The sequence below is a fragment of the Mesocricetus auratus genome, unplaced genomic scaffold, assembly GCF_017639785.1.
Source record: "Mesocricetus auratus isolate SY011 unplaced genomic scaffold, BCM_Maur_2.0 Super-Scaffold_100007, whole genome shotgun sequence".
In the NCBI taxonomy this organism is placed as follows: domain Eukaryota; kingdom Metazoa; phylum Chordata; class Mammalia; order Rodentia; family Cricetidae; genus Mesocricetus; species Mesocricetus auratus.
The window spans coordinates 38,136,681-38,380,417 of record NW_024429191.1 but is presented as its reverse complement, the minus strand read 5'-3'; the positions used below and the strand labels follow the sequence as shown (position 1 = coordinate 38,380,417).

Here is a 243,737-nt window from a genome sequence, read left to right as displayed (position 1 = left end):
AGTCAGGCGGAAGGTCAGCCTGCAGCTCAGGGACAGAGGCCGTCCATCTTGGGCTGAAGGTGTATAGTGTTGGTCAGGACAGCGGTGTTGACTTGGTAGATGTGTGGGAGGTCAGGGGATAGAAAAATACAAGCCACTCCTAACGAGGAGCCATTTCAGAGCAGACTCCAGGTGACCAGCTGGCTGTGAGGACCAGGATAGCACTGCTTCCCAGCTCCACATCCTGGAGTCCCTGAGCCAGGCCCAGCTCAGCCTCAGGCTACCCTTAGCATGCCTGGGCTAGATATAGAAGGCTGAGTACCTTTCCTTCTGGAGCCCACATACCCGTTCCCAGGTCTCAAGAGTACTTACTTCACCTGAGTGAGCCCTGCTCCCAGTGAACTCTGCCTTTAGGTGAACTCCACCTCTTGTGAACCTAGCCCTCAGCTGAATCTTAGCCCCAGGTGCATCTGGCACCCAGGAGTACCCTGTTTTAGGAATCCCTGACTAGTCTAGGTTGAGCTTCAGTGGAACCTCACCTCCAGGTAAGCTTCCGCTTCAGGCCGAGGGAGCTTCTTCCCTAGGAAACGGCAGAAGGCCATGCTGGGAGTGGAGCCATAGGAGGGAAGGTAAACCCAATGCAAAGAAATGTCTCTCTGAGTGGGGTCCGGTTGATGGTGCCTCTGCTCAGAAGCATCCCTGTTACAAGCCATTTGTGAGTGTGGAGTTGTGCTCTTACCTTCCTACCTGTTTGTTTTAGTTAGGCCTTCGCCTGATTGGACAAGGCCTACCTGGCTTTGCTGGGTCTCCTGATCCAAATGCCATTTATCTCACAGAGAAACACTCTCCCAGACACACCCAAGACATCGTTTTTAATCAGTCATTCTTAGCTGACACTGGTAACCATATAGAGTCTGATAACGGGGTAGGTGTCTACGGCTTATAACAGTCAGAGCAGTCTGTTGATGTGTCTGTCTCTAAAGATTCGTTTTGTAGTTTTTTTTTTAGTGTTAGAGCCTTCAGGCTGTTCTTCACTACTTTTTTTTCTTTCTTTTTTTTTTCTTTTCTTTTTGAGACAGGGCTTCTAGAACTAGCTCTGTAGACCAGGCTGGCCCTGAACTCACAGAGATCCACCTGCCTCTGCCTTCTAAGTGCTGGGATTAAAGGTCTGCTACTTCTTAAATGAAGTATGTGAACAATTGTAAGTTACAACATAACAGTTGGCCAGGTATCTAGGCCCTGTGGTCCAGACTAGTGAGAGAGAGAGACGTAGTTTTAGGCAGAGGAGGGCAACTGGCAGAGCCGAGCCAGTTTCTCAGTGGGTTCTGTGCAGAGGCCTCAAGGTTTACAAGGAGACATTTGCAGAGTAGCAGGTTTACCAAGGATGTGTGAACAGTGAATGCAGAAGCTGGATCCAGAGAACAAACAACCCCACTGAATCATTTGAAAGCTGAAAATCTAGTTCAGAAGCACTCCTTCACACGAATGGTGGACGGGACCTTGTGAGCACAGTGCCTCTGTAACCCAGCTCCTTCCCTGTTAAGTGTAGCTTGGGAACTGTGTTTTCTAAGATGGCTGATCACACACTCTTGCTCTTCTCACTTTCTGTTCTTCCTTCCTTGAGTCTTCCTGGTGGGCTTTTCCTGAGCCCTCACTCCTCTGTCTTATCTCCCACCCGAACAAAGTTCTCACACTCATTCAATTCAGCTAAGCAGAAGTCTCTCAATTCAATCCCTGGTTTACATACAGGCCAGAGCCAACCACACTCAAGTACTGGGCATGAAAATAGCTCAGCCAAGTCCAGGTCAACTGGAAACTCAATTAGGAGTTCACTTCCTTGTAGGGAGCTGCTTCTCTACCCCAATAAAGCTTTGTGTGTCCTTCTGCTCTCCTTGAGGTTATTTATTTATTTACTTATTTATCTACTTATTTATTTATTTACTGTGATCAGATTTGAGACAATGAACCTGAAAGCCACTAGCTCAGAATGACTTAGGTGGCCATTGCATTTCTGGAGCCCCAGTTCCCTGGGTTAAGCCCACTCAAGCCAAGAAATAGTCACATTCAAAGACTCCCATAACACTGGCAGACACATAGAGTTCCCATTGTGGAGAGTCTGGGGAAAGAATAGCTTCTGTTTGGGGGGAACCTCAGTTTAATCAGCTGCATAGAGAATAGAGTATGCAGCATGTAACTGTAGCTCCTGTGACTTCGGTTTCTCTGGATATTGCCTGACTAGAAGCTGCTGCCTGGAAGCACACAAAGCTCCATTTTGCAGGTGAGTCAGTGTGTTCTAACTCCCACTATGATTGCTCCACGATGGGTACCTCGTATATAGAGTTGTGGCCTCCCACGGGCATGGGTGCTGCAAGCTGAGGACCAGAGTTGCTGTAGGACTGGCTGCTCTAAGACCCCTCTTCTTGGCTTATAGACATCATCTTCCCACTTTGTCCTCAGTGCCTGGATTAGGGCCACCCTGGCGATCTCATTTACCCTAAGCACATCATTGGTGGATGAAACTTTTTGAGGCTCAAACTCCTGAACCTCCCGTCTCAATCTCCTAGTGTGTACCACCATACCAAGTTCCTTAATAATTTTTTTCGAGACAGGGTTTCTTTGTGTAGCTGTGACTGTCCTGGAACTCCCTCTGTAGACCAGGCTGGTCTCAAACTCATAGAGATCTACCTGCCTCTGCTTCTTGAGTGATGGGATTAAAGGCCACTACTGCCCGGCCCTTAATAATTTTTGAGGCCCTGTCTCCAAATGCAATCAGAGTTCATGGAGTTTAGGATGTCAACATACAATTTTTCTCATATCAAGAGGTACTTGCCCAGCTGAATGGTCTGTACCCATGGAAAGAGAGACCCCTGACAATGATAACTTAGGTACTGTTGTTCCACTTTCATAGTCAGAGTGTCCTGGCTGTCCCTGGACTGTGCTGGTTAAGTCCCAACCTCTGTGCCATCCAGAGTCCTACCTCTAAGAGCAGCTCTTTGACCATGTGTGACCCCAGATAGAGAGGGTAGCAACAAACTAAAGGATGGAGTCTGTGCAAGTTCAGGTTGGTGAGACAATGAGTTTATTGGGGTTATTTTAGGAACATGGGTAACTCCATAGGCAGCTATGTTGCCAGGAAGTACCCTGGGAAATTTATGGACATCTACGACACTGGAGAGAATCCTATATGCACTATGGATGGCTCACGGAAAAAGCTGCACCATTGGAGAGTCCCCTGGATGACTTGCAAATAGCTTTACTAATGAAGTCTCCTCCTCAAACTCCCCAGGATCCTTCCACCATCTGTATAACCTTGGGGAGGGGTGGACCTAGTGAGGAGTTCTTGAAAACCTTGTGAGCCTCAAGAGCCTCCTTGCTCCACCCATGAGGGAATGTTAATGGCTTATCTCAGAGTAAGTGGGTGATCACAGTTGCTCTGGCTTAAGACAGCATTGTCATGCTCTACTTGGAAGAAACAGCTAAACAACACATGCATGAGCTCTGAGCCCCAAGCTGGGCTGTGGCCTCTCTCTGTTGTATGAGATCTAAGATGCTCAACTCTCTTTAATTTCCTGAGGTTAAAGTCACCCAGCTACTAACCTAGGGCTTATTAGCCACTTAGCTTCATGCCTCAATTTCCCTATTTCTCTGGGATAAGCACAGGTCCCACTGGATACTCCTGACCAATACCCATCGCTACCCTTCTCCCTTCCCACCTTCTGACCTTGAACACGCCTGTGGCCTGGCTGGAGGACCACCCTAGTCCACACTGTATGGCAGCCATGCCTTTCTGGCATGGGATCAATTGGGAACTGCCTCTGTCTCATCGCCATCCGTTTCCACAGCCTTAGCCAACTGGCTGTTGCTCATGAGAGTTCGTGGAGGGCCAGGGTGGAGAGGGGCATGTTCAGAGACACCCCCAGAATAGGGCAGCTCCCTTCTTCCTCTGGAAATAGAGGAAGCCTAAGGAGAGAAAAACAGGAAACTACCTCCATCCTGGGAAGTGGGACCTGGGACCCCACCTGGCCAGCTTGCCAGCTTTCCCACCCCTCTTGATGGCGGCAGGACCTGGGCCCAAGAGGGATGTTGGTGATGGCACCAGTTGCAGCTGGTCTCTGGGAATCGAATAGGCCCCTCATTTCCCTGGGGCTTTCAGGGGCCAGTCTGTAGGCCCCTCCCCATGTAAGCTGGCAGCAGTCTCGGCACTAGCCTTGTGGAGGTTGCTGAGCATGGAGCTGGCATTTTGAGGAAGAGTCCAGAAAGTTTCTTGGGCAGAGGTTGCAGCCATCACCAAGACACCTCATCAGACAAGTTCCATTTAGTTTCCCTGAAGTCATTTACATGGCACTGACCATGGCTGCTAGCCTGGGCAGCCATGGAGGGAGCTTTCTGATGTATTCTGAGTGATTCTAGCTAGGGTAGATTTCTTGCTTGCCCTTCCTGCCCTCCCTGTATGGGTGGGAAGCCCATTCCTCCTGTGCTGGACAGGGACAAATTGATGTGAGGCCTGAGGAATGTGACCCCCAGCCCTATGGGTGTTGCCCCCAGTCAGTGTTGTCCTGTTCTGGCTTCTCTGATGTCCTCCCCCAGGCTGGCAGGGGTTGCTAGGTCACCTTCAGGCCTAGGGAAGAGGAAGTTGTGATCTTCCAGGGGCACACATTCCAGCTTCAGGGAGGGTTAATCAGGAAGCCTGCAGCCTGAGGGGAACTGAAGGCTGGAAGACATTAATGGGGGTCTGCCTGGACCTCAATCAGAAAATATTACTCATGGTAGTTACGGCAATGGTTGATATTAAATAGGTGTCCCTACACAGGCTGGGCCCACAGTGATCCAGGGCCTTACAGGATTTGAGGTAGACAGGAAGGCTTTGAAGTTCAAATGCAGTGTCTGAGTCCTGATCTTAGCCAGGGGATACATGTTCAGCCCCTGCCATTCTTTCTTTTTGAGACAGGGGTTTCATATAGTACAGGTTGGCTTGATCTTGCTATATACATGAGGATGCCTTTGAACTCTGGATCCCTCTGCTTGTGCCTCCTAAATGCTGGGATTAGAGGCATGCATGCCATACCCTCCTTGTTCAGGTCCTTTGATAGAGCTCTAACTGGGACCATATTTTTTGTTTGTTTGTTTTTGTTTGTTTTACCCAGTATTGGCTGAGCTGCTGCCTTAGATTTAGGGATCTGGTAGTGAGTTGCAAGGAGGTTCTCTGTTTGGCCAGATTGTAATCTCTGACTGTGCTTGCCCTCAAAAAATCAAGCTTTAGCAAGAACCCTGCTGCATCGTTTAGTTGGTGTAGAGTGTAGTCTTCCTTGCCAGTCTCCTGGGACCTGCCTCACTGTCTGAACCCCCAAATAACACACAGGACACTATATTAATTATAAAACTGTTGGCTGTTTGCTTGGTTTCTTACTGACTAGCTCTGGCTTAAGCCATAATTGTTAATCTAAGTATTTCTCTTACCAGAGAAAAGGGTCCGGATCTCTCACTCCTCTGGTGGTCTACTTTGTGTCTGACTCTGCCTCTCTTTCCCAGAATCTTCCTTGACTCTTAGTTCCACCTATCTTGCTTCCCTATTAGCCAACAGTGCTTTATTCAACAACCAATAAGAGAGACAGATTTACAGAATGACATCTCCCATTAAATGGGAACCCCCATCCTGAACACACTCAACAGCACAGTTCTGTGACCAGCTCCTTATCCCCCAGCTTGAGATGTTGTGTGCACACCTGGCTCACCTCCAGCAGGAACCTGTTAATGTGGCCTTCACCAGAAGTCTCCTCTTGGTTTCTCTCCAGTCACCAACTGCCCTGCTCCTGTAAGATCCCACTGCCAGGTTGTTTTGGGAGTGGAGCCTGACCCTTCTAGGACTGCAAGGCCCTGCTGTTGTGGTTCTGGAACTTATAAGCACAACCCTCACATCACCTATCAGCACAGTCGCTGTAATGCGTATGCATGCATATATGTGTATGCATTCAGAGCCCAGAAGAGGGTGTCAGATCCCTCCAAGCTGGAGTTACCAGTGTTTGCAAGATGCTTGGCTTGTTACATGGGTTCTGGGATCCAAATTCTGGTCCTCATGATTGTACAGCAAGTGCTCTAAATTATAGCGTCATCTCTCCAGGCCCCAAAACAGCCTCTTTAACACCACCTTTGCAACTACCATAAGGAGTATTTTCTTTAGGCTGGACAAGATGGCAACTCACCTTTAATCTCAGCACTTGGGATGCAGACATGTAGTTCTCTGTGGTATTGAGGCAAGCCTGTTATACATATGGAGTTTCAGGCCACCCAGTGTTACACAGTGAAACCCTGTCAGGACATTGTGCTTTTCCTATAACGTCTACACGAAAGCCTCACCTGCCTGGAACTCAGAGATTCAAAGAAGGATGTTTTCAACTCTTTGATGTGTTGTGTGAGGAGTAGTGCACTGAAGAGAAACAAGTTAGGACCTGGAGGCTAACAGTGTGGGACTGTCTTGAGAAGGTTTTTCTTTCTTTCTTCCTTTCTTTCTTTCTTTCTTTCTTTCTTTCTTTCTTTCTTTTTTTTTTTTTTTTTGGTTTTTATGAGACAGGGTTTCTCTGTATTGTTTTGGAGGCTATCGGTCCAGCCTGGCCTCGAACTCACAGAGATCCGCCTACCTCTGCCTCCCGAGTGCTGGGATTAAAGGCGTGCGCCACTACCACCTGGCCTGGAGCAGGTTTCTTGCAGGAGATTGGTGGAGTCACCCTGAAGTTTGGTGACCCACAGCAGGGGAAGTGGCCCCTTCCAGGAGAGAGACCACATGCTCAGGGTGCAGCTTCTGACCGGGGCCCGGGGCTATCACTCTGTGGAGAAGTATAAGGTGCAGTGGCTACAGCTCATGCGCTGCAGTTGGGACCACATCCATCCATTTGAGTTCAGCAGCTCCAAGGAGTCAAAAATCATGCCTAGGCTTGTTACAACGATAGAAGAATGAAACCTGTCCTTGTCCCCAGGTGACACTCGAGTCGCTGATGTTCCCATGGTTCAGCAGAAAAGATCATCAGCAGCAGTAAAATAGGCAGAGCTGGATGGAGAAGGCAATGCATCGGTGTGGAACTTTTCTATGTAGAACACCAGTCTGGCAGCTGGGGTGGTGGTGGTAAATGCCTTTAACCCCAGCACTTGGGAAGCAGAGACAGGTGAGTTCAAGGTCTACTAAACAAGTCCCAGGACAGGCTCCAAACCTACGAAGAAACCCTGTTTTGAACCCCCTCCCCCAAAAGACCAGGCTGGCTTCAAAATCACAGTGGTCTGTTTGCCTCTGCCTCCTCAGTGCTGATTAAAGATATGTACCACCACTCTCTTACCTGCTTTTTCTTTCTTAATAAACTGTCTCTAGAAGAGGGATGGAGTGTTGACTCAGAGGTTAAGAGCACCTGCTGCTCTTGTTGCTCTTGCAAAGGATTTGAGTTCAGTTCCCTTCACCTATGTAGTGGCTTATAGCCATCTGTTAATGCCAATCCTAGGGAATTCAGCACCCTTTTCTGACCTCAGTGGGTCAGTGGACCTCAGTGGACATGAGCATAGTGCACAAACATTCATATAAAATAACAAATAAATCTAAAAAGTTGTATAAATTGTCTCTATTTCTCATCATGTGTCTTGGGTGCAATTCTTTGTCTTGGTATGGTAGGGGCCTCTGAGAGCCATGGAAAAGAAAAAGAGAAAATAGCCACTTGGGTTGAGCAATGCCCTTGAGTATATGTAACCCTGACTACATCTCTCCTTCATCCCTATCTTTGCTTAGTGGTCCCAGACACCATGAAGGAAAGGCAGGAAGACCACCATGTGGTTTAGTTTTTGCCAAGCTTATGTGAGACCTTGTTATATTTTTTGTGTGACCCTCCTTTCCTCCCTATTTAGGCCTGCTTTGGAATCCCACCTTAAGGTTTTAAAATATCCAATAAAATTGTAAGCTGCCATATATGGAAGACAAGGAATCAAAGGCCATATAAAAAAGTCCCAATTGAGCTGGGCAGTGGTGGTGCACCCATTTAATCCCAGCACTTGGGAGGTAGAGGCAGATGGATCTCAGCCTGGCCTACAAAGTGAATTCTGGGACATCCAGGACTGTTACACAAAGAAACCCTGTCTTGAAAAACCGAAAAGAAAAAGAAAAAAAAAAAGTCCCATCTCTTCCCCGCCCCCCTTTTAAGCAAGAGTTTCACTGAGACTGCTTGGATAATAAAAACTGTTCTCCTGAAAAGTCTTGGTGTCCTGTCTCTGTTCATAATCCCACAACACTGGGACCCAAGAACCTTGAATCAAGTGCCCTTTGAACTCAGACCTGAGATGTTAACATTCTGAATTAGATTGGGGCCTAGCACTAAGCACAGTTCCTCCCTTTTCTTTATCTCTGGATTCTGGCCAAAATCCTAGTAAATATGCTTTCCCTTTCCCTACTACTCTGGGCTTTCTGTTTCTGTGACCTTGATTTAAACAAAAAGGCTGTTTTCTATGGGCAGTAGTGGCATATAAGCATTTCAACAGCTTGGATGGGATAGACAGGCATGGATTCTGACACTCTGGAGCCAAAGAATACTGAGTGTTACAGCTCAGATGTAAATATATTCTAGCATTCGGGAGTCACAGAATACTGAGTGTTACAGCTTGGATGGAAAGGTATCCTGGCAATCAGGAGCCAAGGAATACCACAGGTCATAGCAGTTTACAACCCTGCTTCAGGGACAGGCTTCCCCAATGTATCAGTTCTGCTCTGGCAAGGGAGGGCTTCCCAGGTGAGGTTGTTACAGTTCAGCTCTGGTCCCCTGAAGAGTGTAACAACTCTGCTTATCCAGGGCCCAGCAAAAAGTGTTCCAGCCCTGCTCTGCTCAGGGTCAGTAGTCTCTGCTCTGCCACAAAAGAAGGTTTCACCCAAACCTCATTCAAGAGATTTATTGGGAGGGAAGAATCCAGGAGAGTGGCTGCCCTCTGGCAGCTGGGCAGCCATACAGCCACAAGCTAAACAGACACAGGGTTTATATAGGGATTCATAGGGGGCAGAGTTTTTCCAGGGAGATTTCCAGGATGGGGGTTGGTCAGATTTCAATCCCTGAGCTCAGAATGGCCCGATCTTCTGCTCAGGGGTTGGTTAGTTTTCTGCACAGGTTTACTGTCAGATTTGGGTCTGGTTTCAGGGCCAAAGTGTGTTTCTTGAACTGGTCCTTTTTAGCCTTTTGGCTCTCACTTTATTGCCTCGGTGCATTTCTTTCACTGACTCTGATTCCAGGGACAAAGTGTGTTCTTTTGGCACTGGTTTCAGGGTCAGGGTGCATTTCTTTGGTTCTTGTTGAGGGACAAAGTGTGTTTCTTTCACTCTGCTCAGGGTGTGTTTCTTTGGCTGGCCCCCTTTCCTTACATTAAATGCCTTTAATCCCAGCATTCAGGAGAAAAGGCAGGTGGATCTCTGAGTTCCAAGACAGCCTGGTCTACAGAGCAAGTTCCAGGACAGCCAGAACTATTATACAGAGAAACCCTATGAAAAACAACAACAACAACAACAAAACAAAACAACAACAAAAAAACACCACCACCACCACCAAAAAACCTCTGCTCTATAAGCAGCTATAGAATTTCCAGCTTACTTACCAACTTCTATTTCTATCAGGGTTTCTACTACTGTAATGAAACAGCATGACTAAAAAGCAAGTTGGGGAGGAAAGGTTTTATTTGGCGTATACTTCCATATTGTGGCCCATCACCGAAGAAAGTCAGAACAGGAACTCAAACAGGGCAGGAACCTGGAGGCAGGAGCTGATGCAGAGGCCATGGAGGAGTGCTGCTTACTGGCTTGCTCTCCACGGCTTGCTCAGCCTGCTGTATCTTATAGAGACCAGAACCATCAGCCCAGGATGACACTACCCACAATGGTTTGGGTCCACCCCCATCAATCAACCAATTGAGAAAATGCCTTACAGTGGGATCTTAGGGAGGCATTTTCTTAAATGAGGCTGCCTCCTCTCAGATGACTTTAGCTTGTGTCAAGTTGATGTAACTCCCCATCACACCCACTCTACCGTTTTTCTCACAATTGGTAATAAAATTGTTCTCAAGCTTCCTTCCAAGTCCATTTCTAAACTTTTTTTTTGCTAGCAAGACTATAAACCCACAACAGGGGATCCCAGAACCAAGAACAGGTTCTCAAAGAGACATCGGTACAGTCGTTTTTATAGTAGCATCACTCCCAGCATTCAAAAAGTGGAACCTCCCAAGTGCCTATCGACAGCTGAATGCATAAGGGAAACATGAGCATTCATGCAATGAAATACAATTTTTATAAGGGGAAGGGAATTCTAACACGTGGTATGTGGGTGAATGCTACATAGAAGAGCCAGGACCAAGAGGACAAACACTGAAGCTTCAAACCCACAAGAACAGAAAATAAACTGTGGGTGCCAGGGCCTGGGTGTGTGTTTCTATGGAGATGAGAAAGTTCTGGAGTTGGATGGTGGCAAGGGCTGTGCAGCAGTATGAAGAATGCTGACCCGAATGCATTAAAAAGTGGTCTTGCTGGCTAGTTTTCATCAACTTGACACAAACCTAGACTTATCTGGGAAGCGGGAATCTTGAGAAAATGCCTTCATAAGATTGGCCTGTAGGCAGATCCCTGGATGTATTGTCTTGATCAGTGGCTGATGTGAGGGTCCAGCTCACTGTGGATAGGGTGCTCCCGGGTTCTATCAGAAAGCAGGCTGAAGAAGCCCCATAAGCCAGTAAGCAGTTTCCTCCATGGCTTCTGCTTCAGCTCCTGCCCTGAGTTCTTTCAGCAAAGGGTGTGACCTGAGAGTTTTCATCTGAAACGAACCCTTTTCTCCCTAAGTTGCTTTTGGTTATGTTTATTATAGCAATAAAAGGACGGTGGAAAAGAGGGTAAATTGTATACTGTCTATATTTAACCACAATGAACAAAGAAATGCCTGAGTAAATTTTTCTCTCTTTTCTTCTAAGCTGTACTGGGGAAGGAAACTAAGGCTTTTTGCTGTACCAATGAGCTATCTCCAGCCTTCGTCTTGCTTTTTATTGGAGACAGGATTTTAAGTTGCCTAAGCAGGTCTTGAACTGCATCCTCTTGTCTCTGCCTCCTGAAAGACTGGGTGGGATTGCACACCGGGCCCGACATAAGATGGAAAATTTCACGTTTATGCATTTAACCGGCTTGAACGTAACCAAATAGGGGAAAGGGCGTCGGACGTCTCCAGCCTAATCTGAGTTTGCGCACCCATCGACAGGTCGAGGCCCCGCCCACTTCTTGCCCCACGCACGCGCGCTGCCCGCCGCCGCCAGGGGCCGCTGTGGCGCTCGCCCTTACTTGCGCCCAAGATGGCAGCCGCGGCGCTGCTCCGGGGCGCGGCTGCCGGGCGCGGAAGCCTGGCCTGGGGCTGGCAGCCGAGCTGGATCCCGAGGCGCTGCTTGGCCCGCAGCTCCGGCCTTCTCGGTGGCAACCCCAAGGACGGCGTGGCCTGGACCTGCTTCCGGCTAGAGGAGCGCACCTTAGTGCGCGTGCGCGGTCCGGACGCTGCACCCTTCCTGTTGGGACTCTTGACCAATGAGTTGCCGCTTTCGGGTCCTCCAACCGGCGCGGCTCAGCCCTCTGCTCGTGCGGCGTACGCCCACTTCCTGAATGTGCAGGGACGCACGCTCTATGACGTCATCCTGTATGGGTGAGCGTGGGCAGCAGGGCGGGGCAATAGGAAAGAAAGCGTGTTGGGGGAGTTGGCCTGGAGGAGGACTTTCAGGAATGGTTGGACGATCCTAGGAAGGATGTCCTGGATAAGATTCCCAGGGGATGCTGGCTAGACACCGTTGAGAAGAGGCCGAATTAGATACCTCTGGAAAAGGCTTCAAAGAGAAGGGGTCCCCTAGAGGCTAATATCCCTGGAAGGCATCCGGGTTGTGCTAGGTACTTGCACGGAACCTTGTGCCTCTGCTCCCAACCAGTCAAGTCAGAAGCAGTTGTACAGCGGCTTCTGGAGATACGCATCTTCAAGATGGGGCTTCAGCCCTGGTCGTCGCTCCCTTCTCACTGCATGGAAAGAGAGCTCAGTGGTTCTTGGGGCGTTATACAGAGCGTCACTCTGCACAGCCACTCTCCATAGTGACAGGCTGTACTAGTGTTCTGAGTCTCCAGTTTGTTTCTTGCTTCTGGTTCCCCTTTGCAGTGCTAGCTGTTTGCCTGTGTGGTCTCATCACCCATGCAGACCCGACTGTGGCTGTAAATAGCGTTTGCCGGCCAGTCTGTGTCTATAGCGTTTGCCGGCCAGTCTGTGTCTATAGCGTTTGCCGGCCAGTCTGTGTCTATAGCGTTTGCCGGCCAGTCTGTGTCTATAGCGTTTGCCGGCCAGTCTGTGTCTATAGCATTGAGCTCTCAGTTGCTCACTGTTTCAGGACCTAAGCCCTGAAATCTCAGTACCATCTAGCAGGCATTTGTGTCACAGCCAGAGCTGAAGACCCACGGTCCCTGGCCTGTCCTTGGGCTGTCCCTACCAGAGTCAAGGCCTGGCTGCCTGTCTGAGCTGCCTGGTGTTTCTAAGTTGTGTTTTGGTAAGCATCTTCAGTAGCCACCTAGATTCTCAGAGTCAGAATATGTGGAGATGACTCATGTCTGGACCGTCTTTATTGAACCCTTGAGGACGGCCATTCCAGGATGAAAGTGGTCACTGAGAGTTGGCATCCATGTCATCATTATCCAGTAGTTGTCTGCATTCTGTGGGGAAACCTAGAATGTCTGTCTCCAGGTGCCAAAAGGCCACAATGATGTGCCTTCTAGAGATTTTTTTTTCTGTATTACATTACTTAGTGAACTTTCTGAATCTAGAACTGAGTCAGAAAATGACAGCCTCTGGGCCAGGCCCAGTATAATGCTTTGGTGTATAGAGTTCTGTGAGAATCCTTGCCTATCCATTTCCCCCCCCTCAGCCTGGGACAGTGTCTTCAGGGCACTGTGAGGGCTGTGGTGGCTAAGGCCCTTAAGTCTAAACCAGTCACTTCCCTTTGCAGAAAACATCCATGGACCCCACTCTGGAGACTTGGATCTGACTATATTTCCAGGATATCATCTCTCTGTGTGTGTTACCAATAGGCTGCTAGGTGTCCTGAGCCAGCAAGGAGAAGCTATTGAAGTGCTAGTCTTTAGTGACTTTCATTCCTCATAGTGATTGGCCATGTAGTGGCAGTTGCCCATGGGAGCAGGAGCATGGATGCCCTCTGGTGTTGAAGACCCTGAGCATCTGCAGCCTTGGCCCTACAAGTGTTTACAACTCTTGGGGATCTAGTATAGGGGCTCTTCTACTCTTGGCAGCAGCCAGTGTTATAACTCTTGATGGACCCAGAAGTTGGGATTCCTTAGCTGTTAACACCAGCCATGTCACAGCTCCTCTGACCAGGGCCTTAGACCCTTGGTTCTAAAGGTTTGATTAAGAGCTCTCTGGAACTCTTTAGTGATCTGGGCCTGCAGTTTCTCTTCTCTGGCTCTTTGCAACCTTTTATCCTTTTCCAGGCTCAGCTTGCTATCTCTCTGCTTCTGCTGTCCTTCTTTCTGCCCTGGCTGTGGTTGAAGCTATTGCTTCAGCTGTCAGCCAGCTGACAGTCTTGCTTTCTCTGCAACTTGGCTTGTCAACTGCTCGACTGTGGCCACCACTGTTGTTCCGCTGCCTCTGCTGACCCCTGCTGTTGCTGCTGCTACTTTCTCTGTTACCAGCCTAGCCTCCACTACTAAGAGGATCAAGGGAAACCTTTCATTGGGGCTGGTGCTCTCACACTAGGGGTAAAGTTCAGGGAGTATCTCCACAGACTCACTAAGTGAGCTTCCACAGCCTGTGTATAGCCCCAGAGGGGGCGTTTGGACCACTCACAGACTTGCTTATTGGCACCTTCATTGTGAATTACTGAGGATTATTTTTTGGACAGTCATAACTCTGTGTCTTCAGCAATAGTTAACTGTAGTCCCTCTTGTAGGTACCGGGGTGATGTGATCCATCTGGCCTTGGTTAGAAATGGTTACAGTATCATCTAGAGTTCATTGAGACTTGTGATGGCAAAGTCTGATAAAAACTGTTTTAAACAATCCTCTGGAAGTTGTGCTGTTAGCTGAGGCTGCTGGCATAGGGTAGTCTGGCTCCTTATTTGACAGTGCTTTTGCTGAGTGAGGCAGGGGAGAGTCCCACAGCTACCAATTAGTAAATCACCCATACCCAACATCCTTGCTTACTCATAAGAAAATAAGCACCAGGGCAGCATGCAAAGAGAAGTTTAAGTAACTTGGTAGGGCTTAGAAATGCCTAGGAAACAAATCTTTAGTCATGTCTGTGAAAGAGTTTCTAGATTTGGGTTACTGTAGTGAGAAGGCCTACCCTGAATGAGGGCGGCACCATCCTATTGGGATACTGGAGTGAATAAAAGGAGAAAGCAGATAGCACCAGTATTCCTGTCTCTGCTTCCTGATTGCAGATGCAGGGGGATCTGTAGCCTCAAGTTCCTGCTGCCATGCCTTCTCTCAAATTGACTACCCTCACAGAGCACAAATAATGGCTCTTTTTTTTTTTTTTTTTTTTTTTTTTTTTTGGTTTTTCGAGGCAGGGTTTCTCTGTGGTTTTGGAGGCTGTCCTGGAACTCGCACTTGTAAACCAGGCTGGCCTCGAACTCACAGAGATCTGCCTGCCTCTGCCTCCCAAGTGCTGGGATTAAAGGCATGCACCATCAACGCTCCGCATAAATGGCTCTTTAAGTGGCTTCTTTTCAGACACTTGGTTTCAGGAGTGAGAAAATTAATAAAACACTAGCAGACTTTGGGTTGTTTTTTTTTTTTTTTTGTAAAGGATCTCATGTAGTTCCCTATATAGAAACCCTGAACTTATAATCCTCTCGTCTCCACCTCCCAAATACTGGGATTACAGATGTGCACCACCATGCTCAGCTAATAGTGATGTGATTTTTTTTTTCTGAGACAGGGTTTGTCTGGAACTCACTCTGCACATCAGACTGGCCTTGAACTCACAGAGACCCTCCTGCCCCTGCTTCCTGGATGTTCAGATTAAAGGCATGTGCCACCACTGCCCAGCAGCTAATAGTGATTTAAAAAGAACAAGAAAACAAACAAATAAGAAAAAAAAACCTAAAACAGAAGACAAAACAAAACAAAACAAAACAAAAAAACCCCAGAATTTTACAGTGCTCAATACTGTTCCAACTCAGGGATAGGTTAGTCTCTCGTCTGCCTCAAGCATTTATTTCTTTCCCTCCTAAGGCTTTCATATCTGCTATTTTCTTAATTATCTAGGGCTTTCTGTTTCAGTGATTTTTCATACCGGTGATCCTGGACCTTCCATGGTTGGCCTTGCATCCCCTCCTCCTCTCTGGTTCTGTGGATCTAACCCAAGGCTTCATGCAAGCGCTGTATCAGAGCTATCTCCCCACCACGGATTTAGAATTTATTGACTGTGGTGGTGCAAAAACTATGTATATTCAGTAGAAACTACAATTGGAATTTTTAATTTGGATCTTTCCCTAGGATCTTTAGCTCAACATTCATAGTGCCTGAAGTAGCTATGGACCACATGGCTGTCAGAGATTGGGGGTGGGGGTGTGTATGTGACAACGTGTGCTGTGTTGCTGAGCTACGATATTCAGCAGGGTGGGTGTATTTAAGGTCTGGTGGACTTTTTGAGGTGAAACTCCAGCAGAAGCTGAAGACTCATTCTATTCTGATCATGGCTGTGAAGATACTGCCTGTAATGTTGTCTTGGGTCCTATTGCCTTCCTTAAGGTTGCTGTCCCTTTTGTCTTTCCCTGAATTCTCTACCCTCAGGAAATCAACTGTCCTGTGAAGGACTTTGGTTTGATATCTTGGGGCCTTTTTCTTCTATTCTTCCTACCTGACAGAGCTGCCCCACCAGTTCCTACTAGTGAACTGTCCTTTCTATCTTTGTGCTATAGGGTACTTGCCCCCACTAGGGCACCTGGCTTTTGCAGCCTCAGTACTTGGTGTGTGACTTGCTGTCCTGTACACTGAGGACACAGTGCTCTTTTTTTTTTAATTAAAAAAAGATTCATTTGATTTTATGTGCTTGCTTGTTTTGTCTGCACATATGTCTATGCATCTTGTGCATGCCCGTAGATGGTTGTGAGTCATCACGTGGTGCTGGAAACAGAACCAGGTCCCCTGCAAGATCAAGTACTTTTAACCACTGAGGTATCACTCCAGCCCTTGGTCTCGCCTATGAGTCTTAACTCTGTTCATGTGCTAGGGAATACCTGGAAGGGGCTACAGGAGGGGGTGAATTAGGTGAGAATCCAGGTTGTCCAATATTTTGTGAAGTCCTCCCTCTTTAATTCTCATCCGGTTCAAAGTCCTATCTATTCCCAGCAGTTAAAAGAGTGGCCACAAATGGGTTCCAGGCTGTTTGCCTGGCTGTGGTCATTCTCCTTTTCTGTGTTTATCCTCTGTGTCTCTTTGTCTCCCCCTCTGTGTCTCTATTGATCTCTCTCTCTGTGTCTCTATTGATCTCTCTCTCTCTCTCTCTCTCTCTCTCTCTCTCTCTCTCTCTCTGTCACTCTCTCCATTTCTGAGATGAAATATCATTTGAAGTTCATTTATTTGTTGATTTTTTTATATGTATATATGTATACCTGCTTGTTTGTGTATACTATGTATACACAGTACTTGTGGAAACTAGAAGAAGGTATCAGATACTCTGCAATTAAGGTCACAGACAGTTGTAAGTTGCTGGATTTGGGTGCTGGTAACCAAACCTAGGACCTCTGTAAGAGCAGTAAATGCTCTTAACTGCTGAGCTGTAATTCCAGCTTCTAGTTTATTATTACTGTGTGTATGGGCATGTGTGCATGCCATGACTTGTATGGAGGCCAGAGGACAACTTTGTAGAGTTCTCTTCATTCACTTTTATGTGGGTTCTGGGGATCAAATTCAGATTGTGCATCAAGCTTGCCCAGCAAACACCCTTATCTGTTGAGCCCATCTCACCACCTGATATCTGAAATTAAAAAATCTTTTTTGCGTGTCTGTGTGTGGGTATATGTGAAAACCAGAGAGACACTGTGGTGTCTCTATCAACACTACATTGTTAGTTTTTTCACACTTGGTTTTTAATTTATTTTGTGCTGTGTGCACATACCATGGTGTAAACTTGGAGGTCAGGGGACATCTTTAGGGAATTTGGAAGTTCTTTCCACTATCTTGTGGAAACTCAGGTTGTCAGTCTTGGCATTAATGAAGCATCTCATCGGCCTTGCTGGTGCACTTTCTACCAGTAAGTTTAGATGTCTTCACCATGGAGCCAAAGCAGCTGTGTGGTCCTGTCCTGGGAAGACTGTGGACAGGAGCCTAGCTGTGAGCTCCTTTTGTGCAGCCTCGGTCTCTGTCTGGACAGTGTGCCCTCCTAGTGTGTCTGCTTTACCCTGGTGCATGCCTGGGGGGAGCCCCAAATATTCAGGGACCTCAACTCTCCAACTCTTGCAGAGTACGGGACCTCTGTTGCATCTGCCTGTTCACAGGTCAGCTTGGGTCTCTGTGATCTCAGGCTACAACTGGGTTCCAGACACCCTATGATTGGCACTGAGGAACAGGGAGGCCGGAGGAGGAGGCTGAGGCAGGTGCCTGTGCACCCAGGTGCCTTCACAGGAGTTGTTTCCCCAGTGGTGACTGTACACCCTTGGTCTGATAGTCCATTTGTGCCTCCGGATAGACTTGGCACCTCCTGGTGTATTCATTCAGTCCTTTGCAGGATGTTTGGTGTCCAGGCCTTGACCTCCTACTTGCCCTTTACCACCATAGCCTCTGAGAACCCAGAGCTCTGCCGCTTGCCCTGCCCCAATCCAGTGTGAGTTTCCACCACGTTGTGCAGGTACAGCCCTCTCTGGGTCTGCATGTTCTCTCTGTGTATAGGTCCTGTCAGTACACTTGGTAAGCTCAGCTATGTGTGGGCAGACACTGCTGTCTTGTGTTGGTTCCCAGTGCACTTAGTTGCTTGTATGGTCATTCCTCTGAAGGTGTTTTGTGTGGCTGAGGGCAGGGCTCTCTGTGTGTGTGTGAGTGTGTGTCTTTTTTTCTTGTTTATTTTATTTTATTTTATTTTTTTAAGGCAGGGTTTCCCTGTATAGCTTTGGAGCCACTCTGTAGGCCAGGCTGGCCTCGGACTCACAGATATCCACTTGCCTCTGTCGCCTGAGTGCTGGGATTAAAGGTGTGCACCACTTCTACCATCCTCCTGTCTGTGTTTCTTGACAAGATTGAGGTTTGCCTGCCCCTAATGTGTCACAGCAGACCTATATATCCTAGGTCGTGGCCCTATACATTGGCCATCTCCATTCGCCTCTCTGTCTGTGTGGAGGCAATCTAGAGGCATGCCATTGTGGATATGGCCTTAGTCAGCAATGGGTATAGCTCAAGGGACACGGACTACAGACTGGAGAGGCAGCCCCATGCAGTCCAGGATTCTCTTCTCTGAGTTTCTTCTTTATGAGCTTGGTGAACTGGCAGTGGGCAGGATCTCTGGCCAGTCCCAAGCCGGTGTCTATCTCCTACAGACTCCCTGAGACCACCACGGAGGCACCTGGCTTTCTCCTGGAGTGTGACAGCTCTGCGCTGGGCACCCTACAGAAGCACCTGGCCATGTATAAGATCCGACGGAAGGTCACTGTGGAGCCACATCCAGAGCTCCATGTGTGGGCTGTGCTGCCTTGTGTCCCACAGGCCCCTGAGGCTGCACCACTAGAAGAGAGGGCGGAAGCCACCACCATCCTCACCTGTGACCCCCGGACTGTACGTATGGGGTGGCGGCTTCTCACTCAGGATAATGGCCCAGCCCTGGTGCCCAGGGGACAGCTTGGGGACCTCCAAGATTATCACATGCACCGGTACCAGCAAGGTATGAGTAGGGTGATATGCCAGGCTGGTGTTGGGGAGGAGTGGGAAAATGCAGGGGGCCCAGGTGAACCCCAGAAGGGGCAGAGGGGTTGGGTGGAGTTGGCCTGCAGGGCTGGACTTCACAAACTGCAGGCCTGCACTTGTTGCTGGACATGCTATACTCATTTTCTTTGGTTTTGAACCCTATAGGCATCCCTGAAGGGGTCTGTGACCTGCCCCCAGGGATGACCCTACCCCTGGAGTCCAACCTGGTCTTCATGAATGGTGTGAGCTTCACCAAGGGCTGCTACATCGGACAGGAGCTGACGGCCCGCACCCACCATACAGGTGTCATTCGCAAACGCCTCTTCCCTGTACGGCTTGAAGGCCCCCTGCCCGCCAGTGGCATTAGTCCTGGTACCTTAGTGATTGTGACTGCCACAGGACAGACAGCGGGCAAGTTCAGGGCTGGTCAGGGATGTGTGGGACTGGCTTTGCTGCGGTCAGAGACAATCAAGGGTCCTCTCCACATAAAGACCTCTGAGAGCCAACAGGTGACTGTCACTGCCTTGGTGCCGGACTGGTGGCCCACAGCTGCCAAGTAGCTGGATGCTCTGAAGTTTCACTCGACTTAAAGTTACCAGGTGCCTCTGAGCCTCTGCCCAAGGTCTTCGACTCTGTGTGTTGCACCCCGTTGGGCATGAGTTCCTTCTCCTGGAGCATCCAGGGACACACCCATGTGTTCCAGACTATAGATTGGCTGCTGCTTCTTGCAGAGGGTCTTCCTCTTGTGGGCTGTCTTCTCCCAAGAAGTCTGTGACTGAGAACAGAGTAGTCATCCTGATGCTGGGAGAGGGAAGGGTCTGAGCTCCCCTTTGGACCAGACTCTGAAGGAGATTTGATGTAGTCCATGGGCCAAGGTGAGGATGAGGCATGTGTCCAACCCAGACCCCTAACCTTGTTTGTCCTTGGAAGAAGGTACTCTGTGTGCTTGCAAAGTTGCTGGGCCAGGAATGCTGGCTTTGTGTTCTCCTGGAACACATCTCAGGGTGGGAATTGTTTGGGTTGTGTGCAGGGTGGGGAGGTTGGATCCCTTGAACTGGGATATGTGTTCTGTGAGCCACAGGGACAGCATGCCCACTGTCCCAAGGGCTCTTCTCATTCCTCAAAGTGAGCTGCTGTGTCTTCACACTCCCCAGGAAGCTCAGGAGAAGTGGCACCCAGGGCTCAGGCCCATCTGGGAGGAGCTTCTGCATTGCTAACCTTTTTGCTAGTTTGGGATGTCACTGTATGGTTTTAGTAGGGAGTGACTTGCTGGTGGGGTGCATACCTCCCTCTGAACCACTTTTTCTAACCTTTGTAATGTGAATTGGGGGGTCTTGCCACAAGTCTAAGGACTAGTAAAGTGTGGTCTGCAAACAGTACCTTTGGACCTCTTGCTTCATTTTGGGCAGGTCTGGTAGAACAGACCCATGGGACAGCTGTCCCTGGAGATCAGTGAACACACCAGATAAAAGCATCCCACTTTTGGTCTAGCCCTGGTTGGTCTTAAACTTGAGATTCTCTCGCCTCAGCTTCACAAGTGCTACATTGACAGGCATGTGCCACTGTGTTCACAACACACACCCATGTTTCTCTCGTTCAAAAGATGTATTTTGTTTTTGTGTCTATGTGTGTATATCTGTGTATGCATATGAATGTATGTCTGGGTGCCTATGGAAGACAAAAAAGGGTATCAGATACCCTGGAGCTAGAGTAACAGGTAGTTCTGAGCTGCTGGACATGCATAATGGGAAATGAACTTGGATCTCCTGAAGAGTAGCAAGTGTTCGTAACTGTTGAGCCATCTCTTCAGATCCAGTACATTTATTTTAGCAGAGCTCTGTGGGCCATACTGGGCTGGCAGAAAGTGGGGAGGCCCCTGAGTCTAGGCACAGGGAGTGGGTGCTCAGGCTTCAGGATTACGGTGGATAGCTCTGAAGTGTTTTCTGCAGTGCCTTCAAGGTGAGACCACAGAGGGCTGGAGTGAGGGTAGCCTGGGTAGTTCTAGAGCCAGGGACAGTGGAGACTCTAAGAACTGTGACTTTGGAGGCTTCCTAAGCTAGGGTTCTGCACACTCTATTCTGAAGTGCAGTTTGCAGCAGCTTAGAAGGAGGCATGGGGGCTGGTGTCACCTGCGTAGACTGGTGAGCTGGGGTGGCCTCTCTCTTAGGCAGGATGTGATAGGGGCATCCTGAATGATATCACTCCCCATGGCATTGAATGTCAGTGTTGGGGACCCGGACCTGGCAGACAACTTGAAGGATGGATTACTTTGGCTCCCGATTTCAGGGGGTTGCAGTTCACAGTGGAGTTTATGGTACTGGGAGTGTGGCAGAGTCCCTCACATGGTAGGGTATCAGGAAGCAGAGAAGGGGCATCCACAGGCAGGTATACCCTCCAGGACAGGACAGACCTCACACTCCACAGGTTCCACAGCCTCCCAAGTGGTGCCACAGCTGAGGACTACCATGAGGTCAGATAAAAGCCTGCGGAGGACATTTCCCATCTGAATCATAACACAGGCTACATACCTAGGCTGTGCAGCTCCTGGCATGGCTGAAAGGCACCATTTGTCTTGCTCAGATGGGTTGGCTGGCCTGGTCTGTGACTGCCTTGTGCCCAGTGGCAGCCTCTTCACTCAGGAGCAATACTGCAGTTGTATTAGATGTTGAGGTAAAGGATAGAATCAGCTGGGCTCTGAAAGCCTGTGACTGCTAGGCTCCTGCTGACCCCACCTGGCAACTTTTAAAATTGACATGGGACCTCTGTGGATTCCAGGCAGATTCTTTTTGGGTTGCAGTCATGTGACTGGCTTTTGCCCCTTGGAATCTGATGGGGAGGTGCCCACACAGGCTGGTGCCTCTAGGCCTTGTCCCCCACATATTCCAGCTTTCAGGAGGCCAGAAAGGCTCTAAGACAGTCAAAGGACAAGTCCCAAAAGAGGCAGATGCTGCCTTGGGTCGAGGCACTGCCTCATGAGTGTTTGTCCGCTGCCTGCCGCTGGGCTCTTACGCTCTGTCTCAGCAGTTTAGAAAAGCAGCCCTACATAGTAGAAGAGCTAATGGGCAGAGTCAGCTGTGCACTGGGCTGGTCTACAGGGACCTCAGGACTACTCTTAGTGATCAGGAATGCATTTGGTCTTCACATTCTCACAGGGATATGCACAGACCCAGGTATAGACACTTGAAAACCATTAACTGTTTTCCACTGTATTTTGCAGAAAGTACAAAGCTGTGAAAAATAAAATAAACTGATTAAGGAAAAAAAAGGTGTGTTACTCTGTAGGGTTTTTTTGTTTGTTTGTTTTTACAAGACAGGCTCTCACTGTGTGGCTTTGATTGTCCTGGAACTCACTCTATAGACAGGCCGGCTTAGAACTCATGGATATCTGGGATTAAAGGTGTGTGCCACAAAGCCTGGCTTGTTTTGTTTTTTTGAAAACCTCCTCCAAACCAGGCTTTGAGGAATGCATTTCTAGGATAAAGAGTTCCAAAACTTTTGACACCACATTCCAAGGTAACTAGCTGTCTGTTCTGCTGTCTGCTAAGGTAGTAGGTCAGGAGTGGTTTTGGGAAAGTCCCCTGGAACCTAGGAAGGAGCAGGGGCAAATTTACCAACACCAGGGTTGCCCAGTGTGAGAGCACAAGTGATTTTAATGACTTCAGTGGGCTCAAGCTGTATGGGTGGTTCTCAATCACTGGGCACATGACTCTCCAGAAAAAAGTTGAGGCCTGCTTGTTAAGGGGGTGGGGGCAGGCTCTGAGCTGAAGCCAGCCCAGACTAAGAGTTGACTAGCTTGGTAAGAGCAGGCTCTTCCCAGCCAGGGAAGTTTCAAATGTCAGAACCTCACAATATACTGCAAAAATACCACACATGCTTGATAGACTCCTATGAGAAAGTGCCAGCAGAAAGACAGGTCCATGAGTCATCAGGCACATTGTAGAAGATAAATGTGGAATATATTAAAGGCAAATGGTTTGCATTTGAGTAAGAACAGGAGAGGGACTAGCGATTAGCAGAGAGTAAGGCAGGAGGGAGAGAGCCCTTAACAGGTACAAGGTCGCAGCAGCTGAGGCAAACACATTCTCTTCTATTACACAGAAGGGTGACCAGACAATGACACTGGTCATATCGTTCAAAATAGCTGGAAGAGCATTGTGAATGTTCTCATCACAAAGAAATAGTAACTGTGTGATGTTGTAACCCAGCCATCCTGGAGCTTGAGAGGAATGCAACAGCCATCACACAGGGCCCCCAAAGACACTTGATAATTAGCTGCCAGGTTAAAAATAAAATGTGAGAAAGTGAGGACTGCTGAACGGATCAAGCACATTTGTAAAAAGAGAAGTTCTAAGGTAAAATGGAATATGCCAAACACGTGCTCTGGCATGTCAGACGCTGCAGCAGTAGGATCAGAATTCAAGGCCAGCCAGGGCTACAAAGACCCTGACGGAAAAATGCCCCCTCCCCACCTAAGGAAGCCTTTGGGCATGTTTTCTGCAGAATTTGGAGCGGGGGACCCCTGTGCCCCAAGAGTGGCCGTCCTAGAGCAGAGAGAAGACAGGAGAATGCGAGCTAGGGTAACATACAAGAAAGTCAATGTAATACAGCATCCAGCAATTTGAAGGGAATCCCAGAAGGACAGGAAGAACACCGGCAGGGATGTAATTAAATTGTATTGGTAAATTGTTTTATGCTGTATGCTGTTGAAGCTTGTTAAAAGTGGGTTCTTGGAGTCAGGAGGGTCCCCTTATCCTAGACTCGGGTATTTTTGTCTCAAGTTCGCCACACCCAGCTCCTTGTCCTGAGTTGGGTTGTGCCCATGGCTCTGTAAATGAGGAGAAAGGAAAACAGGAAACTGCTAATGTTATTAGATACATTGTAGTTGAAGAAAACCTGGAAGATCAGCCCTTTCCAACAGTCTCTATTGTTGATGCTCTGAGAGGTGGGAGGTCCTTGCACCCCTCCCCAGGGTGCCCTGCTGTTACCTCAGCTCCTACTCACCATGAGCTGTGGGATGAGCAGCCTCCCGCATGGGTTCTTTGCCAAATCCCTCCATGGGGAAGATGAGCCTGTGAGTGGGGCAGTGGGGCAGAACCAAACAGGCAGTGTCAGATGGGCACGGCTCCAGAGCTCTCTTGGGTCCCTCTAGCCCTGTCTGGCCAGTCTCCAGGCTCAGTCTCTAGTGCTTCTGTGGCCTGGTTTGCTTCAGGGCTAGGGCATTCTGTGTGGGGACCAAGGTGGTCCTGTCTGCTGCATTCTATGTGACAGGGACAGGCCACATTCCTTACTGACAAAGAGGAACCAAGTGGACCAAGCAGGTCATTGAGAAGTAGGAAGCCACTGGAACTATCACCCATAGGTGGTGTCCCATTCAGAGGGGGCTCTGTTCCTTTCGGTCTCTTCTTTCTAGCCTTTTTAAAAAACAGACTCATATTTCCAGTATTGGCCTTGAAGTCACTATACGGCTGAGGATGACCTTGAACTTCTGAAGCTCCAGAATCCACTCCTAAATGCTGGGCTGACAGGTGTGCACCACCACACCTGGTTTATGTGGTGCTTCGTGCAGCTAGAAAAGCACTCGCAGGTTCCTGATTTGACCCCAGCTGCCGGCCTGAGAGCAGATGGGCAGCCTAGCACCTAGCACAAGACAGGCAGACATGGCTGCAGTGTGGGTGTGGCTCACAATGAACCCTGAGCTCCGAATCCTCCGCTTCCAAGCAGTATGTGATGAGCTGTTTGTGTGGTTCTTTGTGGCTATGGCTCCAAGTCTTCACTATAGCCCTCCAGTCAGTCCTGAGCCTGGGGGATTGCAGCCTCTATCTGCTCAGACCATCAAGACATGTCAGGTGGGGTCAATCTAGCATTTTTGAGCATGAAGCTAGTGTTACATCAAGGCCATGTTGGGGAAAAGTCAAGGGTCTCAAGTTGTGAATTTTCTAAATTGCAGGGAATATATACGCAACACACACACTCGCCATGACACACATGTGGAGGACAACTTTTAGGAGTTGATTCTTTCCTTCTAATGTGGGTCCCAGGGATCAGAGTCAGGTTGTCAGGCTTGGCAGCAATTGCCTTTGCCCACTGAGCCACCTCCCCAGCCCTTCCCATTGTCAACAAGGTTGCCATGAATGTGCATGGACTCATTTTTGTATGGACATTATTAGTTTATGGTGATGAGCTTATTATATCAGGCAGTTGGATTGATGAGTCTTGCCTCAGAACTATGGCTTAATTTAAAAAAGAGTTATTTTTGTTTCATATGTATAAGTGTTTTGCCTCCATGTTTGTCTGTGTACACAATACCACATAATGGCCAGAGGAAGGTGTCATATTCCTTGGAACATGAGTTACAGATTGTGAGCTGCTATGTGGGTGCTGGGACTTGAACCAGGGCCCTTTTCATGAGCAGCCAGTGCTCTTAACTGCTGAGCCATCTCTCCAGCTCCTCTGCTCTGTGTTTAATTAGCTTGAGTTTTGTTTATGATATTAAATTAGTGTCCTATGACTTTTAAAATAAAGGATCACAAACTGGGTGAAAATTCTTAAGAGACCCAAAAGCAAGTGTGGGGAGCGCTTGTGCTCCCCAGAGGTCCCAGGGAGGAGCCTTCCCACCCCTCTCAGTCCTGGTGGCCCTGGTGTGTTCCTGCTTCTGCTGCCATAGCTGCATCACTCCAGCCTCTGTGTTCCTCCCGACACAGGCTTCTTCTTCTGAGTGACTTCCTATCACATGGCCTCTGTGTGTGTCTGTGACTGTCTCTGTCTCCATTTCCCCTTATATGAACACCGTTTACTGGACTGGACTCACCCTACTGACCTTATCCTGATTGGATTGCTGCTGCCAAGACACTCTTTCTCAATAAGCTTCTATCCCAGGTCTGGAGTGAGACTTCAGCCTTTTATTTATGTATATGGTTTTGTCTGCATATACATCTGCACATTAGAAGAGGGCATCAGATTCCATGGGGCTGCAGTTAGAGATGGTTGTGAGCCACCATGTGGCTGCTGGAAATTGAACTCACGACCTCCGGTAGAACAGCCAGTGCTCTTAACTGCTGAGCCATCTCTCCAGCACTCAGCGTAGCCCTTTGAGCAGATTCCCTCTATCCCATAATATGTTGGAAGTAGGGGCCCAGCAGTTTCTTTTCCGAGAGAGAGAGATGGCTGCCTAGAGCATCCTCCCCACTCCTCCACAGGGATACTTAGATCTAAACGTGTGAGGGACAGTGCTTATGCTCTACACAGTCATCAGTCTGTTTATTTGCCCATGAACAGTGCCAGAGCTGTCAGAATTGAAGCAGAGTGGCTTCCATTTATCCTAACAGAGGAACTCAAGTGCATAAAGGCTCTGCCAGAGCCACAGTCCTGCTTACATGCCACTGACACCTTACACAGCGGACACTACAGGATGCCTCCCACATCTATGGCTCAACCTCAGTGGACCCCACCTTTGTTCTGATCCTCATGGTCAAGGGTCCTTGTTTCAGCACATCTGGTGTGATCCTCCTCAGTCCACTTTCCAGAACATCCTTTCTTCTCTGCCTCCTGAAGGTGCCCATTTACCATGGCATTCCTGTCCCTGTTCTGTGCTCTCCACTTCCTGATAAGCTTAGTTCCCAGGAACCCGCCAAGTCTCTGTGGTTGTTAGGCTGGCATTGGTTAGCTGAGGCTAGGGGCTATGGTGATGGCTTAGCCAGGAAGGTGCTTGTCATGCAAACATGAGGACCTGGGTTCAGCTCCCAAGCATCTATGTAAAAGGATGGGCATTGCTACCCACACCTGTAATCCCAGCACTGGGGGAGGAAAGATAGGATAATTCTTGGGGTTTGCTGGCCAGCTGACCTAGCTGTTTTGGCCATCTCCAGGTTTAATGAGAGGGACTTTGTCTTAAAAAATAAGTTATACATCTGGGCAGTGGTGGTGCACACCTTTAATCCCAGGACTCAGGAGGCAGAGGCAGGTGGATGGTTGATTTTGAGGCCAGCCTGGTCTACAAAGTGAGTTCCAGGATGACCAGGGCTACAGAGAAACCCTGTCTTCAAAAAGGAAAATAATCTCAGCCTGGACTCTTAGGGGAGTGCCTGGACCCTACCCTGAGTGAAATGACAGACTCTAGATATCCCCTATGTGGAAGGGATTGGCAATAGGGTGGGAGGCTGGGGGGGGATGGGGGCTGTGGGAGGAGGGGAGGGAGAGGGAACTGGGATTGACATGTAAAACAAGCTATTTAAAATTAAAATAATAAAAAAAGAAAAAAAGGAAAATAAAACAAAAGGAAGAGAGTAATAGAGGAAGACACTCTCCATTGACCTTTGGCCTCCTCATACTCCCATACACAGGTGCAGGTGCATGTGCACTTGTGTATATCAGTGTGCAAACACAGACACAGATACACACACACACACAGACACACACGCGCGCACGCGCACACACACAGACACACACAGACACACACACAGACACACGCGCGCGCACACACACACACACACACACACACACACACACACACACACACACACACTAGCATGTATGGGAGCTCTATGCTCTCTACTCTCCAGCCTTGGCCCTGCCGGCTGGAGAGTGAGCTAGTGATTGCACATGGGACCTGGGCACCTTTGTGGTATGTCTACAGTTGATTTTGTCTGAGGCACCCCTCTGCCCAGCCATGGGGCAAGAAGACAAACACAGGATGCAGAATGATCTGATGATGGCTAGAACCTAATGTCGGGAATATTAAGCGTGGCACTTGAAGCTCTTTTGAGAGATCAGAGACCCAGGTTGTTCTGAGTCACTTTGCAGGGCATGGGAGTAGGACGTGTCACTCTCTAACCATGTCGGAATTGAAAGGTTGCCAAATTAAGTCACCCAGTTTATTACAGCTGTCAATCTCTCTCCTAGGAATCTTAGCAGCTGTTGGGGTGGGAGGTGGCATCCTCTTCATGACAGCTCCTAGTTCCATTGACTCTAAATGTAAATTATGACTGGGAGAGCAATGGCTGGTGCTGATGCAGCTGACGCAGCTGACGCAGCTGACGCAGCTGACGCTGATACAAGACCTCCTATGCTTTGTCTCTCTTGGACACATCAGAAAGGTTTTCCACAAACCCTTTCAAAGCCTTGCCACATACATCCCTTTGCCCAAAGGATTCTTCTCGACATTTCTTTTAGCCAGCATAAGATGGATTCTTAATGTCCTTGTGTTTCCTTAAAGTTGTTTAAATTCTTAGACAAGCCTTTCCTCATGGAACACTTTACTAAATTGTGTGGCCATTGTTAGATTTGCACTTTGTCTTCACAATAGAATTCCCCTTGGACTTCACAAGAAAACAGACCCAGGAGGAAGTTTGTAGAACTCACCCCAGATACCCAGAATTCCCACCAGTGGGGTGTTTAAAGTATCTCTTGGGACACTTTATTTGAATGTGGTGATTTAGAATTTTTTTTAAAGATTTTTGCTTTTTGTTCTGTTGTGTGGTTATTTCCATTTAACTGGAAGATTTCCTCCTGGAAGGAGGGGGACAGAATTCCTAAATCAGGAAGCTAAGACATCCTATAAGGCTCACATGTCCCCTCCCCAAGGTTAGGTGAACAGTATAAAATGTCTATGTTACAGTTGCTGGAGCAGGGAGCCCCAGAGATGCAGCTTTGAGACTAGTTGCCCATAGTGCAATTGGCTTTTTAGTGATGCAGCCTTCTGTGAGTCATTCATGCTCTGTAAATAACCCCAATGAACTCATTGTTTCACCAAGATACAGTTGGGTGAATGGCTCTTAGGTCTGTCATGGGTGCCCTATATGGGATGAATAGACATTTGTTCACATCTCCCGGGAAAAGTCACACAGCTGTTTGTTGTAAAGAGGGCAAGGACGACTGTCCTTTCCCCATGAAATCCGTAGCTCACTGCCCCTGCCCAGGTTAGGCTACGACAGGTTAGGCAGTTACACACACAGAAACAAAGGGACTCCGATGATCTATCATATTTGATTTTGTTTTGATAAAAAAGTTTAAGAACCAGGTCAGGTGGTGGTGGCGCACACCTTTAATCCCAGCACCCGGGAGGCAGAGACAGGCGGATCTCTATGAGTTTGAGGCCAGCCTGGTCTATAAGAACTAGTTCCAGGACAGCCTCCAAAGCCACAGAGAAACCTTGTCTCAACCAAAATAAAAGAAAAAAGTTTAAGAACTCCTCCAAAAATAAAGTGTGTGTGTGTGTGTAACATGTGGAGATCAGAGGACAATGTCCAGTCATATGTGCTCTCTTTTCCACCATGTGGGTCCTGGGAGTCAAACTGCTTTTCAGCATTGGCAGCAGGCGCTTTTACCTGCTGAGCTATTTGCAACCCCCCACAAAATTATTACTATTCTGTTTTAAATTTAATTGTTATTTTAATCATACAAATGTATGTGGTCTAGTGTGATGATTTGACTTGTGAAGACAATGTGTAGTGATCAAATTGGGTGGTTAACATTTCCATGCCTCTTCATCTGTCTTCTGGCTGCTAGCCTCCTTCAGCTTTCCTTGTGTGTGACAACTTGTTTTGTTACATGTGTGTTGATGTATTTAATGGTGTCTTACACTGCACTAAGTCTTGGTTTACTTTGTTCAGTATATTCTTTATTTCTCTAGGTTGCATACTTTCAGTCTATCTACAACTTTACTGACATCTGGAGGCTGCCAGGGAGCTGGATGTTTCCTCTGTCCTTCTATGCATGCCTTGGAAAGGCATGAGGCATGCCTACCTCCACATAATCTTGTGTCTCCATACCCACGCACACACATGTGAACTAACATGTGTAGACATTTGCACTCACACACCACACACCCACTCTCATAAGAGCCCCTGAGTGCATCAGCCATGGTTTTTCAACATCTTGCTCCTGGGCCTGGTGTCTTCCATTTCTTCCTTTCCTCATGGAGATCAGGTGAAATTCCTTTGAAATTCACATGCTAAAGCCCCTCCCCTGTGTTACTCATGTTAGAGGTGGGACTTTGGGGAGGGTGGTAATGAGTCCGTGAGAAGGGGAACTTGTGAGTAGAATGAGTGTACCTATTCAGGGGCCCCAAGAATGCTCTTGCCCTCTCTGTCCTAAGGATTGGGGATACTAGTCGGAAGAGCACCCTTACCACAGACTCAGAGTGAAGGCAGCAACATGGAACCCTGACCTTGGCTCCAGAATAAGGGTCAGTCTGGAGGTTTGAAGTAGCTCCCAGCCTACTTCCAGCTGACTCTTCTCCTGGGTCCCACAGCACTGGCAAGTGGGGAACAGCTAGAGAGTGTGGGGGCCACAAGAGACAAGCCTTGGTCCTTCCCCTTGACTCCCCATGTGCTTAAACGGGGCTGGTAGGGAGAGCTGTATGCCTTCCTCATACTGGCTCCTTAAGGGTTAGGAGAGACCAGGATCCCTCAATACATCCCCCAACCCCAGGCCTCCCTGCTGCCAGCTCATCTTCTGCCTAGAAAGGATCTACTCTAGGTTTGGGGGAATGGGCAGTCCTACTTGGAACACGAAGCAGCAGGCACTGCCAAAGTCCACACTGGAAGAATGAACAGCCCTGCCTGGGGCATGAAGCAGCAGGTACTGTCAGTGCCCAGCTCACCCTCAGCTTCAGACCCCTTGGCCCTGGCTAGGTTGGTTCTTATTAGGGTTCCACTCTCATTTAAGGCCACCACAGATGCAAGCCAGTCTGGGTATGGCACAGGGACCAAGGGTGCCTGGGTCATAGGTGTGGACAGGGCAAAGTAGGTATGAGTCAGGCATCAATATATGGCTAATAGTTGTTCCTTTATACTGCTGGGTCCCAGGAAGACCAGATGGGGAGCAGAGTAGGTTGTCCTAATACCCTTGGAGTAAACTTGATCCTTCTTAGAGCAGATGTGAGTTTTCTTGGGTGCCTATGGGTTTCTTTTTGATGCTCCTGGGGGAGGAGTGGAGAAATGGCTCAGCAGTTAAGATCACTGACTGCTTTTCCAGAAGACCTGGGTCCAATGCCCAGCACTCATGTGGCAGCTCACAACTGTCTGTGACCCTAAGACCTGACACTCTCACATAGACATACATGCTGTCAAAACACCAATGCACATAAAATAAAAATAAATAAATTAAAGTGCTCCTGTGTCTTTGGGTTGGTTTGTGTCCCCATGGGCTGATTCTAGACCCCTGTGTGGTCTTGTGATCCCTTAGATGTAGACCTGGATCTGTGTGGCGGTCCTGGTTTCCCTTCATGGTCAGTATCAAGTTTTGTTCTCAAGACTGCTTACTGGACCCTCTTGGCATCATCCTGGGACCCTGCACTGTCCCCACCACACTCCAGGATGCTGGTCTGAGGAAGGCTGGACCCTTCTCCCTGCTGCCCACATCACAGTGGGAGGACACAGGCGTCTTCAGGCCCCTGACCACCTGCCCTTTGCCTCCTTGGGCCCGAGGGTGAAACTAAATCCTGGACAGTGACACCAGGGCTATTTTGGAGTTAGGCTGGGCTGGGCTGACCAGAAATGGGGGTGGGGCAGGGGCGGGCCCAGCCTTCTTCAGCTGACAGCATTTGCCTGTCCTTTCGTCCCTGTCCAGTCTGAAGACCGGCAGGAGTGTGGGCTGCTGGGTGGGAACCACATCGACCTGGGCCCCAGGAAGGAGGCAAAACCCAGCAGCCCCCAACGCACCACCTGTGCCCCTTGCCTGGGAGCTGCCCCCAACCCCTGGTAGACACAGGTGAGGAGGCAGGGCTGCCTGGAGGATTGACTTTTGCTTCTGGAGGTCAGATGGGCTGAAGGTCATGGTGTTCTGTGGAACTTGGGGACCTTAGGGGTCTGGTCAGCCTGGTCCCCTCCCTGAGAAGAGAGTGGGCTGGATGCCAGACCTGGGACCTTCTGTGACTCTGAGTCCAGACCTGAGAATGGGAAGGGGCAGTTTGCCCTTAGGGATCTGGGAGGGCTGGAGCTGGCACTGTGTGAGCACTGGCCTGGTTACCCCCTAGTCTTCCTGCTGCCTGGGGGTCTGGTGGCCCTGCCCCCAGCTCTTCCGACATGGATGCCCGCTGACAGCTGGGGCTATTTTGGGCCTGTTGGCTCAGTGGAGGGGACAGCCAGAGGGGCACTGACACTTGACTCCAGGAAAGAATTTCCCCGGGAGTGGGGGAAGCCACAGCCCCGGGGTCTAAGGTGAGGCTGAGCTTAGGGGCTGCCCTTGGAAATCCGCTCTAGAAGGGCATGGGGACCACAGGCTTGCTGGTTCCGCTCTGGGAGTGGTGGAGGGGACAGAGAGGGCCAGCAAGGTGGAATTCCAGGGAGGGGGCAGCCTCCGCTTCTGGCTAGTGTGTCACCTCCCACTCGGTTCATCCAGAAAACTGGTCCACCCTGCAAGAAGCAGAGTAGCCACATTCTGTTAAAGTTGTGGAGGGTGGAGGGTGTGGGTGGTGTGGCCAATTGTATGAGCAGGTGGCAGGGGCTCCTGCAAACCACCCTAGGCAGTGGAGGGGCCCAAGGCACCTGCTGGGTTGGAGAAGTCCTGTAAGGGTGAGGAAGAGGCTTCTCTGAGAGAATGATCACCTGGACCCCATGCTTAGGACATATGCCCAGGGCCTCCAGCCTAAACCAGGAGAGATGAGGGCCCTGTCTGGGATAGATTTCCTGAAGCTTCTGTTATGCCCTCGGTTTCCTCATCGGTGGGGAATAAAACAGATTCATAGTCCTGGGATTTCCCTCTCTGGTCTTAGACCTGCTTGTCAGGGTGGCTGAGGGGCTCTGAGGTGTCATTCTGACTCCATGATAGTGGCCAGTGCCTTGGTGTGTGACCGACTGGTCACATAGTTGTGGAGGGAATGCAGGCCTTGAGCAGACAGTGAGAACCAGGGGTGCCATCCCTGGGGGCCTAGGAGAATGCTAGTCTCTAGTCACTCTTGCGTCTCCAGGGCCTGTGGACCAGCTGAGGCTGGGGCCAGCTCCTCTTAAATATGTGTATGCCAGGCTGTTTGCACATTCTTGTTTTTGTGTCTTAGGCTGGGCCACCACAGGCTATGCATACGACGGTGGGTAGAGTCATAAGGCACCCTGCCATGCTCCTGGGGAACCCGCAGACTGAGTATGCAGGTTAGAAAGACCTTTGACACAAGGCCTGATACTGATGTCAAGGCAGACCTTCTATGGAACAGATGCTGAAGGACAGCTCCAGGGACTGGACTTGGGTTCCAGTTGGTGCTACCTGGTGGCCCTATCTTAGCCTTAAGAGATGAGGCCTGTTTGTGGGTGGGGGACAGAGGTGCTGACTGGACAGTGAGTCAGCAAACTGGCCAGTGCAGCCCAGCCCCGGTCCAGAATCAGTCTCCTGGAAGAGGATTAGGGGGATTAGCTACCTGAATCACAGGACTGGAGGGTCGGGAATATAAGCCCATTAACTGGCTGGTCCCATATCAGGCAGCCCAGGCTGAGAGACTGGAAGCTCTGGTATAGCAGAGCAGATACAGAGGCTGTGGTGAAGGTCTCTGCACTGGAGTGCTCATGTCTGCCAGCGGTGGAGGAGGTTGGTCTGTTGAGCCAGCCATGGTGCCCACTATTCTTATATAAGACCTGGTACAGGCAGGTAGTCTCGTCACTCACTGGATCCGTGGCTGGCTGGCTGGGGCTAAGCCTTGATTGGGCAGAGGCCAGTGTTATTTGGGTGCCGATGATTCCTAGGAGGACTGAGACATGCAATTTCATTCTTGCAGGGGTCCAAGTTGGCAGGATCATGCAAAGGACTGAATAGTGACAAGGCCATCAGCTCCCAAGCTAGCTAGACTCAGCCTAGCTCTTGTAGAGAGAAGCTGTCTGTACTGGCTTCAGACTATAAGGACCTTCCTGGTGCCCTTTGCAGCCACTGACTGCACTGTTCCCACACCCTAATCTTACCTGGGGCCAGGCTTTCCCTGAAGACTAGCAGTATGAGGGTAGACAGGTGTTAATGAGTGGGGTTCGCTGTAGCCCAGTGGGGTGAGGGCACTTCCGTTAGGATGAACTCCACTTCAGGTGAGGGTTCCTATCCTGCTGGTTGAGAACATTTCCCCTCGGGGGTCGAGAGGACTTGCTGGAGATGGGGGTAGAGCGGAAGAACATCTGGTAATTGAAGATGCTAGACTTCCAAGTCACAGAAAGAGGCTAATCTGAACTGCTAGACTTTGGAGCCACTAGGGTGGCTTGGGAGTCTCCAAGGAGAAAAATGAGACTTGCTGAGGAGGCAGCCCACGTGGAGGGGCCCGTTTGTTAAACTGGGTTTTCCTGTTAGTATTGTATAAGGAAGAAGCCAAATGTGGCACAGGCGACTGGCTCATCTTAATAGCATCATGACCTTCATCTTTGCCTTTTGTAGACCCCCAACCCTGCTGCCACCATGGATCACTCCTTCAGCGGAGCGCCCCGCTTCCTGACGCGGCCAAAGGCTTTTGTGGTATCTGTGGGCAAGGATGCCACGCTGAGCTGCCAGATCGTGGGTAACCCCACGCCACATGTGAGCTGGGAGAAGGACCGGCAGCCAGTGGAGGCAGGAGCGCGCTTCCGCCTGGCTCAAGACGGGGACGTGTACCGCCTCACCATCCTGGATCTGGCGCTCGGTGACAGCGGGCAGTACGTATGCCGCGCAAGGAACGCCATAGGGGAGGCCTTCGCTGCTGTAGGCCTCCGAGTAGACTCCGAGGGCACGTGCGCCGAGCAGGCACCCCACTTTCTGCTGAAACCTACCTCCATTCGCGTGCGCGAGGGCGCAGACGCTACCTTCCGATGTCGCGTGGGCGGCTCACCACAACCTGCTGTGAGCTGGTCCAAAGATGGGCGGCGCCTGGGGGCACCTGACGCCCCCCATGTGCGCGTGGAAGACCACGGCGAGGCGAGCGCGCTTCGCATCCGGTCGGCACGGCCTCGCGATGGTGGCACCTACGAAGTCCTTGCAGAGAACCCTCTGGGTTCCGCCAGCGCTGCCGCCGCGCTCGTGGTGGACTCGGATGCCGAGGCTGCCGGACCACCTGGATCCTCCACCGCCTCGCTACTGGCGCATCTGCAGCAGCGGCGCGAGGCCATGCGCGCAGAGGGCGTCCCCCCATCCCCACCTGGTGCCGGCACACGCACCTGCACGGTGACCGAAGGCAAACATGCGCGCCTCAGCTGCTTTGTGACCGGCGAGCCCAAGCCCGAGACAGTGTGGAAGAAGGATGGGCAGCTGGTGACCGAGGGCCGGCGACACGTGGTGTATGAGGATGAGCAGGAGAACTTTGTCCTTAAGATCCTTTTCTGCAAGCAGTCGGACCGTGGCCTCTACACCTGCACAGCCTCCAACCTCGTGGGCCAGACCTACAGCTCCGTGCTGGTGGTGGTTAGAGGTGAGCATACTAGCCTCCCACACATGTCGTTCCCTGACTCCCCACACCCTGTCTTTTCACCTGGGTGCAAGCTGCGGTCCCAGGTGATTAACCTGGTCCAGAGGTCAGCTAGGGTCAGGTGGCTGCATCCTCAGTTCCAGGTCTGGGAGGCTCTGGTTCCTCCAAATGAACAGGCAATGATGGCCCCTGATGCGAACCACCGTTGGGAACCGTAGTCCCAGTCACCATCCCTACATCCCTTCCTCAACAGCCCTACCTCGCACCTCACATATCCCATGCTGTTGTCTCTTCTGTGCTCCTCTTTCTCTTCTCCGTCATATTTCTTTAACTCACCTATCCGTCCCTGCATCCTTCCCATTTTTTGTTCCTTGGTCCCCTGTCATCCTTTCTCCCGTCGGTCCCTCTCCCGCAGAACCTGCGGTGCCTTTCAAGAAGCGACTGCAGGACCTGGAGGTGAGAGAGAAAGAGTCTGCCACATTCCAGTGTGAGGTCGCGCAGCCGGCCACCGAGGCGGCGTGGTTTAAGGAGGAGACTCGCCTGTGGGCCAGCGCCAAGTACAGCATCGAGGAGGAGGGCACCGCGCGCCGGCTGACTGTCCGCGACGTCTCAGCAGACGATGACGCGGTGTACATCTGCGAGACCACAGAGGGCAGCCGCACCGTGGCAGAGCTCTCCGTCCAAGGCAGGCGGGAGGGGCTGGGGGGAGCTGGGCGGGACCAGGCGGGCAAATGGGCTTTGGAGCAGAGGTGGCAGACCTAGAGTCCCAGGGGTACAGGTGGAGTCAGTTGCGTGTGATCAGGAAGGCCGGTGACTAGGACTGAGGTGAGAGGGACAAGGCAGAGGAGGCCAGGATGAGGAAAAGGCAGGGGGAGGTACAGAGGGAGTCTGGGAAGTGGGATGGGGGTGGGGTCGAGTAGGGTGTGATGGGTCAGGCTGACAAGAGGGTGCTTGCTCCTCAATCAGGGAGCTAGGCTGAAGTACAGTAGGCTGGACAGACAGGGAAGAGGGCTCAAGTGCAGAAGAGGTGAGTCGGTAGGTGGGGAGATGCTAGGGCATAGAGGTGTGTAGTGGCCTGGGGTTGGGGAGACTGGAGGCTGGCAGTCGTTAGAGGGAAGCTAGGGTTAGGGATAAGCCTGGTTCTGGACAGGCAGGGGACCAGAAGGTAGGGTTGGACAGAAGGTGTGTGTGTGTGTGTGTGTGTGTGTGTGTGTGTGTGTGTGAAGCTGATGGGAGGATGGGACTGACTGGATGGACAGGAAGATGAGATGGAAGGCCACACGAGTAGGGGGTGTGCAAAAGGAGTAAGGGGCACACAGGGGCCTTGTCTTACCATTCTGGCAATCTTCCCACTCTAGGGAACTTGACCAGAAAGCTTCCTCGGAAGACTGTAGTGCGCTCTGGAGACACAGCAATCTTCTGGGTAGAGCTAGCTGTCCCAGAGGGCCCTGTCCAGTGGCTGCGGAACCAGGAGGAGATGGTGGCAGGGGGCCGGGTAGCCATCAGTTCAGAAGGCACGTGCCACACACTGACCATCTTCCAGTGCACCTTGGAGGACATGGGTGAGGTGGCCTTTGTGGCTGGTGGCTGCCGGACGACCACCCGGTTCTGTGTATCAGGTAAGGGTCGGAAGAATGGCCTTTGCGCGGCTCTCCCGGTAGGGACCCAGCCATGTTCCCTTTCTCCCTCAGTGCTTCAGGCTCCCCTTGCCAGTGGAGGTATGAGGGTGGCAGAGGAGGGGCCTTCCCACTGCAACTGGGTGGCAGCAGGTCTGGAGAGGGGCTTCTGAGCCTGCTGATGGTGCATGGTACCATCCCTTCCGCCAGAGCAGTGTCCATGGAGAGGCTCAAGTTCTGACGTTTCCTTTCTGGGTGACCCAAGGCTGGGGTAGGGAGTTACCAGTTGGTGAGCTCAACCTGTCTTCCACACAGCACCCAGGAGGCCACCTCTGTACCCCCCTGCTGACCCTGCAGTAAAGGCCAAGACAGAGAGTTCTGTTACCCTCAGCTGGTCCCCCCCACCCCTTGGGGACCGCCCTGTCACCATTGATGGTTATGTGGTGGAGAAAAGGAAGCTCGGTGCTTATGCCTGGAGCCGCTGTCATGAAGCTGAATGGCTGGTCACAACTGAGTTTACCTTCGCTGGTGTGGCTGAGGAGGGGGACTTCCAGTTCCGAGTGTCAGCCATCAACCACTTTGGCCAGAGTCCTTACCTTGAGTTCCCAGGGACCATCCACTTGGGTGAGTAAGACCCTTTAGTAACATCACAGGGGGTTGTCACCTGCGCCCAAAGCACAATTCTGCCTCCAGGGGAGCCAGGATGGTCATAAGGGGACTGTCTATGTGGTTGGGGGATGTTTCAGCCTCCTCATGAAGGAGGAGGTATCCTAAGACAGGACCCGGGTCCCAGTGAACCTGCCTCTCTTCAGCAGCCTCGGGCAGCCAGGTTTCAGTTACTCTATCTGGTTGGGGGCAGAGCAAAGGAGGGGGACGCAGGACCTGTGCTGTTATTTCCAACTCTGACCTTAATTCTGCCCACCCTGCAGTCCCCAGGCTGGCTGTGAAGACACCTCTGAAGGCGGTGGAGGCAGTGGAGGGGGGTGAGGTCACCTTCTCTGTGGACCTCACGGTGGCTTCTGAAGGCGAGTGGTTCCTGGATGGGGAGGCCTTGAAAGCCAGCAGTGTATACGTAATCCGCTGTGACCGTACCCGGCATATGCTCACCATCAGAGAGGTGCCTGCCAGACTGCACGGGGCACAGCTCAAGTTTGTGGCTAATGGCATTGAAACCAGCATCCGGATGGTGGTCCGAGGTAGGCCCGAGTCCTTGAGTCCCGTTTTCTCAGCAGTGTGGTAGTAGGCGGGAGGCATAGTCCCTGGAGAAGGGTAGTCTTAAGGCAATGTGATGAAGCGGGCAGGGCAGCTGGGTGCTGGAGGCTGCTCACCGTAGGCTGGCAGTTGAGGCCGGGCTCTGTGTGTTTGTTTGTGTGCGCGCACATGTGTATGAGATGCCTCAGGACTCTGCCTCTCTGACTGCCTCTTTTCTCACTCTCTCTTCCGTCTATCCCCATGTCTCCTCTCTGCCCGCCTGTTTCTTTCTCCCCTGTCTCACTCCCCCTACTTCTGGCTTTCCCATGGTCTCCCTCTTTTCACGGGTGCCCTGTGTTCACTCTCTCTGTTCCCCTCTCACTCCTCTTCACGCTCTCCCTTCTCTGGCCTTTCACTGACTTGCTTTCCATGTCTGCTTTCCTTCCAATCCACCCTTTTCCCTGGGTTTCTATTTTCCCTTTTTATCCCTCTGTCCCCATCCTCAATCCTCCCTCCGTCTTCACTGTGACTCCTTTTGCCCTCCTTCTTGTGGGCTCTTTGTTCCTGCTAACTTCTGTCTAACCCTCCCTGCCCTGTGGCAGCTCTGGGGCTAGCCAGCAACAAGCTTCCTGCTGTGGCTGCCCAGGAGGTGCTGGCCCGGTTGCACGAAGAGGCACAGCTGCTGGCTGAACTGTCGGACCAGGCTGCGGCTGTGACTTGGCTGAAGGACGGCCATGAGCTGCCCCTAGGACCCAAGTACGAGATGCAGGTGTCAGCTGGGAGGCCAGCACTGCTGGTGCGGGATGTGGCGCAGGATGACGCTGGCCTCTATGAGTGTGTCAGTCGCGGGAGCCGCATTGCCTACCAGTTGTTGGTGCAAGGTGAGTGCAGGTGGGCAGTGGGGCTGCCATCATGTCCTTGTGCCACACTGTCTTTCTGGATATGTATCATTTGTCTCCAGGCATGCTCTGAGGGGTCTGGGCAGTGGGGTAGCTGTTTTCTGACGTGTGTGTGTGTGTGTGTGTGTGTGTGTGTGTGTGTGTTAATGGTTGTGGGTAGCTCAGCTCTGTAGGAAGGAGGACTTCTTAGCTGTGGTTGGAACCTCTCTGGTCTGGGCAAGAGTCAGGGTCACATGTGGTCTAAGTCTGGGTATCTACATCCATACCCTGTAGGCCTCAAACTTTTCATCACAGACATAGCAGGTGGCTATGTGAATGCTGTGGTTGGGGGCCAAGCTGGACCTCAGAGGCACATACACAAGAGTACTGGGGCAAAGATAGCAAGATGCTTGGGTACCTCTTGCCAGTGCTTCTCGCAGTAGGGCATGGGGGTGTGGCACTGGCTGGGGGCAACTTTGGACACCAGGCAGGGCAAGATTGTCTCCTCCTGTTCCCTGCATGAAGATGCTGTAGACTTAGCTCTGGCATAGGTGCATACCACCCTTGAGTGGCCTGGGGTTCTCCACACTGGACCATTGGGTAGGGGCCACATATGTCTCCACAGCTGAAACTCTTTGCTGTCTTGCAGACGCATGTGCCCCTCACACAGGCTCTAAAAACCTACACATGCATACATTTTGTATAACAGGATTGTTGGGACCCATATATGGAAGTCCATTTCATCTTGTCATGAGTTTGGAGAGCTCAAAATCATTTTTATTGTCCTTAAGACATTAGTTTAACAGCTGTAGGTTGTCCTGGCCTCAGTGGCAAATGGCTCTTATCTAAATAACAATAGACTTGGGCCCAGGCAAATTTACATTCATCCTGAAGGCTAGGTGACAGCACAGCTATGAAGTGCCTGATGGCCAAGTAGTATCTGCAGTAATAGAGTATCTTTAGGATTAAGGGGAGTAATTGCTATTTGCCCTTTATACATAATGGAAGTCTTCTGCCATTTGCCCCCACCTTTGGTTGATTACTTAAAATGAATAAACAGTGGCATTCAGTATGGACTGAAACTGCCCTCCTGACAGTATCCTATGTCTCCATCTTTCCTTTAATGTCCATAGCTAGCCTTCCCTCATCCACATACCCCCACTCAAGAGTGGACCCGGGGCTGATTGGCTGGTCCCGACTGCAGCCCTGTGAACACCAGTCATTGACACAGGCTTCTCAGTAATATGCATGGCTTTAACTTTGGCTATATCCAAAAGCAAAAATCATGGCGTGGTCACGTTCCAGTTGGTGGAGAAAACTGGGGCTGTGCTCATGAACAGGGCCTTTCTCTGCTCTGTAGAAACTGTTTGAAGGTGGGAAGATTAGGGGATAAGAGAATACTGTCTTGGTCTGTAAGGGCTGGCCTGGTGATTTCCTGTTGCCCTGCCCAGTCAATCTGATCTGGCATCGTACACTGGCTAGACATCACACACTCAGGATTAAGAAGATTCACTATCAAGCAAGGGGCCTTGGGAGATTTTTGTGGCAGGAAATGGAGTTTCCTGGAGTTCAGAGGTTATTAACCAGAATCCAGGACTTAGGAGTTTGAAAGGCACCTCTGAATAAGTGTCTTTGTCTACTGTCTCCAGAGGCCAAGGTGGTGTTTGCTAAGGAGCAGCAGACACACAGTGAGGTGAAATCAGAGGCAGGAGCCAGTGCCACACTGAGCTGCAAAGTGGCCCAGGCCCAGACAGAGGTGACCTGGTTCAAGGACGGGAAGAAGCTGAGCTCCAGCTCGAAGGTTCGAGTGGAGGCGTCTGGCTGTGAGAGGAGGCTGGTGGTGCAGCAGGCGGGCAAGGCGGATGCTGGGGAGTACAGCTGCGAGGCCGGGGGACAGAAGGTCTCCTTCCGTCTGGACGTCACAGGTGGGTGCCAGGGTTGTGCTCAATGGGATTATCCCAGGACATAGCTTGGTATCTTGGGCTGATAGTCTCCCTGTCCTTACACCTCAGTGTTTGGTGTCTTCAGCTCTGTCTAGTGACCTTTAGGCCTATCACTATCAGGAGGTCAAAGAAGGCTGATGGCTGAGCCAATCTTGGGGAGTATCTCTGGTGACATCAACCTGGGGTGATGAGTTTGCATAGTGAACATAGGTGTGGTTGGGTCTAGTCTGTTGGCTGGGGGGGAGGCCCATGGCTGCAGAGCAAGTCCTGCAGATGGCAGGAGATGCTTTTCTCTGTCCATTCCTACTTGCTGGGCCCTAGGGTTCTGGGAGTCCTTGTTGGCTCTGTCATAATTCCCATGTGACCACGAATGTATGTCCAACCCTGTCTGCCCTGTCCCTGAGTTTGAGGAAAAGGCCACAGACCATGTAGCCTCTCTCTCCTGCCTGACTCTACTGCATTCCACTGTCTTGCAGTTCCTCTCAGCTGTGGTCCAGAAAGATGTGGGTTTCTGACGTGGGGATTGAGGCGGGCATCCCTCCCAACTGTGCCTCCTCCTGCTGTCTGTGGTCTCTGCATGTAGGAGGACTGGGAAGCCGTGGGTGGCCTGAAGTTTCCGGTGGACTGGAGGCAGGGAAGATTTAGAGTTTTGTCCTTAAAGGTCAAGATGGTGGTATTACTAAAGGACACTCGCTGTGATGGCCTTAAGGGTACAGCAGCTCACCTGCCAGCAAACATCAGAGCGGGCCTACAGGTTCTTAGGGCAGTGACAAGACCCTGCATACCAGGCCTTCCACGTATGAAGCTTCAGGGCATGCAGCTTGGGCACAGAACCTTGTTTATGATCCCATGATGATCTGTCAATTATGGGCAGTGTTGCCTTGGCCATGACTGGGTTCTGATGAGCTCCAGGCCCTGAAGAAGGATTGAGTATGTCTAGTCTGGGGTCTCTGATCCTGTGCATCCCTATCTATCCCAGAGCCCAAGCTGGTGTTTGCCAAGGAGCAGCAGACACACAGTGAGGTGAAATCAGAGGCGGGGGCCAGTGCCACACTGAGCTGCAAAGTGGCCCAGGCCCAGACGGAGGTGACCTGGTTCAAAGACGGGAAGAAGCTGAGCTCCAGCTCGAAGGTTCGAGTGGAGGCGTCTGGCTGTGAGAGGAGGCTGGTGGTGCAGCAGGCAGGCAAGGCGGATGCTGGGGAGTACAGCTGTGAGGCCGGGGGACAGAAGGTCTCCTTCCGTCTGGACGTCACAGGTGGGTGTTTTCACATGAAGGTAGCCTTGTGTGGAGGTGGTAGAGGCTGGCTGTGGCTTGGACAGATTCTGGTACTATTCCCTTTAGAGGTTGACTTTATTTTTAATTATCTGTATGGGTACGTGCACATGAGTGCAGGTACTAACGAGTCCATTAGAGTGCTTTGGATCCCCTGGAGCTGGAGCTGCAGGCAGCTGTGAGTAGCCCAATTTAGGAGCTGGGAACCAAACGCAGGTCCTCTTAACTGCCGAGCATCTTCCCAACCCTTGTCATGCCCTTTTTCTACTTCATCTTCCAGATCCTCCTCTGCTTCCTATTTTCCTGCTTCTAGCTGAGCCCAGGGAAGCCAGGAGAGAAGAGAGAGGGCCTACCGCCCTCCATGGCTGCATTAGAAAGTGCTCTTCATGTGGGCAGTGCAGCCTGAACATGCCTCCTTAGGTCCCCCGGGGCCTTTGCTGAGATGTAGCCAGGTCCTTGACACCCACTGGAGAACAGAATCCAGGACCAGCCAGAGTGAAGCAGAATTAGCCAGGTTATTGATTGAGCAATAAGAGCAGTAAGACAGGACGCAGTGGAGAGTTACGTGCAGGCATGGTACAGGAACACATTCCCTGTTGCTGCATATATGATCTGGGGCCATTGGATCCGCTTAATTTGCAACTAAGTTTAAGTATTAGCCAAAGTATGTGCTGGTATATTCCTTTTTTAAACAATATTTATTTATCCTGTATATAGTATTCTGCCTACATGTCTGCTTGCACAACAGAAGAGGGCACCAGATCTCATTACAGATGGTTTTCAGCCACCATGTGGTTTCTGGGAATTGAACTCAGGACCTCTGGAAGAGCAGTCAGTGCTCTTAACCTCTGAGTCATCTCTCCAGTCCTGTATTACTTTTTTTAACCCACAGAATTTTGTTCTGGACATAGGAGACTGTCCTGAGTGGACCGTGCAGGTTTACAGCTGGGAAGGAGTATTGGTTAAACACAAAAGTGTTCAGCTAAAGGACTCTTTAGGGACACAGGTCACATGGAGGTGGAGTGAGGCACAGTTAGTTGGCCATTTTCAGAATCTTGTTCTCCATGTTTCTCAGAAGGGTAGTGTAGGTTTTTTGTTGTCTGTTTGATCTGGCCAGTTTTGTCAGAATTCCTAGTTGTCAAGTCAGTGAGACACGGCCCTCAGAACCAGAAGACTGAAGAGCCTTAACTGCCTCTGTTACCTCACTTCCATATAGCTGTGCTTAACTGTTCATTTCAGAACTCCTGCCTAGGGCCCCCATGCTGTGTGGTGGACTCTGGATGCATCTGGCCTGTGTCCTGTGGTGGTTCAGATGTCTCTCTAGGGTTACTAGGAGCACCTTCACTTTATGACCTGGTTGAGCTCTATATGGAAAGTTACACATTTAACGTATTTTAATCACTGTTATTGACTGTGTGTGCATGCATAGCACACTATGTGTTGGCATGCTTGCCACACTATATATCAGAGATCAACTCTGTGGCACCTGTCCTCTCCTTCCACCTTTCTGCAGGTTCCAGGGATCAAATTCGGCTGTCTGATTTGTGGGGCAAGTGCATCCCATACTCTTAAAGAAAGTGATAGCATTTTTCCTCTAGTCTTACTATGAAGCATAGCAAACAGATCCAGGGTCCTCACTGTAGAGTTAAGAAAGAGCAGAGTATTGGGCTCTGAAACACACCTGTGTGTAAACCCATTCCTCATGCCCCCCCCCGGTTTTTAGAACCAGCAAGGAAGGGAGAAGGGTTTTTTTGTGAGAGGTTTTGGGACATCAAGTCACAGGAAAAGAGTTGTCTGCTAGTTCACACCACAGAGGTCAATTCCAGGTCAGTTAAAGACACCAGGGTCCCAGGTAAACTGTAGTCCTGATGTGTGTTGCTTCAAGTGGTCAGGTGAGGGAAGTTTGGTCAGGAAACAAGTGCACTAGCCACAGCGGAGCAACAGTGATCCATTTGGCCGCATTACATCGAAACCCAGAGTGATGAGATGAGGCTGCTGTGTGCAGCTATTGCAAACTCACCGAGGCCATATAACTTGCAAACCAGTGACTGTGATTCTGGTGGCTGGAATGTTCGGATGGTGTGGTACTGGTGCAGGTGGACAGATAGAAAAGATCCAGGTTAGGAACAGGGCATTTGACACTCTGATCTTGTGTGTGTGGGAGTCATGTGTTCCTGTAGGACTCGGCCTGTTTCCCCAGATCAGTGTTAACTCAGAGGGTGTAGTTCTCATGGTTGAGAATCTCTAGTAGTTTCTACCATGTAAAAAGTTCTCCACCTCAGTACCACCACGTGAGGATCCAGCTTGCCACATGTAAACCTTTGGGGTACCAGTCACATCTAGCCATCTGTAACTGGGATCAGACGCACAGGTCAGACAATGAGAGAGGATAAGTACTGTAATATGTAAACAGACTCCTAAAATAAATATGAAGAAGAAGCAGTGCTATTGAGAGTAGGATATACTTGAACATCAACTCTACAGAGGAGCACACACACTGATGGCAAACAGCGTCAGTAAAACAGACAGCAGAGGACCACAGATGGCCCAGGCTCTCTCTTCCGCAGGTGCCACAGCTGACATTACTCAGAGTAGGAAAGGGTTTGGAGCCTCGGGGAGTCTCAGCTCTGTGAGGCATGTCCTATCAAGTCCTGGGGAGACTCTCCATGTCACTGCCGTGCAGGTGCATGTGTTATGACCCTTAGCCTCTTCATGAAGGACTGTAACAATGTCTCCACTTGTGGATATGTAGATAAACTGGGGTTTTGTGATGAGAGGCCCTGAGTTTTCCTGGACACACTGTTCAGAGGCTGAGTGATGTTCTGCTTTCTAGCTGCCCTATGAGGATCTTTCCCTATGTGGCCTTCCTGATATAGACAGTGTTTCTGACTTTGAAAGTGTGTCCTTGTCCATCCCCAGAGCCCAAGCTGGTGTTTGCCAAGGAGCAGCAGACACACAGTGAGGTGAAATCAGAGGCAGGAGCCAGTGCCACACTGAGCTGCAAAGTGTCCCAGGCCCAGACTGAAGTGACCTGGCTCAAGGACGGGAAGAAGCTGAGCTCCAGCTCGAAGGTTCGAGTGGAGGCGTCTGGATGTGAGAGGAGGCTGGTGGTGCAGCAGGCGGGCAAGGCAGATGCTGGGGAGTACAGCTGCGAGGCCGGGGGACAGAAGGTCTCCTTCCGTCTGGACGTCACAGGTCAGTTGGTTAGACTGTGGTCTATGTCGTAGGACAGCCCTGGGGGAAGTGTTTCAGTGTGGGCTCAGTGCTGGGTCTGTTGCAGAAGCTGTGCAAGGGCATGCATTGGCTACTGCTCCACAAGTAGCAAGTTACTCCAGGCTTACAGGAGTGAACACGAAGCATGCTTTTTTCTTCTCCAGTTGCTAGGGTAGGAGGTACTATGATGTCTGTACTGATAGCTTACTTCTGTTCCATGTGGTGTCCCTGGGGCTGGGAATCCAAGCTCGATGTATGCTTACATTTGACATCCTCACTGATATGGCCTTGAAGGAAGGAGCTGTATGGGATGAGAGGCCTCTTTTACAGCAATGGAACTGATCTCAGAACTCTTTTTGGAGCCTTTTGTCTCCCTTTGTGGTTTCTATTCCTTTGCAACAGCTTGTCCCCAGGGTAGTGGTTTCCATGAGGACCACCTGGGCCTCTTCTTGAAGTGGCCAGATCTCCCTCAGGGTGCAGGAGCTCTTGACGCTCTGCTCTGGGAGACCAGAGGTTACCTCTGCTTGTTGGGTCAGAGTTAAGCAAAACGTCTGCCTTGTCCCAAGAGCACAAAGATGCAGACCCTGCTGTGGGTATCAGGCTAGTGGGTCCCATTGTAGAGAAGTCTGGACTCTTTTTTGCCCGTTTATCACAAAGTCCCAGGCTTTCCTTGTGCGTCATCATCTTTCAAATTCTTTCTATGTCGTGTTACACATGGCTCCAACCATGATCACATTCAATTTTCAAAAGAGGAAGGATATGGAAGGATTAGAGTTCTCTCTCTCTCTCTCTCTCTCTCTCTCTCTCTCTCTCTCTCTCTCTCTCTCTCTGTCTCTCTGTCTCTCTGTCTCTGTCTCTGTCTGTCTCTCTGTCTCTTTCTGTGTGTATGCACATGCAAAAATTAGTTTTTGGTTCTTTGGTTTTGAGGTCCTAGCCAAAAATTCATTATTTGTATTTATTTCCTTCTAGTTACCTCCTGTCTTCTGATTTTATGTTTAGGTCTTTACTATATTTGAGTTCATGTTTGAACAGTGAGACAGTTAGGACCTTCTTTAATTGATCACTATAGGCTTTTTTCTTTTCTTTCTTTTTTTGGGGGGGGGCAGGATCTCACCATGTAGTCTTGGCTGGCCTGGAACTTGCTATATAGGACAGACTGCCATGAAACTTACCAAGATGTGTCTACCTCTGCTTCCAAAGTGATGGGATTGAAGGCATGCGCCACCATGCCTGGAAAATCACCGCAATTAAAAAAAATGTCTGCATATATGTCTGCTGATCATGTGTGTGCAGTAACCAAGGAGACAGAAAGAGGACGGTAGTCCCCTGGAGCTGGAGTTACAGGTAGCTGTGAGCTGTTTGTGTGTGCTGGGAACTGAACACCAGTCTTCTGCAAGAGCAGCCAGTGCTCTTAGCTGCTGAGCTGTGTCTCTAGCCCTGGATGACAATAATTTTATAGGGAGTTTTAAAACTGGGCAGTGGAACTCCTCCAATTTTGTTCTTCTTCTTTTAAAATTGATTTGCTTATTTTCTTAATAATTATTATATTATTTTACAAGTAGGGGTGTTTTGCCTGAATACGTGTCTGTGCACCACATGTGTGCCTGGTGCCCAGGAAGACTAGGGGAGGACATCAGATCCCCTGGGTCTGGAATCACAGACAGTTGTGAGCTGTAATGTGATGCTGAGAACAGGACTCAGGTCCTCTGGGAGAGCAGCCAGTGCACCTAACCACTGAGCCATCTCTCCAGCTCCTCTTTCTCTTTTAAAAGTTTATATTGGTCATCCAAGCTACTCTGAACTTCTGTTAACTTTAATGTCAGTTCTCAAATTTTACAAAGTAAGGATGTATAGTTGATATGACCACACAGACCAATGTTAGGAATATTGCCATTTTAGGATGAAGACTTCAAACCTGTGACTATGGTATGACTTTTCATTTGTTTATTTGAGTATTTTCAGTGGGATTTTCAGCAAACAGGGCTTGACTTGTTTGAGAACTTATTACTAAGTATTTTTTTAATGTCACCATGGTGATGGAATTCTTTCCTTAATTCCACTTTAAAATGTATTTTTTGAAAAGTTAAGACATTTATGTACCCTGATGTACCCACCACTCCCTCCAGCTCCTTCCGACCCCCACTGACAGATCTCCCATGCCCTACTTTCTTTCCTTTCTTTCTCCTACGAACTTCAATTATTGCTGCCCGTATGGGCGTGGACATGATCATCCCCTGACTCTTAAGCTCTCAGTAGCCACCAGATGCCATTATCCCCTCAGCTGATGCTCGGGAGGAGGACTGGTTTTTGTGTGTTCATCTTGTACCTGAAACTGTGCCGACCCTGCTTGTTAAAGCTAAATTCTCTTGTGATGCCTGAGGATTTTCAGGTACAAGGCCATCCTATCTGCAGGTAGAGAAGGTTGTGCATCTTACTCGGGTCTTGTGTCTGGATCACGGATTCTGTCCTGAACTGGCTGCAGGACTCCCTGAATTTTCTCTCTTCTCTTTCTCCTCTTGAGTAGTTCCAGTAGCATTTCCCAGAGAGTTGTTTGTTTCATCTAGGTTATCTTTTTTGGTTCTTGTGTTTTCTTTCTTTCTTTTTTTTTTTTTGAGACAGGGTTTCTCTGTGTAACATCTCTGGCTGTCCTGGGATTAGTTCTGTAGCTCTGGCCTCAAACTCACAGAGATCCCCCTGCCTCTGCCTCCAGAGTGCTGGGATTAAAGGCGTGTGCCACCGCTTCTGGGCTGCTATCTTATTTGTTAACACACAATTATTCTCAGTGTTTTTTGAGAACCTTTGTACTTGTGGGGAGTCTGTCTTATTGTTTTCACTTTTATTTTGGGTTTTAACAAGTTGAGTTATTTCTTTTTTCTTAGTTGAGAGACAATGGTTAGTTTGTTCTCTTGATATTTTCCCAAGAACCAACTTTTTATTTATGTGAACATACTCTTAGGAAAAAGTTTTTTTTTTAAATATTGTCACCAACATTTGTTACAGGTAGTGTTTGTGTGTTAGTGGCCTCTCTGAGCTGGGTATAAAGGGCATATTCCTCATTGTGTGACTGGAGTGCTGGTCTGTTGCAACGAGAATTCTTTCTGCCAGCTTGGTCCCATTGCCACGTCAACTCCAAATAACAGACAGAGACTCTATTAGTTATAATTCTGTCAGCCAATGTCCGGGGCTTCTCATAGGTTAGTTCTGTCTTAAGTATCACCCATAACTACTAATATATATATATATATATATATTTCCATAAGGTCTTATCTTACTGAGGACACCAGCCTCATGTGTCCTCTCTTCCTGGGATCACATGGCGACTCTCTATTCTTGACTACATTTTCCCAGACTCTTCCTTGACTCCTAGTCCCACCTGTCTTGCTTCTCTATTGGCCAACAGTGCTTTATTTATCAACTGATAAGACAAATATACACACAGAAAGACTTCTCCCATCAGTCTGTGACTATTAGCCATGGATGTATCACTTAAATCCTGAGCAGATGTGCACTGAACTCAACATCACCTCAGACTATCACTGAGGCTGCCCAGGTGTTCAGGCCTGTCTGAGCATGGCTGCTATTCTAGGAGATGCCAACACATTCTGAAGCCCGCTGTGGAACTTCATTCCCTACCTTTTGGTTAGACTTGTTTGTTGCAACCTGTTCTCCACTGTCCAGGGAAGCCTGGAATTCAGCAAAGACTTCTCGTTGCCCTTTGGTCCTTCCTGGGGACTGTGCTCTGCAGTGGGAACTCAGAGCCAATGGAGACAACCTGTGTGTGGAGCTCAGGGATCCCCATACGTCAGATGACGCTGGTTGTCTGGGGATCTCGTCTGCCCTGCTCTATCTGGGCCTGTAGAGACGCCACTGGATTTAAAGGCACATTGGCATAGAGGGGGCAAGGAACAGTGACATAAAAGTCTTCACCTCTGGAAGTCTGTGACCCAGATTCAGAGGCTTTTCTGCACTGTGTCCTCAGATTTCTGTAAGCCATTGGTCAGTTTCTAGAGTTTTGAAGGTTGGCTCTAACTTTTTTCTTTTTTGTAGCAGGAGTGGGGCTAATGCTTCAATTTCTCTTATAGAAAAGGAAAATGAACTACAATTTTGTGTTAGAAATGTAGTCAAAAGCACATGCTCATTCTGTTGGGCCATCCCACTCACCTGGGAGCATTTGGAAACACCCAGCAGTGCCCACTAAAGGGAGTGGTCCTTTGTCCTTTAGGTTCCTGGAGATAGGAACATGGAGATGATACATTTAGCTTCTAGGAGGCTAAATGGAGAATTGATTTGGACAAGGGGAGACCCAAGGCAAGGAAACCATGTGTGAGGCTCTTCCTTACTCCAGGTAGGAGGTGATGAGGTTAGGAGAGAGTGACTGTGAGCATGGAGAGGAGGCGGAGGCTTGAGAGCTGTTGTAGGTGAGTGGAAGAACGCTGAGACATGAAGACTAAGGAGAGGGAGTTGTGAGGTAGACGTGGGCAACCAGCAGCAGAAAACCAATGATGGAATGGTGTCCAAAGTATTGAAGGAAGCAACCGTCAACCTCAAATTCCACGCCCACGTAAGCGGTCACTCAGGAGCGAAGGTGAAATAGCACATATTCAGGAAGTATCTTTAGAGAGTTTACCATTCACAAAAACTTACTGAAAGAATTCAATGGATATATTTCTCAGAGTGAAGTCTTAATCAAAAGTTAACAGAATGGGGTCCTTGAGTCACCAGAGTTTCCGAACCAAGGTAGACGGTAGACACTAATTTAGTTATAGCAACTGTTTGTCCCTGTCTATCTTCAGAGCCCAAGCTGGTGTTTGCCAAGGAGCAGCAGACACACAGTGAGGTGAAATCAGAGGCAGGGGCCAGTGCCACACTGAGCTGCAAAGTGGCCCAGGCCCAGACGGAGGTGACCTGGTTCAAGGACGGGAAGAAGCTGAGCTCCAGCTCAAAGGTTCGAGTGGAGGCCTCTGGCTGTGAGAGGAGGCTGGTGGTGCAGCAGGCGGGCAAGGCAGATGCTGGGGAGTACAGCTGCGAGGCCGGGGGACAGAAGGTCTCCTTCCGTCTGGATGTCACAGGTCAGTGTTCATGTATCTAGGTGGATTATTTGCAGATGATGGGAGATTGTTTGGTGACCTGGATGATCCCAGTGTGCTTCCCATTAGAGAAACTATCTGTGCTTGTGTCCCATCCTTCTTGGTTGATCTACTCTTTCACACTGGAATCTGTGCATGAGAGAGGAAGGGGCTTGCATTCCATAGTGCTTTTGGAGAGTACAACCCTAGTGACCTAAGATCTCCCACTAGATCCCTAAATACCACCTCCCAATGGCAGGGTCTGGAGACCAAGCTTCTCAAATTTGGGCCTTTGGGGAACATTTCCCATCCAAACAGCACACCCAAAGAAAAGCAGGGAGCCTTTGCTGCACCATGTGTTAGACTATGCTATACTCATGCAATAAAGACGTGGGTGTCTCAGTGCAGGGACAGGCAAGCACACCAAAAAAGCAGAGGACAGAGCTCAGGTTTGGACTCTCACAGCAATGGATTCCCCATCTCCAACCCCACCTACATCTCCCCTTTCCCTTCTTGGACTCATGGAAGGGCTGCAGACAGTATGATTGTTTCATGAACTATTGACATTTACCATACTGAAGAAACATTGGACCAGTAATCACCACATACAAAGCCATCTCTAGTGTTCCAGACTTCCTTAGAGTAGAAAGAGAATCACAGAACACTCATGGTGACATGCAGGTATTTCTGTGACTCCACTTAAGGATTGAATTCACTATTTGAAACCAACATATGATGATACAGAGTGATAATGAGGTGCCCTGTGGAATCTGATAACATGTCTATGATGTGCATTGATCAAACTGGGCAGTCAGCCTTTCCAGTTCCTTCCATGTTGCTTATGTTGGAAACATGCAAAATCTTTTTATATAGTTATCACAAAGTACTTTAGTTCTCTACTGTACAGTAGAACACCAGAATTTATGGATTGAATATATGTGGTTGGTGACCAGTAAAAGGAGAACAAACACACATGAATACTTTGAAATTGAAAACTATGAGTTAGGTCTGGTGAGATGGTTTAGCAGGATCAGATGAGCTCAAGCCTCACGACCTGAGTTCAATCCCTGGAATGCACGTAAATGTGGAAGGAGAGAACGTACCCAATAACCTTATCCTCTGACCTCCATCTGTGGTGTGTGCTGCCTTCCTGCCCGTATCACATACAACCATAACACTAACAAAAAATTAGAAGCCCAGCGACTCAGCAGAGCCTATCATAAACGGTGAGAAGACAAGCAACACAACAAGAAAAGTGTCTGGAGTACATGTTATTGTCAGTTCTCTAGTGTGAGCATATGTACAGCCATCCTGCAGTGACTGCGTTGGAGAGAGACATGAAAACTGGGCAGATACTTGGCAGAAAAGTCTGCCTAGTGACACCAGAAATCAGTGATGGGGTGTGTGTCAAATTGTGAAAGTCACTCTTTATCCTGAGTGGTACTCCATGGTTTAGTTACCCACTGCCATCCATGGTTCTAAAATATATAGAAAATTCCAGAAATGATCACTTCATCAGATGGGTTGTGAAGGTATCATATCACTTCTTTTTTTTTTTTTTGGTCCTTATTTTACTTAATAATGGTCTAGAGCATGGGCTTTTGTTATACTATGTTTCTTTAATTTTAACACTAATAATTATGATTTTTGGGGGGGGCAAGGGATCGAGACAGACTTTCTACATAGCCCCAGCAGTCCTGGACCTTGCTATGTAGACCAGGCTAGCTTCAAACTCACAGAGGTCTGCCTTTCTCTGCCTCCTGAATGCTGAGATTGTAGCCGTGAACCACCACACCTGGCTTATGAGTTTCTTACTATGCCTAATTTGTTAACTAAACTTTCTCAGGGTCCTCCAGGAGAAATATACCCAGTATTTGATGTTATCTGCATCTGAGGCACCTACTGCAGGTCTTGGGCTGTATTCTAGATGGATAATGGAGCATGACTTTCTCTGTGGTTAGAGGTCCTGGGGTTTCTCCTGAGCACAGAAAGTGCAGGCTTGGATGACATTCTGCTTTTCAGCTGACCCATCTAGGGTCTTTCCCATTGTGACCTTGCTGATCTAGAGAGTGTCTCTGACTTTATGTCCGCATTTGTCCCCAGAGCCCAAGGTGGTGTTTGCCAAGGAGCAGCAGGCACTCAACGAGGTGAAATCAGAGGCAGGAGCCAGTGCCACACTGAGCTGCAAAGTGGCCCAGGCCCAGACTGAGGTGACCTGGTTCAAGGACGGGAAGAAGCTGAGCTCCAGCTCGAAGGTTCGAGTGGAGGCGTCTGGCTGTGAGAGGAGGCTGGTGGTGCAGCAGGCGGGCAAGGCGGATGCTGGGGAGTACAGCTGCGAGGCCGGGGGACAGAAGGTCTCCTTCCGTCTGGACATCACAGGTGGGTGCTGAGATACTAAATCAGTTTGCAAATGTTATGATCCTGGTTATGGCCAGGCAGGCCCTGTGTGTTTCCCATTGAGTATCATCTTTGCTGATCTCACATCCTCTGCCAATCTCATTGCTGTGTCTGGTCCAGGTGCATTTGGCGCATATGTGTTCGGCTTGGCCAGGACCTCTTGTGTGCATCACGAGATGTTTTAATGCTGTAATGTTCTGTTTCATGGTCTCAGAGCCTGCTCAGGTTCTGTCAGCGTTCCCTGGTGCCATGGACTCTGGTTCTACTTGTATGTCTGTCTGAGGTGACAAATGTCTCTGTTTGAGGTCTCATCCAGTCCCACATGAGTTGTCTTTTAAAGAGAATTTTTAATTCATGTTCAGCCAGGGTAAGGAGGAATTTCAGTCATATGATCATATTTGAAACCATATCAGCACTGATCCTGGGGCTGCTAGGGTTCAGTTAGGTGCTTTGGAATATTTCCAGCCCTTTCCCTGGATAAGAATGCAGGATTGAGAACAAGGTCTTTTTCAGTCCAGTTGTGCATGACCCAGAGACATAAGGCACCAGAAACTTAATGGCCACCAAAAGTCAACCTGAGACAACGGCTCTTGGTTTGTTGAATCATGCGGTGAAAGTAAGGGATTCGGATCCTCATGGGGGCAAGCGAAGTGGAAACAGGCATTGCTAAGAGAATTCCAGAAAAGTGAAAGCCTCCTTCCCCCTGCCCCCAAGAATGAGATGGGTTCCAAGAGTGGAAAAGGCATTGAATTTCTTGGTCTGGAAGTTTTTATAGGACTTATGGCCGAAACTGGGCAAAGACAGAGCAATTACATTTTAGTCAACCAATTAGAGAGCCCCATATCCTGTCCCTGATCTGGTCCAATCAGAGAGATCTGCTGCAGTGCCTGTCCAGTTAGGAGACTGAAGTCCCTCCTCTGCCACCTCTGAAGGCCTGCCACCTATACGTATGTAGTCGTCAATGCTGTCCCCGAAGGCCTGCCACCTATAAATATATAGTCATCAATGCTGTCCCCGAAGGCCTGCCACCTATACGTATGTAGTCGTCAATGCTGTCCTCCATCCTTGCAGGCGTCTCAAGTGCAGTTAATCACTGTAAGAATTCTCTGTTCTCACAGCTACCAAGAAGTAACTGAAGTTTTTCTTGTTTTTGGTTTTTTGAGACAGGATTTCTCTGTGTAGCCCTGGCTGTCCTGGAACTTGCTTTTTAGACCAGGCTGGCCTTGAACTCACAAAGATCCACCTGCCTCTGCCTCCTGAGTGCTGGGATTAAAGTTGTGCACCACCACCACCTGGCACTGTGGCTGTTCTTAGTTAACTTCCAGTCTCTGGATGGTCAGGAGCGACTTTAGTGTTCACCATGGGCCTTTTCCCCTTATAGCCCATATAAACATGCTGCCCTATTCTACGGCATAATCTACACCCATGTTCCTGGATTCTTTGTGGAACATAGGAGGATCTGTAGAGTGGTAGACAAATGCTGTGCTGTGTGAATGTGTGTGTGCACATGTGTGTGAGTGTATGTGTGAATGTGTGAATGAGTGTGTGCGCATACGTGTGTGCATGTGTGTGTGAGTGTGCATGTGAGTGTGTGACTGTGTGTGTGTGAGTCTGCACATCCTACTGGTACAAGTGCTTTACTGCTATGCTTCACCCTTGTCCAAGCTGAAACCTTCTGTGTGACAGTCCCCCTTGAATCTGATTTATGGTCGTATATGTAAAGGACTGAGGGTAAAGGGGTGGTGGCTCACTTTCCATCAGTGAGTTACTATTGTGAAGATTTGCATATTCCATAGTCTTTCACCAGTGATTCTGTCCTTCCTTAACTGCCCCCAGTGGTGGGATGTGTGGATGAATTGTGGTTTTTATGCTGAGAGGGTTTTACACCCCTACCCAACAGCCTTATCCTGGCCCCTTTTCCATGTGACTTTTATGACTTAAATGGTTTCTGATTTTGTCTTACTTTCTGTTCTCAGAGCCCAAGGTGGTGTTTGCCAAGGAGCAGCAGGCTCGCAGCGAGGTGAAGGCAGAGGCAGGGGCCAGTGCCACACTGAGCTGCAAAGTGGCCCAGGCCCAGACTGAGGTGACCTGGTTCAAGGACGGGAAGAAGCTGAGCTCCAGCTCGAAGGTTCGAGTGGAGGCATCTGGCTGTGAGAGGAGGCTGGTGGTGCAGCAGGCGGGCAAGGCGGATGCTGGGGAGTACAGCTGCGAGGCTGGGGGACAGAAGGTCTCCTTCCGTCTGGACGTCACAGGTGGATTTTCTTTTCTTTTTTCCTTTTAAATGTTCTATCATGTGCACACTAGGTATTAGGGTTAGAAACTTCCTTGTGACCTATGTTCTCAGCTTCGTCTGTAGTCATTGCCAGCTGATCCCATTCAGGTGCCTTGATTTTGTGAAGTGCATCTTATTTTTAAGAGATTTTGAACGAGGAAGGATCCATTTTAGGATGGGCACAGAGGAGCTTGACTTGCTTAGCCAGTCAGTTACAGAGCCAGGGTTTAGGTCAGAGTTAGTTTCCTTCTGAAGATCTCTGCCCTCTGGTGTCTGCTGTAGTGTGTGTCTGGTGTGTGAATTCTTGAAATTTCCTTTTGTTTGAAAATACTGATTTTTTTGGCCATTGTGCTGATTGGTTTTATGTCAATTTGACATAAGCTAGAGTCATTTGGGAAGAAGGACTCTCAGTTGAGAAAATGTCTTCATAATATTGGCCTGTAGGGAGGTCTGTGGCGCATGGCGCTGTTTTCTCAGTTCGTGGTAGCTGTGGGAGGGCCCAGCTCATGTGTGCAGTGCCTCTCCTGGGCAGGTCCTGCAGTGTGTAAGAAAGCAGGCTGGCATGGAAATCAGGTACACAAATAAATCCTCTTTTGCAACTCGAGCTGATTGTTCAGTATGAGTCTTGATCCACAAGGCAGCTCACGGGGATGGTCTTGAACCTGAGGTTAGAGTTGAAGATGCCTGTGGATGGTGCTTGTTGCAGTGCAGTACTGGCGTATCCCACATGTCGATTAGCATTCTGAATGTGTGAGGAAAGAATGTGTCATGAACTCATTCATAAGAGAAGTGGGTGTCAGCAAGTCAGAGGCAGATCTGCTTTGAAATGGTTCCTAAGTAAATTGTCTGAAGGAATTGCCAGAGATACTCTGGTGGAGAGCCTTGAAGTCGTTCTGAGTGTGTGTCTTCAGTTCAAAGCGAGAGAAAAGAGGAAAAGGATCATAGGCTGATGGCACAATGTGATTAACGATCTTTCTGTGAGAATGGGATGCTTTCAGAAGTCCTGAACTTGAGTGACACAATGGACAGTGAAGGAATCACGTGTGACATCCCAATAAATAATTTTGTCTACTTTTACACATTAGAAGAAAACCCTTAACAAGTCTGGCAGCTCTCATGGATGGTGTTGCTGTTCCCGAAGGTGGACTCCATGGCCTAATCATGACCTAGCCATGTCCCGCTGGACCCCATCATTTTTGCAGTTGGGGGCTTTTCTCATGTCCTGGTGTGGCAGAGAATTTTTTTAATCAGCTTCCACACATTTTGTGTTCAGACTGTTGATTATGAGGATGCCTCCCTTTTATTTGCTGGGTGTACCAGGCTTTCTCTTGTGGGCCACCAACCAGCTTCTAAATCATGACCCAGAGGCTTCTTTTTTTCTCAATATATGTTTTTATTTAAATTAGAAACATGAATGTTTCACATTTCAGCCCCAGCTCTCTCTCCCACCCCTCCTCCCTTGTCCCTCCACCAGCCCCCCAGCCCTCCACCCAATCCCCACATCATTCCCCAGGGAGGGTGAGGCCCTCCTTGGGGGGGATCTCCAGATTCTGTCATTTCATCCTGGGCAGGACCTAGGCCCTTCCCCATGTGTCCAGGCTGAGAGAGCATCCCTCTGTTTGGAATGGGCTCCCAAAGATCATTCATGGTAAACACTGATCTACTACCCAAGGCCCTAGTGATTTCTGTGGTCTCCTTCCTGGCACTACATTCATGGAGTCTGGATCAGTCCCCTGTTGGCCTCTCAGCCATCATTCTGGGGTTCAAGAGCTCCCCCTTATCCGGTCAGCTGTCTTTGTGGGTTTTATCATCATGGTCTTGACCCCTTTGCTCATCACTCCTCCACCTCTGTCACAAGGTTCCAGGAGCTCAGTTCAGTGTTTAGCTATGGGAATCTGTCTCTGCTTCCATCAGTCCCTGGATGAAGGTTCTAGGATGGCATATAGGGTAGTCATCAACCCTATCATCAAGGAGGGGCTATTAATGTAGTCTCTCCACTATTGCTTAGTTTGCCAGTTGGTGTTATCCTTGTGGATCTCTGGAGATCTCACTAGTGTCAGCTCTCTCCTCAAGCCTATAATGACTCTATCTATTATGTCATCTCTCATCCTGCTCTCCTCTATTCTTACCTCGACTCAACCTTCCTGCTCTCCATGTCTCTTCTCCCCCCTTCTTCTCCCCCTCTCTTTTTCTTGGTTTCCTCTCCCCTCCCCTGATGTTCCCAATCTGCTCAGGAGATCTTGTCTCATTCTGCTTCTCGACCCAGAGGCTTCTTACTAGTTATGAATGCTCAATATTCTGGCTAGCTCTTTTAACTCAAATTAGCCTGTTTTTCTTTATCTAGTTTTTGCCTCATGGATTTTTACATTTTTCTTCTGTATGTCTTACTTTTCCTGCTTCTTCCATGTCTGTCTGCCCGGTGGCTGCCTGTCTGGCTGACCCCAAAAGTCCCCCTTTCTTTCTCCCTTGTTCCCTCCTCTTCTCTCTTCTCCAGATTCCTCCTCCTATTTATTCTCTCTGCCTTCCAGCCACACCTATCCTTTCTCCTGCCCAGTTCTTTTTCGAGACAAGGTTTCTCTGTGTAGCTCTAGCTGTCCTGGTACTCACTCTGTAGACCAGGCTGTCCTGAAACTCACAGAGATCCACCTGTCTCTGCCTCCCAAATGCTGGCATTAAAGGCATGAGCCACCCCAGCCAGGCCCACGTAACACATTTTTACATTGTTAACAAAGGCAACATAAACAAATGTAACATATCTTTAAATGGTTAAATGTTTCACAACAGCTGGGCAGGTGGGGGAACACTCAGTATTGGAGCCATTCCAGGCCTGCTGCAGCTTGGTCAGAATTGTCTGGGCCTCATTTATCTGAGTCCTGGGCAAAGTCCTCCAAGGAGCCCTGCAGCCGCCCTTCAACTCAGAGTGCCTCTGTTGGTCTCTGTTCGGGTTTGGATGGCTCTTATAGGCTTGTGGGCTGGCTTTGGTTCCCCATGTGTTGAGATGGTGAGACATCTACAGGGTGGGCCCCAGTGGGAGGTAGGGGCCATGGAGCCTCTGGCTTCATGAATAGCTGAGTGCAGTGGGCCAGGTCTTGTGGGACTGGAGAGGTTCCTGTGAGAATGGGTTTCTCCTGAGTGTCTGACACCTCTCAAGGCCATTTCCTTACTCTCCTGCCACTGGGTTGCTATCCTCCATGGGGCCTCATTAGAGCCAGGCTGGTTCCAGGGCTGTTTCCTTGAACCTTTTATGAACTGAACATGCAGGTTTTAGTTATTTATTTCAGTGAAGTACCAGTCTCAGGCATTTTGTTCTAGAAATGCAGACTGACTCCAGTAGCTTTGTAACCTCTTAGGCAGCTTCACAACTCATCAGCCACGGAAGGGAAAGTGCTGGAGTGTGGGTGCTAGTCCTACACTATCTTGGTTCACTGGGGTTTTGGCCTAATAAACGTGATTTCTGTCTGTAGGAGATGTTACCCACCTCACTGACGTTTTTTCTTTTTGTTTGTTTGTTTACTTTTGAACCCTCCCACCTATTTCCGGTAGAAAGCCTGTGCCTAGTCTGGGTTTCACCGACACACTCCATCTCACATGGCAAGGCAGGGGTGGGAATAGCCAGGTGTGACAGACACCTTTCCCCAGCATTCTGTGCGCCACGGCTCAGGCCCCATTCTCTTGCTCACAGTTCCTACCAAGGGTGTAGATCTCTGGGACCTCAGTGTTCTACTGTCTGGCTGTGTGTCTCTTAAACACCACTGCAGAGCGAGGTCTTCCCTCGCCGCCTAGTCTCGGTCACATAGTTTCTCTCCCGTGCCAGCACTGACAACAACCTCATTTCATGGACCATTGCACCCTCATCTTCATGGCAAGTTTGGGCCCGCCATGAGAAGGTCAAGTGTGAGCCTCTGCTGTTCGCTGCAGACCTCCCAGCTCCAGTTGCCCCTCAGGAGGCCCTCGGCTCACCTTGGCTGTGGAGGGGATTGAATAAATCAGAGAGTTCTCCCACAGCCTGGGATTGCATTTTCCCACCTAAAATGTGCCTTTGAAGATTTTGTGCTAATGGGAAAAATTACAAAAAAATATTGTCTTAACAAAATGTCCATTTAAATTTTACTGTCATTAAATTACCTGTCCAGTTTAAGGAGAAGTCATTTTAATTTTAAATGGCAGCATCTTACAGATGCAGAAGTGAGCCGAGACATGGAGGCCGGTGCTACAGGACATAGGTTTTCATTAGAGATGATGCAACATACACAGTTTAAAAACATGGATGACGTCAGGTGTGGGGCGGAAATGGAGAACTTGTTAATAGTGCAATATCCCTTAAGGCTGGAGAGCCCTTTGTGCTGGTTTCCAGCACCAAGATATATCCAAGGATGTTCTTAAAACATTTACATCTTTATTTATGTGTATGCATATGACTATATATGGGTGTCTGAATATGAGTGCTGATGGGCTAGGAGGCCAGGAGAGGGTGTTGGATCCCATGCAGCTGGAGTTACAGGCAGTTGTTAGCCACCCAACGTGGGGGTGTTAGTTAGGTTTCTACATCTTGACAACGCACCATGACCAAGACAAACCTATAAAAGAAAGCGTTTAATTGGTGCCGCTTGGGGGGACAGTGTGGCAGCAAGCAGCAGGCATGTTGGCTGGAGCAGCTGAGAGCTTACACCTTGATCTTCAAGCAGGAGGCAAAGTGAGAGGGATGCACTGTGGATGGTGGGAGTCTTTTGTGACCTCAGTGCCTGCCGGCACAACAAGACCCAAAGTCCTAATCTTCCCAAAAGTCCTTCCACCAAACAGGGACCCAGTATTCAATCCGATGGGGGCCATTCTCAACCAAACGCCACAGTGGGCTCTAGGAACTGAACTCTAGTCCTCTGTCAGAGTTCCTAACCACTGAGCTGATTCCCCAGCCACCCAAGTATGTTTACAGCAGCTTTATTGATTGTATCTCATTGTATTGATCGAGAACAACCCAAAGGACCTGAGAAGGGACAGAAAAGGCATTCAGTTGTGGTGTTTATGCAGCACAACCCTATGTAGCAGATTGAAGGAACAAGCTTCTTGTTTTTAAAGGCAGGGTCTCACTATGTGGCCCTGACTGGTCCGGAACTCACTGTGTAGTTCAGGCTGACCTGGAGCCCATAGAGGTCCACCTGCCTCTGCCTCCCAAGTGAAAGCTGTGTACCACAATGTCTGCCTTAAGTGGACAAATGATGTGTAGCATGGATGGGTCTTTCAGACAAGCCAAATGAAAGCACACAAAACCACCAGAATAAATAATAAATGTGATGAAAAATTTGTTGTTGGGTGATTTTCCCATTGTATGGGTTCCTCAGAATACAGTCACACAAATGGAGACAGCTGTAATGTTTCTGGGCAATACTATCTTAAGAGACCATCATTATAATCTTGGGGTCTGTCACTGAGTGGAGCATCACTTATAGAGCATGTCACTGGCCTAACGGGTATGAAGTCAGAGCCCAGGCAAAAGTAACTCATAGTGACAGAAATCAGAGTAGTTGCTATGTGTGCGTGTGTGTTGTGTGTGAGCCTGTGTGTGTGTGTTCCCATACCTGTGTGTATATGTTTGTGCGTGTGTATGTTTGTGTGCATATGTCTGTGTGTGTGTATGTCTGTGTCATGTGTGAGCCTGTGTGTATATACTATGTATATATATAAATATATATATATATGTATGTATGTGTGTATTTATGTGAGCATGGATGTATGTGTGTCTGTGTGTGTATGTATTGTGTGTGAACCTGTGTATGTGTGTGCTTAAGTGTGGTGTATGTGCATGTGTGTTTGTATGCATGTGTGTGTATACCTGTGTGTGTGAACCTGTGTATGTATGTGCATGTGTGTGTATGTATGTATGTGTGTGTATTCCTGTGTGTGTGTGTGTGTGTGTGTGCGCGTGTGCCTGCCTGCCTGCCTGCCTGCCTGTTTATGTGTGTTGGCAATCTGTGTGGATGAGGAGCTGAGATGCTCTGTTTGGGTTCTATGGGGAAAGGTACATTTGACATTCACTGAGCTGAAAGATGCTCGTGCATACTTTATGTGTGCATTAAATCAGCAGAGAATGGAGGCTATAGTCTGCAGAGGGCACAGTGCTAGCTCTGGCATGTGTTACTAAGCAATAGGATCTGCCACAAGTGTGGCAGAGACAGCAAACACATAGGTAGAGAGATGGAATAGCCCAGTCTCTTTACTCTGGCCTTGAAATTGCTCTTGAGTCAGGATAACTTCCAAATGCACTTCTGAGCCACTGGGATAATACACTGTGTCTGTGAAGACATGTCTAACATCGCACTGGACACCTGATGTCCAAGATCCCAAGGACACAATTTATGGAACCTTGGAGAATCAATGTCTGAGAAATAGGTAACATATTGTATTTATCACAGTGTTCTCATTGTCTCCAGAGCCCAAGGTGGTGTTTGCAAAGGAGCAGCAGACACACAGCGAGGTGAAATCAGAGGCAGGGGCCAGTGCCACACTGAGCTGCAAAGTGGCCCAGGCCCAGACAGAGGTGACCTGGTTCAAGGACGGGAAGAAGCTGAGCTCCAGCTCGAAGGTTCGAGTGGAGGCGTCTGGCTGTGAGAGGAGGCTGGTGGTGCAGCAGGCGGGCAAGGCGGATGCTGGGGAGTACAGCTGCGAGGCCGGGGGACAGAAGGTCTCCTTCCGTCTGGACGTCACAGGTCAGTGTTCATGTATCTAGGTGGGTTATTTGCAGATGATGGGAGATTGTTTGGTGACCTGGATGATCCCAGTGTGCTTCCAATTAGAGAAACTATCTGTGCTTGTGTCCCATCCTTCTTGGTTGATCTACTCCTTCACAATGGAATGTGTGCATGAGAGAGGAAGGGGCTTGCATTCCATAGTGCTTTTGGAGAGTACAACCCTAGTGACCTAAGATCTCCCACTAGAACCCTAAATACCACCTCCCAATGGCAGGGTCTGGAGACCAAGCTTCTCAAATGTGGGCCTTTGGGGAACATTTCCCATCCAAACAGCACACCCAAAGAAAAGCAGGGAGCCTTTGCTGCACCATGTGTTAGACTATGCTATACTCATGCAATAAAGACGTGGGTGTCTCAGTGCAGGGACAGGCAAGCACACCAAAAAAGCAGAGGACAGAGCTCAGGTTGGACTCTCACAGCAATGGATTCCCCATCTCCAACCCCACCTACATCTCCCCTTTCCCTTCTTGGACTCATGGAAGGGCTGCAGACAGTATGATTGTTTCATGAACTATTGACATTTACCATACTGAAGAAACATTGGACCAGTAATCATCACATACAAAGCCAGCTCTAGTTGTGTTCCAGACTTCCTTAGAGTAGAAAGAGAAACACAGAACACTCGTGGTGACATGCAGGTGTTTCTGTGACTCCACTTAAGGGCTGAATTCACTATTTTAAACCAACATATGATGATACAGAGTGATAATGAGGTGCCCTGTGGAATCTGATAACATGTCTATGATGTGCATTGATCAAACTGGGCAGTCAGCCTTTCCAGTTCCTTCCATGTTGCTTATGTTGGAAACATGCGAAATCCTTTCATATAGTTATCACGAAATACTATAGTTCTCTACTGTACAGTAGAACACCAGAATTTATGGATTGAATATATGTGGTTGGTGACCAGTAACAGGAGAACAAACACACATGAATACTTTGAAATTGAAAACTATGAGTTAGGTCTGGTGAGATGGTTTAGCAGGATCAGATGAGCTCAGGCCTCAAGACCTGAGTTCAATCCCTGGAATGCACGTAAATGTGGAAGGAGAGAACGTACCCAATAACCTTATCCTCTGACCTCCATCTGTGGTGTGTGCTGCCTTCCTGCCCGTATCACATACAACCATAACACTAACAAAAAATTAGAAACCCAGCGACTCAGCAGAGCCTATCATAAACGGTGAGAAGACAAGCAACACAACAAGAAAAGTGTCTGGAGTACATGTTATTGTCAGTTCTCTAGTGTGAGCATATGTACAGCCATCCTGCAGTGACTGCGTTGGAGAGAGACATGAAAACTGGGCAAATAACTGGCAGAAAAGTCTGCCTAGTGACACCAGAAATCAGTGATGGGGTGTATGTCAAATTGTGAAAGTCACTCTTTATCCTGAGTGGTACTCCATGGTTTAGTTACCCACTGCCATCCATGGTTCTAAAATATATAGAAAATTCCAGAAATGATCACTTCATCAGATGGGCTGTGAAGGTGTCATATCACTTCTTTTCTTTGGTCCTTATTTTACTTAATAATGATCTAGAGCATGGGCTTTTGTTACACTATGTTTCTTTAATTTTAACACTAATAATTATGATTTTTGGGGGGCAAGGGATCGATACAGACTTTTACATAGCCCTGGCAATCCTGGACCTTGCTATGTAGACCAGGCTAGCTTCAAACTCACAGAGGTCTGCCTTTCTCTGCCTCCTGAATGCTGAGATTGTAGCCGTGAACCACCACACCTGGCTTATGAGTTTCTTACTATGCCTAATTTGTTAACTAAACTTTCTCAGGGTCCTCCAGGAGAAATATACCCAGTATTTGATGTTATCTACATCTGAGGCACCTACTGCAGGTCTTGGGCTGTGTTCTGGATGGATAAGGGAGCATGACTTTCTCTGTGGCTAGAGGTCCTGGGGTTTCTCCTGAGCACAGAGAGTGCAGGGCCTGGATGACATTCTGCTCTTCAGCTGACCCAACTAGGGTCTTTCCCATTGTGACTTTGCTGATCTAGAGAGTGCCTCTGACTTTATGTCCCCATTTGTCCCCAGAGCCCAAGGTGGTGTTTGCCAAGGAGCAGCAGACACACAGTGAGGTGAAATCAGAGGCAGGAGCCAGTGCCACACTGAGCTGCAAAGTGGCCCAGGCCCAGACTGAGGTGACCTGGTTCAAGGACGGGAAGAAGCTGAGCTCCAGCTCGAAGGTTCGAGTGGAGGCGTCTGGCTGTGAGAGGAGGCTGGTGGTGCAGCAGGCGGGCAAGGCGGATGCTGGGGAGTACAGCTGCGAGGCCGGGGGACAGAAGGTCTCCTTCCGTCTGGACATCACAGGTGGGTGTTGAGATACCAGTTTATTTTGTGTAGAGGTGTTGACTGTATCAGATGCATGCCTGATCACTGGGTTCTTCCTGTTACACTTTGTCTATTACCATCTTCTGCCTTCCCACCTTCCCTCTTGCATTTATGCGCTCAGCAAGGCAAAACAGTCAGGTGTAGGCCCTTCTTACACACCTTGAGTGGTGTGCACATGGTGGAACTTAGCTGTATGTTCCAAGAGCCTCCCCACCATCTTTTGTTTGGTATTGTTGGAATCAGGTAGATCTTGGTTGTAAGGTGACCATGTGTCCTTCACTTGGGAGAGTGATCCTCCTTGGATTGGGGGCACTGGAAACTTCCAGCTTTTATCCTAGAGCCACACGAGGTTCTCCATGACCAGAGCTGCCACCAACTCAAGGTAAGGACAAGGCACAGGCCAAATAGTTGGTCGCAACTGTAACTGTCTCAGGACTTTCTTGGTATTCTCAGCTTTAGGCTTCTTGTGATCCCCTTCACTCCTTTTCTAGGGATTTGGAAGCTGGCCTCCTACACATCTGTCTGTAGGAACATGCCTGCTGGTGGATGGTTGCACAGCTCTTGTGATGTGCACAGAGCAGAGACTGATGTGGTACTTTGATAGATACTTGTCAGAGCAGGATGGTCTTTTCAATCAGAGAATGTTTCACCAGAACATTGTCACCATCAGTCCTTGGAAGCTGATGTACAAAGCTTCTGTGGAGAAGTGGTATACTGCTATGTTGCTGTGAGTTGAGTGCTATGAAAAAACTCAGTATGCCCCTGGTGACTGGGTGCTAGTGGGTCTCTGGCTGGTTGCATAGAGATGGCTGAAAAATACATGTATTGTCCTTTTGTTAAGACACTTAATGCTAAGTCATTATAGGCTGTACTTCTGCTCTTGGTCTATAGGTTTAAGTTGTGTCCTTGGTAAGAGTTAGTTCCAGAACCTCACTGCAGATGCAAAATTCTCAGATGTGCCAGCTCTTTATATAAAATGTTTACATATAACCAACAAACATGCTCTGTATGTTTTTTTCTTTTAAGATGTTTTTAAAATTTTTAAAATTATGTGTCTATGTGGGTATGTGCATTTGAGTGCAGGCACCTGCAGAAACCAGAAGAGGGCACAAGATCCCCTAGAGCTGGTAGTTGTGAGTTACCATGTGGCCCTGGAACCAAACCTGAGTCTTCTGCAAGAGCAGCCAGTGCTCTTAACTGTGGAGCCATTGGAACCCTTTCCCTCTGCACGTCTCAACTCATGTCCTGGTTGATTATACTCAGTGCCGTGTCAGTCCTGCCCGCTGCCCGTCTGTATTATCTGGGGACTAATGACAAGAAGAAAGTCTAAGTTTCTCATAGATGTATTTCTGCCCACCTTTGTATTGTCTGTTCATTGTTGTTGGATTCATGATACAGAAGGCCAACTATGCAATCAGTTATGAACATGGACAACCGTCAACAAAGCCTGCTGTTTGTTTGTGAAACATTATTGGAAGAGAATATGACAGCCAATTTTATGTTTAAAATTTTGGCAAGGTGTGACAATTTGACTAATTCCTAGAAAGTTGTGTCAAAACTAACAAAAGGAGAAACTGAAAATTCAAACAACTCTGTAAGCTTTAATTAAATGGAAGCAGTAGTCTAATAAATGTTTTTAGGGGATGGGGCATGCAGCCCAGCAGGAACATCACCTCAGAAGTTCTAGAAACAAACTGTTCCTTACTTACAGAAGCTCTCATGGGAAACAGGAGAATGAAGGATGGGCCAGTTTATGGAAATGATGTAACATGGAAACCAAACCTTACAGGGAAAATACACAAAACTAAAAGGCCACATACACAGCAAGGCCAGGATACTGAATTCCTAGCAGAAAACTGCTCTGCAGCATTTGAAGACTATGAGGAAAAGGAAGCCTGGAAGGAGGATTTGGCTCAACACAAGGCACACAAGGTCAGGCCACTGGGAGGGAAAAGCACAGAGATCCCAGTGCGTGCAGAAGAAAAGTGTTTCCCACATTTACTGTCTTTGGGGCTGGTGAGATGGACGAGTGAATAAAGGAGCTTGCTGCCAAGTCAGAGGATCTGATTTCTGGAACCCACATAGTTGGAACAGAGAACCAGCTCCTGGAAGTTGCTCTCTGATCACACTCATGGCATGGCACACACATGCCTATGCACACACAATAAAAAAAATCAATACCATCTCATATCCTGAAAAGTCTTCAATCAAATTCATCATGAATTCTTCACAGAAATCAACAGGTTCTCCTTAGCTGTGAAAAACAGAACTACAGGAAATAGCAGCTAACATCCCACTTCAGGAGAGAGGTTTACCTTTGAAATGGCAACAAAATAAGACAGGGTAGGACAGCAGGAATAGAATTGACAGTCACCAACCAGTTAAGCAAAGTCCCTACAGTAAACAGTGTAGTGAGAGCCTTGGGAAGGATGGCCTTGCACAGGAACCCAGCATGCAGGAGACACAACTCCATCCACACACTGCAGTGAAGGCCTGGAAAATGAGATCCTACAGGACAGAATTCCAGAGCGTCCGTTTTCTAATCTGATGCCCAACAAACAAGACATTTGAAGCACAGTGAGGAAATGGTCAAATGTTTTTGAAGGACTGTGATGACTATCTGAAGAAATTACTAGGAACCACAGAAGACTTATTTTCATTCCTAAGCCAGAATCCAAACATACTTATCTATTTTGAGTGATGACGATTGACAGACGGATTGCAAAGGCTTTGTGTTCTCCTGAAGACGAACAGCTGAGAGCATTTGCTTCATGAGATCAACTCTCGTCATAAGGTGATGCTATCAGGACAGTGGACTCAAATGTTACAACAGAAAGGCAGAGCAAGATGAAAATGTCTCTGCACCAACTCTTGGCCGTCACAGGCCCTGCCCCTCCTTTCCCGTGGTACTAGGTACTAGTGTGAAGGGTAGAGATAAGACTACCTCCCCAAATGGTACGAAGGCATTTGGAAAAATGTGTTAGCCTTGGAAGTCTCCCCCAAAGCATATGCTTCAGTCAACAGTGCATTGGGTGACAACCTCAGAAAGTGGCATGACTGACAGCTGAGTGCGCCAGGGCACTACCATATGAAGGATGTCAAAGCCAGCAAGTGACTACATGGCCTACAAAGAACCGTAGATGTGTCGCTTCATGAAAACATTTGATTTAACCAGAAAATACGCACAAAAGTGAGAATTGAAGCACACAGATGGGGAAAATATTGACATACATGAGGCTGGTACTCCAGTACTCAAATACACTCAGAAATCCTACAATCTGTGGATGGACTATGCAGGTATAAATGGGGCCAGCCTGGAGCGATGAACCACTGGATAACAAATGCAGGGGCAGAAAGCATCAGGTCTTTTCCGCAGGGCCACTGGAGCAGCCTTTGGAAGGACAGTCTCCAGAATAACTCCAGCAGCAGAGGCAGGCCGTGTCTGGTTCTGTGCTGAGAGGCACCCGGCTTCTGGGCACAGTGGGTGTGGAGTCTGGATGATGCTCTGCCCTCCAGTGGTACCACTACCATCAGGCTTTTGCCCCACGTGGCCTTCCTGACCTAGACAGTGTCTCTGACCCTGTGTATCTTTGTCTGTCTCCAGAGCCCAAGGTGGTGTTTGCAAAGGAGCAGCAGACACACAGTGAGGTGAAGGCAGAGGCGGGGGCCAGTGCCACACTGAGCTGCAAAGTGGCCCAGGCCCAGACGGAGGTGACCTGGTTCAAGGACGGGAAGAAGCTGAGCTCCAGCTCGAAGGTTCGAGTGGAGGCCTCTGGCTGTGAGAGGAGGCTGGTGGTGCAGCAGGCAGGCAAGGCGGATGCTGGGGAGTACAGCTGCGAGGCCGGGGGACAGAAGGTCTCCTTCCGTCTGGACGTCACAGGTACCTATTTGGCCCTAGAGACAATGCAGAGGGGCCTGGTTTATTACTTTGACAGATTGTTTGCAGTTTACATTAGCTTTCATCTCTCACATTTCCCATTCTTCCTCCTCCCCTGCAACTAGGCTGGAGATGAATACATAAGGTGGAAGAGGGATCCATTTTGCAATCTTGAATGATGTTACAATGGGGTAATCCAGAGCCACATGTTCCCAGAACCATCTAGTTCTTGTATGGAATCTGGGACTCTGGCTGGACCTTGTGTATGGTCTCAATTTTCCTTTCTCTCTCTCTCACAAAGAGTACAGTTTAAAGCAAATGCCACTTATCCTTTGCTTCAGTTTGGATAGGTGTTATGAGGGGTCCACACAGAGTTCCTGCTCTGAACTCTGCAATGGTAAGGAGTGAATGTCTCCTGACTAGCCCACATTTCTGGCAAAGTTAGTGCTTGGCTCCAGGTCCTCAGAGGGAGAAGTCTGAGACAGACAGCCATTTGCCTGTGTGCCGATAGAGCCTTGAGGACTTAGAGGGTGAGATGCAATCCCAGACCTTGAGCACTGTCACACAGCAGTGATCTATCAGACTTCCACATAACTGATGTCTGTGTTTAGATATTGAGAAACAAGCTATCAAGTCTTTATGGAAATGTTACCTTCATCATCTTCATCACCTTCATCTTCATCATCTTCTTCATCATCATCTTCATCATCATCATGAGTTTATCTAGACAAAGTTTCTCTGTGTAACAGCAGCCTTAGCTGTCCTGGAACTTGCTCTGTAGACCAGGCTGGCCTCAAACTCACAGAGATCCACCTCCCTCTGCCTCCCAAATACTGAGATTAAAGGCATGTGCCACCACCACTACCAGAAAAATGCTATTTTAAAGAGTACATGTTAAAGCGTTTTATGCTAATCTGAAAACTTATGACAATTTGACTGATTAGTAGTTAACTGTGTGAAAACTGACATAAAAATTCAGTAAATCTTAAGTATTCTAAATAAGTGGAATAGCAACAAAATCTTCAAATAATTTTGTTGAGAAAACATCAGATAATACTGGAAACAGTTATTCCATGACCATGGAGACTCTTTTAGAGACTAGAGAAAGGAAATGAACCTGTAGGTCATTTCATGCAGGCAGCATCGCACTGACATCAAGATCTGAAGGAGGGAGAAAGAGCAGGGACCAAAGAGCCATCTTCCCTGAGTGGCACAGAGGAAATCTACAGCATTGTTGGTAGTGAACCCAGCAGAGGCTGGAGGCCTTACACAGTGACGAGGGCCATAGTCTTCACATCAAAGCCGAGAAAGTTCTGTCCTTCATTGCCCAATCTAGCTCTCTTCCTGTGACCTTCCTGACCTAGACAGTGTCTCTAACCCTGTGTATCCCTGTCTGCCCCCAGAGCCCAAGGTGGTGTTTGCCAAGGAGCAGCAGACACACAGCGAGGTGAAATCAGAGGCAGGGGCCAGTGCCATGCTGAGCTGTGAGGTGGCCCAGGCCCAGACAGAGGTGACCTGGTTCAAGGACGGGAAGAAGCTGAGCTCCAGCTCGAAGGTTCGAGTGGAGGCCTCTGGCTGTGAGAGGAGGCTGGTGGTGCAGCAGGCGGGCAAGGCGGATGCTGGGGAGTACAGCTGCGAGGCCGGGGGACAGAAGGTCTCCTTCCGTCTGGATGTCACAGGTGAGTGTTGTGACACTAAATTGGCCTTGTGGGGGTTCAGTGACTGGATCATGCTCTGGGCGGACCCTGTGCTCCTTCTGTTTGGTTTTGTCTGTTATACATTGTCTCTTTTTTTTTCTTGTGAGTTTATACATGTACCTGCCTAGCTGTGTTTTGAAAACAGTGATTCCTTGTAGTTGTCCATTCTTTCTGGCCATTATAATCTTTTTGCTGTGGTTTCCACAGTGATTCCTGATCTTGGGACAGGTTGGCACCATATACACCTATTTACATTTAAAGATGGGTATTTTATAGTCTCTTATTCCATAGAACCTAGTCAGTTCTGATGCTTATCATCTACTGCACAGAAAATGTCTCTATTAAGTATTTATGTATGGATATAAAGTTAAGTCACTAGGAGTTAGTATAATACTATGTCCATTTAGCAAACTAATTATACATTGTCTCCTAATCTCTCTCTCTCTCTCTCTCTCTCTTTCTCTCTGTCTCTGTCTCTGTCTCTCTCTCTCTCTCTCATCTCTTGTGCTGAGCCTGTCCTGAATGGGATGGATGTGCATGCATGTTCTGTGACATTGTCTGTGTAGAGGAACCAAGAACACAAGGCTAATGGATAAGGGCCAGTGACACATGTCTCTGAGCTGTAGAGGTCTCTCTTTGAAGCAACCTTCTTTTCCCTCAGTCAGAACATTTCATTTAATGTCTTTTAATGATTTGAATGAATGCATTTAGATTGGATAGTGACTGTGAGGCTCATGGCATATATACAGACTGTGAGAGATGTGGTGCCATAGGAACATCTCCATTGGGAAAGCCAACTCCTTCCACAGTATCTTGTTTTCAGTCCAGTAATGTGGCATTCCCTGCCCAGCACTGTGTGGTCTGTGAGCTGACACTGCCCTTCTATTCAAAGAGACTTTAAGTGTTGCAGGCTGGGGTGTGATTCCCTATCCTCTGAGGTTAGTTTGCTAATGTAGTGTACAAAAGGCCAAATGGAAGACCCATTGGGAATCTTTTTGACAAATGATTTTAAAGGACTAGGACATCAATTTATGTAGGTAAGTTTCAAGAGTGTCAGTAAACTCTTGGCCAATTCCTGAAAAATTACTATAAAGCTTAAGAAAAATGTCCTAGGGATTCAAATAGTTCTGTAATCTTTTATTTTATATTTATGGTTTTAATATGATACATATTTTCTCTTACACACACATTGGCTTTGTGAGGCAGGGATTTTCTGCATAGCTCTGGCTGTCCTGGAACTCACTCTGTAGACCAGGCTGGCCTAGAACTAAGAGATCTGCCTGCCTCTGCTTCCTGAGTGCTGGAATTAGAGATGTGTGTTACCACTGCCTGGCAAATATATTTTGTGTTGTGTGATATGTGTATATATGACATGTGTGTGTGTGTACATGTTCATGTGTGTGAATGTGGGCATGCATGTGCATAGTGCATGTGTGGAGGTTATAAGAGGTTAAGTCACCTCTGAGGCAGAATCTTTTGTAGTTCATCACTGTGTTCCCAGCTTCCTAGGATTCTCCTGTCTCTACTTCCTACCTCACTGTTGGAACACTGGGGTTGCAGATGTGCACTACTGCATTCAGCTTGTATATGTGGGTTCTGGGGATTCAAGCTTTGGTCCTCATGTATGTGTGGCAAGAATTCCATCTGCAGAATCATCTAACTAGTATACTCATAACTTTTTAATGAAATGAAACCCTGCTTCAAAATAAGTCATAGGAAAATAGTCAAGTTCTGTGAATTGTGAGTTATTCTGTGGTCACATGATTATTCTAGAGGATACAAAGGGAATATATACTGCTAATGTACTTTATGTTGACAATACAGTGTTAATACTAGAATGGCAGTGTTAAAAGTTGAAACCAACAGACATTCTCTTATGCACACTGAAGACATCTATACAAACTTTTGGCAGAGTGAATGGAGCGATAGCTAAGATCTTAGGATGCAGATTATCCTTCAGGAATTCGAGGATGTTTAACATGAGAATGTGAAAGTTAATATGACAGTAAGATTTTTAAAAAGAAAAAATCTCCTGTATTTAACAACTGCAAAACGAAGTGTTTGTAAATATTTTAGACCATATGTAAAAGATAGTTTAACATGTACTCATGTAAAAATGTCCTCTTGGTGGAGGTGTGGCTCTGTAATGGAGCCTTGACCCTGCAATCCCGAGGCCTTGGAATAAAGAATGGCTTCCTAATCTTCAGAAGGGTGGACATCATGAAGAGCTGCAGCCATGCAAGCTTTGTCTTCACTGATGACTTCAAAGGGTCTCAATGTAACAACGCGTATCTGTGGAGATATCTTGCTTGTACAAATAAAGCCTGTCTGAAGGTCAGAGAGTGGAGCTTGCCACTAGATAACCATAAAGATCTGGAGGTCTGTACAGGCAGAGTTTGAAAATAGAGTTTCTGTCTCACCTGCTCCCACAGTCATTTAGTTTCAAATAAACACACTGAGGCTTATGTTAATTATAAACTGTTTGACCGATGGCTTAGGCTTCTTGCTGGCTAGCTCTCTCTTAATTATTAACCAATAACTATTAATCTATGTATTTCTACATGGCCTTATCTTACCGCAGAATGCCCGGACATCCTACCTTCCCAGTAGCTACATGTCATCTCTCTGGTGCCTCCTCTCTCCATTCCTCTCCCCAGCATTCTCCTAGTCTGGTCATCCCACTTATCTTCATGCTCGCCTATATCCTGCCTGTCTATTGGCTGAAATAGCTTTACTCATCATCCAATAAGAGAAACATATATTCACAGCATACAGAAGGACATCCCCATCACATAGCCAATATGAAACCCCAAGGAAGAGCACAAATTGAAGAAAACACACTTATCGTAAAGGTAGATGTTCCAGATGATAGGGCTACACGGTGGAAAAAGACAGCTCAGAAGAACTTGGGGAACACCATGATTCTTGTTCCATGTCTAGTGAGGCATGTTTAGGCCTTTGAGGGGAACTTCTTTTAGGGGGAATAGAGAGGAACAGATTAGTGGTGTGATAAATCTATTTATTTATTTTAATTTTATGTGTATATAGGTATTTTGCCTACATGAATGGCTGTGTTCAACATGTGTGCATGGCCTACTGAAGCGAGAGGAGAGACATCACCTTCTCTAGAACTGGGGTTACAGATAATTGTTAGCTGTCCTTTGGGTGCTAGGAATTGAACCCAGATCTCTGACTGCTCTTAACTGCTGAGCCATTTCTCTAGCCCAAGAGAGATATTTATTCTTGATGACTATCAAAGTGAGCATCTTTTGGTGTGAAAATTGATAAGATGATTCCAAGGACCAAGTAGAGTCAAAGGAACCATGAGAACAGACTATTTCATCTGCTAGACGTCCAAGGATATTTTGATGCTTTTGTACTGGAGGTCTAACCATAGACAGCTCAGTTCCTTTCTGACATAGCAGCTGACATCGCTCATAGAAGGGAAGGGCATGGGGCCTGAGGGACCCTCAGCCGTGGTGATGATGGTCCCTGAGCAATGCTATTGGTGGTGTTCTGTTGTCATGGAGGGGCAGAGGGACATAAGCTGTGACCCTGTGGTCCTTCCCTCAAGGAGATTTGCAACAGACACTCTGTCACATGTCATATGCCCTCCTCCAGTGTTAGTGTTCTATGTGTCTGTTTTTGCACTGAGAGGCGTTGGAGTTTCTCTCCTGGGCATACCCAGTGTGGAGCCTGGAGGAAGTTCTATCCTCCAGCTGACACAGTCAAGTGAATTTTCCCGTGTGGTCTTCTTGACCAAGACAATGTCTCTGACTATGCATCTGTTTGTTCCCAGAGCCCAAGGTGGTGTTTGCCAAGGAGCAGCAGACACACAGTGAGGTGAAATCAGAGGCGGGAGCCAGTGCCACACTGAGCTGCAAAGTAGCCCAGGCCCAGACAGAGGTGACCTGGCTCAAGGACGGGAAGAAGCTGAGCTCCAGCTCGAAGGTTCGAGTGGAGGCGTCTGGATGTGAGAGGAGGCTGGTGGTGCAGCAGACGGGCAAGGCAGATGCTGGGGAGTACAGCTGCGAGGCCGGGGGACAGAAGGTCTCCTTCCGTCTGGACGTCACAGGTCAGTGTTCATGTATCTAGGTGGATTATTTGCAGATGATGGGAGATAGGTTGGGACCTGGATGATCCCAGTGTGCTTCCAATTAGAGAAACTATCTGTGCTTGTGTCCCATCCTTCTTGGTTGATCTACTCCTTCACAATGGAATGTGTGCATGAGAGAGGAAGGGGCTTGCATTCCATAGTGCTTTTGGAGAATACAACCCTAGTGACCTAAGATCTCCCACTAGAATCCTAAATACCACCTCCCAATGGCACGGTCTGGAGACCAAGCTTCTCAAATGTGGGCCTTTGGGGAACATTTCCCATCCAAACAGCACACCCAAAGAAAAGCAGGGAGCCTTTGCTGCACCATGTGTTAGACTATGCTATACTCATGCAATAAAGACGTGGGTGTCTCAGTGCAGGGACAGGCAAGCACACCAAGAAAGCAGAGGACAGAGCTCAGGTTGGACTCTCACAGCAATGGATTCCCCATCTCCAACCCCACCTACATCTCCCCTTTCCCTTCTTGGACTCATGGAAGGGCTGCAGACAGTATGATTGTTTCATGAACTATTGACATTTACCATACTGAAGAAACATTGGACCAGTAATCACCACATACAAAGCCAGCTCTAGTTGTGTTCCAGACTTCCTTAGAGTGGAAAGAGAATCACAGAACACTCGTGGTGACATGCAGGTGTTTCTGTGACTCCACTTAAGGGCTGAATTCACTATTTTAAACCAACATATGATGATACAGAGTGATAATGAGGTGCCCTGTGGAATCTGATAACATGTCTATGATGTGCATTGATCAAACTGGGCAGTCAGCCTTTCCAGTTCCTTCCATGTTGCTTATGTTGGAAACATGCGAAATCCTTTCATATAGTTATCACGAAATACTATAGTTCTCTACTGTACAGTAGAACACCAGAATTTATGGATTGAATATATGTGGTTGGTGACCAGTAAAAGGAGAACAAACACACATGAATACGTTGAAATTGAAAACTATGAGTTAGGTCTGGTGAGATGGTTTAGCAGGATCAGATGAGTTCAATCCCTGGAATGCACGTAAATGTGGAAGGAGAGAACATACCCAATAACGTTATCCTCTGGCCTCCATCTGTGGTGTGTGCTGCCTTCCTGCCTGTATCACATACAACCATAATACTAACAAAAAATTAGAAACCCAGAGACACAGAAGAGCCTATCATAAACGGTGAGAAGACAAGCAACACAACAAGAAAAGTGTCTGGAGTACATGTTATTGTCAGTTCTCTAGTGTGAGCATATGTACAGCCATCCTGCAGTGAGTGCATAGGAGAGAGACATGAAAACTGGGCAGATAACTGGCAGGAAAGTCTGCCTAGTGACACCAGAAATCAGTGATGGGGTGTGTGTCAAATTGTGAAAGTCACTCTTTATCCTGAGTGGTACTCCATGGTTTAGTTACCCACTGCCATCCATGGTTCTAAAATATATAGAAAATTCCAGAAATGATCACTTCATCAGATGGGTTGTGAAGGTATCATATCACTTCTTCTCTTTGATCCTTATTTTACTTAATAATGGTCTACAGCATGGGCTTTTGTTATACTATGTTTCTTTAATTTTAACACTAATAATTAGGCTTTTTGGGGGGCAAGGGATCAAGACAGATTTTTTTACATAGCCCTGGCAGTCCTGGACATTGCTATGTAGACCAGGCTAGCTTCAAACTCACAGAGGTCTGCCTTTCTCTGCCTCCTGAATCCTGAGATTGTATCCATGAACCACCACACCTGGCTTAGGAGTTTTTTACTATGCCTAATTTGTTAGCTTAACTTTCTCAAGGTCCTCCAGGAGAAACATAAACAGTATTTGGTGTTATGTGCATCTGAGGCTCCTACTGCAGGTCTTGGGCTGTATTCTGGATGGATAATGGAGCATGACTTTCTCTGTGGCTAGAGGTCCTGGGGTTTCTCCTGAGCACAGAGAGTGCAGGGCCTGGATGACATTCTGCTCTTCAGCTGACCCAACTAGGGTCTTTCCCATTGTGACCTTGCTGATCTAGAGAGTGCCTCTGACTTTATGTCCCCATTTGTCCCCAGAGCCCAAGGTGGTGTTTGCCAAGGAGCAGCAGACACACAGTGAGGTGAAATCAGAGGCAGGAGCCAGTGCCACACTGAGCTGCAAAGTGGCCCAGGCCCAGACAGAGGTGACCTGGTTCAAGGACGGGAAGAAGCTGAGCTCCAGCTCGAAGGTTCGAGTGGAGGCCTCTGGCTGTGAGAGGAGGCTGGTGGTGCAGCAGGCGGGCAAGGCGGATGCTGGGGAGTACAGCTGCGAGGCCGGGGGACAGAAGGTCTCCTTCCGTCTGGACGTCACAGGTAGGTCCTGAGACAGTAGGTTGGCCCTGCGGGGGTTCAGTGCCTGGATCCTTCTGTTACACCCTCTCTTCATGTCTCCTCCTTTCCCGTCCTCATGTTTAGAGCAGTGTTGAGCAGGACACTGAATGGCAAGGGTGTCCCAGGAAGGTCCTCTCTTTCCTGTATACCTGGAGAGATGTTTCTAGGCTGGGGAGTTTCACCTTTGTCATGTTTTTGTTCCTGCCTGGAGCCTTCCTGATGTTGCGTGGGTGCATCTTTTCGACCCGAATGAGAGCAGGCATCCTCACTTGGGATCTGTGTGGGATGCTCTGGGCTATGCTCCCATATACACTGAGAGCACTCTCCCATTCAGTGTTCTCAGTGACTCCCAATGGGACCAGGGGAGTTTTACCTCCTGATCATCCTCAGAGTCATCTCCAGCTTGGGCTTCAGGTCACCCACGGGTTGGTGCCTTTCCCATGGATCCCTTCATGCCCCCTCATGTGGCAGTGTCAGCCTCCATGTTTTACAGGAGCATCTGTGCAGGGAACCAACAGCACACTGTCCTGTGTTATGTCCCTCTGAGCAAATCTCATTTTTTTTTGCCTCAACCAGAACATTATACATGGATTGCGCCTCTTAAGAATTTGTTTTATACGTTCAAAAATGTCAAGGATTATTAAGCTCACACTACAAGTGACAGCTCCTGTTAGGAAATTATTGCTTAGCAATCCAGGCATCTGTCTCTCCCTCCAGGGGCCACAGAGAGTTCTGTGAGCTGACATTACTTTCCTTTGTGAGAAACATCCAACCTCAGGAGCTAGTGAGATGGCTCAGCAGGTTATGGAACTTGCTACCAAACCTCATGACTCTAGGTCAATTCCCCCAGCCAACCTAGTGGAAGGCAAGAAGGGATTCCCACAAACTGTCATTTGACCTCCACACATACATGGTTTCATGTGCCACACAAAATCAAAAACCAAATGCTAAAAAAGACGAGTTTAGCCTGAAGAGGGTGGCTTGATGCTTCTTCTGAGGCACTACTGCATGGCAGTTTGGGATTGTTTTCATGAAATGCCTTGTTGTTGTGAGGATCAAATGAAGGACCCCCAACGACAACTGATGTGAAGGGACTATGGTATGACTTCATGCATGTAAATTTTAAGATTTGCATTAAGTTGGTCACTTCCTTAGAATGATTATCAAAACTTACAGATGAAAAAACAGGGAATCAATATAGCCCTATGGTTCTTTATGTTGATCCTCCCTGGCTTCAAAAAATGTTATAAGAGAGGGCCTGGAGAGATTGTTCAGCTGTTAAGAGCACACACTAATCTTGTGAATCTGAGTTCAATTCCCAATGCCCATATCAGGTCACCACTGCCTGCAACTTCAGTTCTGGATGTTCTGACTTCTCTGACTCTGTGAGTGACATACACACACACACACACACACACACACACACACACACACACACACGCACAAGCACATGTACACATGCATACACACTCACATACATACTCTAACACATATGCACACACATACTCACACATACTCTCAAACACACATTCACACAATACTCCCACACTTATACACTTGCACACATGCACATACTCACACTCATGGACACATGTATACAACACTAAATTTTAAAAAATAAATATTGTAAGAATAGTTAAGATAAATTAGAAAGATTATGGATGCAAATAACTTGTATAAGGATCACTTCTCAAGAATTCAAAGGGTATGTATATACTTTCTAAATCACTCTATATAGATAGTACAATAATGACAAAAATGACAGACATTATTGAAAACCAAAAGTACAAACCAATCTCTCACAGAAATAGTATACAGAATGTTAACAAGCAGCTTGGGGGCAATAAGCTAAGAGCTGAATATACTGGGGTAGCATTAGACCAGGAATGCAAGGTTGGCTTATGGGCTATTAATGTAGAAGATACTGAAATCTATGATGCTGGGAGAATTAGAGCTGGAGAGATAGCTTTGTAGTTCAGAGTGCTACTTGCTCCTGCAGAGGACCTGGGTTCAATTCCTAGAACCCACATCAGTCATTTCACAATCTCCTGTAATTCCAGCTCTAAGGGATAAGTAGCCTCAATTAGCACTGGCACACACACACATACACACACACACACACACAATTAAAAATAAGACAAATATACATTTAAAAAGTTTTAAAAAGGAGCCAGGGCACACTTCTTTAGTAGCAGCACTTGGGGGGCAGAGTTGGGTGGATCTCTGTGAGTCTGAGGCCAGCCTGATGGAAAAATCAAAATAAAGTTCTAGAGTAGGCAGGGTTACATAGTGAAATCCTGTCTCCAAAAATTTTTTACATCATATCTAGAAGATATGAAATCTAAATTTACTTATGTATATAATTAAAAATTCTTTTGTTGGGTATGTGGCTCCATGATACCGCTCTTACACAGCCTCCCTGAAGCCCTGGTAATAGAAAAAAAAAGAATCTCTTGAACTAGTAATAAAAAGAGGCTTCCTAAATTTCACAGTGAGTGCTATTGAGAATCCAGGTGTCATCCCAAGCATGCAGCTATGAGTGATTTCTTTTTCATTGAAGATTGAAGAGGGCCTTAATGAACCACACATGGCCAACACAAAGTCCCAAGGAGGAACACAAATTAAATAACTAGAATATACAGAAAAGTGGATGTCTTAAATAGTGTAATTACCATTTCTGTATTGAAGCTAGCTGGAAGGAGTGGGAAATGATATATAAAAGAATTGTGATAGCTGGGCATGGTGGTGCATGCCTTTAATCCCATCACTTGGAAGACAGAGGCAGGTGAATCTCTGTGAGTTCAAGGTCAGTCTAGTGTACGTAGTGAGTTCCAGAATAGCCAGCTGTCTCAAAAACAAAGAACCAACCAACTAAACAAACAAAAACAACACAAAAGAATTGTCATAATTTCCCAAGTGTGAAGTTTCGCATTTGATGTCTAATGACACACATTAAGGCTTCTGAAGGGGAACTTACTTCAGGAAGACAATGGAGAGGGTATTAGTTGGTGGTGAGATAAACATGGAAAATTCAGAGAGGCCTAGTCCTGGTGACTGTCCAAGAAGCGGTCTTCTGAGTGTGTGAGCCAACAGATTTATGAAGAAAGAATTTAAGGATATTTCACCTGCCCGATATTAAAAGTTATTTTTATTCCATCTTTCTTGATGATACTCAGCGCTAGTGCATGTGTGTCCTGACCTACTGTCCCCTTTTGTTGGAGCCTCGTATAGACTCTGTCATGGTGTCCCTTTGCCTCAGCAGTAGGCAGTGAGTGAAACTGTGGCTTCATTCTGAGAGGTGCTCAGGCTTCTGTGCACAGTGAGTGCCATGTCTGGGTGTGTTCTGCTCTCCAGCTGCCCCAGTCAGATCTTCTCTCTCAATGTGGCCTTCCTGACTAGGACAGTGTCTCTGACACTGTGTATCCTTGTCTGCCCCCAGAGCCCAAGGTGGTGTTTGCCAAGGAGCAGCAGACACACAGTGAGGTGAAATCAGAGGCAGGAGCCAGTGCCACACTGAGCTGCAAAGTGGCCCAGGCCCAGACTGAGGTGACCTGGTTCAAGGACGGGAAGAAGCTGAGCTCCAGCTCGAAGGTTCGAGTGGAGGCGTCTGGCTGTGAGAGGAGGCTGGTAGTGCAGCAGGCGGGCAAGGCGGATGCTGGGGAGTACAGCTGCGAGGCCGGGGGACAGAAGGTCTCCTTCCGTCTGGACGTCACAGGTCAGTGTTCATGTATCTAGGTGGATTATTCGCAGATGATGGGAGATTGGTTGGTGACCTGGATGATCCCAGTGTGTTTCCCATTAGAGAAACTATTTGTGCATGTGTCCCATCCTTTTTGGTTGATCTACTCCTTCCCCCTGGAATCTGTGCATGAGAGAGGAAGGGGCTTGCATTCCATAGTGTTTTTGGAGAGTACAACCCTAGTGACCTAAGATCTCCCACTAGATCCCTAAATACCACCTCCCAATGGCACGGTCTGGAGACCAAGCTTCTCAAATTTGGGCCTTTGGGGAACATTTCCCATCCAAACAGCACACCCAAAGAAAAGCAGGGAGCCTTTGCTGCACCATGTGTTAGACTATGCTATACTCATGCAATAAAGACGTGGGTGTCTCAGTGCAGGGACAGGCAAGCACACCAAAAAAGCAGAGGACAGAGCTCAGGTTGGACTCTCACAGCAATGGATTCCCCATCTCCAACCCCACCTACATCTCCCCTTTCCCTTCTTGGACTCATGGAAGGGCTGCAGACAGTATGATTGTTTCATGAACTATTGACATTTACCATACTGAAGAAACATTGGACCAGTAATCACCACATACAAAGCCAGCTCTAGTTGTGTTCCAGACTTCCTTAGAGTAGAAAGAGAAACACAGAACACTCGTGGTGACATGCAGGTGTTTCTGTGACTCCACTTAAGGGCTGAATTCACTATTTTAAACCAACATATGATGATACAGAGTGATAATGAGGTGCCCTGTGGAATCTGATAACATGTCTATGATGTGCATTGATCAAACTGGGCAGTCAGCCTTTCCAGTTCCTTCCATGTTGCTTATGTTGGAAACATGCGAAATCCTTTCATATAGTTATCACGAAATACTATAGTTCTCTACTGTACAGTAGAACACCAGAATTTATGGATTGAATATATGTGGTTGGTGACCAGTAACAGGAGAACAAACACACATGAATACGTTGAAATTGAAAACTATGAGTTAGGTCTGGTGAGATGGTTTAGCAGGATCAGATGAGCTCAGGCCTCAAGACCTGAGTTCAATCCCTGGAATGCACGTAAATGTGGAAGGAGAGAACGTACCCAATAACCTTATCCTCTGACCTCCATCTGTGGTGTGTGCTGCCTTCCTGCCCGTATCACATACAACCATAACACTAACAAAAAATTAGAAACCCAGCGACTCAGCAGAGCCTATCATAAACGGTGAGAAGACAAGCAACACAACAAGAAAAGTGTCTGGAGTACATGTTATTGTCAGTTCTCTAGTGTGAGCATATGTACAGCCATCCTGCAGTGACTGCGTTGGAGAGAGACATGAAAACTGGGCAGATAATTGGCAGAAAAGTCTGCCTAGTGACACCAGAAATCAGTGATGGGGTGTGTGTCAAATTGTGAAAGTCACTCTTTATCCTGAGTGGTACTCCATGATTTAGTTACCCACTGCCATCCATGGTTCTAAAATATATAGAAAATTCCAGAAATGATCACTTCATCAGATGGGTTGTGAAGGTATCATATCACTTCTTCTCTTTGATCCTTATTTTACTTAATAATGGTCTACAGCATGGGCTTTTGTTATACTACGTTTCTTTAATTTTACCACTAATAATTATGATTTTGTGGGGCCAAGGTATCGATACAGACTTTTTACATAGCCCTGGCCGTCCTGGACCTTGCTATGTAGATCAGGCTAGCTTCAAACTCACAGAGGTCTGCCTTTCTCTGCCTCCTGAATGCTGAGATTGTAGCCATGAACCACCACACCTGGCTTAGGAGTTTCTTACTATGCCTAATTTGTTAGCTTAACTTTCTCAAGGTCCTCCTGGAGAAACATAAACAGTATTTGGTGTTATGTGCATCTGAGGCTCCTACTGCAGGTCTTGGGCTGTATTCTGGATGGATAATGGAGCATGACTTTCTCTGTGGCTAGAGGTCCTGGGGTTTCTCCTGAGCACAGAGAGTGCAGGGCCTGGATGACATTCTGCTCTTCAGCTGACCCAACTAGGGTCTTTCCCATTGTGACCTTGCTGATCTAGAGAGTGCCTCTGACTTTATGTCCCCATTTGTCCCCAGAGCCCAAGGTGGTGTTTGCCAAGGAGCAGCAGACACACAGTGAGGTGAAATCAGAGGCAGGAGCCAGTGCCACACTGAGCTGCAAAGTGGCCCAGGCCCAGACAGAGGTGACCTGGTTCAAGGACGGGAAGAAGCTGAGCTCCAGCTCGAAGGTTCGAGTGGAGGCGTCTGGCTGTGAGAGGAGGCTGGTGGTGCAGCAGGCGGGCAAGGTGGATGCTGGGGAGTACAGCTGCGAGGCCGGGGGACAGAAGGTCTCCTTCCGTCTGGACGTCACAGGTGAGTCCTTTCGGACAATCCACATGCATATTTTCATAATTATTACATATTCTTGGTTAATGTATTGCATTCTTCACTATTGTGTAAACGTCTTTGTCCCTTCTGACTAACTTTGACTTGAAATCGGTTTAATGAGATGTAAATCTAGCTACCCCTTCTTGCTTCCATTTGGTTTGATCCATTCACTTCCATGTCTGTATTTACCAGTGAACTGTGTTCTTTTTTGAACACTACAAGTAGTTCAATATTAAAACTATTATTAGCATATATTATATTTTGGTTTTAAGCCTACCCTTTAACAGCTAAGCCATTTCTCCAGCCCTATTAACATATTTTAAAATAGTTTTATATTTAATTATTTTAGTTTACATGTGTGAGCACTTTGCTTGAATGTATATCTGTGCACCATGTGGGTGCCTGGTGTGACTTCTAACTGGAGTTACAGATGGTTGTGAGCCACCGCGTGGATGCTGGAAATTGAACCTCGGTCCTCTGCAGCAGCAGCGAATGCTCTTAACCACTGAGTCACCCCTTTAGCCCCTGCATCTCATTTTTTAACCCAGTAGGCCTCTGTGTTGGAGAGTTAAGATTGTTTAAATTTAGAATTATTATTGAGAGGTGTTTTCTGATTCCTCTGGTTTTATTGATCATTTTCCCGGTTGTTTTGGTTTAGATTGGATTACTGTTAATTCTTTTTTGGAAGATCTTTGGAGACAACTTTTCTCTGTGTAATTTTTGCTGTCTTGGAACTCCCTTTGTAGACCAGGATGGCCTCAAACTCACAGAGATCTGCCTGCCTCTGTCTCCAGAGTGCTTGGATTAAAGGCGTGCACCACTGCTGCCTGGCTTCATTATTTTAAAAGATTATTTATTTTGAATTTATATTTATGAGTGTTTGAATGAACATATATGCATTGCATGTGTGCAGTGCTCACAGAGGCCAGAAGAGGGCATCAGATCCTCTGGAACTGCTATGTGGGTGCTGAGAACCAAACCTAGGTCTTCAACAAGAGCAGCCAGTGCCCTTAACGTCTGAGCCACCTCACCAGCCTCTCATTCTTTCTTCCCCCTTCCCTCTTTATATTAATGCCAACTTACACATTTAATGAATTGGTCACAACTGAATCTTTTAAAAATCTCCTTTGTTCATCTACTCTTCTAATGAAATGTATTAATTCATGCGCTACTGTGATTAGGACCCCCCCCCAGTGCACGATTCCTGTTAGAATGTTATGAGGGGTTGGCTTGATGGTTATGAGTTACTTTAGTTTGTTTCTCTTGAACTGTCTCTATATCTGCCGATTTTTAAAAGATAACTTTGTTGGAATAGTCCTCTTAGCTGGTAGCTTTTTTTTTCTCCCTTTCAGGGCATGGGATATATCATTCCCTGTTTTCCTGGGTTTGGTGGTTTCTACTGAGATGTCTCAGTTATTCTAAGGGGTTTGCCTTTTTAAAGTTGTGTGTGTGCGTGTGCACGGTGGCACACACATAGGCAAGTGCAGGAGTCAGTTCTCTCCTACCACACGTGTTCTGGCGACTGAACTCAGCCTGCCAAGCTTGGCAGCAAGCGCCTTTATTTGCTGAGCCAATTCACTGGTTCTCTTTACAGCTCTTAATAGTGATTATTTGGGGGTTCTAAATACCCCATGTGTTCTGATGTCCATTTCTTTCTCTAAATTTGGGAAATTCTCAACTATAACTTCATTGAACTGATTTTTTCTGCCTTTAGTTTGTATCTCATCTTCTTCTGTCCCATAGATTTTTAGGCTTGAGCTCTTGACCATGTCCTAGAGTTTCTGGATATTGTGATCATGCTCACTTTGCTTTGCTTTGCTGCTGTCTGGCCGAAGTCTTTCCTTGTGTCTAGTGGTTCTTTCATAAGCTTGATTAACCAATTTATTAATTGGTTTGGGGTGTGTATTAATTTTATTACTTGGGTTTTTATTTTTTATTATATATATTTTTCATGATCTCCATGTCCTTGCTCAGTTTCTCATGCATGTTTCTGGCCATCTCTTCTGTGTTACTGACTTCCTATTACATCCGGAACGGATTCCCTTGCCTTATCCATATGATTGTCTGGTTACCACTTGAAGTCATTTACACGTAGACTTTAAGTTATGTGTCTAGTATTTCAGCCATTTTGGCGTCTTTGAATTCAGTAATTGAGGAGTTATGGCCTTTTGGAGATGTTGTTTTGTATTGCCCTCTTATGCCAAAATCATTAGACTTTGTAAGAGAGTTGAGAATGACTTCTAGACCACAGAGTCGGGTAGAGGAAGCACTTCCATGCTTGCATGAGCGGTGACAGTTGTAGATTTACACTCATGTCAAAATCATCAGTTTGTCAATTCCAAGTCCTACAAGGTATGCTGACACATTTTGTGGAACTTAGTAACATTGTGAAGAGACATTAGGGAAGAGCTGCAGGCAATCTGTTCAAACGCAGCAAGAGATGCCTCTGTTCAAGTGGGAGAACATTGAGGTAAACCCCTGTCAAAGATCAACTTGGGGGCACTCGCTATACCAGATGCCAAGGTTCTTCAAAAGCTAAAATAACCCAGAAACTGAGTCCAAAGGTGGGAACCAAAATGAGGCCTAAGCAATTAAGGGTGTGCTCAGAACAGCCTGTGTATAGGCGGATCTGCCCTCTACCTCTTCCCCAACCCTGAGACCCTGTGAGGTGCCCAGGACTGAGGGCAATAAAATCATATTAGATGTGCTCCTCACTGCCAAGGAGTCAACTGCCTGTGCTTAGAGTCGTCAAAGTGAAGGTAAAGAGGACCATGGCGGGTCTTACAGGTTATCTGATGTTTTCCAGATGACATTCTTGAGCAGGTCGTAAGACAAATGGGTATCTTTGCCTGAAGTGAAACTAGCTTGCTACTCTATCAGAATATACCACAAGAGTCAAAGATAATAAGGGCTGTCATGACAAATATGAATGCCAACATGTTAGCAGGGAATCACACAAAGAGACTCTGAAAGGAATATAAACCACAGTGACCTTGAAATTAGGCAGCATGCTGGAGTGGCAGTGTGGAGTAGCAAACACTAATTAATGACCAAATGCTTGAGGTCCCTGCTCTCAGAACCAGGCAATAAGGGCCACAGATAGTCTAGGGTGTCCTCTGAATACAGCAGCTGAGGATGTTTGGAGCATGCAAGGGAGTGGAGTGTGGGAAACCCTGTGAGGACATGTCCAGCCCAGGCCTGGGGGAGACTTCGCACTGTCACTGTTGAGCAGGTGCACACGTGCTCTGTTCTGAGCCACAGCTCCTCCTCAGAGGCTTGCTCAGACTCTGTTACAGAGGTCCCAGAGGAGCAACCCCTGAATCTGTGTCAGGACGAACTGGTTTTATTCCATGATACTCTGGGGGCTTCTCTGGGCATAGCTAGTGCAGAACATAGTGTGTGTGTGTGGGGGGGTGGTGTTTGTCTTCCAGCCATCCATTCAGATCCTTTCCCTATGGCCTTCCTGACCTTGACAGTGTCTCTAACCCTGTGTGCCCTTGTTTGTTCCCAGAGCCCAAGCTGGTGTTTGCCAAGGAGCAGCAGACACACAGCGAGGTGAAATCAGAGGCAGGGGCCAGAGCCACACTGAGCTGTGAGGTGGCCCAGGCCCAGACGGAGGTGACCTGGTTCAAGGACGGGAAGAAGCTGAGCTCCAGCTCTAAGGTTCGAGTGGAGGCCTCTGGCTGTGAGAGGAGGCTGGTGGTGCAGCAGGCGGGCAAGGCGGATGCTGGGGAGTACAGCTGCGAGGCCGGGGGACAGAAGGTCTCCTTCCGTCTGGACATCACAGGTGGGTGTCATTGTGTTCAGAATAGAGATGCAGCCCATCACCGCATCTTATCTGGTCCTCACAGCCCTGCCTTTGATCCTTTTATTCCTCTACTGTCCCCTGCCCTCCACTCTGAGGACAGAGCCCCTTTCTTATGTGTTCTGATGTCCCCTGTCCCAGTCCATGTCCCTGTTCCCCTCTATCTCCTTCCTCATCACCAGTTCTGTTGGGCGGGCTCCTTTAGGTGGAAGAGCTGTTAAACCTCCAGTTCTCAGGAAAGGGCCCTTGTTTGGCTGGGGCTTGAGTGGACCTTCCTGCAGTTCCGAGTCCCCGTGGGCTGTCAGTGTTCTGCCCTGAGGTTCAGGAACCTACTCTTCCTGTTACTAGCCTTGGAGTCCTGGTAGTTCAGCTGTAGCCTGTTGCCATGGTGTTTGTCTGGATTTGGTTACCTCTGTACCCGCCTAGCTGTACTTGTCTTTAGCTGTGGCCCTTGACACACCCACACATCCCAAGCACACGGCCTTTCATGTGTAACTTTTGGTTGAGGCTCTGCTAAACCATCTTGGTCTCCTCCCACAGCCACCCTGACTTTTGCCTGGAGTGTTTTGGCCCCCAGGCTATCTTCCCAGGCAGCCTCTATGGACTTCCAGTCCCATCCCTGCTCAGGCCAGTCATATTCTGGGGTGCTAGCTGCCTACTCTTCCATAGCATTCTGGCCTGTGGACTGAAGTCATCCTGGAGGGCAGGACTCCTGGGTTCTTGGTTGGGACAGTACTGGCGATGATGACCCTTAGGAGACCTAATGTCCTTGCTGGCTAAACAGAGGGGCAGCAGCTAGCACTCACTATTGTTGGAGAGTCATGTGTGTGGGGTCCTTACTTTCATGCCTACCTACTTCTCCTCAGAACCAGAGCCCGAGTCCCAAGTTCCAGAGAAACCCAGCTGCAGGGAGCCTCTGGTGGTCAAGGAACACGAGAACATTGTCCTGACTGCCACGCTGGCTGCACACTCCGTGGCTGCTGTGACTTGGCTCAAAGATGGTGTGGAGATTCGCCGTAGTAAGCGGCACGAGGCCACCAGCCTGGGTGATACCCACACCCTTACCGTGAGAGGTGCACAGGTGCTGGACAGTGCCATCTACAGCTGCCGTGTTGGCAGGGAAGGTCAGGACTTCGTGGTGCAGGTGGAAGGTAAGCAGAGGTTGGGGCCGGGAGTCTGGATCTCCTCCAGAGTCCCTCTCTCTGCCCCAAAGTCTAGTAGGCAGTGTCCCACAGCGGCCCCAGGATGGGGCTCAGGACACATGGCCAGCTGCACAGGGCCGACACCTTCTTCTGCCCTCAGAGGTGGCCACCAAGTTCACTAAACCCCTGGAGCCCGTGGAAGGGGAACTGGGTGGCACCGTGAAGCTGGTCTGTGAGCTGAGCCCGGAGCAGGCTGAGGTGGTGTGGCTCTGTGGGAGCACGCAGCTGCGGGAGGGCAAGCGCTTCCGGATGACGTCTGAAGGGTCTAGGCGCACACTGACCATGTCCGGCCTCCGAGAGGATGATGCAGAGGAGTATGTGTGTGAGAGTCGTGATGACCGAACCAGTGCACGGCTCACTGTCAAAGGTACCCGTGGGCGAGCTAAGGTAGCTTCCTGGGGGAGCGGTCCTTCCGTGTGCCTGTCTTGGGTGTGTCTCTGCAGGGCCACTCCCACGGCCCCCTAAGAAGACTTTCCCTCTACAGTTCCCCGAGTGGTCAAGTTTACATCTGGGTTGAGCGCTGTGGTTGCAGAGGAGGGCCAGGAGGCCACCTTTCAGTGTGTCGTGTCCCCCAGCGGGGCAGCAGTCACGTGGTACAAGGATGGCGCCCAGCTGCTACCCAGTGAGAAGTTTATCATGGCACAGAGTGGGGCCACCTGTAGCTTGACCATCTTGGGATTGACCCTGGAGGATGCAGGCCAAGTTACAGCAGAGGCTGAGGGCGCCTCATCTTCTGCCACCCTCCGGGTCCGAGGTAAGCCGGGAGCTGGCAGGACTCTCAAGCTGTCCGGTGGTTCCTTGCAATTGGTGCCTTTCCTTCCATGGGAACTGATGAGGCAGCCCCATGTTGCTCACTCATGTTGGGCTGATCTGGTTGGCCTTGGGGGACATGAACTCTTGTCAGCTATGGACAGAGGTGATTTGGTGGGGGCGGGTAGGCACTGTCTCTTCAAGTGTACTTGGCAGGGGCAGGGAATAAGACTTTCTGGAGGAAGTGGTCTTTGGTTGAGTCTGCAATGGCAAAGCAGGAGGGAGGCTGTGCTCAAAAATCTCAAAAGCAGGAGGAATGGCTTCGAGGGACAGGGTTTTATTTGAAGAAGCAGCAGGTGTGGCAGGCTCTTGAGTGTAGGAGTAATGAAGATGGGTGGACCTCCCGGAAGAGGGGGAATTATCGGACAGCAAGGCCCACACTGGAGCCTTTGTCCTTCCCATATATCTTAACGTGAGCAAGTGTCCTGGGGCCTTATTAAAGGGCGGACAATGGGACAGTGGCTGAGGGGTTGTGGAGCGGCCCTGCTCAGATGCTGAGGATGACTCTTGATGGTATCTGGCCATTGTTAGGAGTTCGGCACAGTTGATTGGAGCAGGGCAGCTTGTGAGGGGGGATGGGATTGAAGACGAAACAGCCTTAGCTCCCTCCGTACAATGCACCTATGTAAGGTGTGCAGTTTGGGCCTGTCCTGCTTGAAGGTGCTCATGTGGTGGGGGCTCTCTGGCCTAGACTCAGCTTGGCTCAAGGGCCCGAGTAGGCCCCGAGTAGGCTCTCCACTCTTCTGTCTCAGAGGCACCAGTCCTCTTCAAAAAGAAGCTTGAGCCCCAGACGGTGGAGGAGAAGAGCTCTGTGACGCTGGAGGTGGAGCTGACGCGGCCCTGGCCTGAGGTGAAGTGGACACGGAACGCTGCAGTCCTGGCACCCAGCGAGAATGTGGAGATCCACGCGGAGGGAGCTCGGCACCGCCTGGTGCTGCGCAGCGTGGGCTTTGCTGACCGTGGCTTCTTTGGCTGTGAGACACCGGATGACAAGACCCAGGCCAAGCTCAATGTAGAAAGTAAGCCTGGTGTTGGGACCTCAGAGGAAGAGGGGGACTCCCCCAGAAGTGGGAGGTGTGGCTTTGAGGAGGGGTGGGGTTTCCTTTTGGGGAGGTAGGCAGTCACCCCGGTTCTGGCAAGTGGATCCAAGGAAAGAAGACATGGAGGAGGATGCAGCGGGTCAGGCCTGGGGGTCAGCTGCAGTTGAGGTAGAGCTGGGTGGAGGTGGTGACTGGGGTGAACACCTGGGCGCTTACTCTGCTCTGTAGCCTCTGGGGCTACAGAGTCTGAGTCCTGGCTGGTTGGAGGGTCTCAGTTTCCTAGCTCACCGGAGTCTGTCCGACAGTGCGGCAGGTCCGGCTGGTTCGAGGTTTGCAGGCTGTGGAGGCTAAGGAACAGGGCACGGCCTCCATGGATGTGGAGTTGTCCCATGCTGATGTGGAGGGCAGCTGGACCCGCGATGGCCTGAGACTTCAGCCTGGGCCCACATGCCATCTGGCTGTACAAGGCCCTGTCCACATCCTCACACTCTCAGCACTGAGGCCACAGGACAGCGGGCTAGTGGCCTTCAGGGCTGAGGGCGTGCACACGTCTGCGCAGCTCATAGTCACTGGTGAGTAGGCGAAGGCTTGCAGCCCCTCTCCAGAGCACACCTATTTCATTTCCCTAAGTGGTCCAGGGAGGCAAATGGGACCGGGGGAAAGTGGAAACCCCACTGTGTGACTACACTTAGCTCACCTAATCAGAAAGTGTCTTCTAGCTCCATGTCTTCCTTCCCCATCTCCTGTGTTAGAGTTGCCGGTGAGCTTCACCCGACTACTACAGGATGTCATGGCTACCCAGAAAGAGAAGGTGACCCTGGAGTGTGAGTTGTCACGGCCAGTGGATGTGCGCTGGCTGAAGGTATTTCTCTCTCCTCTCTGCTTTTCCCTGTGGACATCCAGGAAACGAACCCCCCTTCTCCTGAGCCCCTCTAGTGCCTGACTGGTCGTCCTCTCTGCCCCACAGGATGGTGTGGAGCTGCGGGCAGGCAAGACCATGGGCATAGTGGCCCAAGGAACCTGCAGGAGTCTCGTTATTTACCGATGTGAGATTGGGGATCAGGGTGTCTATGTGTGTGATGCTTCTGATGCCCAGACCTCGGCTTCTCTGAAGGTGCAGGGTGAGTACTGCTCAGGGAGGGCCGGGAAAGTTGGCAGATGTGAGCAGTGCCTCTGCTTCCCCAAGCCTGGCTGCAAGCTGGTGGATGTGCTGGGAGTACCCTTCGCTTCCGGGCATGCCAGCTGTCTGAGTGTTCTGTTGCTGTGAAGAGACACCATGACCACGGCAACTCTTATAAAGGAAAGCTTTTAATTAGGGCTGGCTTATAGGTCAGAGGTTTAGCTCACTGTCATCACGGCGGGAAGTATGGTAGGGCACAGCAGGCATGGTGTTGGAGAAGTAGCTTGAGAGTTCTACATCCGGGTCCACAGGCAGCAGGAAAAAGGAGACACTGGACCTGGAATGAGCATTTGAAACCCCAAAGTTCACCCCCAGTGACACACTTCCTCCAACAAGGCCACACCTCCTAATGCCTCTCTCTGAGCATTCAAATATATGGGCCTATGGGGGCCATTGTTGTTCAAACCTCCACAACAGCCCTCTGTCCCTTCCTCCAGGCCGCAATGTTCAGATTATGAAGCCACTGGAGGATGTGGAGGTGATGGAGAAAGAGGGTGCCACCTTCTCCTGTGAGGTGTCCCATGATGAGGTTCCCGGCCTGTGGTTCCGAGAAGCCAGCAAGCTACGGCCCAGTGACAACGTGCGCATCCGGCAGGAAGGTAAGTGGGCAGGAGGGCTGGAGAGCAGCATGGGCGGGTTTCCCAGGCTGCTCTCCCCTCTCTCAGCAGGACTGAGTGTCCTTTGTCTCCAGGGAGGACATACACTCTTATCTTCCGGAGAGTGCTGGCAGAAGATGCAGGGGAGATCAAATTTGTAGCTGAAAATGCAGAATCAAGAGCCCACCTCCGAGTGAAAGGTGAGGAGGAAAGAGGCGAGGACAGGCACTGGACCTGGTGAGCTGGGCCTTACACACAGCTGGCCTACCACAGGCCTGGGATGCGTTAGGACCCACCACCACCACCACCACCACTACCACCACCACTACCACCACCACCACAGGGCAGCAATGACTCATCAAGAGGCTAGAGTATGGTCTCCTCAGCGGCAAGAGGAGGTGCAAGGACTCCAAGCTCCACTTTGCTGGTGGTCAGTTGTACCCAGAAGATTGTAGATTAGCTCTGGGTGGGACACTTGACTTGGTGGCCTGCTAGCCTGGTGGAAGGCATGGCAGCTGGCTTGGAGCAGAGGTCAGTCTCTTGGCTCCTTGGAGGTTGCTAAGGCAAAGCTTCCATCCAGGCCTCCATCCTGACCCCACCCAACTATGTCCACAGAACTGCCCGTGACCCTCCTGCGCCCATTGCGGGACAAGATTGCCATGGAAAAACACCGTGGTGTGCTTGAGTGCCAGGTGTCGCGGGCCAGTGCCCAGGTGCGGTGGTTCAAGGGCCGAGTTGAGCTGCAGCCTGGGCCCAAGTATGAGGTGGTCAGCGATGGCCTTTACCGCAAGCTGGTCATCAATGACGTGCAGCCTGAGGACGAGGATACCTACACCTGTGATGCCGGTGATGTCAAGACCAGTGCCCAGTTCTTTGTGGAAGGTTAGGGATAAAGGGGTGGACAGTCCTCCTGGGTTTCTGGGGGGGAGGATTTGTAGTTTCTGTGGCTTGTTCTGGAGATTCTGGAGGCTGTCACCTCTGAAAGGGGTCTGAGTGGGGACACCCGGGCAGCTGGGGAGGGATGCTTAGCTACATGGTAGAGAGAGATAAGAAGGAACAGACAGCTTGTAGGATGAGGAGACTGGTTCCTCTTGGAGGGTTTCACTGGTGACCGGCTCCTCGTCCACAGAGCAATCCATCACTATTGTGCGAGGCCTGCAGGACATGACAGTCATGGAGCCCGCCCCAGCCTGGTTTGAATGTGAGACCTCCATCCCCTCCGTGAGGCCACCCAAGTGGCTCCTTGGTAAGACTGTGCTCCAGGCAGGAGCAAATGTGGGCCTGGAACAAGACGGTACTGTGCACCGGCTGACGCTACACAAGACCTACTCCACCATGACCGGCACCGTGCACTTCACCATCGGCAAGTCCCGCTCCTCTGCCCAGCTCGTTGTCTCAGGTTAGCGAACGGTATGGGGCAAAGCTGAAGATGGACACAGCTCAGAGATGCGGGTGACCATAGTTCAGGGCCGTGGGTGGACATGGCTTGGGGCAGGACACAGGTGGCCCACGTCAAAGCAATCATGCTTGGGCTCAAGGCTGTGGGTGGACGGAGTGTGGAGCAGAACATGGACACCATGGACCTAGGAGGAGCTGGCATTGGGGATATGGATATGGTCAGAGGCCTGACAAGTAGGATGTAGGCACTCAGGCAGGGCAGGGTTTGGGGCCAGGGCAGCATGGCGCAGTGTGTGTTGGCTGAGACAGAGGTGTGTGCGGGCAGGGAGGGGCATGTGCAGCACACCCTCAAAGGAGGTGGCCAGGCACATTGTTAGGGATGTCGATGCAAATGGCTTGGCGCCTAGGTTGGGCAGGGTGGTCTGGTTTCTTGTGGCTCCCAGCCCTGCCTTTTCATTGTTTTCTCTAGACATTCCTGTGGTATTGACGCGGCCCCTGGAACCCAAAGCAGGGCGTGAGCTGCAGTCGGTAGTCCTGTCTTGTGACTTCAGGCCGGCCCCCAAGGCTGTTCAGTGGTACAAGGAGGACACACCTCTGGCCCCGTCAGAAAAGTTCAAGATGGTGCTGGAGGGCCAGATGGCAGAGCTGCGCATACTCCGTCTCACTCCAACCGATGCTGGGGTCTATCGGTGCCAGGCGGGCAGTGCCCAGAGCAGTGCCGAGGTTACTGTGGAAGGTAGAGAGCTGGGAAGGAGGGGAGGGCAGGGGACCCCACTCCAGGGCGGGGGGTGGCTGATAGTACAGTGCTGAGGTGCTGGTGTGTACCTTGCAGCTCGGGAGGTGACAGTGACTCAGCCACCGCAGGATGCTGAAGCCATGGAGGAAGGCCGGGTCTGCTTCTCCTGTGAGCTGTCCCATAAGGACGAGGACATCGAATGGTCACTCAATGGGGTGCCCCTGTACAATGACAGCTTCCACGAGATCAGCCATGAGGGCCGTCTCCACACACTGGTGCTGAAGAGTGTCCGGCAGGCTGACACAGGCACCGTTCGTGCCACCTCCCCCAAGGTGTCAGTTTCTGCCCGGCTAGTGGTCAGAGGTGAGAAGTCCTGTGGAGTCTGTGGGGTGCCCTCCCTCTGGTGGGCACAGGTTCCCCTCACCAGCCCATGCCATTCCTCCAGCAAAGCCGGTGGTGTTCCTGAAAGCACTGGATGACACATCTGCAGAAGAGCGTGGCACGCTGACCCTGCAATGCGAAGTCTCAGACCCTGAGGCACGTGTGGTTTGGCGCAAAGATGGCGTGGAGCTGGGCCCCAGTGACAAGTATGACTTTGTACATAAGGCAGGCACGCGGGGCCTCACGGTACATGAGCTGAGCCATGAGGATGCTGGATTGTACACCTGCCACGTGGGCAGTGAGGAGACCCGGTCCAGGGTCAGTGTGCATGGTGAGTGGCCAGGGCTCTTGGCAGGATGGCGGTCTCAGGGTTTCTGTTGCCGTGAAGAGACACCATGACCACGGCAACTCTTTTTTTTTTTTTTTTTTTTTTTTACGAGACAGGGTTTCTCTGTATTGTTTTGGAGGCTGTCGGTCCAGCCTGGACTTGAACTCACAGAGATCCGCCTGCCTCTGCCTCCCGAGTGCTGGGATTAAAGGCGTGCGCCACCACCGCCCGGCGACCACGGCAACTCTTATAAAGGAAAACATTTAATTGGGGCTGGCTTGCAGTTTCAGAGGTTTAGTCCATTATCTTCATGGTGGGGCATGATGGCATGCAGTAGGCACACATGGTGACGGAGAAGTGGCTGAGAGTTCTGTCTTTTGATCCGCAGGCAGTAGAAGCAACTGTGTACTGGGCATAGCTTGAGCATATGAGGCCTCAAAGCCCGCCCGCCCCCACAGTGACACACTTCCTCCGACAAGGCCACACCTCCTAATAGTGCCATTCCATATGGGGGGCATTTTCTTTCAAACCACCACAATGGTGCTAGGCCTTCTTCTATCCAGAGGCTCCAGGCTGCTCTTCAAGACTGAAAGGCTGTTCTGTGTATCCAGGAGGCCCCAGAGAAGCTGTCTGTAGCACATGGGGATTAACGTAGCCCTTTGAGGTCCAGGGGCAGGCAGATGGTCTAAGGAACCTTTGTCTACAGAGCCTCACAGTATGGGGCTGGTATTGATCCGTTCAGATCCCAGACATTTGATCTGTACCATGTGTTGGGATGGAGAGGAAATCGGCCAGGCATGTGTGGGACACTAGAGGTGTGACCAGGACCTGTAAAGGGCTCCCAGGCCAACGGCGGGTGTCCTGTCCTGCAGGTGCAAAGGCCTACATGCCATCTATGCTCGCATTCTTCACAGAGCCCCACAAAGTCCCTAGGCTCATAGCTGCTGCCCCACACAGCACTGTATTAAAGAGGTAGGTCCCTCTGAGAACACCTCTCTCAGCTTGGCCAGCCTGTCCTGACTCAGGTCTGGCATACTGACCAGGAGGAGATGGGTGGGCAGCCTGTTCATTCATGATCCCTCCAGGGCTCTGTGACAGCCTTATGGGAAGGGAGCACAGTGAGATTTTCATAGGTCTAAACTTGCTCTCTCTAGAAGGGGATCGCTTATGGGCTTCCTGTCCCCTCTCCTGGTGTCACAAGATGGTTAGAGATGTAAAGGAACCTCCTCCTCCCAACCACTTTGATCGTAGCTCATAGCTGTCAATCATGCAAACACTAGGCCATGCCAGCTCGAAGCTAGGATTTTGGTGCCAATTTGGTAATGCACTCTTTGCCACCATGTGTGGAGCTGGGGACAGTGGGAAACTGGGCCCTTCAGTGTAACCCAACCTTTCCCATTGCCTGGCATGGGATATCACTGTTCCCTGAGGTTGACACCTGTGGACTGACTGGTGACCTGTTTCTTATGTCCCACAGATCTGCACGTGGGCATCACCAAGAGGTTAAAGACAGTGGAGGTGCTGGAGGGAGAGAGCTGCAGCTTTGAGTGTGTCTTGTCCCACGAGAGTGACAGTGACCTAGCAGTGTGGACAGTCGGCGGGAAGACAGTGGGTAGTTCTGGCCATTTTCGGGCCACTCGCCAGGGCCGCAAATACATTCTGACAGTCAAAGATGCTGCGCTCAGCGATGCAGGGGAGGTGGTCTTCTCAGTAATGGGGCTCACATCCAAGGCCTCGCTCATCATCAGAGGTGGGTGTTGTGTCTGGGGCCAGGGGCCTGACACTGTGAACTGGGAGCACTGTTGAGCTGCTTCTAGGGACTGTCTACCCATGCATCTGCTGGGGTCCTGGGGGAAATTTCCATTATTGAAGGGAGTCATATTTCTGTCTGAGCACCTGAATTTCTAGAGCGAGTCTAGAATTCTGGTCTCTCACCCATGGGCTGGCTGCTCTCAGTGCAGGCAGCTTACTCAGTCAGTCTGACACTTAAGTTGAGGCCAGGGAGGCTGGGAAGTAGCCTCTGATGTCTTGAATCTTGTGTTTTTGCCTCACAAACTTGGTGCTCATGGGTGGATCTCCACAGGGTCCAGCCAAGCTGTGACCATACCCTTGCATGAGCCTTGAATGAGGTGCCCTTATAGCCCCTACTTCCTAGGTCTCACCGTCACCGTGAGGGCTTCCAGCACTTCAAAGTCTTGAGCCACTAGGGGTCTAAGGTCCCAGGAGTCAAGGGTTATAGGTTCTGTGGTTTTGATCTCTAGAGAATGCATGTTCCCAAATGCCTGTCTTGTCTTCATCCTGGCCCATGACTGAGGCTATTTCTGAGGGGTTGTTGCAGTGGCTATGTGGCCAAGGCCATAGCTAGCTCTGTGGCCAATGGTGTGCCTCACTGGAGCCATCTCTACTTATTTCAGAGAGGCCAGTGGAGATCACAAAGCCCTTGGAGGATCAGCGGACAACGCTTGGGGAACACGTGACACTAAGCTGTGAGCTGTCGAGGGCCGGCACCTCCGTGCGCTGGCTGAAAGATGGGAAGGCCATCCGCAAGAGTCAGAAGTACGACCTGCTCAGCGAAGGCACCCGGGCTGTGCTGGTTGTCCGAAAGGCCTCACTCAAGGATTCTGGAGAGTACACTTGTGAAACAGAAGCTTCCAAAAGCACTGCCAAGATCCTCGTGGAAGGTAAGCACATGACTCTATCAGTCTCCCCTGCAGCATGGCCTGGAACCACCCCCAGGACCTCAGTGGAGGTACCGGCTCAGGTCAGCCTGTGTGCTCAGGTTGTGGAGACAGAGCCTGCGTGGTGAGAGGAGCTTTATGCCCCATCCCTGCCTGTTTTGTCTCTTACCCAGAAAAGGCAAACCGCTTCACGGAGGAGCTGGCTGACCTGCAGGTGGAAGAGAAGGGCACGGCTGTGTTCACGTGCAAGACAGAGCACCCAGCATCTGTCGTGACATGGCGCAAGGGCCTCCTGGAGCTGCGTGCCTCAGGGAAGCATGCCCCCAGCCAGGATGGCTTGACCCTGAAGCTCACCATCAATGCCCTGGAGAGGACAGACAGTGACACCTACAGCTGTGACATTGGCCAAGCCCGGACCCAGGCCCGGCTGCTCGTCCACGGTGAGGCAGCCCTCACTTGCATGCTGCTTTTGGCTCCTTCGTGGGTGCTCTGGTCTGCTTTATCTGAAGTAGACTCTGGAGGCTCAGAAGTGGTTAGTCATCAGGACTCTGCTTGTTCTATACCAGCCCAGCCTGAGTTTCTCTATGTCTAAGGGAAGAGCAGATCGCCTGGGCACCTCAGGCTTCCCTAGTGTGACTGTCTGTGAAGGAGCTAACTGGCTGCTTTCATTTATATAGTGGGCGCTTTCTGTGTGTTCTCACGGCATCCAGGCCTGTGCCGAGTCCCAGGGTACGTGCTCTGTGTGCGTGCATACATGGTGTATCAGTTATTGCAGAGGGACAGCTTACCCTGTTTGTTAGTAACTAAGGAGCCTCATGTGTTCTCAGTGGAGAACCGACCATCAGTGGGACCGATATTTATAGTGTCGGTTTAGAAATGCTGGAGACAATTGTTAAAGAACATTTGGCCTATTGGGAATGAAAGGCATTGAAATGGAAACCCAGGGTGCATTTCAGAGCAAGGAGGTATAGAGAGAGACAGGCTGGCACGAGCTGCTTGGGTACAGAGCTCAGTGTTCCTCAGACACAGGACAGGAGCTGGTGTCTGTGGTTTGTGGGGGTGTCCCTGCTGGGCAGACATCTGTCCAGGATGTCTGTTCTGAGTTGCTGCAGAGTTCAAGAAGGTCAAAGGCAAATTTTGATACTATCTGTGCATATGGACAAGACATGGGAAGCATGAAGTGTACATGGGACAAGAGGGGATCTCTTTAGGCCCCCAAGAAAGTGTTTGTGTGTACCAGGTGGGGTTTTGTCAGGTTTGACAGGAATGATCTCTGCAGAACTCACAGCACAGCTTGTTGTTGTTTTGTTTGTTTGCTATTTGCTTTCTCTATTTGTTCTCACTTGTGAAGCGCAATTCCCCTCCAATACACAGCATGATATTGTCCTCTCAGGTTTGTAGAGAAGGAAAATGGTGACCAGCCTGGTCAATAGGGATGTGTCACAGTATCAGAACAGAGATGACCCTGGCCTCCAGACCACAGCCTTCACTTGGTTTTGCAATCCTGGGGTGGAGTCCAGCATGCCATTTACTGGAAACCCCTCCTGAAGTCTGTCTTCAGGGAATAACATTGACAAACCTCCGCATTGATGATTAGAAGTAACGAAGGCTACCTCCCCTATATTTTCGAGTTCTGCATCTTCAGATTTAGACTGTCAGGATGATAAAAACATGCAGAAAAAGAAACTGTGTGGCTAGAGAGATGTCCCAGTTGTCAAAGCATTTGCTGTGCCACCAGCAAGCACATGGACTCAAGTTTGGATCCCCTAGAGCCCGAGGAAATGCAGGTGCTTGGGAAAGAGGAGACAGAGATCACAGAGCAATCTGGCTACCAAGACTGGTCATATAAGTGAGCTCTGGGCTTGATTGAGAGACCCTGCCTCATTGAATAGATGGAAGAGCTATTAGGAAGATTCCTGACATCAACCTGGAGCCTCTACATATGTGTGAACATGCACAATATGTGCTTCCACACATGCAAACATGCATGCACACACATGCATACTGTACACACAAATGGGAAGGAAAAGAAAATATGGCTGTGATGAACAAAGGCTTTCTTCCTTGTCACTGTTCCCTAAAAATTGCAGTGTAATATTCCACCAAGTACTTCCATTGTATTGGCTATTAAAGACCAGTTATTAAAAGTGTACCAACAGACGTATGCAGAGTATGAATACTTCACCATTTCTTATATGGGACTTGAGTGCCCTCAGAATTGGGTATCTGTGGGATTCCAGATGAACTCTCCATCAAGACTATGGGAGGTAGAGGTAGGAGGAGCAGAGGTTCAAGATCATAGCAAGTTCAGGGCTAGCCTAGGGTTTCATGAGACTGTCTGAAAAAAGAAACTCAGTAAAATGTAGACTTTAAGTGTAAACTGTACATATGCCTGTTGGTAGAATAGAGTCATTCTTTGTGTGACAGTCTACTGATCAGAGTCCTTTCTCTCTCTGCCATCCAGTATTATGGTCTTTCGAGTGGAATCCTACCTCCAAGGTGTTTGTGGGTGCAATTGTGTATGTGCAGGATCCGTGTCTGTCTACCATTCTCCTCCTTCTTCTTCTGAGACAGGATTTCTCTGTGTAGCCCTGTCTGTCCTGGAACTCGCTCTGTAGACCAGGCTGGCCTCAAACTCACAGAGATCAGCTGGCTTCTGCCTCCTGAGTGCTGGGATTAAAGGCGTGTGCCACCAACGCCCAGCAACTTTACCATATTTAATTTAACAACAACAAAATATTTCTAGGAATTTACATGTTCTATCACATGCATCTGTGTCCAGATGCAAGTCTATTCATGTGAGTGTAGGTACCTGAGGAGGTTAGAAGCCTTGTATCCTCTGGAGCTAGAGTTATAGGTGGCTGTGAGCCATCTGATGCAGGTGCTAGAAATTGAACTTGGGTCTTGTGGAAGAGTAGTACATAACATGAAGCTACCCCTCCAGCCTTCAATTTAAATTTTAGTGTAGGCATGAGTCTCTGGTTTTTTGTTTGTTTGTTTTTGGTTTTGGGTTTTGTTTTTGGTTTTTGGTTTTTGGTTTTTCTAGACAGGGTGTCTCTGTATTGCTTTGGAGGCTGTCTTGGAACTTGCTTTGTAGACCAGGCAGAAATCCACCTGCCTCTGCCTCCCGAGTGCACCACCAATGCCCGGCTTCTCTGTGTTATTTTAATCTATTCAATTAATACATATTTATATCTGTCTGTGAGACACAGTGTGATAACTGGGTATGTGTTTGGCAGCATGTAGTGATCTGATCAGGCTACCGGGCATTTCCATAGTTGAGTCGTCATCATTTCTGTATGTTGTGAGACTTCAAGCTCTCCCTCGAGGTCTTTGAAATATAAGTGAGCTAAGTCGGGCACAGGAGGACACATACCACAAATTCGTCATGTTTGTGGATGCTGAAACTCCATCTCACAGAAGCAGAGAGGAGAATGGAAGGGACCAGATGGGGAGGGAACAGGAAGGCTGGAGTTGGTTGAGTCTGCACCAGGGGGGCTAACTGTCGCCACTTTTGCATCCATTATTCATCTGTCAATGTGAGGTTGACTGCAGTATGAATTGTGCTGTACTATGGTGAGCACTGCTGGTGTAAGCAGTTTTGGGCGCAGGCAGATTATCTGTTGGCAAGCCCAGCTCGGTATGAAGGGCAGGAGAGGGTACATGAGCTTCAGCAGGCTATGGATCCTCCACCATCTTAACAAAAGGATGTCAGAGGGAGCTGTAGGTTTGGGGTTCAGAGGTTTATCTACAGAGGACTATATTGCTCAGCTCTGCTTATGGCCCCATCTAGGGCTTTGAGTGAGTTGGTTCTCTTGGCAGCTAGACAAGCCTGGCCGTAGGCTGCAGGAGTTCTGATGTGACTTTTGCTTAGCAGGCCAGAAAGTGCGCATTACTGAGGACCTAGAGGATACAGCCGTGCAGGAGGGCTCTTCTGCCAAGTTCTGCTGCCGTATCTCCCCTGCTGACTACAGCCCTGTGCACTGGTTCCTGGATAAGACCCCCTTGCACAGCAATGAGTTGAATGAGATCACTGTCCAGCCTGGAGGCTACCATGTGCTCACTCTGCGACAGCTGGCACTCAAGGACTCAGGCACTGTCTACTTTGAGGCGGGTGATCAGCGGACCTCGGCTGCCCTGCGGGTGACTGGTGGGTTTTGTGTCTAAGGGCCATCCATGATGGGGACACTACATGGCCTAGAGGAGCCTTGAAGAGGGGCAGATGACAGCTCTTTCTGAGCTCTACTTGGTGCACAGTGTGGTCCTGGGGCTCATGGAGAAGATTAGATGTCAATGGCAAGGGGGTCTCTCATCCCAGGAAGGTAGCTAACGGCATGGGGGTCTCTCGTCTCTAGGAGTTGGTTCAGAAGACTGAGTTGGGTTCTTCCCGAATTAATTTCTGAATTCAGAACTTGTGGGTATTGTGATATGTGTGGTCTTCCTCCAGAATGGGAACTACACAGAGTCTGTCTTTCTGTCTGACTCAGCATATCTGTATGGCTCCTGCCTGAGGGCAACAGACAGACACTGATTCGGGCATTGCATGGTTCATTGTGTTAGTGCTCTCACAGAGGTACCACAGTCCCAAGTACCTTTGCCTTTCTCTATCCTCCAGAGAAGCCAAGCATCTTCTCTCAGCCACTCACCGATGTTACAGTCACAGAAGGCGAGGACTTAACTCTTGTCTGTGAAACCACCACTTCGGATAGCGCTGTACGCTGGACCAAAGATGGGAAGACGCTGAGGCCATCTGCACGATGCCAGCTGAGCTATGAAGGCTGTCGGGCCCAGCTGGTCATCATTGGTACTACCCTACAAGATGGTGGCCGATACAAGTGCGAGGCTGCCGGAACTTCCAGCAGCTCCATCGTCAGGGTCCATGGTGAGTGAGGGTGCCAGGTGGCCATGTTTGGGGTAATAGAAATATGGACACAGGAGGCAGGGGGCCCCTGGAGCAGCTTCTGGTCGCTTTCTTTTGCCTCTGCTTGCTGTACAGGGCACTTGGCTTCCTTGTGTCTCAGGGTCTCTACTGCCCCAGTAGTCTCCCACCCTCTCTTGGTCCCCTGACCCCTGCTTGTGGTGCATTGCTGACTTGGCTTTGGTGGGCCCCTCTGGAGTCCTTCTTCCTGCCCACAGCTGGCCTGGACTGCCCTAGGCTAGCAGTACAGGTATGCAGCTCGTACAATAGGAGTCTGCTGTCGACCTGCCGTGAGGAGATCGAGGTGGACTGGCCTCCCAGGGTCTGTCTGCTTGACTTTCAGATGCCCCCTTCTTTGTGACTTCAGGTGCTTATTCCTCTCTGCTGGTGTCCTAGTGAAGGATACCAGTCCGATGAAAAAAGGGCTCACTATGAAGTCCACACTGCCAAACAATCACATTCCGACACCCCGAGTTAGACCTTCAATTTCTGAATTTTTGGGGGACACAGATCTGACTGAAATACTTTGCCTTTAATCTGGTCCGTGCCACCTTTCCATTTATATACCTTCAGGCCCATCTTTCCCAGAGGTCTTTGGGTCCTTGCCCCTGGCATTCAGTATTTGAGTTGTCCCACACTGCAGCTGCTTCCCTTTCTGGAGCTCAGGTGGGGTCCTCCTCCAGGAGGCTGAACTGAATCTGCCTGTTTTTAGCTCGGCCAGTGCGGTTCAGGGAGTCCCTGAAGGATGTGGAGGTGCCAGAGGGCAGGGCTGCCACTCTCCGCTGTGCGCTGTCATCCGTGGCCGCACCTGTGGAGTGGCGTCATGGAGAAGACATCCTGAAGTCCAGCAGCAAGTATAGCCTACGCCAAGAGGGTGCTGTGTTGGAGCTGGTCATCCGAGACCTACAGCCCCAGGACAGTGGACAATATTCATGCTCCTTCGGGGACCAGACAACCTCAGCCACACTCACAGTGAAAGGTGAATGTGCCGGTCCATGCCATGCCCAGGGTCTAGTGGGAAACTCACCCCAGTGCAGGGGGATAACGAGGCATTTTGTATTTGTACCTGCTGCAGCCATGTCTGCCCAGTTCGTAGGAAAACTGAGAAACAAGGAGGCCACAGAAGGGACCATGGCCACACTGCGGTGTGAGCTGACCAAAGAGGCCCCCGTGGAATGGAGGAAGGGAACAGAGACCCTGAGAAATGGGGACAAATACAGCCTGAAGCAGGATGGAGCTGTCTGTGAACTGCAGATTTGTAGCCTGGTTGTGGCAGATGCAGGGGAATACTTGTGTGTTTGTGGACAGGAGAGGACTTCAGCCACGCTGACTGTCAAGGGTAAGGACCACACATGGTCATGTGGATCAGGGTTTTACCCATGAGTTGACCTGGTGCTATCAGTCCAGCTCCTCCAATGCTTTGTCTTCGTGTACGTGCACCTCCTGTTCATCATACTGTGGCTCCCACCCTAGTCCTTGAGCCCTTATGAACCAGGCTTCCCATTCTTGAGCCCTGGTGGGTTCTTTCCTGTTGCTCTGCTGTAGTCTGTCTTGTTCCTCAATCTGCCCTATGTCATGTTCTATCCCACAACACTCTATAGCAGATCTGATGTTCCAATCTGCCTTACTCCCCTAGCTCTGCCTGCCCACTTCATCGGAAGGCTCAGAAGCAAGGAGGCCACAGAAGGAGACATGACCATACTGAGGTGTGAGCTGAGCAAGGCTGCCCCCGTGGAGTGGAGGAAAGGAACAGAGACCCTGAGAGATGGGGACAGATACACCCTGAAACAGGACGGGGCTGTGTGCGAGCTGCAGATCCACAGCCTGGCTACATCAGACGCTGGGGAGTACTTGTGCATATGTGGGCAGGAAAAGACCTCAGCCACACTGGCCATCAGGGGTAAAGACCATGTGTGTTCCTGTGTGTGGGTGCCCCTCCCTGTGCATGGGTGGCTCTATGCCTGAGCGTCTTCTCCTACCCACATCTCCTGCTTGTCTGTCTCATCTTTATTCTGATAGCTGATGTTTCTCCAACTTGTTGTATGGGGCCCACTTTAGATGCCAGAAGACAATGGAGAATCAGGTCTTTCCCAACCCCAGGAGTGGCCTGGTTGGGATGAGTGAGATTGTGTGTGTGTGTGTGTGTGTGTGTGTGTGAAAACAACTATAAAGATACAATTCTAGGTCTTGAAGCACAACAGGAAAAGGGGGAGGCAGGAAGTGGAGCAATGACCCACACAGTAGGAATACAAGAAGGAAGGGCAGCCTTGACGTGTGCCTGGATGTGAAGGTGAGGGTTCACCATGTAAATGTCAGGCAAGGTCGAGGGCCCACCCCTTAGGAGGCCCCACCTCGTGGCAGTCAGGGTGGAGGGAAGGGTTCAACAAGTGGAAGTCAGATGGAGGTGAAGATGTACTCATGAGTATCAGCCAGAGGTGGGTATCTGATCCATGGGAAATAAGGTGGAGGTGAGGGCTTGTCCCATGGTGGTGAGGAGAAGTGAAGACAAGTCTGTGGGGGTGAGCTTGATGATGTCTTCCCTGGGCTTTTCCTGGTTGATTCTAGGTCTTCCTACTGGGGAAGGCCTTGATGATCCTGCCTCTGGCCACTGTATGTGTTCTGTGTTGTACATGTAGTGTCTGTGGCCCACTTTCGTCCGTGGCTACAGAGTGTAATGGTCTTTGTGCCTGTGTCCCCCCCCCCACAGTTGTGAACAGAGCTTCACAGATAGTTAGAGGCCTGGGGAGGGCATTACAGTGTATAAGGTCACACTGTAGAGTGAACAGAGCAAGGTGCCTCCCTGGACATTAGGACATCAGAGACAGAGGCACTCACAGATTGAAGCAGACATGATATATGGAGCTCTGTAGCCTGGCTATAATAGGTCCTGGGAGTCCTCATGTATGCATGGGCAGCAACAGACCTTCCTAGAGTGGCTGCTCTGCTGGACTTTGCTCCTTGGTCACACTTTTGTTCAGGGAACTAGAATTCCTGTCTAGGTGTGATCTAGTGATGAATCAGCTCTCTGTCAGGGGTCCTTGGAGGGCCCCGAGCACCTCCCTGCAGGGACGCAGATGGGATGCACAGACATTATTGGAGGACTCTGGGCATCTTAGAGAATGAAGATGGAATGAAATTACTATAGATGTGAAGCCCTGGGCCTGGTGGGCTCTCCTCTCATATGAAGAATTGGCTACTGAGGGCACTGAAGAGGAAGGTATGGTAAGGCCTGGCCATCATTGTCCAGGTTGTGGCAGTGACTCCTGTCATCTTCACAAGCACTGGAGACACTTGGATCAAAACCAGCTGCCATGTGGATGTATTGGTGTCAAAACACAGAGGCCTAGTACCGTCATGCATTCAGACATTCCAGGAAATGACAAGAATGCACCTGAGACCTGTCCCAAGGGTCCAGAGTTAGAAAGAGGTCATGGGAAAACATTCTCCCTACTCCCATCCCCAGGGCACACTGTTGATGACTGAGCTGAAGAGGATCCTGGCAACCAGCTGATTTCAGGACTGGGTTTGTCCCAATAAGGACTAGGCATGATGGATAACTTACCTGGGCCTTTCTAGAGTGCTGAGCTTTCAAAAGCTACCACTGGATCATAAAATCCCGAGGATGCTCTGAGCCACCTCCGTTTAAGACCTCCAAGCGCACAGAGCTGGGTGTTCAAGAGTTCTCAGTCATGGCTGGGTAGCCAAAGGAAGACACCAGCTTTGGCAAATGAGCCTGTTTGTCCCTCCTCTTCTCTGTGACCACTTCCCACATGGTAGCCAAGGATGGGTGGCTCGTGCCTCCATTTGTTCAGTTGTGAAGCTGTACCTCTGCTCTCTCATGTTAGTTTGCCTGCGCCGTGAAGATGGGGCCAGAGCCCGGTGACCACCTGCTCTAGGCTGACAGTTCCAGGAAGAGACTTGTGACTTCTTCCCATCCAACCAAACTGTTCCTTTTCCCCCAGTCTGTTCTGAGAAGTGGGATTTGCTATGACTTTGGGGGAGGGGCAACTTCAGGCACCCCGTGTGCTCTCCCAGAATCCACTGGAGATGTTCACAATCATGGCACTCTGTGACTTAGCAGCCAAGCCAAGCCATTGAGCATGGAGTTTGTGTGTGGGACAGGGTGGGCACAGAAGACTTGGGGTCAGGGATACCTCCACTGTAAATGCTTCTGCTGTCCAGGTCTTAGCCTCTCTTTCTAGACCTCCTTATCTTGAGGTCCTCTGTGTCTTTGCTGCATCACCAGGGTCAGGCTGACCAGTCTATATGCTGCCCTATTTGTGCTATTTCCCATTCGTGTCTGCATGTTTATTCCTTACAATCTCCAAGACGTGTTTCACTGTTGAGTGTCCCATCCCATCTCCAGTGTTCTGCAAGATCCTTATTATCTTTGTGTTTTCCCCAGCCCCACATGCCAAACTCATACACACACAGTCTGAGGCCTGTGGAAGCCATAGAGTGGACTGTGGCCACGAGGCACAGAGGAACTCCCACCCTCAGCTGTGCTTGGCATGCCCAGCGTGTAGCCTGTTCGCAGCTGGGCTTCCTGTTCTCCCTGTAATCCACGTCTAGGGTCTTCCATGCTCTCAGAGAGTGTCTGTGTCTTTCTGACCTCCCCAGCCCTTCCAGCTAAGTTCATAGAAGGCCTGAAGAATGAAGAAGCCATAGAAGGAACCATGGCCACACTGAGGTGTGAACTGAGCAAGGAAGTTTCTGTGACATGGAAGAAAGGAACAAAGACCTTGCAGGATGGAGACAGATACACCCCGAGGCAGGATGGAGCTGTGTGTAGGCTGCAGATCCATGGCCTGACCATGGCGGATGCCGGAGAGTACTCATGCGTGTGTGGTCAGGAGAAGACTTCAGCTACACTGACTGTCAGGGGTAAAGATGGGTGGCTTGTCTTTATGTTGTCCCCATCACTTCCTTCTGTCTTCATGTGTGGTGCAGCTCATGTGGTGGCCATCTGTCCTCTCACTGGTGTCCTTTCACTATTCAAGCAGATCTTCCTCCCGCTGCTGTCCCACCCCAGCTACCTGCTTTCTTCCCGTCTGTATATGAGTTCAGTCATTCCCGCTGTGGCTCTTGAGCAATGTGTGTGGTTCTTTGTGGGTTCCATGTCCACGCAGAGAACTTCAGAGAGCTTCATGTTCTCAGTGATTATCTGACCCTTTCCAGGCCTTCCTGTCAAATTTATAGAAGACTTGAGAAGCCAAGAAGCCACAGAAGGGGCAACAGCAATATTAAGATGTGAACTGAGCAAGGCCTCCCCTGTGGAGTGGAGGAAGGGGTCCGAGACCCTGAGAGCTGGGGACAGATACAGTTTGAGGCAGGATGGAGCTGTGTGTGAACTGCAGATCCGTGGCCTGGCCGTGGTGGATACCGGGGAGTACTCATGTGTATGCGGGCAGGAGAAGACCTCAGCCACACTGACTATTAGTGGTAAACATGTGTGGCCAATTCAGTCTGTGTCTTGGTGTCTGTGGACATGCTGCTTATCTGGCTCATCCCATATTCTGTCCCTTTGTCCGTGTGTCACCTCCTTGCATAACTGGACAGAGTCCCAACTTTTGGGGGAAGCTGTATGAAACAGGAGAAAACACATCCGTAGCTGGCTTCCCTCCACCTTGTGCCACTATGAGTTAAGTACTACTTTTCTGGTAGATTTCATGTCCTGTTGTCATCCAGGCTGTCATATGTGCTAGAGTGCTACAGAGAATGTGGTACCTTTGTGTGTTTCTGGCCCCTCTGACCATCATGCCAGACCTAGGAAAAGGACCTGATATTAAGAGGACACACCATGGAATATAAACTTCATGACTTGCCCTCAGCATAGCAGTACATGGCTCATCCTCCGCGGGGTTTATGTCTTCTCCCTTTCATGTGCTCGGAGTGTAAAAATCCCTGTGCCTTTCTGACATTCCTAGCCATGCCCACCAAGTTCACAGAATATCTGAGGAATGAAGAGGCCACAGAAGGCACCATGGTCACTCTGAGGTGCCAGATGAGCAAGGCTGCCCCAGTGGAGTGGAGGAAGGGAGAAAAGCCCCTCAAAGATGGAGACAGATACATCCTGAGGCAGCACGGAGCCACGTGTGAGCTGCAGATCCGTGGCCTGGCTGTGGAAGATGCTGGAGAGTACTCATGCATGTGTGGGCAGGAACAGACCTCAGCCACACTGAGTGTCAAGGGTAAAGATCATGTGTGGCCACCCGAACCACGGCTTGGTGTCTCCATGTTATCTCTATGCTATCTCTGTTCTTTATATGTGACACAGCTCCTGTAGTGACCCTGTGACCATCTGTCCTATAATGGGTCATCTGGGTATCTCTACCTTCCCCTTCCCAGGTCCAGCAAACATTCTCATGTTCATGTTTTACCCTCTCTACACCTCCCCAGTTCTCATTTCCTCCTATTTTGTTCCCCGAGCCAAATCCTTTGCCAGAATGTGTGTCTCCTTGTGTATCCTGTGTTCTGTGTAGTGTGTCCTTCAAAGAATCCCATGTTCTCAGTTACTGCTTGGTCATTTCAGCCCTGCCTACCAGATTCGTAGAAGATTTGAGAAGCCAGGATGCCATGGAAGGCACCATGGTCACTCTGAGGTGCCAGATGAGCAAGGCCGCCCCAGTGGAGTGGAGGAAGGGAGAAAAGCCCCTCAAAGATGGAGACAGATACATCCTGAGGCAGCACGGAGCCACGTGTGAGCTGCAGATCCGTGGCCTGGCTGTGGAAGATGCCGGGGAGTACTCGTGCGTGTGTGGGCAGGAGCAGACCTCAGCCACACTGAGTGTCAAGGGTAAACTGGCCCGAGGCTTGCTGCCTCCGTGTTGTCTCACCAATGCTTCTGTCTCCACATGTGGTTTCCTGTAGGGACCCTGTGATCATCGATTCTGCACCTTCACTCATCTTGGCATCTCCACCTAGGCTTCCACGTGTTCAGATGTTCTTGTGTTCACATCCGTGCCACTGCCCTCTCTGCTCCCCACGAGTTTGCCTCCCTTACCGCCTGCACCTTCCTTCATATGTTTATCCTGCGTTCCTTTGATAGTGTGTCGTTCTTTGTGAGTTGTGTGTCTTGTGTGCCGTGTTCTCCAATTGCATATTCTCAGTGAGTGCTTGGTCCTTCCCAGCCCTGCCAGCCAGATTCATAGAAGACTTGAAAAGCCAAGAGGCCATGGAAGGCTCCATGGTCACTCTGAGGTGCCAGATGAGCAAGGCCGCCCCTGTGGAATGGAGGAAGGGATCTGAGATCCTGAGAGATGGGGACAGATACAACCTGAGGCAAGATGGGGCCTTGTGTGAGCTTCAGATCCGTGACCTGGCTGTGGAAGATGCCGGGGAGTACTCATGCGTGTGTGGGCAGGAGAAGACCTCAGCCGTGCTGACTGTAGATGGTAATGTCTTTGTGTGGCCACCTGATTGATCTGCTCTTTCCTATATCTCCTATGTAAGCTGTGCTCTTCCTATGCCTCTCAATTCATCCTGTGATGCACAGTCACATGTCTGTGTGACCCATTCCCCCAAACCACACTGGGTTAATCTAGTTTAGAGCCTGTTCTAAGATAGGGACCCAGGGAAGAATAGTGTACAGCTTTAAGGAAAGCACTGGCATATTTCATCAGTGTCCAGTGGGGGATCTGCTGGCACCACTCACGTCTTGCTAAGGCCTGCAGAGATTTTGGGTCCTTTGGTTTCAGGCACAGAGTTGACAGATGTCTATTCCTTGATGGACATGCGCAGCAATGTCCTGGCTGGAGGTAGCCAGAAAAACACTGCTGATCTCAGGGAGAGTGTTTAACTGTTGCTTTGAGATAATGCCAGGCTCTGAAGGGCTCCTTCCTTAGTCTGCTCATAATTCTGCTGGCTGGAATTCCTCCATTGAGGTATTGGCAGTTTTTTTTTCCTCCTGAAGATGTCTGACTTCTCAGAGTCGTCACATGGTCCTTGCTTGTGTCTCTATCCTAATCTCTTCTTAGATGCACACTAGCCACTATGGACTTGAGCCTAGCTTGACCTCATTTTAACTTAATTATTTACTCAAGTACCCATCTTGGAAGTAGAGTGACTCCCTGAGGTATTAGGCAAGTTGGAACTTCAGTGTATGAGTTCGGAGATGGCAAGTTTAGTTTTAGTTACTTTTAGTTTAGTATTAGTTACTTTTCCATTGTTATGATAAAATGCCATGACCAAAACAACTTAAGGAGCTTATCTGGACTTTGGGTTCCAGAGGGATAAGAGTCCATTGTGGGAGAGGGACTTGGCAGCAAGCAGTAGGCATGGCAGCAGGAGCAGGAATCTGGGGCTCGAATCTTGAACTGCAAGTATGAAGTAAAAAGAGTGAACTAGAAATTTTATGATTTCAAAAACTCTCAAAGTGGCAAACTCCAGCAAGGCCACAGCTCTTAAACCTACCCAAACATTGTCATCAACTAGGAAACAAGCATTCAAATGTCTGAGACTATGGGGGACATGCCATTTAAACCACCATAGCCTCCTCAAATCTATGTTATTTTCTCATGTACAATTCATTCTCCCAGCCCATGCAGCCTGATGCCTAAATGTCCCTCTTAAGTCTGAAGTTTTAGATTTCATTCACATCGAGGCACATTTACCTCCTACCTATGAAGCTACAGAACCAAGTAGAACCATGTTTCTAGAACAGCAGTTCTCAACCTGGGGGTCAAGTGACCCTTTCATAGGGGTCACATATCAGATATTTACATTATGATTCACAACAATAGCAAAAATACAGTTATGAAGTAGCAATGAAAATTTTATGTTTGGGGGCATGAGCAACTGTATTAAAGGGTCTCAGCATTAGGAAGGTTGAGAATCACTGGTCTAGAACAATGGTGGGACAGGCATGTGACAGATGTTCTTACCAACAGAGGAGGGAATTGGAATGAAGGGATGGGATATGAGTGCCACCAATCTGAAACAGCAGGGCAACTCTACTGGATTTCAAGGCAGGAGAATTCTCTCTGACTCAACCTCCTGTCCTCCAGACTGGCCCTCATAGTCCTGAGTGGAGATAGCCTAGGGCCAGGGAGGAGAGTGCCTTCTCCCCAGGCCTATGGTCTTGGGCTCATGGTCACAGTGACACCCTTGTTGATCTTGATCCATTCTCACAGTCACTCTCTTTTTAAAACTTGTTTTTTGAGACAGGGTCTTGCCATTCAGCCCTGGCTAGCCTGGATCAATTAGTGTAGAGCAGTCGCCTGGAACTTAAGAGACATCACCTGCCTCAGCTTCTGAAGTGCTGATATTACAGGCATGAACCACCCCACCCAGTCATGATCATCTTCTTGAAAGGTCACACATGTGGCAGCTGGGTAGTTGGCTCATTAGGTTTGGCCATCTTCTTCCTTCCCTTGGGTCTCTGTCCCTTCTGGTCTAAGTGGTATTTCAACTGGTGTGACATTCTCACTGTCCTTACTTTCCTGTGAAGTCACAAAGGGTCCTCCACAACCCTTCCTCTCTTGCCGTGGCTTCTGTGGAGATGACATGATTGACTACACCCTGAAGTTCTCAGAACATACATACTCATTATCTTTTGGCAGCGTGGGTAGGCTGTAAATTCTCTGAATCTTAAATTCCTTTTCCATTTTACTTGGTAGTTTGATTTATATCTCTAGTCTCTCACTCCTACTATAAACAAAAAGAAGAATCCAGACTATGCCCTGAACTCTTTGCCTATAAACCTCCTTAGCTCAATCTTCAGTTCCACTGTTTACAAATTGTGCATTCCACAAGACGCTGGAACAGAATCTGGCCAAGGGCACTGATGCAGTCAAAAGGGTCACCTTCCTTCTTTCTAGCTTTATTCCCCATTTCTGTCTGAGACCTGCGTGAGGAACCTTGTCAGATTCCATGACAGGGTGACCAAGGCAGGGGACAAACACGACAGGCAGACAGAGCTTAAGTGAGAAGTTTTATTAGAAAGGGAGGAGGGGGGAAGAGAAAAGAGATAAAGAGACACAGAGGCAGAGAGAGGACAGAAGAGAAGAGGGAGACAGGAAAAGTTCTTTCTGCCCCAGGAGAACGTTAGGAAAGAGAGAGGGAAGGAGAAAGTGCAAAGAGAGCGTAAGTGGGCAGAGGTCTTTCTTTTAAAGGGGTCCTTTGCACCTGGGCTGACCAGGGTACTGCCTGAGTGCATTCTGCCAGGTGACAGGGGCAGGTCACCATAATGCCTGAATCCTTACAGCCTGACCAGATGTGGCATTAATGTCCATATTTCGACAGACCATTCCCAGCTATCTTGATTTTCTCTGATATATGCCTCAAAAGTCACCCCACCTCTAGTTATTACCTTTTACCAGTCAGCTCCAGATTCCTAGGTGTTTGTTACAATAGCATCCTCAGGTCTGTGCTGTTTGGTTGGCTATCACAAACAACAGTAGATCAGGACTCTTAAAACAGAAATTAGTTGCCTTCCTATTCAGAAGGCTGGAGGCGTGTTAGCAGGGTTGGCCATGTCCAAGGCCTCTTGCTGGCTCCCAGGCAGTTGTCTTCCCCAAGTCTTCACAAAGACATCTTGTTTGTATCCAGATGTCTTATAAGAACACTATTCCTACTGGATTAAGCACTTACCTTCATGACCTCATTTAGCGTTTTCCACCTCTTCAAAGGCCAATCTCCAAATACACTTATTTTTTGAAGTTGTACCAATTAGAAATTTAATATACATCTGGAGGGGTACAACCAATTACAAGTATAACCAGGGTGAGCGTTGATCAGTCACTGGGGAGGACAGCAGGACAGATCCAAGGTTCAAAGGCATGCCTAGGAGTTCCCAGCTGCAGTCTGTCAGGGCCTAGGGGGACACGAGCCAGGGAGGTGACACCAATGGGCAGAGTGTGGCTTTAGTAGTGTCAGAACGGGAGCATGATGTGAAGGAGGCAGGACTTTATATAAGCTGTACAGGTGAGCTCAAACACAGACAGTGCTGAATGGAGGCCCTGTGTGCACAGGCCTCCCTTCTAGAAGGCTGGAAGGCATCACAAAGGGGAGTTGCCTGCCACGGAATTCAGTCAAGAAATGTGTTTGCATGCACAATTGATTTCAAAAGTCTGGCATGTCTCCTAGTGATGAGAAATCACAGGAAGAGCAAGGTGCCATTGGGAAGATGAGTCTGGAATGGTACCCACCTTCCAATCAACCTGCATCTCAGTAGGCACAGCACAGGAATCTCAGCCCACCCACTTTGATCTGCCTCTTCCCATCATCTCCATGGATCTCCATGATCTGCTTCTCTTTCCTTCCTGGATACTCAGATCAAGAGTTTGATGGCTTTTGTCCATCCAATCCTTCTTAGCTCTGCCCACACGGTTTATTGAAGAGCTGAGGCCTAAGGAGATCATGGAAGGGTACACGGCCACTCTGCAATGTCAGCTCAGCAAAAAGGCCCCTGTGGAATGGAAGAAGGGAACAGAGACCCTTGAAGATGGAGACAGATACAAACTGTGGCAAAAAGGAGCCACGTGTGAGCTGCAAATCCTTGGCCTGACCATGTCAGATGCTGGAGAGTACTCATGCGTGTGTGGGGAGGAAAAGACCACAGCCATGTTGACCATCAAGGGTAAAGACCACAACTGGCTAAGTAGATCTGTGTGGTGCTGCCCAAGTCTGAACATCATCTCTCCACCACTGCATGGGATCCACTCCTGCTTCCTGGTTGTGTTACCCAGAAGACAAGAGCATCTGCAGCAGCTTCTCCTCTGCCTGTCCTGTGTGGGGTTTATGTTGTTGGATCCTGTGTCTCTTGTCTTCACTGTCATGTCCTGAGCCCTAAAGTTCTCTAGGAAATCTGAGGTTCTCCTTGTTATTCTGCCTATCCTTGACTCTGCATGCCATATGAAGTCTAAGGCCTGAGGAAGCTGCAGATGGAGCAAGGTGGAGATGTGCATAGTCTAGCCTGAGGAGTACCACACCTAGTTCTCAGCCTAACCTGAGGAGTACCACACCTAGTTCTCAGCCTAGCCTGAGGAGTACCACACCTAATTCTCAGCACACTCCCACATGCCCTGTGGTTGAGTTCTGTGTCTTCTCTGTGTGAACATGTCCTGTCTTCCACTAGCTCTGATAGATGGTACCTGTGTCTTTCTGACCTTCCTAGCTCTACCCACCAAGTTCACAGAGGGTCTGAAGAATGAAGAGGCCATAGAAGGGACCATGGTGACTCTGAGGTGCCAGCTGAGCAAAGAAGCCCAAGTGGAGTGGAGGAAGGGAACAAAGATCCTCAGAGATGGAGACAGATATAGTCTGAGACAGAGCCAGGCTGTGTGTGAGCTGCAGATCCGTGGCCTGGCTGTGGAAGATGCCGGGGAGTACTCGTGCATATGTGGGCAGGAGCAGACCTCAGCCACACTGAGTGTCAAGGGTAAAGATCATGTGTGGCCACCTGAGCCTGAGGCTTGGTGTCTCTGTGCTTGATGCTGTGTTTGCCCTCCATATGTAGCACAGTGTATGTGGTGATCCCGTGGCTATCCGTCCTGTAGCTAGGGTCATCCGGACATCTCCATGACTAGTTCTTTTGTTGAGGAAGTACCTCATGTTCATGTCCACATCACAACCCTCTCTATGCCTCCCTAGGTTCTTGATTCTCTCCAACTATTCCCAGGTTCATTGTTCCTGTCAAATCCTTTGCCAGAATGTGTGTCTCCTTGTGTATCCTATGTTCTGTGCAGTGTGTCCTTCAGAGTCCCATGTTCTTAGTCAATGCTTGGCCCTTTCAGCCCTGCCCGCCAGATTCATAGAAGATTTGAGAAGCCAGGAGGCCATGGAAGGCTCCATGGTCACTCTGAGGTGCCAGATGAGCAAGGCCACCCCTGTGGAGTGGAGGAAGGGATCTGAGATCCTGAGAGATGGGGACAGATACAACCTGAGGCAGCACGGAGCCATGTGTGAGCTTCAGATCCGTTGCCTGGCTGTGGAAGATGCCGGGGAGTACTCGTGCGTGTGTGGGCAGGAGCAGACCTCAGCCACACTGAGTGTCAAGGGTAAAGATCATGTGTGGCCACCCGAACCACGGCTTGGTGTCTCCCTGTTGTTCTATTTCTATGTCTGACTGCACATGTGTCACAACTACTGTGGTGACCCAGTGGCCATCTGTTCTGTAACTGCTGTCATTCTGCTTGCTGAAGAGATGCTTTCATGTTCGTATTCATCTCACTGCCCTTCCCGGTCCTCATGGAGTTTCCCCCTCTCACCATCTACACCTTCCACCTGTTTCTAGGGGGTTTTAATTCTTTGTGAGTTGTGTGTCCTGTGTGCAGTGTTCTCCAGTTTCATGTTCTCAGCGACTTCTTGGTCCTTCCCAGCCCTGCCAGCCAGGTTCATAGAAGGCTTGAGAAGCCAAGAGGCCACGAAAGGTACAACAGCCACAATGCGTTGTGAGCTAAGCAAGAAGGCCTCTGTGGTGTGGAGGAAGGGGTCTGAGATCCTGAGAGATGGGGACAGATACAGCCTGAGGCAGGATGGGGCCACGTGTGAGCTGCAGATCCGTGACCTGACTGTGGGAGATGCTGGAGAGTACTCATGCATGTGTGGGCAGGAGAGGACTTCAGCCACACTGAGCATCACGGGTAAATGCCTCCTGTGGCCACATGATTTTGGACTTCTCGCTTGCTGTATATCTACCCTGTCCCCGCTTTATCTCTCCCCAGGATTGCCTCTTTCATCTTGTCTGTGGTGTTATATTTGTCCTGTCTGATCTCAGCCATAGCCCTCTCTAGGGTCTTGGTGTCTGTAACTTACCCCTTACACCCTCACACTGCTAGTCCTCACGTTGGGACAGAACTTGTTTTGTATTCCCAGATATCCTACCCTTTTCCATCTACATTCCAGTTTCTGTGTGTGCTTAGCTAAAGGTTCACTTTGGCTGGGGTTAATTGAATATTCAGAGAGGACATGTTGGTCCCCCAGTGGGTCCCATACCCTGCAGAATGGGAACATGTTCCTAGTGTGGCTCTGAGACACCCAATGGCTGCTGTATCTCGAAGTCTCTGGAACATGGAGGACAGAACCCAGCCTGATCTTGAGAGGTCTGGCTGTTTTCTGGGATCTATGGGACACCCTGTGCCCTAGTATCAGAGGGACTGTTCCAGGACCTGGGGAAGAGCTAGGCTATGTTCAAAGGTCTGGTCTTAGGCTGTGATCTTGAAGGACAAATCCCTTTCCTGGATTCTGTTCTGGGTGGTCTGATGTGAGTGCCTTCCCCGGGTCCTTTGGATGTAACCCTGCAGACTGGACTGTCTAAGTGGGAGGCAAGCACCCAGAGTCAGATGTTGAGTTCTTTGCAACCTCCCCACCAGCTCCCTTGCCTTGAAGCCTGCCTAGACTCACGTCCTCATCCTGCATCAACCCCAGGACTGCCCTAGGACTGTAGAGCTTGTTCTCACCCCGTCTGGCTGCCTTAGGGTACTCAGGGATGCATCTTGAGTTGAGTCTGTAGCCTCTCATCCTCTCACAGCCCCACAGGTAGTGTTCCAGAAACCACTGCAGAACCTGCAAGTAGAAGAAGGTTCCATGGCCAGCCTGCAGTGCGAGCTGTCAACTCCCAATGCTGCTGTGGTCTGGAGCAAGGGTGGCCTGGAGCTGCAGGCCGATGCGCGCCGAGAGTCACGGCAGCAGGGGTGTGTGGCGGAGCTGCTGCTTAGAGATGTGCGCCGTGAGGATGCGGGCGAGTACAGCTGTGCCTGTGGCTCTCAGAGCACAAGCGCCACACTCATGGTTACAGGTAGGTGTCCGAGGCTGGCCAGCTCCAGTGTTGGGGGCTGGCTGTGTGGGTACAGTTTCCATGCTGACCCTCGCAGTGGCAGCCCTGTTTCATGGGTCCCAAACAGGAGAGCTCACTCAGATTGGTGGCCCCGAGGTCTGCCTCCATCCTCAGTAGCTGGTCTCCTGAGGTTTTCCTGAGTATATCCCTATCCTGTCACTGTTCCGAGAAACACCATCATAATACTCTTCCTTATGGTAGCTTCTCCACTGTCCCACCAGTGGAGAAGTCTTTTGTGTCCTCTGTCACTCTCCATACCTGCCCCATAGTTCCTCCTGTCACATATTACAGTTTCACTGCAGGGTGACTTTTGCTGTTCCTGCTCTCTGGGGCCCCTCAGGCTTATTTTTTTAGGTGTTCGCTCCTCTCTGGCAGCTCTGTGGGCAGCCCCAGTAACCCCGTTCACTGCTGTGTGCAGGCTTCCTGCTCCTCTCTGCAGCACTGTCCTGTGGATCCTGACTATGGATTCACTGTGGGTGGTTCCCTGACTGTAACACCCTTAACAACTCAGGGACCCGCTCTCATGCTGTCCCCCAACCTTGCAGCTGCTCCCGTGCGCTTCCTCAGGGAGCTGCAGGCCCAGGAAGTGGATGAGGGGACCACTGCACAGCTGCGTTGTGAACTGAGCGGGGTGCCTGCGAGTGTGGAGTGGCGCAAGGGCTCCCTGCAGCTTTTCCCCTGTGCCAAGTATCAGATGGTGCAGGAGGGCACATCTGCTGCACTGCTGGTCCACGAGGCGGAGCAGGAGGATGCGGGGGAATACACCTGCGATGCAGGCCACACACAGAGCGTGGCCAGGCTCTCAGTCCGAGGTATGTGCCCAGCCCCCTCCTGCTCCCTGAAGAGCAGGGGACCTTGTTCAGTCACAGTCAGGGCGATGGGACTGTGACTCTCAAGTATTTTTTGATGGCCCTCAGCCCCCAAGCCCAAGTTCAAGACTGGCCTCCAGAGCACAGAGCAGGAAGCAGGTGGCAAGGCCCGGCTGTGTTGTCAACTGAACGAGGCTGAGCCAGGGGCTCCAGTGCAGTGGCTCAAGGAGGGTGTGGAGCTGCGTGCCGGCCCCAAGTACGAGATGCGGTGCCAAGGGGCCACGTGTGAGCTGCTGATCCACGGGCTGGAGGCCAAGGACACCGGTGAATATGCCTGTGTGGTGGGTGGCCAGAAAACCTTGGCCTCTCTCAGAGTCACAGGTGAGTAGCTAGACTCCAGGAGGAGAGTTTGAGCCCTTCCTGCCACACCCACCTCCTAGGACTCTCCTGAGTGCAACTCAGTCAGGGCCAGGACCTTTACATCACAATCCCCCCTCCCCTCATTCCCACACAACTTCCAGTTCTGATTCTCCAACTGAAGGGCCGTAGCATCCAGGTCAGAACTCAGCTTCTAAAGGCAGTCTGGCCTCCTCTTCCCCACCAGCAGGTAGTACAGCATTGCTGGCCTTTGAGGCATTCTCTGTGCCTGACTTATTCCTACAGAAGGTTTTGTTTCACACGGACCTAGCCAGCATAGGGCTGGCAACAGCATAGGGCTGGTTGGTAAGACCCACAGAAACATCTGACCTCTGAGCAAGGGGGAGCACATCGACCCCAAACTGATGGCTGAGAGGTCAGCATGGGACTGATCCAGACCCCCTACATGTTGGTGTAATTGAGGGTGCCTTGGTAATCTATGGGACCTCGGGTAGTAGATCAGTATTTATCCTTGGCATTCTACATGGAGGAATGATCTCTCAGCCTGGACACATTAGGGGGAGAGCGGGATAGACCCTGCCACAGATGATATGACAGACTTTGTATATACCACATGGAGAGCATCCCCCCTCCCTGGGAAGTCAAGTGGGGATTGGGTAGGGAGTTTGGGTGGTGGGAGGGGACCAGGGAAAGAGGGGGGGAGGGAGCTGGAATTGATACATGAAGCAAGCTTGTTTCTAATTTAAATACATCATTCACCATTGTACGATCAGTTTCTCACTTGGCCTGTGGGGAAGCAAGTGCCCCAGCTCAGCTTCCATGCCTGTGAGCCCAGCAGGTAACAGAAGAGCACTGGAGGGTCAAGAAAGGCTCAGACTGACAAAGCGCCTCTCTCCTCTGTCCCCCTCCTCCAGAGCCTGAGGTGACCATTGTGCGGGGACTGGTTGACATGGAGGTGCAGGCTGACGAGGATGTGGAATTTACTTGTGAGGTGTCGCAGGCAGGAGCCACAAACGTGCAGTGGCGTCTCCAAGGTCTGCCACTGCAGAGCAACGAAGTGACAGAAGTGACTGTTCTTGGAGATGGCCGTACCCACATGCTGCAACTGAAGGGTGTGACACTGGAGGATGCTGGCACTGTCTCCTTCCATGTGGGCAGCCATTCATCTTCTGCTCAGCTCACAGTCCGAGGTATCTGGCTCTGGAGGGCCTGGCCTGCCCTCACTCGGGATGAGGATGCTCAGGCTCATGCCATTTGGGGGAACATAGATGCTATCTGGGGGTGAGGTTATGGTAGTGAGGAGAACCTGCGTGCCACTGCATCTGGCTGGTAGGCAGGCACAGTGGGCTTCCCAGAAGCTCGTATTGTCTTGGTGCTTAGAGCCTACCCACTATCCCTCAGAACATTCTGCAGACTGTACCAGTGCAAGCCCTAGGTCACCTCTAGATTCTCTGTGGGCCAGAACCCAGGGTGTGTTATCTGTACAGATTTAGAGAAGGGGGTTGGTAGTATGCTCCCATTGAGTTTATTCTCAGGGATTGGGGTGAGGTATCGTGGGACTGTGGGATATGAGAGCTTGACCATTCGAGGGAGCATTCCAGATGCAAAGGCTGATGCCCATGCTTCTTGTGTCTAGTCCCTGAGGTGACCATTCTGGAGCCCCTGAAGGATGTGCAGCTCAGCGAGGGTCAGGATGCTCACTTCCAGTGCCGACTGTCCAGGGCCTTGGGCCAGGAGGCCCGCTGGGCTTTGGGAGGGGTTCCCTTGCAGTCCAATGAGATGAACGACATCACCGTGGAGCAGGGCACGCTCTACCTGCTCACTCTGCATAAGGTGGGGTTCTGGGATCTGCCTCTGCCTACACACAAAAGGTTCTGCATTCATCAGGGAAGATCCTCCTCCAGGGCATTGGGCGGGGGGGGGGGGGTGACAAGACTCTATCAAAGGGGGCTGGGAAGATGGATCAACCCCTATTGGTCAGGATGAGGTGAAAGGGCACGCATCTTCATCCTGCCTTCTCAGGTGACCCTGGAAGATACTGGAACTATCACTCTTCAAGTGGGCTCATGCTCTTCAGAAGCCCAGCTGAAGGTCACAGGTGGGCATTCCTATTCTGCACCCAGCCTATGCCAGTGAATGTCTTTTGTTTCCTAACACTGCATGAGGGGAATCAGGAGCCCCAGACTTCTAGCTGTGATTTTTGCACTGGGGATGTCAGTTTTCCAGTACGTGATATCTCAGGCCAGAATTGATTCTACCTCCTGACTACCATGGGTTTGGGCCCTGAGTGGAGAAAGAACCAACTCTGTGGTTTAGGTCGGTGAACATGCGTATATGTCCATGTTGATGTTCATTTATTTACTCAAGAGACTCAAGAGATGTGGGAACAACCACATGCCTATGAATCATGTATGGATTTGTACATGTGACTCCAGCATGCAGGTAGGACTTTAGGAAATTTCAATTTAAAGTATACCTTGTCCCCAGAATAAGTCACTCTATAGAGCTTGACTTTGAGCAACTTTCCCATGCTGCTTACTCCTGGTTCTCAATGTGATGCCATTGGCCCCTCTATCATCTGCCCTGTTACTGATTTATCCTCTATCCATCTGCCATGCACACATCCATCCATTTATAGCCACCATTTGTCACCCCCAAGCCTATTCTTCATCAATCTTCCATTCATTCTCCACATCATGCTACCCATTTATCTAGCTTCTTATGATTTGTCCATCCATCCACCTATCACCCATCCATCTATCCATTCACCCATTTACCATCTGTACAGTCATTATCTATTTATCATCCAACCATTCATCGGTCCACATACCCACTATCCATTTATTCATCTATCCCTCTGTTCGACCATCCAACCATCTATTCACCCATTGGATGCAACCTCTGATCTCCTACCCTTCATGTCTATGATTTCAGGATGGGTTACAAGTAGCTTTGCCATAATGGAGCCCTCAATCTGTTTAGGGGAGTTAGATGTGGAGAATAGAGCATGTTCTGTATCCCATGTTCTGCAACTTTAGAGATGGACAAGCATGGTCAATTTTATGGCCTGCGTGACTGAGAAAGGCTGCCAAGTGCCAGTGCACAACTTAAAAGCTGATTGATGAAGAATTTCATGGTTGCTTTGAGTTGGGGCAGGGCAGAAAGGGTCTGTGTTTACTAGGGAACAACATGGAGCTGTAGGCTGTGTTTCAGTCCTGCTCTAGGCTAGATGTTCCCATTCTGAGAGAGCTGGCTCATGGTGTGGCCTTCGGGCGTGGGGGACGGTTGTCCAGGTGGCTCTGTTATGGACAGGCTTGGGAACTGATGATAGAGGAGGAGTGTCCATGGGGAATGGCATGGAAAGGCTTCTAAAGGAGCACTCCGGGGGGATCCCCGGGGACTGCCATGTCCTGCTGGGTACCAATGTCTCTACTGACTCTTCTCAGCCTCATCCTGTGGTATAGAAGCAAATGCAACAGAAGCATCTGGGCTTTGTCAGTTGCCCCCAAGAAAGCATTTGGTAAATGTTCAGAGAGGAACATGGGGTGATGGTGGCATCCTCCTTAACTGGCCCCAGTTAGCAAGTGTGGAAGAGACCACTGGTCTTTTCCTGTCTGTCCTGGGGCATTGGAAAGTCAGCTGTGAAAACATTAATGTCCTGGAGTGCTTGGGCTATCTGTCTGCTGTGGTTCCTCCAAGAACGTATGCAAAAGGTAGATGGTATGTAGGGAGCAGTAGAGCACATCTGTATCTATGAGGCTGCTGAGTTTGGAGCTGGTTGTGTCGTGGAGGAGCAGTGTACCCAACAACTAAGGCCGTGGCATCTAAGGGTGACAGAATCTCAGAGAACATTTAGACACACTGCCCCTGTCTGCTTCTATACCCCGAGGAATGGAAAGCCACTTCCTGGGACTGAGCCCCACATTCATGGAGCAACAGGTCCTAGAGTGCCTCCTTCCTGCCCATACTACATCAAGAAGAGCCCCAAATGTGGAATTCATCCATTGTCCCTTTTGAAAAAGATGCTAGATAGGTGTCATTGGCCTCCTGTGGATGAAGCTAGGAGTGCTCTGAAGGTGTGCGGCACGCTCAGTGGCTCATATGCTTCTCATGGTCCAGTGTGGATGGCCTCTGTACTTTTCTCTTTGATTATGGTGTGCTAACTGTCTGGGGGTGGATTTCTGGGCCTCTGGTCTGAGTAGTGCCTGATACCAGAAGATTCCAGGTGGCCCATGCCGGTCAATCTCAAGATTGTTCTAGTAAATTCACCTGGGACCCCATTTGCAGGAGGCAGCTTTCTTGCTGCTGTTCCCTCCACACTCTGTACAACACAAGACACCTGACTAGAACAGTGGGTTCTCCACACACGAAACAATCCTCCAACAGACACCAACTGGATGCAGTATAACTGGAATCAATTCTGATGTTACCCAAAGTTATCACAGACTCATTGGTTGTAGACTCAGTCCCATGAGACCCCCACCAACAAAGTCAGTTGCAAAGCTAACCTTGATAACTAAGTGGGTGTGAGTGGGCTCACACTGTCCACCTGTGTTTGACTAGTTTGCTAGGTCAGCTGAGAGTCATGAAACAGTTGCTGTCACTGGTTTGTCACACAGGACACCACCCAGCAGCAGTCAAAGACTAGCATAGTGTGGGGGGAAGTCGACAGGTACCCCTCTCTCCTCCACACATCACTCTCCATCCCTTTGGTATCCAAGACCGTGAAGTCCATCAGATTTGTTTACATTTATTTCTAGCCTTACTGTTCCCCCTGAGGCTGGTGGGTTGGGCTGGCATTTGAGCCTTCTTGTCACTTGGTCTTCCTGGTGACCAGCCCCTTCCTGAAGCTGGCACCTCATTAGCATAGACTCTGATGTGATCAAAACCTATTTACTATGTGTAAGAGCACTTGTGACACTCAGGAAGTTCTGTGACAGGAACTAGGACAAAGACCAAGTTGGCTATTGGGTTACATTCCCACACCAGTACCCCTGATGTGGCCCCCTCCCCTTAGACCCCAGGGAGCCCCAGCCCAGACTTCCTTCTCGCCCTCTTGCACAGAGGCGGCTCTATGCCTGGTACGTGGCTTGCAGAATGTGGATGTCTTCGCGGGGGAGGTGGCTACGTTCTCCTGTGAGGTATCTCGTGCAGGTGGGCCGGAGGCCCACTGGTGGCTGGATGGCACCTTGCTTCACAACAGCCCTGAGAGTGCCATCACTGTGCGAGAGGGGACTGTTCACTCCCTCATGCTCTCGAGCCTGGGGGTGGCCGACTCAGGCACCATCACCTTCCGCACAGGGCCCCTGGTCTCCACAGCCAAGTTATTGGTCAAAGGTATTGGCCAGTGGGGACCTCCCCATGCTGGTGCTTCTGCCCTTGCTGTCCCCGCATGCTTCCTGCAGGGTCCTGGGGAACTGAGGAGTGTCAGGTACTGACCCTACGGGCCATAGACAAGGCTTTGCTCCATGCCTATTGTGTACCCAGGGCGGAGGAAAGGCTTCCACTCACTTCCCGAGTGGGAGGTGTAGTCTCCGTGAACTGTTTAGTTGGAGGCTGGCCTCGGGCACACTTGCTGTATGGGACCTGCACACACTGACTCTTGTTTACTGCCCTACTGGGTAGATATCCCAGCCAAAGGCTAGCTTTTTAAGGAGGGGGGCTCCCTGGACTCCTGATGAAGAAGCTACTGCATCCAGTTCTGACGGGCATCGCCCACCTGTTTTTCTTCCTGTGGGCACCTTCTGGGGAAGAGTTGGCCGAACAGAGAGGGCAGCAGATTGCCAGGACTCCAGACAGCTCCTTCCTAATCTTTCATCCAGTGTCTTTGCCTAAGGCCTCCTGTAAGGCCTCATAGAGCCAGATCCAGGATGAACAGTTATTGATTGTGTAGGATTTCAACAGATGGGGATGGGCTGGGACCCCCAAGGGTGTCAGCAAGCATGCCTACACCCTTGGAGAGGGGCAAGATGGGTTGCAGCTGCAGACTTGCAGGATCTGCGGTCCAGGTGTGTTTAATATGGGACCTGTGTGTACACTTTGGGCTAGGGGGGGCAAACATTTTGGATAGACATCTTGACATTGTCATCTGACATGTGTGGAATGAGGCGTGTCTTGTGTGAAGGGCTCTTGGGCAGCTATGATGGGTCCCCTTCCTGGCCACATGCCAGGCGCCTGTTGCTAAGCCATTGCCCACCAAAGCTCCATGCTTGCAGCCGCTGAAGCAACTAACATGGACAGCAGAAGGCGGGTGGGCTGTGGTGGCACTGTCCCAGGGGCTGATGCATGTCTGGCATGTTGGCCGACAGATCCCACAGTGGAGGTGGTGAGTGCCATGCAGGACCTGGTGGTGGAGGAGGGTGGCTCGGCTGAGCTCCTCTGCCAGTACTCAAGGCCCGTGCAGGCCATGTGGAAGATGAACGAGCGGGAGGTGTGCGCAGATGGGAACCGTGTCATCATAGAGCAGGACTGGACCGTAGCCAGGCTGACCCTCAGGCCAGCCCTGCCCTGTGACAGCGGCGTCTATTCTTGTGAGGCCGCAGGCACTCGAGTTGTGGCACTTCTCCAAGTGCAAGGTGAGGCCACCTGGCAGGCAGGCCTAGCATAATCATGATAGAATGTCCGCTAGCCTGGCAACACAGGTGACCTATGCAGTGAGAACACCTGCATGGGTGGCAACACAAAGCTTTAGCTAGGTTAGGACCCAGTCTTTTGATCTTGTGGTTTCTGTGAGAAACAGTGGCTAGTATAACTGGAAAGAGGGGAGAAGGGAGGAGTACGGACTTGGGAGGTCTCCAGTTGATACAGATTTGAAGATAGCATCCCAGGCATCAGAACGGGTTTAGCAGTGCTGGTTGGGGGACTTGAGGAAAGGGTGTGGCCCACATCTTGAGGCTATAGGCACCACTGTGGCAAAGGACATACTTCTGCATCTCCAGTGGGCTTGAGTCTGAGCTTGAGAGGTTCCGGTCTGTGAATATCCATGAAGTTTCTCATCTGGGAGACACAGGGTTCCCCTGCTAATGTGAAGCCTCTGGAGAGGGTGATGGGATGGGTGGGGCTGTACAACCATACCTCCTCCAGTAGACCCCGAGTGCCACCCTCCACAGTGGCTGCTGGGGTCCCGTTCTGTTATAGTGTTGGGCGGTTCTTGCAAGAGATAGTAGTGAAGACTTGCTGGAGGTACAAAACCCTGAGCCCTGCTTTCTCTGCAGCCAAGAACACAGTGGTGCGTGGCTTGGAGAACGTGGATGCACTGGAGGGCGGCGAAGCTCTGTTCGAGTGCCAGCTGTCCCAGCCCGAGGTGGCTGCCCACACCTGGCTGTTGGACGATGAGCCTGTGCACACCTCAGAAAATGTGGAGGTGGTCTACTTCGAGAATGGGCTGCGGCACTTGCTGTTGCTCAAAAACCTGAAGCTACAGGACAGCTGCAGAGTGACCTTCCTGGCAGGGGATGTGGTCACATCTGCATTCCTCACCGTGAGAGGTGCCGCGCCGAGGGAGGGCGTGCTTGGGGTAGATGGGATGGGGCTTTTCCACAGGAGGCTGAGATCTGAGCAGAGGTGGTAGTGATGGGATCCTATTGGGTGCTACCCTCTGAGATCTCTTTCTCAAAGCCGAGCCGGACAGGAAGGATGTTGGATTTGAGTTCCTTCCACCTTCCAACCTGCCGGTAGCTCAGTGGAACTCAGCAGGATGGAAGGACTGGGGTCTGGGATGGCAGCCACATGTAGGAGGGTCATTTTCAGGGTGAGATTCTATTGACAAATGGGAGCTGCCACCCTTCAGGGGTAGGGATACCATTGAGACCCTTTCCAACAAAGGCTCTACCTGGGTGGGAGAGTTGGTGTCAGGTCTTCATACTCTCCCCATGGGTAGCTGTACCTCCTTGGTTTATATGGGGGTGGGAGGGAAATGGGGAGGCAAAAAGGAAGGCATCTCCAAGACACCCTCCTACCTGCCCTTCCTGAAATCTCTGAGGACTCATTCATATGAGGCCCAGGTGGTTCTCAGAGTAATGGGAGTGGGACCACAGGTGAGGGTTCTGCACGTGAGTCTTCTAGACTCCCCAACATGAGGCCTTCCTGAGTCAGGAGAATTAGGTGAATCAGTCTGCGATACCTCCAACCTGAAGCTAGTTTGAGGGAGGCTTCATAAGGACCAGGGGCATTGCATACGTCTTCTGGATCCTCTGCCCGCTGCCGGAGCTCATCTATCATGCTCCCCACAGGCTGGCGCTTGGAGGTCCTAGAGCCCCCACAAGATGCATCTGTGAGAGCTGGTATGCAGGCCTCCTTCACGTGTACGCTAAGTGAGGCGGTGCCTGTGGGCGAGGCTACCTGGTACATCAACGGGGCTGCCATCCAGCCTGATGATGCTGACTGGACAGTCACTGCAGATGGAAGTCACCATGCCCTGATGCTGAACAGTGCCCAGCCCCAACACACGGGAGAGGTCACATTTGCAGCACGTGATGCCGTGGCCTCTGCACGCCTCTCTGTGTTGGGTGAGTGGGTGGCAGAGGTCCCTCCTCTAGAGTCTGGGTTTGGGGTACACCTGGCCCCCCACCTCCACTTTGACTCAGATGGGTGACCATTCCGTGCTGGCTCCTGTGCAGCTCCATTAAACCCAAAGAGCCTGAGGATAGGGGCTCTAGTAGCTCCTGCAGCAGGTCCAGGAGAACTCCCTGAGACTAGAGTTCCTTGAGATCATACTCTGTCCTCTTCTCTTTGCCTAGTGCATGTCTAAGCCCAGCTCTTAAGGGGAGGGTCAAGAGAAATGAGGACCTCCAGTCCCAACGCCTGCCCTTAGTTGTGGGTGCCAAGATACACAAATACACGGAGGCTTCAGCAGTATCCCTTGCTCCCTAAAACAATCTGGGCCACTGGGTTCAGGCTCCTGCAGGACCCAAAATGTATGCCATGCCTAGTACCTGAACCTCAGTGACTTCTGGAAGGACTTCAGGATGCAGTGTGTGTGCTAATGTGCCCTCTTCCATGCAGCCCTCCCCGATCCCCCTGAAGATGCTGAGGTGGTGGGTCGTAGTGGCCATTCGGTGACCCTATCCTGGGTGGCTCCCATGAGCGATGGTGGCGGTGGTCTATGTGGTTATCGTGTGGAGATGAAGGAGGCATCCACAGGCCAGTGGCAGTTGTGCCATGAGCTAGTACCTGGGCCAGAGTGTGTGGTAGACGGCCTGGTCCCCGGGGAAACCTACCGCTTCCGAGTGGCTGCTGTGGGTCCAGCAGGTGCTGGGGAGCCTGTACATCTTCCCCAGATGGTCAAGCTAGGTGAGTTACTGCTTTCAGTCCATGAGAGTGCCCAGCTGCATATGCTGGAGAGAGGGAGCTCTTTGGTGCTGGGTAGTGACCCTGGATCTATCATGACTGATGTGACTTATCCTCTGTGGGTACTGTTTTTCAGCAGAGCCAACAGAACCTGTACCAGCCCCAACCCCAGCCCCAGTCCCAGCCAAAGCCCCAACACCAGCCCCAGCCAAAGCTGCAACCCCAGCCCCAGCCCCAGCTCCAGCCCCAGTCCCGGCCCCAGTCCTGGCCCTGGAGACACGGCAGGCGGTAGTTGGTGAGGATGTGTGTCTGGAGCTGGAAGTGGCAGCTGAGGCTGGTGAGGTTGTCTGGCACAAGGGAACAGAGCGCATCCAGTCCAGTGGACACTTTGAGATCCTCTCTCAGGGACAGCGTCAGATGCTGGTGATCAAGGGCTTTAGGACGGAAGACCAAGGGGAGTACCACTGTTGTCCCACCCGGGGCCCGCCCTCCTCAGGGGCTGCCACCTTTAATGGTGAGTCTGGGCTCTGGAGTCGATGCTGTAGGGAAAGGGTTGATGTTCTCTGGACACAAGGCTGAGTCCTTCCCAAGACTCCATGTGATATGCAGAGAAACCAAGGCTTGACCATGTGAGACAGGTCTTATGTGACTGAACTGTGTCATAGGCCAGCCTCCTGTCCCCTGAGTAGAATTGGTGGTGGATTTCTTAAGTCCTGGGACCCCTGCCCACAGGAGTTCTGAGACCTCTTCTGAAACTCCTTTAGTCTGCGCATGTCTTCTTCCCAGTCCATTCTGCCTCCAGGATAACCCCACCCTGAATACTGTCTGCACTGTGGCCCACCCGACTCTGAGCGCCATCCCTGAGAGGCTCCCTCTGCACTCTTAGACTCTTTGGCCCTCTCCTCCTTCCCTGTGCCTGATATCCTACCCACATTGAGTCTCATGACCCTTGTCCTATCCTCCAGACCTCCCAACTGTGCTGAGTCCATCCCCTAACTCAGCCCTCCTGCCCAGAGCCTTCTGTGTTCTGGGTTCCTCCTCCACTCACCGTATTCTGAGCCACACGCTGCTCTGGGAGCTCCTCCTCTTGCATTCTGAGCCCGCCCCAATGTAAGCATATCCTCTCTGTACAGTGCTAATGCCCCTGTGAGCCTAGGCTCCTGTATCAGCAGCAGGGCTGAACAGGTGGAAATACACCTGATTTTATTATGCTGCACTGTTTTCTGTTCTGGTTGAGTTACTGTGTGCTCCTTGCAGGAAGTAGACTGAGGTGGGGGAGGCATGAAAATGAGGGTGAGAAGCTGAGGCTTGGAGCATCTCAGAACAGATAAAGGTTCCTGGTGCAAGATGGAGAACAGAGGTCCAGAAGACCACAGTCAGGCCATACCCCATGCAGCGGCAAAGGCAGGTGTGGTGTCACAGCTTTGTCTGACCTCATCCACTGATCCACTATTGCCCTCCTCAGTGATCATGACCTCAGGCTCTGGGGATGAGGTCCCCACACAGCCCAGCCTGCCCCCTGAGGCAGCCCAGGAGGGTGACCTGCATCTGCTTTGGGAGGCCCTTGCCCGGAAGCGCCGCATGAGTCGGGAGCCCACACTGGACTCCATCAGTGAGCTGCCTGAGGAAGACAGCCGTGTGCAGCATCTGCGGCAGGAGGCCGAAGAGACAGCCCCTGACCTCTCTGAGGGCTACTCTACAGCTGACGAGCTAGCACGCACAGGAGAGGCTGACCTCTCACACACCAGCTCTGATGATGAGTCCCGGGCTGGCACCCCTTCCCTAGTTACCTACCTCAAGAAAGCTGGGGGTCCTGGGATCTCACCCCTGGCCAGCAAGGTGAGCCTCCTATTGGCCTGCAAGGGAGGGCTGGGGGAGGTTCTCAGATTGTCATTTCTGTGCCTTAATCCCATTACTCACCCATCCATCCATCCATCTCTATACCGTTTACCCATATGTGCACAATCCTACCATGCTTACATCCATTGACTCATCTACCATTCATTCTCCACCTATCCTTGCATCTGTCCATCTGTCCATGTACTCATTATCTGCTCACCATCATTCCATTTGCACATCCATCTGTCCACCCATCCAGCCATCCTTCTATACATCTGTCCATCCCTCTGCCTGTTTGTCCACTATTTGTAATTCATCCACTCATCTGCCCACCCTCTGTCACTCCTGCACCTGTTGAACTGTGGCCTCTTGTCCGTCAACCTATCTCCACCCGCCTGACCAATAACCGACTATCCATACCTCCTGTGCTTACTTTCCAGTGTGTCCATTTATTTTTACCCAGTCACCCAGCTCCACTTGCTCCTCCCTCACATTACTCGCTATCCCCCATTCACCATTCATTTGCTCATTATCCTGCATTTGCTCACCTGTCCATTTATTTTTCTGCTGACTTATGTACCCACCCATCTACCCAACTATCCCTCCATCCAACCATGCTTCCACTACTCATTCAGCATCACAGCCACCTGTCTGCCTATTTTTTCTTGCATCTTCCCTACACCTCCCTACTTACCTACTAAACAGTCACAACCTTGTCCCGAAGAGATAGGTCTGGCCTTTCTGGTGTTCCCCAAAATGCTGCTGGTCCCCATCTGGGTCATTGCATGTTGTGATTTCTAGGACAAGCATTTATTTTAGGGAGCAAAAGTAGCAGGGCTCCAGCAAGCACCTGGGCAGCCACTAAGCTGGAGGCAGATGGAGTGCTGGAGTGGTACTGCGCCTGGAGTGTTATTGTCTTAATTTCCCAGCCTTGCTCTGACCTCACATCCTGTGTCCACAGCTTGGGGCCCAGGTGGCCACCTCTGTGAAGCCACAGGAGCAGCAGGAACGAGCATTGCCGGGAGACTTGAGTGCAGCCGACTTGAAGGATCCCTCCCTGGACAAGGCAGCTGTGAAGATCCAGGCTGCCTTTAAGGGCTACAAAGTACGGAAGGAGATAAAGCAGCAAGAAGGACCTGTGTTCTCCCGGACATTTGGGGACACAGAGGCACAGACTGGGGATGTGCTGCGGCTGGAGTGTGTGGTAGCCAGCAAGGCTGATATTCGGGCCTGTTGGCTGAAGGATGGCATAGAGTTGACAGATGGGCGACACTACCACATAGACCAGCTCAAGGATGGTACCTGCTCTCTGCTGGTCACTGGCCTGGGCCCCACCGACACTGGCCGTTACACCTGTCAGGTGAGCACCAAGTTCGGCCGTGCGAGCCACAGTGCCTGTGTGGTGGTCAGTGGAACAGAGAGTGAGGCTGAGAGCTCCTCGGGAGGTGAGCTGGATGACGCCTTCCGGCGGGCTGCACGACGCCTGCACCGGCTCTTCCGTACCAAGAGCCCAGCTGAGCTTTCAGAGGAGGAACTCTTCCTCAGTGCTGATGAAGGCCCTGCACAGCCAGAGGAGCCTGCAGACTGGCAGACATACAGAGAGGATGAAAACTTTGTGTGCATCCGTTTTGAGGCACTTGAAGAGGCCCGTCGGGCAGTCACCTGCTTCCGTGACATGTTTGCCACCATGGGCATTGGGGTGGAGATCAGCCTGGGGGAGCAAGGACCCCGGGGAGTGGAGATGCGCATTGGCAAGGTGGCTCCCACTGCCACCCCTGCGGTGCCACTAGCAAAGACACCTCGCCTGCAGACTTCAGATGCTGGTGAGTCCAGGGGCTACTGCAGCCTAGGGTGGGGGTGGGGGAGCTTGGCCTGAGGTAAGGTAGAGGGAGAAGAGGATGGAGGCTGGCTGAGGCAGAACAGAAGTCTCAGTGCTGAGTCTTGAGACTTCTCCCCAGTTTGGGGTATCTGGGGTTTAGACTTCCAGCCTACACATCCTTTTCTGCCTTCCCTTTCCCAGTTCTGCCCTCCTCTGCCTCATTGGGGACCAAGAGAGAATTCTTAGAGAACGAGGGAAGGAGAGAAGTCCAGGGTGTCTAGTTGTGGAGTTTGGAAACCCCTTATAGGAAAGGCTTCTGTGTCACACCACCCTCTGGTGGCAACCGGCCTGGATGTGGTAACTGGGTATGACAAGCATTAACTTTCTGTGCCTTCTACTTGCCTTTGCTAGCCCCAGTGTTCCTGACTCAGCTGCAGAACCAAGAAGTGCAGGACGGATACCCCATGAGCTTCAACTGTGTGGTAACAGGCCAGCCTGTGCCCAGCGTGCGCTGGTTCAAGGACGGGAAGTTGCTGGAGGAAGATGACCACTACATGATCAACGAGGACCAACAGGGCGGTCACCAGCTCATCATCACGGCTGTGGTGCCAGCAGACATGGGTGTCTACCGCTGCCTGGCAGAGAATAGCATGGGAGTTTCCTCCACCAAGGCTGAGCTTCGTGTGGAGCGTGAGTGCTGGACTGAACTGTGTGTCTCCAGGGTGGCCTCCGTGTGACCTGGCCACCTCCCAAAGACTCTACCTCCTAATAGCAATACCACACTGATGATTTTTTATAGTGTGTGTGTGAGTGTGTGTGTGTGTGTGAGTGTGAGTGTGTGTGTGTGTGTGTGTGTGTGTGCGCGCGCACCAGTCTGTGTATGTGCCATGACACTTGTATGGCGTTCAGAGGACAATTTGTGTGAGTCAGTTCTCTCCTTCCACTATGTGGGTTCCAAGGATTGAACTCAGATCACTAGGTTTGGTGGCAAGCACCTTTACCTGCTGAGTCATCTGGCCATCCCAAGATTAATGTTTTAACATGTGTATTTTGGGGACACAAACATTGAATGCATAATAGCATAAAGGAGAGAAATCTAGTATCTCTTACTATATTCTGGCCAGAAAGTCCTCAGCTGTTGACTTTGAGGCCGGTATCGCTTTAACCCCTCATGGTATTGTAAGATGGAACTGCAGGTCCTGCCTGTGCTGTTCTAATTCATGAAGACTGCAAATTGTGTGACACCTAGAGTTCGCTGAATCAAAGAGGCCTATGGTTAGTTCTAGCTTGGAAGTGTGGGCCCAGTCATGGGCTGGGGCAGGGAGGACACATGAAGCTGTTGCCTTTCTCCATGCTGAGTGCAGGTAGCTCCCTCAAGGCTGCATGGCTAGAGTCTCATAGGGCCATGGTGGTCCTGGTGCATGTGTGTTTTAGCCTTTGTCCCTGAGTCACTCTTTCTTCTCTAGTGACCAGCACAGACTATGACACCGCAGCAGATGCTACTGAGACCTCATCATACTTCAGCGCCCAGGGATACCTGTCCAGGTGGGGTTCCTCAGAGATGGAAAGTCCAGTGACTGACTCTCCCAGGGTCTCTGAGGAGGCAACCATGCCCTGCTGCCTGGGGCAGGGGCGTTAGGGTACTTGGGTTGGCAAGCCAAATCTTGGGTACTTCCACCAGGCCCTGGTGGCTCTGCTTCCTCTGTCCCTCAGTTCAGGAAACTTCAGGATCCCTCCATGTCTGATGTCACTCCGGCGGCCCTCCTACCTTGAACCTTCTTACCTGATGCTCTATGGCTGCTCCCTTGTTTGTCCTTCCTGACAGCCGGGAGCAAGAGGGAACCGAATCAGATGAGGGGCAGCTTCCCCAGGTGCTGGAGGAGCTGAAAGACCTCCAAGTGGTCCCTGGCACACGCCTGGCCAAATTCCAGCTCAAGGTGAAAGGTGAGGAAGGGGCATCGCCTCACCGAACAGAGACCAAGTCCTACCAGTCACTGTTGGGAGGGGCCCCCAGCCGCAGTGTCTGGGTGGTCATGTGTGCCCTTTCTGGATAAGGAGGCAGCACCCTTCGGTCTCTGAGTGACCTCTGCTCCGAGACTTCTGTCATCACTGGGAGATGGCCTTGGGCTGACCACCTGCCTTTGTGTTCCCAGGCTATCCGGCCCCCAAACTGTACTGGTTCAAAGACGGCCAGCCCCTGACCACATCTGCCCACATCCGCATGACTGACAAAAAGACCCTGCATACCCTGGAGATTGTCTCAGTCACCTTGGAGGACAGCGGCCAGTATGCGGCCTACATCAGCAATGCCGTAGGTGCTGCCTACTCATCAGCCCGGCTACTGGTCCGAGGTGGGTACCCTGCCGGACTAGACAGAGCTGACCCGCAGCCCCACCAGACTTGGGGCCAAGGCTCTGCTGTCATTGCTCCAGTGAGCAGAGACTCAGGTGGCCAGAAGTCAGCCCTTGCAGGAAACAGGTGGCCATAGTGGCCTTGAGGATCCTTCTTCCTGAACCTGAAGAGTGAATTCCAAACTTGAACCAAACTTATCTTGCTACGAGGGACCCAGTGCTTCCTGTGGCCTCTTTTGCCAGAATTTGGGAGACGTGGCTCCCTAAACGCTGGGTTGTGCACATGCCCATGCCTTTGGCTGCAGATCAAGACCACAGGTCTGGGGAGACTGGGGGTTACAAGAATGGGTAGCAGTAAGTCATCTATCTGGTCTATGTGGCCTATGGCCATCCTCATGCTGAGTGGTGAGTTCCACGGCTCTCTGGCTGAGGTTTCCAGAGGTCTGTGTATCTTTGCCCTGGGGGTGTGGCTACCAGGACGGCACAGCACCATGTATGGGGCTAGATATCAGAGCACCTATGAATACTGAGTGTCTGACTCTCTGTGTTTTTAGGTCCCAGCGAACCAGAAGAGAAGCCAGGATCAGGTGAGATAGCCCCAGAAGGGCATGAGAGAGAGGGTGGTAGACCATGGGCAGGAAGCCAGAATGGGATGCACCTGGCGCTGGCTGCCAGGGAAGTGTGGATGGCTTGTGGGCATAGGTCTCAGGGGATCCTCTAGGATTAGGACACTGGGGGATTTTCTTTATGTCAGGATTGGCTATATCATTCCAGATGTGCATGAGCGGCTGGTGCCACCCCGGATCCTGGAGAAGTTCACCCCCAAGAAAGTGAAGAAGGGCTCCAGCATCACCTTTTCAGTGAAGGTGGAGGGTGAGGCAACTCTCGCAGAGAGGTTGACAACCGAACACAGTGTTCTGTCCCTAGCGGAGGGCCCAGTTCCTGGTGGGGTTCTGTCTCTGTCAGGGATGGACTCACTGCCCTCTGACCCTCAGGACACCCGGCCCCCACTGTGCATTGGCTCAAGGAGGAGGCAGAGAAAGGAGTGCTGTGGATTGGCCCTGATACCCCTGGCTACACCATGGCCAGCTCTGGCAAGCAGCATAGCCTGGTCCTGCTGGACGTGGGCCGACAGCATCAGGGCACCTACACATGCATCACCACCAATGCTGCTGGGCAGGCGCTCTGCTCTGCCAGTCTGCATGTCTCAGGCTGTGAGTGAAGGGTCGGGGGTGTGCAGGTGCATGTGAATGGGAGGGGCACCAGAGCTGGACAGTGCACAGACTCAGGGGCTTCTTGGGGGCGGGGTGGGGTATACTGACCTCCAACATCTGTGTCCCTCATACTCCCACAGTATCAGGACACCCCCCCCAAGAGCATGTCAGGCTTCATGGGTACAGGGGAGTTTTGTAGGAGCTTCACAGTCTCTCAGGTCCAGACTCACCCTGGGGTGTGTGTGTGTGTGTGTGTGTGTGTGTGAAGGGGGGTGTCTCTAGGGTGAGCTGAGCTCTCTGCTCCAGATCCTCACTCAACCTCCTGTGGGCTGGCACTCTGACATTCATGTTCTTGGTTACCATTGAGGTGACCATGGTCAGGAGTAGGGTATACCATTTCAGAACAGTCCCTGCTCAGGGCTCAGAGAGCAGAGTCCAGGTTCCCGGAGTGGCTCGGATGTCCTGAGCATATCTGAACCCAAAGGTTCAGGGCCCAGGAGTCCATGCTGATGATCCTCTACTCTCCTGACAGTGGCCAAAGAGGACGAGCAGGAGAGAGTGAAGGAGGCCCTCATTTCTTCCTTCTTGCAAGGGTGAGTGGATGCTCTCCAAAGGCCCCAGGGCCAAGATCACACAGTAGGTCTGGGAACAGGAAACAGGACAACCATGCTGCTGGTGGAGGCCACCCTAGCCTGCAGATAGACCAGTTCTGGCTTGCACAGACTGTGTACTTGGGCCTGCCCCTTTCCCCCCATGCCTCGTTTCCCCAGTATAGAATGAGTTTCCCAGGATGCCTCTGATGTGGAAATGATAACTGTTGTCCTAGATCATTGCCTCCAGACCCTCTGCCCATCAGGAGCCCTTGCCCAAGGGTAGAAGGTGGAAGGTAGCTCCTACCTCAGGTCTCTCAGGACGCCCCTGTCTCCCACAGGACAAGCCAAACTGTCTCAGCCCAGATGATAGAATCTGCAGGTTTTGCTGGTCTTGCTGGACAAGTGAAAGGTACAGTTGGAGTGGGCTTGCTAAGCACCCTTCACTCCGAGCCAGGCCTGGTGAAAAGGAAGCCGCCTGGCAACGGTGCTGGGTCAGGGGTCTCCACATTCCTGTGGGCTGAGCTTTGGTTAGAGTCGGAGCCATTTATGACCTCTGTAGATCTGGGAGCCTATGGGATCCCAAGGGAAGCCTAGCCTAGATGCAGAGCTCACATCCAGTGGGCTGTGGAGGCCAGCAAGCCAGGCAACAAGAGCAGAGGTGGCATGAGCCACACTCCAGGTCCTCCACAGCCTGATAATGGAGGTCCGAGCCCTCTGCAGCTTTGCCCTCCCTCTTACTGGCCACCTGCTGCCAGTGTGTCCACTGTCCATAAGCTGCCTGCTGTCTAACTGTGCCTGCTGCCTCCCAGTAGCTGTCTGGACCTGACTGTGCTGCCCATTCCTTGATTGGCTGCTGTCTCTTGACTGCCCAGTGGGTACCCTACTGATCCTTAGCTAGTGTTCCTTGGCTGCATCTACTACGTCCTCTCTGTCTGGATTTGTTTCCTCTTGCCCTCAACCACATTGGCTACATCTTGGCTCAGACCACAGCAAGCCTTCTGCAACTTCATACGGCCAATTTCAGCACCCCTGTCCTAGAGGCTGGTCTCCTTGTCAGACTCTGGCACCATTAGGAAGCCTAGGAAGTCTTGTGTGCCTGACATCCCTGGAGGCTAAAAATGAGCCTGGAGTGTAGGGGGTACTCAGGAGACACCAGGGGAAGAATGGCTGGTTGAGGGTCACGTTTGCTACCCCAGGGGAGTCCCTGGTGGGTGAAGAGGCCCACGGTCACCTGTCCCTCGCTGAGGTGGGCACAGAAGAGTTCCTGCAGAAACTCACCTCACAGATCACCGAGATGGTATCAGCCAAGATCTCACAGGGTGAGGTGCTAGCACGTGTCCCAAGGGGGTGGTGGGACCAAGGGGAGAAGCTCTCCTGCCTCCATGATCTAGAAACTGTCTGGCTGTTGGGGGGCATCACAACCCTTGTGCCCATCCAGCCAAGCTCCAGGTGCCTGGAGGTGACAGCGATGAGGAGTCCAAGACGCCATCTGCTTCTCCTCGACATGGCCGGTCTCGCCCTTCCTCCAGCGTTCAAGAATCCTCTTCAGAGTCAGAGGACGGGGACTCCCGTGGTGAGGTAGGTGGGTCTGGACCCTTGGGGAACATTCTGAGGAGGGGGCTCCCAGAGAGGAGATATAGGAATGAGAGGTGCAGGGGTAGAATCCCAGGAAGATCTTGGAAAGAGTGCACCACGGCCATCAGGGCAGAAGTATCTACCTTCTGCTCCCAAGACATACTGGAGGCCGGAACTGGTGAGGAACTAGGTCTATTCTCCAGGGATCCCTGGAAATCGCTTCTTCTGAGTCCTCCATGCTCCTCTTACCCTTCCCTTCTTCCTTCCCTTCTCCCATCCCTCTCTCCCTCCTGTGGAGCAGACACCCTGTTAGGTCCCAGGCTGCAGGTAGACTAGTGACGGGTTGTGAACAATTAGAGGCCCTGAGGGTGTACTGTTTTCTTTTGGGATAAGCCAAGGGAGAATATAGACACTCTTGCCATTTGTGTGGGATTGGGAGTCAGTATCTACATCAAATGTCCCCATGACTTCTGTCCTGCATTCTGAGACTTGACAGGCTTGGCTGATGTCTTATTGGATCTCCTAATTCAGCCTCTTCCCCTGGGTTTTGGGGGGCTTTTCATCTTCTGTTCTCTGGTGGCTGCCAGAGTCCCTGACAGGGCAGCTCTGCCCCCTCCCAACTCATTTCCTCTCCCTGCCCATTCAGATCTTTGACATCTATGTGGTCACAGCTGACTATCTCCCCCTGGGGGCTGAGCAGGATGCTATCATTCTGAGAGAAGGCCAGTATGTGGAGGTCCTTGATTCAGCCCATCCCCTGCGCTGGCTTGTACGTACCAAGCCCACCAAATCCAGCCCTTCCAGGCAGGGCTGGGTGTCACCTGCCTACCTGGACAAGAGGCTCAAGGTACTTGGCTGGGGCACTTGGGAGAGGGTCTTCAGGTCACCGGCCCAGAGGACTCTGGCACAGTTGTTTCCATTTGGAGTCTAGGAGCCCCGAGCCTCCACAGGGGCAGAGCCAAGACCCACCCCACTTCTGACAGACACCTGTTTCTTACCAGCTGTCTCCTGAGTGGGGGCCCACTGAGGCCCCTGAGTTTCCTGGGGAGGCTGTGTCTGAGGATGAGTATAGAATGAGGCTGAGGTGAGTTTCTAGTAGAGCTTTTCCCTGGCTGGCCCACTGCTCATGGAGACCAGTTGCCTGCCCTCTTTTAGGGTCCAAATGGAGCCTGACCTGCTGCTTTTATGGGGGACTGTGAATGGCTACTGTATATGAGGGGTGGGTGGAGGTAGAGAACAGTGTGGACACCGGTTTGACATTGATTTCTGTAGCTGTCCTCTCATGGGCTATGCCTGGTTACTTCCATTGGCAGGGCGGGGTAAGGCGTGGCATGGTGGGGTGGTCATGTGGAGGAGTGGTTCCTCCCAGGTACCCCTCGTCCCTTCTCTGAAAAGTGTCCTAATTTATCAGATGAGGGGGGCGGGGATACAAGAGAGTAAACATTTCCTGTGACAATGCCGTTCATAGGGCCGTGAAAGGGGCAGGAGCCTGTGGCCACTAGAGCCCCCGAGTGCGCTCTAATGACTTCTCCTTCCACCAGCTCTGTCATCCAGGAGTTGCTGAGTTCAGAGCAGGCCTTTGTGGGTGAGCTGAAGTTCTTGGAGAGCCACCACATGAAGCACCTGGACCGATCTCCCCATGTGCCTACAGCTGTGGCCAGCCAGAAGACAGTCATCTTTCGTAATGTGCAGGACATCAGCCATTTCCACAGCAGGTGGGAGAGTCAGACTGCATGCATGCACACGTGTATATGAGCACACAGCCCCGACTTGCAGGCCAGGCCTGATAGGGGGTGAGCAGGAACTGAGGAAGGGGAGAGCCTGTGCTAGTGTGTCACAAGGCAGACCTTCCCTTACTGTGTATCTGCCTTATGCAGGGTAAAGCCTGCAGTATGCCTGCCTCTGAGTAGTATGTGCACAGCCATGTGAATGTAGACTCTCATGTGTAGGTACACACACACACACACACACGTGTATACATGTGCATATGCATAGCTGCCACACTGTGCATGCCTATGTGCTTGATGTGTCTGGGCATATTTGCACACACATGCACACTCATATTTACATCCATGCTCATGGATATACATAACATTTCACATTCTGTACATGTATATATACCTCACAACACACATGCTAACATGCGGGTTTCTATACATGTACACTGTCGCACAAGGCATACAAGTACACATGAGCATATATATGTACACACCTGTACCAAGAGTAGTGCACACCACAAATGTGCACACTACATTGCACATGTACCTGCACATGTATATGTTCACATCCGTGCATGTTTATGTGCATATGCATGTATGTTTTTAGAAAATGTACATATATATGCACCCAAATATAAATGTTATTGTACATGTGCACACACAATACATGTCATTCCTGTGCATTGGCAGATGGGCACGCAGCCATGCACTTCTTGTACATGAAATTCAACATGTGTTCTATCACAGGGCTCAGGCCCTGATTAGATCCTGGCCTTCTTCTAGAGAAGGTCTGGAGCTGGTTGGTGGAGGGAGGTGCTGACACTGTCCCCTTTGTGGTAGCTTCTTGAAGGAGCTGCAGTCCTGTGACACTGATGATGATGTGGCCATGTGCTTCATCAAGAACCAGGAGGCCTTTGAGAAGTACCTTGAGTTCCTGGTGGGCCGTGTGCAAGCTGAGTCAGTGGTTGTCAGCACCCCAGTCCAGGAGTTCTACAAGGTGCTTCCTGTCTGTCACAAGCCCACCCACCCTGCTTGCTCCTAGACCCTAGTTCTTATCCAAATGCCCTCTGAGGTGTAGCTCCACTGGTCCACATGGCCAGCCCAAGTTCATCTTCCTCAACCCACATCACACAGCATACCCACCACCTGCCTGGGCCCTGGCTTAGTGGGAAACGCATGAGGGTGCCCATAGCTCTATACGCCTCAGCTGTTACTGAAGCTGCCCAAGCCCTGTGCCACCACCAGTGAGATGGTAACCCAGTGTCCATTGTGCAGGGCTGTATGTGTCAGCACCCTTGGTATCTAGCTCTCAGGGGACATAGCCACGCCCAGGTGGTTCAGGGCTGTGCCTGTGACACCCCTGGAGCCTAGCATCCAGCCCATGGTGACCATGCATTCATGCACAAAACCACCTTTGTGGCTCCTACAGAAATATACAGAAGAGACACTGTCAGCCAAGGACCCCACGCAGCCACCCCCACCTCCGCTTCAGCACTACCTGGAGCAGCCAGTGGAGCGGGTGCAGAAATACCAGGCCTTGCTGAAGGTGACATGCTCTAGCCTCAGCTGTGCAGCCTGCACCTCTTGGGGGAGGGGCATTCCTGGATTCAGAGCCTCCTGGATTCATGACTCTTGGCCCTCACTCCAGGAGCTAATCCGCAACAAAGCCCGCAACCGGCAGAACTGCGCGCTGCTGGAGCAGGCCTACGCCGTGGTGTCTGCCCTGCCTCAGAGGGCTGAGAATAAGCTGCATGTTTCACTCATGGAGAACTACCCAGGAACCCTGGAGGCTCTGGGAGAACCGATCCGTCAGGTGGGGCTGTGGGGTGCTGGGGGTGGGGCTCTGTAGGAGGCTTTTGGAGGTGGGAGCATGTGGAGACTACATGGCTTTTATGGGGAGCTGGATGCATGGCGATCAGTGGGGGCTGCATCCATAGGGGAAGCTTGGTTAACCAGAGCCCACTCACACCTCCAGGGCCACTTCATAGTGTGGGAGGGAGCACCAGGGGCCCGGATGCCTTGGAAGGGCCACAACCGGCATGTCTTCCTCTTCCGAAACCATCTGGTGATCTGCAAGCCCCGGAGAGACTCTCGAACTGACACCTTCAGCTATGTGTTCCGGAACATGATGAAGGTCTGTGTGTGCAGGGGCTGCCAAGGGCTCTGTGGGGCAGGCGAATGTGCCGTGGGTGGAGGACTGTTTGCCTCTCAGACTTCAGAGTGGATGCTGGTGGCCAGTTCCTTGGCCACTGTTCCAGGTGGATCCCACATCATCTGAGGGTGGTGACATCCTCCCTACTGACATCCTCTCCCCACAGCTGAGTAGCATCGACCTGAATGACCAGGTAGAGGGGGATGACCGTGCCTTTGAGGTGTGGCATGAGCGGGAGGACTCGGTGCGCAAGTACCTGCTCCAGGCGCGGACAGTCATCATCAAAAACTCATGGGTGAAGGAGATCTGTGGCATCCAGCAGCGTCTGGCCCAGCCTGTATGGCGTGAGTGTCCTCTTGTGGTCATAGTGGTCAAGATAGGATGGGGACCTGATCCTTCACCCTAGTTGTCCAGCTGGGCTGCACCCAGGCTGTTGGGACCCTGATTCTCAGGTAGGTGGGTGCCACTCCCTTGGCCCTTGCTTACTGGGTGTAAGGACGTGCTTTGGGGAGCAGAGGGCTCCACTCTCTCCTCTGTCAGCTCTGGGGGCGTAACTGTACCCTCACAGGGAAATCCAGGTGGAGTATCAGATTACCCCTGACCAGGGTGAGGACACTTGGGGGATGATAGGAAGTTCCCACACAGAGACCCCAAGCTCAGGACATCCATCTGGAATTCTGCAAGATGTGGGGGAATCTTGCATCCTGGACCGCTTCCTCAGCCAGAACAGAATTATTCAAATCATATGTTTTTCAAATTAATGAATTAGCTGTGTGGGTGGTGGCACACACTTTTAATCCCAGCACTCCGGAGGCAGGGACAGGTGGATCTCTGTGAGTTCAGGACCAGCCTAGTCTACAGAGTGAGTTCTAGGACAGCCAGAACTGTTACACAGAGAAATCCTATCTCAAAAATTTAACTTTTGGTGGTATATACATGTGTGTACACATGTAGGTATGCATATGTTTTGGTATGTGGGCCTATGTCCATGTGCTGGATCCAGAGGAGGACATCATGAGTTCTGCTCAAGCACTGTCTGCCTTATTTCTTTGAGTCAGGGTTTCTCACTGAACCTGGAGATTACTTTTTGGGGGGAGGCTGCGTGGTCAATGAGATCCAGAGATCTGCCTGTCTCTTCATCCACAATGCTAGGCTATGACCTCACGTGGATGATGAGGACTTAAACTCAGGTCCTCATGCTTGCATAGCAAATGCTTTTACCCACTGAGAAACCTCCCCAAACGCTTCATTTTTACCATGGTTCCCACCCCTTCCCACTGTGCATCCCATTGGCTTCACTCACCTTTGATTCTAGGTTGGGACCCCAGATGGTAGCAGTCACACTGCTGGACATGGAGTGTTAGTATTGGGTGGGGCAGCCTGCCAGGGCATATGCAATTAAGACTGTAGGAGGCATGACCTGTTTTCCACATAACATGATGACCCTCCTGTGTGTCCTCAGGTCCCCCTGATTTTGAAGAGGAGCTGGCTGACTGCACCGCTGAGCTGGGTGAAACAGTCAAGCTGGCATGCCGAGTGACTGGCACACCTAAGCCTGTTGTCAGCTGGTATAAAGGTACCAGGGATGAGGGTACTGTGGGATGCTGGCTTTGCAACAGCGAAGGACCTCTCGAGAATGTGGAGTCTGTTCAGTGGTGCATGAAGCCTGAGAGGCGGGAGACAGGTGCCCCTGGTCAAGAGGATAATGATAGAGGGTGATGGACAAATAAATAATCCTAAAGCCAAAGTGTTGTGGCTGCCCAGACACATTGACGTGGGACAATGACAAAAAGCAAGACAGCCCTCTGAGATGACAGGTCTAAAAGCTTCTGCATGAATGAGAGGCAGACGTGAGGGCTTGGGTAAGCAATAGCCATGATACTGAGGAACAGTTCTGGTCAACAAGTCACATGTCACAACAAGCACACAGTCACATGAGCAAGAGGGGGCTTCAACAGTGCTGGGCTTGAGGGCTGTGCTGCTCACTCCTCACTCAGCTGTGATGGGAGGAGCCATAACCAACATCACCACTGACAACACTTGCCCTTACAGGTTCCCTAGAACCTTTATTCCTGACATTAACTGTGACTTGAAAGGTCCTCAAGAGCACCGGGTTTTCTGATGCCAAGTTCAGAGGTCTCCAAGAGCACCCGCAGTTCTAATGCCAAGTTTGGGAATCCCCAAAGCCCTGTCACTTGACACCAGCCGCAGGTTCAAAGTCCCAGGCGCCTCCTCCAGTTTAATCATTCACTCCATGGGCTCACTGAAATTCACAGAGCTGTTCTGTTCAGGGCTGTGTTTTACTGTAGTGGAGCCAGATGAAGTCAGCTGGGCAGGGTCTGTGACTTGCCATGTGTAAGTTTCTATTCATCCCTTCCAGTTCCCTTGCCCCCCATCATCAGTGCGTGATAGAGAAAGAACCAGAGTACTTTTGTCAGGAAGCTCACCTGAGCCTCTCAGTTCACGGTATTAACTAGGTCTGTGTCTGCAGTCATGCCTGACTTCTCACATGACCAACCTCAGTCTGAAGTCACATTGACACCGCCAGAGTCCAGAGTGCCCACGGCACACACTGTTAATATGAGGGGTCTGTGAGGCCTAGAGCTTGTACCATGGACTCATCATTGGCATTAGCGGTCCCGTGGATCCTCTGACTTCCAGAGTCCAGAGTCCAGAGAGCTGAGGAGCAGTGATGGGGGGACCCTAAGCAAGGATGAGAGCAGATGACCAGCTTGACAGTTCCCAGTCCCAAGACTGAAATGTGCTTCTGTTCCCACCCACCTGCCTGTGGACTGCTCCATCATTGATCATACATAAACTGCACACACTTGTATGTACATGGCATACATATGTAACTTAATATTACACCAGTATATACTGAAACATGCCACATGCATGAATATAATGCAAAAGTACACCCTAGACACCCAATAATGCATGGATATACACTAGCATGCATACACATACACACAGATAGAAACATATATTTATATATATACTACACAGCTATATACACAGACAGTACATGTGCATACAAATACACTACAGTCACAGGCATAGATACTCACTAATACATATGCACAGATGCTCCACGCATTAACACATGTACACATACGTAAACACTACAAATGTATATGTACACAGACATGCCACACATACACAGATGCATGCACGTATAGATGTAAGTCCCAAGGTCTAAGACAAAGACATTTTTGCTCCTGTGATACAGCAGACAGTAGCATCCTGAATCATGCCTAGTTCTCACTGGGTGGTGAGAATAGAAGGACTCATTCTGGCTCCTGGTGGTCACTTGAGAGAGCTGCCCTGGGTGTTATCTCTTGACTCTAGAGGAGATCACTTGTACCACTGCTCCTGGGGCTGGAGGGTTCCTTCACAGCCCCCTCCCTCCAGTTGCACAGAACCTGCTCCTTTACTCAGCCATCCACCCTCTCCTTATATACAGAGGTCAAGTGTAGGAAGATAAGCACCTTTTCATAAAAACAAGCCAGAGGTCAGTTTGAACCCCTTGTGCCCCATCTCTCTTGGCTGGGTTGTTACCAGGAAAGCAAGGCCTTGTAGCCAGCCCTATCCTTTCTTCTGACTATTATCCCAGTAAGGACCCTGTAGGAGAAGAGACAGTCTTTTTGGGGGGCAGGGGAAAACCACTTTCAGTGACCTCAAAAACCTTCCTGAATTACCTGAACCAGAGGTCATGAGGGATAATCAGGTCCTGGAGTGGCTATTGTGAATGGTCATCAGGTGGCAGAAGGCCCACATAGCACCATGTGGCTCATGTCAGCCACAAGGCTACACTCATTGACCAGAAACAGTATGGCTGGGATCATCTGCCAGGGTGATGATGTGGGTACCCTATGTGATATGGCCATGTTCTTTGTAGACTTGAGAGCATCTCTCCATAGCCTTCTGTCTAGCGTGTAGCATATCTTTGTGTCTGTCAAGCCGGTGATGGGTCAATGTAATGCTGTATTGCAGTGGTTCCATACAAGAGTCCTGGTGGTCTGGGTGAGGTGTCCTCAATCTGTCAGGTGTTCATCTTTGATCTATGACTTGTGGCCCCATATAGGGGCTCCTTTAACCCACAACTCTAGTTGTTTACATGGCTTAGTAAGGATGTAAGGGTTTCACTAAGGAGAGTAGCATGGGGCAACACTACAAGAATGACCTTGAACTCTGCCCACTGAACAGAGGACGACACCTCTGCCAAACTGCAGAGCTCTTGGTGCTGGTGGATTTCTGCCTATCTGAACCATCAGGGAACCAAAGCAGTTTGGCACTGGGAGAAGAACAAGGAGAGTAGAGAACCCCATTCTGGGAGGGTAGCCACTTGTTCATGTGAATTTGGGAAATTGGCTCTTTCCATTTGGTGAGCAAAGCTGGCTAGGCACTACTTGCTATGCTTGTCACATCGTTCAAACTGGTTCATCATAGAATGGACACATAGGACATCACTGAATTGAATGTCTGGTTTCCATCAGAGCCCCACAACATGCAAAGAGTTGATTTGTGAAAGTGATGTGTTTGGTGGCCATGTTGGAAAGAGGTCATATCTAAACCCCAAGCTTGGCATCCTATGCCAGAGACTTCAGTTGGCAAAATGATGAGTCTCAGAAACTTAAAGTTTGCCCAAGACCATGCAAAAGCCTGCTAACATTCGAGCTTCTGTTTGCTGTTGCTGTAACAAAGCACCAGAGTCTGTATTCTTTATAAACTAAAGAGATCTCTTTTGACATCAGTGTCTGGAGACTGAAAGTCCTAAAAGTATAGTGTCACCTAGTGAGGCTCCTGTTGGCTGGTGGCAACACAGTATGGCAGCCGGCATCATGGTGGGGACATGTGTTAGATGGAGGGAGCAATCATGGAAGACAGGAAGGACTTTAATTTCGAGAGGAAAGGCACAAGGGTGTGGGACCCTCTGGACAGGGCTGATACTGAGGGCTGAGCTGTCTTCTGGGAGTGATCTCCACTTGCTCAGCGGGGGTAGGGGTAGGGCAGGAGGACTGGGTGCTTGTCTTGCTGGCTGTAGGACAGGGTCAGATGTGGGAGGATGAGGAAGGGCCATTAGGAAATGGCTTGTTCAGGCTCTAGGTTTTCAGGGTGGAGGCAATTGAGGGAAGAGGAGTTCACATCAAGTATGCTTTGTCGCCAAGTAAGATACCAGCGAGAAGTGCAGGCGTTGAGGAGATGGAGTGACCAAGAACCAGTTGTGCTCACTGAGTGCTTCCTACAGCTCAGACCCTTCCACCTCTGTTTCTAGAATGTTGATGTTGAGTCAGGACCCTGTGGAGAGACACTCAGAGAGGGGGGGAGAGGGAGAGGGAAAGCAAAAGGGAGAGAGAAAGAGACAGAGAGACAGAGGGAGGAAGACAGAGACAGACAGAGACAGAGAGAAAGACAGAGAGAGAGATGTGGAGAGAGACCGATCGCACCCAGCCTCTTATTCTTCCTTTGGGACCTTAGTCCATGAAAGCCTATCCCTGCCTTCCAGATGGGAAGCCAGTGGAGGTGGACCCACACCACATCCTCATTGAAGACCCTGATGGCTCCTGTACCCTCATCTTGGACAACCTGACTGGTATAGACTCTGGCCAGTACATGTGTTTTGCAGCCAGTGCTGCTGGCAATGCCAGTACCTTGGGGAAGATTCTAGTACAAGGTGAGCAGAGTGGGTTTCCTGGTGTGATGGACACCCCACCAGTCCACTGTCAATGGTGTGGACTCTGCCCAGAATACAGGCTGTGGGAGGGCTGGTGTGTGGGATGAGCCAGAGGGTGGAAGAGGCCTGCCAGAAGCTCCCAGAGGAAAGTCACTGCCGGAGGTGAGGACAGCACAGTCCCCACCCCAGCACTCACTCGACTCCATCACAGATACCCTTCTCTTCCCTGCCCTTGCCTGCCTCGGCCCACAGTGCCCCCACGATTTGTCAGCAAGGTCCGGGCCACCCCCTTTGTGGAGGGGGAAGATGCACAAATCAGCTGCACTGTGGAAGGCGCCCCGTACCCTCAGATCAGGTGAGGCCTGGGCTGCAGGGCTTGGAGAATGCAGCTCCTGCAGTGTGGGAGGGCTGACCCGCATGATCTCCTAGGCCAGGGAGCTTGTACATGACCACTGATCACTGGAAAGTGTTGTCATGGGGTTGTGACTCCTGCTGGACATAAGACCCCCTGTGGCTGGGAAGACATGGCTGGACTGTGGCTGCTAAGAAGGGACCTTACTAGGGACATTGGGTCTGGGGCAGCCTAGAAGGAGTTTTAAGTACCAGTAGCTCTGTCTGGAGGTCCCCTGAGCATCTTGAGGGTACCCTGAAGATGGCCCTGGCAGGGCACTGGGTCACAAGACCTCATGGATGGTTCCAGGTGGTACAAGGATGGTGCCCTGCTAACCCTGGGCAACAAGTACCGGATGCTGAATGAGCCCCGCAGTGGTGTGCTGGTGTTGGTGATCCGGGCAGCCAGCAAGGAGGACCTGGGACACTATGAGTGTGAGGTGAGGCATGTGTGTGAGGGACAACGCCATCCTCTGTGGTCTGATTGGACCCAGGTGCCACTGTATAGGTGTAGATGCTCTAGGCCAGCCAGAGGCCATCAGGCTGCTGTCACCTACCACCCTCTGCCTTGTAGCCTGTCCTTTCACATTAGGCCGGGCCCTGTTATCTTGTCCCCTTGCCATTGTCCCCACCATTTTAACATGATGCTTAGCCTGTTTGAAGGGTACCTGGTGCTGACCTCAGCTGTCACTCACTAATGTAAAAATGTAGTGCCATTTACCCGGTGAGTCTGGCGTTGCCCATGCAGGCTTCAGCCTTGCCCATGCAGAGCTAGCCTCCATCTCTGTGTTCTTTGTCCTTAGATCTGAAGTGGAGACCAGTCTGGGTTCAATGGCTTGTGTTCAGCTCTTACTAGAGCTCTTGTCTGGAAGCCAGCCTTCTCTATGTGGCTTCACCTGTGGCTTTAGGGCACTTGCCTCCCATAAGACTTCCTGGAAGTAAGGGTACTCAAGTTAACTCTGGATTAGTACAGATGCCAGGAACCATATAATGACTGAAATAAAGTTAATTCAAGTTTCAGGTTCCTACTATTCTCGTTCAAGTGCTCATTCCCCACTCCCCACCTCCAGTCGAGCAATCACATCCTGGCCAGGGGAGAAAGAGAGCAGCCTCCACATTATGGGTCTCTAGAGTGCCCATGATTGGGCTAGGAACCCTTTCCCCTATGCAGAGCATGCCGAGGATAGTGGTCCACGCTCTCTAAACCATCAGAGTGGCTCTAGCGAGAGGGTCCAGATCCCTTGGGGAGCCTGGGTTCTTAGTGGGCCTCTGATGTCCTTTTGGCAGTTGGTGAACCGGTTAGGCTCAACACGTGGTGGTGGAGAATTGTACATGCAGAGCCCTGCACTGCGTGCCCGGGACCAGCACCACCGGGAACAGCTTGTGGCTGCTGTGGAAGGTAGGTTCTGTGTCTGTCTGTGCTGTCTTGTGATTCACAAGTTTTAAGCCCCAGGAGGGACTCTCCACTGGCCTGGAAAGATCCCGGTGGAACTAAAACCATCATCCCTGCCAACCAGAGGTGCCTTTAAGAGGAGGGGACCAGCATCTCAGGGTGGGGAATGATGGGGGCTGAAAGCCGGGGAGGCTGTACAGAAGGTCAGAGGAGGCAGCTGCAGGGTCGTGTGTGCACCTGTGAGTGCTGGAAGGCCATGAACCCAGAGTGAGAGCTGGAAGATGCCCTGGATAATGGGAATCCCACAGTCCTACTCAACCATTGTCTTTGAAGAAAAGACATGGCAGGGCCTACATCAACTTGACTGGCAGTGGTCACGGAGGCTCTGTGCCCGTGGCAGCAGGAGTGGGTGAGGGGGTCCACACCAAGTGCAGAAGGCTTGGAGCAGGGGCAGGTGTCAGGACATCCATGCGATGGACTGCCTTCGAGAAGCACAGCGCTGGGGTTCAGTGAGCCTGTCTTGGCTCAGGGTTACTCCTGGTGTGCTGGGGGTAGGGGGTGGGAGTAAGCTATAAAGTAAACCTCGCTAAGGATTGGAGAGACAACGAAGTGGTTAAGAGCATTTGCTGCTCTTGCAGGGGTCCTGAGTTCAGTTCCCAGTAAATCTAGCTCCAGGCCGGTATCTGACACCAGCTTGTCTTTGTTGAGTGTCAACACTCACATGTACAGAGATAAAATCAAAAGAAATACTTAATACAAGATAGATAGGCCTGACTAGGGACAGAAGGTGAGTTTTGTTACTTATTCTGGAAGATATAAACAAACATCTGTTCACTTCAGACTGGGAAAGGCCAAAGAAGCAATTCTACACAAGTCTTAGCAAACTGAGGAGTTTGTTGGAATTACTTACAGGCATATGGGTGAGGGATTACTGACAGCTGTGTCACTGAAAAATCCATCCCAGCATGGGTGGCTAGCCATGAAAGCTGCATCCCTGGAGCTTGTCACCTAGGCTACACACTCTGCAAGCAGCTCTGTGGGTTAAATTAGTAACCACCACTGCTTATACGACCTTGAGGAGGGACCTTCCTTCCTTCCTGTGCCTTTATGGGTCTCCCTCCTTGAAGGCCTGTTTCAGTTTGGAAGATGTAGCCACATAGTATTCCTTCCTCAGGTTCTTACAGTCTTCCTGATGCCCCCCTCCCTTTTGGTTGGATATTCCTGAGCCTTGGAGGGATGGTATAGAAGTCTATCCGTGGCTGAGTGTGGCGGAGGAACACTCGTTTACTTTCAGCAGTTAGTGGATTATGGCTCTCTGTTGCATACTCCTCACTGGAAAAAATTAGTTTTCCCCTAGGACTGACCAAATTGACCAGAGCTGACAGCAGCAGTAATTGATGGGTGGAAATACAAATGTTTAGAAGGCAATTCGACAGGCACATGACATCCAGTGAGCACAGCAACAGCAGTTGCCTTCACGCTGGGACCACAGACAGGCTTTTGCCCTTCCTTGCTGTGCCCTATGTGAGTTCCCTCTTGTGGCGCAGGCTTTAAATCTAACAGGACATCAGATGGTTGCCCCCATAACCGTCATGCCACGGTTGTGTTAGCAAGTGCGTCTTGCTTGGCCTGTTAGTATTCTAGTACACATGGACAATCACAACTGATGATGACTGTTTGTGACCCTTCACCAGTGGTCCAAGCAACACCTTCTGGCACTAACTAGCAAAAAGGGAATTTCCATTTCAGTTCCAACCTTGTTTTCCATGTCTTATGTCAAAATGTGTGACAGCTCCAGCAACAGAATCTTGCTATTTAGCCCTGGTATGCAGCAGTGACAGCCACCTTTATGGTTTGTAAGGATTTGGGGGCCTCCATAGCCCACAACTTGTAGAGAAGCCGTTCATCCCTGGCTCTGTAACTTTTGGTCAACAACCCTATGCTTCTACAAGTGTCTTCAATACATGTAGGTGCTTTCATTTGACCTCCATCACTGTTCTTCCAGATGCTTTAACAAATCTGGTAAAACTCTCCTCAGGGGTCAGCACTGTATGATGACACTTTGTTTTTAAACAGAGGGTGGGTGGGTTCCCTGAGGACCGACCATTATCCATTCTAAGCAAGTATCAATTGGTCTTGGTCATCTAGGGGTATACTAAAAGAGAAAAGTAAAAGGGCCAGCAGTAAAAGACCACATCACTTCTCTCTGTTGTTTCGTCAAAGAGCAGCATCAGGCCCACATGGGGGTGGGAGCTGCCTCATCTAGCCTTCCATAATCCACAGACATTTCTCATGGACCATCTCACCTCCTTATCCTGAGGTTCTGTTGCGGCTTCAGGACTCCTGCCCGCATCACCTCACTTTCGTTGGCCTCAGCAGGACGGAGCCTGAGTTGTGCATGTCAGCACCCACTGCTGGATCCATGTGACCACTTCTTCCCAAATGTCTTTAGTTCTCCTGGCCCCTATGCAGTCACCACTAATGTTGTGTGACTGTTACTAGAGAGATGACATCTATTTATCTCAGATATGGCACTGTTTTACCTAAGTCTAGATTAGTGAACCAGTGAGATTGTTCAGAAACATGGGTGACACAAATAGTCATATCACTGGGAGCCTGTTTCAGCAAGAGTGAGGACTTGAAAAGCTGTATTCTCGGACCTTGCCTCGCACACAATCTGGAGGTAGCTCTGCGGCTCAGAGTCTCCACTCCCCAACAGTTGTTACTGCTTAGGTAACTTGGGAAACAGGCAGCAACTTGTAAATTTTGTTGACTTCTTGAGTCTTAATGAACCTCCCTCCAAAAGGGAGTGCTTCCAATTGGAGGAAGTGGCTACATAGCAAGGGTTATGACAAGACAATTGCATGGGCACTCAGGATGGGGAGGAACCAGCTAGTACCGTCCCATCTGGAAGCGGCTCCTTTGAGTCTCACATCCTCACATCCCTGGGGGCATGCAAAAAGAGTCTGGACCAAGTTCCCTTAGCACAAGTTGTGGCATATGTCTTCTAAACACTGACAGCTGGTTCACGTGTCCCCTTGGCCACTGGAACCAGTTCCTGCCTTCTAGTGGTCCTGTTTCCTAGACCTTCTCAGAACTGAGCTGCTCAGAGCCCAGCAGTTCGGCCTCTGATGCCCTTCCTGTCCTCTCAGAATCACCCCCTTCTTTGATGAGCAAATGCCTTTGATTCTTGTCCCTCACAGGGTCAAAGGCCCTGGCCAAGCCTTTTTCTGTGACTTCCCACACACTTTCTGTGCCTGACCGCAACCAGGTTACCGAAGCACCAGGCTTACTTGCGACTGCTGCCACCGGCACACTCACTTCCCGTGCGCATCCTTCTGTGTGCACACCTCACTGTGTGCAAGAGCGTTCTATATGGCCATTGACCTCACTGTGTGCAAGAGCGTTCTATATGGCCATTGACCTCACTATGTGCAAGAGCGTTCTATATGGCCATTGACTTTACTGTGTGCAAGAGCGTTCTATGTGGCCATTGACTTGGCAGTCACGATGAGTCTTTTTCTGGGATGGAAGAGGGGTGGCGGCATGAAGGAGCAGGCCTTCAGGACTCGCTGGGATTGGATGTGTATCAACGCCTTGGGGAGGCAAGAAGGCTGGTCCTGGAAGACCATGGAGCCAGAGTCCTGCCAACCTGCTTCCTAACTCCCATCCTGCTTCCTGTTAACCCTGTGGCTCTGCAGCCAGAGTGGCCTGGCAGAACTATGTGGGTGTGGCTGCCCTCTTGCTTTGTCCTGCATCAGGCTGGGAGCCCTGCTTCGCACAATTGAAGCCTGCCTGTGGCTGCCAGTTACGCTCAGGCCTGAAACTGCTCGTGTTACAGATGAGCGCTGTGAGCAAAGGGACGAAGAATGTGGCATCTCAGAGGTGTTGTGCCCACTGCCCTTGAGGGCAGTAAAGTGGGATCCATTAGGGAGGGTGAAGGTGCTAGAGCAGGTGGGAACACGCTGGTCATCTATGTACACCAAGCTCTGTGACTGGAACCTAGATTCTCAATGTGGGGGTCCCTTCCCATTAGGGGAAACCTACACGCATGCACACACACATTTATAAACACATACATGCCTACTCACATGTGCATGCACATATGTTCGACACATGTGTATTCATGCATACAATGCACACACATGTATGCATCTGTGTACAAACATGTATATGCGCATATAAACACATATGTGCCTGTGTGCAAGACATATGCATGTATGTGTCTATGAACAAGCACATGCATCTTCCATTCACACAGACACTGATGGTACGCTAACTCCCGTGCGCCTCAGCTGAGAGGCTAACATGCTCTGTTGCATTCCTCTGTGTGGCCTTGCAGTAATCAGGACTCATGAGAGAGTGTCTCAGGCTACACCCTGGGGAGTTCCCCCCCCAAGGCTATAAAGATGTCTACTGAGAGGTGAGGGTGCAGGTAATCTACAAGCTGCCTACTGTCCAGCTGCCAAGCCTTTGGGGGGCATCTGAGAGCCCATCTGAGGGTACTATAGGGGAAGATCCCTCTTGCTGGATACAGCCAGAGACAATCTGGTCCCAGATGGATCCCAGCTTGTTTCTCAATCTAGAGCTCCATTTACTAGGTGGCAGCTACTGGAGATAGGACAGAGACATTCTGGGATTGTCTCTCCTGAGAGAGACAGGTCCCTCTCCCATCCCGAGGCACTGTCTAGGGCTGTTCCTAGAAGGACATCTGTGGCTTCCCACCATTGAGCTCAGGTATGCCATTTTTGGAACTCTAGGGTCCAGTTCCATTTTTAGTCTTTGTGATTTTTTGTAAAAGAGGCATCAATCATCCTATCCAAGGCTTAGTGTGACTGCTGGCTCACGGTGAAGCTCCAGCCCCACCACCACCCCCGGGCCCTGCCCGGGCTCAGATTCTGAGAAGTGGAACCGTATGTGTGACACCTTCACAAGACTCCTGTAGCCTATGGACTGAGTAAAGAGTGAGGTTTTATGCAGAGGCAGGATTCACCCCCATGCCCACCCCCAGCCCCCATGGTACTTAAGGACACTAGGTATTTCATGTGAGATGCAAGGCTGACTCTACTCATAGGGCAGGTACTGTTCCCTGTTTCATGGATGAGGGAACTGGATCCCCTAACTGCAAAGGCCTTTCCAGGAACATGCAGACAGGCAGGGCCAGATCATGCTTCTACACCAAACAGGCTGCTATGCTACCAACACCACTCAGATAGCTCAGCCCCCAGGCTCTGCTGTTCTGTAATGGTTGCTGTTCCGACTGTTTTCTTTGTAGTCACTGAGCAGGAGACAAAAGTCCCCAAGAAAACCGTCATCATGTAAGTGCAGGCGTGACTCTGATCTTCCTCTGACTGTCGTGCCCATGCATGCTACTAATCTCCTCACCTTGCCAGCCTGATGTCCTTGCTGCCTGCCTGCCTGCCTGCCTGCCTGCGCACACAGCCTTCATATACCCCATGGGTCATCAGTACCCTGTGGATTCTTGCAGGAACCTAGCTCAGCCACTTCCCCAGGTCTGCGGAACCCCTACATACTCTCTCCTGAGGCCTCAGAGGACACACCACAGGGTGTTGTTGTTCTTCATGGTGACTCACCAGGAAAGTGGCTTTCCGGCAGTTGGGGAAAACTGGAAATAAAAGCCACTTCCCTCAATGGGCTAAATACAGACTCCTGCCCTTTAGCCTCCCAGAGTTTAGGGAATGTTGGTGACAGGTCTTCCTGCAGCAACAGATTCCCATTCTATAACCTGCCCTGTCCAACACAGTATTTAAATATGTTTAGTGCAACAGACAGCCAAATCTTAGATGTGATCCAGTATTTATTCATTGGATCTAACCTAAATAATACTACAATGGTAGGTGTCATAGCCCTGGGGCATTTGTGTCTCCAAGCTCAGCCCTTACATTTGGGGAAACAGAGGCTCTGGAAAGTAAGGAAGCCATGAGAGCCACTTTTGCCAGCTTGCCCTTCCTTTATACTCCAGTGCTTTCAAAGCTCAAACAAAATCCTTTGTATGGATTCAGGAGGGCAGAGCATGGTGACACCACTGAATGTGGGACCTGGTGAATCTAGGAGGCCTTCCACTAGGAGATGAGAGGGGTACAGGAGACAGGGAAGCCCAGGAAAGGGAGGTCTCTTAATGTGCCATGGGATGGTTGCTGGAGAATTCTGTCTGCAGACCTTGGGTGAAATCTGGGCTATCCCTTATTGCCCTTCATTACTGTTCTCCTTCTAAGATGAGCTGCTCCCATGGTGCCGCCCAGGCTGTGCTCACCACCCCAGTCTTGGGAAGACCCCATGCTGGAGTTTGGCACAGATGTTGTCCATAGCTGCCATGTGGGAAGCAGTATTCTCAGACACTTTGAGGCATCCAGATCATGGTCCTGGTGCCAGAGGAGAACCCAGTTAACCAGTACTTGTGACATAATAATGGGAAAGTTCTCAGCCTTTCCGTTTTTCTATCCATACCTCTTCTGGGAGCAAGAAGCAATTGAGCCCAGACTCAAAAGCTTGGAAAGTCCTAGAGAATGCCTTCTACACACCCTGGTGCCCACATTCTCCCTCCTTCTCCTGTCACCCTCTCCCATTTTGGAAGGTAGCACTCAAATAGGGTACAGTGCATATGAGAAGTCACAAGGCCTGTGGCAATCCAGAGAAGTCCAGAGCTAAGGAGCCAATTCAGGTGTCCTCCTTGGCCTCATTGTTCCCTTAAAACACAGAAACCAGGAACCCTGGCTGCAGGTCAGAGCCAGTGGCACCCTGAGCTTGCTATTGTGTGTGTGGCTGGGGCATCAGCTAGCCACCAATCCCCATTGACTGAGGGGCTTCGGGCACTGAGAGCTGGCCAGGTACTATCCCTAGGGGACAAAGCACAAAGCCTGCTTAGGGGATGGAAGCAAGGGGTGACCAACACAGGGGACATTTGCAAAACACAGCTCACATGGTGTTAGGAGGTACCTAGGACTCTTGTTTAAGATCACATACAAAGTCTGGGGTTGACCACTGGGACTTTGTGCTTTGTTCCTTTGGTTTTCTTAGCTAGGGTTGTGGGCTCAAATGCATGTGTAGGAGCTTGTGCTGTCTTATCCTTTGCTCACCCACACACGCGCTAACTTGGGCTCTGACATATGCTGATGGCACTGTGCTGAGCGAGGCTGTGGGTCTCTGTGCCCATCTCTTCTTGGGCCCTCTTCCCCTACCAGAGAAGAGACCATCACCACAGTGGTGAAGAGTCCCCGTGGCCGACGACAGTCCCCCAGCAAGTCTCCCTCCCGTTCACCCTCCCGCCGCTCTGCCAGTCCACTGACACCTGGGCTGTTGGCTCCTGAGATGCTGTACCCATCAGGGACCAGCCCATCCCGGAGGCTGGAGGTAGAAGCAAGCAGGAAGGCCCCAGTGCCCACATTATATGTGACGGAAGCTGAAGCCCTCGCTCCAGCCTCGCAGCCCAAGCCCAAGTGGTTAGAGGTTGAAGAAACCATTGAAGTCCGGGTGAAGAAGACAGGGTCACGAGGTGCATCTCCTGTCCGAGAGATGCCCAGCAGTCGAGAGGAGATTCTCTTCACACTGCCTAGTGGGACCACGGATAGGGACCCAAATGCCAACAACTCCAACAACAAGAGTGTGTTCCAGGAAGCCCGGACCTGCAGTCCCGCTATAGTCCATGTTGGGGAACCCCTCGTCTTCCATGTGGACTCAATGGGCAATGTGAACTGGGCATCTGCTAGCCCTGAGCCAAAGGAAGTCAGAGCCTCCAAGGAGGGTGAGAACATTGCAAAGGAGGAAGGAGACAGTGACAGAGAAGAGAATATCTCCATAGTAGAAGAGCCCCAGGACATGGGCAGCCTTCAGGGCCGTGACCCCAAAATCCTCACACACAATGGCCGGGTGCTAACATTGGCTGACCTGGAAGATTACGTGCCCCAGGAAGGAGAGACCTTTGGCTGTGGGAGCCCTACCTCCAGCACCCCTGATGAACCTCCCTGTGAAGTCTCTGTGCTCCAGAGGGAGATCAGAGAGCCCACTGTGGGGCAACCTGTCCTGCTCAATGTGGGGCGTCCTCCAGGCCCCAGTTCCATGCCTAGCTTCTTCAGGTCAGGGCCCCAGGTCCACAGCCCCGAGGGTGTCTCCTTCCTCTTGCATGAGGCCTGGACAGGGCCAGTGAGTGCCACCCCTTGGACAAGCTCCTTCCATGCCCATGTCCAGAGTTCTGTAGATAGAGGCCAGAATAGCTTCAAGACAGAGGTCTCTACCCAGACAGTCAGCTTTGGGGCCGTAGGAGAGACGGTCACTCTGCACATTAACCCAGATGGAGGAGAGGTCCCAGACGCCTCCCAGGGTTGATGCCACACCCTGGGGTCACAACGTGGGGACAACAAGGTAAGGCGAGTGGCCCAGAGCCTTGGGCCCTGCCAGGTTCCAGCATCTACCCTGGAACCCACAGCTTACCTCGGGGACCTCCCACTCCCATCTTCTCCAGCCTGGGATGGAGTCGTCCTTGCTTTCCTGCCTGGTCCTTCCTACCTCACTGGACTTGCTCTGCCCGGAAGATGGGGAAGTACCTGCAGTGTTGGAATATGCTGGTGTCCCTTCAGAAGAGCTCTGGCCAGGAGCAGTTGAGAGACCCCAGCTTTGGACTGAACCCCTCAGGCCTTCTGTGGGGCTTTGAAAACAAAATATTGACTTGGGTGTTTGTCCTGAGACATATCCCCATCAAGGGTCTTCCCTAGGGCTGCACCCAAGGCATGTGTTGACTTGCTATCAGCTCTGTGGGGCTTCAGGGTCACTTCTGTGGTGGACACGGGCTGTAGGGTGGGGGAAATCCCAGGCCATTGCCCTGATAAGAATAAAACAAGTCCAAGACCCTCCTCTCTGCTTCTTCATGCTTGTTCACCTAGAAGTTTAGGGTCCCCTCCTCTTGCAGCCACCTGTTAGACCTACTCTCATTTTTTTCAAGGTCACATCTCAGGTCATATGGGATGCCTAGGGTGGTTGGCTATCTGTGTACCCTGATGAAGGGCATGCAGGTCCCAGTTTGCCTTGTGGTCCATGGGTAGAGTAGGCTCGGGAATGAATCTTTACTCAACAGTCTATGGGGGCTGGCCCTTGAAACTTACAGTGTGACCAGGACAGCCATCATGGTCACTTTCGGCCTGTTGGAATCTGAGCAGGCCTCCCTAAGCCATGGATCATTACGGTCATTGTAGGACAAATGGGGAGTCATGACTGAGATTGGGAGATCCGTGTGTCCTAAACTCTCAGCATATAGGGGTGAATTCCATTGTCTTCAGAGATGGACCTACGAACCTCCCACTTGTCTGTGAAGGCCAAAAGACCTCTAGTCCAAGGCCTGTTCTAAGGGTGCTGCTGGCATCTAGGTGTTGGAAAGACGGTCTGTGTGCCTATCTAGCCTGGGTCTGGGGGTGTCGGATATGCCTCATTAGCAAGCACTGAGGGGGATCTGGATGGGGAGAAGATTCTGGGCAGGGAACTTGCTGGCAAAGGAGTGGTCAGCAGTCCTGGGGCATGTGTGTGGGACCCCACGTGGATAAGCAGGTCTGAAAGGTACAGGGGAGAGAACATTAGCCACACCCAGGAGAGGACAAGAGGAGTAGTGGGGTTGCTGACTAGGCACTGGGTAAGGACATGGGCCTGGGCTGAGCTTGGACAACTTAGGTGGGGGAGGTACAGAAACTGCCAGCCACATGGGGTGAGGCCTGAGTGCCCTGGGGGGTGAGATCCAGGTATTCCCTTAGCCCTTGATGTGTGCCGGTCTGTCTGAGGTTCAGAGTCTAGAGCTAGCCTTGAGGGGAGCCAGGCCTGGGTGGAAGGCGTGGGACTGCAGGCACACTGAGGGTGGGGGCTTTCTGGAGATGGACTTCCCCCTTAACTTCCTGGAGGGTGGGGGCCACATGGGGTACACATGGCTCTGGAGGAGATGGACTTTCCCCTTAGCTTCCAGGAGGGTGGCCCCGGTGCACATGGCTCTGGAGGAGGCCACAGTGGCCCTGTCCCTGGACTCAGAGCTCCTCACTGCGCCTTATCCTCCTGGGCCTCCCCATCCAGCAGACAGCAGGACAGGCGGGAGAAGGCAGTCTCCGAGAACTGGGGTGGCACTCAGAGCCTGTGCCCGGGATTTCAATCCCCAGGCCAGACTTACCTTGTGTTCCCATCCTCCTGCCCACAGACACCTCCATGGAGGCCTCTGTCCACCCCACCCAGGACGAAACTGACCAAGAAGCCACTTCTGTCCTTTGGAGACTGCTAAGCTCAGAAGCCCTGAGCCCCTCCCCAGGGGATTCCTCCCACGCGAGACAAAGTGAGCCACCTGCACTCAAAGAGGCTGCTCCTCAGATCCCAGGCACAACAGCCCCGGGTGTACCTGGTGAGGTCCAGCAGGGAGCTGACTCTGAAGACTTCTCCTCTCGCCACCCCATCCTTGGCCATGTGACCCTTGAATGCCCACTCCATGGTTATAAACTTTGAGAGCCCTGGGGCACCTTAGCATCTTGATGGCCTCATATGACCCTTGAATGCCTACTCCATGGTTATAAACTTTCAGAGCCCTGGGGCACCTTAGCATCTTGATGGCCTCATGTGCTATCATGTACAAAGCCAAACCTTAACTTGACTTCACGTTTCCTATCTGTGAACTGGATCCACCCAGTTCACCTATATATGTACCAGGACCCAGAGGTACCCACTCCTACCTGGAGTCTTGGTTTCCCCAGATGTGCCATCTGTCCACTCAGTTTGTCCCAAGCTCTTCTCTTCTCACTAGTCAGTGTGGTGTGTCTTACCTTGTTGATGAGCAGAGCATCCTCGGGGGGCCCCACACTGCCACCTGTGTCCTGCTCTCGTGTCACTGTAACCTCGGCCTGGAGGGCAGAACTGCATCCCAGTGCCAGCCTGGTTGGTGGGCTAGGATATCAGGCTTCTACCCCGGTGGGAAACTGGAGGACCCTGACAGCCAGCATACATTTCTAGGTTGTGGGGGCCTGGTTCTGGCCCTGGAACTGCTCTTGACTTTGCAATCCACCCCCTACTGGCCTTATGGGGGACCCACGCTTGTTAAAGAATGTCCTTCTGGCCCCGCCTAGATTCAACTCACCAGGCTTCCTATCTTCCAGCAGCTGAGCCCCCAGAGGTCTCACAGCCTGACACACACAAAGGCCTGGAGCAGGAGACGGAGGCTTCTGGGTCCCAGGGACGGACTGTACCTATTCGGTAAGCTCCTGAGCAGATGGGCCGTGTGAGGAGCTGCCCTCTGAGGGGCATCCCGGGTTGGCAGTGCCGGGTCCACCTGCCTGTCTTCATGGCCTTCAAGAGCTAGCAGGGTGGACTTGATGCTCCCCAACACGCTTCTTACAGGCACCAGGCCAAGCGGGTGGGTAGGGAGGGAAGAGGGATCCGCCCTAGAGCATAAGGTCTTGGGTAGAAGCCTGTTCATACATCTAACCCCACAAATAGGGACATTAGGGTCACCATCTCATCCTAAGGTTCAGCCACCTGAGAGGTACAGAGTCAGGGTGCCTCACTGAGTGGAGACCACCCTTGCCTTGACTCTAGGGTGGAGGGAACAGCCTGGCCGGGTACAGGCCCGGGGCAGCTGCTCTTGGATGTGCACAGCCAAGTCATCGTGGAAACCACACAGAGGACCTATGTGTACCAAGCTCCTGACACAAACGTTGCAAGTATGGAAGCGGGCCAACCACATGGGGGTGTGCCCATGCCGGGTGCTAGGGGCATTTTTATGAGGGCCTCATTAAGTCACATGCTATGCCTCAGCCCACGTTCCCCGCCTCTTCTTTTGGTGTCCCCTTTGGAGGGCACAGAAATAGTTGTCTCCATCCCTTTCCTCTGGGAAGAACCCAATAGCAGCAAATGTGGTACCTGTGGTTTCTATACTTGACAGAGCCTTCTAGCATTCTTCATGCTTTGGCTTGACTGTCCATGTGATTGCTTGGCCAGCTGAATTAACTAAAGCCGGGAAACAGAGGCTGGAGTGAAGAAAGCACTTTGCAACTACCAGATGCCTAGGCAGTGAGGTTGGGTCACTGTCACCAGGGAAGGAGGTGGGCTTTTTGGCCCAACGGACATAAATCAAGGCTTCACTGACCACAGATACAGGTGGTAGACTGTGCACTTAGGCCTATGAAGACTGAGGATACCTACACACAGGTTCTCTTCCCATCTCTCCCAGGAGCCCCATCCATGCAGGTCACTATTGAGGATGTACAAGTACAAGTAGGTGGCATGGCACAGTTTGATGCTGTCATTGAAGGCAACCCACCACCCACAGTGACCTGGTACAAGGTAGGAGCAGGTCCGGGCAGCAGGGGGAGGAGACAGGTTTTAGGAGCTAGAAGGCATGGGTGCAGGTATACATGAGACCATGTGGGAGTGTGGGGCTCATGCACCCCACTATGCAATCTGCAAGTCCCCATTCCATGGCCTCACCCTGCAGCCCTATCCTGTACCTTCCCACCCCACTTCTGACCTGCACTTGGGGCTGGACATGGTCCAGGTGCAAGTGTCTCCCAGGATAAGCTGGTGGTAGCCCAGCCTGCCTCTTGTGTGTCCAGGACAGCACCCAGCTGATGAACAGTGACAGGCTGAGCCAGCGACAGGATGGCACTACATATTCCTTGGTGTTGACTGACGTGGCTTTACGTGATGCTGGAGTCTACACATGCCTTGCCCATAATGCAGGTGGACAAGTGCTCTGCAAGGCAGAGCTGCTGGTCCATGGGGGTGAGTTGGCTGGCTCCTCCCAGGTCCTGGCCAGGGTACGGGGAGGAAGGTGCAGTCCCTGTCATTGCATGGGAGAGCAGTGGGGTCAAGGCTGTCATAGCTGCCTACTATACATATCCTGTGCTTTGACTGTAGGGGACAAACCAGACTCAGAAAATCAAGTATATCGGAGAAAACTGCATTCCTTCTATGAAGTCCAAGAAGAGATCGGGAGGTACGGCTTCCTCATCTTCCCTGTGGTCTTCAGTCCTCCCCAAGGACTCCACCTCCACCCTCAGCATGGCACCTACCATAGTTCCCTCTCTCCTTCTTCACCCCCAGGGGTGTGTTCAGTTTTGTGAAAAGAGTTCAGCACAAAGGAAATAAAATGTTCTGTGCTGCCAAGTTCATCCCCCTGCGAAGCAAAACTCGAGCCCAGGCATACCAGGAACGAGACATCCTGGCTACACTCAGCCACCCGCTGGTAACTGGACTCCTGGACCAATTTGAGACCCGGAAGACGCTCATCCTTATCTTGGAACTGTATCCTGCGTCTGGATCCTGGGAGAATTTAAGAGACGTTAGGTCCCAGGCTAAAGTTGGAGTTACCGAGTGTGGGGCCCATGGACCTGAGTGTTATAGTGACAACTACTAGCCCTGAATCCCAGCATTCCTACTCCTGGTGCTGTGACTGTGTGTCAACAGTTTCTGATTCTACAATTCACAGTGGTGTGATTTGGGTAGAGGGCCACCACAGTAGTGGTGATTCTCAGCAAGGATGGTCTGGGGTCCCTCTCACAGATGACCTCTTGGATATTGGAGATGTTTCCCACCCCAGGTCCTCTAGGTCTCTGTCACATGCATGGGGCCTTGTTTGAGGGTCTTCTACCCTGCATGGCTGCGCCTTAGGATGCTGGGAAAGGGATGCTTGGTGTGAACTCTGTGCAGAGATGAAAGTGCTGCAGTTCCAATATGCTATTGCCCAACAGCCTGTCCCCAGGCTCTCTCAGGGTAGCCGCCTAGGACCCTAGGGGTCTCCATTCCACCCTCCTTCACCTGAGTGCCAGCACCCCAGATCTGCATTACAAGGGCCTCAGGTCCTGGACACCTCTCTGTGAGCACAGGTGCCCAGGAGTCAGGTGGGTTCCCACCAGGTACAGCTTTTCCTTGACCAAGCCCAGGTGCTCATCTGAGGAGCTGCTGGATCGCCTCTTCAAGAAGGGTGTAGTGACTGAAGCTGAGGTAATTTTTATTCTCTCTTTGCCTGAGTAGGGCCTCAGTCCCCAGACACAGTCTCTTGACCTAAGCCCCTTGTAGCTTCCAGGGTACCCAGGCATATCCAGCCCTCTTCTACCCCTCCTGACCATAACTGTCCAGGTGTGCCAGTGATGCCTGCTTCTCCCTGATTTGACCAGGGTGCTGATTTCTGCTCATTCAGGCTCAGCCCACCTTTGGGGATGCCCCCAGCCCTGGGGTTCACAGATTCCTGAAGACCTTGCCAGTCACGTGTCCTGTGGGGCCTGAATTAAGAGGAAGAAGTTTGACTATGGGAACAAGCTGGAATGGAATAGAGGAGGAGGCTCTAGGTACCTGAGTCAGCCTCCTGGGGACTGGTCCCCAACTGAACCAGGTTTATTTTACCACAGGTCAAGGTCTATATCCAGCAGCTAGTGGAAGGCCTGCACTATTTGCACAGCCACAGTGTCCTCCACCTGGACATAAAGGTACTGACCCCATGGTACCTCCAGAACTCAGGGTGGGGACAGACGGGAGCCTGTGTGTGCTTGAATTCCACTAAGCATAGAGGACTTCCAAGCCCTCAGGTAGAGTTTGGATCTTAAGAAGTAGATGTGATGTCCAGTCTGACCCAGGGACCCACTGCCCCTTACTAGCCCCCAGGACTCTTCAGTGCTCCCTGGGAAAGCTAGGAGTCACCTCTCTCATGACATGTAACCCCCAGCAGCTTCCCAACTCTTCCTGACAGCCCCCCAATATCCTGATGGTGCACCCAGCTCGGGAAGACATTAAGATCTGTGACTTTGGCTTTGCCCAAAAAATCACCCCTTCAGAGCCACAGTACAGCAAGTACGGCTCGCCCGAGTTTGTGTCTCCAGAGATCATTGAGCAGAGTCCTGTGAGCGAGGGCTCAGACATCTGGTGAGTGGATGGACCACCAGGAGGGCTGTGGTTCTGGAGCCCCATCCTCTGTCTGTCTGCCTGGCAGCTGAGAGTCCTCTGAGCCCCTGCTTCCTCTTCCAGCCCCAGACTTCTCCAACCCTCACATGCACAGCCCTTGCCTGTGGACCAGGCCTGGTTTGACTCACAGTATGTGATACTTTCATTCTTGCAGGGCCATGGGCGTCATCTCCTACCTCAGGTAAGCAGACTCTGTCCTGTCACCCCTCCATGTAGGCCACATACACTGCTGGTCACTCCCTAGATCAGCCCGAGACATGGCAGGCAGCTATTTTGAGACCAGGCTGTGGGCCAACCTTGATAAAATGCTTTCTTTAACACGTCTCACTAACACCCACTTGTCACGAGGCAGAGCTTAGCCACTTCCCTGCAGGTCTGAGGGCTTGGCCAGGGGCAGTCACGGTGGCCATTGCTGCCCTGAAGGTGCTAGTGGTATATCCTGAGTTGGGACCTCCTCTGCAGGCTGAACCCTATTTCTACCTTGGCAAATGCTGGTTCCTGCCCTAAGCCAACCTCAAATCCCATCCCATTCTGAACCTGACGCTCTGCCTCAGATTAAGGCTAGGTGTCATCTCAAACTGACCTTGATACCTGTATCAGCTTGAACCCAAATCCCTACCTCCCATTAAGGCTATATCCATATTCCAAGCTGGTATCTTGTATTGTTTAGTCCCCATGTCAGGATAAGAGCAAATGACCACAGATGAGCATTTATGTCTACTCAGGTTAGAGCCAAGATACCACTTCAGGCTTATCTCATATCCTCTCTTCAAGCAGGGCCTCGGTGTCTTCTATAGGACAAGTCCTGACCCCCAACCTCAGGTTAAGGCTGAATACTTTTGTGGGCTGATTCTTCCTTTATCCCTTTCTCTGCCTGAGCCTGGATGTACATCCTAGTCTGAGCCCCGATTGCCACTCCAGACTTTGCCTGGATCCCTGTTCCAAGCTAATCCTGGATCGCTGTGGTGCAGCCTGAGACCTTTGTTAGAGTCCTCAGGTCTAGATGAGTGTAGCACACATCTAGTCAGGAATCTTCTCTGAGAGTCAGCCTCCCCACTGCCCTGCTTTCAGCCTAACCTGCTCATCCCCCTTTGCTGGAGAGAGTGACCGTGCCACACTGCTGAATGTTTTGGAGGGCCGGGTATCTTGGAGCAGTCCCATGGCTGCCCATCTGAGTGAGGATGCCAAGGACTTTATCAAGGCCACACTGCAGAAGACCCCCAGGTGAGTGGATGCCTGTCTTTCACCTGCCCGAGCTCCAGTCACCCTGTCATAGATCCACTGGACTGAGGGGCCCACTTGCTTTTCTTCTTACCCCAGGGCCCGGCCTAGTACTTCCCAGTGCCTTGCCCACCCCTGGTTCCTGGTAAGTAGGCCCAGCTTGGGCTAAACTCACTGCTCTTCAGAGAGGGAAACAATGGCCAAGACGTCTCATCAGTACGGATTGTTCTGGCCTGCTGTCCCCAGTTCTGAGGACATCAGTCCCTTCATATTGGCCAGGGGGTCCTGGAGCCCTCAACAAAGAATTGCTAGGCAGTTGGCAACAAAGGGTTCCTTCTGCCTGCATGGGCATCTGGCTAAGGGACCTGCCTTCAGAGTGTCTGAGAGGAGGAGCCCCTGCAGTGGGGGGCCAGTCTGCTGCCTCTGCCCTTTGGGCCTGCATCCCCATAGCACCCAACCCTGGCACCAGGGTCTCTTGCCATCACCACCCTCCTCTCCCATTACAGAAATCCATGCCTGCTGAGGAGGCTCACTTCATCAACACCAAGCAGCTCAAGTTCCTTCTTGCTCGAAGTCGCTGGCAGGTGAGTCCCTGTTTCCCAGGGAAGAGGTACTGAGGGCAGGGAAGGGAATCTAAGTGTCCCACTTAGGCCGGCCAGGAGCACATGGGATAAACTGCCCTGTTCCATGCTTCTAGGTCCCCTTGAGTGCACCAGTTAGAGCACCAGGTGCAAAGACCCAGATATCCTGGGGAACCTTCCTGGGCCCCCTGGGAGCACCCTCTGCCATGACTAGCCATGCCCAATGGATTCCCCTCTGTTCTCACTTCCAGCGCTCCTTGATGAGCTACAAGTCTATCCTGGTGATGCGCTCCATCCCTGAGCTGCTCCAGGGCCCTCCAGACAGTCCCTCCCTAGGAGTGGCCCGGCACCTACGAGGGGAAGCCAGTGCGTCCTCTAGCTCATCATCTTCCTCGGACAATGAGCTTGCCCCATTTGCCAGGGCTAAGTCACTGCCACCTTCCCCTGTGACTCACTCCCCGCTGTTGCATCCTCGGGGCTTTCTGCGGCCTTCAGCCAGTCTCCCAGAAGAGACAGAGGTCAGCGTGCCCACTGCTGGTGCAGCCCTGCCAGCATCCCCCCAGGATGCTGGGCCTCCAGCAAGTCCAGGTTGTGTGCCCCGGCACAGTGTCATCAGCAGCTTGTTCTACCAGCAAGCTGGTGAGGGTTCAGAGCGCGGGAGCAGACCCTCGGGTGCCAAGAGGCACCCAGCTCGGAGGCGGCACCTGCTAAAGGGCGGGTACATTGCAAGGGCCCTACCAGGTCTTCGAGAACCACTGATGGAGCACAGTGTGTTGGAGGAGGAAGCTGCTAGGGAGGAGCAGGCCGCTCTGATGTCCAAGACACTGTCCTTTGAGACTGCCCTGAGACTACCTAGCTCCAGTGCCCGGGAGGTCCCAGGCCGAAGCCGCTCCCTGGACCACAACCCACCAGACACCACTGGCCCCTCTCCTGAGGAATGCAAGGGACAGTACCTATTCCCATCCTCCCCAGAGGTGACTCATGAAACCACTGCCAAAGATATGGGGCACTCAAAGGGGTTCTTAGAGGAGTCTGCCCCCTGTTCATCTACGAGTGGTGACTCGAGGCCTGCTAAGCATGAGGGATCATCCCAGGACAGCTGTAGAGAGAAAGTATCCCCTTCCTGTCACTCTGACCTTGGTCCTGGCTCCCAGGAGGGCTGTGGCTCCCCATCATCGCTTGGCTCTTTACCCCCCCAGTCACTGAAGAAGGACCCCTCCTCACCCTGTAGCCCCTTCCTCTCGGGACAGCCTCAGGCAGCCCCATTCCCTACCCAAGCAAGCCCCCTTCCTGGTTCTAAGAAGGAGCCTCAGGATAGCGCTCTACATGGAAGGCCCTGCCCCGGTCCCTCCAGTTCCCTCGGGCCAGCCTCCCAAGTAGGTGCCTCCCCGGATACTGAAGGCTTGTCTGAAGCCGGAGACACATTTGACCTCACACCTCCTCTGCTGCGCCCTCAGGAGCAGGCCACCACCCGGAAGTTCTCTCTGGAATCCCGTGGGGGCTATGCAGGGGTTGCAGGCTATGGTACCTTCGCCTTTGGCGGGGATGCAGGGGGCATGCTAGGGCAGGGTCCTCTTTGGGCCAGGATGGCCTGGGCTGTGTCCCAGTCCTCAGAAGAACAGGATGAACCTGGGACTGAGAGCTCTCAACCTCTAGACAGCTCAGGGCCCACTGCTGAGGCCAGTGGGGCTCCCCTACGGACCTCTCCGAGCTTATCCCCGTGGAAGGAAGCCGAGCAGGTTTCCCTGGTACAGATCCGGGATCTGTCTGGTGACGCAGAAGCAGCTGACACAATCTCCTTGGACATTTCTGAGGTAGATCCTGCCTACCTCAACCTCTCTGACCTATACGACATCAAATATCTCCCCTTTGAGTTCATGATCTTCAGGAGGGTCCCCAAACCTGTAGAGTCGCCAGAGTCACCTGACTTTGAAACTGAGGCCGGGCAAGGGCTGGCAGAGTTCCTGGAGGAGACTGTGTGGCCCTGGCCGGGAAAGCTGGGCCTGCGTGCTGGCTTGGAAATTACAGAGGAGTCGGAGGAGCCAGGGGACCTGGACACACTGCTGGGAGAGGCTGCTACTGGCAGGAAGCGCAAGTGGTCCCCCTCCCGTGGCCTCTTCCCATTCTCCGGAAGGTGCCTGTCAGGGGAGGAGCCTGTGGAGCTTGGGCTGCGCCAGAGGGTGAAGGCTTCCATGGCTCATATCTCCAGGATCCTGAAGGGCAAGCCAGAAGGTGACCTCCCCCAACATCTGGCATGTCCACGTGCCCCTTGTTCTGCACCCATGGGGCTACCTCGTCCTCTTGTGCCCTCTCAAGTCCCACTGGCCTCCTCTCCCTGGACTATGCTACCCACACCATCTGGTCTGACCCCACAGATCTTGGCTCACATCGTAGGCTCTCCTCTGCAGCCCTGACACCCCTCTTTATTGGGCGTCTGAGACCATCCCTGACACATAACAGCTGCAGGGGTCTGGAGCCAGCAGCAGGGTCATACCTTTGGGGAGAGAGATCCATGGGTCAGTTCACCAGATCTCTGGCCCAGTAGCTGCTCCAAACTCAGACCCTCTGACATGGTCCTCAGTGACCCCGTTCCCCTTCATCTTCTGAGCCCCCATGGCCTCTGACTTTCCTAATCCCTAGGCTCAGCTCCCAGCCACCCCTCAGGCATCTATGTCCTGTGCTCAGGCCTGTGTCCTGACAGCCTGTTGCTGAGGGAGGTTAGGGGTGGCTCAGCAAGCTTGGTTCTGGTTTTCTGCATGCTCCCTAAGATCCTGTTCCTTCCCCTGGCAGATTTCCTAGGGTGAGGAAGCTGCTGCTGTCCTTCCCCTGAACTCCAGGGCCCTCTTTCCCCTACAGGTCCTGAGAAGGAGGAGCCCCCCAGGAAGAAGGCAGGCCTAGCTTCTTTCAGGCTGTCAGGCCTGAAGGGCAGGGACCAAGGTAAGCAGGGACCACAACAGTGGGGGTCCAGGGCGGGGCTCTGGTATAGAGGTCTAATCAGTTTTGGAAGGCTTCTTCTGTTGAAGCTGAGGGTAGAGCTGAGCAGGGTCTAGCCTGGGCTCTCTGGTCAGGAAGTCTCCTCTCAAAACTCATCTTATGCCCCCTGTCAGCGCCGTCCTTCCTAAGGGAGCTCTCAGATGAGACTGTGGTCCTGGGCCAGTCAGTGACACTGGCCTGCCAGGTGTTGGCCCAGCCAACTGCCCAGGCTACCTGGAGCAAAGGTAAGGAGCTGTCCCAGACTCTGGGTGCTGGATTGGTGCTGCCGAGTAGCAACCACAGCCCCCAGCTGTCCTGGGGAAACCCAAGACCGTCTTTGTCTTGTCATAGATGGAGACCTTCTGGAGAGCAGCGGCCACCTCCTCATCTCTTCTACCCTGAAGAACTTCCAGCTGTTGACCATCCTGGTGGTGAGAGAGGAGGACCTGGGCACATACACCTGCTGTGTGAGCAATCCACTGGGGACAGCAGCCACTACAGGTGTCCTTCGGAAAGCAGGTGTGTTGGCCACACCGGAAGCCTCTGCCAGGCCACAGAGGCTGGGCTGGGAGTTCCACACGGTCTTATCTTGATTAGTGAGCAGGACCATGCAAGGGTCCATGGAACTCGAGAAAAGTCAGAGGCGGATAAAGCTGCTGACGTCACATCTAGTGCCAAGCAGAACTTCCTCTCCTGATAGCAGCACCTCAGCTTCCTGTACTGCTTTCTGTATTGGTTCATGCAGCTTCCAAGGGTGTTTGTGGGGCAGTGAAGAAAGGGACTATTGGCCTGCCTGTGGTACCAGTCCACCACTGGGTGGCCTGCTGACCAGGGCACTCAGCAGAGTTGAGGCGCTAACCAGGACCACTCCTTAGGGTCTTGAGTATACCCCAGTGAGATGCCAGCTGAAAGGGGTCTTGACAGATAGCCAGACAGACATCCCCGGATTCCCAGCAGGCTCTACTCATCGTACCTTGAAACCCCTCTCCAGAACCAGTATAGGGTCAGCCTGGCAGCTGTTGAGGGTGAGATGGGTGTGGTCGGGTATCCATGCTGATCACAGGGTTGCCCTTGCAGAGCGTCCCTCATCCTCCCCACGCCCAGAGGTGGGGGAAGTATACACAGATGCGGTGCTGCTGGTCTGGAAGCCTGTGGAATCCTGTGGCCCCGTGACCTACATTGTGCAGTGCTGTATAGAAGGTACGGGACTCCCGAGGCTTAGGCCTCTATGCAGGTTTAACATGGAGAGGTATGGTGGATGTGTCTGCCCTGTGTCTTTGGGTTATCTTGGGCAAGGGGTTCCCTTGATTATCTACAAATGCTTCTCCCTCTCTCCTGTGTGGTCAGGAGGCAGCTGGACCACCCTGGCCTCTGACATCTCTGACTGCTGCTACCTCACCAGCAAACTGTCCCGGGGTGGCATGTATTCCTTCCGGACAGCATGTGTCAGCAAAGCAGGAATGGGCCCCTACAGCAGCCCTTCAGAACAAATCCTCCTGGGAGGGCCCAACCACCTGGGTGAGCTTTGAGGTAGATGGGGCAGATAAGGGTGGCCATCAGATCAGGCATAGACACCCTCTTGCCCATGGATGATCTACTTGCCTGCATTCAGCATTCAGGGCCTTTACTCCCTGGGGACCCCATCATCTTCCTGTCTCCTTCACTCACCAAAACCCTCCTCGTGTCACCTTGGGAATAGATCATGGTTGGTTTTTACTTCACTGGATGCTGTTTGCATCTGATGGAAATGCGCTGTGGTTGGTTAGAAATGGTGGGTGTAGACTCCAGAATTGCAGATGTCATTGGATTGCTATCCAATTCCATCCTGGAATGTCCCCTACCATTATCACATACACAATCAGTCAAGATGGCAGATTCTGCTATGATCCTCCCTTGTCTGAGTTTCTTCTCCAACACACACACACACACACACACACACACACACACACACACACACACACGGGTCAAAGTGCATGGGAACTTAAAGAAGCGCCACTCTGTAGTGCTTGGAAAGGGGCTGTGAGAGATGATGGGAGGCACAGGGCTGTTCGATGTCCTCCCTGACTAGGTCACCTATCTCACATCCCACAGCCTCTGAGGAGGAGAGCAGCCGGGGGAGGCCAGCCCAGGTTCTCCCCAGCACAAAGACCTTCGCCTTCCAGATGCAGATCCGGAGGTGCAGGGGTGTCTGTGGAGGGTGGGAGGGTGGGACTGTCCCTCAGCTCCTCCTGCGGGCTTTTCCTGTCCCGCACCCCAGTGCAGCTGCCCAGGGTGCCTGTCACTGGCCCCTTACCTTATCCGCTCACTGAGCTTGGTCCCCCACAAACCCCCCATGCTTCCTTTATGCAGGGGCCGCTTCAGTGTGGTACGGCAGTGTAGAGAGAAAGCAAGTGGGCGGGCCCTGGCTGCTAAGATTGTCCCCTACCAGCCTGAGGACAAGACAGCCGTGCTAAGAGAATATGAGGCACTCAAGAGACTGCACCACCCACATCTGGCCCAGCTCCATGCCGCCTACCTCAGTCCCCGGCACCTGGTGCTCATCCTGGAGCTGTGCTCTGGCCCTGAGCTGCTACCCTGTCTGTCAGAGAGGTGAGGGGTAGCATGGATTGCCTGGGTGACAGACAAGCAGGCAAGCAGATGTCTCTGGGAGGGACTGTGAAAACTGTGACCACATCAAGCTAGGACTCAGCAGAACCTGGCTTTTGGCTTGCCATGTGCGCCTAGCTCTGACAGGACGCCCCACCTGCCTGGAGCCTGTCCTGAGCCATCTGTGTCCCTAGGGACTCCTACTCAGAGTCGGATGTGAAGGACTACCTGTGGCAGATGCTGAGCGCCACCCAGTACCTGCATGCCCAACACATCCTGCACCTGGACCTGAGGTCTGAGAACATGATGGTCACTGAGTACAACCTGCTTAAGGTTGTGGACCTGGGCAACGCTCAGATCCTCAGCCAAGAGAAGGTCCCACCCCCTGAGAACTTCAAAGACTACCTGGAGACAATGGGTGCGTACGTGACCCCTGATCTCCCAGCTCCACTGACACCCACCAGCCTCTCACCGCAGCCTCATACTTGTGCCCAACCACCCGTGTCCACCCGTGCTTCTCTGCAGCTCCGGAACTCCTGGAAGGTCAAGGAGCTGTTCCGCAGACAGACATCTGGGCTATTGGTGTAACTGCTTTCATTATGTGAGTCCCTCAGGTGTCTGGGGGAAGCTGTGGGTGGGACAAGTCCCAAACACAGAGTCCTGTACATCCCCACAAATACACTCTACCATCCATTATGGTGAGCTTGATGGCCTTACTTACATCTCCTACCCATCCAAGGGTAATTGAGCATCCCCTGGGCCTCTCACCCACCCAGGCTAAGTGGCGAGTATCCAGTCAGCAGCGAGGGGACTCGCGACCTGCAGAAAGGCTTGCGCAAGGGACTCATTCGGTTGAGTCGCTGCTATGCAGGATTGTCTGGGGGTGCCGTAGCCTTCCTGCAGAGCTCACTGTGTGCTCGACCCTGGTAAGGAGCCCAATCTGTGCCCCGCTCTGCCCCCTCCACCCCCCTCGCTGGCCCCACCCACCGTGCAACCCTTCCCTCTCCGCTCATCTGCCTTATACCCCCAGTCCCACCCATCCTAACCCTCAGACTCCGATGATCCACTTTCTGCTCCAGGGGCCGCCCATGCGCCACCACCTGCTTGCAGTGCGGGTGGTTGACAGAGGAGGGCCCCGCAGGCTCCCGGCCCACGCCTGTGACATTCCCCACTGCGCGTTTGCGCGCCTTCGTGCGCGAGCGCGAGAAACGGAGGGCGCTACTCTACAAGAAGCACAACCTGGCCCAGGTACGCTGAGGTCCTGCTCTGCAGGGCAAGACGTCACTTGCCATATGAGGACACCTGCACCAATAAAAGAGTTTTCTGTTTCATTGAGTCACCTTCCTGGTGTTTGGGAATCTTCATTCATAGTGTTTGGGAACTTAGGGATCACAACTTGTGCCCCAGCCACCCTTCCCATGGGAAGAGGGACAAAGAGATACAGCAAACCCTTCAAGTCCATCTTCAGCGTCTGAAGTAAGATTAAAGTTTAGAGGGCCAAGGATATTTACATCTTAGCAGTGACGACCAAGATGTGGTCTTATCCACCATGGTCACCTGGGCTTCAATTTCATCACGTAAAATGCTCTGATAGGGTGTTACAACTGTTTGAAATCTCTTTCTGAAACAAGTTCCCTCTCTGGATAGTGCCTTTTCCTGGGGTAGGGGTGGAGGGGGGGGGACAATAACTCCCATTCCTTTGGGATCTATTGACAAATTTGAGAGACGGGTGTTTCTTTAGAACACCATTGCTGTCAGACTGGTAACAACTGAAGTAGATCCCCGAGAACCTGTGACTTCCGAAGCCTGAAGCAGTGCAGTGGTGGTCTCATACCCCATGCCTGGTCACGTGTTTCTATTAACCTTTACGCAGAAACCCACTGGCCTCGCCCCTGCCCTAGTGTGCAGCTGTGCCCTGATTGTGTTAGTTCTTGGCCAAGAGACCAATCAAGAGGTACTGCTGGAGTTGGAGAGATAGCTCAGCAGTTAAGAGCACTGGCTGCTCCTCTAGAGGCCCTGAGTTCAATTCCCAGCAGCCACATGGTGGCTCACAACCATCTCTAGTAGGATTTGATGCCCTCTTCTGGCATAAAGGTGTACATGCATGCAGTCATAACATTCACTTATTCACTTATAAACAAATCTGTCAAGTCTCTGTGTGTGTGTGTGTGTGTGTGTGTGTGTGTGTGTGTGTGTGTGTGTGTGTGTGTGTGTGTGTGAGTTACTGCTGGCCATGAATCCCTGGGGTCTTTAACCTGGTCTTGGGATCCCTGGTTCATACCCATGGTGAAAACCAGGTCATCCTTTAACATTGCCTAACCCTATACTGTTTGTGGCCCTGGATCCCACTTTTACATATGGATGTCCTGATGAAATAGTCCCATTGCTCAGGGTCTCACCAGAGTCTGTGGTTAGGAAACCATCACTACCTTTTCTCAGAGCAGGCAAAACCATTCCATTTGGCCAGGATCCAAAAAGCGATTTTACCAGCTCCCTCAAGGCCTGGTCCCAGGGACTTCCCCACAGGGCCTTGACTAAGATCCTAACTTCCAGTAGCACCACCCTGAAAAGCAAGCCTGCAACACTTGGATGTCTGATGGACAGTCCACATCAGGGCTGCACATGCTCAGGCAGGGACATCTTAGAAGCAGGCAAGAAAGGCACTCTCTTAGAATAAACCTCCTTGCAGAATCCAACATAGGGGACAGCCCTTTGAGTTAGAGCTGGGCCCCTTCTACCATGGACAGAAATAGTGATCATGAGCCAGCAATTGCAAATGGAGACTGATGAAAACCTGGAGTGTTCCTGGTCACTGGTTCCTGCTGATCTTCCCACTTGGTCAGAGACTGAGTAGAACCTTGCTAATGCAGATGACCGACTGACTAGAGCACTGTGAATGCAGATGTCCAGGGAGCAAGCCGCACCCATGCTCGCTGAAGGCTGGGTGCCCGTGGTTGCTGCTCGGAGAGACTCTGGGGCACTGGCCAGCACTGTCTCTGCTTTTTGAGAGCACCCAAGCTGGAACCAACTCTTGTTTACTGGACACTGTCCTTAGGTCTTTTTGCACCTATGGTGCCTTGATCTCAAAACTGGAACTGACCCCCACCTCTTCAGTCTCTCACTGCCTCTGCCTCCTCACTGTCCTGTGATTCCACCAGGGCTATGCACAGACGCACTCTGGTTTGTCCTCAGTTGCTACAGTAATACAGCACCAGAGGCTGCTGAATGTGTGAGCGGATCATTTACCCTCTGGTTTGGGAGCTGAAAATGCAAGTCTGTGCCCCCCATTACCCTGCCTTTGGTGAGGGCCCCCTGACCGTGTCACATCCTAGTGGATGGCACTGATAAAAGAAAACATGAGATGTCCTCAGGCCAATTATGAAAACCAGAGGGTGGGAGAACGAGATAAAACAACAGATGCGAAATTTCTGTGGGAACCTTAACTTCAAGACCACCTGCCCCAAGTATATCTGAGACCTCTGAACAGTTAGCCCCAAGCATTCCAGAAACACCAAGCACTTCTCTTCAGAGCTCATTTTCCTGCTGGATTCTTCCTGCCTCTGGGTACATAGCAGGATAGGAACCCTCTGGGAGACAAACGGACAGCATAAAATCAAATAGCCTCTGCCCAGCAAAAGTCAGAGTGAAAAGCGCTTACCGATAGAAAAACATCTTTGCCAGCTAGTCATCTGACAGAGGGTTAATATCCAGAATATATGAAGAACTAAAACAACATATTATCTAATCAATAAATGGGAATATGAATTAAACAAACTGTCAACAGAAGTACAAATAGCTAATAAACACATGATAATAGTTACTATCCTTAGCTATGAGAGTACTTTGAGGAGGTAGGTGTGGTGGTTCTTGCGATTTAATCTCAGCATTCTAGGCGCATAGGCACATATATCTGTGTGTTCAAGGCCCACCTGATCCACATAATGAAGCTTTGCCTCAAACAAAACGGCAGCCACACTGAAGTTCTATTTTGCTTTCATCAGACTGCCAAGGAAACAAATGAGCTGGAGAGATGGCTTAGTGGTGAAGAGTTGTCCTTGCAGAAGACCAGAGTTGTTCTTTCTTCCTCCTCCTTCCTCTTCTTTCTTGTTTTCTGAGACAGGCTTTCTCTGTAGCTTTGGAGCCTGTCCTGGAAACCAGGGTGGTCTTGAACTCACAGAGATCCGCCTGCCTTTGCCTCCTGAGTGCTGGGATTAAAGGCGTGTGCCACCACTGCCTGGCTTTTTCTTTCTCTCTCTCTCTCTCTCTCTCTCTCTCTCTCTCTCTCTCTCTCTCTCTCTCTCTCCCTTTTAATTCTAAGGCTTTAATTTTAGGCTAAACTTTTAATGAGAACCTGCATGATTTTTACTTAGTTCGCTCTGGCTTTTATGAGATCTTTCTCAATCAACATCTGGTTCTTCAGCAACTTCTCATTTCAGAGTTCACCCCCCTGCTGGGATAGGGCTCAGCCACCACATTGATCTCTGTCCTTCAGTCTCACTCATGTGACTGGTGTGGGGTCTACTCCACCATGGGAGTTCAGTGCACTCCCTGGATAGGGCTCCTCCTATTTAGCCAGTAGCATAGCGCTAGACTTATAGAACCCAGTGTCTGGCTTTGGTCATGGACTTCATCCTTCCTCAGAACCTGTGTCCAGCTCTTCTCCAAAGCCATGGCTAGGACTATGAGCACATGTTGGTCTCTACCACATGGCTGCCCATCTGTTTGCCAGGGCCTCCTTGCCCCAGACATTACAAATGCAGCACGTTGTCTATACGTCACAGACAGGTGACACAGGTGTTGCATTCACCTGCTAGACTTCCCCTGCCTGGAACAAATACGTGGAAGTGTCACGGGGCATCCTCCTCAAAACAGAGCTGGTTACAGGACAGGAGCAAGTCAATGATGAGCTATATGAGAAAGTGCCCACTAACCCCAGGGGACTAAGTCCTTTGGTGCCAAACACACTCACCACACGTGTGGAATAAAGAACACTCGGAACCTCCAGCCTGTGTAAGGAAGAGCTGTCTGCCTTAGGTCTGGTGACCTGAGAGCCACCTGGGAACCTGTGTTTCCTAGTGACTACCTCCTCAACCCATGTCTGCCTGGCATGTCAGGTTTTTTTTTGTTTGTATGTATGCAAGAGAGGGTTTTATGCAGCATGTGAGTGCAAATGCCCTCAGAAGGCAGATATGTAATTCCTTGGAGTGGGAGTTACAAGCAGTTATAAGCTGCTCAACTTGGGAGCTGGGACCCAAGTGAGTTCAGACTCTGCTAAAGCAGTATGGTACTTTTAACTGCTGAGTCACCTTACCAGTGCACGGCCCCAGTCAATTACCCACAGGATAAGCAGAGGACACTGTTCCAGATAACCGTTTATTTAAATGTTTCCCTTTCAATAAATAAAGATAAAACTCCCACATGTGTCATACAAAAGCAGTCACTGCTGGCTCCTGTGCACTTGGGACTGTATGACCGACTCACTGCAAGGCAGACAGCCACAGGCCGTGTACCAAAGCTTGCCAGACACCAGGGAAGCCCCTCTGAGGGCAAAACCAGACAAGTCTCGAACAGGAGGGCATGTTCAAGTGTCATGTCTGAGTTCTACTTCTGGGCCCCTTCTGTGCTGAATACAAATGTAGAGGACTCATTTAGGATTCAGCCCCCACCAGACTATTCCTTCACCTGGGGCCAGGCCGCTGTCCTCTCATCTTTCACTGCAGCTACCCCTAGCGTGGTAAGGACTCTGAGGAGCCCTCCCATCTACTGGACCAAATCCTGAGATGCTGGTGAGCTTGAAGCTGGCTCCTACCTAACCTTACCTAGTTTCATTTCAGGGATGGCGTGGTGTGCTTGTTGGCACAGCAGTGTGGACAGGTCCGGATTACTTCTGGAAAAGCCTATCACACACATCACTGGAACCTCGAGTCAGAGGTGCTGGTGACACATGGGACTTAGTGCTTTGGTGAAGGCTTTTGGCACTAAGTGACATCAGTGGTGGAGAGGATCTCCACCACGAGGACAGAGCCCAGTCCAGTGTCCTCCTCCTACTCTTAATGTCGCTGAGACTGAGAGCTTGTGTTCCCATGTGTGGTCAAAAAGGCACTGTGTGTTTCTCCTAATGCTCACAGGACACTGTCTGGCTCCTGGGCCTCTGTATGGTCAGGACAAGGGACCAGGAGAGGTGAAGGGGCTCCTCTAGAGGGTGTGGGTCACTGGGGACCAGTGGTGTCCCCAGGCACACCTATCAGCCTGCAGATGGTCATAGGGGTCGGGCTACTAGACAAAGGTGAGAAGAGGGGCCGGAGTGTACCCGAGAAGGGGGTCTCAGGGAAGATAAACAGCAGCGACCCATCTGTGGCACTGTAGAACGAGAGATGGCCAGCTTCATAGTCCAGAAAGATGCCCACACGCTTAGGAGGGTCCCGGAGTGGGGAGAAGGCCCGCTCAGTGGAATTATAGAAACTCCCCAGGAACACCAGAATCCAGAACCCGTTGCCAGCTGACAGCTCCCCCTTCTCCTTCCTGTTGACATTTTCTTTGCACACACCAAGTGCCCAGCTGGTGCGATCCCCAACTTCTACCTCCCAGTAGTGGCGGCCGGAGGTGATGCGCTCCTGGCCTAGCACGCAGGGGCCTGGGTCAAAACGCTCTGGGCTGTCAGGCAGAGCCTGCCGCTGGTCACCACGCTGCACACTCCTCCGGTCCTCAGATAAGATGAGCTCTGGGTTGGCAGTGTCTGGGTCCAGGGTTATGTCCCCTATGGAGAGGCCCAAGGTCAACCATACTCCCAAGTCAGGCCCCATCCTGCTCTAGCCATCAGCCAAACCCTCCCCGGCAGCCCATGCTCCTGTTTGTTGGAACATCAGGCTTAAGTAACTCTCCCCAGTGGAGAATATCTAGCTCTATCTGAACCCAGAATGTTCTAGAAACCACTCCTACATTACTTCCAATGAAAAGATGGCATTCTGGCTACATTTTTTGTTTGTTTGTTTTTGAGAAAGGTCTCATGTAGCCCAGGATGGACTTGCTTCCTACATAGCCAAGGGTGACCTTGAAGTGTGGATGCTTCTGGCCACACCATATCCTGACCACTTTCTATAGTTGTCTTTCTTTTACTCTATAAGAGAAGACTGGGTTTGGGCCACAGCTGCATCCTGGGCCCAGGGAAACACAGAAACCTGCTCAGGAGAAGAGTTGCTGTCACAGTCCCAGGTGATTTCTGGTCTACCTACCTTTGGGCCTGGCATGCCCCCAACCCCTTGACCTTTGGCTAGAACCAAGGGCAGCAGTCCCTGGACAAACGAGGCTTGACAACAGAGTCCACACCCCTGGCTTTGGAGGAAGGCCTGAAAACCTGCTTTGCCAATTTTAGGAGTCACTGACATCACACCTGAACTTATGCCGCTAAAGATGGCTCGGGTGGTGCTGATGACATCAGGATGGGGACGGTCACACAGCCAGCTGTGAGACAGAAGGATGCGAATTTCAGCCCCATTCACTGGCTCCAGAAGAGGAGAGGAGTCAGGTGTCACGTCTGCTCACAGTGACCTGGCACACTGAGCTGGGGCGGGTGGTGTCCATCGAGGGCAGGGAGGCTCTGTGCCCATCCTCCAGCCTCGCCTACACCTTGATTTCTCAACTGTAGCTTTTATAACAGTTAATACCAAGCAAAGTGTCTCCTGGATTTTGTGAGTCACCCTAGCAAATTATCTATAATCAGGTAGGCGTTGTGAGGACTTGGGAGGAAGAGCAGGGAGACAGAAATACGGGCATCCCCTGGGTCTGGCAAACAGCACTGAAGCAGGGCAGTCTTGTGGGGCTGGGCCTGATGGAGAATTACTTGGTTTGGAAAAATACTCACGCATGGAGGGACCTGGAACTGACTTGTGAAGCAACCTTGTTTCTTATCTAAATTTAAACTGGAAAAAAAAAATACTCATGCATGGTAACATGTCTAGAGCACAGGGAAATTTCTAGAACTGCTGCTCTAAGCTACTGAATCCACTTCAAGTCCTGGGTCTCCTGACAGCTCTGTTCCCAGGACTGAACACCCACCTCGGAACCTCCGCAGGGTCTCCACCAGCCCTGGGACCCGGCACACGGTCTTCAGCTCCATGGGCACCACCTCTGGAGGCTGTAGCTTCACATCTTGCACCCTGCAGGGGACAGCTCAGCTTCATGCATGGGGCCAGCAGCCGCCCCCCCCCCACATCCTGCCCAGCTGCCCAGGCTCATACCTGCACAAGGCGTCCTTAATGTCCTGTAGGAGGAAGAAAGTGTACACTCAGTACCAAGGCTTGTTACCTCATCCTGGCTCTCCCCAGATCACTCCAGTCCCACATAGCAAAGACACATACAAGTGGGATCCGGTCACAGTCCAGACACAGAAATGCCACAGAGGTCTAGAGCCCCGTGGAGACATGACTTGAAGGATAAGCCAGGTCCACATAAGTCCCGCCTCTTCCTCTCACTTACAGCAAACGACGGGCCACTGTCTTCTCTTAGGGCAGGACAGGCATGTGTATTTGCCCCATGAATAGGGTGAGCTGTGTAAGGTCAGGCTCCTCACTAAGAGCCTAGCCCCGTGTCCCCACTGTGTCCTCTGCCCCTTCCCCTAATACTACCTCCCAGGTCCCACAGGTGCCTCAGCTTAGCTCCATGTCATGTTCTTCCTTCTGTGTCTATTTATCTGGTCTTCAACAGTCATCTCACAATCAGGGGCCAAACTGTGTCCCTCCCTCTCCCAAACCTTGGAATGTAACCGTATTTCAAGATACAGCTAGCCTGTCAAAAATTACAATTAGATAAACCCCAGTTGCTACTGGTCAGAGAAGTCCCATAAGCTCCCAAACACAGGCTTACCATTGCTCTTGGTTACCCACCACAATTAGAAGGTAAGCCTCTACTGCTGAAGACCAACACACTTTGGTCACAGTTCATAGAGAAATCAAGCTGCACAGACCTGGAAGTACCTCCCTGATGGCTAGCTTTTACAGGACCAAGTCACCAATGGACTCAATTAGAGGTACACCCTGGTACAACGCTGACCTATGAGCTAAGATATGCTCACTGATACAATAGTAGCCCTGAGGCTACAGGGCTAACAACTGCTTTTTCATTGGCTTTGAGGCCTGCTCTACAGGAGGAAGGGATTCATGCCTGGTATGGCTGGGGAGGCCATAGGCCCTAGAGGGGAACCTACTACTGTTGATTTACTAAACAAACATTTTCAAACTGACTTCTAAACGTTTCTATCCAGATAAATGCTGTTGTCAACCTCGGCTAGAGAAGCTTCTCTCTGCAGGAGACAGCAGCCAGTGCAGATCATCAAGACTAATCAAAGTGCCAGGAATCAGTGACCAAAGAGTGCTCAACCCTAAGTGAGTCATTTCTAGCTGCATGTACATCCATGCACAGCTCAGGAGACATCCTAGGAGAGAGGGAGGGAGTAATGGAAGAACTGGAGGATGGGGATGAAAGCTGTGACAGGCTGTCTCACGGTCCTGAGATGACCCCTGCACTTAGGAATTCACAGCAGCTGTGGAGACCTGCATAAGATCAGGCCAGTCAGTCAGTAAGCCCAGCACAAAGTGGGAGGGGCTCATTAGGCACATATGGGCAACACGAACTGGACTCAGGGGATCACTTAAATAAAAGAGAAAGGGAAGACAAGAAGGTAGGAAGAGCATGTGCTGGAGGTGTCGGGGCAGTGGGAGTGGACATAATCAGGATCTGTGGTATAAGTGTCTGAAACTTAGAAAAATCAATAAAATTTCTAAAAAATAAAAATTAAAAAAAAAAACCTCACAGCCAGGCAGTGGTGGTGCACACCTTTAATCCCAGCCCTAGGAGATAGAAGCAGGCAGATTTCTGTGAGTTCAAGGCCAGTCTGGTCTACAGAGTGAGTTTCAGGACAACCAAGGCTACAACAGTCACTATTAGTGTTAATAATTTCAAGTTCTTACTGTTAAGTACTTGTAACATTAACTTTCCTGTAGATAAGCAAAGGTGATGGGAGGTGGTCAATTTATTCCCTAGTTGGCAGCTGCTGGACTTTCCCTTGTTACCCCAACTATGCTGATGTCATCACAACACTCCACACAATCTCCCAACAACTATGCAAAGATGGAAATAGACCCTCACTGCTCCTGAAAGTGTAGCCTCAGCCAAAACAGCCTGCAGCAGATTTCTGCCTCCGTGAACTCTGGTAGTGCTTCCCTTGGTGGCCTAGAAGGCAGTGGTGACTGGCGCCCAGAGGCATGCTGCCAAGTATACAAAACCCTGTCTCTGGCTATAAAACGGGCTGTTTAGCTCCCATGGCATGCAGGGTCACGGGCACCCTCCTATCCATTTCCCAGGTGTTCCAACAGGCCCTCATGGTCTCTTCTCTCCTAACTGTGGTGGCATAGGCTGAGCTGGTAATATTCAAAAGAGAAGCAACAGAGCTGGTAGACGTTGCCCAGTCAGCTGGCTGAGTGGTAAGGGCAGGAGGAAGATGTCAATAAATAAGCAGAGGGTTAGACGGCAGTGAGCCTCAGCTAAAAACAAATGGACTTAAGGTCCCGGAAACGGCAGACCCCGGCTGCCAGCAAGAGTTCCAGGGAGATGTATAATCCTAAAGTCAAGGGTCTGAGTGAGACCTTGGGCCTTAACACTGGCTGGTGTTACAGGTCAAGGAATCCTGATCCCCAGGCCTGCCTGGGAGCTACAGCACTGCCTGCCACAGGGACAAGTCTCTACTCCCTAGGCTCTTACACAAGAACTGTAACCCTATAGGGTCAGGCCCCCGATGTCCTCACCCAAGGACACCAGAGAGCACCACGTACCATTGTCCGATGCTCCTGCTCACCCCTGCCAAACACCAAGACAAGAGCTCCCTGCCCACCAGGGTCTGTCTCACTAGAGCAGCCCCCAGTCAGCTGATGGTAACAGCAGGATTGGTGACTTGAGTGACAGGTGGGAACACGGAGACGGATGGGTGTCTTTGAACCAGGAGAGAGACCTCCAGAGACACCAACCTCGATGATTTGGCTGGAGTGACTGTCCTCCTAGAGAGGTGGTGGGAATCTGAACCCCATGAAGATTTGTCAAGAAAGTGGTGTGACCTTTAAGAGGTGCCATCTAAAGCGAAGTGTCAGGGGCTTACCCTTAGAAGGAATTAATATAATACAGTTCACGTGGACCCTGGGTAGCTCTTATGAGAGGTAACAGCACGCTGGTCCTTTCCTCTCCTCTAGTCCCCATCTCACCAAGCAGCCTCCCTTGTTCAGCCCCTTAAAGTATGATGCTACTGCCATGACACGACACAGTCAAGGTGTCACCCATTCAAGCTGCCAGCATGCTGCTTGGGCTTTCGGCCCCCCAGCCTCGGGTAATTCACAGCACCAAAATAAACTAACACACTGTTGAAACCCTGTCCTCTACTTCCAGCCCCCAGAATCATAAGGAAGTAACGTTCTGTGTGTCAGGCACTCAGCCTACGGCACTTTATGTGGCAGGGAGCTGAGCGACGAATGCAGCCTTGGCCTTCTTGTCAGACATAATAAATAAGATACAGTCCCTGCCAAGGGAGAAGGTCCCTGCAGATGGGATCAGACTTGCAAGTTCTGTCTGAGAGACAACAGATCACAAAGGCCTCAAATGAGGGCTCTGGAGGTGAATGTGGACTCCCTCAAAGACACAGGGGAGGATACATGGGCATGAGCCTGGAGCACCGTGAGCCCGTATGTGGGCAGAGTGGATGAAACTTCCTGTCTTCCACCCTTTAGGAAACAGGTGTGATGGGGGCACTGGTGGTCACATGGCCCGAGGCAAGGATGGCACAAGACTTTCCTTGCTGGGGTGACAGGAGAGCCTTGGACTTCAGAGTAGGGAAGGGGCCTCCTTAGACACATCTGTTCACGGGGGTGGGGGGATGGGGGATCAACTCTGTACTATAGAGCATGTCAGCCTAGGGGGGTTAACAGCACACACAGACAGGTTCCATGTCTCCCAGCCCTCATCTGTGAGTGGCACGTGCCCAGAAGGTCATAGGTGACAACACCAGGCCTTAGACACCAGACAGAAAGACCCTGCAGACTGGGGCCGAGAGCATAGACCCCCTTAGATTTCCTTTTTCACCCTAGACAAGGAACAGCAGCTCATAGGGACAGGATTAAGCAAGGGCTGTTTCTTAACGCCCACAAATGGGCATGACTCACCCCAGCATGCAGCCAAGGCTTTCCTAGCAAAGCTTGGTGGAAGGGGGGACCGGGTGGGCAGCAGGCAGTAGTGGGATACAAGTGGGGGAAGGATGGGGGCCACAGGTGGCAGCTAGGCAGCATGGTGGTGTGAAATACGACTGTATGCCCCGAAACCACCACATACAAAAAACAAAACTAAATGTGGTGTTCACACAGACCTCTCTATGCCCCCATTTCCAAGTTGTCCTTTCCTCCTAAAAGCTCCCAGCATTTTGCTTTCTGTAGCCCAGCAGGGTGACCGTGGGTGATCCACAAGACTGCTTTGATTTCTTGTGTTTCCTGTCTGTCCCAGTGAGTCTCACTAGGTGCTCACACAAATACGAGCACCTTACAGTGGGGACACGACCAAAAAAGCCCAAGAAGCCTTTTGCCTGCAACATATAGCAAAGTACATGTATCTTCAAGGAGGGCACGAGATTGGAATGGACAGCGCACTCGCTTCCATACACACACACACAAACACACACACACACACACACACAACAGACACAAAGATCAGGTGATAGGCATGTCAGTGCATTTCTTCTGCTTTACTGACACAGGCCTGTCTCCATTCCTCTCTGTTCCTCTAGTTCTCCCTCTAAAAGCACACAGAGATATTTCTATTTGGCAGGCTCTAACCATCTGACAGCTTGGTTAAGGTCAAAATCCCTAGGTGTCTCTTCTTAGTGAGCCACCTCCTACTACGTACCCAGCACCTGGGCCCCAGAGGAAAGACACTGTCTCTGTCCTACATGAATGGCAGAGAGCCAGTCTTAGCCCCCCATAACTACATGCGTTGGTTATGGGATGGCACAAAACACAGCCGAGCCCCTAGGGAAGGGCAACAGTGGATCCCACAGCCTATATTCAATAGTCACCCCTGGGTCCCATCAATCCCCAGGGGACAGATGGGGAAACTGAAGCCCTGAGCCTGTTGAAGGGTCCTAGAACCGACTGCCACACTTTCCACGGTCATCTAGACTGCCCTGAAACAGAAGACAGGGGACCTGAGTGTTCTGGTTTGGGGAAAATAAGAAGGCAAGATTCAGAGAAGAGCAGGGTTGACACATACATCTTGGGGATAACTCAAAAAAAAAAATTAGAAGAAGAGAGGTGCTAAGGGACTTGTTATATAGTTTAAATGTCTCCATCAAGATGCACATCAAAATTTAATCCCTACCATGAGGTCTTACGAGGAGGACTTTTCTGAAGTGATTTGTCCTGAGGGATCCAAGAGCCCCTATCAGAGGCTGTTGCCTGACTTCAACTCCCGGGTCTCACATTGCTACAACAGAAATGATGGGGTGGCCCCCATGAAGATAACTGGACACCCAGGGGTGAGTGGGGAGTAGGGAGTATGGACTATAAGCTGAAAGCATTGGGATGGGAGTCCTACTGAGAGCTCTCAGGGGCCCAGGAACAAGAATGAATAATCAGCAAGGGACAAAAAGCATCCCTCAGAGCTAAACAAGGCGTATCCTGCCCGCAAGGTACACAGGCTGATCCACGTCCACTCTGCTTTGTTCACAGAGAACAGCAACTGTGGTCAACCAGCCTGAGGAAATGGGAAGCCGCATGCTGGGACTTCTTACGAGGTCCGCCTCACTGTATGCCCTCATTCTGCACCTGCACACTCAGCCGACTGTGGATGGAAAGTAAAATCACATCTGGATTGAACACATGAGCAACAGCTATTTAGCAGCATGTTCAGAATATTCAGGATCTCAGGTCAGCCAGTAGTGACTGAAAGCAGGCAGAGGATGCGCGAGCTGATACGCACATGCTGTGTGTACCCTTTCATTCAAGGAATTGGCACATTCCCATTGGGGGGCTGGCATTCGTCTCCATGGACACCAAAGACTACTTCTCTTTCTTGTATTCACACTGAGAGTGGGGTGGCAGAATGCTGGGATACCTGTCTTAGCTGCTATGGTATTCACAGGAGAGACGGGCCGGGGGCTGTCTTGCATGCCCGTGGCACTCCTGCAGCAGGAAGGTGCAGACTCTGTGTGTCTGGAGAGGAAGCAGTGTCCTGAGCAGTGTGGCGAGAGGAGCACACAGTTCCCCTTGGGAGCACCGGGAGCCTCCAGGACATTCCGCTCAGCTCACTCACCTGCAATAACCCCAGCGCCGGCAGCTGGCAGCGGTTCTCAAGCTCTGAGATGAGGGCAGCCAGCTGTGTGCTCTGCTGGCCGAGTCTCGTGGCACCTTCTCGGAGCCGTGGCAGCACCTCCAGCTCCTCTTCCTCCAGCTTCTGCAGCAGCTGTTGCTCCTCCTCCGCCAACAGGCGGCGCAGCCTCTCAAACTCACCCAGCACATTCTGCCGCTGGCTCTCCACCATCTTCTGTAGGGCACAAGAAGGACAGCTGAGGGCGAGACCTGATGCCAGACCAGAGACTGACCCTTTGGGGATGCCCACACCTCAAATCCACCACCCTAGGCTGATCAGACACTGGAGCTGCCTAGACCCTCAAAGCTGACAACATATCCAACCTGTCACCTGCGGCTGCCCAGATACATAGCTGACAATACTGGGCTATTCACAACTCAGACCCATCCCTTGAGTAATCAGACCTAGATCCATTCCTGAGACCAGCCACACCCAAATCTGTCACACAGGCCCCAAGTCCATTCCACATGTCAGTCAGACAAAGCTGCCACCGCAAAGCTAGACCAAATCTACCCCAATGCCAAATACCTCCCTGACTCCTAAATCCACTACTGGAGACCCCCCATACCTGGCCTGCTCCTGACATCCAATCCAAATCCATCCTTAGGACCCCTCATGTCTGCTCCCTCTATGGCCCCATGCCAGGACCCCAGGAACTTAGTGCAGGGCAGAAGGACAGAATCCAACTTTGGCATCCTATATTACACACATGCACATGTTCCGGTCTGACCACAGGGTGTCTCAGGCTAGTCTGGTATCCAGCTACTGACTTGATGCTCCCTCCTTCACCCCAGACCCGGCACCTGCCTGCCACAAGGCACAGGTTTCCTCAGCCTGGGCTTGGAACAGCATCGCATCCTCCATTTGTTTCCGCAGGTGCTCCAGTGACTTCTCCAGCCTCCCCTGGTGGGATGGAGACCAGGCGGTGCTGTGAGAATCCCATTAGGCATCCGGCCCTATAAGTGGGGCCCAGACACAGACGTCTGCCTTTTCCCTCCTGACCTCCTATCCCAGCCTCTTCCCCATTGGGTCAAATGAAATTCGTTCAGATAAAGGCAGGATAAAATGCCCACCACTGGCAGGTATCCTCCGGATTTGGCAGTATCCCCACTAGTGACCAAAGTTCAGAACCGCCCTCCCCTTCCCCAAATTCACCAAATGTCATAGTCAAGGTTTCTCATTTTTTGTTCTAGTCCCATGGCCCTAAGCTCCACTCACCCCTGCAAAGCAGACAACTACTTGTTCCCTGCTTGGTGGGTGCATCCAGGCTCCCTCAACAGGACACGCCCACCAAGCTGGCACTGAAGACTGAGCTTTTCTCCCTCCAAACCACTGCCCCCTCCTCTTTCCCTGTGGTCACAAGGGGTCACAGCAAATCAGAGGCTAAGGCTTAAGTATCCCTCAAAATTCTCAAGCTGAATATCTGATCATCTATGAGTATTGACCACCTAGGTGATGGGCTAGACTTCTGGAGGGTGATTGGGCTATGAGAGTAAGGCCCTCTGGATGGGATTTGAGTTCCTGCTTCTTCCACAGCAAGAAGGGGGCCACTTGTGAGCAGGGAAGCAGCCCTGATTAGATAGCCTTGACCTTGGACAGCCTCCAGGGCTGTGTGCCATCGCTATCTGTGATTAAAACAAGAGGGAATGCACCAAAAGAGGTCAAACTAGACTTCCTACTCCATCTTTTCTCCCAGTCCTTCATTTTCCTAGGGTGGACCTGATCCAGCTTCCATTTCTACTTTCTTGCAGTTTTACGTACTACAGAATGGCAAACATTCCTATAAACAGGCCAATTGGGTGGCTTGTGTTGATCTCAGTAGGGTCTGCTTGTATCAGTCCAGACCCCATAAACTCTAGGCCTGGACATGGCGCTGGGGGAATCCTGAAGTCAGTCATAGAGGAGAGATGGACCCTCGCTGCCAGCGGGGCTCAGCCCTCATCAGAGTTATGGTGGATGTCATAGGCTTGTCCCAGATGCTCCCTAACTTCTCTTGAAAGTCCAGGCCTGTCTTGTCACTTGTCATCACGTACACCGACCGTGCATGTACTACGCTCTTTCCAGTGACTTCCCCTGGAACCCTGGGCCTCACGCATGCTTAGTGAGTGCCTTACCACTGAGTTACATCTAGCCCCTTTTTATTTATAACATGATCTTACTACATTATCTGCACTGGCTTTGAACTTACTCTGCAACCCAAGTAGAGCCTGAACTTTGATTTTCCTGCCTCAGCCTTCTGAGTGGCTGGAATGACATATATGAGTCACTATACTTGGGCATTTTCTCATTTTTGATTATGTGTATGTCTGTAAGTGGGATGTGCACTTCCGTGTACATGTCTTTAGAGGCCAGGCATGTTAGCTCCCCTTGGAGCTGGGGTTATATGCAGCTATGAGTTGTCTAGTACAAGTGCTGGGAACCGAACTTGGGCAATCTGGAAGAACAGTAAACTCTAACTACTCGAGACATCTCTCTGGCCCCCATTTCCCCATTTCCAATGCTGAGGCCAGGGATAGCATTTTAAACAGAGTGGGCTTGTGAAGTAGCAACATGAGTACGCTTTGGCAAAAACTTCAAGCTCTGGCTGCACACAAACCAATCAACGGTTAGGTCATGATGCAGACTTCCTACTTGGGTGTGGTGAGAGCTGAATGGAACCCAGGAGGCCCTGGGTCAGGCCTTGGTTCTCCCCTCGACTCCCAGTTCCTGCCTATGGAACCCTCCCATCTCTCTGGTTTTACTGGAGAACTGGATGCTCCCCTCTGAGCCAGTGCCAAAGAGTGAACTTGTCACCTGAACCATGAAGGCAAGCATGGCCCAGGGCACCCCATCCCAAGCTCTAGTGTGTGGAGGAACAGCTTACGTTGGTCACAGGTAAAAGCCATCTGCTGATTCCCTGGTGTCCCCTGATAAAGCACGCTGTGTCCATACACTCAAACCTGCCGGGGGGCTGTGATGTTCACGTGGAGGAGAGGGCTGGGCAGAAGGCACCCTCTCTGCCATTAGCCAACTCCTTCCTAGACAGGTCCACAGCTGCTGAGACCTAGAGTCCCAGTCTGTCTCTGGGAGCTCTACACCCGTTTGGATAAAAGCCCTAGTACCTGCTTCTCTGAGTCTCCTTTTCTTTCCCTTGTGTGACCCCTGTGCAGGAGAAATCTAAAATGTTACTTAAGCTGTGTCTTTCTCCTGTTCATCTGTCTTGCCAGTTTAATTAAGTTCAGACTATGAAGCTAGCAAGAGCGAGGACAAGGTTTTTCTTCTTTTGTAATAGAGAAAGCTTTAGTGTGACCCCGCCAGGATTTATCATGTCACTTCTAGAGAGACGTGGGTCCTTTTCAGCACCATCAGGGGGCTTGCGGTGGCAGGAAAGGAAGCCAGCGGGACCAATGATTCCGGTAAGGACCAAGCAAAAACGAAAACCTCACGGATCTGTTTATAAGCTCCAAACCCCTGTGCTGAAATCCAAAGCCAAGGGGACTTGGTGCCTGATTTCACGCTTCGATGGTAACATACTGGCCGAGAATCAACTCTGACGTCAGTCAAACTGTTACTCTCAAGTGGCCCCTCCAGTTCCCCAGCCCAGTCAGGCCTGACAACCAACACCCGCTTTCCCAGAACGTCTGTGCATCTCATCCTGGTATAAGACAGGCTACATCCCGACCCCCTCACCGCATCAGGTTAACTCACACTCCCTCGCCCAAGGCGGGACAGTGACCGGACATCCCTTCGCTCCAGACATGGACCGGTTGCACCTGGCGGAACGCACCTTGAGGTCTTCGGCCGCGTCCTGCAGCGGTCGCACCCGGTGAGCCCAGTGCTCCGAGCGTTCGCAGGTGGGACACAGCAGGCAGAGGTCGTCGCCGCAGAAGGTGGCCAGCGGCTCGCGGTGCGCCGCGCACACGCCCTGCGGGACCGGGGACGGCGGGTGCAGGCGCCGCGCCATTTCTGCCATCTTGGCCAGCGGGCGGTTGGGTCGCAGGTTCCTCTGCGCCGACAGCTCGCGGCACTCGGGGCACGCGTATGGGCCCTCGGGCTGGCCCCAACAACGTCGGATGCACTCGCGGCAGAAGTTGTGACCGCAGTCGGTCATCACCGGGTCGGTGAAGTAATCGAGGCAGATGGCGCAGGTGGCCTCCTCCTGGAGGTTGGTGGACAAGTCCGGGGCGGCCATGGTACGGGAGGCAGCGCCTGGATCAGGCTCTTGGCAGCGCGCGGAAATCAGGCTACTCGGCTGCGGGGGCGTAGAGGGCACGGTCCCGGTCCAGGTGGCCACACTCCCGGCCTCCTGTGTAGTGGGTACGCCCGGTACAAGGCTCCGAGACTTCCGCCGGAAGAGGAACCGCGGCGGAAGTAGGAAACTGATTTTTATTTTTACTTTTTTTTGGAACCCGCTTTTGTCGTGGATTGGCCACTGCTTGTCACACGGCCTGGGGGTGGGACCGAATTAGAGCGCTTTACATTCACAGTGACAGGTCTCTGCAGGTGGTGTCCCCGCTTCCACAGGCCCCGCGTGATGTAAACTTTAGCCGCGGAAAGGAAGTAGGGGAATATTGAGGCTCAGGACGATCCCGAGAATAGGAAACACCCAAGCGGTGGGCAATGGTGTTGGAGGATTTTCGGTGCGCCTCTGTGTGCACAGCCCTCAGCACCCCTGGACTGTTGTCGCTCGGACACCCCCGACGCCACTCCTCCTGTCTGGCAGCAGACCTGAGTCATCCGGCATGGGGAAAGGAGACGCGGTGTCACGCCGCGGGTCCAGAATGCCCGCAGTGGAAACCACTTCGCAAACGCGTGCTTGCCAGTGCACCGCCTCACTTGAGTCCCGGGTGTCAGTAACTTGTGACAGCAATGGAGAGCGAGGGGTTCTTCGGAGAGGGAGTGTTAGGGACGTGTACGCTGAGGAAGGGGAGAGGAGTCCTCCCTAACTATCCTAAGGGGGCGGGGTGGGGCTCCACTTTCTCTGTGAATGACCGGAATGGTCAGAGAAGGAACCAAGGAATTAGCAAGCTTTGGGGCGGGGCAAAGCTAACAAAGCGAAAGACCAACTTGTACGGTGAGCAGGTATATATTTAGAAATTAGTTCACTCGGAAATGACGGGACTCTTTCCAAAGTTACCCCACCTCGCATCTTATCAGTAGTCCGTTCATATTTGAGCATTTTAATCGTGATTTTTTTTCGGTTAATTGCCCTGCAGCATAGGTATTGCCTCTTAGCGCCCCAGCGAAAGCCTGGGTAGGTGGCCACGGTGGTGAAGCGTCCTGCCTTCCAGGGAACCAGGGCACGGCCCAGCGACTGTGCCTGGTCCCAGGCCTCATCCCTTCACCCACATGGTCACTGTGGAGATGACCATCTGGCCCGACTTTGGAGCACCCAAGCAGAAAAACGGCAGCAGCGGCCCAGGGAAGGTAGCCTGGGAGAAGCTGTGCAAGTGGGACCCATCGTTCACACTGTAGAAGGACACCTCCCCGGCCTGGAAGTCCAGGAAGATGCCCATGTGGCTGGGAGGCTCCGTGAGTGTGACCGGAGTGGAGTCGGTTATCAGGGACAAGTGTTTCTTCCCCTTGGACAGCTGCACTACCCAGAACCCGTTCTCCGGGGACTTGGGCACTCTGTCCTTCCGGCTCACGTTGTCCCTGCACACGCCTAAGGCCCAGAGTGCATCCCCGGTGAGATTCATGCCCACTTCCCAGTAGTGCCTTCCAGAGGAAAAGCTCTTCTGTCCCACAGCGCAGGGGTAGGCTACGAACCGGTCCTTGCTGTAGGGGGGCGCTGCCCTCTGGCGGTGGGCTCAGGTATCGCCTCTGGCGGCTCTCGTACAGGAGGAGATAGGGGTACGCTGAGCTGGGGTCCGGCACCACAGCCTCTGCAGAGGGTCCAAGTGGACAGAGAAAATTAGGGGTCATTCAAGGTCAAAGGTGGAAGGGCCAGAACCCTCACGGTGGGCGGGGGGTGGGGGTTGGTGACCAAATGTCTCTTTTTCCATATTTAATCAAAAGCCTCCCCTCTACCATTTCCAGCTAACAACTGGGGCAACTTAAGGGTTCCACACTGCAAATCCCCGTGGAAACTGGCGATGGGGCTAACTGGGGCAATCTTAATTCAGCAGACGGTCAGACTTGGCAACTTACCTCCAGTTGATAGCTCTGGTCCTGGGTAGCATCTGGGTAAGGCACAGCAGCCCAGAGAACTGGGGTTCATGATTGGAGACCCAGGTCTCCGCTTACCTTGGAAACTTTTGAGCACCTCGATCTGCCCTGGGACTCTGCACACGGTCTTGATGGCCACGGGGAGGGCCACTTCTGGGTACTGCGTGCTGAGGCTCTCCTTCCTCCAGGGAACACAGACTCATATGCTCCCTGGCTCTCCATGTGGGCCTCCCTCACCCGCCTCCACCACTGCCTCTGCTGCGGGTGACAGAGTACCTGGCCAAGGTGTCCTTCATATCCTGCAAACAACGGGGAGGACACGTAAGAGCTGGTATTGCTCGCCAGTACCTAAGTTACCTCTGTCGCCCCCTACTTTGGGGCGTGTCCTCTGCTGGACATTCCCTTCCCAGATAACAGCTTCCCGCACTCCCTGGATCTTCCCTCCCCCTCCTCTTGGCAGACCCTCGGCATCTCCTCAGTCCATGGTCACAAGCCTGAGGTCAGCAGAGAGAAGGTGCCAAGTTCTGGGAAACCTGTAGAACTTAACCTTTCCAGTAGTGGAGGCAGAACACGGGCCCCTGCTAAGCAAGTACTCTACCACTGAGCCACACCACTCCCAAACTCTTTACCTGTAATGTCCTCCCATGAGTCAAGTAAGCCATGATCAGCAGTCCTTGTATACGCCACGCTTGTGTGTGTGTGTATGTGTGTGTGTGTGTGATGCAGTTTATGAGTCTGGCACAGGAAAATGCTAATAGAACAGAACCGCCCCTAACAATGCACTATAGCAAGTTTGTGCTCCTCGTGCACCTAAGCCAACCCGGCACACAGCTTGCACAGAGCTCCTTTAAAGGAGGCTGCTCAGGCTTCTCTGCGGCACATGTAAACTGCCAGCTTCCCTGCCTCTGTGCTTTGGAGCCATCATTAGCTCTTAACGTGTGCACTCCCACAGATCCCCCCATAGCTTTCATAGTCACGACAATGACTGGTGATAACACACAGCGTGGACGGAGTGGACAAAGTGGTGGCTCACACCCTAGGTGGGTTTTATCTGAGTGTCCCCAGAGCCGCACCGCACGCCCTTTAAAACTTAAGGATTGTTTACTTCTGGAGTGTTCCCTTCAGTGTTTTCAGGTTGAGCATAAATGAAGCCATTCAGGAAGTTGAGCTGTGGGTAAGGAGGGTGGGGTCCTGAGTCTCCTTCTTTGGACTCAAGCAGCTGCAGATCCAGTTAGGAGCATAGAACAATGGGGCAAAGAAGTGAGGGCAGGGGGTACAGTGGGCATGGTTTGAGGAGGGAGAGGGGTTGAGGGTGAGCCTAGGGTTCCCTGGAGAGTTTCTAGAAACCCAGAATCTACAGGCTCCTCAAGCACCATTAACACCCTGGCTTGGAAAATGCATACATTTATAGTGTTTCCCAGTGGCCCATTGCCTTGTCTAGATGTGGTGTGTTCCCAGGAAAATCAGGCTGCATTTGATTTATAGTGTTTCCCAGTGGCCCATTGCCTTGTCTAGATGTGGTGTGTTCCCACAAAAATCAGGCTGCATTTGATTTATAGTGTTTCCCAGTGGCCCATTGCCTTGTCTAGATGTGGTGTGTTCCCAGGAAAATCAGGCTGCATTTGATTTATAGTGTTTCCCAGTGGCCCATTGCCTTGTCTAGATGTGGTGTGTTCCCAGGAAAATCAGGCTGCATTTGATTTATAGTGTTGCAGTGCTGAGCAGTCACAGTGAGGGCCCTTAAGAGGTGATTAGGTCACAGGTCCTCCAGGGTGAACAGAGATGAGAAGGGGCGGTGAAGTCGTCAGCCTGCCTCATTCCTGCTGGCAGACACTGGCTCGCCCTTTGTCACGAGGCCTGCACCAGAAGAGAGCCCTTGGCAGTACCATGCTTTTGGACATCCAAAACTCTGGGTTAAAGTAAGCCTCTTTTTAGAAATGTATTTTATTGTCTGTGTGCGTGCGTGCGTGCGTGCGTACGTGTGTGTGTGTGTGTGTGTGTGTGTGTGTGTGTGTGTGTGTGTGTGTGTGCTGGTGGGCAGCTGGGATGGATGGGAGGGTGACCCTCAGCCCAGCCCAGCCCTATCTGTCAGGATGCATTTGTTCCGCAAACTCCCGGGTGTAGTGCACATCCTCAGACCATGCCCCACCTCACGGTGCACCCACAGGTTTGTGGCAGCACAGGGAAAGTCCCAAGGATCCTCAGCATCCTCTGGACTCACCTGCAGCATCTGGAGCGGCTCCTGCTGGCTCCGCTCCTCCAGCTGCAGCAAGAGCAGGTCCAGGGAGCGGCCTTGGTGATCCAGGCAGGCCTTGCTGTCCTGCAGCCTCCCCAAGGTATCCTCTTCCTCCTTCTTCAGGACCTGGAGAAGCCTGCGTTCTTCTTCCACCAGAAACAGGACCACCTTCTGGAACTCCTCCAAGATTCGCTCTCTCCGCTCCTTCACTCTCTCCTGCGAGAGTGGGGACCCCCCAATCCTGGCTATGAGATGTTCCCAGAAAAGATGGCTTTCCTTCAAGGTTGCCACACAACAATTCTGAACACTTGGTGACCTAGAACTCTTGGGCAAAGCTGGGAACCAGGACCTTTGACAGCCGTCCCCCAAACCATCCCTGTTACACCCTAACAGATCAGACCTTGAGTGTTAGCATCCACACATTCAAATGCCTGTGTGTCCTGGTGTGGGACCTCAAGGAAGGACACAGGCATGGTTCATAAAAAGGATAGGGGGCTCCTAATGACCAGGCTAAAAGTCAGATTGGAGTTACCCATGTCCCTAAAGCTGTTGACCAAAATTCCTAAGAAATCAGAATTTCACAGCTAAACTTCTCAAACAGACCCCTTCCTTCTTCCCTACACCGTGTGTGTGTGTGTGTGTGTGTGTGTGTGTGTGTGTGTGTGTGTGTGTGTGTTATCTTCCTCCTCTTCTGAGACAGGCTCTTCCCAAGTAGCCCTGGGTGGCCTGAAACTGGCTATGTAGTCCAGGCTGACCTTGAACTAACAGATTTTGCTTTTTGCTTCCTTGAATTCTGGAGTCACACATATACACCAGCAAGCCCAACTGCCCCCCAGATAAGTTATTTCCAGTGAACAGGAGGAAGTCAGTCCCCCAAAAGTACCACAAGACGACCGACTGTTAGCCAACTAGTCATTGTCCTATTGTCTCCCTGATCCCACCTTACACAAAAGATACTTTTGACATGGAATGGCAGATCTGCAGCCCTCAATCTTTAAGATCAAAGATGCAGCCCACATTTATTTTTATGGGAGCATTGCCTGTTTCAAGAATAAAATAAAGCTACTTAAGATCTAAAGTAAGGAAAAAATCATTGAAAAGGGGGCTGGAGAGATGGCTTAGTAGTTAAGGGCACTTCCAGTTAAGGTCCTCTTCCACAGGACCACCAGAGTTTGGTTCCCAGCACCCATATAGTAGCTAATCCATCTTTAAGTCCAGTTCCAGGGGTGGGGGTGGGGGTGTGCGATGCCCGCTTCTGGCCTTGTCTGGCACTGCATGCACATTTTTCATAAACACATGCAGGCAAAATGAATTTAAAAAATTCATCTGAACTAACCAGGTACAGAAGTATATGCCTATAGTTATAGCTATTTGGGAGGCTGAGGCAGGTAGGGTTACTTAAGCCTATGAGTTCAAGGCTAACTTGAATAATTTATGGAGGCCTTGTCTACAAACAAAAAAATGTAAATGTGCTGTAATTTTGTCCTCTGACAAATGTTCTAGCATACTCCATCATCTGAGACTCATTTTTCATGTGAGGTCCTCCTCATCATTAAAATCATTTTTTAAAAATCCCCTTACCTGTCTTGTGTGGACTTAATTTTCTGGTCAGCCACCAAACCTGCAGAGTCTAGGAACCTTTTCCTCCCTGAAGCCTCCCACCCTGAAAGGCTCTTCCTGTCTAGGATGAGGATGGGTATGGACAGCCACTGGAAACCCACCTGCCACACAGTTAAGGTCTGTTCCTCCTTGGCTTGCAGCGTTTCTGTCTTTATCAACTCCTCCCGAAGATACTTTATGTCTTCCTCCAACTTCATCTGGATACACAAACACACTCAGGTCAGTCGATCCCATCTCTGCCAATGTCTGGGCTGTGGTCTTTCAGGCTACTCTGACCCCAGAGACCCTTATAGGAGCTCAAGAAACCAGGCAGTCCCCACCCCCGACCAAAAAAAAAAAAAAAAAAAAACAGATGGCTTCGGAGTGAGGCGTTCAGAACACAACACACATGAGCAAATGACCTTCAGTCAGGAAGTAAAAATGGATGCCTGAAGGTTCCAGTTTCCCACTCCAGTGGCCACGCCAGGCCGTGGGCCCTGAGTTAGAACCCATGCGGTTCAGGAAAGGAGCCTTCAGTGACCTGGGGTTTGGAGGTTAGGTCACTGTAGTAGACAGTATATAGGTAAATTATCTATGGGGTTTGAACACACTGAGCAGCTGGCTTTGGAAGCAAGCAGGGTTGCCCTGAATCTATTTTACACTCAGCCACATTTGTCTCAAAATGTCCTTGAAAGCTCCTTGTCCTGGGATTGGCTGGCCCCCTAACTCTGTGACAAGTAGGGAAACAAATACACAGCAAATAACCCAAGAGTAAAAATGTGCATTTGAGAACAACTAGAAGACAAGCCCCTTCCCACAGAGGATCCCACAGTTTATCCTGTGGTACAAACACATCCGGTGGAAACGAGAAGCCAGCCTTTCAGTCCAGAGAAACATCCACGGAGGGAAAGCTCAGCTGAAACGAAACTAAACAAACTCCCCCGACTGCTGCCTCGACTTCCCCAGTCGATTATGCTGATGTTTCTAAGTCCCAGAACTGACAATGATGCCTTTTGCTCTCTTGGTCAGGCTCCTCCTCGATTGTCTCTGCTGGGTGTTGCAAACTTTGCATTTCTCTACGGCTTCTATCTGTTACTCACTGTTTCTACTTTTGCTTGCTATACACTTAATTAAATCCCTCATTAATAAGCATGGATACTATAGGCCATCCTTGGGAACATGCAGATCAGTCACACACCCATTTTGTCCTGGGGGCAAAAGCCTCTCCTCCAAGTTGCTTGGCCTCCAACCTACACACATTCCTATTGTGCCTGTCTCCCCTCTCTCTAGTTAGCAGCAGTGCTCTTATTATGAAATGAAGTTCTACCTTTCTCTTGAGTAGAGAGGCCAACTTGACAGTATTTCCCCCATCCCCAACCAGGGATCACTGGCCCCTGGGGTCATACTTCCCCAGTGTTGATCAAGGCTCCTCCTGGACACGGAAGCCCCTGAGCTTGCATTCACCTTATAATCCCTGGCAGCCTCATCCACAGGCAACACCCTGTGCATCCGGTGCTCCTGAGCCTCCCTGCAGACCACACAAATTGGGCTCTGGTCATCCTGGCAGAACAGCTTAAGGGGCTCTTGGTGTGCCTGGCACAGGTCTCGCTTCTGCAGCCCTGGGTGCTGGCGGGCCATCTCGGCCACCTTTGTCAGCAGGCGGTTGGGCCTCAGGTTCCTCTGAGGGGACATCTCCCTGCACTCGGGGCAGGGGAAGGAGCCCTTCTGCTTCTTCTTCCCTTTCTTGCTCTTCCCCTTCTCCCAGCTCATCTGGATGCATTCTCTGCAGAAGTTGTGGCCACAGGCCGTCATCACAGGGTCAGTAAAATAGTCCAGGCAGATGGAACATGTGGCCTCCTCTTGCAACCTTCTGGCAAGTTCCACAGCATCCATGGCTCCTGGGGAGAAACAAGACCAGGCTTCCCCTGCAACCCCTTGGCAGGCAGAGTCACAGAACTGGTGCCCTAGCCAACTCTCCTGGGCCCCTGTGCACGGTGCATACTTTCTCTGTATGGAGCAGGACAAAAGCTGGTGTCCCCGTGTGGGATACAAAGACACTGAAGAAATGATAGCCAGACACCTGGACCTTGACTGCTAAGCCTGGGCCTGGCCCCTACGTCAGCTGAGCTACAAGTTCCTTCCTATGCCTTCTGAGACTCCCCAGTGCTGTACATTTGCAGCCAAGCCTTACCTCTGCCCTAGGGTCACACTCCCACCCCAAAAGGCTTCAAGCTTCAGAATAATGTCCTTAACAAATTCCTGGTAAAACAAAGACACTTAGAAAGGAATGGAGACCCTTTCAGTTAGGGTGAAACGCAGAAAAGACACAACGCCAAACACACAGATATAGGGGCACCATACAGACACATGCACATGAACACATGTACACACAAATACAGGGGTTATGTGTAGACACGTAGACACACGTACATACAAGCTCGCACACAGATAAACATGCTTGTAACCACACATGAACACACTCACACAGAAAACATGTGCAAGCACACTTAAACTGTGACAAGCACAGGCATGTGAACATACAACACACATGTGCACAGGCACACATGCACACCCACACACTCTCGTAAACACATGTACAATGTACTGGCACCCCTGGAGTCCTCCTACCCCAGGCAGTGGAGACTCTGAACTTCACACACTCTGCTTCCCAAGTCCTTGTTGAGAGTTTGGAAATGAGGCTGACTCAGTGGTTTTCTCCTGTCCCCTCTTCTCAATCCTTAAAGTCAAGGCATTTTCAGATTTTCCGGAGTGGTTATCACGTTAATTTCATCTGCACTTTCTGTGAGCAGAGCACAGGGCATTAGCCCCTCCCGAACCTCAAGAGCCCTGAGGGGTGCACCGCTGACCACCTGGTCACACCGGGGCCAAGATGGCTAGGGGACCTGGCTCCGCTGGAGTAGGAGCCCGGCTCGATGCTCTTGGTCACCTGCAGTCCTGTCAATGAAGGCTCATCTAGGAGACCTGTGTAGTTCGAGTGGTCCACGTTTGAAGCCTATGGTTCAAAGTGTGACCTTTGTTGAGGACAGAATGGCTGGCTGAGACAGGAGGTGGTCCTAAAGTCTCCTTGGGGGTGCAGCAGAGTTCTCTGGGTGGCGAATACTCACAGGGAAGGAGTCTTGCACGGTGCCAGGTGCCAGGGCCAGGTGCACCGCGTGGGGTAAAGGCTGGGTTTGACCCCAGTACTGGGAGAAACCAGGGACTGTAGCAGAGGGGCTTTGTGGCGTCAACGCACGCAAGCGGGTTGCCTTGCGGGGGCGGGGCTGAGGCTGCTGCACCGCACCAAAGGATGGAGGCAGGGCCTCGCTGGTGAGCGGTGGGACCAGAGAGAAAGGGGCGGGGACAGAGATGGGGGCGGGACCAAGAGATGAGGGGTGGGGCTCACTCTTCTGGGTGGGGACTGAGATGAGTGGGAGAAGAGATGAGTGGCCCGGTTGGGACTGCAGGCTGTGTGATGGGATTTGCAGGGATGGGGGCCAGGAAAGTGGAAAGGGGAACGTTTAAAAGTTGGGGGCTAAAAGCCAGGCGGTGGTGGCGCACGCCTTTAATCCTAGCACTCAGTAGGCAGAGGCAGGTGAATCTCTGAGTTTAAGGATAGCCTGGTCTACAGGCCTACAGGAGTTCCAAAAACCCTGTCTCAAAAAGCAAAGGGGGCGGGGGAGGAGGAAGAGGAGGAGGAGGAGTAGTTGGGGCTGGCGGTTTAAAGACAGGGCCTGGGGTTGGAGTTGCCAGCCCTAGCTGTCCTGCTTTGTCAGGGAGGAAGGAAGCAGCTGTGCCAACGGAAGGTAGAGAAGGTTCCTGGCAGCACTTACAGTATTTCGTTTGTGAGGATGTCCCGCTTGTGTAGCACTGGCTGTACTGAAAACCCTGCCAGGCTCCTGCCTCAGCTCCTCCAGGTGGTCACCACCAAATGGGTTCTCAGGGTGGCTTTGATCCAGTGGCCCAGCATGCTTGGAGTCTCAGCCCAACTGAGACACTGACTGGACAGATAAAGCTGAGCCTGAGGTTATTGGGGTAAAGGAAAAAGAAGAGGCAGGATCAGATCCCCGGACAGCTAAGCAGTGTCAGGACATCATCCTCGTGGCTAGACAGCCTGGTTCTATGTGGAGATGGTGCTTATAGGTGTAGATCGCTGGCTTTTTCCCAGAGCTGGCTGGGCTGGAATGTTCCTGGGCAGTCTCCTCCCTGGCAGACATGTGTAGCAGGCAGTGGGAAGCCAGCCGACTCTTGGAGAGCAGTGTGGTGGCCTTAGGTGCCTCATCTCACCAGCAAGGGGATGTAAGCTGGATCCCGAGCTTACATTGGACAAAGGAACCACAGAGTTTTAAAAGAAATATTTTAAAAACCAAGCGAACAAATCAGCACTAATGAACACACTCTCCCACCCCAGCCCCCACTCCCCATATCAACTGCCTGGACAGCATCTTGCTGATCTTGCTAACTACTGACGTCTCTGACTGAGAGATTTTTCTGGGAGAGCAGCATGTCTTCATCTATGGACAAATCTCTGGCTTTGTGTTTACACTGTAGGCATTTTAAACTTATGTCTTATTACATTGGTTTAACTGTATGTGTGGAGGGCATTTTAAACTTATTTTTTGTTACATTTATTTAACTGTGTATGTGATGGAGATGGGGTGAGTGCCATGGCACACATGTAGTGGTCATAAAAAAAACTTGCAGGAATCGGTTCCCTGCTTCCACGTGCATCTTGGGGATCACACTCCGGTCAAGTCAGGCTTGGCAACAAGCCCCTTAACTCCGGAGCCATCTTGCCAGTTCAACACTGCTGGAATTCTTATGCCATGGGATAACCAACAGTAACCTCTGCTGGAAATAGCTTTCCTTCTAGTTGTTCACAAGGGCACAAGGTTTTAATGCACTTGGATGTTTGCTGTTCTCCTTCCTCCCTGTCCTGGGGTAGGGGCTAGTGTAAGCGTTTTGGGTTGGATTGGGATGGAACAGGAGTGGGTCAGGTATTCTGGCACTTGGGAGCCACAGAATACTGAGTGTTACACAGCTCAGATGAAAGGTATCCTGGAGCTTGGGAGCCAAGGACCACCACAGGTTGCAGTAAGCTTAGCTGCTTACAGCCCAGCCTCAGAGAAAGGCTTCCCCAGTGTATCAACTCCTCTCCCACAGGACAGGGTCTTCCAGCTGGGGATGTTCACCTAGTGTAGCAGTTTTGCTCGCTCCAGTGAAGTTGCTACAGTTCAGCTCTGCTCCTGGAGAGCAGAGAGCGGAGCAGGGAGTGGAGGGTAACAACTCTGCTCTGCCAAGGAAAGGTTTCCTGGGCAAGTGTTACAGCCCTGCTCTGCCCAAGGTCACCTCTGCTCCATCACCACCACAAAAAAAGATCTTCACCCAAAGCTCATTGAAGGGGTTTATTGGGAGGGAAGGATCCAGGAGAGTGGCTACCCTATGCCAGAGCAGCAGAGGACAGCCTGGTAGCATGAACAGACACAAGGTGAACAGACACAGGGTTTATATAGGGCTTCCAGAGTGGGGATTGGTCAGATTTTAGTGCTGAGATCAGATTGGCTAGAGCTCTGCTCAGGGATTGGTTAGTTTTCTGCACAGGATTAGGGTCAGATTTGGCTCTGGTTTCAGGGCCAAAGTGTGTTTCTTTCCTGGTCCTTTTTAGCCTTTTGGCTCCAATTTTAGGGCCAGGGTGCATTTCTTCCACTGACTCAGATTCCCGGGACAAAGTGTGTTCTTTTGGCACTGGTTTCAGAGTCAGGGTACATTTCTTTAGTTCTGGTTGCAGGGCCAAAGTGTGTTTCTTTGGCTCTGCTCAGGGTGTGTTTCTTTGACTGGTCCCTTTTCCCTATAGCTAGCCTGTGACAAGGAGTCTTGGAGGACACTTGAACAGGATCAGCTCTCAACAGATATAAACAACACATGATAACTTACCAGTATAATCTTTATCATACCCTACACTATGTGTACATGCTATAATTATATTGGAATGTCCTCTAAGATGCCATATATTGAGGGCCTTGCCACCATAGTGTGTCACTATTAAGAAGTGGTAGAGGCTTCAGGAACTGGAGCCTTGCAGAAGGATGTTAGGACATTTGGGTGTGTCCGTGAAGGGGGATTAAAATGGTAGTTACTTTGTCTCTTCGTTTTGCTTGATTGAGGTGAACAATACCGTTCATATGTTGGCGATGAACAGTGACACCACGAACCCCAAAGCAATGTCAGCCATGCGGAAGTCTCTCAAATCAGGATCCAAAATAAACCTTCCCCCTTGAAGGAGATGACCTCAGGCCTCTGTCATAGCAACACAAACTGAGTAAGTGTTTTTTTACTATTTAATTTTTATTTTTAATCATGTGTGTGTGTGTGTCTCTGCAAACTCTACGGCTGGCAGAGAAACAAACCCTGAGAGGCAAGAAAGAAACCCAGTTCAGCACAACTTAGCTTGGCTGGTTCAAACTCCTGGAGTCTGACTCCCAAGTGGGTTTATTTTTGACATGTTTAAGCACAGCATAACTCTGGAAAAAAGTTTTCTTGTCACAATTATCACAATAAAGCTTAAGATGTGAGGGCATCGAGGTGCATCAGATTCCTTTGCAAAGCACAGGTGTTTTGCAAAGTGCCTCTTTCATGAGTTCTAGTGACGGAGAAACAGGGCTCAGGATAAGAGTCTAGGAGGAGGGGTTTGTAATAAGCATAGCAGTAAAGCTCTTTTGTAAAGTATATAGAACCTCTTCCATAAGAATGGGTCCTTTGAGAAACAGTGCTCAGGAGTCTGGGGTGTCAGGGAATAGCAAAGATTATAGGCTACAAGCAACAGCCACTCCCAGGCTTCCGGGTGAAATAGGTGTAAACATCTTCCAGTGAAGAGGGTAGCAAGCATGTTTAACAGTTCTGGCTTCTCCATTGTTATCTGCATGCATGGGACCTCATGTCCTTCTACAGTGCATGTATGTGGGTATGCATATGAGTGCATTGCCCGTGGAGGCCAGACGTGTTCCAGCCCCTGAACTGGAGTTACAGGTAGTTGTGAGCTGCCCCATGATGTGAGGACTGGGAACTGAACTCAGGCCCTCTGCAAGAGCAGCCCAGTGCTCTTAACCAGCTCAGCATAAACGGTCTGTATATGAAATACAAAGTCCTAGTGACCTGTTCCCTACCTAGGAGTTGGGCAGTCCAGGGGAAAGGACATCCAGGGCCGGCAAGTCCTAGATGCCACTGCAGCCTGAAATACAGAAAATAAAAGGGTAGGCCAAGTTCACCTTTGAAGTAGAAAGGGCTCATAGGAGAGACAAACACACAGATCACTCTGGAGGTTTCCCTGGACCAGAAGGGCTTGAAGGAAAGGCAGAAATTTCTGAGGTTGTCTTGATACAGCACAGGACACATCAGGTCAGATAGCACACTTGGGGTCCAACCTGCATCGCACCACTCATGTGCAAGCATGTGGGATTTTTCCTCCGGTGTCTTTTCCGCATTAACTTACAGGAGGTTGGAGGAAAGGGCGTCAGACTTCAGCATTCATTCTCCACCTGACTTTAGATGATGCTGGGCATCTCAAGCAAGCCACAGAATTTTTGGAGTCTGTTTCCACACATCAGGTTGGGAAAGGGTACATTATAAACCGGGGTCTTGGGAAAGGGATAGCCATGGTCCCCAGTAATTGGCTGATCTGAAGTCAGTCCAGTGCCTCACTACCCGAGTTAGTGATCATCTGTCTTTCTCTGCAGGACAGTCCCCATCCGTCCCCCCAACTCCACTGTGACTAATGACTCCAGCCCTCCAGCAGGTAGAGCAGAGGAAGGGCTGGTCCAGCCAGTCTCTTCCCGGGGCTGAAGTAGAGGATGGAAATCACAGGATGGGATAAGATGATGTGAGGAGCAGAGGTCAATAGTATTCCACCAAGCTGGCATGTAGCTAGGCAGGGGGCAACCTTACATCAGGTCTTACTGAGTCACCCCCATGTGGAGGTTACAGGCCAGAGACAGGTCGCCAAACTCTAGCCAGGCTCAGGAGCTTACACTGGGCCTCACATCCGTGCCTTTTTTAGGCCCAATATAGTCACATAATTTCCATTGTACTTACAGGCACAGCAAGAGTCCATAGCTTCTTTTGTTTTGAATTCCAGAAGGCCTTCTCTGTGTTGTATGGAGGAAGGAGAATAATAAAAAGTATTCCTGCTCATTTTTTGAGGGGATTGCTAGATAGGGATTGAACCCAGAACCTTGCACAGGCTAGGCTAGTGTTTTACTGTGGCAAGGGTTCCTTCCTGCAGAACTCTGCAGTTGGTTTGATTCAGGAGTGTTAGCACATAGCTTTGATCTGCCTTTTGGGATGGCTACCCTTTGTGTCCGGTACCTTCTGTTGGAAGTAAATCTTATCTGAAAGTTTCTTTCCTAAAGGTTCAAGCCTATGCGAAACCTGCTCACTGGAGAACTCAGCAAACTCAGATGTCCTGGGACTTTTGGAATCTGCATTGGCATTGTCTCTTTGAGGAGCTCAGATAGAAAAGAGGTTTCGGTATAGGAAATTAAGTTGCTACAGGTGTGAATTGTATAACAATAAAAACGCCCTTTACTGAGGGGCAGTGAGTCAGTTCCCCTTGACTAGAGCTGGAAAGGCTGACTCATCCTAAGAGGGCCTCTGTGTCTTCTTTATTCGGGCCGCTTGAACCCACACACCCATATAGCAGTCTGCCATCAAGCCATACCAGCTGTGCTCATACTAGTAGAGTGTCTGGGAGACTTAGTCACAGTTTTTAAAGATGGGGTATTCCAGGCTGGTCTCCAGCTTGCGATCTTCCCATCTCAGTTTCTCAGGTGCTGGGATTACATGCTGCACCACCGCTGGCAGCAAGGAATTTCTTCCTGTCTGAAATGCTTCAGAGGGCTGTCTCTTCAAGACTGCTCTCCTCTCTTTGGCTTGCAGTCATGTCTTCTCTTAGTCCTCACGGTGTCTTATGGGTGTCTGTGTCCTGATCTCTTCTTACAAAGACACCAGTCACCCTGACCTAAGATCATCCCAACAACTTTAATTACCTCAAGTACCTGTCCTTAAAGATACAGGTACAGTCATTCTAAAGTGATAGGAGTCAAGTCTTTATCATGTAAATGTTGAGTCCAGCCTCCAAAGACTCCCAAAGACAGGGGAATGTTGTCAGTGTGAGTATGTCCTGGGTACCACATCTCCAGTGACTTTTCATGGCAGCCCAAGCTGAACAGTGATCTCTAACCAGGTGCGGAGGAAGCAGTCTATGCAGATGGTCCTTGGAGGTGTCAACTAGGGAAGCCTGCAGCTGAGTAGTAGGATTGCTGGGGCTGGCTAGAGAGTGGGGCTCACAAAGAGTCCCAAAATTCTTTCTGCTACTTTACTAAAGTTCTAGAAGCTTCCAAATATACCTTACTCAATGGGCAGTTCCGTTCCTAAAGCTCCACAGGCCAAACTCAGACCCAGCAGGATCCTCCTATCATTGTCTGACAGCTTGTCCATGGGACTCACAAATCAGAAAAGAGTAACTTCATACATATTGAGAGAGCACACACGTGCGCAGACACATGCATATTTATGTATCTTATTTTTTTAATGTGTTGGTGACTACAGTGGTATCCTGCTGATCTGGTGCTGCAGTGATAGCAACTATCACTGGGTGGCACCTGGCCTACCTCCAGAGAGCTAGCACGGAGCCTAACTCATCCTTTGACAGACTGGATCTTTTGTCCCCTTATGTGAACTTTCTTTGGGACTTTCCCAAGAAGACAAAGGCCTATGCAAAGTTCGCTTTAGGAAACTCAGAAAGCTGTGGTACCGGATGAATCGAGAATTTGCTCTTGGCATTGTCTTTTTGGAAGCCTCATCCAAGTTTGTAATCAACTTGCTAAAGTGTAAATATAAAAAAAAATGTCCTGGGTGTAGGGACTATACTTCAGTTCCTCAAAGCTGGGATCCCCTGCAGCTGCAATGGTTAAATTCATTTTTAAAGTGTCTCTGGGTTTTCTTTTGATGGACCCTGTGAACCCACACCCACACTGAGACATCCAAGTCAGGTGAGTTTAGAAGACCTTAGATGTTGTTCCATGGGAGCCTTAAACCTTTTAGGTTTTATTTTATTATTGCTTGCATGTGCACACTTCCTAGTATGCCTGTGTATGCATATCTGGAGGAGGGTGTTAGATTCTGTAGAGCTGGAGTTACAGGCAATTGTGAGCACCCTATGTGGGTACTGGAACCAAACGGGTGCCTCTCGAGGAGCAGCAAGCATCTTAACTGCCTAGCTGTCTGTATAACCCCCACTTTATCTTTCCTTTTTAACAGGGTCTCTAACTGGATTGCAATTTGTCAAGTAGGCTAAGCTGATGGCCATCAAGTCCCAGAACTCTTGTGTCCCTAGTGCTGGGGTTATAAGTATATACCACCATGCCTGGCTTTTTACCTGGGATCTGGGAATCAAAATCAGGACCTCACTTAAGTAGAAAGCACTTTATCTGCTGAGCCATGACTTTAGCTCCCAACTATAGATATATTTCTAGGTTACAGCTGATTTGAGAGAAAGGGACAGTTGTCCCTGGACATTCTAAACTTTCTGGATGGCTCTCTAGGGATCATTAGTCATTAACTTACATACATTTTAAAATTACATGATCTCCAGTTCTGAAAACTAAAGCCATGATGCTTTTCAGTTTTGAGTAAATGAGACCTATTGCACTTCAAGAATTTTTGATTGTATACTAGCATCTTATGCACCTTTTTGGGGGGGGTTGTTTTTCGAGACAGGGTTTCTCTGTATTGTTTTGGAGGCTGTCCTGGAACTCACTCAGTAGACCAGGCTGGTCTCAAACTCAGAGATCCACCTGCCTCTGCCACCCGAGTGCTGGGATTAAAGGTGTGCGCCACCAACGCCCGGCCTTATGCACCCTTTTGCTAGAGGTATTTTTACCATCGATGCTTAAACATACTGTAGGCTGAGTAAACACAATAGCTGGACTTCCCTACCCTAAATGGAAAGTCAGAGTCTGTAGAACACAGGAGCCTCTGGATGTATCCCTGAAACATTTTCCTTAACCGCCATAACAAATGAGACAAAGTTAACAGACTAGCGTTTAATACAGCTCACTGTGCTTTTCCATCGTAGGAGAAAGGCTTTTAACACACGAAAAACTTGCACTTTGGTCAGTCTTTTAGACCAAAGTGCAAGATTTCCGGGACTTGTAATGGGAGTTAGCTGGAGGACTTCAAGCTGGCACACCATGCAAACACACACCATAGTTGTGGCAGTGTATTTGCCGCCTGTGCAAGTTGGACTCTTTCCCAGGTAGGGCGTCAGCACTACAACCTTGTTAGAGGTTCAGGCGAGACCTACGTAAGTCAGGAGGGAATTGCGGACCAAACAGCTTAAACAGGCATGGGTCCGCAGCACTGGACTTCCAGCCAGCTTGTTCGGATCTCTGCAAAGAGGATAGGATCATATCTACAAGGTTACAACCACTTTCTCAGACTTGGTGGGTGGCTCTGAAAAGAGCCTTTGGGTTGAATGAAGGTCTTGCAAAGATGAGGAGCCTGTGGCGTCTAAACCCGCTCTCCGCGAATACGACGAGCCAGCTGGATGTCTTTCGGCATGATGGTCACCCGCTTGGCGTGGATGGCACACAGGTTGGTGTCTTCGAATAGCCCCACGAGATAGGCTTCGCAGGCCTCCTGCAGCGCCATCACCGCCGAGCTCTGGAAGCGCAGGTCAGTCTTGAAATCCTGGGCGATCTCACGCACCAGGCGCTGGAACGGCAGCCTGCGAATCAGCAGCTCAGTGGACTTCTGGTAGCGGCGGATCTCACGCAGCGCCACCGTGCCTGGGTGGTAGCGATGCGGCTTCTTAACACCGCCAGTAGCCGGTGCACTCTTCCGAGCCACCTTCGTGGCCAGCTGCTTCCTTGGAGCCTTGCCTCCAGTCGACTTCCGCGCTGTCTGCTTGGTGCGTGCCATAGTCTCGAAGCTCCTTTCTTCTCTGCTCCTCGAATGTGAAAGGTGCCCTGTGGGCTCGGCTTTTATAGAACCCACTGCATTCCTATTGGTCGCCCACCTGGTGGCGTGATTGAACACTCCACTCTGATTGGTCCGTGGAGCGTTCTTCTTTACATATTCTCTCAGAGTGGCATTGACACCAGGGCTGCTAGTGGAGGCTATCTCGGTAGCATGGATTGTAGAAAAACTCAAGTTATTCTCGAATTTTTTTTTCTTTTACGACCTGTCTCAACTGTCAAGTCACAAAGAACTTCTAGAACTCTGGGTGTTTCCTTTATATGGCAACAGGGCATACTTTTCCTGAGTTCTGTGATATTAGAAAAATAGTCTCGGTTTAACGACTTTCAGGGCAGATGCTGGAGGTGGCTCGGCAGTTAAATGACCACGGCTTAACACCCAGCGCCCATGGCTTTCTTCGACCTTAATTCATCTCAGGGGGTACGACACCTTCTGCTGGCACCAAGCGTGCAAGTGGTGCGCAGTATACATGCAAGCCAAATGCCCACACACACACACACACATACACACACACACACCATTAAAAATATTTTTAAATTAAAATTTTAATTTAAAAATATTTAAAGATTTTAAATTAAAAATATTTTAAAATTAAAAATACTTTAGCTTTAAAATTTAAAATACTTTAAAATTAGAAATATTTTAGCCTTAAAATTTTAAAAAGTATTTTAAGACTAAAAGAAATATTTTAAAATAAAAAAAAATGCCCCTACTCTATCCTTGCTAGCCCTTGACAAAGGCTAGACATAAGCACTACAGGTTTCCAACTTTGCTACACCAGCAATTAGCTAAACTTGTAGCTCCCACTGATAGTCTCAACAGATTCTGTCTTTGTTTTATTTTGTATTCCTGCCTCAACTTTGGACCAGTTTCTCCCTTCCCTTAAAGCCCCTTGTGGTGGTTTGAATGCTTCCTCCCTAGTTGCTACAGCTGTTTTAGGAAGGATTAGGAGGTGTGGCCTTTAGAGGAGGTGAGTCCCTTGGAGTTCGGCTTTGGAAACTTCAAAGCCCAACTAGGTATTCCTGCTTGCTCTGCCTCCTGCCTGCTAATCTAGATGTGAGAAAGCAAGCTCTCATCTACTGCAGCAGCCCCCTGCTTGCCTGCCTGCCAGGCACCATGCTTCTTGCTTCGATGACCATGGACTCACCTTCTGAAAATGTAATCAAACCCCCAATTAAATGATTTCTTTTCTACTCCATCGTGGTCATAGTGTCTCCTTAGAACAATAGAATGATTACTTTTAGAGCAGGCAGGCGTAAGACCCCCCTGTTCTTTAGGCATCCTTAATCCTACTTCTTGTTGGGCGGTGGTGGCACACATCTTTAATTCCAGCACTGGGGAGGCAGAGACAGGTGGATCTCTGTGAATTCGAGGCTGCTTGGTCTACAAAGTGAATTCCAGGTCAGGCTCCAAAGCTACACAGAGAAACCCTGTCTCCAAAAGCAAAAAGACCTGGTTGATTTCTTGTTCTCTAGCTGGTTCGCACACAGTCTCTAGTTCTTATTCAAAACAGTCCCTGGGAAGCTGAACATGTTGACACCAACCTGTAATCCTGAAATTGGGAGGTAAAGGTAGCCAAATCAGAAATTCAAAGTCATCCTTGCCCACATTGTTCACATGTATGCTTCCCTTATTTGGGGGAAGTGATACGGAAGTTTTTGTTGGGGAGCTACTTTTTTTTGTCATAGTGAGAAATGACTAATTCTTACTTGTTCAGATTATAACTGTCTAGTATCAGCAAAAACCATTTTAGCGATGTTAGAGAAGGTTTATTAATTTAAAAAGATGTATTGATTTCTATGTTTGCCTGTGTGGGTTCATGTACACCTCTTTGTGAATCACTTGATGTGGGGTAAGAACTAAACCTGGGTCCTCTAGAACAGTAAGAGCTCTTAACCACTGAGCCAGTCTTATGATGACTTACTTATTGTCATTGTGAGAAGCATACAAACATGGTGCTGGAGAAAGGAGCTGAGAGTTCTACATCTGGATCAGCAGGCAGCAGGAAGAGAGACTGGAGGGAAAAGGGACCAGTCAAAGAAACACACCCTGAGCAGAGCCAAAGAAACACACTTTGACCCTGCAACCAGACCTAAAGAAATGTACCCTGACCCTGAAACCAGTGCCAAAGGAACACACTTTATCCCTGGAATCTGAGTCAGTGAAAGAAATGCACCCTGGCCCTAAAATTGGAGCCAAAAGGCTAAAAAGGACCAGAGAAAGAAACACACTTTGGCTCTAAATCTGATCCTAATTCTGTGCAGAAAACTAACCAATCCCTGAGCAGAGCTCTAGCCAATCTGATCTCAGCACTAAAATCTGACCAATCCCCACCCTGGAAGCCCTATACAAACCCTGTGTCTGTTCTACCAGGCAGGGTAGCCACTCTCCTGGCTCCTTCCTTCCCAATAAACCCCTTGGATGAGCTTTGGGTGAAGATCAGCTTTTGTGGTGGCAACGGAGCAGGGGTGACCCTGGGCAGAGCAGAGCAAGCAGGGCTGTAACACTTTTGCCCAGGAAACCTTCCCTTGGCAGAGCTCTGCTCTCTGCTCTCTGGGAGCAGAGCTGAACTGTAGCAACTTCGTCCCAGAAACCTCCTGCGGAGCAAAACTGCTACACTGGGCGAACATCCCCAGCAGGAAGACCCTGTCCTGCCAGAGCAGAGCCGATACACTGGGGAAGCCTTTCCCTGAGGCTGGGCTGTAAACAGCTAAGCTTACTGCAACCTGTGGTGGTCCTTGGTTCCCGAGCTCCAGGATACCTTTCCACCTGAGCTGTGTAACACTCAGTATCCTGTGACTCCAGAGTGCCAGAATATCTGACCCACTCCTGTCCCATCCCGATCAGACCGAAATGCTTACAGAGACACTGGGCCTGACTGGAGCATTTGAAACTTCAAAGTCCACCCACCCCCAGTGACACACTTCTTCCATCAAGGCCATACACCCTAATGCTTTCATATAATGCTAGTCCCTATGAGCCTATGAGGACCATTTTTCACTCAAACCACCACACTGTCAGATATGATGAGTCATGTTTACAAAGTTCCCTGGTTAAATGTGTTAGGGTCCCAGGGACGTCCCACAAAAGACCACCATCCACTCATGCAATCAGCAAGAGCATTTATTATCTGGAGAATAGAAATACCGACATGCTGCTTCCAACACAAAGGCTAAAATGGTGACCCCCAGAAAAGCTTGCAGGCTCTTTTATACACAGCTAAAGGAATTCTAAAGGCAATGAGATCATCTCTATCTAGGATTAGTTCATGCCAGTGGCAATCATATTAGTGTGTTTCTTCCCCCCCCGCACAACATTTATTGGGGGAGAGGGGGTCAGTCCTTCTTGGCCGCCGCCTTCCGCATGGCCGCCAGCACGTTGCTCAGCTCCTCCCGCTTCCTCTTGGCGCGGATGTGCGTGCCCACCCGCTTCTTGATGAACTTGAGCGCACGCTTGTCCTTGGACACCTTGAGCGGCTCCATGGCCCGCCGCTTGTAGGGCGCGAAGGCGCACACCTCCCGGATCATGTCCCGCACGAACTTGGTGTGCTTCGTGAGGCGCCCGCGCCGCCGGCTGTGCCTCAGCTGGCTGATGTTCTTCGTCACCGTGTGGCCCTTGTTAAGCCCACGGCCATGGGGTAGTGCAGGGCCATGGCTGCTCCTCTCCGATGGCGGCCGCGACAGGAAGCTAGTGTGTTTCTAATTGCTTAGGGCTAACGGGTTGGCTAAGGCTATAGCTTTTCCACTTTTGAGCAAGTCTGAACAAATCCCAGACTTTGTCCTTACGTGGTTATTGTGTTGAGGTAATGGGGGTGGGGTTGACCTGACCTAGTATGTGCAGTCCCCCTTGTCCTCACTGTCAGGGGTGTTGATGACTGATTGCCGTTTGTTCAGGTCTTCCTCAGAAGCTATCTTGTTTAGTTTCAAGAGGCAGGAACTGAGACCTAGATCCTAACTGAGTTATTAGGAGCCTGTCATGGTGTTTGCTGGCCTCCTCAGAAAGGTCACTTTCCTTCGAATACCCTGACTTCATCCTGGCCTCAGGAAGATATGGCTGGTTTGTATCTGTGCTCTGACTGACTGGCTTGCTACAGCTGCCTTAGACAGCTGAAGTTGATCCTTATTTAAATACCGTCTTTAATCCTGTCAGAGGGCTAGTTTCCCTACACTATGATTTGAATGTAATCTATAAAATAGGTCTTGTGCTAATGAGCTTTTCAACACAATACAGTGTCTGTATTTATACTTGGAGGATTTAATTGTGGGATGTGGCTTAGGCTCAGAAGACCAGGGCTGGCTGGGTCAAAGGTCACACAACTCATGCCCCTACGTCTGTACTCAGTTGTCAGCAACAGAGGGGGAAAACTATGGCTGGCACATAAAGATTATGAGGAAACAACATACTTCATATTAGTCTGTTGGAATTTGATGGGGGAAAAAAAAGAATTTCTTTGGAGTTTAATGGAATGACTGATTTGACCATTAAGAAGTTTTATTTGAGTTTTCAGAAAACTCAGGGAAATGCTGATAGCATTTTCTCAGACTTTTTTTTTTCTCGACAAGGTTTCTCTGTGTAGCCCTGGTTGTCCTGGAATTTGCTTTGTAGACCAAGCTTGTGGACAGAAGTTTCTGTCCCTGGTCCCATGCCCATTTAGTCCCAAATAAACACACAGAAGCTTATGTTAATTATAAACTGTTTGGCAGATGGCTCAGGCTTCTCATTGTCTAGCTCTCTCTTAATTATTAATCCATTTCTATTAACCTATGTATCTCCATAAGGTGTTGGCTTACCTGTGATGCCTGGACCTTTCTTCCTTGGCAGCTACATGGCTTCTCTCTGGTGATCCACTCTCTGTCTTCCTCTTCCCAGATCTCCTAGTCTGGTTGCCTGGCTACATCCTGCCTGTCCATTGGCCGAAAGAGCTTTATTCATCAACCAAGAAGAGAAACATATTCACAGCACACAGAAGGACATCCCCCATCACAGGCTGGCCTCAAACTGGGAGATCTTCCTTTCTCTGCTTCTTGAGTTCTGGCATTACAGGTATGTGCTATTACCACCCAAGTTGGGTGTGAAGACTATTTTAAAAGATATAAATGGCCAGTGGGTCCTCAGCACAGGAGTTTCCCTCCTGGTACTCCCCTCCTGGTGAGAGTTCTTCACCTTGGGGGCATTACACCTAACCCTAACCAGGGTCCAGCAGCTCCCAAAACAGTCTTTGGGTTTTTATGGAGCCCTCACTGCACAGCCATGATTAAAACTTGCACAAATGTTAGAACACAAAGGTTATGATCCCAAGTGGATGTACTGGATAAGCCTGTCTAGACTTGTCTCTTCAAATTTCTCTTGGTCTTTCTGTGGAGCAGAGACTACACTTAAGCTTGGGGTTGCAGGGAGTGTGGGGGGGGGCTTGTGATTATCAACTAAGGTTGAGACTTTCTGTAGGATTGACTTCAAGGCAGAAAGGCAGGGGAAGATTAGAGGATATTCTTAGGCTCTGTGATCTGCCTTGAGAAAGAGAGACTCCAGTTTCTATGACCTGCCTACAGAAAGGAAAGAATTAGTTTAAAAAATAAAAAATAAAAAATAAAAAGGAGGGTATGAGTTGAAACAGGGGGAAAGGGGAAAGAGAGAAAATTTCCTTTCTCAGACCTGAAGTACCTCAATATACAAAAGATTATCTTTATAGTTCTGAATCTGACCAAAAGTTGCTTCAAGAATCAAGGGGAAAAAAAGTCAAGTACCTTAATAAAACATATGCTTATGGTTTTTATTGCTTAGTTTAAAATGAAAGGGCTCTAGTACTATAAGCCACATCTATGGACCAAAACAAATACATAGTAAATTTTAATCACACACATGATCACAAGTTACTAAATTATATAGATTGGGTAATTTATAACATCAGAGACTTGTTTCTCACACTTCAGAGAGCTGGGAAAGGCAAAGTCAAGGCACAGGCAGATAGATTCGATGTCTGGTGGTGGCCATTGATAGCGACTTTTAGTTGCCTTTGTTTGAAGAGTGAGAACCTATACCTCGAACCCTTTTGTAAGGGCTCTCACCTCACTGATCACCTCCTAAAAGCCGCACTGTTTACTGCTATCACAGGGGTGACATTTCAGTGTGGGACTTTGGGGACATATGCAGACCATAGCACTAAGCTTTGCCCTCTAACCCAAACAGTTATAAAAGAAAACCCAGCCTAACTTGTTAAAACATAGTATAAATACTTGACAGAATACTTTATTCTGCTAGTAACAATGAAATATGGCTGGGTGTGGTGGTACACCAGCACTTGGGAGGCAGAGGCAGGTGGATCTCTGTGTGTTTGAGGCCAGCCAGGGCTAAATAGTGAGACACTATTTAAAAGGGGGAGGGTAGAAATAGAAAAAAATATAAGAGAAAAAGGAAAAAATTAATTAATGTTATGTTTGCTGGAGAGATGGATAGAACTCAAGATCATTGTGTTAAGTCAAATAAGCCGGATCCTGAAAAAAAAAAAAAGCATTGCATGGGTTCACTAGCATGTGGAAGCTAGATTTTTGAAAAAGATGTGAAAATAGGGAATGGGTATTTATGAGGAGGTAAGTGACCAGAGACAGGAGAAAAAATGAAAAATCTGGTGTGTGTAGATATGAAAAAAGAATGTTATATACATGTATTGAGGGACCAAAAATTAAAATTAATAAAAGTTTAAAAACCTGGGCCCTAAATCTATACAGAGAAAGGGAACTTCTAATGTAAAAGGAAACTCTTCAAATCAGGAGTGCCAGGGCTGGTGCCTGAGGCCTGCTCTCAGAGAAGGGGAGGCAACTGTCTACCACTCCTGCTAACATTCCTTGCTAATTGCTGGTCATAAAGATCCCCAGGCCAGGGGATAGATGACAGACCCTTTGACCCATGTAACCCCTCAAGCCCATACCCTGTCTTATCTTACCCAAATGTATCTTGCTTAAAATATGTAGTTACTGCTTTACTCTGTACTTTGTATGACCTTAAGTAACTATGGAAACTGAAATTTGGGGCCTTCAGCCTTATGGTCTCCCCCTGTAAATGCGTCTGTTTTTGGCTGGTGGGCATCTCATTTCCTCCACCATGGAAAGAGATCCGGCTGGCCAGCTGAACAATAAATGGAACCTTTTGCTTTTGCATCAGAGTGTCGACTCCTCGGATTAGTCTCTGGGATTCCACAAACCTGGCACAACAGTATGAAATTACCAAAATGAAAACCATTACTATGCACAGCTAATATATGCTAATAAATCTAAAAGGAAAGAAAGAAATGACTCAAAGGCCTAGGGATAACAAGGCATGGTGGTCTATGCTTACAACTGCAGCACTTAGGGGTTGAGTCAGGATAACAATTTTGAGGCTAGTTTACACTACGTTGAAAAGACTGTTTTCTTTTTCTTTCCTTTTTTTTTTTGTTGTTTGTTTGTTTTTCGAGGCAGAGTTTCTTTGTATAACAGCCCTGGCTGTCCTGGAACTTGTTCTGTAAATAAGGCTGGCCTGGAACTCACTAAGATCCTCCTGCCTCTGCCTCCAGAGTGGTGGGATTAAAGGCGTGCACTACCATCACCTGGCTTGAAAAAAAAAACCCTTCAAACAAAATAAAACACATTTGGATCTGAATAAAATAAAAAAGCCTTCTGAAGCAAATACTTTCAAGAATGGACTAGACTCAAGTGTCTCCTATAGGCCTCAAAATGTTACAATCTGGGCATCAAAAAATAATAACGGTTACTTAGACTATGTCGGAGTATGAAAAAGGTAGCCCACGTAGTTCCAATCGTGAATCGAGAAAAACATAGAAATCATTTTTCGGCTTTGGGGGGGGGGGAACGCACTGACAATCAGGGGGTTTTGTTTCTAAACGCCAATGAGTAGTTTAAACAGAGACATGAGTCAATGCCAAAGCAGGGAAGCAGGAGCCAGGTGTCTAGGAGTGCGGCCGCGGGGAGGTGCAGTACCATCCCGAAGGAGATGTGCGTTGTCCATTAGTGGCGTCCAGGAACCGACACTGCTCTCTGGTGCCAGTTTATGTACATAGTGGCATGAGGGAAATGGCTTCACTTTCAGAAAGAAGAAACCGCAGCTCTTGCCTCTGGAAATACACGACCTTGTGAGAGACATCAGCGACAAATAGCATTTGAAACTGAGGGTTCCAGGATGGAACTGTTGTGGAGTCCGGGAAACAGTGGAGCATCTGCCAGGCGGCCTCATCTTAGGTAGCCAATGTGATCAGCTAGAGCTTTCGGACTGCTGACCAATCGGAAAACGCCCTTGAGCTCAGGCGTCAAAGCATGCAAAGCGCAACGCGCAACGCCTCGCCAGCATCCAAGGCCAAGGCGCCCACCAGAAGCCGCTGGAAACCTTTTCTGAGCCCCAGCGCTCACACATGCATACACTCCTGCACCCCAGACCTCTCGAAGGCTTAATTCTTTTTTTTTTTTTTTGTGGTTTTTTTTTGTTTTTTTTTCTTTTGTTTTGTTTTGTTTTTTCGAGACAGGGTTTCTCTGTGGCTTTGGAGGCTGTCCTGGAACTAGCTCTTGTAGACCAGCCTGGCCTCGAACTCACAGAGATCCACCTGCCTCTGCCTCCCAAGTGCTGGGATTAAAGGCGTGCGCCACCAACGCCCGGCTCAAAGGCTTAATTCTATGCAACCGTTCCCGGGGTGGTTCCCAAGCTGGGCGCTGCACCCACGAGACCCAAAGCTTTAATCTTAAATCTGTTTTTCCATCCCAACAAGTCTGAGCTGAGCTTCCCTGAAAGAAGTCGTGCGGTTCGAGGCTACATGCAATTGCAGAGCAGCGTCTTAACATCTGGCAATGTAGTTTCCTTTTTCTGTCAAATTTCTCCCAATCAGAATCGGAGCCTCACCAATGGCTTTGCGGGAAAGGATCAAATGGAGGTTTAGCTTGTAGTGTTGTGGGTGGAAGGTGGGGATGGAGGTGGAACATGGGGGCGGGAGCTAGACCGTGGCACACCTCTGCCCTCTCAGCTCCGTTCTTCTTGCAATGGGAGCTCAGTTTCTTTCCTTCTCTACATCACTAACGAGGCCGGAAAGAAGTCATTCGTTTTAAATTAACTTTACCAAATACCAGTTCAACACTATGTGCAGAGCATACTCAACACGTGAACATAGACACAAATGTGCCTCTCTGCCTCTTGTCAATGACAGCTAGGAGAGGATAGATAACGGTGAGGTGATGAGCTGGTCACAACATTGCAGTTTATCCCCTAGGCATGAATAGGGCGATATAAAAGACTATGCAAGCTTATGAGAGTCCTGGAAGGGAGAGAAGGCATTTTTTCCCCTTTTAAATGACAGCCATCCTAACCAGAAGGAGGGGACATCTGTTGTCTGTTCAGTGACTGTAGTAATGTCAAAGATCATGTATGTCTACAGAAACTCCTGATTCTTTTCCTATTTAAAACTTGAGTTTTCATTGAATTGTAGGGCTTTGCTATTTTTGGATATTCATCCCTGATCAAATGTATGAGTAGAAAATACTGTTCCTCATTCTGTGGGTTGCACTTTAATTGATCCAATTACCTCACTTCTTTGTGTATATTTTCTGTCATAGCAATTCAAGCATAGGCAAGACAGGTATATTTTGTCTCTTTTTCTGAATTGAATCACCAGTGCATGTTGCAACTGGTTACAGGGTGAGGAAAATGTCATGTGATCTTGACACCAGTGAGGGTGGGCTGCCTTTAGCAGGTGGGGACAGTGCTGTAAGCATGCAGCTTGGAGAAGAGGTGTGGGCTTGTGGAAGCCATGGTTTTGGGGAATGTCACAGAAAGGAGGGGTCCTCCTGGGCAGCAGCCATACCTGTCATGAGCAACAAGGAGGCCCGAGATCCCTGCTTCCGAGACACACAGCGTTGCAGTTATCATGCGAGGCAAGAGCTGTCTACACAGCCATAGTCCAACTGACCTGCCACTTGTCATTAACCTATAGAGAAGCTTTGATGCCTCACCAGCTGACCCCTGTTGATTCTCCCTGGTGCTCCAGCTTCCCTCCCGAGTCATCCCTACTGAACATGCACAGAGCTTTATGATAGTGATTCTTGATCAACCTAACAAAACTATTTACCCTACACTTATGCTCCATTAAGTACCAGGAGTTATGCTGGCATAATTTAAAGTACTCTGAAGATTTTTTAGGTTATAAGCAAGTACTAAGAACCCTGGGCATCCACAGATTTTGGTACCAGTCTGGGGGTCATAGAACCAATCCCCTGTGGATGCCAAGGGATACTGTAATGTCCTCTAGGTTTGCCCACATGATAACAAATGAAATTTGTTTTTTAAGTCTATGTAGTATTTAACCTGTGTATATGCCACATTTTAAAGATGTATTTGCCCCGTTGTAGACATTTAGGTTAGTCCCATGTCTTAGCTGTTGACAGTGCCACAATGAGCATTTCAGTAAGTCTCTTCCACAACTGATTTAATTTCCTCTGGATAGATGCCCAGGAGTTGGAGAGATGGATCTTATACTAGATCTATTTTTAATTTTTTGATGTGGGAGATTATTGGACATGTGAATGAGCCTGCAAGAAATGGTCCCACAGAGTAGAGGCGAAATCTGGGAAGCAGGAACTGGAGGAAAGACCTACACTAGAAGAGGAACAGAGGGTGCTGCAGAGCCAGGTGGAGAGCTCCCACACACAGCAAACACTGGAGATACTTCCAAGGTTGGCTCTAGCTGCATTCTTCTGGAACCCTCTATATCTTTTTCTTATCTTCAATAAACAGCAGTGCATAGGGACATGTGGATAGCGGCTGCTGAAATAATTCTAATAGAGGCATGTGTTTAGAGATACAGTGGGCCAGGAAAAGACCTCCGTGCTTCCACACAACACACACATGAGCAGAGCCTGAGAAGGTGAACCGCCAAGGCCTGTTCAGAGCTGCTGCAGTATCAGGTCTGAGTGCATACCTGCCTTTCCACATGGTCTCTGATGATGGCTGATGTGGCACCTGAGTTCAACTTCCTTTTACCAGAGATAGGCCAGTGTTATTCTAGAAAATAAGCACTGGAACACATCAGTCATCTTTCTTTCCCCTCTCCCCGTGTGTGTGCATACACACATGTGCATCTATGAATACACACACACACACACACACACACACACACACATATATAAATGCAGGCAAACATGTGCCTTATGTGTGGAGGTCTGAGGACCATTTCAGGTATTGTTCTCAAGTTCCACCTTGCGGCAGGGTCTCTGTTAGCTGATGTGTTTACCAGGCTAGCTGGCCTGAAAGCTTTCAGGATTCTCCTGTCTTCCTTAGAAGCACTGGAATTACAGTTGAGTGCTAACCTGGCCCTGCATTGCATGGGTCCTGGGAATCAAATTCAGGTCTTCATGCTTGCACAGCAAAATCCTTACTTGTTGAGCCATCTCTCCAGCCCGTCTGTCCTCTTATTTGGCACACACTCTGAGTTTCTTAAAATTTAGGTGAGATTTACAAGATATTATGAACCATTTTCATGTGAGCAGTTGAGGGACATTTAGCACATTTCTTATGCTGTGACCATCACCCGTGCCTTCTTCCATGAACACACAAGGAAATTCTGTTATTCTCTCCCCTTTCAGCTTCTGTATCTACTGTCTGATTGGGCCTGTTCTGGACACTGAGGTTCATTCATGTTGTAGCACAAATTGGCACTTCATTCCCTTTCATTGACTAATAATCCATTATGAGGACAAACCAGTTTTGTCAACCTATTTATCAGCTCATGGATATTTGGGTTACTTTTAGATTGTATAAATGATACTGCTGCTCTATCTGTGTAGCTTCTGTTAGATGCATATTCTCATTTTATTATATATATATATATATACCTAGGCATGGTATATATATATATATATATATATATATGTGTGTGTGTGTGTGTGTGTGTGTGTGTGTGTGTGTGTGTGTGTATATATATACCTAGGCATGGTATATATGCCATGGTGATGAATCCAGTGGACATGCTCTTTTCAAGGTAGCTGCTTTTGGTACTTTACGTTTCTGGAAATGGTAATGCAGATGACGGGATCTTAGGTCAGAGCTGTTTCAGTGCAACTATCTGTAATATTATAGACACATTCAGAATCTGTGCTCTCTAGTTACTCATGGGCCACAAAACCCTGAACAGTAGACAAGCTACATCTTTATATTGCATCTCACCTAATGGAAAATAAAATATTCCTTTTGGGTGGTGGTTATGCATTTCACAGAAGTCTAAGAGGTGGAAGAAGAGAAACTATCGCCAGTACACCTCCCTCCACAATGCCTCCATAACACCATTAAATAGTAACTAACACCCAACCCCCCAAATTAACTGTCATTCAAGAGATTAAGGAACTGCAATGATCCATGAATACATACAGACTAAAGCTAGACTGCAAGATTCTCACTAAAAACATAAAGGGAAGATCTCGAGGCTCAACCCCTAGGCTTTGTTTTACTGAAACCACCCATTAACAGACTGTATAATCTACATGCAGTTTTTGTGTCTATTGTGTGGTTGAGACTCTCAGTTAAGGGAATTGCTTATTCTTAGGCAAATGGGTTTTTGAGAAATTGGTAATTTTATTAACAGATTTGTAATTATAGACGTTGTCTAAGGAGCCCAGGCTTGAATAGACCCAGTTTTGGTAGTGTGTATATATAATTTATATAATAAACATTATATAATTGCCTTGCTGTCCTGCATTGTTAAAGCTTAAAGAGAATAGCATAGTTAAAAGGAAAGGGGGGGGCACACTCTGATTCTGAGGCATTTTAAAGGATTATCATAACTCATTTAACCCCCCAACTCTCCCTTTCCCACTGGTAATGATTAACATGACTGTTCCTGATGATTTTATCTAGAACTCTCCAACCATTCTTTTTTTTTTAAAAAGATTTTATTACATATACAGTGTTCTGCCTACATGCCAGAAGAGGACACCAGATTGAATTGTAGATGGTTGTGAGCCACCATGTGGTTGCTGGGAATTGAACTCAGGACCCCTGGAAGAGCAGTCAGTGCTCTTAACCTCTGAGCCATCTCTCCAGCCCCTCCAACCATTCTTTACATTGTTTGTAGAAGTCACAATCCTCTCTAAAAATTCACATTTTACTTAATGTGATGTTAATACTTTCCTTTAGGACATTGCTGTACTCTCAAATCTAGTTTTACCAAAACCAACAAATTATTTTGTTCAAGGTTAAGCTACTTAAGTGGATCCGATTGTGTGACCAATTCCAAACACCTGCTGGACCACCATGCCCATTTGTAATCCTACCACCATAAGCAGGCCGAGGCAGCACTGCCCTAAGTCGCTCCCTGTGCCCCACAAAACTTCGGGTTGCTCTTTACCAATAGCCTTAACCAAAAAAAAAAACAAAAAACAAAAAAACCTCCATAGAATTATCTCCCCTCAGACATTTTGGAAATCCCAACGTGATTAGATCTAACTCGAACAGACTTACGTTTTGGTAGAACTCTAAGCATTTCACTTCAGTTTCCGTAGAAATGCTACCTATCAGAGCCTAATACTAACTTCTAAAGAACCGAGTGTTTCCCTGTGGTCCAAAAACGAACCGAGTTATCTAGCACTGGAGAATGGTAGGGACAAACCGGGAGTGCCTCCAAACAGACCGTAGGCCAACTGCAGACAGAAGCTGTTGGCCTCAGCTGTGAAGGCCCCAGACCCCGCGCTGGGGGGAGACCCAGCCCTGACCAGTACCTGTCAGCGACAGGCTCAGCGTACAGTTCTTTTGAGGGTGTGGGTGGCTCTGAAAAGAGCCTTTGGTGTCCGGTAAGTAGCACTAACGACCAGCAGGGCCTCACTTGCCCTTGGCCTTATGGTGGCTTTCGGTCTTCTTGGGCAGCAGAACCGCCTGGATGTTAGGGAGGACGCCGCCCTGCGCGATCGTCACGCGGCCCAGCAGCTTGTTGAGCTCCTCGTCGTTGCGGATGGCCAACTGTAGGTGGCGCGGGATGATCCGCGTCTTCTTGTTGTCACGGGCCGCGTTGCCAGCCAGCTCCAAGATCTCAGCTGTCAGGTACTCTAGCACAGCGGCCAGGTACACCGGGGCGCCGGCACCCACCCGCTCCGAGTAATTGCCTTTACGGAGAAGACGGTGTACGCGACCCACCGGAAACTGGAGACCAGCGCGGGAAGAGCGGGACTTCGCTTTTGCACGAGCTTTGCCACCCTGCTTGCCACGACCAGACATATTCAACTGATAGTCAAGAAATACAGCACCAGCCAGAAAGAAAGCTGACGGTTACGGCCCCTCAACGGCCAGCAAGCCCTTATATATGATCAGGAGGAAGGCTAGACCGCACCTTTCTATTGGATGGCAGCACTAGCCAATCAGAAAAAGAAACCGGCATGTCCTAATTTGCATATACCTTGCCCCCCCTCCGATGACATAATGTGCAATTGTATTCAATCGAAGCCAGTCATATCTGATCCCTCATTTGAATACGAGGCGTACAAATAGAGTTGGTACGTCGGACGCGCCCGTTTCTCCAGACCAGGTAGCCACTATGCCTGATCCTTCTAAATCTGCTCCAGCCCCCAAGAAGGGTTCCAAGAAGGCTGTCACCAAGGCTCAGAAAAAGGATGGCAAAAAACGCAAACGGGGACGTAAGGAAAGCTACTCCATCTATGTGTACAAGGTGCTGAAGCAGGTGCACCCCGACACCGGCATCTCGTCCAAGGCCATGGGCATCATGAACTCCTTCGTCAACGACATTTTCGAGCGCATCGCCAGCGAGGCCTCCCGCCTGGCGCATTACAACAAGCGCTCGACTATCACGTCCCGAGAAGTGCAGACGGCCGTGCGTCTGCTGCTGCCCGGGGAGCTGGCCAAGCATGCCGTTTCCGAGGGCACTAAGGCTGTCACCAAGTACACCAGCTCCAAGTGAGGCGCGGCGCGGGCGTCCTCAATCCAAAGGCTCTTTTCAGAGCCACCCATACAGTCTTTAAAAGGGTCTTGGACACAGTGTGTGGGGTCAATGATAATTGCCACGCGCCTGAGGGGGATTGTTAGTTGGTACGGCCAAGAAAGATGTGTCTTAAGTGAGAAATATAGGGCTGCAGCTGCTCTGCTTTTCCTAAGGGTGGGATGTGAAAAATGGCAAGGGGCGTTGAGTTCCCCCTGCAAGACCTAGTTAAAGTCTTACCCAGGTGCGCGAGATCATGAGGGATTCTGGGTGCCACGCCCCCTGGGTGGCTTCTGAGTCTGTGTTCCTTTAGAGCCTTTCCTGGAATAGACAGGCCTCTTTATTACCTGGATGTGACTATAATGACATTATATCATCTCAACAGATCTGCACTAGCGGTATACTGGAACCCGGGTTGAAAAGGTACGGCGACACCCACAATGCCTGTGTGCAGGAGCTGGATGTAGCCAGCTGCAGCTGCCCGCAGATTTAGTGGTTAGGGGATGGAAGAACTTGGGTAAGAATCCCGTTGTTTTGAGCAAATGAGTTGCTCCCCTAAAGCTGCTTTATTTTCCGTGAAGCGCTGGTAACAGAATTTTCCACACTCAGCATTTATTTGGAGAATGCCATTTTGTTCTGGAACGTTTGGGCAAGAAATCTTAACTGTGGAAAGAGCACCAGTTTCCTTGGTTTGGCTTTTATTTATGGAAAAGGGATTTGTGGTAATTTTTGAACTGTTATGAGATATATTGAGAGTCGTATCATTGTGTCCGGCAAAGAATAATATGTAAATTTTAATTTATTTTTTCAGCTGGTCAAAGGGAGCTGTCTCATCTGACTGCTAACAGGCAGTTCACAGGGAGGAAATGTCTCCTCTGTAACTTCCAGAAACCTACTTGGCTTCACACCTACAATAGCATGCCACCTCCCCCTTTCCACATAAAAGGATTTTTGATCACTCCACATGCTTTTTTTTTTTTTTTTTTTTTTTTTTTTTGGTATTTACGAGACAGGGTTTCTCTGTATTGTTTCAGAGGCTGTCGGTCCAGCCTGGCCTCGAACTCACAGAGATCCGCCTGCCTCTGCCTCCCGAGTGCTGGGATTAAAGGCGTGCGCCACCACTGCCTGGCTTCCACATGCTTTAAAGTTAGCATCTGAAGTATATTTATCCTAAGTAGCTGCAAAATGCAAATGGCAATGTAGGACTTTTTTTTTCTTAAAAACGTCTATTAGAAAGTCAACATCAGAGTCAGGTCAAAGTAAACCAAATGCTTTAACAGATATTTCAGGTTGTTTTCCTCTGAGAATTTGTTTCTATTTTCCTTCTGCCTCAAATTCTGCCAACAGCAATTATATATGTATTACATTTTACCAATTACCGTTCTCCAGAATTGTCTATTGAAGTTTAAACAGGCCAACCATATTACCCGACACTAGGACAGCAGACAATGGTTTAAGACATAAATCATTAAGGCTTGGTATGTTAGTGAAACTGAGTTTTTACTGATGGGAGGAAGGTATTGGGTGGGAGAATGAACTCTGGACCTCTAATGTGTTAGCCAAGGCTAACACTGCAATGCCACCTAGTCGTCTTCTTTGCCCCTGCCTGGGTTTATTTAAATCCATTCATGGACACAAGCAGTCTGTGTGGTATATAGCATTACCTTCATTTGACATCTTTTTAAAAAAGGAGTAAGTGCATAGTAATGGAAGCCTTGTCGTAACCACTTTACCATGATTCATCATCAAAGGTGAGAGACCTGTCAACAGTTCTTTCACTCTCTCTCTCTCTCTCTCTCTCTCTCTCTCTCTCTCTCTCTCTCTCTCTCACACACACACACACACACACACAAACACACACACACACACACACGTGTCAGTGTCATCATGTAGGCCTTGCTGGTCTAGAACTCACTATATAGACTAGGTGTGCCTCCTGAGTGCTGGAGTTAAAGGCATGTGTCACCATGGACTTATGCCAGTATTCTTAATGGTCTCAAAAATAGAGGGTTGGGAAGCCAGACATGGTAGCATAGACCTGTAATAGCAATGGTTGGAAGGAGCAGAGGCAGGTGGATCTTTGTGTGTGCTCTAGACCAGTGTGGTCTGCATACCAGGTTCCAGGCTATCCAGAGCTACATAGTGAGAGCCTTTCATCAAACAAAACACCAATGGTATTTACATTCAAAAAGGTTGAATACAATCCTTGCCAAGTGATTGTCAAGGCCTCTGATGCTTTTGCTATTCTGGGGAAGTACTCTATTACAGAGTTGCATGGCCAGGCCCTGGAGTCAACCACCCATTTTTTAAATTTTGTTTTTCCTGCATTGATGCATACACATGCAAGCAGAAGTCAGAAGAGGGGGTCAGATCCCTTGGAAGTAACATTATTGATGGTTGTGAGTCATTAATGACCCACTTATTGTGGGTGCTAGGAACTGAACTCAGGTCCTCTGCAAGAGTATTCTTAACCTTGGGCCATTTCTCCAGCTCCAAGGATCCAGTTTCAAAGGAGCATCTGCAGTTGCTTCATCTAGGCCCAGTATAAACAAATGGTTTTGATAAACTGGAACCTGTACCTGCAGAAGGAAATGAGCCTAGGAGATGTGCCGAAACATTATTTAGTACAAAAGATAGAATCAGTGAGCAAATCTAGCACACTATCATAATTTCCAAGTATAATTCTGTAACAATACATTTGTAGTTGTTGATAATACAATGGTTTTTTTTTTCCAGGTTTTTGTCTCTTTTTCCTGACAAAAGCTGGAAGTTCAGAATAAGTTGCCCAGGTTTGTTTCTTTGGCAGCTGCAGCTCAGGATTGGGAAAATTTGTCCTCTTGTAAAATGTGAATATTAAGGAGAACACAAAGAAAGTAGAAAACTGTGCTGTTGTGTTTTTGGAATACAGAAAACTGAGAGCAACTAACTGTATACAAGATCAGTGTCTCTGGTTCCTTGTTATAACCAGAGTAAAGAGAATGATCAGGTGAAATTGAAAAATTAGAAAGTGTGGCAAGTGTGCAATTATGTGAGAATTTATAATAGCAAGAACTAGAACAAGGCAAATGATGTGTTCTCTGGATCTGAAAAACTTATAGTAAGGTTTGGGGGGGTGGAATGAGAGATTTGCAGGCATGCAGTTTGAAACATGGACAAGATTGTTATTCCCCGGTCTCAAGAAAAAATTGCTAATTATTAGGGAACCAACTAAGAATTTTGAGCGAGGGAAAAAGCTGTCTCTTTAAGAAGAAATTATCAACGGAAAGACTCATCTTTCCCATCTGAGACAGTAAGAGGCTAAATGTTGACAAATGAGCGGCTGCCATTGGAGGTGGTGTGAGGAGAAAGCCCCCCATTGTCCACCCGTGAAACCAACATGTAATTGGAACCAGGGGCAACTAGGAGATCAGGAAAGATGGGCTTCTCCGACATACGTTGAAGCACTCATATTGGAATTTCAGGAGAGGGTAATTATGTTCTTGCACTTAGTCATTAATGCGAACATAAACTGACTACAGCGTGTGTAGCTTTTTGTTTTGTTTTGTTTTAAAGGTACTAATTTGCTTTATTTAAAAGGACGTTTCACCATTTACTAGAGTTCTGTTAATGTATATACATTTTTTATATATACTCAGGTGCACACACACGTATAAATTGAGATGAAACAAAAGGACTTTTTATCCTTCAAACACATGCATGGATAAAAGGCCAGAATTTCCACTGTCAATATTTTGGCTTAGCGGTAAGGCTGGAAAGCAGGAGCCATACATCGCATTTTTAGGCGTTTCGAGTACAATACTAAACAGACTTGCTTAAACTGTTTTTGGCTGGAAGAGCTCCAAGTGTCTAATCCTCGCAAGTGGAGGAAGGGAGCAAAGCGGCGGAGGAAGATGGCTCCTCCGAGAGCAGCAGTCACAACAGCACAACCTGAACCTCAATACAGCACTCCGCAGGACATGGGGGAGGGAGAATGGGGTCACAGGGTGGGAAGATGAGGAGAGCATGCTGCTGAAGCCCCTGGTCCCTAACCGCACAGCCCACATCAAACGTTCCCCGAAGCCATCTACTAAAATACGTTCTGTGGTCAAAATGGAACCAGCCTAATTTATTAATGTATTATTATAAACAAAGAGTGCATTACCTCAGGGTCCCAAAGTCCAATACACCCCCCATCCCAATGCACATCAAGTGAATGACAGGTCTTAATCACACCAGACAGCACGCTCCTTTTTTGAGTTTGGAAGGTGGCTCTGAAAAGAGCCTTTGGGTTGGGGGCGCCCGCGCCGCGCCTCACTTGGAGCTGGTGTACTTGGTGACAGCCTTAGTGCCCTCGGAAACGGCATGCTTGGCCAGCTCCCCGGGCAGCAGCAGACGCACGGCCGTCTGCACTTCTCGGGACGTGATGGTCGAGCGCTTGTTGTAATGCGCCAGGCGGGAGGCCTCGCTGGCGATGCGCTCGAAAATGTCGTTGACGAAGGAGTTCATGATGCCCATGGCCTTGGACGAGATGCCGGTGTCGGGGTGCACCTGCTTCAGCACCTTGTACACATAGATGGAGTAACTCTCCTTGCGGCCCCGTTTGCGTTTTTTGCCGTCTTTCTTCTGCGCCTTGGTAATGGCTTTCTTGGAACCCTTCTTGGGGGCTGGAGTGGAGCGGGAAGGCTCCGGCATCCTGCTGCACTAGCTGCACCAACACAAACGCGGAGACGGTGAAGGCAGGGTTATTTGTCATCTTTATATTTAAATGAAGGCTCCAAAACACTATCATCTGATTGGACAAACATAAAATGTTGCCAGTAGGAGACACCGGTTCTTCGTTCCTATTGGGCGGTATCCCAACCAATCCTAAAGTGCTCTTGCTGAGCCGGCTCAGGAGTCTCATCTTTGTCTGAACCCTTTGTTTTAAAACTGGGAAGATTTAACATCTCAGGCAGTTGTGGACATGGCTGAAGGGACAATGCTGCGGGATCCGACCCTCATTGAGCCAAATCGCCGGCCATCTCTTTCTCATCCACAGCTAACGAGGGAGGGGTTGGAGGAGGATATGACAGCTTCAGGCTGTCATTTATTTCTCGTCATAGTCTCCCTCCAGGGGAAACAAAAGCAAAGAAATATTTCTATGAAGATCCATTACAGAATTTTAACAGTTCATTGGGAAATCTGAAAGCATACTAAGGTAGTTTCACTGGGAGTGAGTTGCAGGGTAGACTTTCATCTGGAGAAGGGATTCTTGGGATGCCCATAATAACTAGAGCTATGTTACCGATGAGTATCGTGTCTACAGGACACAGCAGGTTATAGCAATTACACCTCTCATAATAGTTTGCAGGTTCTCTCTCTCTCTCTCTCTCTCTCTCTCTCTCTCTCTCTCTCTCTCTCTCTCTCTGTGTGTGTGTGTGTGTGTGTGTGTGTGTGTGTGTTGAGAGAAAATGAGAAAAATAAAAGGCTGCATGTTCACATCGCTCACATTTCAGCATCATTTGGAGGACTGGCTTTAGAAAAGCTGACTGTTAGTTCCCTGCTTCACACACACACACACACACACACACACACACACACACACACACACACACACACACACTGGGTCAGGATCTGCATACTACAGTTGAGGGATCCTGGTCTGGAGGCCAGTTAGCTGCGATACCTGGGACAAGTAATCTACTTCCTTTGCACCTCCATTTTTTCATGTGATGGTATAATGCCTGTTAGATGCAATGAGTTCATACGGGTAAACAATCTGGCAAGGTGCCCTGCACATACTAGTGCATAATTCCAATGAACTCTTCACATCAACATACAGCCTTTCTATATTCCGCCAAAATACAGTGAACTGTAATCCCCCACGCAGAGATGTGGCTGTTTCTCCAGTGTCTACAGGGTGAAAGGCAACATAGCACACCACAGATGCCCAGCCAATGCTTAGTGAAAGAACAAACCTGGAAGCCTTTCAGCTGGCTGCTGAGGCTTCAGGTTGTCTTGATATTGGGAGACTTCAGGGATAGGTAACCATAGTCTTAATTATCAGCATGAGAAAATGCTTTCAAAGCAATTTTGTAAAAAAAAAATCACTTAGAGTCTAGTGGTGGGACATGCCTTTAATCCCAACATTCAGGAGGCAGAGGCAGGCAGATTTCTGTGAGTTCGAGGTCAGTCTGGTCTACAGAGCAAATTCCAGGACAGCCAGGGCTACACACAGAAGCCCTGTCTTGAAGGACAAAAACAAACAAACAAAATTCACTTAGGGAAAAAAAAAACAAAAACATTTGTGTGTCAACCCTCCTATACACAAAATGTAAATAAACCTCCGGTTAAAATTACTTGTAACTACCAAGACTCAAAAGCTTAATACTAGAAATATCTATATAAATTGGAGAACATTTACAAATTGTTTATGAACATGAATAGGAAATAGAATCTTGAAAAAATTTCTATCATGCTAATATCAAACAGGTGCTCGTTAAAGCAATGACAAATGTTGCACCTACTAAAATGGCGGTGGGTGGAGCTGCATAGTTCAATCAGGAACACTGCCACACGCTGAAGGAGAAAAGCTGGCATGTATACCAAGATTTTCTACAGTGTGCCAGAAGTCCCACTGTCAATTGTAGTCTCCCAAAGTAACAACCACATTTGCAAGCAAAAATTGACATTCACTTCCATGAATAGCATGTAGAAGTGATGAGGCCCCACTACAGGTATTAAGAGACATTAGTAAAACAAACCATGGCTCACTTTTACAGTGGAGTTTATTATTGTTAAGACAAGGTCACATGTAGCTCATTCAGCCTTGAATTCCTGAGGCTCTGGCTTCCATCTCCAGTGGAATAGCTACCACATCTGCTCATTAAATGTTTTTAAAGCTATTAAATGATAAACAAAAAATAATATTAAACAAAACTTAATAAGTAAAAATGCATGACGTGTTCCTCCCAGTGACATCAACATCTTAGTCACTTTTAGTCCACCTTGGCGGTATGCATCTGCACTGTATGCAGAATGGCCAAAGCCCTATCTCTCTCCCCCACACCAAGGTCAAATAGACTTCCTGTTTTACAGTTCATTTACTGTTGTTATAAAAACATGCCCAATGGGTCTGGTATTGTATAAAGTATAAAAGTTGTCAGAGTAAAAATAACTCTTGTCAATCTTAACAGACTGGAGGGAGCTGTAGCTGTAAGGGAAGGGTTATTTACTCACAAATGACATAATACTCCATCACAAGACTCCAGAACCATGAGCTTTTGCTCTAAGGGACTGAGAGCCATAGGTTAGTTAGGTATAGTCGAGTTTAATATTGATGTGCTTCAGGCCCCAACAATACAAGCTCAGACACAGGCATGCATGCATGCACTCACACAGGCATTACTTCTACACAAAGATCTTCCCAAAAAGTGCCTGTTCAACTCCAGACTGGTGCCACTTTTGCTATTGGTAATTTTGTCCAATGATTATTGTTTAAAAATATTTTGCACATTCCTTCTCATTTGTGTCTTTGGTTGTTGGGTTTTTTGTTGTTGTTTTTTTTTGTTTGTTTGTTTGTTTGGTTTTTTGAGACAGGGATTCTCTGTGTAACAGCTCTGGCTGTCCTGACTTTGTTTTGTCTGTACCCTCTTTCCCTTCACTGGCTCTAAAGCACAGTGCCTGGCACTGGAGGCCATCAGTCCACACGTGGAATGTATTTCCTTGGCATTAATAAGCACCTTGATATCCTGGATTTTGATGTCACCTGGTATGACAAGCACACATCCTTCTCTACTACCCCAGCCAGCTCTCACCCCAACCACAAAGTGGGGTTCTTTTCAATTTCCACAATTAATACAAGTGACATACTGCCATGACCAGTATATGACATACATTTGGGGGAGGGGTCTCCAAAAGAGGCTGATAATTGGAGGAGCAGTAGTACAACATCCAGTCTGGACAAAAGGATCTGCAGAATACACAGGACCACTTTTCAGGCTTCCCTGCATGGTTGAACCATTGAGTTTGGAGCTATAGGAAGTAGCTGGTTGGCATCAGAGTACATGCTCTAGGGGTTGTAGTGAGTTGGCATCCTCTCCTCTCATAAAAATAGGAACAGGGTTTAGGCATCTTTTGTTCTCTGCAGTTTCCAGCTGCCATCCTTTGGACAAAGGCCTTCTCACCTTACTCTGACTCCAGGGACATCTCTGGTGCAGCGGAGGCTGGGGCATTCGAGAGTCCTTCAGTTAAGAGCTTTGTTTTCTGCGATTGGACCTCAGCTGCCCGTACTGAGGAATGGGGATGTGGGATGGTAAGCTGTCCTGTTCCTCCTGCCTGTGTTTGCTGAAGGGACTTCTGTGGCCATTTCTCCTTTATATCAGCAAATGAAAAAGAGCTGTGAATGACCATCGGAGCTATTGAGGCAAAACTCCACAACCAATCCATCAGCCTGAGAAAAGCCGGGCTACCATCCCCAGCTTATGTACCCCAACTTTGGTGTCTTTGTGCTCCAGTCTAGCCTCTCCAGCCGCACAGGCTCTGGAGAAATCTTCAATGCAAGTGACCACCTCCTAGCGCCCGTAAGTAATTCATGCTTCTCCCCCTAAGCACGGTAGGTAAACATCTTACGGGCTGCTGAAAGTGAACCAGTGGCTTTCGAGCAGTAGCTAGGGAAGATACGAAACTGCATACTCGACCCAACTCGGAATTTTTAAGAGTATGTGTCTTCTCAAGAGATGTGGCGTTCCCGCAGAGAGAAGGGCTGGGAGGAGGCGCAGGGGAGCCACGGTGGCCCTATAGGATTCCTGGGGGTGCCATGGGGAAAGAGAGCAGGACCCAGGGATAGGCGAGAATATGCAGCCACAAGCAAGCTGCAGTTCACATCCCAGACCTTCCCCCAGGAAACACCAGGGCCTGCCCTGCCCCAGGTTCCCTAGTCCCATTCACCCCCATCCCCCACCCCAAAGCGCACATACCCAAGGAAATCATCGTGATGTCCAAGAACAAGGGATAAAATATGAAAGTACAAACGCTCACGAAATACATCAAACTCCTCACCAGGAGGAGAGGAGGTAAAGCTGACCTGTTGTGAAGGCCTCAGCCAAGTGATGGAATAAAGAGCCGCATAGGAAAGCCATTGGAGCAGCAGGAGGCAACGCAGCTCTTGGCTGGTGTGGTTTGTGTCGGTGGATGCATTGAATACAACGCACTGAAATACCCTAGGCCGCTGGACTGGATTAATCCGCTCTTGGACCGATGGATTTGTGGGTTACTGCTGGGGTGTTGTTATAACTGGCTGCCGCTGGCTCTGCCTCACTCTGATGCCCTGATCGCTTTTATTCCGGGAGTCCCCACCGCAAGAAGGCTGTCACCTGATGCTCGGCTTTGGATTTCCCAGTTTATCTGGGTTCCTAAAGCTGGGAATTAGGAGTTCTCTACAAATAAATCCTCTATAAATTATGCAGTCTATGGTATTCAGTCACAGCTGCAGAAAACAGCTCACAATCCTTCACCTGCCACCGGAGCCTCCATCTTCCCATTAGTCGCTTTACAGTCCCAGTGTGTTGGGATTTCTCAGTCACTTCTCTCCACAGGACACCAAGTACCCCGCCCATGTCCTAATCCTGCAGCCAAGTCACTCTGCTACTCCTCACTTGGGCTTTGTTTCTTTATCTTAAACAAAATTTTATTTTTTAATTCAGGTATAGTGGCGCCAGCACAGTAGGAGACTGATGAATTTTAAACATCTGAAATGTTTGTTTTAACATCTAAAATATTTAAAAGGTAGTAGTTATCAGATAACTGGTTTGATGCAATTTTCTTTGAAGCAGAGTTATATTTCATAAACAGTTTTGGGGCTGGAGATATGACTCAGCACTTAGGCCACTTTTGCTGAGAACTAGTGCTAGATTTTCTCTGCCCATGTTGAGTGGCTCACAACCTCCTGTAACTCTGGTTGCATGGTATTCAATGTTCTTTTCTGACCTCCACAGACATTCACAGACATGTGTAAACATATATACATACATACATACATAGGCATAAATATAAATAAAAATTTTTAAAAGAAAAGGTTTTAGTATAGGATTAAGCACAGGCATCAAGAGAGGAGAGAGGATGGCTCAGTGGTTAAGAGCACTTGAATTTGTTACAGGGGACCCAAGATCTGTTTTCAGCATTCGCATGACAGTCTATAAATGCTTCTGACACCCTCTTCTGACATTTTTAGGTACTGTGTATTCACATGGTGTGCATGCATCCTGCAGCCAAAATACTCAAACATAAAATAAAAGTAAATATTTTAAAATTTAATTTAAAAAGGGAGAGAGGCTTAAGTAAAGAATAGTAACCCATACCCTCAAGTGGGTGTGGACTTCTCAAGAGTTACTGCATTTTTTAAGTCAAAAGGATGAAATATTTCTCAACGTTTATCCCTAGAATCAAACACAAAAGGCAGCTCACAGGCTAGGGAGTGGTGGGGGGACTTGCCCTAGTATGTACAAGGCCCTTCATTTGGTCCCAGAACTGAAGCTTCTGAAAGGGCAACTCATCTTAAAGCTTGGTGACTCACTTTGCTGCGTATTTCTTCCCATGTAACACGACATTGGAAGAGTTCACTTCCAGCACACCTGTGTGCTCGGCTGGGTTTCTAGGATGCCCAGGTGCCGTCACAACTTTCAGATTGTAGTGTACATCTTCCTGCTTCCCCCTCATTGCTCTCCATTCCTGCTATGTTTGTTGTTATTTTTGTTGGTTTGATTTGGTTTTTCTTTTTAAGCAAGGGCTTTGCCATGTAGCTCAAACTAACCCTGAACTCACATTTTCCCTGCCTTCATGTCCGAAATGCCAGGATTATAAACAGAGCCGTTGTTTAGCATGCATAAGACCCTCAGTTTGAGCACCAAACCTCAGTAACAATTTGAGAGCCATGCTGGATGTGGCCATGGCCAATTACATGAGTGCAGAAGAGACAAAATACAACTGATTTTTTAAAAATTTAATCTTGTAAAGTTTATTATTATTATTAATATGCGTGTGTGTGTATGTGTGTGTGTATGTGTGTGTGTGTGTGTGTGTGTGTGTGTGTGTGTGTGTGCGTGCACCCTGCCACGGTGCTTGTGTGAGGGTCAGAGGACAGTTTTGTGGAGTTAATTTTTTCCTTCCACCTTTACCTGGGTTCCAGAAATCTAGCTCAGGTCTCTAGGCTTGCACAGCAAGAACTTTTACCCATGGAACCATCTTGCTGGTCCCCAAATTAAAGTTTTTAATCTGAAGAAAAATTTCAAATTTGAATATCATAAATATATATGTATACATACCATATCTGTTGAAGAGGTTGGCTCTAAACCTACATGGATAACAATATTTAAGGACCCTCAAATCCCTCAGACACAAATCTCTCTCTCTTACACACACACACACACACCACACATTTTTCTGTAGCTCTGACTGACTGACTGGCCTAGAACTCAGTGTAGATCAAATTAGCCTGGAACTCACAGAGCTCTGCCTGCTATGACTCCTGAGTGCGGTGACTAAAAACATGTACCACTATACCTAGCTAAAACATCATTAGACTTACATGCATACTTCTATCTAATTTAAAAATTTCTAGATGATTTATGATACTTCACAGGATGTGACTAGTGTGTATTTGTTCTATTGTTTAGGACATGAACAGGGCCGTATAGCTTTGGTACAGATGAGGCTGCTGTAGTAGTGTTTAGTACATATAAATGACAACATCACATTTATAATATATTTTTAATCTCAATCTGAAGAAGAGTCCTAAATTTTGGAGAGCTGATTGTACCTGCTTATGCAATATTCTCTGGAGTACATTCTTGGAAAATTTGCTGTTGTTCTATGTGTGCATTGTTCAATTCGATTACATAAACACCATGTCCATGCTATGATACCTGGTTTTGATTGTCAACTTGACTACATCTGGAATTACCTAAAGCCCAAGAGGTTAGGTACACCTCTGAGGGTCTTTTTTTTCTTGAATGAATTATTTGAGCTGGAAAAATCACCCTAAATCCAGATCTTTGAGGTGGGAAGATTCACCTTAAATCTGATGGTAACCTATATAAAGAACATGGAAGAAGGAAGCACTTGCTCTTGGCCTGCTTGCCCTCACTCTCACTGCTAAGTTCATTTCTTCACTGGTAATAGAACTACCTTTTCAGGATTCCCGCACGTACTGAAAGCCAGCTGAGACATCCAGCCTGGTGGACTGGACTTTCCATCAGGAGAGAGCCATTGTTGGACTAGATGAACCATAACCTGTAAGCTGCTCTAATAAGTCCTGTATGTGTGTGTGTGTGTTCATTTTATCAGTTCTGTTTCTCTAGACAACCTTGAACACTACACATACCATTTCTATTTCTTCCTTTTTCACTATACACTGTCCATACTTTGGCATTGTCCAAGGCTTGTTTTTGTGGTAGATCTTGTATTTCCCCTCTACACTTTCCCATGGATGTATTCTTGCCTTCTAACATGTTGCCACCCGCCCCCTGCCCCCGTCCCCCCTCCTGTGTTGGATGCTGGTAAGAATGCAATCATCAGGAAGAGTTCTTTTGGACACCTAGACATGGAGTTCATGGGGTTAAAGGTGCCTCTGCTTGGCTTGACCTGTACTGCCAGAGTGGCTCCAGAATGGTCATCCCATGCTCCTGGCACTGAGTGGACATTCCATCATCTCCATGGCTTTGCTAATGCTACATATAATGTAACACTTTGTATGTGACTAAGGAGCAGAATGGCATTGCTGCTCAATTTCACATTTTCTAGATGAACACTGGATTTGAGCATCTTCTCATATCTTCATTTCTCAGATCATTTTGGGCTGTTATAACAAAATATCTGAGGCTGAGTAACATAAATAAAATTTATTTGGCTCATGATGTGACTGAAGGATGCCCATGTCCTGACAATGACTTCTGAGCTGTGTTACAACATGATAGAAATTTAGAGAGGGAACTGTCTGCATGTGAAAGGGTCAAGTACATGAGGAGGCCTCACCAGTGACTCACATTCTTAAGAACTAATTGACTTCTTGATAATATTTTTGTACAAGTTATACAGTTCAGAACAGATCTCCTGGTGGGGAATTTTTCCCATCTGTGACATAATGTTAACAGTCTTTTTTGTTTGTTTAAAGACTTATTTATTTATTTTGTACACACTGTTTTGTCTGCATGTATGCCTGCATACCAGAAGAGGGCACCAGATATCATTATAAATGGCTGAGCCACCATGTGGTTGCTGGGAATTGAACTCAGGACCACTGGAAGAGTAGCCAGCGGTCTTAACCTCTGAGCCATCTCTCCAGTCCGTTATCAGTCTTAATAGTTTCAGATTTTGGTTCCCTGGATGCCAAGCCTGTGTTAACAAGACATTAACAACAAGCAACAGTACTATTGATGCCTGAGTTTGCATGTCAGTAATTCCTAAGAATATTATCTGCAAGAGATTCAATACTGTTCCCAGACTTGCCACTCTGCACTCGTGCTCTGTGCAGTTTAAATTGTGTTTTCTTTAACAACACAAGGAACAGGTCAAGTTGAGTTTCCCTTATGCTTGCAAATGAAACAAGCCGAGGTCCCCCAAGAGACACAACTTGTTTTATTTATAAAGTTAGTAAACATATACAAATATATATCACTAAATAATCAAAATTCACATGGCAATGGGCAAGTCAACAGGGACACAGATTCACTGCAGGACACTGATAAATTGATTCCAAATGGAGTGGAGATAGTGAAAAGAGTAGTAACACATTTAATGCCTTGATCTTTTGAGAATTGTAGCCACCAAACATTTAAGAATCCAATCCAATAAAACTACAATTATATCATGGACATTCTGTTCTCCACACACATCCCCTGTAGTAAGATTACAAATTTCATCAGCAAATTTACTAATTTGGTGACCAAATATATTGCTAAATAATGTTTGAATTAAAAAAGAGAATTCCTTACACAAGTAAAACAATAAAAGAACAATACTAAATGGTTCCAGTTTATGACATATCTATGACCGAAAAAGTCAGATATGAGAGAAAATGGTGGGGATGGATTTTCAAATTTGGCAGATTTAAAACATATCTGGAGATGGGGGTGGTATTTGTTGGGTAGTAGATGTATATCAGGCATTTAGAAGCTGTTCTTGCTTTTGAAAGCACCGACTCCTCCCTTGGGGACCACAAGGTAAAAGTACATGGCATTTCCACCTTCACTTTGTGTCGCCAACTTCTTCAGTTTGGTCAGACTCCTGCTTGACTACATAGGCATGTTAATCATTTAGGAGTTTCTGTCTACCTAACCTGTTTATCCTGCTTCTGGGTTGAAGGTATAGAGGTAAACCCCAGACCTTCAGTCACTCTGTATTTCAGGAACTGCAAAGCCTCCCCTGACGGACCACCTCCCCAGTTATCTATGGGAGATGGGCAACTATCTATGATATTGAGGCAGCATCCTCTAGTATGAGTAATCTTATAGTACACACAGAGAGCATTGTAATCAGGATCCGGGTTTGGAGCCCACGACTGACACCATCAGGACAAAGTGGTGAGCAGCTACCAGAAGTTGGTTCGACCAGGGCGGGGCGACGCGCGACTATCAGGACCTGAATGGAGAGTACAGCTGCAAGGACCTGGATGGAGGAACGCGCAGCTGCCAGGACCCGGACGTCAGAGCGCACGGCAGCCCGAACCCCGCCCCGCGCGCGCGTGCCCGGCGTTGGCGCAGTCCGGGTCTGAGTCGTCGGCTGAGGCTTGTCGGCCTCGCTCTCCGGCCGATTCCCGGCCCTTCTGCGCTCTCGCCGCCCGCGCCCTCGTTGGCGCCGCCGCCCGCAGCCCTGGCGCTCCCCGCGGGCCCCGCTGAGGCCGTCTGTGCCTTGTGCCAGCGCGCGCCCCGCGAGCCGGTGCGCGCCGACTGCGGCCATCGTTTCTGCCGGGCGTGCGTGGTGCGCTTCTGGGCGGAGGAGGACGGGCCCTTCCCGTGCCCCGAGTGTGCCGACGACTGCTGGCAGCGCGCGGTGGAGCCCAGCCGCCCTCCACTCAGCCGCCGCCTCCTGGCGCTAGAGGAGGCAGCTGCGGCGCCGGCACGCGACGGCCCTGCCAGCGAGGCCGCGCTGCAGCTGCTGTGCCGTGCCGATGGAGATCCGCTATGCTCCGCCTGCCGCATGGCCGCGGGCCCGGAGCCGCCCGAGTGGGAGCCACGCTGGAGGAAGGCGCTGCGCGGCAAGGTGCGCAAGGCGGCCCCGCTCACAGCCCACCTTTGTGCCTTACTCACCTGGAGCCAGTCTCTCGATCAGTGCGCTGACCTTATCTCTCTCCTGCATGCCGTGGGTGCCCAGCATCCTCCCTACCCCGAGTCTCCGCGGTGCCCCTCAGCCCTGCTTTTTCCGTACCCTGGGGGTCCCTGCCGTGCCTAGTGTTCTTGAATCGTGGAGTCTGTGAGTTCTGTTATACCTCTCCCGGTCCCTGCGGTGGTGTTTGGTTTCTCATCTCTAGAGCATTCTCTTCTGTACCCTTTTCATCGGGCCTACCTGTACCTTATCTCTGTACCGCCTTTAGACTGTCATTTTTTTTCTCCCATTCCCCAAGGCCTCTCCCTCCTCCTAACCGGGTGTGACCTCATTGAGGCAAGCCCCGCCCACCTACTTGCTGGTGGCTCTATGAGATTTGTGCTGGAGACTGAGTGTGGGTTTCTGTCTGCCAGTTACCCTTTGCAGACCACCTCATTCTGGAACCTTCTCTGCTATGTTCTCTTGGTCATTGTATGTGGCACCTGCCATCGGGCAGAAACCGCCCATTACAATCTGGGCCCAGGGTTCTGGAGTATCATCACTGGCCCAGAGAGGAGCAGGGTATCTATTTCTGAGTAGTCAGGTAGTATGGCAGTGATGCCTGGTCTCTGCCCTGCAGGAGAAACCACTAGCTTAGTGTGTTTGAGTGTACTATTAGCCTAATATTCTGAAATGAGTCCCAGAAATAGGAGTTAGTCACTATTAGTGAAGAGCGTTGAGGTGGAGGCCAGTGGTTACATCCGGGTCCCAACCTGGGGTAGGTGTTCTAATGCTAAGGTTGTCCTGTGGTTTGTTGTCCCCTTCCTAACAGGAATCACCACAGAAACCAAGCAGGACACAAGAGAGAGGAAAGCTATTGCCTGAATCAGTGTTTAAAAACATGGAATCACTCAGGAAACCTAGAATTGCTGTCTACTTAGTTCTGACCAAGTGGGAAGCACGGGAGACCCTTTAAAAAAATGATTTCCAGCAGCCAGAGGGTATCGAAATCCTTCTTCCCAGTCCATAACCATTTTCTCTCTCCCAGGAGAACAAGGGGTCCGTGGAAATCATGAGGAAGGACTTAAATGATGCCCGGGACCTGCATGGTCAGGCAGAATCAGCGGCTGCTGTGTGGAAGGCAAGTGGGGTCTCCTGGATATGGGAACCAGCAGGGCAACCAAACTGGGCTGCTGTTTGCCTGGCTGGCTGGCTGGAGGAGGGGCCTCTGTATGGAGGTAATGAGTGCCAGGATGCTGTCCTAGGACACACCTAGCCAGAAGTCAGTAGGGGCCTCTTTTCCTTCTCATGTTTTACATGAGGGTAGTTTGTAAGCTTCAGCTTTCTTCCCTACTCCGACACTTTGTAGTACTCTTGACTCTGACCAGCCCCAGTAGAACTTGCTGTTTTCTGGCAGCCATACAAAACCACAGACATTATTGCTCTGGAGGCTGGAGGTCTACAGGCAAACCATGGCAAGCCCGAATCTGTTCAGGGCTGCTTTCTGGTGGCCTTTCACACTGTATCATCACATGGGGGGCAGACAGGAACTCTCTGGGGGTCCCTTTTACTGGGGCACTAATCCCATCTCTACTTTGGCAGAATGACCACTTTCCAAAGACCCACCACTTTCCACACAATCACCTGGAGGTTTCAGCACAGGGGTGCTTGCCTTCCATGGCATTAAACACCAAGGTGACATCATGTTACAGTCTTTTAAGGTTACTTGTCAGCAAAACCACACATTGATTAAACTTTGGTGACTTTTCTTTCTGTATATTAATTTTATTAGTTTCTCCCCCCACCCATTTTTTAAGAACATAAAAAATGTTTTTGTAGACCACAGAAGCCCTGAAGTTCTCAGATGGCCTGTATGTCAAGGCTGAACCCACCTGTTCTACCCCTCACAAAAACTGAAGGGCTTTGACGCTGTCCAGCTTTCTGGGAACCCACAGTCATTCCAAGGACAAGTTCTAGCACATAGAGGCTTTTACTACAAAGATGAGGATCCTGTAGTCCTAGGGGCTTGGCCAGACAGCAGTTACCTGGCTGGCATTAAATCCTTTTCAACAAAAGCATTCTTCCGTCAGGAACATGGCTGTCTCCTGTGTTGTGTGGTCCAGGGCCAGGATGAAGATCTGAGTGAAGTTAAAAGTGTGTCTTTTTTTTTTTTTTTTAGTTCTGTTGTCACTGGTTGAAGTGTTGCTGAGAGTGGCAGGATAAATTTTTGCTCTTATATTTACCAGAGGCTATAGTAGGGAAAGTGGCCAGTAGTAGGTCACTATGCAGTCTAACAGGACTTTGGTCCCAGAGTTCATCTATGAGAAGCTGTGCGTGGGGTTCTTTACATAAGTGAGCAGTGTATATGTGGGTTCTATGTCCAAGGACTTAACAGACTTATGATTGGAAATGGGAATGTGGCTGATGGGTGGAATGCTTGTCCAGCATGTGAGAGGCTCTAATAGAATCACACAAAGCAAGTACTACAAATAGACAGAGGCCTGTGGTTGTGTAGTTGTACTTAATACATAGTCTTCTTTCTAGTAGAGTAACCATTTACAAAGTATTTACGTTGTGTTAGGTAAACTGGGTCAACTACAGATGATCTGCAGCACGTGGAAGGATGCAGATAGGTTATGTGCCAGTGCTATGCCATCTGTAGAAGGGCCTCATGAGGAAACAACCCAAAGAAACTGTCACAGTCTAACAAATGTACTGAATTGGACACAGAAGAGCAGGTTGTGGACAATTGATTAGTTTGGGAGGCATAAAAGAAAATAATTATTTTAACAAGGTCTGTATAGCATCTTCTCAACCTCTGCTTCTATCCTTGATAAGAATGCCATTCCTTTTGCTTTGTACAGGGAGAGCGTGTTATCCTTTTTCTATTGCTATAACAATAGAGTACTTTGTAAAGAAGGCAACTTATTGGTCTAGAGGCTGAGCCACCAAAAGGCTCTATCTGCTGGTCTCTAGTGAAGTGTATGGACCCAGGATTGCTCTCTCTGTAACAGCTGCCTTGGGAACCAGCTGGTAGCTTGTGAGACCAGCATCCCTCCCTTCTGAGGGCACACCCACCAGTACCTAACCAGGCCTCACCTCTTAAAGGCCCTGTCAACTCCACCTCACCACATTGGGACCAAGCTAACACCACCTTCAGGGACCGCAGGGGCGTCTTTCCTGTGGAGATTTCACTTCTTGCTTAGGAAAGCAATGTAAGAGAATCTTCCCTCACCTCACCTGTGATTTTTTTTTAATAGTAGGTTTAATTCAGAAGACCCACCCAGCATATTTTAAGGTGTCATATTTTTTTATTTCTTTCAGAGTAGATGGGGGGTCTCTTTCTTTGGACACAGTAGCAGTGGGTGTGGGCCAAGGTAGACTATTGTCTGTTCTCCCACTCACCCTGCAGGGGCATGTTATGGACCGAAGAAAGAAGGCCCTGACTGACTACAAGAAGCTTCGGGCCTTCTTCGTGGAAGAGGAGGAACACTTTCTGCAGGAGGCTGAGAAGGATGAGGGCCCTTCAGAGGATGATGAGCAGGCTGACCCGGCAGAACGCTTCCGGTCCCTACTGCAGGCTGTGTCCGAGCTGGAGAAGAAGCACCGGAACCTGGGCCTTAGCATGCTTCTTCAGGTACCACCTGGTGGGGAATGAGTGCCTCTCCATGTCACATCTCTGGCCAGCCCAGAGCCCCAGTGAAGGAAAGATCCGAGCCATGGCCTCCCTTGCCCCTGCTGTGGCCTAAGTGTTACTGTCAGGGAATGAGTTGGGAAAAGTGGTAGGAAGGGACTTTGAATTGAGGAAGACAGGCAATGACCCTGGATATGGGAGGGATAGTTTTACCCCTCAGACTTGTGGGCAGTAAAACACCCCCCATCCTTATCTCTGCCCCAAGGATTAGACTAACACCTGTGGTGAGAGGCAGCCCACTTGGCAATCTGAGCCTGGGCTTGTAATGTGCCATCAGCAGCTGCCTGCAGCTGAGGGATTCCCCCATTCCACATATGTATTAACTGTTTAGGGGCTCTACAGTCTCTGTGGTGATGAGTATACAGCCTTGGAGACATAGGTTTTGGACCTAGTTTAGATGGGTTGTCAAGTCACCATGGTTCAGGGTGTGTTGTGCTTAGGAGAGCAGCGGTCTGTCTCGCTGCCTCTTCTGTCTCTATGTATTTCTGTCTCATTGTTGTCTTATCTCTGTATCTTCCTTCATTTTCTCTGCCTCACTGCCTTTTTCCTTTTGTCTCTATCTCTTCCTTTCCCTGCAGTGATGATGCTTGCACAGCAGGCTGGGCCCCTGGAGCATGATGCAGAAGGAACCACCTTCAACAGCTGGCCTGCGGCACCCCTACCTACATCTCTCAGGCCTCTGTGCCTGGCACTACCCTTCGTCCTGGATAGGTCCCCATCTCTGTCAACACTGATGACATATTAGTCTGGGATCAAGCATCAAAGGTGCCCCGCTTTCAGTCATTCACATAGTTCCATTTCTCAGCAGTGTTTTTAGTTTTCTTTGGGGCATGAATATGCCTGGGCCTTTACCTGTTCCTAGTAGAGATCAGTCCTGAGATTCCCTTCCTAGTATGTCCCAACCCTGCCTGAGACCACGTGGCAGCTCTGAAGTCCCTGCTTCTTGTTTAGCCGTGGCACAGGGCCTAGTGTGACAGTGTCACTCTAGCATCCGGGAACCAAACTTTGCACCTTCCCCATTGGTGCCCATGACAGGATTGGCTCACCAGACATTCTTTAGCAAGGCTCTGGGACATACCACTTACAGTCGGCCTGTGTTAGTGCCAGGGAATAGAGGTGCGGGGGGCGGGGCCTGGGGTATGGCTGGGACTCTGGGTGATGGTGGGGGGAGCATTCTCCATCCTCTGGAGGGCTGCTTTCTCCCTTTGGGTCTTGTGCCAGACCTTGGGAGCTGTCTTCGGCTTTGCTTTCCTAGCCTCCTTCCTTCTAGCTTGTGCCCCTTGGGTGTCACTGTCATCCCTAAAGTGCTCCCTACTGTTACCCACCTCTCATGGAAGGGACCTTCTTCCCGGCAGAAGAGTAGCAGGGGTGGCATCTGCAAGCCACCTGGTGCTTCACTTCACTGTATTTTTGGCTTTTTCTCACCTCATATTTTCTTCAGTAGGTGAATGTCACAAAATTTGTGGTGTAGCGGTAGCGTGGTTGCCTGCAGCATTGTGTGTGTAGATAACTAGTCCAAGAAATAAAACCCAGCAGAGTGGACAGACACAGGTCAGGGGCCAAAGATACAGACCTATGTAGGTTTGGGGGTAACGATGTCCTTTGCTCAGAAGGCCCCGGCCTTGGGTGTAGTGACTGACTCCAGCTTGACTTCCAGGTGGGCTGGGTTCTCAGTGCTGAATAAAATGGTTTGCTCCAGCCTCTCTGTTTCTATACCTCCTAGTCTCTGTCTACACAGTTGCTTCCCCTGTGCTTGGCTCCAGGGCTCCAGGGTCTTTGGAAAATAAGCAGACTGTTACTGAGATAGCCAGGGAGAGAGGACAGGTGTCACCCTGAACCCAGTGTCAACTGTGGGAATCACAGCCAGGAAGCAGGACCCATCGATGACTAGAAAGGCCAAAAGGAGGCATCATGCTGAGGGGACTCCAGCTTAGCCCACCTGACGGGCATGCAGAGGGCTGACCAGGCGAGCAGATGTACCTAGGGCTAGAAGATAACAGACTAGTCATACTCATATTCAGGGTGATTGGATGCCCAGCATGGACCTTTCCTGCAGGCAGAAGAGCTTCCCCGGAGTGTCAGGGAAGAACAGGAAGACAGGAACAGAGGTGCAGGTGGCACTGAGAGCAGTAGCCCTAAGTAGTATGCCCCCTTTTGACAAACTGTGACCTCTGTTGGGGACAGAAGTGGAAATTAGACTAATTAAATGGCAGGTATAGAGACTGCTAGGCAATCTGGAACTGGCCACCTATATCTCAGAAACAAGTGATGGGCTTATCGCTCAGATTTTAGTATTGGTCCAGAAAACCATATGACCTTGTCTAAGTAAACACCTCCAACCCCAGTGGACATGCCCCAGAGACTTCCTCTTTCCTTCCCCTGTGACTCCTGACAGACTAGCTGGATGTGTGAAGTACAGTCTTAAGAAAGCCTCAGGGTTGCACCACAACTCACCTGCCAGTTTGTAGCCTGAAATTCCTGTACTATCAATAGCACCCTAAATGGTTGCCACATAGGACACTTGCCCATGTCCACCATAACCCTGGTCCACTCCAGAATTTGGACCACTGAGCAACTCAGCACCAGAACCCACCAGGGTCTTCACTTCTCACCAGAGAGGAATCTGTTGTTGCTCTGGGTCCTGCCTGGCACTGGCCATCTTTGTCCTTTCCCCATTGCACCATTGGGGAGCTGAATCAGGGTTGGTGGCAGATTGGCTATCTGGTGAGACCTACTACCTACTTCATAGATGTCTGTCCCTATGCTTCCACAGGGAAGAAAGAATGTAAGGTCTCTAGGAGGTGGACCTCTGAATTTGAAGCCAGCCTGGTATACAGAGTCTCAAAACAAAACAAAAAGTCTTTAGGGTGCCTTATAGCACTAATTCTATTTGTGAGGCGCTACACCTTTTACCGTATCATCTCCCAAGGTCTCACCTTCCTAATACTATCATTTAAAGGAAAGATTTCACAGTGACACAGCAGAAGCCTAAAGGCAGAATCCCAAGATATACTCTATTCCTTACCCTTTCTGCTGGGTGAACATCAGCTTTCAAGAGTTTGATAGATTTAGAGGCATGGTGACCCAAGGACATCCCTTCCCAGATCCTCAAGTTAGTATATGCTCTGCTCACTATTGGGGTTCCTTTGCTAGAGAGGTAGAAGGTCACAGAGGATAGAGCCCATTGGACAGAAGAGATGAACTAGATATGTTTTACTTGAGTGGGACTTAAGGTACCATGGTAAGCAAAAGGCAGATTGAAGTATACACATGGTCCATACAGAAGTGTCCACCCCTTTGATACTTGTCTACACAGGTAAGTACAGTTTGGTGGTGTGCTGCATTGATTTGATAGATATCCTTTGTCTGCTCCTGATCCATAGACCATAGGTTGGATATGCTGGGAGAGCATCAGTGGAATCTGAAGGACTAGTTGCCTATGGGATGGGAAATGGAGAAGTTGGGATGAAGAGAATACCAACTTTCAAAAGGCATTTAGCATGGTGGCGCACGCCTTTAATCTCAGCACTTGGGAGGCAGAGGCAGGCAGATCTCTGAGTTTGAAGCCAGCTGGTCTACATAGCAATTTCCAGGCCAGGGAAGGTTACATGAGACTCTTGTCTCAAAAAAAGAAAAAAAAAAAACACAAAAGAGCCATACACAGGAAACTGAGGCAGAGTGATTGTCATGAGTTTAATGGCTACGTGGAAAAATCTTATGAACCTCCCACATACACCAAAAGCAGGGAGGAGCAGCAAGTGATTTTGTTGTTTTTGGTACAGCCTTCCCCATATGAAAA

At 50.0% G+C, this 243,737-nt stretch overlaps 9 protein-coding genes, 2 long non-coding RNA genes and 1 pseudogene across 22 annotated transcripts; 6 read left to right on the top strand and 6 right to left on the bottom strand.

Moving 5' to 3' along the window:
- The first annotated feature begins 435 nt into the window (after window positions 1-435).
- On the top strand, window positions 436-8,178 carry LOC110340463. Its single transcript, XR_002382283.2, has 3 exons — window positions 436-608; window positions 6,951-7,136; window positions 7,861-8,178. It is a non-coding gene; the product is annotated as an uncharacterized LOC110340463 (long non-coding RNA).
- Window positions 8,179-11,272: 3,094 nt separating this feature from the next.
- On the top strand, window positions 11,273-20,280 carry Iba57 (iron-sulfur cluster assembly factor IBA57). Of its 3 annotated transcripts, none has more exons than XM_005067708.4 (3): window positions 11,273-11,657; window positions 18,538-18,878; window positions 19,067-20,280. In XM_005067708.4, exons 1-3 carry the CDS (start codon window positions 11,317-11,319, stop codon window positions 19,459-19,461), a joined length of 1,077 nt encoding a protein of 358 aa, XP_005067765.1. In that variant the 5' UTR covers window positions 11,273-11,316; the 3' UTR covers window positions 19,462-20,280. The 3 variants fall into 3 exon arrangements, with proteins under 3 accessions (XP_005067765.1, XP_040604660.1, XP_040604661.1); XM_040748726.1 differs by lacking the exon at window positions 11,273-11,657 and adding an exon at window positions 11,693-11,896; XM_040748727.1 differs by lacking the exon at window positions 11,273-11,657 and adding an exon at window positions 12,298-12,537.
- Window positions 20,281-31,475: 11,195 nt separating this feature from the next.
- Obscn (obscurin, cytoskeletal calmodulin and titin-interacting RhoGEF) lies at window positions 31,476-170,964 on the top strand. Of its 7 annotated transcripts, none has more exons than XM_040748720.1 (112): window positions 36,605-36,859; window positions 37,172-37,480; window positions 37,786-38,052; window positions 38,650-38,928; window positions 40,575-40,850; window positions 41,848-42,123; window positions 45,061-45,336; window positions 50,148-50,423; window positions 52,524-52,799; window positions 54,794-55,069; window positions 61,518-61,793; window positions 63,888-64,163; window positions 67,789-68,064; window positions 69,465-69,740; window positions 73,558-73,833; window positions 75,909-76,184; window positions 79,642-79,917; window positions 82,013-82,288; window positions 85,815-86,090; window positions 86,975-87,259; window positions 87,411-87,677; window positions 87,795-88,064; window positions 88,873-89,139; window positions 89,466-89,732; window positions 89,913-90,022; window positions 90,128-90,281; window positions 90,778-90,939; window positions 91,032-91,136; window positions 91,552-91,818; window positions 92,066-92,335; window positions 92,804-93,070; window positions 93,167-93,433; window positions 93,516-93,782; window positions 95,257-95,529; window positions 96,194-96,460; window positions 96,631-96,897; window positions 100,335-100,607; window positions 101,073-101,339; window positions 102,088-102,354; window positions 102,451-102,714; window positions 103,012-103,275; window positions 105,996-106,259; window positions 106,554-106,817; window positions 107,303-107,566; window positions 107,908-108,171; window positions 108,506-108,769; window positions 112,690-112,953; window positions 113,491-113,754; window positions 114,110-114,373; window positions 114,695-114,958; window positions 115,846-116,112; window positions 116,697-116,963; window positions 117,069-117,341; window positions 118,253-118,528; window positions 118,975-119,171; window positions 119,361-119,436; window positions 124,553-124,825; window positions 125,570-125,845; window positions 126,342-126,629; window positions 126,766-127,140; window positions 128,092-128,465; window positions 129,427-130,288; window positions 130,696-130,974; window positions 131,751-131,829; window positions 132,110-132,228; window positions 132,438-132,635; window positions 133,190-133,222; window positions 133,410-133,508; window positions 133,631-133,849; window positions 134,382-134,442; window positions 134,781-134,851; window positions 135,639-135,761; window positions 135,881-136,020; window positions 136,664-136,864; window positions 137,019-137,101; window positions 137,559-137,732; window positions 138,576-138,732; window positions 139,165-139,281; window positions 139,384-139,548; window positions 139,711-139,869; window positions 140,054-140,231; window positions 141,350-141,463; window positions 145,394-145,561; window positions 145,814-145,916; window positions 146,262-146,391; window positions 147,239-147,350; window positions 157,531-157,728; window positions 158,474-158,570; window positions 158,913-159,037; window positions 159,547-159,659; window positions 159,929-160,097; window positions 160,233-160,311; window positions 160,419-160,619; window positions 161,258-161,318; window positions 161,723-161,800; window positions 162,061-162,233; window positions 162,427-162,453; window positions 163,344-163,496; window positions 163,593-163,638; window positions 164,000-164,077; window positions 164,326-166,306; window positions 166,931-167,011; window positions 167,182-167,292; window positions 167,399-167,566; window positions 168,125-168,247; window positions 168,395-168,565; window positions 169,139-169,223; window positions 169,397-169,636; window positions 169,828-170,051; window positions 170,159-170,234; window positions 170,410-170,559; window positions 170,713-170,964. In XM_040748720.1, the coding sequence occupies exons 1-112, from the start codon at window positions 36,718-36,720 to the stop codon at window positions 170,888-170,890; spliced, it is 25,152 nt and encodes an 8,383-aa protein (XP_040604654.1). In that variant the 5' UTR covers window positions 36,605-36,717; the 3' UTR covers window positions 170,891-170,964. The 7 variants fall into 7 exon arrangements, with proteins under 7 accessions (XP_040604659.1, XP_040604654.1, XP_040604656.1 ...); XM_040748722.1 differs by having other exon boundaries at window positions 126,763-127,140; window positions 157,531-157,662; window positions 158,477-158,570; XM_040748721.1 differs by having other exon boundaries at window positions 126,763-127,140; window positions 157,531-157,662.
- A 4,028-nt stretch (window positions 170,965-174,992) lies between these two features.
- On the bottom strand, window positions 174,993-188,367 carry Trim11 (tripartite motif containing 11). 3 transcript variants are annotated; one of them, XM_021225851.2, is made up of 6 exons: window positions 187,794-188,367; window positions 184,835-184,930; window positions 183,971-184,198; window positions 177,871-177,893; window positions 177,689-177,789; window positions 174,993-176,390 (listed from the first exon to the last, which is right to left on the bottom strand). In XM_021225851.2, exons 1-6 carry the CDS (start codon window positions 188,196-188,198, stop codon window positions 175,843-175,845), a joined length of 1,401 nt encoding a protein of 466 aa, XP_021081510.1. In that variant the 5' UTR covers window positions 188,199-188,367; the 3' UTR covers window positions 174,993-175,842. The 3 variants fall into 3 exon arrangements, with proteins under 3 accessions (XP_021081510.1, XP_005067766.1, XP_021081511.1); XM_005067709.4 differs by having other exon boundaries at window positions 183,971-184,201; window positions 187,794-188,366; XM_021225852.2 differs by lacking the exon at window positions 184,835-184,930 and having other exon boundaries at window positions 183,971-184,201.
- Window positions 188,368-189,170: 803 nt separating this feature from the next.
- Window positions 189,171-197,213, bottom strand: Trim17 (tripartite motif containing 17). The gene is given in 8 exon segments (XM_013111544.3): window positions 189,171-189,792; window positions 189,794-189,891; window positions 190,253-190,356; window positions 190,451-190,473; window positions 192,396-192,626; window positions 194,132-194,227; window positions 195,474-195,907; window positions 196,638-197,213. Coding segments are annotated over 7 exon segments (1,434 nt in total). The 5' UTR covers window positions 195,903-195,907; window positions 196,638-197,213; the 3' UTR covers window positions 189,171-189,339.
- Window positions 197,214-197,288: 75 nt separating this feature from the next.
- On the top strand, window positions 197,289-202,627 carry LOC121141147. 2 transcript variants are annotated; one of them, XR_005878045.1, is made up of 5 exons: window positions 197,289-197,336; window positions 200,171-200,325; window positions 201,498-201,610; window positions 201,740-201,798; window positions 202,412-202,627. It is a non-coding gene; the product is annotated as an uncharacterized LOC121141147 (long non-coding RNA). The 2 variants fall into 2 exon arrangements; XR_005878044.1 differs by lacking the exon at window positions 201,740-201,798.
- Window positions 202,628-205,100: 2,473 nt separating this feature from the next.
- On the bottom strand, window positions 205,101-206,153 carry LOC101828432 (histone H3.1). The gene has a single exon (XM_005067711.2). The coding sequence runs from the start codon at window positions 205,980-205,982 to the stop codon at window positions 205,572-205,574; it is 411 nt and encodes a 136-aa protein (XP_005067768.1). The 5' UTR covers window positions 205,983-206,153; the 3' UTR covers window positions 205,101-205,571.
- Window positions 206,154-209,369: 3,216 nt separating this feature from the next.
- On the bottom strand, window positions 209,370-209,706 carry LOC101828695 (annotated as a pseudogene).
- An 8,969-nt stretch (window positions 209,707-218,675) lies between these two features.
- On the bottom strand, window positions 218,676-220,345 carry LOC101828968 (histone H2A type 3). The gene has a single exon (XM_005067712.4). The coding sequence runs from the start codon at window positions 220,272-220,274 to the stop codon at window positions 219,882-219,884; it is 393 nt and encodes a 130-aa protein (XP_005067769.1). The 5' UTR covers window positions 220,275-220,345; the 3' UTR covers window positions 218,676-219,881.
- On the top strand, window positions 220,166-221,950 carry LOC101829234 (histone H2B type 3-B). Its single transcript, XM_005067713.4, has 3 exons — window positions 220,166-220,967; window positions 221,375-221,412; window positions 221,801-221,950. The coding sequence occupies exons 1-2, from the start codon at window positions 220,591-220,593 to the stop codon at window positions 221,406-221,408; spliced, it is 411 nt and encodes a 136-aa protein (XP_005067770.2). The 5' UTR covers window positions 220,166-220,590; the 3' UTR covers window positions 221,409-221,412; window positions 221,801-221,950.
- A 2,693-nt stretch (window positions 221,951-224,643) lies between these two features.
- On the bottom strand, window positions 224,644-225,709 carry LOC101829502 (histone H2B type 3-A). Its single transcript, XM_013111556.3, has one exon. The coding sequence runs from the start codon at window positions 225,658-225,660 to the stop codon at window positions 225,280-225,282; it is 381 nt and encodes a 126-aa protein (XP_012967010.1). The 5' UTR covers window positions 225,661-225,709; the 3' UTR covers window positions 224,644-225,279.
- A 9,385-nt stretch (window positions 225,710-235,094) lies between these two features.
- Rnf187 (ring finger protein 187) lies at window positions 235,095-241,636 on the top strand. Its single transcript, XM_040747960.1, has 5 exons — window positions 235,095-235,218; window positions 235,529-236,202; window positions 237,293-237,385; window positions 239,657-239,881; window positions 240,517-241,636. Exons 1-5 carry the CDS (start codon window positions 235,095-235,097, stop codon window positions 240,517-240,519), a joined length of 1,119 nt encoding a protein of 372 aa, XP_040603894.1. The 3' UTR covers window positions 240,520-241,636.
- Window positions 241,637-243,737: the final 2,101 nt, after the last annotated feature.

Bases quoted from the DNA above. Each gene is read 5' to 3' on its own strand.
- Iba57 (XM_005067708.4), top strand. From the start codon at position 11,317: ATGGCAGCCGCGGCGCTGCTCCGGGGCGCGGCTGCCGGGCGCGGAAGC. The intron at 11,658-18,537 runs GTGAGCGTGGGC...TATCTCCTACAG, and splicing joins TATGACGTCATCCTGTATGG to ACTCCCTGAGACCACCACGG. The intron at 18,879-19,066 runs GTATGAGTAGGG...TGAACCCTATAG, and splicing joins CATGCACCGGTACCAGCAAG to GCATCCCTGAAGGGGTCTGT.
- Trim11 (XM_005067709.4), bottom strand. From the start codon at position 188,198: ATGGCCGCCCCGGACTTGTCCACCAACCTCCAGGAGGAGGCCACCTGC. The intron at 184,202-184,834 runs GCAGGTGCCGGG...TGTGCCCTACAG, and splicing joins AAACCTGTGCCTTGTGGCAG to AAGATGGTGGAGAGCCAGCG. The intron at 177,790-177,870 runs GTATGAGCCTGG...TGTCCCCTGCAG, and splicing joins ATTAAGGACGCCTTGTGCAG to GGTGCAAGATGTGAAGCTAC.
- LOC101828432 (XM_005067711.2), bottom strand. From the start codon at position 205,982: ATGGCACGCACCAAGCAGACAGCGCGGAAGTCGACTGGAGGCAAGGCT.
- LOC101829234 (XM_005067713.4), top strand. From the start codon at position 220,591: ATGCCTGATCCTTCTAAATCTGCTCCAGCCCCCAAGAAGGGTTCCAAG. The intron at 220,968-221,374 runs GTGAGGCGCGGC...TCATCTCAACAG, and splicing joins ACCAAGTACACCAGCTCCAA to ATCTGCACTAGCGGTATACT.
- Rnf187 (XM_040747960.1), top strand. From the start codon at position 235,095: ATGTATATCAGGCATTTAGAAGCTGTTCTTGCTTTTGAAAGCACCGAC. The intron at 236,203-237,292 runs GTGCGCAAGGCG...TCTCTCTCCCAG, and splicing joins GGAAGGCGCTGCGCGGCAAG to GAGAACAAGGGGTCCGTGGA. The intron at 237,386-239,656 runs GCAAGTGGGGTC...CTCACCCTGCAG, and splicing joins CAGCGGCTGCTGTGTGGAAG to GGGCATGTTATGGACCGAAG.
- Obscn (XM_040748725.1), top strand. From the start codon at position 34,262: ATGGATCACTCCTTCAGCGGAGCGCCCCGCTTCCTGACGCGGCCAAAG. The intron at 69,741-73,557 runs GTGAGTGTTGTG...GTTTGTTCCCAG, and splicing joins CTTCCGTCTGGATGTCACAG to AGCCCAAGGTGGTGTTTGCC. The intron at 166,307-166,930 runs GTGACCTCCCCC...TTTCCCCTACAG, and splicing joins CCTGAAGGGCAAGCCAGAAG to GTCCTGAGAAGGAGGAGCCC.
- LOC101829502 (XM_013111556.3), bottom strand. From the start codon at position 225,660: ATGCCGGAGCCTTCCCGCTCCACTCCAGCCCCCAAGAAGGGTTCCAAG.
- LOC101828968 (XM_005067712.4), bottom strand. From the start codon at position 220,274: ATGTCTGGTCGTGGCAAGCAGGGTGGCAAAGCTCGTGCAAAAGCGAAG.